Source organism: Scyliorhinus torazame, chromosome 12, assembly GCF_047496885.1.
Source record: "Scyliorhinus torazame isolate Kashiwa2021f chromosome 12, sScyTor2.1, whole genome shotgun sequence".
NCBI classification, from domain to species: domain Eukaryota; kingdom Metazoa; phylum Chordata; class Chondrichthyes; order Carcharhiniformes; family Scyliorhinidae; genus Scyliorhinus; species Scyliorhinus torazame.
In genome coordinates this window covers 100349582-100613653 of record NC_092718.1, presented here as the reverse complement: position 1 = coordinate 100613653, position 264072 = coordinate 100349582, and the positions used below count along the sequence as shown (strand labels likewise).

Below are 264072 nucleotides of genomic sequence, written 5' to 3'. Positions count from 1 at the left end.
GGTCAGTTAGAGAGAGAGAGAGAGAGAGAGAATGGGTCAGTTAGAGAGAGAGAGAGAGAGAAATGGGTCAGTTAGAGAGAGAGAGAGAGAGAGAATGGGTCAGTTAGAGAGAGAGAGAGAGAGAAATGGGTCAGTTAGAGAGAGAGAGAGAGAGAAATGGGTCAGTTAGAGAGAGAGAAGAGAGAGAGAAATGGGTCAGTTAGAGAGAGAGAGAGAGAAATGGGTCAGTTAGAGAGAGAGAGAGAGAGAAATGGGTCAGTTAGAGAGAGAGAGAGAGAGAAATGGGTCAGTTAGAGAGAGAGAGAGAGAGAAATGGGTCAGTTAGAGAGAGAGAGAGAGAAATGGGTCAGTTAGAGAGAGAGAGAGAGAGAGAAATGGGTCAGTTAGAGAGAGAGAGAGAGAGAGAAATGGGTCAGTTAGAGAGAGAGAGAGAGAAATGGGTCAGTTAGAGAGAGAGAGAGAGAGAAATGGGTCAGTTAGAGAGAGAGAGAGAGGAAATGGGTCAGTTAGAGAGAGAGAGAGAGAGAAATGGGTCAGTTAGAGAGAGAGAGAGAGAGAAATGGGTCAGTTAGAGAGAGAGAGAGAGAGAAATGGGTCAGTTAGAGAGAGAGAGAGAGAGAAATGGGTCAGTTAGAGAGAGAGAGAGAGAGAAATGGGTCAGTTAGAGAGAGAGAGAGAGAGAGAAATGGGGTCAGTTAGAGAGAGAGAGAGAGAGAGAAATGGGTCAGTTAGAGAGAGAGAGAGAGAGAAATGGGTCAGTTAGAGGAGAGAGAGAGAGAGAAATGGGTCAGTTAGAGAGAGAGAGAGAGAGAAATGGGTCAGTTAGAGAGAGAGAGGAGAGAGAAATGGGTCAGTTAGAGAGAGAGAGAGAGAGAAATGGGTCAGTTAGAGAGAGAGAGAGAGAGAGAAATGGGTCAGTTAGAGAGAGAGAGAGAGAGAGAAATGGGTCAGTTAGAGAGAGAGAGAGAGAGAAATGGGTCAGTTAGAGAGAGAGAGAGAGAGAGAAATGGGTCAGTTAGAGAGAGAGAGAGAGAGAAATGGGTCAGTTAGAGAGAGAGAGAGAGAGAGAAATGGGTCAGTTAGAGAGAGAGAGAGAGAGAGAAATGGGTCAGTTAGAGAGAGAGAGAGAGAGAAATGGGTCAGTTAGAGAGAGAGAGAGAGAGAGAAATGGGTCAGTTAGAGAGAGAGAGAGAGAGAGAGAAATGGGTCAGTTAGAGAGAGAGAGAGAGAGAAATGGGTCAGTTAGAGAGAGAGAGAGAGAAATGGGTCAGTTAGAGAGAGAGAGAGAGAGAAATGGGTCAGTTAGAGAGAGAGAGAGAGAGAGAAATGGGTCAGTTAGAGAGAGAGAGAGAGAGAGAAATGGGTCAGTTAGAGAGAGAGAGAGAGAGAAATGGGTCAGTTAGAGAGAGAGAGAGAGAAATGGGTCAGTTAGAGAGAGAGAGAGAGAGAGAAATGGGTCAGTTAGAGAGAGAGAGAGAGAGAGAGAAATGGGTCAGTTAGAGAGAGAGAGAGAGAGAGAATGGGTCAGTTAGAGAGAGAGAGAGAGAGAGAAATGGGTCAGTTAGAGAGAGAGAGAGAGAGAAATGGGTCAGTTAGAGAGAGAGAGAGAGAGAAATGGGTCAGTTAGAGAGAGAGAGAGAGAGAAATGGGTCAGTTAGAGAGAGAGAGAGAGAGAGAAATGGGTCAGTTAGAGAGAGAGAGAGAGAGAAATGGGTCAGTTAGAGAGAGAGAGAGAGAGAGAAATGGGTCAGTTAGAGAGAGAGAGAGAGAGAATGGGTCAGTTAGAGAGAGAGAGAGAGAGAGAAATGGGTCAGTTAGAGAGAGAGAGAGAGAGAAATGGGTCAGTTAGAGAGAGAGAGAGAGAGAAATGGGTCAGTTAGAGAGAGAGAGAGAGAGGAGAATGGGTCAGTTAGAGAGAGAGAGAGAGAGAAATGGGTCAGTTAGAGAGAGAGAGAGAGAGAAATGGGTCAGTTAGAGAGAGAGAGAGAGAGAAATGGGTCAGTTAGAGAGAGAGAGAGAGAGAGAAATGGGTCAGTTAGAGAGAGAGAGAGAGAGAGAAATGGGTCAGTTAGAGAGAGAGAGAGAGAGAGAAATGGGTCAGTTAGAGAGAGAGAGAGAGAGAAATGGGTCAGTTAGAGAGAGAGGAGAGAGAGAAATGGGTCAGTTAGAGAGAGAGAGAGAGAGAAATGGGTCAGTTAGAGAGAGAGAGAGAGAATGGTCAGAGAGAGAGATGGGTCAGTAGAGAGAGAGAGAGAAATGGGTCAGTTAGAGAGAGAGAGAGAGAGAGAAATGGGTCAGTTAGAGAGAGAGAGAGAGAAATGGGTCAGTTAGAGAAGAGAGAGAGAGAGAAATGGGTCAGTTAGAGAGAGAGAGAGAGAGAAATGGGTCAGTTAGAGAGAGAGAGAGAGAGAAATGGGTCAGTTAGAGAGAGAGAGAGAGAGAGAAATGGGGTCAGTTAGAGAGAGAGAGAGAAATGGGTCAGTTAGAGAGAGAGAGAGAAATGGGTCAGTTAGAGAGAGAGAGAGAGAGAGAAATGGGTCAGTTAGAGAGAGAGAGAGAGAGAGAAATGGGTCAGTTAGAGAGAGAGAGAGAGAGAAATGGGTCAGTTAGAGAGAGAGAGAGAGAGGAGAAATGGGTCAGTTAGAGAGAGAGAGAGAGAGAGAAATGGGTCAGTTAGAGAGAGAGAGAGAGAGAAATGGGTCAGTTAGAGAGAGAGAGAGAGAGAGAAATGGGTCAGTTAGAGAGAGAGAGAGAGAGAAATGGGTCAGTTAGAGAGAGAGAGAGAGAAATGGGTCAGTTAGAGAGAGAGAGAGAGAGAGAAATGGGTCAGTTAGAGAGAGAGAGAGAGAGAGAAATGGGTCAGTTAGAGAGAGAGAGAGAGAGAGAAATGGGTCAGTTAGAGAGAGAGAGAGAGAGAGAGAAATGGGTCAGTTAGAGAGAGAGAGAGAGAGAGAAATGGGTCAGTTAGAGAGAGAGAGAGAGAGAAATGGGTCAGTTAGAGAGAGAGAGAGAGAGAAATGGGTCAGTTAGAGAGAGAGAGAGAGAGAGAGAAATGGGTCAGTTAGAGAGAGAGAGAGAGAGAGAAATGGGTCAGTTAGAGAGAGAGAGAGAGAGAGAATGGGTCAGTTAGAGAGAGAGAGAGAGAGAAATGGGTCAGTTAGAGAGAGAGAGAGAGAGAGAAATGGGTCAGTTAGAGAGAGAGAGAGAGAGAAATGGGTCAGTTAGAGAGAGAGAGAGAGAGAAATGGGTCAGTTAGAGAGAGAGAGAGAGAGAGAAATGGGTCAGTTAGAGAGAGAGAGAGAGAGAAATGGGTCAGTTAGAGAGAGAGAGAGAGAAATGGGTTAGTTAGAGAGAGAGAGAGAGAAATGGGTCAGTTAGAGAGAGAGAGAGAGAGAGAAATGGGTCAGTTAGAGAGAGAGAGAGAGAGAGAAATGGGTCAGTTAGAGAGAGAGAGAGAGAGAAATGGGTCAGTTAGAGAGAGAGAGAGAGAGAGAAATGGGTCAGTTAGAGAGAGAGAGAGAGAGAAATGGGTCAGTTAGAGAGAGAGAGAGAGAGAGAAATGGGTCAGTTAGAGAGAGAGAGAGAGAGAAATGGGTCAGTTAGAGAGAGAGAGAGAAGAGAGAGAGAGAGAAATGGGTCAGTTAGAGAGAGAGAGAGAGAGAAATGGGTCAGTTAGAGAGAGAGAGAGAGAGAGAAATGGGTCAGTTAGAGAGAGAGAGAGAGAGAAATGGGTCAGTTAGAGAGAGAGAGAAGAGAGAAATGGGTCAGTTAGAGAGAGAGAGAGAGAGAGAGAAATGGGTCAGTTAGAGAGAGAGAGAGAGAGAGAAATGGGTCAGTTAGAGAGAGAGAGAGAGAGAGAAATGGGTCAGTTAGAGAGAGAGAGAGAGAGAGAAATGGGTCAGTTAGAGAGAGAGAGAGAGAGAAATGGTCAGTTAGAGAGAGAGAGAGAGAGAGAAATGGGTCAGTTAGAGAGAGAGAGAGAGAGAAATGGGTCAGTTAGAGAGAGAGAGAGAGAGAAATGGGTCAGTTAGAGAGAGAGAGAGAGAGAAATGGGTCAGTTAGAGAGAGAGAGAGAGAGAAATGGGTCAGTTAGAGAGAGAGAGAGAGAGAGAATGGGTCAGTTAGAGAGAGAGAGAGAGAGAGAAATGGGTCAGTTAGAGAGAGAGAGAGAGAATGGGTCAGTTAGAGAGAGAGAGAGAGAGAGAGAGAAATGGGTCAGTTAGAGAGAGAGAGAGAGAGAGAAATGGGTCAGTTAGAGAGAGAGAGAGAGAGAGAAATGGGTCAGTTAGAGAGAGAGAGAGAGAGAAATGGGGTCAGTTAGAGAGAGAGAGAGAGAGAGAGAAATGGGGTCAGTTAGAGAGAGAGAGAGAGAGAAATGGGTCAGTTAGAGAGAGAGAGAGAGAGAGAAATGGGTCAGTTAGAGAGAGAGAGAGAGAGAGAGAAATGGGTCAGTTAGAGAGAGAGAGAGAGAGAGAAATGGGTCAGTTAGAGAGAGAGAGAGAGAGAGAAATGGGTCAGTTAGAGAGAGAGAGAGGAGAGAAATGGGTCAGTTAGAGAGAGAGAGAGAGAGAAAATGGGTCAGTTAGAGAGAGAGAGAGAGAGAAATGGGTCAGTTAGAGAGAGAGAGAGAGAGAGAGGAAATGGGTCAGTTAGAGAGAGAGAGAGAGAGAGAAATGGGTCAGTTAGAGAGAGAGAGAGAGAGAGAGAAATGGGTCAGTTAGAGAGGAGAGAGAGAGAGAAATGGGTCAGTTAGAGAGAGAGAGAGAGAGAAATGGGTCAGTTAGAGAGAGAGAGAGAGAGAGAAATGGGTCAGTTAGAGAGAGAGAGAGAGGAGAGAAATGGGTCAGTTAGAGAGAGAGAGAGAGAGAGAAATGGGTCAGTTAGAGAGAGAGAGAGAGAGAGAAATGGGTCAGTTAGAGAGAGAGAGAGAGAGAAATGGGTCAGTTAGAGAGAGAGAGAGAGAGAGAAATGGGTCAGTTAGAGAGAGAGAGAGAGAGAGAAATGGGTCAGTTAGAGAGAGAGAGAGAGAGAGAAATGGGTCAGTTAGAGAGAGAGAGAGAGAAATGGGTCAGTTAGAGAGAGAGAGAGAGAGAAATGGGTCAGTTAGAGAGAGAGAGAGAGAAATGGGTCAGTTAGAGAGAGAGAGAGAGAGAAATGGGTCAGTTAGAGAGAGAGAGAGAGAGAGAAATGGGTCAGTTAGAGAGAGAGAGAGAGAAATGGGTCAGTTAGAGAGAGAGAGAGAGAGAAATGGGTCAGTTAGAGAGAGAGAGAGAGAAATGGGTCAGTTAGAGAGAGAGAGAGAGAGAGAAATGGGTCAGTTAGAGAGAGAGAGAGAGAGAGAAATGGGTCAGTTAGAGAGAGAGAGAGAGAGAAATGGGTCAGTTAGAGAGAGAGAGAGAGAGAGAAATGGGTCAGTTAGAGAGAGAGAGAGAGAGAGAAATGGGTCAGTTAGAGAGAGAGAGAGAGAGAAATGGGTCAGTTAGAGAGAGAGAGAGAGAGAGAAATGGGTCAGTTAGAGAGAGAGAGAGAGAGGAAATGGGTCAGTTAGAGAGAGAGAGAGAGAGAGAGAAATGGGTCAGTTAGAGAGAGAGAGAGAGAGAAATGGGTCAGTTAGAGAGAGAGAGAGAGAGAAATGGGTCAGTTAGAGAGAAGAGAGAGAGAGAAAATGGGTCAGTTAGAGAGAGAGAGAGAGAGAAATGGGTCAGTTAGAGAGAGAGAGAGAGAGAAATGGGTCAGTTAGAGAGAGAGAGAGAGAGAAATGGGTCAGTTAGAGAGAGAGAGAGAGAGAGAATGGGTCAGTTAGAGAGAGAGAGAGAGAGAGAAATGGGTCAGTTAGAGAGAGAGAGAGAGAGAGAAATGGGTCAGTTAGAGAGAGAGAGAGAGAGAGAAATGGGTCAGTTAGAGAGAGAGAGAGAGAGAGAGAAATGGGTCAGTTAGAGAGAGAGAGAGAGAGAGAAATGGGTCAGTTAGAGAGAGAGAGAGAGAGAGAAATGGGTCAGTTAGAGAGAGAGAGAGAGAGAGAGAAATGGGTCAGTTAGAGAGAGAGAGAGAGAGAGAAATGGGTCAGTTAGAGAGAGAGAGAGAGAGAGAGAAATGGGTCAGTTAGAGAGAGAGAGAGAGAGAAATGGGTCAGTTAGAGAGAGAGAGAGAGAGAGAAATGGGTCAGTTAGAGAGAGAGAGAGAGAGAGAAATGGGTCAGTTAGAGAGAGAGAGAGAGAGAGAAATGGGTCAGTTAGAGAGAGAGAGAGAGAGAGAAATGGGTCAGTTAGAGAGAGAGAGAGAGAGAGAGAAATGGGTCAGTTAGAGAGAGAGAGAGAGAGAGAAATGGGTCAGTTAGAGAGAGAGAGAGAGAGAAATGGGTCAGTTAGAGAGAGAGAGAGAGAGAGAAATGGGTCAGTTAGAGAGAGAGAGAGAGAGAAATGGGTCAGTTAGAGAGAGAGAGAGAGAGAAATGGGTCAGTTAGAGGAGAGAGAGAGAGAGAAATGGGTCAGTTAGAGAGAGAGAGAGAGAGAGAGAAATGGGTCAGTTAGAGAGAGAGAGAGAGAGAGGAGAAATGGGTCAGTTAGAGAGAGAGAGAGAGAGAGAAATGGGTCAGTTAGAGAGAGAGAGAGAGAGAAATGGGTCAGTTAGAGAGAGAGAGAGAGAGAGAAATGGGTCAGTTAGAGAGAGAGAGAGAGAGAAATGGGTCAGTTAGAGAGAGAGAGAGAGAGAAATGGGTCAGTTAGAGAGAGAGAGAGAGAGAAATGGGTCAGTTAGAGAGAGAGAGAGAGAGAGAAATGGGTCAGTTAGAGAGAGAGAGAGAGAGAAATGGGTCAGTTAGAGAGAGAGAGAGAGAGAAATGGGTCAGTTAGAGAGAGAGAGGAGAGAAATGGGTCAGTTAGAGAGAGAGAGAGAGAGAGAAATGGGTCAGTTAGAGAGAGAGAGAGAGAGAATGGGTCAGTTAGAGAGAGAGAGAGAGAGAATGGGTCAGTTAGAGAGAGAGAGAGAGAGAAATGGGTCAGTTAGAGAGAGAGAGAGAGAAATGGGTCAGTTAGAGAGAGAGAGAGAGAGAGAAATGGGTCAGTTAGAGAGAGAGAGAGAGAAATGGGTCAGTTAGAGAGAGAGAGAGAGAGAAATGGGTCAGTTAGAGAGAGAGAGAGAGAGAGAAATGGGTCAGTTAGAGAGAGAGAGAGAGAGAGAAATGGGTCAGTTAGAGAGAGAGAGAGAGAGAAATGGGTCAGTTAGAGAGAGAGAGAGAGAGAGAAATGGGTCAGTTAGAGAGAGAGAGAGAGAGAAATGGGTCAGTTAGAGAGAGAGAGAGAGAGAGAAATGGGTCAGTTAGAGAGAGAGAGAGAGAGAAATGGGTCAGTTAGAGAGAGAGAGAGAGAGAAATGGGTCAGTTAGAGAGAGAGAGAGAGAGAAATGGGTCAGTTAGAGAGAGAGAGAGAGAGAGAAATGGGTCAGTTAGAGAGAGAGAGAGAGAGAGAGAAATGGGTCAGTTAGAGAGAGAGAGAGAGAGAAATGGGTCAGTTAGAGAGAGAGAGAGAGAGAAATGGGTCAGTTAGAGAGAGAGAGAGAGAGAAATGGGTCAGTTAGAGAGAGAGAGAGAGAGAGAAATGGGTCAGTTAGAGAGAGAGAGAGAGAGAAATGGGTCAGTTAGAGAGAGAGAGAGAGAAATGGGTCAGTTAGAGAGAGAGAGAGAGAGAGAAATGGGTCAGTTAGAGAGAGAGAGAGAGAGAGAATGGGTCAGTTAGAGAGAGAGAGAGAGAAATGGGTCAGTTAGAGAGAGAGAGAGAGAGAGAAATGGGTCAGTTAGAGAGAGAGAGAGAGAGAGAGAAATGGGTCAGTTAGAGAGAGAGAGAGAGAGAAATGGGTCAGTTAGAGAGAGAGAGAGAGAGAGAAATGGGTCAGTTAGAGAGAGAGAGAGAGAGAAATGGGTCAGTTAGAGAGAGAGAGAGAGAGAGAAATGGGTCAGTTAGAGAGAGAGAGAGAGAGAAATGGGTCAGTTAGAGAGAGAGAGAGAGAGAGAAATGGGTCAGTTAGAGAGAGAGAGAGAGAGAGAATGGGTCAGTTAGAGAGAGAGAGAGAGAGAGAAATGGGTCAGTTAGAGAGAGAGAGAGAGAGAAATGGGTCAGTTAGAGAGAGAGAGAGAGAGAATGGGTCAGTTAGAGAGAGAGAGAGAGAGAGAAATGGGTCAGTTAGAGAGAGAGAGAGAAATGGGTCAGTTAGAGAGAGAGAGAGAGAGAGAAATGGGTCAGTTAGAGAGAGGAGAGAGAGAAATGGGTCAGTTAGAGAGAGAGAGAGAGAGAAATGGGTCAGTTAGAGAGAGAGAGAGAGAGAAATGGGTCAGTTAGAGAGAGAGAGAGAGAGAAATGGGTCAGTTAGAGAGAGAGAGAGAGAGAAATGGGTCAGTTAGAGAGAGAGAGAGAGAGAGAAATGGGTCAGTTAGAGAGAGAGAGAGAGAGAAATGGGTCAGTTAGAGAGAGAGAGAGAGAGAGAAATGGGTCAGTTAGAGAGAGAGAGAGAGAGAAATGGGTCAGTTAGAGAGAGAGAGAGAGAGAAATGGGTCAGTTAGAGAGAGAGAGAGAGAGAAATGGGTCAGTTAGAGAGAGAGAGAGAGAGAAATGGGTCAGTTAGAGAGAGAGAGAGAGAGAGAAATGGGTCAGTTAGAGAGAGAGAGAGAGAGAAATGGGTCAGTTAGAGAGAGAGAGAGAGAGAAATGGGTCAGTTAGAGAGAGAGAGAGAGAGAGAAATGGGTCAGTTAGAGAGAGAGAGAGAGAGAAATGGGTCAGTTAGAGAGAGAGAGAGAGAGAATGGGTCAGTTAGAGAGAGAGAGAGAGAGAAATGGGTCAGTTAGAGAGAGAGAGAGAGAGAGAAATGGGTCAGTTAGAGAGAGAGAGAGAGAGAAATGGGTCAGTTAGAGAGAGAGAGAGAGAGAAATGGGTCAGTTAGAGAGAGAGAGAGAGAGAAATGGGTCAGTTAGAGAGAGAGAGAGAGAAATGGGTCAGTTAGAGAGAGAGAGAGAGAGAGAGAGAGAGAGAGAAATGGGTCAGTTAGAGAGAGAGAGAGAGAGAAATGGGTCAGTTAGAGAGAGAGAGAGAGAGGAAATGGGTCAGTTAGAGAGAGAGAGAGAGAGAAATGGGTCAGTTAGAGAGAGAGAGAGAAATGGGTCAGTTAGAGAGAGAGAGAGAGAGAAATGGGTCAGTTAGAGAGAGAGAGAGAGAGAGAAATGGGTCAGTTAGAGAGAGAGAGATGAGAGAGAAATGGGTCAGTTAGAGAGAGAGAGAGAGAAATGGGTCAGTTAGAGAGAGAGAGAGAGAGAAATGGGTCAGTTAGAGAGAGAGAGAGAGAGAATGGGTCAGTTAGAGAGAGAGAGAGAGAGAGAGAAATGGGTCAGTTAGAGAGAGAGAGAGAGAGAGAAATGGGTCAGTTAGAGAGAGAGAGAGAGAGAGAAATGGGTCAGTTAGAGAGAGAGAGAGAGAGAGAGAAATGGGTCAGTTAGAGAGAGAGAGAGAGAAATGGGTCAGTTAGAGAGAGAGAGAGAGAGAGAAATGGGTCAGTTAGAGAGAGAGAGAGAGAAATGGGTCAGTTAGAGAGAGAGAGAGAGAAATGGGTCAGTTAGAGAGAGAGAGAGAGAAATGGGTCAGTTAGAGAGAGAGAGAGAGAGAAATGGGTCAGTTAGAGAGAGAGAGAGAGAAATGGGTCAGTTAGAGAGAGAGAGAGAGAGAAATGGGTCAGTTAGAGAGAGAGAGAGAGAGAGAAATGGGTCAGTTAGAGAGAGAGAGAGAGAGAAATGGGTCAGTTAGAGAGAGAGAGAGAGAAATGGGTCAGTTAGAGAGAGAGAGAGAGAGAGAAATGGGTCAGTTAGAGAGAGAGAGAGAGAAATGGGTCAGTTAGAGAGAGAGAGAGAGAAATGGGTCAGTTAGAGAGAGAGAGAGAGAGAAATGGGTCAGTTAGAGAGAGAGAGAGAGAGAAATGGGTCAGTTAGAGAGAGAGAGAGAAATGGGTCAGTTAGAGAGAGAGAGAGAGAGAAATGGGTCAGTTAGAGAGAGAGAGAGAGAGAAATGGGTCAGTTAGAGAGAGAGAGAGAGAGAAATGGGTCAGTTAGAGAGAGAGAGAGAGAGAGAAATGGGTCAGTTAGAGAGAGAGAGAGAGAGAAATGGGTCAGTTAGAGAGAGAGAGAGAGAGAGAGAAATGGGTCAGTTAGAGAGAGAGAGAGAGAGAAATGGGTCAGTTAGAGAGAGAGAGAGAGAGAAATGGGTCAGTTAGAGAGAGAGAGAGAGAGAAATGGGTCAGTTAGAGAGAGAGAGAGAGAGAGAAATGGGTCAGTTAGAGAGAGAGAGAGAGAGAAATGGGTCAGTTAGAGAGAGAGAGAGAGAAATGGGTCAGTTAGAGAGAGAGAGAGAGAAATGGGTCAGTTAGAGAGAGAGAGAGAGAGAAATGGGTCAGTTAGAGAGAGAGAGAGAGAGAAATGGGTCAGTTAGAGAGAGAGAGAGAGAGAAATGGGTCAGTTAGAGAGAGAGAGAGAGAGAAATGGGTCAGTTAGAGAGAGAGAGAGAGAGAAATGGGTCAGTTAGAGAGAGAGAGAGAGAGAAATGGGTCAGTTAGAGAGAGAGAGAGAGAGAGAAATGGGTCAGTTAGAGAGAGAGAGAGAAATGGGTCAGTTAGAGAGAGAGAGAGAGAGAGAGAAATGGGTCAGTTAGAGAGAGAGAGAGAGAGAAATGGGTCAGTTAGAGAGAGAGAGAGAGAAATGGGTCAGTTAGAGAGAGAGAGAGAGAGAAATGGGTCAGTTAGAGAGAGAGAGAGAGAGAAATGGGTCAGTTAGAGAGAGAGAGAGAGAGAAATGGGTCAGTTAGAGAGAGAGAGAGAGAGAAATGGGTCAGTTAGAGAGAGAGAGAGAGAGAAATGGGTCAGTTAGAGAGAGAGAGAGAGAGAGAGAGAGAAATGGGTCAGTTAGAGAGAGAGAGAGAGAGAAATGGGTCAGTTAGAGAGAGAGAGAGAGAGAGAAATGGGTCAGTTAGAGAGAGAGAGAGAGAGAAATGGGTCAGTTAGAGAGAGAGAGAGAGAGAGAAATGGGTCAGTTAGAGAGAGAGAGAGAGAGAAATGGGTCAGTTAGAGAGAGAGAGAGAGAGAAATGGGTCAGTTAGAGAGAGAGAGAGAGAAATGGGTCAGTTAGAGAGAGAGAGAGAGAGAAATGGGTCAGTTAGAGAGAGAGAGAGAGAGAGAAATGGGTCAGTTAGAGAGAGAGAGAGAGAGAAATGGGTCAGTTAGAGAGAGAGAGAGAGAGAAATGGGTCAGTTAGAGAGAGAGAGAGAGAGAGAGAGAGAGAGAAATGGGTCAGTTAGAGAGAGAGAGAGAAATGGGTCAGTTAGAGAGAGAGAGAGAGAGAAATGGGTCAGTTAGAGAGAGAGAGAGAGAGAGAGAAATGGGTCAGTTAGAGAGAGAGAGAGAGAGAAATGGGTCAGTTAGAGAGAGAGAGAGAGAGAAATGGGTCAGTTAGAGAGAGAGAGAGAGAGAAATGGGTCAGTTAGAGAGAGAGAGAGAGAGAGAGAAATGGGTCAGTTAGAGAGAGAGAGAGAGAGAAATGGGTCAGTTAGAGAGAGAGAGAGAGAGAGAAATGGGTCAGTTAGAGAGAGAGAGAGAGAGAGAAATGGGTCAGTTAGAGAGAGAGAGAGAGAGAAATGGGTCAGTTAGAGAGAGAGAGAGAGAGAAATGGGTCAGTTAGAGAGAGAGAGAGAGAGAAATGGGTCAGTTAGAGAGAGAGAGAGAGAGAGAGAAATGGGTCAGTTAGAGAGAGAGAGAGAGAGAAATGGGTCAGTTAGAGAGAGAGAGAGAGAGAAATGGGTCAGTTAGAGAGAGAGAGAGAGAGAAATGGGTCAGTTAGAGAGAGAGAGAGAGAGAAATGGGTCAGTTAGAGAGAGAGAGAGAGAGAGAAATGGGTCAGTTAGAGAGAGAGAGAGAGAGAAATGGGTCAGTTAGAGAGAGAGAGAGAGAGAGAGAAATGGGTCAGTTAGAGAGAGAGAGAGAGAGAGAAATGGGTCAGTTAGAGAGAGAGAGAGAGAGAAATGGGTCAGTTAGAGAGAGAGAGAGAGAGAAATGGGTCAGTTAGAGAGAGAGAGAGAGAGAAATGGGTCAGTTAGAGAGAGAGAGAGAGAGAAATGGGTCAGTTAGAGAGAGAGAGAGAGAGAGAGAAATGGGTCAGTTAGAGAGAGAGAGAGAGAGAGAAATGGGTCAGTTAGAGAGAGAGAGAGAGAGAAATGGGTCAGTTAGAGAGAGAGAGAGAGAGAAATGGGTCAGTTAGAGAGAGAGAGAGAGAGAGAAATGGGTCAGTTAGAGAGAGAGAGAGAGAGAAATGGGTCAGTTAGAGAGAGAGAGAGAGAGAAATGGGTCAGTTAGAGAGAGAGAGAGAGAGAAATGGGTCAGTTAGAGAGAGAGAGAGAGAGAAATGGGTCAGTTAGAGAGAGAGAGAGAGAGAGAAATGGGTCAGTTAGAGAGAGAGAGAGAGAAATGGGTCAGTTAGAGAGAGAGAGAGAGAGAGAGAAATGGGTCAGTTAGAGAGAGAGAGAGAGAGAGAGAGAAATGGGTCAGTTAGAGAGAGAGAGAGAGAGAGAGAGAAATGGGTCAGTTAGAGAGAGAGAGAGAGAGAAATGGGTCAGTTAGAGAGAGAGAGAGAGAGAGAAATGGGTCAGTTAGAGAGAGAGAGAGAGAGAAATGGGTCAGTTAGAGAGAGAGAGAGAGAGAGAGAAATGGGTCAGTTAGAGAGAGAGAGAGAGAGAAATGGGTCAGTTAGAGAGAGAGAGAGAGAAATGGGTCAGTTAGAGAGAGAGAGAGAGAGAGAGAAATGGGTCAGTTAGAGAGAGAGAGAGAGAGAGAGAAATGGGTCAGTTAGAGAGAGAGAGAGAGAAATGGGTCAGTTAGAGAGAGAGAGAGAGAGAGAGAAATGGGTCAGTTAGAGAGAGAGAGAGAGAAATGGGTCAGTTAGAGAGAGAGAGAGAGAGAAATGGGTCAGTTAGAGAGAGAGAGAGAGAGAAATGGGTCAGTTAGAGAGAGAGAGAGAGAGAGAAATGGGTCAGTTAGAGAGAGAGAGAGAGAGAAATGGGTCAGTTAGAGAGAGAGAGAGAGAGAGAGAGAGAAATGGGTCAGTTAGAGAGAGAGAGAGAGAGAGAAATGGGTCAGTTAGAGAGAGAGAGAGAGAGAGAAATGGGTCAGTTAGAGAGAGAGAGAGAGAGAAATGGGTCAGTTAGAGAGAGAGAGAGAGAGAAATGGGTCAGTTAGAGAGAGAGAGAGAGAGAAATGGGTCAGTTAGAGAGAGAGAGAGAGAGAAATGGGTCAGTTAGAGAGAGAGAGAGAGAGAAATGGGTCAGTTAGAGAGAGAGAGAGAGAGAAATGGGTCAGTTAGAGAGAGAGAGAGAGAGAGAAATGGGTCAGTTAGAGAGAGAGAGAGAGAGAGAAATGGGTCAGTTAGAGAGAGAGAGAGAGAGAAATGGGTCAGTTAGAGAGAGAGAGAGAGAGAAATGGGTCAGTTAGAGAGAGAGAGAGAGAGAAATGGGTCAGTTAGAGAGAGAGAGAGAGAGAGAGAAATGGGTCAGTTAGAGAGAGAGAGAGAGAGAAATGGGTCAGTTAGAGAGAGAGAGAGAGAGAGAAATGGGTCAGTTAGAGAGAGAGAGAGAGAGAGAAATGGGTCAGTTAGAGAGAGAGAGAGAGAAATGGGTCAGTTAGAGAGAGAGAGAGAGAAATGGGTCAGTTAGAGAGAGAGAGAGAGAGAAATGGGTCAGTTAGAGAGAGAGAGAGAGAGAAATGGGTCAGTTAGAGAGAGAGAGAGAGAGAGAGAAATGGGTCAGTTAGAGAGAGAGAGAGAGAGAAATGGGTCAGTTAGAGAGAGAGAGAGAGAGAGAAATGGGTCAGTTAGAGAGAGAGAGAGAGAGAGAAATGGGTCAGTTAGAGAGAGAGAGAGAGAGAAATGGGTCAGTTAGAGAGAGAGAGAGAGAGAAATGGGTCAGTTAGAGAGAGAGAGAGAGAGAAATGGGTCAGTTAGAGAGAGAGAGAGAGAGAGAAATGGGTCAGTTAGAGAGAGAGAGAGAGAGAGAAATGGGTCAGTTAGAGAGAGAGAGAGAGAGAAATGGGTCAGTTAGAGAGAGAGAGAGAGAGAGAAATGGGTCAGTTAGAGAGAGAGAGAGAGAGAAATGGGTCAGTTAGAGAGAGAGAGAGAGAGAGAAATGGGTCAGTTAGAGAGAGAGAGAGAGAGAGAGAGAAATGGGTCAGTTAGAGAGAGAGAGAGAGAGAAATGGGTCAGTTAGAGAGAGAGAGAGAGAGAGAAATGGGTCAGTTAGAGAGAGAGAGAGAGAGAGAGAAATGGGTCAGTTAGAGAGAGAGAGAGAGAGAAATGGGTCAGTTAGAGAGAGAGAGAGAGAGAGAAATGGGTCAGTTAGAGAGAGAGAGAGAGAGAGAAATGGGTCAGTTAGAGAGAGAGAGAGAGAGAGAGAGAGAAATGGGTCAGTTAGAGAGAGAGAGAGAGAGAAATGGGTCAGTTAGAGAGAGAGAGAGAGAGAGAAATGGGTCAGTTAGAGAGAGAGAGAGAAATGGGTCAGTTAGAGAGAGAGAGAGAGAGAAATGGGTCAGTTAGAGAGAGAGAGAGAAATGGGTCAGTTAGAGAGAGAGAGAGAGAAATGGGTCAGTTAGAGAGAGAGAGAGAGAGAGAAATGGGTCAGTTAGAGAGAGAGAGAGAGAGAGAAATGGGTCAGTTAGAGAGAGAGAGAGAGAGAAATGGGTCAGTTAGAGAGAGAGAGAGAAATGGGTCAGTTAGAGAGAGAGAGAGAGAGAAATGGGTCAGTTAGAGAGAGAGAGAGAGAGAAATGGGTCAGTTAGAGAGAGAGAGAGAGAAATGGGTCAGTTAGAGAGAGAGAGAGAGAGAGAGAAATGGGTCAGTTAGAGAGAGAGAGAGAGAGAAATGGGTCAGTTAGAGAGAGAGAGAGAGAAATGGGTCAGTTAGAGAGAGAGAGAGAGAGAAATGGGTCAGTTAGAGAGAGAGAGAGAGAAATGGGTCAGTTAGAGAGAGAGAGAGAGAGAGAAATGGGTCAGTTAGAGAGAGAGAGAGAGAGAAATGGGTCAGTTAGAGAGAGAGAGAGAGAGAAATGGGTCAGTTAGAGAGAGAGAGAGAGAGAGAGAGAAATGGGTCAGTTAGAGAGAGAGAGAGAAATGGGTCAGTTAGAGAGAGAGAGAGAGAAATGGGTCAGTTAGAGAGAGAGAGAGAGAGAAATGGGTCAGTTAGAGAGAGAGAGAGAGAGAAATGGGTCAGTTAGAGAGAGAGAGAGAGAGAGAGAGAAATGGGTCAGTTAGAGAGAGAGAGAGAAATGGGTCAGTTAGAGAGAGAGAGAGAGAGAAATGGGTCAGTTAGAGAGAGAGAGAGAGAAATGGGTCAGTTAGAGAGAGAGAGAGAGAAATGGGTCAGTTAGAGAGAGAGAGAGAGAGAGAAATGGGTCAGTTAGAGAGAGAGAGAGAGAGAGAAATGGGTCAGTTAGAGAGAGAGAGAGAGAGAGAGAAATGGGTCAGTTAGAGAGAGAGAGAGAGAAATGGGTCAGTTAGAGAGAGAGAGAGAGAGAAATGGGTCAGTTAGAGAGAGAGAGAGAGAAATGGGTCAGTTAGAGAGAGAGAGAGAGAAATGGGTCAGTTAGAGAGAGAGAGAGAGAGAAATGGGTCAGTTAGAGAGAGAGAGAGAGAGAGAAATGGGTCAGTTAGAGAGAGAGAGAGAGAGAGAAATGGGTCAGTTAGAGAGAGAGAGAGAGAGAAATGGGTCAGTTAGAGAGAGAGAGAGAAATGGGTCAGTTAGAGAGAGAGAGAGAGAGAAATGGGTCAGTTAGAGAGAGAGAGAGAGAGAAATGGGTCAGTTAGAGAGAGAGAGAGAGAGAAATGGGTCAGTTAGAGAGAGAGAGAGAGAGAAATGGGTCAGTTAGAGAGAGAGAGAGAGAGAGAGAAATGGGTCAGTTGGAGAGAGAGAGAGAGAAATGGATGTGGTGGTATACATTAGGGGTATTACGGTACCCTGTGATGCCGAGAGGCTATTGGTGAATAGACGCCGGGTACCGATTGGATCAGCCGCCTACTGGCTCCACCCAGTAAGGCAGACTATAAGAGCCCGGGTTCTCCCAGCAGCTGCATTCTGCAACTGTGCTGCTGGGGAACAAGTCTGCGTAATAAAGCCATCGATTGACTCCTTCTCATCTTGTCTCGTGAGTCATTGATTGTGCTACAATTTATTACGCAGACTTTAAAGAACATGGAGCTCCGAATCACTCCGGGGTGTCTGCGAATCAGCCCGCACGCGGCAAACTCAGCGGCCACTTTTAAACACTGGTTCGCGTGTTTTGAAGGATACCTCCGAACAGCCACCTGCGTGACTACAGAAGACCAGAAAATGCTGGTCCTGCATTCCAGGGTCAGCCCGGAAATCTACACTCTCATAGAGGACGCGGACGATTACCAGGCGGCGCTCGCCATGCTGAGAGGACTCTATGTTCGGCCTGTCAACCAGGTTTACGCACGCCATCAGCTCGCGACGAGACGGCAAATCCCCGGGGAATCGCTGGACGAATTCTACAGTGTGCTGCTAATACTGGGGAGAAATTGCAACTGCCCACCGGTTCCGGCTAATGAACATATGGAGCTACTGATTCGGGATGCTTTCGTGGCAGGTATGCTTTCGTCCCAATTCGCCAGCGATTGCTGGAAAACGACTCACTCTGCCTCAAGGAGGCACGGGCCCTCGCTGCCTCGTTCGATGTGGCATCGCAGAACGCCCGTGCCTATGCCCCCCACCGCGCAGCAGCCCCTTGGGCACCGTGGACCCCCGCCGCGACTGAAACCCTGGCACCCCCCGCTCCCCCGCATGCCTGTGCTTCCCCCCACCACGCAGCAGCCCCTTGGGCACCGTGGACCCCCGCCGCGACCGAACCCCCGACACCCCCCGCTCGCCTGTGCTGCCAGAGCACCAGATCACCCGGATGGGCCCCGCTGCTACTTTTGTGGGCAAGCGAAACACCCTCGACTGCGCTGCCCGGCCCGCTCAGCCCTCTGTAAAGGGTGCGGTAAAAAGGGACACTTTGTAGCAGTGTGCCAGACCCGGGGTGTTGCCGCAATCTCCGGGGGAGAACCAGGACCCCAACCTCAACCCCCCCAACAATCCATGTGCGGCCACCGGGAGCCGCCATCTTGGGTCCCGGACTCCATGCGGGAAGGAGGGGCGCCGCCATTTTGTGCTCCACTGGCCACGTGCGATCAATGGGCGGCGCCATCTTGTCCACCCCCGACCGTGTGCGACCCGTGGACGCCGCCATCTTGGCTGACGGCTAAGGACCCCGGGATAGACGGCCCCACGGGCCTGAGGAAAACAGCAGCAACAGCGACTGGCTTCTGTGACCCTGGACCAGTCGCGGCCCCGAACGCTCCAAACAGCAACAACAACGGTATTCATAAACGGGTACGAGACGCCCTGTCTGATCGACTCTGGGAGCACGGAGAGTTTTATACATCCCGATACGGTAAGACGCTGTTCCCTTCCGATCCACCCGAGTAATCAAAAGATTTTCCTGGCAGCAGGATCCCATTCTGTAGAGATCAAAGGGTTCTGCATCGCGAACCTCAAGGTGCAGGGGAGGAAGTTCAAGAACTATCGGCTTTACGTCCTTCCCCACCTCTGCGCTGCCACACTCCTGGGGTTGGATTTCCAGTGCAACCTCCAGAGTTTAACGTTTCAATTCGGCGGCCCTATACCCCCACTCACTATCTGCGGCCTCGCGACCCTCAAGGTCGATCCGCCTTCCCTGTTTGCAAACCTCACCCCGGATTGCAAACTCGTCGCCACTAGGAGCAGACGGTACAGTGCCCAGGACCGAACCTTTATCCGGTCAGAAGTCCAATGGCTGCTAAGGGAAGGCATAATCCAGGCCAGCAATAGTCCCTGGAGAGCTCCGGTGGTAGTTGTAAAGACCGGGGAGAAGCAGAGGATGGTCATAGACTATAGTCAAACCATCAATAGGTACACGCAGCTGAATGAAATGAAATGAAATGAAAATCGCTTGTCACAAGTAGGCTTCAAATGAAGCTACTGTGAAAAGCCCCTAGTCGCCACATTCCGGCACCTGTTCGGGGAGGCTGTTACGGGAATCGAACCGTGCTGCTGGCCTGCCTTGGTCTGCTTTCAAAGCCAGCGATTTAGCCCTGTGCTAAGCGTATCCTCTCCCCCGCATATCCGACATGGTCAATCGGATTGCACAGTACAAGGTCTTTTCCATGGTGGACCTTAAGTCCGCCTATCACGAGCTCCCAATCCGCCCGAGCGACCGCAAATACACTGCTTTTGAAGCAGATGGGCGGCTCTATCACTTTTTAAGGGTTCCATTCGGCGTCACTAATGGGGTCTCAGTCTTCCAACGGGAGATGGACCGAATGGTTGACCGGTACAGTTTGCGGGCCACGTTTCCGTATCTCGATAACATCACCATCTGCGGCCACGACCAGCAGGACCACGACGCCATCCTCCGAAAATTCCTCCAGACCGCAAATGCCCTGAACCTCACATACAACAGGGAGAAATGCGTGTTTAGCACCGACCGTTTAGCCATCCTCGGCTACGTAGTGCGAACGGAGTTATAGGCCCAGACCCGGAACGCATGCGCCCCCTTATGGAGTTCCCCCTCCCTCACTGCTCCAAGGCCCTGAAACGCTGCCTGGGCTTTTTCTCTTATTATGCCCAGTGGGTCCCCAACTACGCGGACAAGGCCCATCCGCTAATTCAGTCCACTGTCTTTCCCCTGTCGACAGAGGCCCGCCAGGCCTTCAGCCGCATCAAAGCGGATATCGCAAAGGCCACCATGCACGCCATTGACGAGTCCTTCCCCTTCCAAGTCGAGAGCGACGCGTTCGACGTAGCTCTGGCGGCCACCCTGAACCAAGCGGGCAGACCCGTGGCCTATTTCTCACGCACCCTCCACGCCTCAGAAATCCGTCACTCCTCAGTGGAAAAGGAGGCCCAGGCCACAGTGGAAGCTGTGTGACATTGGAGGCATTACCTGGCCGGCAGGAGATTCATTCTCTTCACTGACCAGCGGTCGGTTTCCTCCCACAGTCCAAAGATGTGCAGGTTAGGTGGATTGGCCATGATAAATTGCCCTTAGTGTCCAAAATTGCCCTTAATGTTGGGTGGGGTTACTATGTTGTGGGGATAGGGTGGAGGTCCTTGGGTAAGGTGCTCTTTCCAAGAGCCGGTGCAGACTCGATGGGCCAAATGGCCTCCTTCTGCACTGTAAATTCTGTATTCTGTAAATGGGTCAGTTCGAGAGAGAGAGAAATTGGTCAGTTAGAGAGAGAGAGAAATGGGTCAGTTACATTACAGATTGGCGCTGTGGCTTAGATGGTTAAAGCTGTCTAGTAAACAGGAGCGCCTGAGTTCTAATCTCAGCAGTACCTTTAGAAGCTGGTTTAGTTCAGTGGGCTAGTGTTGCTAACTTTTGGTTGGTTCTTAATTTAGCTCAGACACAGCAGTAAATGTTGCTTGTTGTGTCTTCACTTAATTTGCTCTGTTTTATAACCTTTGCTCTAGAGTCGCCAGGTATCTTTATGATACCACCACGAGGTTCAAGTTCAAGTATTGATCAATAACTCAATACACCAGTTAGTAAGTTTCAAATCAAAACACATTTATTATACACAGTCAATCACTACTCATGTATAAAACTCTACTTACTAGACTATCTCTAACACTATAGGCCTATACTTAGCTTTGGAACTGGCCCACCAGGTCAGGGGAACAAATGGCCTTTCGTTCAGGTTCTGAGTCTGCAGGCTTCAAAGCTGGTATGGACTGGTAGCTAGGAGCGCCTAACTCGTAGCGTGCGTTGACTGGAGACTTACTTGGTTGATGCAGCTACTAGGCAGGACATGTTCAAGGGTTGTTTCGAGCTGCTGGGAGACCCTGCCAAGAAGGACGAATTGAACTTGAGGACTCTATTTTATAGTCCGCAGGGGCTTCCCGCCCCTTTGGGCGGACCCCGTACCTGGTTCCAAGTGATTGGACTAAGTTCTGATCACTTGGATCGATTTCTCCAATACTGGAGCTGTTCCCTGATCGTTGGGCGGTCCCTAGGTGTCCATTGGCCTTCCTTTGTCTTGGCTCCTGCTGGCGCCGAGGAGTCTGGCTTGGCGTTGCTTTCCTTAACTGTTTCCAATTGTTCCCGGAGATCGCTCATTAATATGCAGATGGTTGTTAGTTTCAGTGCTGTCTGGGTTTCTGTAAGTTCTGATACACAGGAAACTTTGCACCTGCTTGTTTTGCCTGTGTTGACTAAATTTCCCTGTAGTCTTTGCAGGTCACCATTTTAAAGTCGGGAAGTGGCCAACCCAGGTGGCTCCACTAGACCGCTGGATTGTAATGCAGAACAAGGCCAGCAGTGCTGGTTCAATTCCCGTACCAGCTTACCCGAACAGGCGCCGGAATGTGGCGACAAGGGGGCTTTTCACAGTAACTTCATACTTGTGACAATAAAAGATTATTATTAACATTGCAATGAAGTTACTGTGAAAATCCCCAAGTCGCCAAACTCCGGCGCCTGTTTGGGTACACGGAGGAAGAATTCAGAATATCCAATTCACCTAACAGCATGTCTTTTGGGACTTTGGGAGGAAATTGGAGCACCAAGAGGAAATGCACGCAGACATGGGGAGAACGTGCAGACTCCGCACAGTGACCCAAGCCAGGAATCAAACCTGGGTCCCTGGCGCTGTGAAGCAACAGTGTTAACCCCTGTGCTATTGTGCCACCCCAGCAGCAGTCAACTGGAAGCAAGGTCATGAGACCAACCAGTCCAGCAGAAACAAACACTGTGACTCTCACACTTTACCCACTGTCAGGACAAACATGGTTCAGTCCTGGATGCGACTAACAGCAGCAATAGGAGCAGAATCCAACCCCCAAAATCACTTGTGAACTCGCTGGTGTCTCAGCAGGTTTGATGACTGAGTGAAACCCATCCCACACTCAGGGCAGCTGAACGACTCTCCCCAGCGTGAACCCGCTGGTGTATCAACAGGTGGGATGACTGAATGAATCCCTTCCCACATTCGGAGCAGGTGAACAGCCTCTCTCCAATGTGACCTGGGCAGCATGGTAGGATAGTGGTTAGCACAGTTGCTTCACAGCTCCAGGGTCCCAGGTTCGATTCCCGGCTTGGGTCACTGTCTGTGTGGAGTTTGAACGTTCTCCCAGTGTGTGCGTGGGTTTCCTCCGGGTGCTCCAGTTTCCTCCCACAGTCCAAAGATGTGCGGGTTAGGTGGATTGGCCATGCTAAATTGCCCTTTGAGTCCCAAAAGATTAAGTGGGGGTTATTGGGTTACGGGGTTAGGGTAGATACGTGGGCTTGAATGGGATACTCTTTATAAGGACCGGTGCAGACTCGATGGGCCGAATGGCCTCCTTCTGCACTGTAAATTCTATGACCTTGCTGGTGCTCCCGCAAGGTGGATGATTCATTCCCACACATGGAGCAGGTGACCATCCTTTCTTCACTGTGAATTTACTGGTATGTCAATAGGTAGAGTGACTGAGTGAAACCTTGCCCATACTCAGAGAAGTTCAAAGGTCTCTCTCCAGTGCGAATGCATGGGAGAAGGAGAAGCCATAAATCTGGGGCTGGATTCTCTGCAGCCCCGTGCCGAAATCGCGTTTGGCACGGGGGCGGAGAATCCAATTTCACACCAATATCGGGCCCGGTGCCGGTCCGGCGTTTCTCCGGGACCTGAGAATCGCCATGTTCGCGGAGTACTCCGCGCGGCTGGGGGCAATTGTCAGAATTTCGTCCAGCGATCCTCCGCTCCCGACCAGCCGAGTTCCCAACCGCGTGGTTCTCACCACCTCTCGACATTCGGGAAGTTCGCGTGGTGGCTGCAGACTCAGTGCACGGCCGCCATGATGGGGGGGCATGGGGATCGAACACCCGGGGGGGGGGGGGGGGGCTTATAGGCGGCCGGGGGAAAGATCGGGGTGGTCGGATCTTCGGGCACACGGCCGATCGCGGGGCCTACATTTTTCATCTGTCTCCGCGGTCCGAGGCCGCCATGGCGCTCGGCCGCCGCCCTACATCTGCGCGGACTCAAAACCGTATCCGTATCCGCAGCTAAAGTTGCGTGAATCACTCTGGGTCCCTGCTAGCCCCCTGCTGGTCAGTGAATTGGCTGATCTATTTTATAGGAATCTTCAGAGTGAAACAACAGCATTTTTACGCCGGCATAGGGACATAGTCCCATTTTGGAGAATCCAGCCCCGGGTGTCTGTAACTCATTGGAGCAGTCAAAGGTTAAACATTTTCAGAAAACACAAGGTATTGTGTTTATTCAGGGCGGCAGGGTGGGACAGTGATTATCACTGCCGTCTCACAGGACCAGGGACCAGGAGTCGATTTCGACCTCGGGCGATTGTCTGTGTGGAGTTTGCACATTCTTCTCGCATCTAACTGGGTTTCCTCCGGGTGCTCCGGATTCCTCCCACAGTCCAAAGATAACATAGAAAATACAGCACAGAACAGGCCCTTCGGCCCACGATGTTGTGCCGAACCTTTGTCCTAGATTAATCATAGATTATCATTGCATTTACAGTGAAGGAGGCCATTCGGCCCTTTGAGTCTGCACCGGCTCTTGGAAAGAGCACCCTACCCAAACACAACACCTCCACCCAACACCAAGGGCAATTTTGGACACTAAGGGCAATTTATCATGGCCAATCCACCTACCCTGCACATCTTTGGACTGTGGGAGGAAACCGGAGCACCTGGAGGAAACCCACGCAGACACGGGGAGGACGTGCAGACTCCGCACAGACAGTGACCCAAGCCGGAATCGAACCTGGGACCCTGGAGCTGTGAAGCAATTGTGCTATCCACAATGCTACCGTGCTGCCCTTAAGAACAAATAAATCTACACTATATCATTTTACCGTAATCCATGTACCTATCCAATAGCTGCTTGAAGGTCCCTAATGTTTCCGACTCAACTACGTCCACAGGCAGTGCATTCCATGCCCCCACTACTCTCTGGGTAAAGAACCTACCTCTGATATCCCTCCTATATCTTCCACCTTTCACCTTAAATTTATGTCCCCTTGTAATGGTTTGTTCCACCCGGGGAAAAAGTCTCTGACTGTCTACTCTATCTATTCCCCTGATCATCTTATAAACCTCTATCAAGTCGCCCCTCATCCTTCTCCGCTCTAATGAGAAAAGGCCTAGCACCCTCAACCTTTCCTCGTAAGACCTACTCTCCATTCCAGGTAACATCCTGGTAAATCTTCTTTGCACCTTTTCCAAAGCTTCCACATCCTTCCTAAAATGAGGTGACCAGAACTGTACACAGTACTCCAAATGTGGCCTTACCAAAGTTTTGTACAGCTGCATCATCACCTCACGGCTCTTAAATTCAATCCCTCTGTTAATGAACGCGAGCACACCATAGGCCTTCTTCACAGCTCTATCCACTTGAGTGGCAACTTTCAAAGATGTATGAACATAGACCCCAAGATCTCTCTGCTCCTCCACATTGCCAAGAACTCTACCGTTAACCCTGTATTCCGCATTCATATTTGTCCTTCCAAAATGGACAACCTCACACTTTTCAGGGTTAAACTCCATCTGCCACTTCTCAGCCCAGCTCTGCATCCTATCTATGTCTCTTTGCAGCCGACAACAGCCCTCCTTACTATCCACAACTCCACCAATCTTCGTATCGTCTGCAAATTTACTGACCCACCCTTCAACTCCCTTATCCAAGTCATTAATGAAAATCACAAACAGCAGAGGACCCAGAACTGATCCCTGCGGTACGCCACTGGTAACTGGGATACAGGCTGAATATTTGCCATCCACCACCACTCTCTGACTTCTATCGGTTAGCCAGTTCGTTATCCAACTGGCCAAATTTCCCACTATCCCATGCCTCCTTACTTTCTGCAGCAGCCTACCATGGGGAACTTTATCAAATGCCTTACTAAAATCCATGTACACTACATCCACTGCTTTACCTTCATCCACATGCTTGGTCACCTCCTCAAAGAATTCAATAAGATTTGTAAGGCAAGACCTACCCCTCACAAATCAGTGCTGACTATCCCTAATCAAGCAGTGTCTTTCCAGATGCTCAGAAATCCTATCCTTCAGTACCCTTTCCATTACTTTGCCTACCACCGAAGTAAGACTAACTGGCCTGTAATTCCCAGGGTTATCCCAAGTCCCTTTTTTGAACAGGGGAACGACATTCGCCACTCTCCAATCCCCTGGTACCACCCCTGTTGACAGTGAGGACGAAAAGATCATTGCCAACGGCTCTGTAATTTCATCTCTTGCTTCCCATAGAATCCTTGGATATATCCCGTTAGGCCCGGGGTCTATCCTCAAGTTTTTCAAAATGCCCAACACATCTTCCTTCCTAACAAGTATTTCCTCGAGCTTACCAGTATGTTTCACACTGTCCTCTCCAACAATATGGCCCCTCTCATTTGTAAATACAGAAGAAAAGTACTCGTTCAAGACCTCTCCTATCTCTTCAGACTCAATACACAATCTCCCGCTACTGTCCTTGATTGGACCTACCCTCGCTCTAGTCACTCTCATATTTCTCACATATGTGTAAAAGGCCTTGGGGTTTTCCTTGATCCTACCCGCCAAAGATTGTTCATGCCCTCTCTTAGCTCTCCTAATCCCTTTCTTCAGTTCCCTCCTGGCTATCTTGTATCCCTCCAATGCCCTGTCTGAACCTTGTTTCCTCAGCCTTACATAAGTCTCCTTTTTCCTCTTAACAAGACATTCAACCTCTCTTGTCAACCATGGTTCCCTCACTCGACCATCTCTTCCCTGCCTGACAGGGACATACATATCAAGGACACGTAGTACCTGTTCCTTGAACAAGTTCCACATTTCACTTGTGTCCTTCCCTGACAGCCTATGTTCCCAACTTATGCACTTCAATTCTTGTCTGACAACATCGTATTTACCCTTCCCCCAATTGTAAACCTTGCCCTGTTGCACGCACCTATCCCTCTCCATTACTAAAGTGAAAGTCACAGAATTGTGGTCACTATCTCCAAAATGCTCCCCCACTAACAAATCTATCACTTGCCCTGGTTCATTACCAAGTACTAAATCCAATATTGCCCCTCCTCTGGTCAGACAATCTACATACTGTGTTAGAAAAGCTTCCTGGACACACTGCACAAACACCACCCCATCCAAACTATTTGATCTAAAGAGTTTCCACTCAATATTTGGGAAGTTAAAGTCACCCATGACTACTACCCTGTGACTTCTGCACCGTTCCAAAATCTGTTTCCCAATCTGTTCCTCCACATCTCTGCTACTATTGGGGGGCCTATAGAAAACTCCTAACAAGGTGACTGCTCCTTTCCTATTTCTGACTTCAACCCATACTATCTCATTAGGGCGATACTCCTCGAACTGCCTTTCTGCAGCTGTTATACTATCTCTAATTAACAATGCCACCCCCCCCCCCCACCTCTTTTACCACCCTCCCTAATCTTATTGAAACATCTATAACCAGGGACCTCCAACAACCATTTCTGCCCCTCTTCTATCCAAGTTTCCGTGATGGCCACCACATCGTAGTCCCAAGTACCGATCCATGCCTTAAGTTCACCCACCTTATTCCTGATGCTTCTTGCGTTGAAGTATACACACTTCAACCCATCTCCGTGCCTGCAAGTACTCTCCTTTGTCAGTGTTCCCTTCCCCACTGCCTCATTACACGCTTTGGCATCCTGAATATCAGCTACCTTAGTTGCTGGACTACGAATCCGGTTCCCATACCCCTGCCAAATTAGTTTAAACCCTCCCAAAGAGTACTAGAAAACCTCCCTCCCAGGATATTGGTGCCCCTCTGGTTCAGATGCAACCCGTCCTGCTTGTACAGGTCCCACCTTCCCCAGAATGCGCTCCAATTATCCAAATACCTGAAGCCCTCCCTCCTACACCATTCCTGCAGCCACGTGTTCAACTACACTCTCTCCCTATTCCTAGCCTCGCTATCATGTGGCACCAGCAACAAACCAGAGATGACAACTCTGTCTGTCCTGGCTTTTAACTTCCAGCCTAACTCCCTAAACTTGTTTATTACCTCCACACCCCTTTTCCTACCTATGTCGTTGGTACCAATGTGCACCACGACTTTTGGCTGCTCACCCTCCCCCTTAAGGATCCTGAAGACACGATCCGAGATATCCCTGACCCTGCACCCGGGAGGCAACATACCTTCCGGGAGTCTCGCTCGCGACCACAGAATCTCCTATCTATTCCCCTAACCATTGAATCTCCTACAACTATTGCTTTTCTATTCTCCCCCCTTCCCTTCTGAGCCCCAGAGCCAGACTCAGTGCCAGAGACCTGGCCGCTAGGGCCTTCCCCTGCTAGGTCATCCCCCCCAAACAGCATCCAAAACGGTATACTTGTTTTGAAGGGGAACGGCCACGAGGGATCCCTGCACTGTCTGCCTGTTTTTTTTTTTCCCCCTGACTGTAACCCAGCTATTCTTGTCCTGTACCTTGGGTGTGGTTACCTCCCTGTATCTCTTCTCAATCACCCCCTCTGCCTCCCGGATGATCCGAAGTTCATCCATCTTCAGCTCCAGTTCCCTAACACGGTCTTTGAGGAGCTGAAGTTGGGTGCACTTCCCGCAGGTATAGTCAGCGGGGACACCGGTGGTATCCCTCACCACCCACATCCTACAGGAGGAGCATGCAACTGGCCTAGCCTCCATCCCCTCTTACCTGACAGAATATAGCTGCCCTGTGGACTAACTAGATCTCCGCCCTCCGACTCTGCTCCCAGTCAGCTACACTTTCTGTAAACTCCTGGCTCTCTTCTCACTCTTTGCGGAAATGTCGGAAACAAAATGAAAAGAGCACCTTACTCCCTCCTCACTCCCTCGGTCACCAAACTCTTACTATAGCACTCAAATGCACCAAATTCAGCACTCTGTGCAAACAAAGTCTGCACTGCAGGGGATCACTTTTATACTGTGAATCTAGCCTCTGAAAACTGGCCTAATCCAATTAACTAATTAACAAGCTCCAGCTGCAAGTGCCTACAAGTCGAAGCTTGTTTAAAGCTGATTGAAAATTCACCTTCTTCTAAACCAAACAGCAACTTTTAAGTTAATTAACTAAATAAAAGACTAAACTTTAGATAAAAATGAAGCCTTATACTCCCTCGGTCACCAAACTCTTACTATAGCACTCAAAATGCACCAAATTCAGCACTCAGTGCAAACAAGATGTGCAGGTTAGGTGGATTGGATATGCTACAATTGCCCCTGGGTGGGGTTACGGGGATAGGGTGGGGATTGAACTTAGGTAGAAGGCTCTGTCACAGATATGAGCCGAATTGCCTCTTTCTGCATTGTAGGGATTCTATGATTGGTTAATTCACTTATGTTGAGACTCCGGGATCTGAGGGGCTGGAATTGACCGCGCACTCACCCAGTGTGTTGTAACAGATACAAGGGAGTGGATATCAGTCCAAACAAGAAGCCGTATTCATAATTTATAATCACCGCAGAGGCGGACAGTCTGGTCTGGTTTCATGACTGGGACTCCGGCGCCACCCAGTCGGCAAAACAATCCGGCCAAATGATGCTGAGGCTTTATAACCGCTGGAGCTCAGCTTTGACCTTGCTGACAATTGCATGGGGACAGGTCATAGATCATAGAATTTACTGTGCAGAAGGAGGCCATTCGACCCATCTAGCCTGCACCGGCCCTTGGAAAGAGCACCCTATCCAAGCCCACATCTCCACCCCATCCCGGTAACCCTACCCAACTTTTTTGGACACTAAGGGGCAATTTAGCATGACCAATTCACCTAACCAGCACGTCTTTGGACTGTGGGAGGAAACCGGAGCATCTGGAGGAAACCGGGGCATCCGGAGGAAACCCACACAGACACGGGCAGAATGTGCAGACTTCACACAGACAGTGACCCAAGCTGGGAATCGAACCTGGGATCCTGGAGCTGTGAAGCAACTGTGCTAACCACTTTGCTACCGTGTCGCCGAGCATGAAAAAAATGAGGCTGGATCTGCGGATCCACATCAATTTTCGCTACAGCCTCTTTTATCTTCCCAAGTCTAAGCCCAAAAACATTGGGGAATTTATGCAAAACTATATATAAAGCACTTGTTTTGGCCTTAAAGATACGTTGCCAGTTAATCTGCAAATGGTCCCAGCAGATTGGGACCATTGTCCTGCACCACAATAAAGGGAAGACTCAAAGACCTGCACTCGTGAACCACCGGGGTGAGCATGGAGCCCACAATGGACAAATGCTCCCCTGTATACGTCGCCAGGCAGCTGTGCGAATCAGTTAATGACAATTTACTCTCTCTGTGTCAGATCCGGTCGAACAAGTGGTGGGGCAGCACTTGTATCTAATGGCAACACTTGTATCTAATTCCATTTGCATTAAGTGGCCATTAACTTGCACAGGGATGTGGATGGGAGCCCCTAGTGGTGCAGCCACAGTTCATCTACGTATCGGACCCGTCTCCCGCTTCTTAGGGATCGTCCAAATGAAGGGCCCACGCAAGGTGCTGATCCCTCATCCCCAAGTGGTCTGGGCGCAGTCCCTCATGCAGCTGGTGGCTTCGGCAACCCCAATGCCCACACTTCTCCCTGCCGAATCTGGAGAGAGCATGCGCTGCGGCCTAGGTCCACGTGTCTTCAGGCCTGCTGCATCACGGCGATCCGGTCAAGCAAAAGAAAGGTGGTGAGGGGAGCGGCGTTAAATTATGTTAACCTCCATTCCTTGGAGCTCCTCTATGTCCTGAGTGACACTCTCCTCCGAAAGAACATCTGCAAAGCCTGTTGGAATGTTAGGAAAGCTTCTCCTTTTTTGTACGTCAAGATTATTAATACCACAAACCAAGAGGTCACAAAGCATATCTGCCAACTCAGTCCCATATTCACAATATTCTGCGATTTACCACAGCCGGGAAACATACTCGGCAACTGACGCAACTTCTGACCGTTCTGCCATATGACATCTGTACCATCTCACAATGATGGACGGTGTCGGGTTGAAGTGATTCTTGTTATTAATAAAAAGTAATTGTGTTTGCATTTACAAACCTGTTGACTAATTATTGGGCAGCCAAGGGCTTTGGGTATTTTTCGAAGAATTATTGTGTTGTGCTTCTGGGTCAGGTGGGGCTGGAATTGACCGCGGACTAGCCCAGGGTTTCATAACTTCGTTTGGGGGCTCATCCGGGATCTTTGGAACGGTAGATGGTGAAGCTTGGGTTACAGTATAAATTAAAGGGTTGCAGTGATATGATAGGATGGCTCTGGATGCTTTTAAGATTTTTATTCAGGTGGACGACTTGTCTGTGGTTTATTTGAAAGAACTTCAAAAAGAGCTTCAGTCCATCACATCCATTGACTCCATCTACACCTCTCGTTGCCTGGGGAAAGTCAGCAGCATTATCAAAGACCCCTCCCACCCCGCTTACTCACTCTTCCAACTTCTTCCATTGGGCAGGAGATACAAAAGTCTGAGAACATGCACGAACAGACTCAAAAACAGCTTCTTCCCCGCTGTTACCAGACTCCTAAACGACCCTTTTATGGACTGACCTCATTAACACTACATCCCTGTATACTTCACCCGATGCCGGTGTTATGTAGTTACATTGTGTACCTTGTGTTGCCCTATTATGTATTTTCTTTCCTTTTCTTTTCATGTACTTAATGATCTGTTGAGCTGCTCGCAAAAAATACTTTTCACTGTACCTTGGTACACGTGACAATAAACAAAATCCAAAAGCCAAGCTAGTCGCTTTGGCAGGGAAATAGGCATAGAGGTACGAGCTAGAGCTAGGAAGGTGGAGATAACTATACTTTTTTATTTATTTACTTTTTAAATTAAAAATGTTTTTTTTTTTTTTTAAAGAGTAGCCAATTCTTTTCTTTTCCAATTAAGGGGCAAGTTTAGTGTGGCCAATTCATCTACCTGCACATCTTTGGGTTGTGGGGATGAGACCTATACACACAGGGAGAATGTGTAAACTCCACACGCACAGTGACCCGGGGCTGGGACCGAACCAGGGTCCTCAGCACCATGAGGAAGCAGTGCTAACCATTGCACCACCATGCCGTCCCGGTAGGTGGAGATAAGAACATAAGAACTAGGAGCAGGAGTAGGCCATCTGGCCCTTCAAGCCTGCTCCGCCATTCAATGAGATCATGGCTGAATTTTTGTGGACTCAGTTCCACTTTCCCACCCGATGTGATTGCTCAGCATTTATATTTGAACGCAATGATAGAAACACAAGAAAGCCCACGAAGTAGCAATGCATCAAGGACATTTTCTGTTGGGGAAATTGAGCTGGAGAGAATTCAGTAGCAGTTTCAGCATGAAATGGAAGGAATTAAAAAGAATAGAAAAAGAAGTGAAGATGAAGCAAAAAGAAATGGAGATGAAGCAAATAGGAAAAGAAATGGAGATGGAAATGAAGAGGTTGGAATTGGAGAGAGAGGAAAAAGCAAAAAAAAGAGAGCGTTCCAGATTAAGACACTGGAAATTAGAGGGGGGCTGACAGAAAATTAGAGGGGAGCTTAATCTTAGAACGGAACCCAGTGGTGATTGTTTAAACGCATATCGGCCCTCCTAAAATTCAACGAGGACGCAGAAACCTTTCTTGGGGCTTTTGAGAAAATTGCAACCCAAATGGAGTGGCCAAGTGAAAAGTGGACATTACCTACGCAGAGTAAATTGGTGGAGCGGGCCCAGGGGATTATGCTTCCCTGTCAGGGGGGGCTCTACCTTGTCTTTCCCAGAATCGCCGACACCACCCCCTTCTCCATTCCCTCTGACGTCAGCACCTCCTCCAACAGTGTGGAGGCTGGAGCTCTGTATCTCCTTCTTATCGAAATCTCGAATGTGCATATACCTAAACATTTCCCCCTGCCCCAATCCCTATTTCACCTCCAGCTGCTTCAGTCCTGCAAACCGGCCCCGCAGAAAAAAATCTTTTAGAGCCCTGACTCCCATCTCCGAAAACTCCCATCCCGCTTCCTTGGCTCAAATCTGTGATTCCCCCGAATCGGCATTTCCCTTGACCCCACCCCCAGCCTAAAGTGCTGGCACAACTGCCTCCAGATTTTTAACGTTGCTACTACCACCAGACTACCTGAGTATTTCCCCGGGGCCATCGTGAGCGGTGCTGTTGCCAACGCCCTCAGAATCGACCCCCTGCACAGACTCTCCTACATTCCTTTACGCAAAGAGTAGTGAGGCCGTGGAATGCCCTACCTGCTACAGTAGTGAACTCGCCAACATTAAGGGCATTTAAAAGTTTATTGGATAAACATATGGATGATAATGGTATAGTGTAGGTTAGATGGCTTTTGTTTCGGTGCAACATCGTGGGCCGAAGGGCCTGTACTGCGCTGTATTGTTCTATGTTCTATGTTCTCACCCACCGGGAGTCCCCCTCTCTAACCCAGCTCATCTTCTCCCCATCCGCCACCCAGTAATAATATAGTTAATTCGGAAGACCCAACCCCCCTGACTGCCGTCCTCTTTGCAACAGCACTTTCCTAATCCTGGCCACCTTTCCCGCCTACCCCCTCCCCTCCCCGCCATCATATAAACAAAGTAATCATCTTTTTAACCTCCGTGAAAAATGGCCTTTGGCAGGAAGATCAGCAGACCTTGAAAAATAAACAAGAATCGCGGCAACATGTTCATTTTTTTTAAAAAAGTGTTTTTAATTGGGTTTTCAAACATGTTATATTTACAGAAAAAAGAGACACAAAAACAAAGAAAGAAAAAGAATAAATAAACAGAAGATATGCACAAGATAAAAACAATGACGTTATATAGTTAGCAAAATCCCGTGCTCAACAAGTAAAGGGAAACATGTTGTGGGGTGGAAACTGGGGGAGTTTCTATACATCGAGGTACTGGAGAGACAATTACAGTATATCTGAGGAGCGGGGGGGGGTGTTGTTGTTTGCTTCTCCCGGTTGTTACGCGTTCGCCTCTGCTTCGGATGTTTCGTCATTTCTTCCTCCTGTATTTTCGTACTCTGTTGCTGTGTTTGCCATGGTTGTTGTCGTTTCCTGTGTTCTCCGTCCAGTTTGTGTTCCCCCCCACCTTCACCCCCACCCCCCAACCCCCCTCTGGCTCGCCTCTATTGCTCTTTGCTTTGTCTCTATCCTTCTCCCCCCCCCCCCCCCCCCCCTCCCTCCCTGTAGTTCGCCTATCCTTTCTCTTGAGTTTAGCTATCCTCCTGCACTGGTCCTCCCACTCCGGGTCTTTCCCACCTTCTTATGCCTTGGCTACTTACCCCTGGCTCTTGGCTACTTGATTATTCTTCAGCTTGCTAGCCACAAACAGGTCCCGGAACAATTGGGTGAATGGCTCCCATGCTCTGTAAAAGCTGTCGTCCAACCCTCGGATGACAAATTTGATTTTCTCCATTTGGAGAGATTCTGATAGGTCGGACAGCCAGTCCACAGCTTTGGATGGTGCTGCTGACCGCCAGCCAAGCAGCATTCTACGGCGGGCGATCAGGGAGGCAAAGGCAAGGGCGTCCGCCCTCCTCCCCAGGAATAGATCCGGCTGGTCTGATACCCCGAAGACACCACTTTCAGGCATGGCTCCACCCTCACCCCCACCACTTTGGACATTACCTCAAAGAAGTCTGGGGCAAGACCAGGAGGACTGGAGAATAGCCAATGTTGTTCCTCTGTTTAAGAAGGGTAGCAAGGATAATCCAGGGAACTACAGGCCGGTGAGCCTTACTTCAGTGGTAGGGAAATTACTGGAGAGAATTCTTCGAGACAGGATCTACTCCCATTTGGAAGCAAATGGACGTATTAGTGAGAGGCAGCATGGTTTGTGAAGGGGAGGTCGTGTCTCACTAACTTGATAGAGTTTTTCGAGGAGGTCACTAAGATGATGGATGCAGGTAGGGCAGTGGATGTTGTCTATATGGACTTCAGTAAGGCCTTTGACAAGGTCCCTCATGGTAGACTAGTACAAAAGGTGAAGTCACACGGGATCAGGGGGAAGCTGGCAAGGTGGATACAGAACTGGCTAGGTCATAGAAGGCAGAGAGTAGCAATGGAAGGATGCTTTTCTAATTGGAGGGCTGTGACCAGTGGTGTTCCACAGGGATCAGTGCTGGGACCTTTGCTCTTTGTAGTATATATAAATGATTTGGAGGAAAATGTAACTGGTCTGATTAGTAAGTTTGCAGATGACACAAAGGTTCGTGGAATTGCGGATAGCGATGAGGACTGTCAGAGGATACAGCAGGATTTAGATTGTTTGGTGACTTGGGCGGATGGAGTTTGATCCGGACAAATGTTGCCTGGTATGGAGGGCATTAGCTATGAGGAGAGGTTGAATAAACTTGGTTTGTCCTCACTGGAATAAAGGAGTTGAGGGGCGACCTGATCGAGGTCTACAAAAGTATGAGGGGCATAGACAGAGTCAGAGGCTTTTCCCCAGGGTAGAGGGGTCAATTACTAGGGGGCATAGGTTTAAGGTGAGAGGGGCAAGGTTTAGAGTAGATGTACAAGGCAAGTTTTTTACGCAGAGGGTAGTGGGTGCCTGGAACTTGCTACCGGAGGAGGTGGTGGAAGCAGGGACGATAGTGACATTTAAGGGGCATCTTGACAAATACATGAATAGGATGGGAATAGAGGGATACGGACCCAGGAAGTGTAGAAGATTGTAGTTTAGTCGGGCAGCATGGTCGGCACGGGCTTGGAGGGCCGAAGGGCCTGTTCCTGTGCTGTACATTTCTTTGTTTGTATATGGGCATGGTTGGCCGGGCCTCCTTGGCAACGTTCACATCTGTCGAACCTACTCATTCGGGTTCTTGTTAAGTAGGCTCTCTGTACCACCTTTCGTTGCGTTAGGCTGAGCCTCGCACACTTGGAGGTGGAGTTGACCCTATGCAGTGCGCCACTCCAGAATCGCCACCCTATTTGAATCCCCATGTCTTCCTCCCATTTCTTTCTTGTTGCATCCAGTACGGTGTCAGCCCTCTCTACCAGTCGTTCACACAAGTTGTTACAGTTCCCTTTACCTATGATGTTCGCGTCAAGTAGCTCCTTTAGTAGTGTCTGTCGTGGTGGTTGTGGGTACTGTTGCTAACTTTCGGTTGGTTCTTAATTTGGCCATATTTAATCACGTCGCCAGGTATCTTTCGACACCGCCACAAGGTTCAGAACCGAATAGTGATCAATGACTCGATACGTCAGTTAGTAAGTTCAAAAGCAATGCTCATTTATTTACACACAGTCAAATCTACTCATGCATAAACTCTACAAACTAAACTACCACTATTACTAAAGCCTATACTTAGCTTTGGGCGCCCACTCAGTCAGAGGAACAATGGCCGTTGCTCGGTTCTGAGGCTGCTGGGTTGAACTGTCTACAGGGTAGCAACTAGGAGCGTCTATCTCGTAGCGTGCGTTGGCTTGGAACTTACTTGGTCTGATGTAGCTGCTAGGCAAGTCTCTCTCTTCGTTGAGAGCCAAAGCCAAAGGAGGAAGATTCTCCCTTGGGTGATATCTCTTATACTGAAAAGGGCTTTGTGCTCTTTTGGGCGGGCCTTGAACTTGGCCTCAACTAATTGGGTCTTTCCCAATCATTGGTATAGATTTTCCTCCAATAGAGGGGTGGTTCCCTCATCGCTGGGCGTGTCTGGTGACTGTCAGTCTGCTTCGTCTTAGCTTCTTCTGGCGCCGGGGAGTTTGTCCTAACATTGTGTATCTAAATGTTTCCCTTTTGTCCCCGGAGATGGCTCATTAGTATGTAAATCGTTTGGTAGTTTCTGTCCTGTCTGAGAGTTTAAGGTTCTAATCAACAGACAGAGCTTGCACCTGCTTGTTTCTTAGTATTGTCCAATTTTCCCTGCATTCTTTGCGGGTGTCTATATTGTAATCGGGGCGTGGCCATCCCAGATGTCTACACTACGTCCTTGTCTCCTTCCATAGGAAGGTTTTAAGTTGCAGTTACCTTACTTCGTTTCCCCTACCTAGCTGGAATCTCTCTGTCAGTTCGTTCAGTGCTGTGACCCTGACGTAGGTGTCTAGGTCCCTGTCAGTGTCCCCCCCGTCCTGTCTCCACCTTTTAAAGGTGACATCAGTCAGCCCTGGTGCAAACCGATATTTTGGTCAGGCCGAATTGCTGCCGTAGTTGGTTCCGGGTCTGGAGAGTGGCTATCACCACTGGGCTGCTGGAGTGTTTTTTGGGTGGGGATGGGAGTGCCGCCGTGGCGAAGGTCCGGAGAGAGGTCTCCTTGCAGGAGGCCTCCTCCGCGCGCACCAACTCGGCTTCTGGCTCCTTGATCCATCCTCTTACTCATTCTGCTGTCACCTTGGTTTTTTGCCAGACTTTCTTTGGGATCCTAGCATCACCCCCCCCCCCCCGCCACCCCCAAACGAACGACGCGGGGGAGAGTGGTAGTGTGTTCCATTTTTGGAGGTCCTTTTTTACTTCCTTTGTCAGACTGGTCAGGTTCCATTTGTGGATCCCCTTCCAGTCATGAGCGATTTGGATGTCTAGGTAGCGGAATTTATGTCGGTCTTGTTTGAACGAAAGTCCCCCTAGTGCTGCACTCCATCCTTGTGGGTGTACAGGGAAGATCTCGCTTTTGCACATGCTGAGTTTGTAGCCCGAGAAGGCCCCAAACTCTTTCAGGAGCGCGATGATTCCTTCCATTCTGTTTTGTGGGTCTGAAATGTAGAGGGGCAGGTCATCTGCATAGAGAGAGAGACACTGTGCTCGCTGCCTCCCCTTTGGATTCCCCTTCAGTTTTTTGGCTGCTCTGAGAGCGATTGCTAATGGTTCGATCACCATGGCGAACAGCATCGGGGCCAGTGAGCATCCCTGCCTGGTGCCCGTGCAGCTGGAAGTACTGGGAGTTGGTGCTGTTTGTCTGTATGCTCGCCATGGGAGCATTGTATTGGAGCTTCACCAAGGAGGTGAACCTCATCAGAGCCCGAACCGCTGCAGTACCTCTGAGGTACTTCCACTCGACTCTGTCGAAGGCCTTTTCTGCATCCAGAGAGACGATCACCTCTGGTGTTCTCTCCCCGTATGGGGTAATTATCACGTTCAGCAGGCGTCTGATGTTCGAAGTTAGCTGTCTACCTTTGACAAAGCCCGTCTGGTCTTCTGCGATCATCTCTGGTACACAGTCTTCTAACCTTTTGGCTAGGACTTTGGCCAATATTTTGGCATCTGCGTTTAGTAGTGATATAGGTTGTATGACCCACATTCTGTTGGGTCTTTGTCTTTCTTAGGTATTAGCGAGATTGAGGCCTATGCTAGTGTAGGTGGCAGTGCACCCCTGGCCAGCGAATCTGTGAACATCTCCTGCAGGTGCGGGGCCAGTGCTGTCGCTAATTTTTTTATAGAAGTCCGCCGGGAACCCGTCTGGTCTCAGCGCCTTCCCCGCCTGCATGGAGCTAATACTGTCCATGGTCTCCCCCGTGCTAGTGGTGCTTCCAAGTCCTGATTTTTCTTCCCCCATGACTGGCATGTCCAGTCCAACGAGGAACGGTTTCATCACCGACTTCCCCGCTGGGGGTTCTGAGGTGTACAGCCCTTGTTAGAAGGCCTCAAAGGTTTTGTTGACTTTTACTGGGTATGTTTTTAATATGCCTCCATTGTCCCTGATTTATGCAATCTCTCTGGTGGCTGCCTGCTTTCTCAGCTGGTGTGCCAGCAGGCGGCTGGCTTTGTCTCCGTATTCGTCTCGGGTCCCCCATGCCTGGCAGACTTGGTGCACTGCTTTCCTGGTGGAGAGCAGGTCAAAGTTCCTTTGTAGCTCTTTCCGCTCCGCCAGGAGCTCTACGGTCGGGACCTCGGAGTACTTACGGTCTACCTCCAGTATGGAGTTGACCAGCTGCTGCCTGGCCATCCTTTCCTCCCTATCTCTTTGCGCTTTGAAAGCAATAATTTCCCCTTTTAATGCGGCCTTTGGCGTTTCCCAGAACGTGGAGGGTGAACCTCCCCGTTTTGGTTGTTCTTCGTATACTCCGCTATTGCCTGTGACGCCCTTTAGATGAAAGCCTTGTTGGCTAGTAGGGCAGTGTCCAACCTCCATGTGGGGCGTTAGGCCTTGCCCATCTCCAACCTCACATCCATATAATGTGGAGCATGGTCGGAGATTACAATTGCGGAGTATTCCATTTTGATCAGCCCTGGAAGTACCGTTTTCCCCACCACAAAGAAGTCAATTCTGGAAAATACGTTGTGTACTGGGGAGAAGAAGAACTCCTTCTCCCCTGGGTGGGTGAACCCCCAATGGTCAATACAACAACTGAGTTCCTTTGCCATGTTTGAGGTCCTCCCTGTTTTAGGGTTTGATCTGTCAGTCATTGGGTCCTGTATACAATTGAAGTCCCCCGCCCCCCCTACCCCATGATTAGTTGGTGCTTCTCTATGTCAGGGATTTTTGCCATGGTCTTTTTAATGAATTTCGTTGGGCGTGTACACATTAACGAGTACTACCGGTGCCCCGTCTAGGGCCCCGCTGACCATGACGTACCATCTCCCTGGGTCCGTAACCATCTTCGCCACCCTAAACATTGTCCTCTTGCTGATCAGTATCGCTACCCCCCTGGCTCTCGTCCCATAACAGGAATGGTAGGTCTGTCCCATCCAGCACTTTCTTACCCGCAGTTGGTCCTGCTCTCTCAGGTGCGTCTCTTGGAGGAAGACTATGTCGGCTTTCATGTTTCTTAGGTGGGTGAAGACTCTGGATCTTTTCACTAGGCCGTTGAGTCCCCTTACATTCCAGGTGACTATCCTGGTGGGGGGCTTCTGTCCCCCCACTCCTGTGGGATTAACCATACTAACCTGGTGGACGCGCCCTGCACTCCGGGATTTCCCTATGTTAGGGGGCCATCCAAGATGGCCACTGTCACTGCTCTCCCCATGTGGTCGGGTTCCTGCGCTCCGGGGTTTCCCTTTGTCCAGGGGGCACCCAACATGGTTGCCAACGCTGTATCTGCCACGTGGGTCTGCCCCTGCACTCTGGGGTCTCCCTTCGTCCAGGGAGCATCCAACATGGCCGAGAAGGGCTGTGATTATGAAGACTCTGAAGTGTAGGTAAAAGCACTAAAACAAAGAATGGTGCATGTACAGCCAACCAACTCTGCGAAGATTGAACCCTCAGCTTTCCTTGTCACTGAAAGTAACCATATGAAGGAAAAGAGAGAATGTAAAGCTGGAGGGGTTGAAGAGTGTTTATTGGTTAAAAATGAACCAAATATTTCCCTCAACATTGACAACACTGCTGGTAGTTTAACTACAGAATATCCTCAAAATTTGGAGAAACATTCATTGGACAATCAGAAAAGACCTGCTGCATTACACAAGAGACAGAAAGAGACAGAAATGCAGAAAAACTCATTCAGGGGGCCCTCTCTAATTTGGACAGTCAGAAACCTGACAAAGAGAAGCCGGTAGTCTTTTATTTTGAAGAGATTGAAAACAAGGCACTGTTTGAAGATATTAAAGGGAGTTCTAAAACCAAAGATGCAAGCCAATCAACAGAAGAAGAACAGAGAGAAGATATAATAAAGTTCTTGAAAGAGTATAGACAGAGAGTTGTAGGGAAACACCAGGGGTCACTCTGTTAACTAATCATGATGTTGACATAAACTCTGAACCAATAAAGTCACGTCCATCTCAACTAAAACCTGGAGACTCGCTCAGTTGGAGACTGAAATACAGTGCATGTTGGACATGTTGCAGAAACAAGTGAAAACATTGTGCTCCAGCGAACCAGGTAGTGTTTGGGAGACTGAAGGCCATTTTAGTGGGCAAACTGCCCCAGACTTTCCAGACCATTTAAAATAGCCACAGATATCAGTGACCTGGGGGCAGGGGCAGTGCTACTAGTCCTTCAGCACTTTGAGGTATATATTCGACATGACAGTAAACAAAGCTTATACAGACCATAATCCACTTGCCTTTATAAAGACGTAACCCGGAATGCAAAATCATTCCTTGGGAGTTTATTGTTACAACAGTTCAATGTCAAACTTGTACATATTTCCGGAAAGAATAACGGGATTGCAGATGCTTTGTCACACGTTTAGGGCTGATTACTTACCAATGTAGAGACTGGGAAGGGAATTTATATATTGGAGATGGATTGGGTGGATATGTGTTTGTGACTTATGTCTTGCATATCTCATAATGAAACGTCCGTGTCCTGATGTTTCATTCTTTTAGGGAGGGAGGTATGTACGGGTCCTTCCTGTTTATTATCTTCTTTCCCCTTTCTTTTATTTTGCTGTTATCATTTTTGATCCATAATGGACATGTATCTTTAAGTCCAGCAGCAGAGAGAATGAAGAATTCAGAAGTTACAGGAGAGAGCACTCTGCTAGTCTGAGCAGGAGCTTCAGACTTTTCATCAGCAGAGAGAGAAATGGGGTGGGGCTCGACTTGATCTCTCTCTCTTCTCTCTCTCTCCCCCAGAAAAGCTGTGAGTGCTGTATTTCTGAAGCTGCCAAGACCTGAATGAATGAATTCACAGGGAAAATATTACAAGCTGCAAACAAAGACAAGGACCTGCTCTCTCTCTCTCTCTCTCTCTCCAGAAAGTCCGAGTTCTGTATTTGTAAAACTACAGAGACCTGAATGAATCTACAGCAAAACCTCAAACTGAAAGCACTGTTTGAAGAGGAGTAAGGTGCTAAAAACCACCATCTGAAACAATGACTCTTCTTTCCTTTTACTTATGATTTTTTAAACCTTTTTCTTCCCCTCTGTGTTTGTGTGTCTTGTGTGTTTGTGTGTATATGGTGGGACGGGCAAGTTAGAACAGGGAATGGAATTAGATGATAGTTAACCAATTGTATTTGCTGCATATTTCATTACAGTTCTTGTTATTAATAAAAAGTAATTGTGTTTCAATTTACAAACTTGCCGACTGAAATTATTGGGCAGCCAAGGGCCAAAGACTTTGGGTATTTTTTGAAGAATTGTTGGTTAATTCACTTGCGTTGTGCCTCCGGGACAAGTGGGGGTGGAATTAACTGCACACTAGTCCAGGGTGTTGTAACAATATGTGAAGCGCAGCCTCCAGTGACACAATAATAGGCCTAGTCGGAGACTAACGGCACTCAAAGATCCCACAGTGATGAAGGATCGGGAGTTACGACACAAGTCACACATACTCTGTGATTGTAGTGGAATATCATTTAAAAACAGGGCTAATAACATGTGCAGCCACCACAGGACATCGAGGGAATGAAGAGGGGAGGTCATAAATAAATACATCTCTGTCAGTATTGTAAAAGACAGCAGAAATAAAATCATTAAAAATGATATATATATATACATATACACACACACATACATTCATACAGTACAGGAATTTAACACAAGTTAGAAACAGATACAGATTCAAAGACATAGAAAAACACAGACTCACATACACTTGTGCACATATACTCATGCACACACACCCACCCAGACAGGCAGGCAGACAGACAGACACCTAGGCAGCACACACACAGGCGGCAGACAGACAGCCACTCAGGCAGACACAGACAGGCAGACAGACAGACGCACACCCACCCAGGCAGGCAAGCAGGCAGACATACACCCAGGCAGTGCACATACACCCAGGCAGCGCGCACACAGGCAGGACACACACAAGTAGACACCCACGTATAAAGGCAGCAGTCCGAATGATTCGGATGAAGTAAATTGCACCTTTCCTGCTCTGGCCGAAAGGAAGCATTGTGCTTTGGTCTTCATGAGGGTCAGCTCTCACGCACGAGCAAGGGTGCATATAGCCCCTGTCCTCCTCAGGACACGTCATGCAACGGGCTTTCCGGAAGCGCAACAGCCCCCATACACTGTTGCTGTGGTTGTGGTTGTGCTGATAGCAAAGGCATTGAGGATGGTGCCGGCGTGCGATTGTGCCAATTGCTCGCCCAACATGTGCACAATCCCTGGCAACGCGGTCATGGTGGGCGGTGATCCAATTGGGAGGATCCCGCATTGAACTCCTGGAAACCCCAGGTGAATCTCGTTAATAGTCACAACCCTTTTAGTCCGAGGATGAGAGCGGAATAAGAAGATATGGAAAACTCTGCGATCTACTCGCCCGTAGATACACATCACTGCAGCTGTTCACTTGTGCACAGGAAGAGTGAACACAGTATAGGCCTCGGCCCTGAGCTCCCTGTTGGATACAATGTTCAGGTCCTTGGGCGGTCTGACCTCGGCAACGGGGGAGGCTTGGCTCCGGCTCTCTCCAGTTTACGATGCTTGCGCGTTTGGCTACTGACCGCCCGGCCCTGGAAGATCTCCCGGATCCTGTCCACACAGATGTTGGAGGCCTCCTTGGTCTCGCGGGAGAGTTGGGAGAGGCTGAGGAAGCCATGGGGAAGGTCCTCCACCACTCGCAGGCTCACCGGCTGCCCCAAGTTCCGCAGCCGCTTGGCGAACATCACAGAGTCGTCCAACATAGGGTCCAGGGCGCAAGCCTGAAGTGGGGGTGGAAGAGAGAGAGAAGGTGGGGTGGAGGAAAGAGAGAAAGAGGTGGGGTGGAGGAAAGAGAGAAAGAGGTGGGGTGGAGGAAAGAGAGAAAGAGGAGCGGTGGGGGAGAGACCGAGAAAGAGAATGGGTGGAGGAGAGAGAGAGGAAGAGGGGTGGAGTAGAGAAAAAGAGGTGGGTGTAGGAGAGAGAGAAGAGGTGTGGAGGAGAGAGGGGTGGAGGGGAGAAAGAGAAAGCGAGGTGAGAAGGGAGCACTGTTAACATCCATCCCACACCATAATCATAAATTAAGTACCCGCCCACCTCCCGCCTCGCCACACATCCACATACACACAAAGCACTATGTAAAAAGGCTAGAAAGTATGTGTTTGTGATGCTGGCTGAGGGATCAATATTGGCCCCCAGGACAACAGGCAGCAATCCTCCATTCTTTTTTCCCAAGAAGCCTCCAAAAACCTACAGCCACCCGAGGAGGGAGAAGGGGTTTGCGATTAAGTCTCAGCTGAAAGACTGCAGCTCCGATTATACAGCGCCTCTCTCAGACCTGCAGCACAGGGAGCAAAGGCGTCGCTCGTGCGTTCAGGTGTCTAACTGGTGGGACCTGAACCCATGACATCGTGACAGTGCTCAACTCTCTGAGCTGCGGCTGTCACCCGATGTGAAGATGCAGGTCAAATTCGAACCCAGCCAAGGTCAACACCCTATAATCACTCATAATTCATCAGTGAAACATGCTTACATTAGGCTTCTGGGAGTGCATCAAAGCTGTCCAGGGAAATTTGTGAATATTTACCCGGTCTCCCGTGGAGCCTGTGAATGTTTACTTGGGAGTCCCAGGGAGTGTGTGGGTATTTACCAGCGTCCCGGGGAGTGTGCGAACATTTACCCCGTGTCCCGGGGAGTGTGTGAATATGTACCCAGTGTCCCGGGGAGTGTGCGAACATTTACCCGGTATCCTGGGGCGCGTGTGAATATTTCTCCAGTGTCCTGGGGAGTGTGTGAATATTTCCCCAGTGTCCTGGTGAGTGTGTGAATATTTACCCGGTGTCCGGGGCGCGTGTGAATATTTCCCCAGTGTCCTGGGGAGTGTGTGAATATTTACCGGGTGTCCTGCGGAGTGTGTGAATATTTATCTGGTGACCGGGGAGTGTGTCAATATTTACCTGGTGTCCCAGGGAGTGTGTGAATATTTACCAGGCGTCCTGGAGAGTGTGTGAACATTTACCCGGTGTCTCTGAGAGTGCGTGAATATTTTCCCGGTGTCTCGGGGTGTGTGTGAATATTTACCCAGTGTCCCGTGGAGTGTGTGAACATTTACCCACTGTCTTTGAGAGTATGTGAATATTTTCCCGGTGTCCTGGGGAGTGTATGAATATTTACCCAGTGTCCTGTGGAGTGCGTGAATATTTATTTAGTGTCCCCGGGAGTGTATGAATATTACCTGGTGTCCTGGGGATGTATGCATATTACCCGGTGTCCCCGGGAGTGTATGAATATTACCTGGTGTCCTGGGGATGTATGAATATTACCCGGTGTCCCGGGGAGTGTATGAATATTTACCCGGTAAGGTAGGTTACCTGACCTCCGATGCGACCATGGAGTGAGTGGTCGCACATTTGGTAGCTCCCGCTCATGGTGGACCTTTGGACCTTTTCCCCGATTTACGGTGGATTTGATTGACAAAACAAGGGACTGGGGAAGTAGAAGAGAAGGATTCCCCACCAGTGTATGGAATCTTGGACCAGAAGTGGTCTGAAAAGAAGAGAATGTTGGTCGAAGGCGGGAGTGGAGCCTGCGGCACAGGGGAATATGGCGGAAGGTAAGGGACTGATGCTGCCGGTCAATGGGGTCGATGACAGTGGGCGCCTGGGAGAAGGCCTGAAGAGGCGTGGGACGCGGGCTGGAGGCTGGCCTAATAAGGGATATGGTTGATTGGCAGGGGAGGAGGGCGGGGTTCCCCCCGATCAGGCTGATCACATGGAATGTGAGAGGGCTGAATGGGCCGGTCAAAATGGCTCATGTGTTCACGCATCTGAAGAGCTTAAAGGCAATCATGGCAATGCTACAGGAGACACACCTGAGGGTGGTGGCTCAGACTAGGCTGAGGAAGGGATGGGTGGGGCAAGCGTTTCATTCGGGGCTAGACTCTAAAACTAGGGGATTTGCGATTTTGATCAATAAGCAGGTGTCATTTGAAGTGGGGAGCATAGTGGCGGACTCAGGGGGTAGGTACGTTATGGTGAGTGGGAAGTTGGAGGGGATGCCGGTGGTGCTGGTGAACATTTATGCACCAAACTGGGATGACGTGGAGTTCATGAGGCGGGTGTTGGGAAGATTCCAGACCTGGACTCGCATAGGTTGACCATGGTGGGGGGTACTTTAATACGGTTATAGATCAGAGGCTGGATCGGTCGAGTTCGAGGACAAGGAGGGTGCCAGCAGCGGCGAAGGAGCTAAAGGGGTTTATGGAACAGGTGGGAGGGGCAGATCCGTGGAGATTTGGACGCCCGAGATCGAAGGAATTTTCTTTTTTCTCCCATGTACACAAAGTGTACTCCCAGATCGACTTTTTCGTTTTGGATAAGGCTTTCCTGGCAAGGGCGGTAAGACGCTGAGTACTCGGCGATTGTAGTGTCACACCATGCCCTACACTGGGTGGATTTATGGGTGAACAAGGGAAGGCCAACGCCCGTACTGGAGATTAGATGCAGGACTGTTAGCGGAAGAGGAGGAGTGTGTGTGAGTGATGGAGGCCATCCAGAACTATGTGGAGATAAATGACACGGGGAGGTTTCGGCAGCAACGTTATGGGAGGCGTTGAAGGCAGTAGTTAGCGGGGAGTTTATTTTGGTACGGGCTCATAGGGAGAAGGTGGAATGGGCAGAAATGGACAGGCTGGTTAGGGAGATACTCCAGGTGGACAGGAGGTATTCGGAGATCCCAGAGGCGGGACTGTTGAAGGAACGGCAGAAGTTGCAGATGGAGTGTGGTCTGATATCCACAGGGAAAGCGGTGGAGCAGTTGAGGAAGGCGAAAGGGGCGGTCTATGAGGATGGGAGAAGGCCAGCAGGATGATAGCACACCAGCTCAGGAAACAGGAGGCAGCTATGGAGATAGGAAGTGTGAAGGATAGAGGGGGGAACACATTCTTGGTCCCAGAAGGGATTCAAGGAATTTTATCGGCGGCTGTATGAGTCGTAGCCCCCATCTGGGGTGGAGGGAATGAGGCGAGTTTTGGAGGGTTTGGAGTTCCCGAAAGTGGAGAAAGAGTTGGTGGAGGGTCTGAGAGCCCTGATCGGGCTCGTTGAAGTAGTGGAGAGATTGGAGGCCATGCAGCCGGACAAGGCCCCGGGGCCAGACGGACACCCAGTAGAATTCTACAAGGGGTTTTCTGGATGCTGAGGCCATTGATGGTGAGGGCATTTAATGAGGCTAGGGAGCGAGGTGTTCCTCCCGCAACAATGTCACAGGCTTCAATCGCATTGATTCTGAAGCGGGAGAAGAACCCAGAACAATGCAGGTCGTACAGGCCACTCTCCTTACTGAATGTAGACGCCAAATTGCTGGCCAAGGTTTCGGCCTCGAGAATAGAGGATTGTGTCCCAGGGGTGATAGGGAAGGACCAGACGGGACTTGTCAAAGGAAGCAGTTAATGGCCAATGTTAGAAGGCTATTGAATGTCATCATGATGCCCTCCGAGGGTAGGGAGGTAGAGGTAGTGGTCGCTATGGACTTCGAAAAGGCCTTTGACCGGGTGGAGTGGAAGTATTTGTGGGAGGTCCTGGGGCGGTTTGGGTTTGGGCAGGGCATGGTAGACTGGGTCCGGATGCTGTGCCAGGCACCGGTGGCGAGTGTGTGGACGAACTGGGTAAGCTCGGAGGATTTTTTATTTTTTTATAATCTTTTTTTAATTTTATTTTTTTTAAATTTAGAGTACCCAATTTTTTTTTTTCCAATTAAGGGGCAATTTAGAGTGGCCGATTCACCTATCCTGCACATCTTTGGGTTGTGGGGCTGCAACCCATGCAAACACAGGGAGAATGTGCAAACTCCACACGGACAGTACCCAGGGCCGGGATTCGAACCCGGGCCCTCAGCGCCGTAGGCAGCAGTGCTAACCACTATGCCACGTGCTGCCCCTATTTTTTATAATCTTTATTGTCACAAGTAGACTTACATTAACACTGCAATGACGTTACTGTGAAAAGGCCCCAGTTGCCACATTCCAGCGCCTGTTCGGGTACACGGAGGGAGAATTCAGAATGTCCAAATTACCTGACAGCACATCTGGGACTTGTGGGAGGAAACCGGAGCACCCGGAGGAAACCCACGCAAACACGGGGAGAACGTGCAGACTCCACACAGACAGTGACCCAAGCGGGAATCGAACCTGGGACCCTGGAGCTGTGAAGCAATAGTGCTACCCACAGTGCTACCGGGGGACGAGGCAGGGATGTCCACCCTCCCCACTGTTGTTTGCCTTGGCTATAGAGCCATTGGCAATGGCGCTGAGAGCGCCAAAGGACTGGGGTGCCGAGCGGAGCCGGGGGGGGGGGGGGAATGGGGGGGTGGGGGGGGTGGGGTGGGGGCTGGCTTTACCGAACTTTAGGAATTATTACTGGCTGGCAAATATAGCCATGATCAGGCAGTGGGTAGTGGGGAAGGGCTCGGTATGGGAGCGGGGGGAGGCGGCGTCATGTAGGGGCGCAAGCTTAGGAGCACTGGTAATGGCACCTCTGCCATTCTCGCCGGCTCGGTACTCCACAAGACCGGTGGCGGTGGCAGCTCTGAGAGTTTGGGGGCAGTGGCGGAAACATATGGGAGTGGAGGGAGCGTCGGTGTGGGTTCCAATTTGTGGGAACCACCGGTTTGCACCGGGGAGGCTGGAGGGGGCGGTATCGGAGGTGGCAGAGAGCAGGATTGAGAGGCTGGGGGATCGGTTTATCAATGGGAGCTTTCCCTGTTTGGAGAATTTGAAGGAGGAGTTTGAACTGCTGGGAGGGAATGGGTCATTAGCTGCAGGTGAGGGACTTTGTACGAAGGCAGGTTGCGAACTTTCTGCTTCTACTGTCCCAGGGGATACAGGACAAGATTGTTTCAAAAACGGTAGTGGGGGAGGGGAATGTCTCGGAAATTTATAAAGAACTTATGGAGCGGGAGGGAACCCAGATAGGGGAGGTAAAGCGTAAGTGGGAAGATGAGCTGGGTAAGGAGCTAAAGGCAGGTCCGTGGGAGGATGCTCTGAGTAGAATCAACACATCCTCATCATGTGCCAGACTCAGCCTGATACAATTCAAGGTGGTCCACTGGGCAAACATGACGGTGGCATGGATGAGCAGGTTTTTTGAAGGGTGAAGGACAAGTGTCCACATGTTCTGGGCCTGTCTGAAGCTGAGGGAATTCTGGCAGGGATTTACAGATATCATGTCCAGGGTACTAAAGACAAGGGTGGCGCCAAGAGATTTGGATTTGGGTTGTTAACTTTCAAATAGAACCAAACGGTTTACACAGCTTAAGGGGTCATAAGGGGCGGCACGGTGGCACAGTGATTAGCACTGCTCCCTCATAGCGCCAGAGACTGGATTAAATTCCGACCTCGGGTGACTGTGTGTGTTGAGTTTGCACATTCTTCACGTGTCTGCATGGGTCTCCCCCGGGTAACTCTGGATTCCTCCCACAATCCATAGATATGCAGGTTAGGTGGAATGGCTAAGTTAAATTGCCCCTAGGTAGAGTTACAGGGACAGGGTGGTGGATTGGGCAGAGGTAGGGTGCTCTTTCAGAGGGTTGGTGCACACTTGATGGGCCGAATGGCTACCTTCTGCATTGTAGGGATTCTATGATTCTATGTAAACTTGGGAAAGGTTATAAAGATTTATTTGACCTAAGAACATGAGAAATAGGGAACATGAACGTTTTATATTTTGAAGACCGTTAATTTCGGAGAGATGTCGTGAACAATAGTTTTAAAGATGAAAAAGTAAAATCAGATTTAAGGAAAAGTTGGGAGTTGTGTTGATGGGAATGACCACGTAAGATCCTGCAATGTGCTATGCTGGGCAGAATGGTGAAAAGAAGCCGAGTGTGCAGTCTGCAGAAACCCAGAAATGTGCCTGTTGTTTTCAAAAGCCACGTTCTTTCTGTTCTCAAGCTCTTGCGATCCTCCACAGGGGAGTGGGAAAGGGAGTGAAGCCTTTTGACGTATCTTCCACGTAGCAACTGTGGGTGCCTACTGGTAAATTAACTGAAATGTTTATACATTAATTATCTATCGGGACTGTTGCCTACAAAGGGGTGTTTGTGAATCTTACCAAGTAAAACCTTTTGGGGAAGTAGCAAAATACAAATTGAAAATTGTTGTGACAGCTTGTCAAGTTTCTCTTTGAGATTTGGTTGGCACGGCAATTACCACTAGCCAGATCATAACATGGGGGCGTGTGACTATTTACAGGGTGTCCTCATTCACAAGGGAGGTGTCCCAGGAAATGTGTCAGTACTCACAGAAGGTCCTTGTGCGTGTGCTCGTACTCACAAGAGGATCCCAAAATGTGTCTGTATTCACAAGGAGGCCCCAGGAAATGAATTTTTATTCACAAGCGTGTCCCAGGGAATGTGTCAGTATTTACAAGGGTCCCAGTGGGTGTATCTTCATTCACAAGGGGATCACTATGAAGACTTTAAATTACTATGGAGATTGGAGAAGGCTGGCAAGATCTGGTGCCCGCACTATCTGGCCCCCAGGGTGTTGGTGGCGGGGCTCTATCGGTGGGAGATAGAGGTGCAGTATATTAGATAAGAATTGACACTCACCACCAGGTGTATAGGCGGCAGCCCCAGGAGCATGTCATCCGAAGCCAGCAGCGGAGACATGAAGGGGTTTCTCACGATAGCCGTTGTCTGCAGTTTAATGTTGGCAGCTGTTGCACCGCTGCGGAGGGGCTGGAAGCCCCCGGGAAACCCGGACAGCCGTGGTTGCTGTTCCCCAGGCTGCCTCCCCTTCTCCCAAGGTTGGTGCCCCTTTTCCTCTTCTTCATCCCTTTCCGCCTCCTCTTCCTCCTGGTAGAAGCTGGTTCTTGGCCTGCTGTCCGCTTGGGCCTGGGTACTAGCTTCTGGGTCCGACAGGCTCTGCCTACTGGAGGACGGAGTGCTCTCGTCCAGCTCCTGGCAGGTTCTGCTCATCACAAAGTTCTGTTCATCTTCTGAGGAGTTTGTGGAGGACCCGGTGAGGGCAGCTTCCGAGCAGCTCTTTCGCACAGCCTCTGTCAGTTGTTGGGGAGATGTTTTGCGAGGATAGGAGAGGGGAAGGGAGAGGGGAGGGTTTGGTAAACAGAGGAAAGAACAAAACATGGCTCGTCTTAGTCTCGGTCTCAATCGTAACTTCAAAACTCGCTCCGATTCTAACCACGATGGCAAAGGACAAGACTTAAACCACACAGATCCTGTGACTAATCCCTTCGGCTGGCACAGAACGGATAGATGGGACTGTAGTTCTAAAGCACCTTTCATTACCATAGTATGCCCAAAAGTGCTTCACACCAAATACATTCATTATTTAAAGTGCAGTTTAAGGCAATTTGCACACAGCAAGATCCCACTGACACCAATGTGATAATAACCAGATAATCTATTATACAACTGAAGTGACTGACATGTTGCTTACGCTTTTCATCTGGCAACATCTCAGAACAAACACAAGAGTGCCAAATTTGAAACAATCATCCAACCATCAATGACATTCCCTCCATCATAAGATCATGTTTGCTGATGATTGCACAGTGCGACTCTTTGGATACTGAAGCAGTCCATACCCATTTGAAGTAAGGCCTGTACAGTAGCCTTCAGGCTTGGCTGACAAGTGGCAAGTAACATTCGTGCCACACGAGTGCCAGACAATGGCCATCTCCAACAAGTGGGATCCAACCATCGCCCCTTGACATTCAATGACATTACCATAGCTGAATCCCTCACTATCAAATATCCTGGGGGTTACCATTGAGCAGAAACTGAACTGGACTCAGCCATATAAATACTGTGACTCTACAAGTAGGTCAGAGGCTGGGAGTCCTGCGGTGAGTAGCTCACCTCCTGACTCCCCAAAGCCTGCCCACCATCTACAGGGCACAAGTCAGGAGTGTAATGGAATCCACTTGCCTGGATGAGTGCAGCTCCAACAACACGGGCAGCACGGTAGCACAAGTGGATAGCACTGTGGCTTCACAGCGCCAGGGTCCCAGGTTCGATTCCCGCTGGGTCACTGTCTGTGCGGAGTCTGCACGTTCTCCCCGTGTGTGCGTGGGTTTCCTCCGGGTGCTCCGGTTTCCTCCCACAGTCCAAAGACGTGCAGGTTAGGTGGATTGGCCATAATAAATTGCCCATAGTGACCAAAAAGGTCAGGAGGGGTTATTGGGTTACGGGGATAGGGTGGAAGCGAGGGCATAAGTGGGTCGGTGCAGACTCGATGGGCCGAATGGCCTCCTTCTGCACTGTATGTTCTACTCAAGGAGCCCGATACCACCCAGGACAAAGTTTGATTGGCATCCCATGCAAGAACAATTACTCCCTCCACCACTGACGCACAGTGGCAGCTGTGCGCAATATTTACAAGGTGCACTGCGGGAACTCATCAGTGCTCCTTCACCTTACAAACCCGGGTAGAAGGTGAAGGGCAGCCGACAAATGGGAACACCATCATCGGGAAGTTCTCCTCCAAGCCATTCACCATGCTGACTCGGAAATACATTGGTATTGGTATACATTGGTACATTGGTATACATTGGTACATTGGTTGTTTATTCACTGTCGCTGGGTAAAAATCCAAAAACTCTCTCCTAACAGCACTGTAGGTGTACCTACACCACAGGGACTGCAGTGGTTCGAAAAAGCCTCTTCTCGAGGGGCAATTAGGGATGGAAAATACCAGCCTAGCCATCAGCACATTTGGAAAATCATAATCTAATCAAGCATAGTCAGCATGGCTTCATGAAAGGGAAATAGTGTCTCACTAGTTTATTCAAGTATATAGAGGGGCACCAGTAGATGTGTTGTATTTAGACTTCCAGAAGGTGTTCGACAAGGTACCTCACAAAAGGTTAAGTCATAAGATAAGAGCCCACGATGTTGGAGATTGTAAATTGGCATGGATGGAGAATTGGCTAATGGGCAGGAAACAGTGAGTGGAGATAAGGTTTTTTTTTTCAGGTTGTCAACCTGTAACCAGTGGGGTTCTGTAGGATTTAGTGCTGGGACCGCAACTGTTTCAATATATATTATTGACTTGGAGGAAATAAGCGAATGGGCTGTAGCCAAGTTTGCAGGCAATACGAGACTTCTGGTGACAGCATGTAGATGGAGGTTGCACGTTGCGTGGCTCCTGCTCAAGGCTCTGGTTTTTGGATTTTAATGCCCGGTTTCAGGGGCAGTTTTTGACCAAGCTGGTGCAAGAAAGTATACGGAAGGTGGGGAATGTCGAAGACCCAGAAGAAAGCCACTGGAAAGAAGGGGGCAAGCAAAGATTTGCCGTCGAGTGAACGTGTGAGCCCAGCAGGAAGAAAGATGGCGGAGGCTGGATCGCTAGGTGAAGCCAGTCCCCTGACAGTGGAAACTCTGACCGAGGTGATGGCTAGAGAATTCAAGAGGTAGTTCATTAAGCATATGGAGGTGCTGAGGAAGGAGATGATGGCTGTGATGAAGGAGTGGGTAGAGAAGGAGATTGCCCGGTGAAGGCGGCAGTGTCAAAGACATCAGCCGAGGAACGGGAGCAAGGAGAGATGTTGAAGGGGATAGAGGAAGCTCTGTCACAACATAGTGACCAGTTCACCTCGATGGGTGAGCATCTGTGGAGGGTGGTGGAGGCTAACAAAGAGCTCAGAGCCAAGGTGGAGGACCTGGAGAACAGGTCGAGGCGGCAGAACACACGAATCGTGGGCCTGCCTGAGGGGGTGGAGGGTCCAAGACCGACCGAGTACTTTGTGAAGATGTTGGCAGAGTTGTTGGGGGAGGAGGAGAAACCATCCCGTTATGAGCTGGACAGGGCACATCGGTCGCTCAGGCCCAAGCCGAAAGCAAACGAGCCACCAAGGGCAGTTATAATATGCTTCCATAAGTTTAATGACAAGGGCAAGGTCCTGAGTTGGGTGAAGCAAAGGTATGAGGTGAAGTGGGAAGGCGTTGGTATTTGGATATACCGAGATTTGACGGTGGAACTGGCGAGAAGGTGAGCGGCCTTCGGACGGGTGAAGGTGGCACTCTGCAGCAACGGTGTGAGGTTTGCCATGGTCCACCCAGCGAAGCCGAGGGTGACCTATAATTCGAAGGACTTCTACTTCGAGACAGCGGAGGCGTTCGTGAAGGCTGAAGGACTGGGGCTGAAATGAGAGATGGGACTGAGATTGTGAATTGGACTGAGGGGATGGGGACTGTACTTAGCTTTTATCTCTCTTTTTAGTTGTTCCTTGTTCTGTATTCTGTGGGGGAACAGCTGAGTTTTTGGGATGATGGAACAGGGGAGGGTAGTTTACCTTTGTTTACAGTCTACAGTTGGTTCCAATCGTATTGGGCTTTGGGATTATGGCGGTTCTCTCAGGCGTGGTTTTGCTTGTTTGTTTTTGTTTTCAGGGACTGGGTCATGGGGGAGGGGATTGGGAAGAGGGAGGCCTGGGCAGGGGCCTCCACATTAGCAAGGGAAGGTTGGCTCGTGAACGGGAATGTGGTGGTGGGGGAGGGACCGCGGTCATTGGAACCTGGTCGAACAGGTTTCAATGGGCCTGGGAGGTGTGAAAGTTGTGGGGATGGGATCGATACTGGGAGAGGTGTTTGTAAGAGGAAGTAGATGGGGGGATTCTGGGATTGGGGGGGGTGGGGGGGTGGAGTGCTTGACGGTAACAAAGGGATGGGGCGTGTCAGGCCTGAAGGGCAGATGACGATGCCAGATAGGAGGGGCGGGGGGGAGGGGGTGAGAGACCGCTGGTCAAAATAGTGACGTGCAACATGAGGGGATTAGTGGGGCCGGTGAAGATATCAAGGGGTTTTACACTCTCCTTTTTAAAAAATAAATTTAGATTACCCAATTATTTTTTCCAATTAAGGGGCAGTTCAGTGTGGCCAATCCACCTACTCTGCACATTTTTGGGTTGTGGGGGTGAAACCCACGCAGACACGGGGAGAATGTACAAACTCGGACAGAGCCGGGATTGAACCTGGGACCTCAGCGCCGTGAGGCAGCTGTGCGAACCACTAGGCCACCGTGCTGCCCTGGGTTTTACACACTTGAACACCTTAAAAGCCTATGTGGTGATGGTGCAGGCGACCCATCTGAGAGTGAGGCGTAGGAAGGGTTGGGTGAGTTGAGTTTTCCACTTGAAGGTCGATAGCAGGTCTTGAGGGGTAGCAGTATTAGTGGGCAAGAGAGTGAGGTTTCAGATGGAGAAGGTGGTGGTGGACCGAGGGGGCAGGTACGTAATAAAGACAGGGGACCGTTGGTGTCATTGGCGAGCACATATGGCCCCAACTGTGATGATGCTGGGTTTGTGAAGAGTGGCTGGATGCCATCCTGGATTTGGATACCCACAAGTTGAATGTGGGGAAGGAGGAGGGGCAAGGTGCTGGCTGGGCTCATGAGGAAGATGGGAGGAGTGGACCAGTGGAGGTTCTTGCATCGAGAGAACGCGATTATTCGCTTTTCTCCCCAGTACACAATGTGCACTCGAGGATAGACTTTCTCATGGTAGCGAAGGGGCTATTGGCTGGGGTTAGGAGGTTAGAGTACTCAGCAATTGTGATCTTGGACCATGCTCCGCATTGGTTCGATGTTTATTTGGGGAAGGGGCTGGCCCAGAGGCTGGAGGGGGAGAAGGGACATGGGGTTGTAAGTGGACCGGAGCTTTTGTGACTAGATTGGGAAGGTGATTGAGGAATATGTGGGGTTTAATTGCACGGGGATGTTTCCCAGTTGGTGGCTTGGGAGGCTCTGAAGAAGGCAGTGGTGAGGGAGGAGGTGATTTTGTTAAACGCTATGGTGGACAAGGAGGAGTAGAGGAGCGCCACAAACTGATAGGGGAGATTCTGGAGGTGGATGGGAGGTATGCAGGGCCCTGGACCCGGGTCTCTTGGCCAAGAGGAAGGAGTTGCAAGCGAGGTTCGACCAGTTGTCCACAGTTGATGAGCAGTTTTATAGGGATCTATATAGGTCGGAGACACCGGAGGAGCGGGTGTATGGGAATTCCTGGACGGGTTGGAGTATCCAAGGCTGGGTGAGGAGGATATAGCAGGGCAGGAGGGGCCGGTGAGGGAGCAGGAGGTGAAGGTGGTGATTATGCGGATCTGAGTGGAATTTGGCCGGTTCTCGGGGTACAAATTGAATATGGGTAAAAGTGAGGTGTTTGTGATCCGGGGGGGGGGGGGGGGGCCCTCCCTATTTTCATACCAAAGGACTTTTTTTACTGGATGAACAGGGTGATGTCTGGTTTTGTGTGGGTGGGTAAAACCCCGTGAGTAAAGAAAGTGCTGCTGGAGCGAAGCCCGGGGGAAGGTGGGCTGGCACTGCCCAACTTTAGTAATTACTACTGGGCGGCAAATATAGCCATGATCAGGAAGTGGGTAGTGGGTGTCGGTGTGGGAGCAAGTAGAGGCGGCAGCGTGTAAGGGCACAAGTTTGGGGGCATTGTTAACGGCTCCTCTGCCGTTCTCGCCAGCCCGGTACGCCACAAGCCTGGTTGTAGTGGCGGCCCTGAGACTTTGGGGGCAGTGGCGGAAGCATATTGGAGTGGAGGGAGCGTCGGTGTGGTCTCCAATTTGTGGTAATCACCAGTTTGTCCCGGGGAGGCGGGATGGGGGGTTTTGGAGGTGGGAGAGAGCAGGGATTGAGAGGATGGGAGATCTGTTTATTGATGGGAACTTTCCTTATTTGGAGGATTTGGAGGAGGAGTTTGAATTGCCGGGAGGGAATGATTTTCGATATCTGCAGATAAGGGATTTTGCGCGAAGGCAGGTTGCGACCTTTCCGCTTCTACCGCCACACAGGATACATGACAAGGTAGTTTCTAAAACAGGGATTGGGGAGGGAAAGGTTTCGTATAGCTATACAGAACCCATGGAGCGGGAGGAAACTCAGATAAGTGAGCTAAAGCGTAAATTGGGAGATGAGCTGGGAGGGGAGGTAGAGGCGGGTCTGTGGGAGGATGCTCTGAGCAGAGTCAACACATCCTCATCATGTGCCAGGCTCAGCCTGATACAATTCAAGGTGGTTCACTAGGCACTCATGAGGTGGCCCGGATGAGCAGTTTTTTTGGGAAAGAGGACAAGTGCGTGGGTTGTGCGGGTGGGGCAGCAAAACCATGTCCACATGTTTTGGAAATGCCCGAAGCATCGGCGATACTGGCAGGGATTTGCGGACATCATGTACACGGTACTAAAAACAGGGGTGGCGCCGAATCCAGAATTGGTGATTCTGACGTTTTGGCCTTTGCCTCCTTGGTAGCCGGAGACGGATCTTATTGGCGTGGAGGGACTCTTAGCCCTCAAAAACAGGGGTTTGGGTTAGTGACATGGCTGGGTTTCTCTGACTTGAGAAAATTAAGTTTGTCCTGAGAGGATCAATGGTAGGGTTCGTCCAGACGTGGCAGCTGTTTATCGACTTCTTGTGGAGGGATGTGTTATGCACTGAACGATGTGTACATTTGTATTGTCACACGGGATCAGAAGTGAGCTGGCAAGATGGATACAGAACTGGCTAGGTCATAGAAAGAAGTCTTACAACACCAGGTTAAAGTCCAACAGGTTTGTTTCGATGTCACTAGCTTTCGGAGCACTGCTCCTTCCTCAGGTGAATGAAGAGGTATGTTCCAGAAACATATATATAGACAGATTCAAAGATGCCAGACAATGCTTGGAATGCGAGCATTAGCAGGTGATTAAATCTTTACAGATCCAGAGATGGGGTAACCCCAGGTTAAAGAGGTGTGAATTGTCTCAAGCCAGGACAGTTGGTAGGATTTTGCAGGCCAGATGGTGGGGGATAAATGTAATGCGACATAAATACCAGTTCCCGGTTGAGGCCGCACTCATGTGTGCAAAACTTGGCTATAAGCTTCTGCTCGGCGATTCTGCGTTGTTGCGCGTCCTGAAGGCCGCCTTGGAGAACGCTTACCCGGAGATCAGAGGCTGAATGCCCTTGAATGCTGAAGTGTTCCCCGACTGGAAGGGAACATTCCTGCCTGGTGATTGTCGCACGATGTCTGTTCATCCTTTGTCGCAGCGTCTGCATGGTCTTGCCAATGTACCACGCTTCGGGACATCCTTTCCTGCAGCGTATGAGGTAGGCAACGTTGGCCGAGTCGCACGAGTATGTACCGCGTACCTGGTGAGTGGTGTTCTCATGTGTAATGGTGGTATCCATGTTGATGATCTGGCACGTCTTGCAGAGATTGCCATGGCAGGGTTGTGTGTTGTCGTGGTCACTGTTCTGAAGGCTGGGTAGTTTGCTGCAAACAATGGTTTGTTTGAGGTTGCGCGGTTGTTTGAAGGCAAGTAGTGGGGGTGTGGGGATGACCTTGGCAAGATGTTCATCTTCATCGATGACGTGTTGAAGGCTGTGAAGAAGATGTCGTAGATTCTCCGCTCTGGGAAAGTACTGGACGACGAAGGGTATTCTGTCGGTTGTGTCCCATTGTTTGTCTTCTGAGGAGGTCGGTGCGTTTTTTTGCTGTGGCGCGTTGGAACTGTCGATCGATGAGTCGAGCGCCATATCCCGTTCATACGAGGGCATCTTTCAACGTCTGTAACGCTCCTCCTCGTCTGAGCAGATCCTGTGTATACGGAGAGCTTGTCCATTGGGGATGGCTTCTTTAATGTGTTTAGGGTGGAAGCTGGAGAAGTGGAGCATCGTGAGGTTATCCGTGGGTTTGCAGTAAAGCGAAGTGCTGAGGTGACCGTCCTTGATGGAGACGAGTGTATCCAAGAATGCAACTGATTTTGGAGAGTAGTCCATGGTGGGTCTGATGGTTGGATGGAACTTATTGATGTCATCGTGTAGTCGTTTCAGTGATTCTTCGCCGTGGGGCCAAAGGAAAAAAATGTCATCGATGTATCTGGTGTATAACGTCGGTTGAAGGTCTTGTGCGGTGAGTAGGTCTTGTTCAAACTTGTGCATGAAGATGTTGGCGTATTGGGGTGCGAATTTGGTCCTCATGGCTGTTCCGTGCGTCTTGATGTAGAACTTGTTGTCAAAGGTGAAGACGTTGTGATCCAGAATGAAGCGGATGAGTTGCAGAATTGCATCTGGAGATTGGCAGTTGTCGGTGTTGAGTACTGAGGCTGTTGCAGCAATGCCGTCGTCATGGGGGATGCTGGTATAGAGTGCCGAGACGTCCATTGTGACGAGGAATGTTCCTAGTTCAACTGGTCCATGGGTGCTGAGTTTCTGTAGGAAGTCCGTCGTGTCGCGACAGAAGCTGGGCGTACCTTGTACGATGGGTTTCAAGATGCCCTCGATGTAGCCAGAGAGGTTCTCACACAGGGTCCCATTGCCTGAAATGATAGGACGGCCTGGTGTGTTGGCCTTGTGTATTTTTAGGAGGCAGTAGAGATCTCCAATGCGTGGGATGAGAGCACGTAGGGTGCTCTGAAGATCTGGATCCAAGGTCTTGATCAGTCTGTTAAGTTGGCGGATGTGTTCCTTGGTCGGATCTGCGGGTAACTGTCTATAGTGTTCTTGGTTGTTCAGTTGTCGGTATACTTCTTTGCAGTAGTCCGTTCTGTTCAGTATGACAGTGGCCCCTCCTTTGTCTGCTGGTTTGATGACGATGCTGCGGTTGGTCTTGAGAGCTCGGATGGCATTGCATTGTGCTTGGGTGACGTTCGGGGCTGTCTTGTGAATGCGACTGATGAATCTGGCATTGACGCGACTCCTGACGGCTTGAGCATACATGTCGAGTCTAGGGCAGCGGCCTTCCGGAGGGGTCCAATTCGACTCTTTCCTCTACGGTTGCCGCACCGCAGATCTCTCGGTCTGCTGTTCCGGTTCATTGATAGTCTGCTTGGGTTCGCTGTTGGCCTCTTGGGGTCTGTGGAAGAATTCCCGGAGCCTCACACCCTCACTACTTGCCTTCAAACAACCGCGCAACCTCAAACAAACCATTGTTTGCAGCAAACTACCCAGCCTTCAGAACAGTGATCACGACACCACACAACCCTGCCATGGCAATCTCTGCAAGACGTGCCAGATCATCGACACGGATACCACCATTACACGTGGGAACACCACTCACCAGGTACGCGGTACATACTCGTGCGACTCGGCCAACGTTGCCTACCACATACGCTGCAGGAAAGGATGTCCCGAAGCGTGGTACATTGGCGAGACCATGCAGACGCTGCGACAACGAATGAACGGACATCACACGACAATCACCAGGCAGGAATGTTCCCTTCCAGTCGGGGAACACTTCAGCATTCAAGGGCATTCAGCCTCTGATCTCCGGGTAAGCGTTCTCCAAGGCGGCCTTCAGGACGCGCGACAACGCAGAATCGCCGAGCAGAAGCTTACAGCCAAGTTCCGCACACATGAGTGCGGCCTCAACCGGGACCTGGGATTCATGTCGCATTACATTCATCCCCCACCATCTGGCCTGCGAAATCCTACCAACTGTCCTGGCTCGACACAATTCACACCTCTTTAACCTGGGGTTACCCCATCTCTGGATCTGTAAAGATTTAATCACCTGCTAATGCTCGCATTCCAAGCATTGTCTGGCATCTTTGAATCTGTCTATACATATGTTTCTGGAACATACCTCTTTATTCACCTGAGGAAGGAGCAGCGCTCCGAAAGCTAGTGACATCGAAACAAACCTGTTGGACTTTAACCTGGTGTTGTAAGACTTCTTACTGTGCTCACCCCAGTCCAACGCCGGCATCTCCACATCATAGCTCATAGAAGGCAGAGAGTAGCAATGGAAGGGTGCTTTTCTGATTGGAGGGCTGTGACTAGTGGTGTTCCGCAGGGATCAGTGCTGGGACCTTTGCTTTCGTAGTATATATAAATGATTTGGAGGAAAATGTAACTGGTCTGATTAGTAAGTTTGCGGACGATAGAAAGATTGATGAAATTGCGGACAGCGATGAGGACTGTCAGAGGATACAGCAGGATTTAGATCGTTTGGAGACTTGGACGGAGAGATGGCAGATGGAGTTTAATCGGGACAAATGTGATGTTATGCATTTTGGAAGGTCTAATGCAGGTAGGGAATATACAATGAATGGTAGAACCCTCAAGAGTATTGACAGTCAGAGATCTAGGCGTACAGGTCCACAGGTCACTGAAAGGGGCAACACAGGTGACGAAGGTAGTCAAGAAGGCATACGTCATGCTTGCCTTCATTGGCCGGGGCATTGAGTATAAAAATTGGCAAGTCATGTTGCAGCTGTATAGAACCTTAGTTAGGCCACACTTGGGAGTATAGTGTTCAATTCTGGTCGTCACACTACCAGAAGGATGTGGAGGCTTTAGAGAGGGTGCAGAAGAAATTTACCAGGATGTTGCCTGGTATGGAGGGCATTAGCTATGAGGAGAGGTTGAATAAACTCGGTTTGTTCTCACTGGAATGACGGAAGTTGAGGGGCGACCTGATCGAGGTCTACAAAATTATGAGGGGCATAGACAGAATGGATAGTCAGAAACTTTTTCCCCAGGGTAAAGGGGTCAATTACGAGGGGGCATAGGTTTAAGGTGCGAGGGTCAAGGTTTAGAGGAGATATACGAGACAAGTTTTTTTACACAGAGGGTAGTGGGTGACTGGAACCCGCTGCCGGAGGAGGTGGTGGAAGCAGGGACGATAGTGACATTTAAGGGGCATCTTGACAAATACATGAATAGGATGGGAATAGAGAGATACGGACCCAGGAAGTGTAGAAGATTTTAGTTTAGACGGACAGCATGGTCGGCACAGGCTTAGAGGGCCAAAGGGCCTGTCCTGCGCTGTACGTTTCTTTGTTTATTGTTATAAAATCAAAAATGCACTTTCGGTGTCGGCCATGAAGTAGGAGGTGGCGCATTTGGTAGCTCCCGCTCGTACAGGACCTTTTGGACCTTTCTCCCGATTTTTTCAGAACTTTATGAGAAAAATCGGTGGAGAGCGAGACAGTGAGGAGAAATCCCCACCAGTATATGGAGCCATGGATCAGAAGTGGTCGCGAGAAGAATTTGGCGAGTAACGAAGGCGACTGTAGAACCTGCAGCATGAGAAAGCATGGCGAAGGTGCAGGATCCTGGTTTGGTGGCACAGTGGTCAACATTACAGCTCGTGGAGTTCATTCAGGAGAGCTTCACCAAGCAACGGAAGGAAGGGCTAGACCCGGTTAAGGCAACAATTGATCGGGTGGAACTGGGGCTAGAAGCCCACGGACTGGCGATTCACAAGATGGAGGAGAAGGTGTCTGAGCAAGAGGACCATTTAACCGCGCTGGAGGCGGAGGTGGAGATGATGAGGGACAACCAAAAAAGGCTGCAGGAGAAGGTGGAGGACTTGGAGACAGAACTTGAGGATCGTCGGTTTCCCGGACGGCAGTAGGGGATCGGACGCAAGGGCATGTCTGGCAAGTATGCTGGAAAAGTTGATGGGAGATGGGGCATTGACTCGACCCTTGGAAGTGGGCAGAGCACAGAGTGCTTGCGAGGAAACCGCGAGTGAATGAACCGCCGAGGGCGATGGTGGTGCAAATGCACCGGTTCCTGGACAAGGAACAGGTTTTGCTGTGGGCCAAGCAGACACGGAGCTGCAAGTGGGAGAACTGTGAGTTGCGCATCTACCAGGACCTGGGCGTGGAACTGGCCAAAAGACAAGCCGGATTCAGTAGGGTAAAATCGGCCCTCTTCAAGAAGGGGGTGAAGTTTGGAATGTTGTACCAAGCTCGTCTGTAGGTCACTTTTGAGGTCCAGGAACTTTACTTTGAATCGCCGAATCGACAAAGCGCTGGACTTTATCAAAGATAAAAGGCTGGCAGGGGTTTTGAGGACATTGAACCTTGGGGGAGGGTATTGCGGTATCAATTCTGTTAAAGTTATTTTATGATGTGGAGATGCCGGCGTTGGACTGGGGTGAGCACAGTACAAAGTCTTACTGTTAACGTTAAAGTCTTGTAAGGTTAAAGTCCAACAGGTTGGACCTGTCTGGCCATTTGTTGGACTTTAACCTGGTGTTGTAAGACTTCGTAAAGTTATTTTAGTTTTGAATTGTATACGCAGTGCCTTTTGTAACAGGTTTTTGGACCATTGCTCAGATCTGTAAGTTAACTTTGTTTCAGTGGGTGGAGGGATTTTTTTCTACTTTGTGTTTATTGGGGACTGTACTGTTTTGAATATGTATGTGCGAGCAGGGGGAGGGAGAACAATAGGGGATAGGATATCTGGCGCCACGGGCGGGGGTTACCAGGCTAGCTGGGCAGGCTAGCTGACGGAAGCACAGTGGGGGGTGAGCAGGTGATAAGCTTGGTATGGGGGTTGGCATTGTGGTGCTGCTGATAGAAGGGTGGGGTGGGGGAGCTGCTCTGTGGACAGGGGAGGAACTGTTGCTGGGAGACAAATGGGAGGTCGAGGATAGTGGGCCCACGGAGGCGAGAGACGCGAGCTGGAGGCTGGCCTAAGAAGGGTGATGGTATTTCGGCCGGGTGGAGGGGGGGGGGGGGGGTAAGCCTCCCGACTAGGCTAATCACATGGAATGTTAGAGGGCTGAATGGGTCAGTTAAGAGGGCTCACATGTTCGCGCATCTGAAGGGATTGAAGGCGGACGTGGCAATGTTGCAGGAGACACACCCGAGGGTAATAGATCAGACCAGATTGAGAAAGGGTTGGGTCGGCCAAGTATTTCATTCAGGGTTGCATTCTAAGACTAGGGGATTCGCGATCCTGATCAACAAGCGGGTGGCATTTGAGGCAGGGACAATAGTGGCAGACATGGAGGACAGGTACATCATGGTGAGCAGTAAGCTTGAGGGGATGCTGGTGGTGCTTGTGAATAAATACGCACCAAACTGGGACGATGTGGAATTGATGAGGTGGGTGTTAGGCAAGATCCTGGACCTAGAATCGAATGACCAAGGTTGGACTGGTCAAGGTCAAGGACAGGGAGGGTGCCAGCCGTGGCGAAGAAACTAAAGGGTTTCATTGAGCAGATGGAGGGAGTAGACCCATGGAGGTTCAGACGGTCAAGAGTGAAGGAGTTTTCTTTTTTCTTCCATGTGCGCAAAGCATACCCCCGGATCAATTTTTAAAATCCTTAGCAGGGCTTTACTGGCGTAGGTGGTTGATACCGAGTATTCGGCAATTGCTGTATCGGACCATGCCCCACATTGGGTGGACTTACGGGTAAGGAGAGAGAGCAGCGCCTGCAATGGAGGTTGAATGTGGGACTGTTAGCGGATGAGGGGCAGTGCGGGCGGGTGAGGGAGTCTATTCGGAACTATCTGGAAATAAATGACACGGGAGAAGTCTTGGCAACAATGGTCTGGGAAGTGCTGAAGGCAGTGGTTAGGGGGGAGCTAATCTCGATACGGGCCGATAGGGAGAAGGTGGAGTGAGCTGAGATGGATAGACTGGTTGGGGAAATACTCCAGGTGGACAGGAGATATTCGGAGGCCCCGGAGGCAGTGTTACTGAAGGAGTGGCAGAGGCTACATATGGGGTTTGGTCTGTTATCTACAGGGAAGGCGGTGGAGCATTTGAGGAAGGTGAGGGGGGGGGCGATGTACGAGTATGGAGAGAAGACCAGCAGGATGCTTGCACACCAGCTGAGGAAAAGGGAGGTGACCAGGGAGATGGGAAGAATGAAGGACAGAGGTGGGAACGTGGTCTTGGACCCAGCAGGGGTGAACGTGGTGTTTAAGGAGTTTTAGAGCAGGCTATTTGAGTCGGAACCCCCAGCTGGGGTAGAGGGGATGAGGCAGTTCCTGGGTGAGTTGAAGTTTCTGAAGGTAGAGGAAGGATTAGTAGAAGGGTTGGGAGCCCCGATTGGAATTGAAGAAACACTAGAGGGCCATGCAGTTGGGCAAGGCCCTGGGACCGGATGGCTAGCCAGTGGAATTCTACAAGGAGTTCTCGGAGATGCTGGGTTCGGCTGCTGGTGAGGGCATTTAATGAGGCAAGGGAGCGGGATGTCCTTCCCCCAACAATGTCACAGGCCTCGATCTCACTGATCCTGAAGCGGGAGAAGGACCCAAAGTTATGTGGGTCATACAGGCCAATCTCCCTATCGAATGTGGATGCTGAACTGTTGGCTAAAATTTTGGCCTCAAAGATAGAGGACTGTGTCCCTGAGGTGATAGGGGAAGGCCAGACGGGGTTTGTTAAGGGCAAGCAGCTGACGCCAATGTTAGAAGGCTCTTCAATGTTATCATGATGCCCTGGGGGGAAATTATTGGTGGAAAGTGCTAGGACGGTTCGGGTTTGGGCTTGGTTATTGTACCAGGCACAGGTGACGAATGTACGAACGAATCGGCTGACGTCAGGCTATTTTAAGCTGCACCAAGGGACAAGGCAAGGGTGTCTCCTCCCCCCGCTGTTGTTTGTTCTGGCCAAAGAGCCATTGGCGATGGCGTTAAGAGCATCTAGAGACTGGAATGGGTTGGTTGGGGGGGGGTGGAACACAGGGTTCGCTTTACGCCGACGACCTGTTCCTGTATACTTCCGACCTGGTAGGGGGGATGGGGGAGATTATGCGGATCTTAGGGGAATTTGGCCGGATTTCGGGGTATAAATTGAATATGGGGAAAGGTGAGATGTCCGCGATCCAGATGAGGGGGCAGGAGAGGAGATGTGGAGAGCTGCTGTTCAGAGTGGTGGGAGGGAGCTTCTGCTACCTGGGAATCCAGGTGGCACGGGAATGGGAGACACTACATAAGTTAAATATGACCTGTCCAGTAGAGCAAACGAAGGAGGACTTTAGAAGGTGGGACATGCTCCCGCTGTCACTGGCGGGGACGGTGCAGACCGTGAAAATGACGGTCCTCCCCAGATTTCTGTTCGATTTTCAGTGCCTCCCCATTTTTATCCCAAGGGCCTTTTTTAAAACGGTTAAACGAGGTGATTTTGGGCTTTGTGTGGGCGGGTGAAACCCCACGAGTAAAGAAAATGTTGCTGGAGCGCAGCCGGGGGGAGGGTGGGTTGGCACTGCCGAACTTTAGCAACTATTACTAGGCGGCAAATATAGCCATGATTAGGAAGTGGTTACTTAGATAGAGGAGCTAAAGGGCAAGTGGGAAGATGAGCTGCGGGAAGAGATAGAGGTGGGTCTGTGGGTGGATGCTTTGAGCAGAGTTACCATATCCTCATCATGTGCCAGGCTTAGCCTGATACAATTTAAGGTAGTTCACCGGGCACAGATGACAGTGGCCCGGATGAGCAAGTTTTTTCGGGTAGTGGACAGATGTGCGAGATGTACGGGGGGCCCAGCAAATCATGTCCCTATGTTTTGGGCATGCCCGAAGCTTAGGGGATTCTGGCAGGGCTTTGCAGATGTCATGTCCACGGTACTAAAAACATGGGTGGTGCCGAGTCCAGAGGTGGCGATCTTTGGAGTGTTGAAAGATCCGAGAGTCCAGGGGGCGAGAGAGGCTGACGTTTTGGCCTTTGTCTCCCTGGCAGCACGGAGACGGATATTGCTAGCGTGGAGGGACTAGAAATCCCCCAAATCAGAGACCTGTGTTAGCGACATGGCTGGGTTTCTCAGTATTGAGAAAATCAAGTTTGCCCTAAGAGGGTCAACGCGAGGGTTCGTCCGGAGGTAGGGGAAGGTAGGCTATTATCTGTTAAGGGTAGGAGGGACTTATTAGGGATGGAAATGGTGTATGTACTATGTTTATATTTGGATTTGCTTTCTTTTCTGTTGTTGTTATTGTTATTATTATAAAATTACAAATACCTTAATAAAATGTTTTTATTTTAAAATTCATATATGCCTTAATAAAATGTTTTTTTAGAAAAATAAATAAATAAATGGAGAAAAACTGCAGAAAACTGCAACACAAAGGGACTTGGAGCTATAAAACACAGAAAGCTAGCACACTATTCATTGCAATTTAGGAGAAACAGGGGTGATCTCATTGAAACATATAGGATTCTATACATTGACAGGGTAAATGTTGAGAGGATGTTTCCCTTCCTGGGAGAGTCTCGGATCATAGGGCATAGCCTCAGAATAAAAGGGTGTCAATTTAAGACTGAGATGAGGAGTAATTTCCTCTCTGAGGGTTGAGTGTCTTTGGAACTCCTTGCCACAGAGAGCTGTGGGGGCAAAGTTCCTGTCTATATTTAAGGCTGAGATAGATAAGGTTCTTGATCAGTAAGGGAATTAAAGGTTACCGGGCAAGGGCACGAAAGTGGACACGAGAAATGTTGGCTCAGCCATGACCCTATTGAATGGCGGAGCTGACTTGAGGGGCCGAACGGCCTACTCCTGTTCCTATTAGCCAGTGTCACCCACATACTGCGGAAAAATAAAGATTGTCAAGTCAACTCGGAATGGCCGAGACATTACCATGGAGAAAGCAATGGGGGATTATAGGCTCCCCAAGCTCCTAGGTAATTCACAAAACGCTTGAACATGTTTAGTGTGCGGAGAATGGGTCCCTGAGTAGGAATGTATGTTGCCTCGAGCACGAAAAAATGTTTTCAGCTCCAATGGTTTTCTTGGCTGCTTGTGTTAATCTGTTGATTGTGATAGAAGCGACTTGCATGCATACATAGAGGTCACCTTCTCAAGGGTGGAAACAAATGGAATATGGTCTTGGAAAAGGAAAAACGCCTTGTGCCTTTTTGGGAATTGCCCAGGAGCTTGGGAGCCTATAGTTTCCCGTTACTTTCACCATGGTAATGCTTTGATCCCGACCATTTTTCTTCACTGCAGTATAGACTGCTACGATCATTTGAAATTTGGCATTCTTGTGTTTGTCCAGAGGAGCGCAAGGTGAAATGCTTCTGCCCTTTAAGCAGCATTCAAGCTCGGTGCTATCAAGCGATTGATAATCAGGTTCAGTGATGTTGGTTAAGGGATAAATACTCGGCACAGGACAGCAGGATAATCTCCCCAGGCTCTTCTTGTAACCGCAAAGTGGGATCTGTGCAAGTGTGCAAAGGCAGTTCGGGAGTGAGTATACAATACCCGCAAGGTAATAGTACTAAGCATTCTGGTGAATTAAAAGCGAGTTGCACAGTAAGAGGCAAAGATGTTAAAGGATTAAAGCACAACAGGCAATACAGCATGAGGCACAAGGCGCAGGATTCAGGGCGAGGAAGCAAGTAAGCAACGAGACACATGGAGGGAAAGACCACCAACCAAAAGACACGCGGGCCAATGCAGATTATTGGTTATGGCAAGGGTTACTTTGATACAAAAGCCAATGGGTTGTGAGGCACCAGAGATGCTTCCTACCAGAGACATGACAGTTAGAAAGGATCGGCTTCTCGAGTCGCAGCAGATGCACCAGCAGGGTGAGCGGGCGCCTGAGACAGGCCCAGAGCTGCAATCCGACTGCGGAGACAAGACAGAGCTCAGGGTCCAGAGATCGCAGGGAGTTGACAGGGAAGCAAGCAATATCTCAATAATAAAGGCGGCCACCCCACGGAGCAGAGATTATCACAGAGCAGCTGAGGTGTGAAACTAACTCCCAACCCAATCACGGGGCAATGTTAGTTCAGCGTGCGGAACTAACTCCCAACCCGAATCCCATGAAAGTGTGAGTTCAGAGTGTGAAACTAACTCCCGATACCAATCGCACGACAGTGTGTGTTCAGAGTGTGAAACTAACTCCCAATTGCGGGACAGTACGAGTTCAGAGTGTGAAACTAATTCCCAATCACTCTGGGCCCACACTGTGAAACTAACTCCCAATCCCAGGATAGTGTGAGTTCACAGTGTGAAACTGACTCCCCATCCCAATCCCGGGACAGTGTGAGTTCAGAGTGGGAAACTAACTCCCCATCCCAATCTCAGGACAGTGCGAGTTCAGAGTGTGAAACGAACTCCCAATCCCAGGACAGTGCGAGTTCAGAGTGTGAAAATAACTCCCAATCCCAATCCCGGGACAGTGTGAGTTCAGAGTGTGAAACTGACTCCGAATCCCAATTCCGTGACAGCGTGAGTTCAGAGTGTGAAACAAACTCCCGATCACAGGACAGTGTGAGTTCAGAGTGTGAAACAAACTCCCAACCCGAATCCCGAGACAGTGTCAGTTGGGAGTGTGAAACTAAATCCCAACCCAAATCGCGGGACAGTGTGAGTTCAGAGTGTGAAACTAAGTCCCAACCCGAATCCCGGAACAGTGTGAGTTCAGAGTGTGGAACAAACTCCCAATTCAGGGACAGTGTGAGTTCAGAGTGTGAAACTAACTCCCGATCCCAATCCCGGGACAGTGCGAGTTCAGAGTGTGAAACTAACTCCCAATCCCAGGACAGTGTGAGTTCAGAGTGTGAAACTAACTCCCGATCCCAATCCCGGTACAGTGCGAGTTCAGAGTATGAAACTAACTCCCAATCCCAGGACAGTGTGAGTTCAGAATGTGAAACTAACTCGCAATCCAAGGACAGTGTGAGTTCAGAGTGAGAAACTAACTCCCGATCCCAAACCCGGGACAGTGAGAGTTCAGAGAGTGAAATTAACTCCCAATCCCGGGACAGTGTGTGTTCAGAGTGTGAAACTAACTCCCAATCCCGGGACAGTGTGAGTTCAGAGTGTGAAACTAACTCCCGACCCCAATCCCGGGACAGTGTGAGTTCACAGTGAGAAACTGACTCCCAATCCCAATCCCGTGACAGCGTGAGTTCAGAGTGTGAAACTAACTCCCGATACCAATCCCAGGACAGTGTGTGTTCAGGGTGTGAAACTAACTCCCAATCCCAATCCCAAGACAGTGCGAGTTCAGAGTGTGAAACTAACTCCCGATCCCAATCCCAGGAGAATGAGTTCAGAGTGTGAAACAAACTCCCGATCCTGATACAGTGTGAGTTCAGAGTGTGAAACTAACTCGCAAACCCGGGACAGTGTGAGTTCAGAGTGTGAAACCAATTCCCAATCCCAATCCTGGGATAGTGCGAGTTCAGAGTGTGAAACTAACTCCCGATCCCGGGACAGTGTGAGTTCAGAGTGTGCAACTAACTCCCAATCCCAGGACAGTGTGAGCCCAGAGTGTGAAACTAACTCCCAATCCCAGGATAGTGTGAGTTCAGAGTGTGATCAAACTCCCAATCCCGGGACAGTGAGAGTTCAGAGTGTGAAACTAACACCAAATCCCAATCCTGGGATAGTGCGAGTTCAGAGTGTGTAACTAACTCCCAATCCCAGGACAGTGTGAGTTCAGAGTGTGAAAATAACTCCCAATCCCAATCCATGGACAGTGCGTGTTCAGAGTGTGAAATAACTCCCAATCCCAATCCATGGACAGTGTGTGTTCAGAGTGTGAAACTAATTCCCGATCCCAATCCCGGGACAGTAAGAGTTCAGAGTGTGAATCTAACTCCCAATCCCACGACAGTGTAAGTTCACAGTGAGAAACTGACTCCCAATCCCAATCCCGTGACCGCGTGAGTTCAGAGTGTGAAACTAACTCCCGATACCAATCCCAGGACAGTGTGTGTTCAGGGTGTGAAACTAACTCCCGATCCCAAACCCGGGACAGTGTGAGTTCAGAGAGTGAAATTAACTCCCAATCCCGGGACAGTGCGTGTTCAGATTGTGAAACTAACTCCCAATCCCGGGACAGTGTGAGTTCATGTGTGAAACTAACTCCCGGTACCAATCCCAGGACAGTGTGTGTTCAGGGTGCGAAACTAACTCCCAATCCCAATCCCGGGACAGTGAGAGTTCAGAGTGTGAAACTAACTCCCGATCCCAATCCCAGGAGAATGAGTTCAGAGTGTGAAACAAACTCCCGATCCTGATGCAGTGTGAGTTCAGAGTGTGAAACTAACTCGCAAACCCGGGACAGTGTGAGTTCAGAATGTGAAACCAATTCCCAATCCCAATCCTGGGATAGTGCGAGTTCAGAGTGTGAAACTAAATCATAATCCCAATCCCAGGAGAATGTGAGTTCAGAGTGTGAAACTACCTCCCGATCCCGGGACAGTGTGAGTTCAGAGTGTGCAGCTAACTCCCAATCCCAGGACAGTGTGAGCCCAGAGTGTGAAACTAACTCCCAATTCCAGGATAGTGTGAGTTCAGAGTGTGATCAAACTCCCAATCCCGGGGCAGTGAGAGTTCAGAGTGAGAAACTAACTCCCGATCCCAATAGCAGGACAGTGTGAGTTCAGAGTGTGAAACTAACTCCCGATCCCAATCCCAGGAGAATGAGTTCAGAGTGTGAAACAAACTCCCGATCCCGATACAGTGTGAGTTCAGAGTGTGAAACCAACTCCCAAACCCGGGACAGTGTGAGTTCAGAGTGTGAAACCAATTCCTAATCCCAATCCTGGGATAGTGCGAGTTCAGAGTGTGAAACTAAATCCTAATCCCAATCCCAGGAGAATGTGAGTTCAGAGTGTGAAACTAACTCCCGATCCCAATCCCGGTACAGTGCGAGTTCAGAGTGTGAAACTAACTCCCAATCCCAATCCCGGGACAGTGTGAGTTCAGAGTGTGAAACTGACTCCGAATCCCAATCCCGTGACAGCGTGAGTTCAGAGTGTGAAACAAACTCCCGATCCCAGGACAGTGTGAGTTCAGAGTGTGAAACTAACTCCCAACCCGTATCCCGGAACAGTGTGAGTTCAGAGTGTGGAAGTAATTCCCAAACCGAATCCCGAGACAGTGCGAGTTCAGAGTGTGAAACTAACTCCCGATCCCGGGACAGTGGGAGTTCAGAGTGTGAAACTAACTCCCGATCCCAATCCCGGGACAGTGCGAGTTCAGAGTGTGAAACTAACTCCCGATCCCAATCCTGGGACAGTGCGAGTTCAGAGTGTGAAACTAACTCCCAATCCCAGGACAGTGTGAGTTCAGAGTGTGAAACTAACTCGCAATCCCAGGACAGTGTGAGTTCAGAGTGAGAAACTAACTCCCGATCCCAAACCCAGGACAGTGTGAGTTCAGAGAGTGAAATTAACTTCCAATCCCGGGACAGTGTGTGTTCAGAGTGTGAAACTAACTCCCAATCCCAGGACAGTGTGAGTTCAGAGTGTGAAACTACCTCCCGATCCCAATCCCGGGACAGTGTGAGTTCACAGTGAGAAACTGACTCCCAATCCCAATCCCGTGACAGCGTGAGTTCAGGGTGTGAAACTAACTCCCAATCCCAATCCAGTGCGAGTTCAGAGTGTGAAACTAACTCCCGATCCCAATCCCAGGAGAATGAGTTCAGAGTGTGAAACAAACTCCCGATCCTGATACAGTGTGAGTTCAGAGTGTGAAACTAACTCCCGATCCCGGGACAGTGTGAGTTCAGAGTGTGCAACTAACTCCCAATCCCAGGACAGTGTGAGCCCAGAGTGTGAAACTAACTCCCAATCCCAGGATAGTGTGAGTTCAGAGTGTGATCAAACTCCCAATCCCGGGACAGTGAGAGTTCAGAGTGTGAAACTAACTCCCAATCCCAATCCTGGGATAGTGCGAGTTCAGAGTGTGTAACTAACTCCCAATCCCAGGACAGTGTGAGTTCAGAGTGTGAAAATAACTCCCAATCCCAATCCATGGACAGTGCGTGTTCAGAGTGTGAAATAACTCCCAATCCCAATCCATGGACAGTGTGTGTTCAGAGTGTGAAACTAATTCCCGATCCCAATCCCGGGACAGTAAGAGTTCAGAGTGTGAATCTAACTCCCAATCCCACGACAGTGTAAGTTCACAGTGAGAAACTGACTCCCAATCCCAATCCCGTGACCGCGTGAGTTCAGAGTGTGAAACTAACTCCCGATACCAATCCCAGGATAGTGTGAGTTCAGAGAGTGAAATTAACTCCCAATCCCGGGACAGTGTGTGTTCAGAGTGTGAAAATAACTCCCGATCCCGGGACAGTGTGAGTTCAGAGTGTGAAAATAACTCCCAATCCCAATCCATGGACAGTGCGTGTTCAGATTGTGAAACTAACTCCCAATCCCGGGACAGTGTGAGTTCATGTGTGAAACTAACTCCCGGTACCAATCGCAGGACAGTGTGTGTTCAGGGTGCGAAACTAACTCCCAATCCCAATCCCGGGACAGTGAGAGTTCAGAGTGTGAAACTAACTCCCGATCCCAATCCCAGGAGAATGAGTTCAGAGTGTGAAACAAACTCCCGATCTTGATACAGTGTGAGTTCAGAGTGTGAAACTAACTCGCAAACCCGGGACAGTGTGAGTTCAGAATGTGAAACCAATTCCCAATCCCAATCCTGGAATAGTGCGAGTTCAGAGTGTGAAACTAAATCATAATCCCAATCCCAGGAGAATGTGAGTTCAGAGTGTGAAACTACCTCCCGATCCCGGGACAGTGTGAGTTCAGAGTGTGCAACTAACTCCCAATCCCAGGACAGTGTGAGCCCAGAGTGTGAAACTAACTCCCAATCCCAGGATAGTGTGAGTTCAGAGTGTGATCAAACTCCCAATCCCGGGGCAGTGAGAGTTCAGAGTGTGAAACTAACTCCCAATCCCAATCCCAATCCTGGGATAGTGCGAGTTCAGAGTGTGAAAATAACTCCCAAACCCAAGACACTGCGTATTCAGAGTGTGAAATAACTCCCAATCCCAATCCATTGACAGTGTGTGTTCAGAGTGTGAAACTAATTCCCGATTCCAATCCCGGGACAGTGCGAGTTCAGAGTGTGAATCTAACTCCCAATCCCAGGACAGTGTAAATTCAGAGTGTGAAACTAACTCCCGATCCCAATCCCTGGACAGTGTGAGTTCACAGTCAGAAACTGACTCCCAATCCCAATCCCGTGACCGCGTGAGTTCAGAGTGTGAAACTAACTCCCGATACCAATCCCAGGACAGTGTGTGTTCAGGGTGTGATACTAACTCCCGATCCCAAACCCGGGACAGTGTGAGTTCAGAGAGTGAAATTAACTCCCAATCCCAGGACAGTGTGTGTTCAGAGTGTGAAACTAACTCCCGATCCCGGGACAGTGTGTTCAGATTGTGAAACTAACTCCCAATCCCGGGACAGTGTGAGTTCAGAGTGTGAAACTAACTCCCAATCCCAATCCCGGGACAGTGTGAGTTCAGAGTGTGAAACTAACTCCCAATCCCAATCCCGGGACAGTGTGAGTTCAGAGTGTGAAACTGACTCCGAATCCCAATCCCGTGACAGCGTGAGTTCAGAGTGTGAAACAAACTCCCGATCCCAGGACAGTGTGAGTTCAGAGTGTGAAACTAACTCCCAACCCGTATCCCGGAACAGTGTGAGTTCAGAGTGTGAAACTGACTCCGAATCCCAATCCCGTGACAGCGTGAGTTCAGAGTGTGAAACTAACTCCCAATCCCAGGACAGTGTGAGTTCAGAGTGTGAAACTAACTCGCAATCCCAGGACAGTGTGAGTTCAGAGTGAGAAACTAACTCCCGATCCCAAACCCAGGGCAGTGTGAGTTCAGAGAGTGAAATTAACTTCCAATCCCGGGACAGTGTGTGTTCAGAGTGTGAAACTAACTCCCAATCCCAGGACAGTGTGAGTTCAGAGTGTGAAACTACCTCCCGATCCCAATCCCGGGACAGTGTGAGTTCACAGTGAGAAACTGACTCCCAATCCCAATCCCGTGACAGCGTGAGTTCAGAGTGTAAAACGAACTCCCGATCCCAATCCCAGGAGAATGAGTTCAGAGTGTGAAACAAACTCCCGATCCCGATACAGTGTGAGTTCAGAGTGTGAAACTAACTCCCAAACCCGGGACAGTGTGAGTTCAGAGTGTGAAACCAATTCCCAATCCCAATCCTGGGATAGTGCGAGTTCAGAGTGTGAAACTAAATTCTAATCCCAATCCCAGGAGAATGTGAGTTAAGAGGGTGCAACTAACTCCCAACCCCGGGACAGTGTGAGTTCGGAGTGTGAAACTAACTGCCAATCCCAATCCTGTGATAGTGCGAGTTCAGAGTGTGAAACTAACTTCCAATCCCAGGACAGTGTGATTTCAGAGTGTGAAAATAACTCCCAATCCCAATCCATGGACAGTGCGTGTTCAGAGTGTGAAATAACTCCCAATCCCAATCCATGGACAGTGTGTGTTCAGAGTGTGAAACAAACTCCCAATCCCAATCCCGAGACAGTGCGAGTTCAGAGTGTGAATCTAACTCCCAATCCCAGGACAGTGTGAGTTCAGAGTGTGAAACTAACTCCCGATCCCAATCCCGGGACAGTGTGAGTTCACAGTGTGAAACTGACTCCCAATCCCGTGACAGCCTGAGTTCAGAGTGTGAAACTAACTCCCGATACCAATCCCAGGACAGTGCGTGTTCAGGGTGTGAAACTAACTCCCTATCCCAATACCAAGACAGTGGGAGTTCAGAGTGTGAAACTAACTCCCGATCCCAATCCCAGGAGATTGAGTTCAGAGTGTGAAACAAACTCCCGATCCCGATACAGTGTGAGTTCGGAGTGTGAAACAAACTCCCAAACCCGGGACAGTGTGAGTTCAGAGTGTGAAACCAATTCCCAATCCCAATCCTGGGATAGTGCGAGTTCAGAGTGTGAAACTAACTCGCAATCCCAGGACAGTGTGTGTTCAGGGTGTGAAACTAACACCCAATCCCAAGACTGTGTGAGTTCAGAGAGTGAAACTAACTCGCAAACCCGGGACAGTGTGAGTTCAGAGTGTGAAACCAATTCCCAATCCCAATCCTGGGATAGTGCGAGTTCAGAGTGTGAAACTAAATCCTAATCCCAATCCCAGGAGAATGTGAGTTCAGAGTGTGAAACTAACTCCCGATCCAGGGACAGTGCGAGTTCAGAGTGTGAAACTACCTCCCGATCCCAATCCCGGGACAGTGCGAGTTCAGAGTGTGAAACTAACTCCCAATCCCAATCCTGGGACAGTGCGAGTTCAGAGTGTGAAACTAACTCCCAATCCCAGGACAGTGTGAGTTCAGAGTGTGAAATTAACTCCCGATCCCAATCCCGGGACAGTGCGAGTTCAGAGTGTAAAACTAACTCCCAATCGCAGGACAGTGTGAGTTCAGAGTGTGAAACTAACTCGCAATCCCAGGACAGTGTGAGTTCAGAGTGAGAAACTAACTCCCGATCCCAATCCCAGGACAGTGTGAGTTCAGAGTGTGAAACTAACTCCCGATCCCAATCCCAGGAGAATGAGTTCAGAGTGTGAAACAAACTCCCGATCCCGATACAGTGTGAGTTCAGAGTGTGAAACCAACTCCCAAACCCGGGACAGTGTGAGTTCAGAGTGTGAAACCAATTCCCAATCCCAATCCTGGGATAGTGCGAGTTCAGAGTGTGAAACTAAATCCTAATCCCAATCCCCGGAGAATGTGAGTTCAGAGTGTGAAACTAACTCCCGATCCCGGGACAGTGTGAGTTCAGAGTGTGCAACTAACTCCCAATCCTGGGACAGTGTGAGTTCAGAGTGTGAAAGTAATTCCCAAACCGAATCCCGAGACAGTGCGAGTTCAGAGTGTGAAACTAACTCCCGATCCCGGGACAGTGCGAGTTCAGAGCGTGAAACTAACTCCCGATCCCAATCCCGGGACAGTGCGAGTTCAGAGTGCAAAACTAACTCCCAATCCCAGGACAGTGTGAGTTCAGAGTGAGAAACTAACACCCGATCCCAAACCCAGGACAGTGTGAGTTCAGAGAGTGAAATTAACTCCCAAACCCGGGACAGTGTGAGTTCAGAGTGTGAAAGTAATTCCCAAACCGAATCCCGAGACAGTGCGAGTTCAGAGTGTGAAACTAACTCCCGATCCCGGGACAGTGTGAGTTCAGAGTGTGAAACTAACTCCCAACCCGAATCCCGGAACAGTGTGAGTTCAGAGTGTGGAAGTAATTCCCAAACCGAATCCCGAGACAGTGCGAGTTCAGAGTGTGAAACTAACTCCCGATCCCAAACCCGGGACAGTGCGAGATCAGAGTGTGAAACTTACTCCCGATCCCAAACCCGGGACAGTGTGAGTTCAGAGTGAGAAACTAACTCCCGATCCCAATCCCGTGACAGCGTGAGTTCAGAGTGTGAAACAAACTCCCGATCCCAGGACAGTGTGAGTTCAGAGTGTGAAACTAACTCCCGATCCCAATCCCGGGACAGTGTGAGTTCACAGTGAGAAACTGACTCCCAATCCCAATCCCGTGACAGCGTGAGTTCAGAGTGTGAAACAAACTCCCGATACCAATCCCAGGACAGTGAGAGTTCAGAGTGTGAAACTAACTCCCGATCCCAATCCCAGGAGAATGAGTTCAGAGTGTGAAACAAACTCCCGATCCCGATACAGTGTGAGTTCAGAGTGTGAAACTAACTCCCAAACCCGGGGCAGTGTGAGTTCAGAGTGTGAAACTAAATCCTAATCCCAATCCCAGGAGAATGTGAGTTCAGAGTGTGAAACTAACTCCCAATCCCAGGACAGTGTGAGTTCAGAGTGTGAAAATAACTCCCAATCCCAATCCATGGACAGTGCGTGTTCAGAGTGTGAAATAACTCCCAATCCCTATCCATGGACAGTGTGTGTTCAGAGTGTGAAACAAACTCCCAATCCCAATCCCGGGACAGTGCAAGTTCAGAGTGTGAATCTAACTCCCAATCCCAGGACAGTGTGAGTTCAGAGTGTGAAACTAACTCCCGATCCCAATCCTGGGACAGTGTGAGTTCACAGTGAGAAACTGACTCCCAATCCCGTGACAGCGTGAGTTCAGAGTGTGAAACTAACTCCCGATACCAATCCCAGGACAGTGCGTGTTCAGGGTGTGAAACTAACTCCCGATCCCAATACCAAGACAGTGAGAGTTCAGAGTGTGAAACTAACTCCCGATCCCAATCCCAGGAGAATGAGTTCTGAGTGTGAAACAAAATCCCGATCCCGATACAGTGTGAGTTCGGAGTGTGAAACTGAATCCTAATCCCAATCCCAGGAGAATGTGAGTTCAGAGTGTGAAACCAACTCCTGATCCCGGGACAGTGTGAGTTCAGAGTGTGCAACTAACTCCCAATCCCGGGACAGTGCCAGTTCAGAGTGTGAAACTAACTCCCAATCCCAATCGCGGGACAGTGCGAGTTCAGAGTGTGAAACTAACTCCCAATCCCGGGACAGTGCGAGTTCAGAGTGTGAAACTAACTCCCAATCCCAGGACAGTGTGAGTCCAGAGTGTGAAACTAACTCGCAATCCCAGGACAGTGTGAGTTCAGAGTGAGAAACTAACTCCCGATCCCAAACCCGGGACAGTGTGAGTTCAGAGTGTGAAAGTAATTCCCAAACCGAATCCCGAGACAGTGCGAGTTCAGAGTGTGAAACTAACTCCCGATCCCGGGACAGTGTGAGTTCAGAGTGTGAAACTGACTCCCAATCCCGTGACAGCGTGAGTTCAGAGTGTGAAACTAACTCGCAAACCCGGGACAGTGTGAGTTCAGAGTGTGAAACCAATTCCCAATCCCAATCCTGGAATAGTGTGAGTTCAGAGTGTGAAACTAACTCCCAATCCCAATCCCAGGAGAAAGAGTTCAGAGTGTGAAACAAACTCCCGATCCCGATACAGTGTGAGTTCAGAGTGTGAAACTAACTCGCAAACCCGGGACAGTGTGAGTTCAGAGTGTGAAACTAACTCCCAATCCCGGGACAATGTGAGTTCAGAGTGTGAAACAAACTCCCAATCCCAATCCCGGGACAGTGCGAGTTCAGAGTGTGAATCTAACTCCCAATCCCAGGACAGTGTAAGTTCAGAGTGTGAAGATAACTCCCGATCCCAATCCCGGGACAGTGTGAGTTCACAGTGAGAAACTGACCACCAATCCCAATCCCGTGACCGCGTCAGTTTAGAGTGTGAAACGAACTCCCGATCCCGGGACAGTGTGAGTTCAGAGTGTGAAAATAACTCCGAATCCGAATCCCGTGACAGCGTGAGTTCAGAGTGTGAAACTAACTCCCAACCCGAATCCCGGAACAGTGTGAGTTCAGAGTGTGAAACAAACTCCCAACCCGAATCCCGAGACAGTGTGAGTTCAGAGTGTGAAACTAACTCCCAACCCGAATCCCGGAACAGTGTGAGTTCAGAGTGTGGAAGTAATTCCCAAACCGAATCCCGAGACAGTGCGAGTTCAGAGTGTGAAACTAACTCCCGATCCCAAACCCGGGACAGTGCGAGATCAGAGTGTGAAACTTACTCCCGATCCCAAACCCGGGACAGTGTGAGTTCAGAGTGAGAAACTAACTCCCGATCCCAATCCCGTGACAGCGTGAGTTCAGAGTGTGAAACAAACTCCCGATCCCAGGACAGTGTGAGTTCAGAGTGTGAAACTAACTCCCAACCCGAATCCCGGAACAGTGTGAGTTCAGAGTGAGAAACTAACTCCCGATCCCAAACCCAGGACAGTGTGAGTTCAGAGAGTGAAATTAACTCCCAATCCCGGGACAGTGTGTGTTCAGAGCGTGAAACTAACTCCCAATCCCGGGACAGTGTGAGTTCAGAGTGTGAAACAAACTCCCAACCCGAATCCCGAGACAGTGTGAGTTCAGAGTGTGAAACTAACTCCCAACCCGAATCCCGGAACAGTGTGAGTTCAGAGTGTGGAAGTAATTCCCAAACCGAATCCCGAGACAGTGCGAGTTCAGAGTAGCACTATGGGCAGCACGGTAGCATTGTGGATAGCACAATTGCTTCACAGCTCCAGGGTCCCAGGTTCGATTCCGGCTTGGGTCACTGTCTGTGCGGAGTCTACACATCCTCCCCGTGTGTGCGTGGGTTTCCTCCGGGTGCTCCGGTTTCCTCCCACAGTCCAAAGATGTGCAGGTTAGGTGGATTGGCCATGATAAATTGCCCTCAGTGTCCAAAATTGCCCTTAGTGTTGGGTGGGGTTACTGGGTTATGGGGATGGGGTGGAGATATTGACCTTGGGTAAGGTGCTCTTTCCAAGAGCCGGTGCAGACTCGATGGGCCGAATGGCCTCCTTCTGCACTGTAAATTCTATATATCTATAGAGTGTGAAACTAACTCCCGATCCCAAACCCGGGACAGTGCGAGATCAGAGTGTGAAACTAACTCCCGATCCCAATCCCGTGACAGCGTGAGTTCAGAGTGTGAAACTGACTCCGAATCCCAATCCCGTGACAGCGTGAGTTTAGAGTGTGAAACAAACTCCCGATCACAGGACAGTGTGAGTTCAGAGTGTGAAACGAACTCCCAACCCGAATCCCGAGACAGTGTCAGTTCGGAGTGTGAAACTAAATCCCAACCAAAATCCCGGGACAGTGTGAGATCAGAGTGTGGAACAAACTCCCAATTCAGGGACAGTGTGAGTTCAGAGTGTGAAACTAACTCCCGATCCCAAACCCGGGACAGTGCGAGATCAGAGTGTGAAACTTACTCCCGATCCCAAACCCGGGACAGTGTGAGTTCAGAGTGTGAAACCAATTCCCAATCCCAATCCTGGGATAGTACGAGTTCAGAGTGTGAAACTGAATCCTAATCCCAATCCCAGGAGAATGTGAGTTCAGAGTGTGAAACCAACTCCTGATCCCGGGACAGTATGAGTTAAGAGTGTGCAACTAACTCCCAATCCCGGGACAGTGTGAGTTCAGAGTGTGAAACTAACTCCCAATCCCAATCGCGGGACAGTGCGAGTTCAGAGTGTGAAACTAACTCCCAATCCCGGGACAGTGCGAGTTCAGAGTGTGAAACTAACTCCCAATCCCAGGACAGTGTGAGTTCAGAGTGTGAAACTGACTCCGAATCCCAATCCCGTGACAGCGTGAGTTCAGAGTGTGAAACCAATTCCCAATCCCAATCCTGGGATAGTACGAGTTCAGAGTGTGAAACTGAATCCTAATCCCAATCCAAGGAGAATGTGAGTTCAGAGTGTGAAACCAACTCCTGATCCCGGGACAGTGTGAGTTCAGAGTGTGCAACTAACTCCCAATCGCAGGACAGTCTGAGTTCAGAGTGTGAAACTAACTCGCAATCCCAGGACAGTGTGAGTTCAGAGTGTGAAACTAACTCCCGATCCGAATCCCAGGAGAATGAGTTCAGAGTGTGAAACAAACTCCCGATCCCGATACAGTGTGAGTTCAGAGTGTGAAACCAACTCCCAAACCCGGGACAGTGTGAGTTCAGAGTGTGAAACCAATTCCCAATCCCAATCCTGGGATAGTGCGAGTTCAGAGTGTGAAACTAAATCCTAATCCCAATCCCAGGAGAATGTGAGTTCAGAGTGTGAAACTAACTCCCGATCCCGGGACAGTGTGAGTTCAGAGTGTGCAACTAACTCCCAATCCTGGGACAGTGTGAGTTCAGAGTGTGAAAGTAATTCCCAAACCGAATCCCGAGACAGTGCGAGTTCAGAGTGTGAAACTAACTCCCGATCCCGGGACAGTGCGAGTTCAGAGCGTGAAACTAACTCCCGATCCCAATCCCGGGAAAGTGCGAGTTCAGAGTGCAAAACTAACTCCCAATCCCAGGACAGTGTGAGTTCAGAGTGATAAACTAACACCCGATCCCAAACCCAGGACAGTGTGAGTTCAGAGGGTGAAACTAACTCCCAATCCCGGGACAGTGTGAGTTCAGAGTGTGAAACTACCTCCCGATCCCAATCCCGGGACAGTGTGAGTTCACAGTGAGAAACTGACTCCCAATCCCAATCCCGTGACAGCGTGAGTTCAGACTGTGAAACAAACTCCCGATACCAATCCCAGGACAGTGAGAGTTCAGAGTGTGAAACTAACTCCCGATCCCAATCCCGGGACAGTGTGTGTTCAGAGGGTGAAACTAACTCCCAATCCCGGGACAGTGTGAGTTCAGAGTGTGAAACTACCTCCCGATCCCAATCCCGGGACAGTGTGAGTTCACAGTGAGAAACTGACTCCCAATCCCAATCCCGTGACAGCGTGAGTTCAGAGTGTGAAACAAACTCCCGATACCAATCCCAGGACAGTGAGAGTTCAGAGTGTGAAACTAACTCCCGATCCCAATCCCAGGAGAATGAGTTCAGAGTGTGAAACAAACTCCCGATCCCGATACAGTGTGAGTTCAGAGTGTGAAACTAACTCCCAAACCCGGGACAGTGTGAGTTCAGAGTGTGAAACCAATTTCCAATCCCAATCCTGGGATAGTGCGAGTTCAGAGTGTGAAACTAAATCCTAATCCCAATCCCAGGAGAATGTGAGTTCAGAGTGTGAAACTAACTCCCAATCCCAGGACAGTGTGAGTTCAGAGTGTGAAAATAACTCCCAATCCCAATCCATGGACAGTGCGTGTTCAGAGTGTGAAATAACTCCCAATCCCAATCCATGGACAGTGCGTGTTCAGAGTGTGAAACAAACTCCCAATCCCAATCCCGGGACAGTGCAAGTTCAGAGTGTGAATCTAACTCCCAATCCCAGGACAGTGTGAGTTCAGAGTGTGAAACTAACTCCCGATCCCAATCCTGGGACAGTGTGAGTTCACAGTGAGAAACTGACTCCCAATCCCGTGACAGCGTGAGTTCAGAGTGTGAAACTAACTCCCGATACCAATCCCAGGACAGTGCGTGTTCAGGGTGTGAAACTAACTCCCGATCCCAATACCAAGACAGTGTGAGTTCAGAGTGTGAAACTAACTCCCGATCCCAATCCCAGGAGAATGAGTTCAGAGTGTGAAACAAAATCCCGATCCCGATACAGTGTGAGTTCGGAGTGTGAAACTAACTCCCAAACCCGGGACAGTGTGAGTTCAGAGTGTGAAACCAATTCCCAATCCCAATCCTGGGATAGTACGAGTTCAGAGTGTGAAACTGAATCCTAATCCCAATCCCAGGAGAATGTGAGTTCAGAGTGTGAAACCAACTCCTGATCCCGGGACAGTGTGAGTTCAGAGTGTGCAACTAACTACCAATCCCGGGACAGTGTCAGTTCAGAGTGTGAAACTAACTCCCAATCCCAATCGCGGGACAGTGCGAGTTCAGAGTGTGAAACTAACTCCCAATCCCGGGACAGTGCGAGTTCAGAGTGTGAAACTAACTCCCAATCCCAGGACAGTGTGAGTCCAGAGTGTGAAACTAACTCGCAATCCCAGGACAGTGTGAGTTCAGAGTGAGAAACTAACTCCCGATCCCAAACCCGGGACAGTGTGAGTTCAGAGTGTGAAAGTAATTCCCAAACCGAATCCCGAGACAGTGCGAGTTCAGAGTGTGAAACTGACTCCCAATCCCGTGACAGCGTGAGTTCAGAGTGTGAAACTAACTCGCAAACCCGGGACAGTGTGAGTTCAGAGTGTGAAACCAATTCCCAATCCCAATCCTGGAATAGTGTGAGTTCAGAGTGTGAAACTAACTCCCAATCCCAATCCCAGGAGAAAGAGTTCAGAGTGTGAAACAAACTCCCGATCCCGATACAGTGTGAGTTCAGAGTGTGAAACTAACTCCCAATCCCGGGACAATGTGAGTTCAGAGTGTGAAACAATCTCCCAATCCCAATCCCAGGACAGTGTAAGTTCAGAGTGTGAAACTAACTCCCGATCCCAATCCCGGGACAGTGTGAGTTCACAGTGAGAAACTGACCCCCAATCCCAATCCCGTGACCGCGTGAGTTCAGGGTGTGAAACTAACTCCCGATCCCAAACCCGGGACAGTGTGTGTTCAGAGTGTGAAACTAACTCCCGATCCCGGGACAGTGCGAGTTCAGAGTGTGAAAATAACTCCGAATCCCAATCCCGTGACAGCGTGAGTTCAGAGTGTGAAACAAACTCCCGATCCCAGGACAGTGTGAGTTCAGAGTGTGAAACAAACTCCCAACCCGAATCCCGAGACAGTGTGAGTTCAGAGTGTGAAACTAACTCCCAACCCGAATCCCGGAACAGTGTGAGTTCAGAGTGTGGAACTAACTCCCGATCCCAATCCCGGGACAGTGCGAGTTCAGAGTGTGAAACTAACTCCCGATCACAATCCCGGGACAGTGCGAGTTCAGAGTGTGAAACTAACTCCCAATCCCAGGACAGTGTGAGTTCAGAGTGTGAAACTAACTCCCGATCCCAATCCCGGGACAGTGTGTGTTCAGAGTGTGAAACTAACTCCCAATCCCGGGACAGTGTGAGTTCAGAGTGTGAAACAAACTCTCAACCCGAATCCCGTGACAGCGTGAGTTCAGAGTGTGAAACTGACTCCGAATCCCAATCCCGTGACAGCGTGAGTTTAGAGTGTGAAACAAACTCCCGATCACAGGACAGTGTGAGTTCAGAGTGTGAAACGAACTCCCAACCCGAATCCCGAGACAGTGTCAGTTCGGAGTGTGAAACTAAATCCCAACCAAAATCCCGGGACAGTGTGAGTTCAGAGTGTGAAACTAAGTCCCAACCCGAATCCCGGAACAGTGTGAGATCAGAGTGTGGAACAAACTCCCAATTCAGGGACAGTGTGAGTTCAGAGTGTGAAACTAACTCCCGATCCCAAACCCGGGACAGTGCGAGATCAGAGTGTGAAACTTACTCCCGATCCCAAACCCGGGACAGTGTGAGTTCAGAGTGAGAAACTAACTCCCGATCCCAATCCCGTGACAGCGTGAGTTCAGAGTGTGAAACTGACTCCGAATCCCAATCCCGTGACAGCGTGAGTTCAGAGTGTGAAACCAATTCCCAATCCCAATCCTGGGATAGTACGAGTTCAGAGTGTGAAACTGAATTCTAATCCCAATCCCAGGAGAATGTGAGTTCACAGTGTGAAACCAACTCCTGATCCCGGGACAGTGTGAGTTCAGAGTGTGCTACTAACTCCCAATCCCGGGACAGTGTGAGTTCAGAGTGTGAAACTAACTCCTAATCGCAATCGCGGGACAGTGCGAGTTCAGAGTGTGAAACTAACTCCCAATCCCGGGACAGTGCGAGTTCAGAGTGTGAAACTAACTCCCAATCCAAGGACAGTGTGAGTCCAGAGTGTGAAACTAACTCACAATCCCAGGACAGTGTGAGTTCAGAGTGAGAAACTAACTCCCGATCCCAAACCCGGGACAGTGTGAGTTCAGAGTGTGAAAGTAATTCCCAAACCGAATCCCGAGACAGTGCGAGTTCAGAGTGTGAAACTAACTCCCGATCCCGGGACAGTGTGAGTTCAGAGTGTGAAACTGACTCCCAATCCCGTGACAGCGTGAGTTCAGAGTGTGAAACTAACTCGCAAACCCGGGACAGTGTGAGTTCAGAGTGTGAAACCAATTCCCAATCCCAATCCTGGAATAGTGTGAGTTCAGAGTGTGAAACTAACTCCCAATCCCAATCCCAGGAGAAAGAGTTCAGAGTGTGAAACAAACTCCCGATCCCGATACAGTGTGAGTTCAGAGTGTGAAACTAACTCGCAAACCCGGGACAGTGTGAGTTCAGAGTGTGAAACTAACTCCCAATCCCGGGACAATGTGAGTTCAGAGTGTGAAACTAACTCCCAATCCCAATCCCGGGACAGTGCGAGTTCAGAGTGTGAATCTAACTCCCAATCCCAGGACAGTGTAAGTTCAGAGTGTGAAACTAACTCCCGATCCCAATCCCGGGACAGTGTGAGTTCACAGTGAGAAACTGACCCCCAATCCCGTGACCGCGTGAGTTCAGAGCATGAAACTAACTCCCGATACCAATCCCAGGACAGTGTGAGTTCAGAGTGTGCAACTAACTCCCAATCCCGGGACAGTGTGAGTTCAGAGTGTGAAACTAACTCCCAATCCCAATCGCGGGACAGTGCGAGTTCAGAGTGTGAAACTAACTCCCAATCCCGGGACAGTGCGAGTTCAGAGTGTGAAACTAACTCCCAATCCCAGGACAGTGTGAGTCCAGAGTGTGAAACTAACTCGCAATCCCAGGACAGTGAGTTCAGAGTGAGAAACTAACTCCCTATCCCAAACCCGGGACAGTGTGAGTTCAGAGTGTGAAAGTAATTCCCAAACCGAATCCCGAGACAGTGCGAGTTCAGAGTGTGAAACTAACTCCCGATCCCGGGACAGTGTGAGTTCAGAGTGTGAAACTGACTCCCAATCCCGTGACAGCGTGAGTTCAGTGTGAGAAACTAACTCGCAAACCCGGGACAGTGTGAGTTCAGAGTGTGAAACCAATTCCCAATCCCAATCCTGGAATAGTGTGAGTCCAGAGTGTGAAACTAACTCCCAATCCCAATCCCAGGAGAAAGAGTTCAGAGTGTGAAACAAACTCCCGATCCCGATACAATGTGAGTTCAGAGTGTGAAACAAACTCCCAATCCCAATCCCGGGACAGTGCGAGTTCAGAGTGTGAATCTAACTCCCAATCCCAGGACAGTGTAAGTTCAGAGTGTGAAACTAACTCCCGATCCCAATCCCGGGACAGTGAGAGTTCACAGTGAGAAACTGACCCCCAATCCCAATCCCGTGACCGCGTGAGTTCAGAGCGTGAAACTAACTCCCGATCCCAATCCCGTGACAGCGTGAGTTCAGAGTGTGAAACAAACTCCCGATCCCAGGACAGTGTGAGTTCAGAGTGTGAAACTAACTCCCAACCCGAATCCCGGAACAGTGTGAGTTCAGAGTGTGGAACAAACTCCCGATCCCAATCCCGGGACAGTGCGAGTTCAGAGTGTGAAACTAACTCCCGATCACAATCCCGGGACAGTGCGAGTTCAGAGTGTGAAACTAACTCGCAATCCCAGGACAGTGTGAGTTCAGAGTGAGAAACTAACTCCCGATCCCAAACCCAGGACAGTGTGAGTTCAGAGAGTGAAATTAACTCCCAATCCCGGGACAGTGTGTGTTCAGAGTGTGAAACTAACTCCCAATCCCGGGACAGTGTGAGTTCAGAGTGTGAAACAAACTCCCAACCCGAATCCCGAGACAGTGTGAGTTCAGAGTGTGAAACTAACTCCCAACCCGAATCCCGGAACAGTGTGAGTTCAGAGTGTGGAAGTAATTCCCAAACCGAATCCCGAGACAGTGCGAGTTCAGAGTAGCACTATGGGCAGCACGGTAGCATTGTGGATAGCACAATTGCTTTACAGCTCCAGGGTCCCAGGTTCGATTCCGGCTTGGGTCACTGTCTGTGCGGAGTCTGCACATCCTCCCCGTGTGTGCGTGGGTTTCCTCCGGGTGCTCCGGTTTCCTCCCACAGTCCAAAGATGTGCAGGTTAGGTGGATTGGCCATGATAAATTGCCCTCAGTGTCCAAAATTGCCCTTAGTGTTGGGTGGGGTTACTGGGTTATGGGGATGGGGTGGAGATATTGACCTTGGGTAAGGTGCTCTTTCCAAGAGCCGGTGCAGACTCGATGGGCCGAATGGCCTCCTTCTGCACTGTAAATTCTATATATCTATAGAGTGTGAAACTAACTCCCGATCCCAAACCCGGGACAGTGCGAGATCAGAGTGTGAAACTAACTCCCGATCCCAATCCCGTGACAGCGTGAGTTCAGAGTGTGAAACTGACTCCGAATCCCAATCCCGTGACAGCGTGAGTTTAGAGTGTGAAACAAACTCCCGATCACAGGACAGTGTGAGTTCAGAGTGTGAAACGAACTCCCAACCCGAATCCCGAGACAGTGTCAGTTCGGAGTGTGAAACTAAATCCCAACCAAAATCCCGGGACAGTGTGAGTTCAGAGTGTGAAACTAAGTCCCAACCCGAATCCCGGAACAGTGTGAGATCAGAGTGTGGAACAAACTCCCAATTCAGGGACAGTGTGAGTTCAGAGTGTGAAACTAACTCCCGATCCCAAACCCGGGACAGTGCGAGATCAGAGTGTGAAACTTACTCCCGATCCCAAACCCGGGACAGTGTGAGTTCAGAGTGAGAAACTAACTCCCGATCCCAATCCCGTGACAGCGTGAGTTCAGAGTGTGAAACTGACTCCGAATCCCAATCCCGTGACAGCGTGAGTTCAGAGTGTGAAACCAATTCCCAATCCCAATCCTGGGATAGTACAAGTTCAGAGTGTGAAACTGAATCCTAATCCCAATCCCAGGAGAATGTGAGTTCAGAGTGTGAAACCAACTCCTGATCCCGGGACAGTGTGAGTTCAGAGTGTGCTACTAACTCCCAATCCCGGGACAGTGTGAGTTCAGAGTGTGAAACTAACTCCCAATCGCAATCGCGGGACAGTGCGAGTTCAGAGTGTGAAACTAACTCCCAATCCCGGGACAGTGCGAGTTCAGAGTGTGAAACTAACTCCCAATCCCAGGACAGTGAGAGTCCAGAGTGTGAAACTAACTCACAATCCCAGGACAGTGTGAGTTCAGAGTGAGAAACTAACTCCCGATCCCAAACCCGGGACAGTGTGAGTTCAGAGTGTGAAAGTAATTCCCAAACCGAATCCCGAGACAGTGCGAGTTCAGAGTGTGAAACTAACTCCCGATCCCGGGACAGTGTGAGTTCAGAGTGTGAAACTGACTCCCAATCCCGTGACAGCGTGAGTTCAGAGTGTGAAACTAACTCGCAAACCCGGGACAGTGTGAGTTCAGAGTGTGAAACCAATTCCCAATCCCAATCCTGGAATAGTGTGAGTTCAGAGTGTGAAACTAACTCCCAATCCCAATCCCAGGAGAAAGAGTTCAGAGTGTGAAACAAACTCCCGATCCCGATACAGTGTGAGTTCAGAGTGTGAAACTAACTCGCAAACCCGGGACAGTGTGAGTTCAGAGTGTGAAACTAACTCCCAATCCCGGGACAATGTGAGTTCAGAGTGTGAAACTAACTCCCAATCCCAATCCCGGGACAGTGCGAGTTCAGAGTGTGAATCTAACTCCCAATCCCAGGACAGTGTAAGTTCAGAGTGTGAAACTAACTCCCGATCCCAATCCCGGGACAGTGTGAGTTCACAGTGAGAAACTGACCCCCAATCCCGTGACCGCGTGAGTTCAGAGCATGAAACTAACTCCCGATACCAATCCCAGGACAGTGTGAGTTCAGAGTGTGCAACTATCTCCCAATCCCTGGACAGTGTGAGTTCAGAGTGTGAAACTAACTCCCAATCCCAATCGCGGGACAGTGCGAGTTCAGAGTGTGAAACTAACTCCCAATCCCGGGACAGTGCGAGTTCAGAGTGTGAAACTAACTCCCAATCCCAGGACAGTGTGAGTCCAGAGTGTGAAACTAACTCGCAATCCCAGGACAGTGTGAGTTCAGAGTGAGAAACTAACTCCCTATCCCAAACCCGGGACAGTGTGAGTTCAGAGTGTGAAAGTAATTCCCAAACCGAATCCCGAGACAGTGCGAGTTCAGAGTGTGAAACTAACTCCCGATCCCGGGACAGTGTGAGTTCAGAGTGTGAAACTGACTCCCAATCCCGTGACAGCGTGAGTTCAGTGTGAGAAACTAACTCGCAAACCCGGGACAGTGTGAGTTCAGAGTGTGAAACCAATTCCCAATCCCAATCCTGGAATAGTGTGAGTCCAGAGTGTGAAACTAACTCCCAATCCCAATCCCAGGAGAAAGAGTTCAGAGTGTGAAACAAACTCCCGATCCCGATACAGTGTGAGTTCAGAGTGTGAAACTAACTCGCAAACCCGCGACAGTGTGAGTTCAGAGTGTGAAACCAATTCCCAATCCCAATCCTGGAATAGTGTGAGTTCAGAGTGTGAAACTAACTCCCAATCCCAATCCCAGGAGAAAGAGTTCAGAGTGTGAAACAAACTCCCGATCCCGATACAGTGTGAGTTCAGAGTGTGAAACTAACTCGCAAACCCGGGACAGTGTGAGTTCAGAGTGTGAAACAAACTCCCGATCCCGATACAGTGTGAGTTCAGAGTGTGAAACTAACTCGCAAACCCGCGACAGTGTGAGTTCAGAGTGTGAAACTAACTCCCAATCCCGGGACAATGTGAGTTCAGAGTGTGAAACAAACTCCCAATCCCAATCCCGGGACAGTGCGAGTTCAGAGTGTGAATCTAACTCCCAATCCCAGGACAGTGTAAGTTCAGAGTGTGAAACTAACTCCCGATCCCAATCCCGGGACAGTGTGAGTTCACAGTGAGAAACTGACCCCCAATCCCAATCCCGTGACCGCGTGAGTTCAGAGCGTGAAACTAACTCCCGATCCCAATCCCGTGACAGCGTGAGTTCAGAGTGTGAAACAAACTCCCGATCCCAGGACAGTGTGAGTTCAGAGTGTGAAACTAACTCCCAACCCGAATCCCGGAACAGTGTGAGTTCAGAGTGTGGAACAAACTCCCGATCCCAATCCCGGGACAGTGCGAGTTCAGAGTGTGAAACTAACTCCCGATCACAATCCCGGGACAGTGCGAGTTCAGAGTGTGAAACTAACTCGCAATCCCAGGACAGTGTGAGTTCAGAGTGAGAAACTAACTCCCGATCCCAAACCCAGGACAGTGTGAGTTCAGAGAGTGAAATTAACTCCCAATCCCGGGACAGTGTGTGTTCAGAGTGTGAAACTAACTCCCAATCCCGGGACAGTGTGAGTTCAGAGTGTGAAACAAACTCCCAACCCGAATCCCGAGACAGTGTGAGTTCAGAGTGTGAAACTAACTCCCAACCCGAATCCCGGAACAGTGTGAGTTCAGAGTGTGGAAGTAATTCCCAAACCGAATCCCGAGACAGTGCGAGTTCAGAGTAGCACTATGGGCAGCACGGTAGCATTGTGGATAGCACAATTGCTTTACAGCTCCAGGGTCCCAGGTTCGATTCCGGCTTGGGTCACTGTCTGTGCGGAGTCTGCACATCCTCCCCGTGTGTGCGTGGGTTTCCTCCGGGTGCTCCGGTTTCCTCCCACAGTCCAAAGATGTGCAGGTTAGGTGGATTGGCCATGATAAATTGCCCTCAGTGTCCAAAATTGCCCTTAGTGTTGGGTGGGGTTACTGGGTTATGGGGATGGGGTGGAGATATTGACCTTGGGTAAGGTGCTCTTTCCAAGAGCCGGTGCAGACTCGATGGGCCGAATGGCCTCCTTCTGCACTGTAAATTCTATATATCTATAGAGTGTGAAACTAACTCCCGATCCCAAACCCGGGACAGTGCGAGATCAGAGTGTGAAACTAACTCCCGATCCCAATCCCGTGACAGCGTGAGTTCAGAGTGTGAAACTGACTCCGAATCCCAATCCCGTGACAGCGTGAGTTTAGAGTGTGAAACAAACTCCCGATCACAGGACAGTGTGAGTTCAGAGTGTGAAACGAACTCCCAACCCGAATCCCGAGACAGTGTCAGTTCGGAGTGTGAAACTAAATCCCAACCAAAATCCCGGGACAGTGTGAGTTCAGAGTGTGAAACTAAGTCCCAACCCGAATCCCGGAACAGTGTGAGATCAGAGTGTGGAACAAACTCCCAATTCAGGGACAGTGTGAGTTCAGAGTGTGAAACTAACTCCCGATCCCAAACCCGGGACAGTGCGAGATCAGAGTGTGAAACTTACTCCCGATCCCAAACCCGGGACAGTGTGAGTTCAGAGTGAGAAACTAACTCCCGATCCCAATCCCGTGACAGCGTGAGTTCAGAGTGTGAAACTGACTCCGAATCCCAATCCCGTGACAGCGTGAGTTCAGAGTGTGAAACCAATTCCCAATCCCAATCCTGGGATAGTACAAGTTCAGAGTGTGAAACTGAATCCTAATCCCAATCCCAGGAGAATGTGAGTTCAGAGTGTGAAACCAACTCCTGATCCCGGGACAGTGTGAGTTCAGAGTGTGCTACTAACTCCTAATCCCGGGACAGTGTGAGTTCAGAGTGTGAAACTAACTCCCAATCGCAATCGCGGGACAGTGCGAGTTCAGAGTGTGAAACTAACTCCCAATCCCGGGACAGTGCGAGTTCAGAGTGTGAAACAAACTCCCAATCCCAGGACAGTGTGAGTCCAGAGTGTGAAACTAACTCACAATCCCAGGACAGTGTGAGTTCAGAGTGAGAAACTAACTCCCGATCCCAAACCCGGGACAGTGTGAGTTCAGAGTGTGAAAGTAATTCCCAAACCGAATCCCGAGACAGTGCGAGTTCAGAGTGTGAAACTAACTCCCGATCCCGGGACAGTGTGAGTTCAGAGTGTGAAACTGACTCCCAAACCCGTGACAGCGTGAGTTCAGAGTGTGAAACTAACTCGCAAACCCGGGACAGTGTGAGTTCAGAGTGTGAAACCAATTCCCAATCCCAATCCTGGAATAGTGTGAGTTCAGAGTGTGAAACTAACTCCCAATCCCAATCCCAGGAGAAAGAGTTCAGAGTGTGAAACAAACTCCCGATCCCGATACAGTGTGAGTTCAGTGTGTGAAACTAACTCGCAAACCCGGGACAGTGTGAGTTCAGAGTGTGAAACTAACTCCCAATCCCGGGACAATGTGAGTTCAGAGTGTGAAACTAACTCCCAATCCCAATCCCGGGACAGTGCGAGTTCAGAGTGTGAATCTAACTCCCAATCCCAGGACAGTGTAAGTTCAGAGTGTGAAACTAACTCCCGATCCCAATCCCGGGACAGTGTGAGTTCACAGTGAGAAACTGACCCCCAATCCCGTGACCGCGTGAGTTCAGAGCATGAAACTAACTCCCGATACCAATCCCAGGACAGTGTGAGTTCAGAGTGTGCAACTAACTCCCAATCCCGGGACAGTGTGAGTTCAGAGTGTGAAACTAACTCCCAATCCCAATCGCGGGACAGTGCGAGTTCAGAGTGTGAAACTAACTCCCAATCCCGGGACAGTGCGAGTTCAGAGTGTGAAACTAACTCCCAATCCCAGGACAGTGTGAGTCCAGAGTGTGAAACTAACTCGCAATCCCAGGACAGTGAGTTCAGAGTGAGAAACTAACTCCCTATCCCAAACCCGGGACAGTGTGAGTTCAGAGTGTGAAAGTAATTCCCAAACCGAATCCCGAGACAGTGCGAGTTCAGAGTGTGAAACTAACTCCCGATCCCGGGACAGTGTGAGTTCAGAGTGTGAAACTGACTCCCAATCCCGTGACAGCGTGAGTTCAGTGTGAGAAACTAACTCGCAAACCCGGGACAGTGTGAGTTCAGAGTGTGAAACCAATTCCCAATCCCAATCCTGGAATAGTGTGAGTCCAGAGTGTGAAACTAACTCCCAATCCCAATCCCAGGAGAAAGAGTTCAGAGTGTGAAACAAACTCCCGATCCCGATACAGTGTGAGTTCAGAGTGTGAAACTAACTCGCAAACCCGCGACAGTGTGAGTTCAGAGTGTGAAACCAATTCCCAATCCCAATCCTGGAATAGTGTGAGTTCAGAGTGTGAAACTAACTCCCAATCCCAATCCCAGGAGAAAGAGTTCAGAGTGTGAAACAAACTCCCGATCCCGATACAGTGTGAGTTCAGAGTGTGAAACTAACTCGCAAACCCGGGACAGTGTGAGTTCAGAGTGTGAAACAAACTCCCGATCCCGATACAGTGTGAGTTCAGAGTGTGAAACTAACTCGCAAACCCGCGACAGTGTGAGTTCAGAGTGTGAATCTAACTCCCAATCCCAGGACAGTGTAAGTTCAGAGTGTGAAACTAACTCCCGATCCCAATCCCGGGACAGTGTGAGTTCACAGTGAGAAACTGACCCCCAATCCCAATCCCGTGACCGCGTGAGTTCAGAGCGTGAAACTAACTCCCGATACCAATCCCAGGACATTGTGTGTTCAGGGTGTGAAACTAACTCCCGATCCCAAACCCGGGACAGTGTGAGTTCAGAGAGTGAAATTAACTCCCAATCCCGGGACAGTGTGAGTTCAGAGTGTGAAAATAACTCCGAATCCCAATCCCGTGACAGCGTGAGTTCAGAGTGTGAAACAAACTCCCGATCCCAGGACAGTGTGAGTTCAGAGTGTGAAACTAACTCCCAACCCGAATCCCGGAACAGTGTGAGTTCAGAGTGTGGAACTAACTCCCGATCCCAATCCCGGGACAGTGCGAGTTCAGAGTGTGAAACTAACTCCCGATCACAATCCCGGGACAGTGCGAGTTCAGAGTGTGAAACTAACTCGCAATCCCAGGACAGTGTGAGTTCAGAGTGAGAAACTAACTCCCGATCCCAAACCCAGGACAGTGTGAGTTCAGAGAGTGAAATTAACTCCCAATCCCGGGACAGTGTGTGTTCAGAGTGTGAAACTAACTCCCAATCCCGGGACAGTGTGAGTTCAGAGTGTGAAACAAACTCCCAACCCGAATCCCGAGACAGTGTGAGTTCAGAGTGTGAAACTAACTCCCAACCCGAATCCCGGAACAGTGTGAGTTCAGAGTGTGGAAGTAATTCCCAAACCGAATCCCGAGACAGTGCGAGTTCAGAGTAGCACTATGGGCAACACGGTAGCATTGTGGATAGCACAATTGCTTCACAGCTCCAGGGTCCCAGGTTCGATTCCGGCTTGGGTCACTGTCTGTGCGGAGTCTGCACATCCTCCCCGTGTGTGCGTGGGTTTCCTCCGGGTGCTCCGGTTTCCTCCCACAGTCCAAAGATGTGCAGGTTAGGTGGATTGGCCATGATAAATTGCCCTCAGTGTCCAAAATTGCCCTTAGTGTTGGGTGGGGTTACTGGGTTATGGGGATGGGGTGGAGATATTGACCTTGGGTAAGGTGCTCTTTCCAAGAGCCGGTGCAGACTCGATGGGCCGAATGGCCTCCTTCTGCACTGTAAATTCTATATATCTATATATCCCAAACCCGGGACAGTGCGAGATCAGAGTGTGAAACTAACTCCCGATCCCAATCCCGTGACAGCGTGAGTTCAGAGTGTGAAACTGACTCCGAATCCCAATCCCGTGACAGCGTGAGTTTAGAGTGTGAAACAAACTCCCGATCACAGGACAGTGTGAGTTCAGTGTGTGAAACGAACTCCCAACCCGAATCCCGAGACAGTGTGAGTTCGGAGTGTGAAACTAAATCCCAACCAAAATCCCGGGACAGTGTGAGTTCAGAGTGTGAAACTAAGTCCCAACCCGAATCCCGGAACAGTGTGAGTTCAGAGTGTGGAACAAACTCCCAATTCAGGGACAGTGTGAGTTCAGAGTGTGAAACTAACTCCCGATCCCAATCCCGGGACAGTGCGAGTTCAGAGTGTTAAACTAACTCCCAATCCCAGGACAGTGAGAGTTCAGAGTGTGAAACTAACTCCCAACCCGAATCCCGAGACAGTGTGAGTTCAGAGTGTGAAACTAACTCCCAACCCGAATCCCGGAACAGTGTGAGTTCAGAGTGTGGAACTAACTCCCGATCCCAATCCCGGGACAGTGCGAGTTCAGAGTGTGAAACTAACTCCCGATCACAATCCCGGGACAGTGCGAGTTCAGAGTGTGAAACTAACTCCCAATCCCAGGACAGTGTGAGTTCAGAGTGAGAAACTAACTCCCGATCCCAAACCCGGGACAGTGTGAGTTCAGAGTGTGAAAGTAATTCCCAAACCGAATCCCGAGACAGTGCGAGTTCAGAGTGTGAAACTAACTCCCGATCCCGGGACAGTGTGAGTTCAGAGTGTGAAACTGACTCCCAATCCCGTGACAGCGCGAGTTCAGAGTGTGAAACTAACTCGCAAACCCGGGACAGTGTGAGTTCAGAGTGTGAAACCAATTCCCAATCCCAATCCTGGAATAGTGTGAGTTCAGAGTGTGAAACTAACTCCCAATCCCAAACCCAGGACTGTGTGAGTTCAGAGAGTGAAATTAACTCCCAATCCCGGGACAGTGTGTGTTCAGAGTGTGAAACGAACTCCCGATCCCGGGACAGTGTGAGTTCAGAGTGTGAAAATAACTGCGAATCCCAATCCCGTGACAGCGTGAGTTCAGAGTGTGAAACAAACTCCCGATCCCAGGACAGTGTGAGTTCAGAGTGTGAAACTAACTCCCAACCCGAATCCCGGAACAGTGTGAGTTCAGAGTGTGGAACTAACTCCCGATCCCAATCCCGGGACAGTGCGAGTTCAGAGTGTGAAACTAACTCCCGATCACAATCCCGGGACAGTGCGAGTTCAGTGTGAGAAACTAACTCCCAATCCCAGGACAGTGTGAGTTCAGAGTGTGAAACTAACTCCCGATCCCAATCCCAGGACAGTGTGAGTTCAGAGTGTGAAACTAACTCGCAATCCCAGGACAGTGTGAGTTCAGAGTGAGAAACTAACTCCCGATCCCAAACCCAGGACTGTGTGAGTTCAGAGAGTGAAATTAACTCCCAATCCCGGGACAGTGTGTGTTCAGAGTGTGAAACTAACTCCCAATCCCGGGACAGTGTGAGTTCAGAGTGTGAAACAAACTCCCAACCCGAATCCCGAGACAGTGTGAGTTCAGAGTGTGAAACTAACTCCCAATCCGAATCCCGGAACAGTGTGAGTTCAGAGTGTGGAAGTAATTCCCAAACCGAATCCCGAGACAGTGCGAGTTCAGAGTGTGAAACTAACTCCCGATCCCAAATCCGGGACAGTGCGAGATCAGAGTGTGAAACTAACTCCCGATCCCAAACCCGGGACAGTGTGAGTTCAGAGTGAGAAACTAACTCACGATCCCAATCCCGTGACAGCGTGAGTTCAGAGTGTGAAACTGACTCCGAATCCCAATCCCGTGACAGCGTGAGTTTAGAGTGTGAAACAAACTCCCGATCACAGGACAGTGTGAGTTCAGAGTGTGAAACGAACTCCCAACCCGAATCCCGAGACAGTGTCAGTTCGGAGTGTGAAACTAAATCCCAACCAAAATCCCGGGACAGTGTGAGTTCAGAGTGTGAAACTAAGTCCCAACCCGAATCCCGGAACAGTGTGAGTTCAGAGTGTGGAACAAACTCCCAATTCAGGGACAGTGTGAGTTCAGAGTGTGAAACTAACTCCCGATCCCAATCCCGGGACAGTGCGAGTTCAGAGTGTGAAACTAACTCCCAATCCCAGGACAGTGTGAGTTCAGAGTGAGAAACTAACTCCCGATCCCAAACCCGGGACAGTGTGAGTTCAGAGAGTGAAATTAACTCCCAATCCCGGGACAGTGTGTGTTCAGAGTGTGAAACTAACTCCAATCCCGGGACAGTGTGAGTTCAGAGTGTGAAACTAACTCCCGATCCCAATCCCGGGACAGTGTGAGTTCACAGTGAGAAACTGACTCCCAATCCCAATCTCGTGACAGCGTGAGTTCAGAGTGTGAAACTAACTCCCGATCCCAATCCCAGGAGAATGAGTTCAGAGTGTGAAACAAACTCCCGATCCTGATACAGTGTGAGTTCAGAGTGTGAAACTAACTCGCAAACCCGGGGCAGTGTGAGTTCAGAGTGTGAAACCAATTCCCAATCCTGGGATAGTGCGAGTTCAGAGTGTGACACTAACTCATAACCCCAATCCCAGGAGAAAGTGAGTTCAGAGTGTGAAACTAACTCCCGATCCCGGGACAGTGTGAGTTCAGAGTGTGCAACTAACTCCCTCTCCCAGGACAGTGTGAGCCCAGAGTGTGAAACTAACTCCCAATCCCAGGATAGTGTGAGTTCAGAGTGTGATCAAACTCCCAATCCCGGGGCAGTGAGAGTTCAGAGTGTGAAACTAACTCCCAATCCCAATCCTGGGATAGTGCGAGTTCAGAGTGTGAAACTAACTCCCAATCCCAGGACAGTGTGAGTTCAGAGTGTGAAAATAACTCCCAATCCCAATCCATGGACAGTGCGTGTTCAGAGTGTGAAATAACTCCCAAAACCAATCCATGGACAGTGTGCGTTCAGAGTGTGAAACTAATTCCCGATCCCAATCCCGGGACAGTGCGAGTTCAGAGTGTGAATCTAACTCCCAATCCCAGGACAGTGTAAATTCAGAGTGTGAAACTAACTCCCGATCCCAATCCCGGGACAGTGTGAGTTCACAGTGAGAAACTGACTCCCAATCCCAATCCCGTGACCGCGTGAGTTCAGAGTGTGAAACTAACTCCCGATACCAATCCCAGGACAGTGTGTGTTCAGGGTGTGAAACTAACTCCCGATCCCAAACCCGGGACAGTGTGAGTTCAGAGAGTGAAATTAACTCCCAACCCCGGGACAGTGTGTGTTCACAGTGTGAAACTAACTCCCGATCCCGGGACAGTGTGAGTTCAGAGTGTGAAACTGACTCCGAATCCCAATCCCGTGACAGCGTGAGTTCAGAGTGTGAAACAAACTCCCGATCACAGGACAGTGTGAGTTCAGAGTGTGAAACGAACTCCCAACCCGAATCCCGAGACAGTGTCAGTTCGGAGTGTGAAACTAAATCCCAACCAAAATCCCGGGACAGTGTGAGTTCAGAGTGTGAAACTAAGTCCCAACCCGAATCCCGGAACAGTGTGAGTTCAGAGTGTGAAACTAACTCCCAATTCAGGGACAGTGTGAGTTCAGAGTGTGAAACTAACTCCCGATCCCAATCCCGGGACAGTGCGAGTTCAGAGTGTGAAACTAAATCCCAATCCCAAAACAGTGAGAGTTCTGAGTGTGAAACTAACTCCCAACCCGAATCCCAGGACAGTGAGAGTTCAGAGTGTGAAACTAACTCCCGATCCCAATCCCGGGACAGTGCGAGTTCAGAGTGTGAAACTAACTCCCAATCCCAGGACAGTGTGAGTTCAGAGTGAGAAACTAACTCCCAATCCCAAACCCGGGACAGTGTGAGTTCAGAGTGTGAAACTAACTCCCAATCCCGGGACAGTGCGAGTTCAGAGTGTGAAACTAACTCCCAATCCCAGGACAGTGTGAGTTCAGAGTGTGAAACTAACTCGCAATCCCAGGGCAGTGTGAGTTCAGAGTGAGAAACTAACTCCCGATCCCAAACCCGGGACAGTGTGAGTTCAGAGTGTGAAAGTAATTCCCAAACCGAATCCCGAGACAGTGAGAGTTCAGAGTGTGAAACTGACTCCCAATCCCGTGACAGCGTGAGTTCAGAGTGTGAAACTAACTCGCAAACCCGGGACAGTGTGAAACCAATTCCCAATCCCAATCCTGGAATAGTGCGAGTTCAGAGTGTGAAACTAAATCCTAATCCCAATCCCAGGAGAATGTGAGTTCAGAGTGTGAAACTAACTCCCGATCCCGGGACAGTGTGAGTTCAGAGTGTGCAACCAACTCCCAATCCCAGGACAGTGTGAGCCCAGTGTGTGAAACTAACTCCCAATCCCAATCCCAGGATAGTGTGAGTTCAGAGTGTGAAACAAACTCCCGATCCCGATACAGTGTGAGTTCAGAGTGTGAAACTAACTCGCAAACCCGGGACAGTGTGAGTTCAGTGTGAAACTAACTCCCAATCCCGGGACAATGTGAGTTCAGAGTGTGAAACAAACTCCCAATCCCAATCCCGTGACCGCGTGAGTTCAGAGTGTGAAACAAACTCCCGATCCCAGGACAGTGTGAGTTCAGAGTGTGAAACTAACTCCCAACCCGAATCCCGGAACAGTGTGAGTTCAGAGTGTGGAACTAACTCCCGATCCCAATCCCGGGACAGTGCGAGTTCAGAGTGTGAAACTAACTCCCGATCACAATCCCGGGACAGTGCGAGTTCAGTGTGAGAAACTAACTCCCAATCCCAGGACAGTGTGAGTTCAGAGTGTGAAACTAACTCCCGATCCCAATCCCAGGACAGTGTGAGTTCAGAGTGTGAAACTAACTCGCAATCCCAGGACAGTGTGAGTTCAGAGTGAGAAACTAACTCCCGATCCCAAACCCAGGACTGTGTGAGTTCAGAGAGTGAAATTAACTCCCAATCCCGGGACAGTGTGTGTTCAGAGTGTGAAACTAACTCCCAATCCCGGGACAGTGTGAGTTCAGAGTGTGAAACAAACTCCCAACCCGAATCCCGAGACAGTGTGAGTTCAGAGTGTGAAACTAACTCCCAATCCGAATCCCGGAACAGTGTGAGTTCAGAGTGTGGAAGTAATTCCCAAACCGAATCCCGGGACAGTGCGAGATCAGAGTGTGAAACTAACTCCCGATCCCAAACCCGGGACAGTGTGAGTTCAGAGTGAGAAACTAACTCACGATCCCAATCCCGTGACAGCGTGAGTTCAGAGTGTGAAACTGACTCCGAATCCCAATCCCGTGACAGCGTGAGTTTAGAGTGTGAAACAAACTCCCGATCACAGGACAGTGTGAGTTCAGAGTGTGAAACGAACTCCCAACCCGAATCCCGAGACAGTGTCAGTTCGGAGTGTGAAACTAAATCCCAACCAAAATCCCGGGACAGTGTGAGTTCAGAGTGTGAAACTAAGTCCCAACCCGAATCCCGGAACAGTGTGAGTTCAGAGTGTGGAACAAACCCCCAATTCAGGGACAGTGTGAGTTCAGAGTGTGAAACTAACTCCCGATCCCAATCCCGGGACAGTGCGAGTTCAGAGTGTGAAACTAACTCCCAATCCCAGGACAGTGTGAGTTCAGAGTGAGAAACTAACTCCCGATCCGAAACCCGGGACAGTGTGAGTTCAGAGAGTGAAATTAACTCCCAATCCCGGGACAGTGTGTGTTCAGAGTGTGAAACTAACTCCAATCCCGGGACAGTGTGAGTTCAGAGTGTGAAACTAACTCCCGATCCCAATCCCGGGACAGTGTGAGTTCAGAGTGTGAAACTGACTCCCAATCCCGTGACAGCGTGAGTTCAGAGTGTGAAACTAACTCGCAAACCCGGGACAGTGTGAAACCAATTCCCAATCCCAATCCTGGAATAGTGCGAGTTCAGAGTGTGAAACTAAATCCTAATCCCAATCCCAGGAGAATGTGAGTTCAGAGTGTGAAACTAACTCCCGATCCCGGGACAGTGTGAGTTCAGAGTGTGCAACCAACTCCCAATCCCAGGACAGTGTGAGCCCAGTGTGTGAAACTAACTCCCAATCCCAATCCCAGGATAGTGTGAGTTCAGAGTGTGAAACAAACTCCCGATCCCGAGATAGTGTGAGCCCAGTGTGTGAAACTAACTCCCAATCCCAATCCCAGGATAGTGTGAGTTCAGAGTGTGAAACTAACTCCCGATCCCAATCCCAGGACAGTGTGAGTTCAGAGTGTGAAACTAACTCGCAATCCCAGGACAGTGCGAGTTCAGAGTGAGAAACTAACTCCCGATCCCAAACCCAGGACTGTGTGAGTTCAGAGAGTGAAATTAACTCCCAATCCCGGGACAGTGTGTGTTCAGAGTGTGAAACTAACTCCCAATCCCGGGACAGTGTGAGTTCAGAGTGTGAAACAAACTCCCAACCCGAATCCCGAGACAGTGTGAGTTCAGAGTGTGAAACTAACTCCCAATCCGAATCCCGGAACAGTGTGAGTTCAGAGTGTGGAAGTAATTCCCAAACCGAATCCCGAGACAGTGCGAGTTCAGAGTGTGAAACTAACTCCCGATCCCAAATCCGGGACAGTGCGAGATCAGAGTGTGAAACTAACTCCCGATCCCAAACCCGGGACAGTGTGAGTTCAGAGTGAGAAACTAACTCACGATCCCAATCCCGTGACAGCGTGAGTTCAGAGTGTGAAACTGACTCCGAATCCCAATCCCGTGACAGCGTGAATTTAGAGTGTGAAACAAACTCCCGATCACAGGACAGTGTGAGTTCAGAGTGTGAAACGAACTCCCAACCCGAATCCCGAGACAGTGTCAGTTCGGAGTGTGAAACTAAATCCCAACCAAAATCCCGGGACAGTGTGAGTTCAGAGTGTGAAACTAAGTCCCAACCCGAATCCCGGAACAGTGTGAGTTCAGAGTGTGGAACAAACCCCCAATTCAGGGACAGTGTGAGTTCAGAGTGTGAAACTAACTCCCGATCCCAATCCCGGGACAGTGCGAGTTCAGAGTGTGAAACTAACTCCCAATCCCAGGACAGTGTGAGTTCAGAGTGAGAAACTAACTCCCGATCCCAAACCCGGGACAGTGTGAGTTCAGAGAGTGAAATTAACTCCCAATCCCGGGACAGTGTGTGTTCAGAGTGTGAAACTAACTCCAATCCCGGGACAGTGTGAGTTCAGAGTGTGAAACTAACTCCCGATCCCAATCCCGGGACAGTGTGAGTTCACAGTGAGAAACTGACTCCCAATCCCAATCTCGTGACAGCGTGAGTTCAGAGTGTGAAACTAACTCCCGATCCCAATCCCAGGAGAATGAGTTCAGAGTGTGAAACAAACTCCCGATCCTGATACAGTGTGAGTTCAGAGTGTGAAACTAACTCGCAAACCCGGGGCAGTGTGAGTTCAGAGTGTGAAACCAATTCCCAATCCTGGGATAGTGCGAGTTCAGAGTGTGACACTAACTCATAACCCCAATCCCAGGAGAAAGTGAGTTCAGAGTGTGAAACTAACTCCCGATCCCGGGACAGTGTGAGTTCAGAGTGTGCAACTAACTCCCTCTCCCAGGACAGTGTGAGCCCAGAGTGTGAAACTAACTCCCAATCCCAGGATAGTGTGAGTTCAGAGTGTGATCAAACTCCCAATCCCGGGGCAGTGAGAGTTCAGAGTGTGAAACTAACTCCCAATCCCAATCCTGGGATAGTGCGAGTTCAGAGTGTGAAACTAACTCCCAATCCCAGGACAGTGTGAGTTCAGAGTGTGAAAATAACTCCCAATCCCAATCCATGGACAGTGCGTGTTCAGAGTGTGAAATAACTCCCAAAACCAATCCATGGACAGTGTGCGTTCAGAGTGTGAAACTAATTCCCGATCCCAATCCCGGGACAGTGCGAGTTCAGAGTGTGAATCTAACTCCCAATCCCAGGACAGTGTAAATTCAGAGTGTGAAACTAACTCCCGATCCCAATCCCGGGACAGTGTGAGTTCACAGTGAGAAACTGACTCCCAATCCCAATCCCGTGACCGCGTGAGTTCAGAGTGTGAAACTAACTCCCGATACCAATCCCAGGACAGTGTGTGTTCAGGGTGTGAAACTAACTCCCGATCCCAAACCCGGGACAGTGTGAGTTCAGAGAGTGAAATTAACTCCCAATCCCGGGACAGTGTGTGTTCACAGTGTGAAACTAACTCCCGATCCCGGGACAGTGTGAGTTCAGAGTGTGAAACTGACTCCGAATCCCAATCCCGTGACAGCGTGAGTTCAGAGTGTGAAACAAACTCCCGATCACAGGACAGTGTGAGTTCAGAGTGTGAAACGAACTCCCAACCCGAATCCCGGAACAGTGTGAGTTCAGAGTGTGAAACTAACTCCCAATTCAGGGACAGTGTGAGTTCAGAGTGTGAAACTAACTCCCGATCCCAATCCCGGGACAGTGCGAGTTCAGAGTGTGAAACTAAATCCCAATCCCAAGACAGTGAGAGTTCTGAGTGTGAAACTAACTCCCAACCCGAATCCCAGGACAGTGAGAGTTCAGAGTGTGAAACTAACTCCCGATCCCGATACAGTGTGAGTTCAGAGTGTGAAACTAACTCGCAAACCCGGGACAGTGTGAGTTCAGAGTGTGAAACTAACTCCCAATCCCGGGACAATGTGAGTTCAGAGTGTGAAACAAACTCCCAATCCCAATCCCGTGACCGCGTGAGTTCAGAGTGTGAAACAAACTCCCGATCCCAGGACAGTGTGAGTTCAGAGTGTGAAACTAACTCCCAACCCGAATCCCGGAACAGTGTGAGTTCAGAGTGTGGAACTAACTCCCGATCCCAATCCCGGGACAGTGCGAGTTCAGAGTGTGAAACTAACTCCCGATCACAATCCCGGGACAGTGCGAGTTCAGTGTGAGAAACTAACTCCCAATCCCAGGACAGTGTGAGTTCAGAGTGTGAAACTAACTCCCGATCCCAATCCCAGGACAGTGTGAGTTCAGAGTGTGAAACTAACTCGCAATCCCAGGACAGTGTGAGTTCAGAGTGAGAAACTAACTCCCGATCCCAAACCCAGGACTGTGTGAGTTCAGAGAGTGAAATTAACTCCCAATCCCGGGACAGTGTGTGTTCAGAGTGTGAAACTAACTCCCAATCCCGGGACAGTGTGAGTTCAGAGTGTGAAACAAACTCCCAACCCGAATCCCGAGACAGTGTGAGTTCAGAGTGTGAAACTAACTCCCAATCCGAATCCCGGAACAGTGTGAGTTCAGAGTGTGGAAGTAATTCCCAAACCGAATCCCGAGACAGTGCGAGTTCAGAATGTGAAACTAACTCCCGATCCCAAATCCGGGACAGTGCGAGATCAGAGTGTGAAACTAACTCCCGATCCCAAACCCGGGACAGTGTGAGTTCAGAGTGAGAAACTAACTCACGATCCCAATCCCGTGACAGCGTGAGTTCAGAGTGTGAAACTGACTCCGAATCCCAATCCCGTGACAGCGTGAGTTTAGAGTGTGAAACAAACTCCCGATCACAGGACAGTGTGAGTTCAGAGTGTGAAACGAACTCCCAACCCGAATCCCGAGACAGTGTCAGTTCGGAGTGTGAAACTAAATCCCAACCAAAATCCCGGGACAGTGTGAGTTCAGAGTGTGAAACTAAGTCCCAACCCGAATCCCGGAACAGTGTGAGTTCAGAGTGTGGAACAAACCCCCAATTCAGGGACAGTGTGAGTTCAGAGTGTGAAACTAACTCCCGATCCCAATCCCGGGACAGTGCGAGTTCAGAGTGTGAAACTAACTCCCAATCCCAGGACAGTGTGAGTTCAGAGTGAGAAACTAACTCCCGATCCGAAACCCGGGACAGTGTGAGTTCAGAGAGTGAAATTAACTCCCAATCCCGGGACAGTGTGTGTTCAGAGTGTGAAACTAACTCCAATCCCGGGACAGTGTGAGTTCAGAGTGTGAAACTAACTCCCGATCCCAATCCCGGGACAGTGTGAGTTCAGAGTGTGAAACTGACTCCCAATCCCGTGACAGCGTGAGTTCAGAGTGTGAAACTAACTCGCAAACCCGGGACAGTGTGAAACCAATTCCCAATCCCAATCCTGGAATAGTGCGAGTTCAGAGTGTGAAACTAAATCCTAATTCCAATCCCAGGAGAATGTGAGTTCAGAGTGTGAAACTAACTCCCGATCCCGGGACAGTGTGAGTTCAGAGTGTGCAACCAACTCCCAATCCCAGGACAGTGTGAGCCCAGTGTGTGAAACTAACTCCCAATCCCAATCCCAGGATAGTGTGAGTTCAGAGTGTGAAACAAACTCCCGATCCCGAGACAGTGTGAGCCCAGTGTGTGAAACTAACTCCCAATCCCAATCCCAGGATAGTGTGAGTTCAGAGTGTGAAACTAACTCCCGATCCCAATCCCAGGACAGTGTGAGTTCAGAGTGTGAAACTAACTCGCAATCCCAGGACAGTGCGAGTTCAGAGTGAGAAACTAACTCCCGATCCCAAACCCAGGACTGTGTGAGTTCAGAGAGTGAAATTAACTCCCAATCCCGGGACAGTGTGTGTTCAGAGTGTGAAACTAACTCCCAATCCCGGGACAGTGTGAGTTCAGAGTGTGAAACAAACTCCCAACCCGAATCCCGAGACAGTGTGAGTTCAGAGTGTGAAACTAACTCCCAATCCGAATCCCGGAACAGTGTGAGTTCAGAGTGTGGAAGTAATTCCCAAACCGAATCCCGAGACAGTGCGAGTTCAGAGTGTGAAACTAACTCCCGATCCCAAATCCGGGACAGTGCGAGATCAGAGTGTGAAACTAACTCCCGATCCCAAACCCGGGACAGTGTGAGTTCAGAGTGAGAAACTAACTCACGATCCCAATCCCGTGACAGCGTGAGTTCAGAGTGTGAAACTGACTCCGAATCCCAATCCCGTGACAGCGTGAGTTTAGAGTGTGAAACAAACTCCCGATCACAGGACAGTGTGAGTTCAGAGTGTGAAACGAACTCCCAACCCGAATCCCGAGACAGTGTCAGTTCGGAGTGTGAAACTAAATCCCAACCAAAATCCCGGGACAGTGTGAGTTCAGAGTGTGAAACTAAGTCCCAACCCGAATCCCGGAACAGTGTGAGTTCAGAGTGTGGAACAAACCCCCAATTCAGGGACAGTGTGAGTTCAGAGTGTGAAACTAACTCCCGATCCCAATCCCGGGACAGTGCGAGTTCAGAGTGTGAAACTAACTCCCAATCCCAGGACAGTGTGAGTTCAGAGTGAGAAACTAACTCCCGATCCCAAACCCGGGACAGTGTGAGTTCAGAGAGTGAAATTAACTCCCAATCCCGGGACAGTGTGTGTTCAGAGTGTGAAACTAACTCCAATCCCGGGACAGTGTGAGTTCAGAGTGTGAAACTAACTCCCGATCCCAATCCCGGGACAGTGTGAGTTCACAGTGAGAAACTGACTCCCAATCCCAATCTCGTGACAGCGTGAGTTCAGAGTGTGAAACTAACTCCCGATCCCAATCCCAGGAGAATGAGTTCAGAGTGTGAAACAAACTCCCGATCCTGATACAGTGTGAGTTCAGAGTGTGAAACTAACTCGCAAACCCGGGGCAGTGTGAGTTCAGAGTGTGAAACCAATTCCCAATCCTGGGATAGTGCGAGTTCAGAGTGTGACACTAACTCATAACCCCAATCCCAGGAGAAAGTGAGTTCAGAGTGTGAAACTAACTCCCTCTCCCAGGACAGTGTGAGCCCAGAGTGTGAAACTAACTCCCAATCCCAGGATAGTGTGAGTTCAGAGTGTGATCAAACTCCCAATCCCGGGGCAGTGAGAGTTCAGAGTGTGAAACTAACTCCCAATCCCAATCCTGGGATAGTGCGAGTTCAGAGTGTGAAACTAACTCCCAATCCCAGGACAGTGTGAGTTCAGAGTGTGAAAATAACTCCCAATCCCAATCCATGGACAGTGCGTGTTCAGAGTGTGAAATAACTCCCAAAACCAATCCATGGACAGTGTGCGTTCAGAGTGTGAAACTAATTCCCGATCCCAATCCCGGGACAGTGCGAGTTCAGAGTGTGAATCTAACTCCCAATCCCAGGACAGTGTAAATTCAGAGTGTGAAACTAACTCCCGATCCCAATCCCGGGACAGTGTGAGTTCACAGTGAGAAACTGACTCCCAATCCCAATCCCGTGACCGCGTGAGTTCAGAGTGTGAAACTAACTCCCGATACCAATCCCAGGACAGTGTGTGTTCAGGGTGTGAAACTAACTCCCGATCCCAAACCCGGGACAGTGTGAGTTCAGAGAGTGAAATTAACTCCCAATCCCGGGACAGTGTGTGTTCACAGTGTGAAACTAACTCCCGATCCCGGGACAGTGTGAGTTCAGAGTGTGAAACTGACTCCGAATCCCAATCCCGTGACAGCGTGAGTTCAGAGTGTGAAACAAACTCCCGATCACAGGACAGTGTGAGTTCAGAGTGTGAAACGAACTCCCAACCCGAATCCCGGAACAGTGTGAGTTCAGAGTGTGAAACTAACTCCCAATTCAGGGACAGTGTGAGTTCAGAGTGTGAAACTAACTCCCGATCCCAATCCCGGGACAGTGCGAGTTCAGAGTGTGAAACTAAATCCCAATCCCAAGACAGTGAGAGTTCTGAGTGTGAAACTAACTCCCAACCCGAATCCCAGGACAGTGAGAGTTCAGAGTGTGAAACTAACTCCCGATCCCAATCCCGGGACAGTGCGAGTTCAGAGTGTGAAACTAACTCCCAATCCCAGGACAGTGTGAGTTCAGAGTGAGAAACTAACTCCCAATCCCAAACCCGGGACAGTGTGAGTTCAGAGTGTGAAACTAACTCTCAATCCCGGGACAGTGCGAGTTCAGAGTGTGAAATTAACTCCCAATCCCGGGACAGTGTGTGTTCAGAGTGTGAAACTAACGCCCAATCCCGGGACAGTGTGAGTTCAGAGTGTGAAACTAACTCCCGATCCCAATCCTGGGACAGTGTGAGTTCACAGTGAGAAACTGACTCCCAATCCCAATCTCGTGACAGCGTGAGTTCAGAGTGTGAAACTAACTCCCAATCCCAATCCCAGGAGAATGAGTTCAGAGTGTGAAACAAACTCCCGATCCTGATACAGTGTGAGTTCAGAGTGTGAAACTAACTCGCAAACCCGGGACAGCGTGAGTTCAGAGTGTGAAACCAATTCCCAATACTGGGATAGTGCGAGTTCAGAGTGTGAAACTAACTCATAATCCCAATCCCAGGAGAAAGTGAGTTCAGAGTGTGAAACTAACTCCCGATCCCGGGACAGTGTGAGTTCAGAGTGTGCAACTAACTCCCTCTCCCAGGACAGTGTGAGCCCAGAGTGTGAAACTAACTCCCAATCCCAGGATAGTGTGAGTTCAGAGTGTGATCAAACTCCCAATCCCGGGGCAGTGAGAGTTCAGAGTGTGAAACTAACGCCCAATCCCAATCCTGGGATAGTGCGAGTTCAGAGTGTGAAACTAACTCCCAATCCCAGGACAGTGTGAGTTCAAAGTGTGAAAATAACTCCCAATCCCAATCCATGGACAGTGCGTGTTCAGAGTGTGAAATAACTCCCAAAACCAATCCATGGACAGTGTGCGTTCAGAGTGTGAAACTAATTCCCGATCCCAATCCCGGGACAGTGCGAGTTCAGAGTGTGAATCTAACTCCCAATCCCAGGACAGTGTAAATTCAGAGTGTGAAACTAACTCCCGATCCCAATCCCGGGACAGTGTGAGTTCACAGTGAGAAACTGACTCCCAATCCCAATCCCGTGACCGCGTGAGTTCAGAGTGTGAAACTAACTCCCGATACCAATCCCAGGACAGTGTGTGTTCAGGGTGTGAAACTAACTCCCAATCCCGGGACAGTGTGAGTTCAGAGTGTGAAACTAACTCCCAATCCCAATCCCGGGACAGTGTGAGTTCAGAGTGTGAAACTAACTCCCAATCCCAAACCCGGGACAGAGTGAGTTCAGAGTGTGAAACTGACTCCGAATCCCAATCCCGGGACAGTGTGAGTTCAGAGTGTGAAACTACCTCCCGATCCCAATCCCGGGACAGTGTGAGTTCACAGTGAGAAACTGACTCCCAATCCCAAGACAGCGTGAGTTCAGAGTGTGAAACTGACTCCGAATCCCAATCCCGTGACAGCGTGAGTTCAGAGTGTGAAACAAACTCCCGATCACAGGACAGTGTGAGTTCGGAGTGTGAAACTAAATCCCAACCAAAATCCCGGGACAGTGTGAGTTCAGAGTGTGAAACTAAGTCCCAACCCGAATCCCGGAACAGTGTGAGTTCAGAGTGTGGAACAAACTCCCAATTCAGGGACAGTGTGAGTTCAGAGTGTGAAACTAACTCCCGATCCCAATCCCGGGACAGTGCGAGTTCAGAGTGTGAAACTAATTCCCAATCCCAGGACAGTGTGAGTTCAGAGTGTGAAACTAACTCGCAATCCAAGGACAGTGTGAGTTCAGAGTGAGAAACTAACTCCCGATCCCAAACCCGGGACAGTGTGAGTTCAGAGAGTGAAATTAACTCCCAATCCCGGGACAGTGTGTGTTCAGAGTGTGAAACTAACTCCCAATCCCGGGACAGTGTGAGTTCAGAGTGTGAAACTAACTCCCGATCCCAATCCCGGGACAGTGTGAGTTCACAGTGAGAAACTGACTCCCAATCCCAATCCCGTGACAGCGTGAGTTCAGAGTGTGAAACTAACTCCTGATCCCAATCCCAGGAGAATGAGTTCAGAGTGTGAAACAAACGCCCGATCCTGATGCAGTGTGAGTTCAGAGTGTGAAACTAACTCGCAAACCCGGGACAGTGTGAGTTCAGAGTGTGAAACAAACTCCCAACCCGAATCCCGGAACAGTGTGAGTTCAGAGTGTGGAAGTAATTCCCAAACCGAATCCCGAGACAGTGCGAGTTCAGAGTGTGAAACTAACTCCCGATCCCGGGACAGTGTGAGTTCAGAGTGTGAAACTAACTCCCAATCCCAGGACAGTGTGAGTTCAGAGTGTGAAACTAAGTCCCAATCACAATCCCGGGACAGTGCGAGTTCAGAGTGTGAAACTAACTCCCAATCCCGGGACAGTGCGAGTTCAGAGTGTGAAACTAACTCCCAATCCTAGGACAGTGTGAGTTCAGAGTGTGAAACTAACTCGCAATCCCAGGACAGTGTGCGTTCAGAGTGAGAAACTAACTCCCGATCCCAAAACCGGGACTGTGTGAGTTCAGAGAGTGAAATTAACTCCCATCCCGGGACAGTGTGAGTTCAGAGTGTGAAACTGCCTCCCAATCCCGTGACAGCGTGAGTTCAGAGTGTGAAATTAACTTCCGATACCAATCCCAGGACAGTGTGTGTTCAGGGTGTGAAACTAACTCCCACTCCCAAGACTGTGTGAGTTCAGAGTGTGAAACAAACTCTCAACCCGAATCCCGTGACAGCGTGAGTTCAGAGTGTGAAACAAACTCCCGATACCAATCCCGGGACAGTGAGAGTTCAGAGTGTGAAACTAACTCCCGATCCCAATCCCAGGAGAATGAGTTCAGAGTGTGAAACAAACTCCCGATCCTGATACAGTGTGAGTTCAGAGTGTGAAACTAACTCCCGATCCCGGGACAGTGTGAGTTCAGAGTGTGAAACCAATTCCCAATCCCAATCCTGGGATAGTGCGAGTTCAGAGTGTGGAACTAAATCCTAATCCCAATCCCAGGAGAATGTGAGTTCAGAGTGTGAAACTAACTCCCGATCCCGGGACAGTGTGAGTTCAGAGTGTGCAACCAACTCCCAATCCCAGGACAGTGTGAGCCCAGAGTGTGAAACTAACTCCCAATCCCAATCCCAGGATAGTGTGAGTTCAGAGTGTGAAACTAACTCCCAATCCCAATCCCAGGAGAAAGAGTTCAGAGTGTGAAACAAACTCCCGATCCCGATACAGTGTGAGTTCAGAGTGTGAAACTAACTCGCAAACCCGGGACAGTGTGAGTTCAGAGTGTGAAACTAACTCCCAATCCCGGGACAATGTGAGTTCAGAGTGTGAAACAAACTCCCAATCCCAATCCCGGGACAATGCGAGTTCAGAGTGTGAATCTAACTCCCAATCCCAGGACAGTGTAAGTTCAGAGTGTGAAACTACCTCCCGATCCCAATCCCGGGACAGTGTGAGTTCACAGTGAGAAACTGACCCCCAATCCCAATCCCGTGACCGCGTGAGTTCAGAGCGTGAAACTAACTCCCGATACCAATCCCAGGACAGTGTGTGTTCAGGGTGTGAAACTAACTCCCGATCCCAAACCCGGGACAGTGTGAGTTCAGAGAGTGAAATTAACTCCCAATCCCGGGACAGTGTGTGTTCAGAGTGTGAAACTAACTCCCGATCCCGGGACAGTGTGAGTTCAGAGTGTGAAAATAACTCCGAATCCCAATCCCGTGCCCGCGTGAGTTCAGAGTGTGAAACAAACTCCCGATCCCAGGACAGTGTGAGTTCAGAGTGTGAAACAAACTCCCAACCCGAATCCCGGAACAGTGTGAGTTCAGAGTGTGGAAGTAATTCCCAAACCGAATCCCGATTCAGTGCGAGTTCAGAGTGTCAAACTAACTCCCGATCCCAATCCCGGGACAGTGCGAGTTCAGAGTGTGAAACTAACTCCCGATCCCAATCCCGGGACAGTGAGAGTTCAGAGTGTGAAACTAACTCCCAATCCCAGGACAGTGTGAGTACAGAGTGTGAAACTAACTCCCGATCCCAAAACCGGGACTGTGTGAGTTCAGAGAGTGAAATTAACTCCCATCCCGGGACAGTGTGAGTTCAGAGTGTGAAACTGCCTCCCAATCCCGTGACAGCGTGAGTTCAGAGTGTGAAATTAACTTCCGATACCAATCCCAGGACAGTGTGTGTTCAGGGTGTGAAACTAACTCCCACTCCCAAGACTGTGTGAGTTCAGAGTGTGAAACTAACTCCCGATCCCAATCCCAGGAGAATGAGTTCAGAGTGTGAAACTAACTCGCAAACCCGGGACAGTGTGAGTTCAGAGTGTGAAACCAATTCCCAATCCCAATCCTGGGATAGTGCGAGTTCAGAGTGTGGAACTAAATCCTAATCCCAATCCCAGGAGAATGTGAGTTCAGAGTGTGAAACTAACTCCCGATCCCGGGACAGTGTGAGTTCAGAGTGTGCAACCAACTCCCAATCCCAGGACAGTGTGAGCCCAGAGTGTGAAACTAACTCCCAATCCCAATCCCAGGATAGTGTGAGTTCAGAGTGTGAAACTAACTCCCAATCCCAATCCCAGGAGAAAGAGTTCAGAGTGTGAAACAAACTCCCGATCCCGATACAGTGTGAGTTCAGAGTGTGAAACTAACTCGCAAACCCGGGACAGTGTGAGTTCAGAGTGTGAAACTAACTCCCAATCCCGGGACAATGTGAGTTCAGAGTGTGAAACAAACTCCCAATCCCAATCCCGGGACAATGCGAGTTCAGAGTGTGAATCTAACTCCCAATCCCAGGACAGTGTAAGTTCAGAGTGTGAAACTACCTCCCGATCCCAATCCCGGGACAGTGTGAGTTCACAGTGAGAAACTGACCCCCAATCCCAATCCCGTGACCGCGTGAGTTCAGAGCGTGAAACTAACTCCCGATACCAATCCCAGGACAGTGTGTGTTCAGGGTGTGAAACTAACTCCCGATCCCAAACCCGGGACAGTGTGAGTTCAGAGAGTGAAATTAACTCCCAATCCCGGGACAGTGTGTGTTCAGAGTGTGAAACTAACTCCCGATCCCGGGACAGTGTGAGTTCAGAGTGTGAAAATAACTCCGAATCCCAATCCCGTGCCCGCGTGAGTTCAGAGTGTGAAACAAACTCCCGATCCCAGGACAGTGTGAGTTCAGAGTGTGAAACAAACTCCCAACCCGAATCCCGGAACAGTGTGAGTTCAGAGTGTGGAAGTAATTCCCAAACCGAATCCCGATTCAGTGCGAGTTCAGAGTGTCAAACTAACTCCCGATCCCAATCCCGGGACAGTGCGAGTTCAGAGTGTGAAACTAACTCCCGATCCCAATCCCGGGACAGTGAGAGTTCAGAGTGTGAAACTAACTCCCAATCCCAGGACAGTGTGAGTACAGAGTGTGAAACTAACTCCCGATCCCAATCCCGGGACAGTGCGAGTTCAGAGTGTGAAACTAACTCGCAATCCCAGCACAGTGTGAGTTCAGAGTGAGAAACTAACTCCCGATCCCAAACCCAGGACAGTGTGAGTTCAGAGAGTGAAATTAACTCCCAATCCCGGGACAGTGTGTGTTCAGAGTGTGAAACTAACTCCCAATCCCGGGACAGTGTGAGTTCAGAGTGTGAAACTACCTACCGATCCCAATCCCGGGACAGTGTGAGTTCACAGTGAGAAACTGACTCCCAATCCCAATCCCGTGACAGCGTGAGTTCAGAGTGTGAAACTAACTCCCGATACCAATCCCAGGACAGTGTGAGTTCAGAGTGTGAAACTAACTCCCAATCCCAATCCCAGGAGAATGAGTTCAGAGTGTGAAACAAACTCCCGATACAGTGTGAGTTCAGAGTGTGAAACTAACTCCCAAACCCGGGACAGTGTGAGTTCAGAGTGTGAAACCAATTCCCAATCCCAATCCTGGGATAGTGCGAGTTCAGAGTGTGAAACTAAATCCTAATCCCAATCCCAGGAGAATGAGTTCAGAGTGTGAAACAAACTCCCGATCCCGATACAGTGTGAGTTCAGAGGGTGCAACTAACTCCCAATCCCGCGACAGTGTGAGTTCAGAGTGTGAAACTAACTGCCAATCCCAATCCTGGGATAGTGCGAGTTCAGAGTGTGAATCTAACTCCCAATCCCAGGACAGTGTGAGTTCAGAGTGTAAAACTAACTCCAGATCCCAATCCCGGGATAGTGTGAGTTCACAGTGAGAAACTGACTCCCAATCCCGTGACAGCGTGAGTTCAGAGTGTGAAACTAACTCCCGATACCAATCCCAGGACAGTGTGTGTTCAGGGTGTGAAACTAACTCCCGATCCCAATACCAAGACAGTGTGAGTTCAGAGTGTGAAACAAACTCCCGATCCTGGGACAGTGTGAGTTCAGAGTGTGCACCTAACTCCCAATCCCGGGACAGTGAGAGCCCAGAGTGTGAAACTAACTCCCAATCCCAGGATAGTGTGAGTTCACAGTGTGAAACTGACTCCCCATCCCAATCCCGGGACAGTGCAAGTTCAGAGTGTGAAACTAACTCCCAATCCCAGGACAGTGTGAGTACGTGTGTGAAACTGACTCCCAATCCCAATCCCAGGACAGTGTGAGTTCAGAGGGTGAAACTTAGTCCCAATCCGGGGACAGTGTGAGTTCAGAGTGTGAAACTAACTCCCAATCCCGGGACAGTGTGAGATTAGTGTGTGAAAATATCTCCCAATCCCAATCCCGGGACAGTGTGAGTCCAGAATGTGAAACTAACTCCCGATCCCAATCCCAGGACAGTGTGAGTATAGAGTGTGAAACTGACTCCCAATCCCAATCCCAGGACAGTGTGAGTACAGAGTGTGAAACTAACTCCCAATCCCGAGACAGTGTGAGTTCACAGTGTGAAACTAACTCCCGATACCAATCACAGGACAGTGTGTGTTCAGAGTGTGAAATAACTCCCAATCCCGGGACAGTGTGAGTTCAGAATGTGAAACTAACTCCCAATCCTGGGACAGTGTGAGTTCAGAGTGTGAAACTAACTCCCAAACTGTATCCCGGGACCATCGAATTTGTGTGCAGCAGCAGCTCCTGATCCACGCCCCTTCCCTACCTTTGCCCTTACCCATTCAACACTTCGCTACATCTATCAGGGGGTTGGATAGGGTGGACAGTGAGAGCCTTCTCCCGCGGATGGATATGGCTGGCACGAGGGGACATAACTTTAAACTGAGGGGTAATAGATATAGGACAGAGGTCAGAGGTAGGTTCTTTACGCAAAGAGTAGTGAGGCCGTGGAATGCCCTACCTGCTACAGTAGTGAACTCGCCAACATTGAGGGCATTTAAAAGTTTATTGGATAAACATATGGATGATAATGGCATAGTGTAGGTTAGATGGCTTTTGTTTCGGTGCAACATCGTGGGCCGAAGGGCCTGTACTGCGCTGTATTGTTCTATGTTCTATGTTCTATTGCTCTCATTCTCTTCCCTCACTCCCCCAATTCCTCGTTCACTTCCTCAAATGTTGTTTTCTCTCCTGCCACTCTTTCAGTCCCCAAAAGACCTAGTGTACTAGTGAAATCTCGCATTATCCTCATGTGGCATGGAAGCCTAAATGGGAGTCGATTTTTGGTGCAACAACAATAACTTGCATTTCGAGAGCACTTTTAATAGAGGAAATTGCTCACGGTGCTTTGCATGGAGTTAACTCAATAAAAGTTAACACTGAGGTAGGTGAGGTGCTTTTAAGTCAGGTCACCTTGTGCGCCCTGCTTTGTGCCAACCCGGACACAAAAACAGGCTCCTCCCACAAACCTCGCGAGCATGACCGGCCCCCTCTGCCAACCCTTTTATGTCCAATAGCCCTTCTGAGCGCACTCTTGGACACCCAGCACTCGCGCGCGTGGCCCTCCACCATTCCCTCCCGCGCGCGTGGCCCTCCACCATTCTCTCCCGCGCGCGTGGCCCTCCACCATTCCCTCCCGCGCGTGTGGTCCTCCACCATTCTCTCCCGCGCGCGTGGCCCTCCACCATTCTCTCCCGCGCGCGTGGCCCTCCACCATTCTCTCCCGCGCGCGTGGCCCTCCACCATTCTCTCCCGCGCGCGTGGCCCTCCACCATTCTCTCCCGCGCGCGTGGCCCTCCACCATTCTCTCCCGCGCGTGTGGGGCCCTCCACCATCCCCTCCCGCGCGTGTGGCCCTCCACCATCCACTGGCGCGTGCACGACCCCTCCACCATCCCCTCCCGCATGCGTGACCCCTCCACAATTTATCTCAATGGCCCACGCATCCTGTCCGCCACAACTCCTGTGTGGATGACCCCCTGCGCCACCTATCCCACATGCCTTACCACTTATCTCATCCCTCTCAGGTGCAGGTCCTCCGATTTTCTGGCAAGCAGACACCTATCCAATCCTCCGCCACTTCTCATATATGCATACAGCCCGCTCTCTATTGCTGCTCTCATGCACAAGCCCTGGTCTTGTACCCCCAAGAACATGTGTGTTCTGGTCTTGTGCCCTCCCCTTCCTGCCACTTCTCTATCACGCATGCTCACGCCCCCTCTCGTGTGCAGCATTGCCACCTCCCCTCCGATCACCTGAACCAGATGGGTTTGTTAAAGTTCCCAGTTTCCATCTGGGGTTTGTCCTGTGTTGGATCCTTTCAGCCAGAATTGCATGAGACTAGCGCTAGAGATAGAGGAGCACAGATAGAGGGAAGGATTGTGAGTAGAGAGGAGCGTCCAGTGATAAGGTGCGGTGTAGGGCAGGAGTGAGCTCGTGATGGAGTTGTAGCGGGGGCAGTTTTCAGAAGTGGAAGAGTTGGTTACAGGCACAGGGAGGATTCAATCTGACACAGCTCTGCAGAGACACTCACCGGTTCTGTTGCTGCTCTTGCCACTGGTCTTGCCATTGTCCAGCAGTGAGTTGAGCCAGGCAGAGGCCCCCGTGCGGATGTCACGGAGTAGCACGGCTGTGTCGTTCCGCACCATGCTCAGCGAGTCCACCTTGTCCATGTTCGAGGAGGCATTCGACGTAGGCTCTGTACCTGCAACACACAACAAACCGGAGTCAGGGGTGTACACAGCACCCCACCTACTCACTTCCCCAACGCCCCAGTTGTAATTCTCCAATTCTGGGTTTGCTCCCTTTTACCCAATTAGATGGCTCAGTGCCTGTAAATATCTGGGGCATCTCTCCCATAGTCACCATTCCAGGAGAATTATTGCCTGTTCCATGTACGTTAAAGACTTGCATTTTTATAGCATCTTTCAATGTGGCACTCCCTCCTCCGACAATGGAAAAATGTCTTCCATCTAGAGGGGGAATCTGGCATTCACAGGACCATTCACAGCAGTTAAAAAGCATTTGGATGAGCACTTGAAATGCTGTAGCATACAAGGCTAAGGACCAAGCGCTGGATTATGGGATAAGATTAGTTAGGTGCTTTGATGGCTGGCGCAGGCACGATGGGACGAAAAACCTCTTTCTGTGCTGTAAAACCCGATGGGCGAGATTCTCTTGACCACCCTGCGGAGTGTTTCTTGGCAGCAGGTGCCGGCCTGCTGTTGGCCAACGGCGGGATCTTTGATCGGGTTGCTATCAATGGGATTTCCCATTAAATCCACCACATGCCGCCATGAGGTCCGCAGCCGGGCTGCACCCTCAGTGGGACTGGAAGATCCTGCCGGTGTGACCTGACGAAGATTTCACTCTTGTATGCTGCACTCCCTTAGTACTGACCCTCTGACAGTGCAGCACTCCCTCAGTACTGACCCTCTGACAGTGCCGCACTCCCTCAGTACTGGCCCTCTGACAGTGCAGCACTCCCTCAGTACTGACACTTTAACACTGCAGCACTCCCTCAGTACTGACCCTCTCACAGTGCAGCACTCCCTCAGTACTGACCCTCTGACAGTGCAGCATTCCCTCAGTACTGACCCTCTGACAGTGCAGCACTCCCTCAGTACTGACCCTCTGACAGTGCAGCACTCCCTCAGTACTGACCTCTGACAATGCAGCACTCCCGCAGTACTGACCCTCTGACAGTGCAGCACTCCCTCAGTACTGACCCTCTGACAGTGCAACGTTCCTCATTATTGACTCTCTGACAGTGCAGCACTCCCTCAGTACTGACCCTCTGACATTGCAGCGCTCCCTCAGTACTGACCCTCTGATAGTGCAGCACTCCCTCAGTACTGACCCTCTGACAGAGCAGCATTCCCTCAGTACTGACCCTCTGACAGTGCAGCACTCCCTCAGTACTGACCCTCTGACAGTGCAGCACTCCCTCAGTACTGACCTCTGACAATGCAGCACTCCCGCAGTACTGACCCTCTGACAGTGCAACGTTCCTCATTATTGACTCTCTGACAGTGCAGCACTCCCTCAGTACTGACCCTCTGACATTGCAGCGCTCCCTCAGTACTGACCCTCTGATAGTGCAGCACTCCCTCAGTACTGACCCTCTGACATTGCAGCGCTCCCTCAGTACTGACCCTCTGATAGTGCAGCACTCCCTCAGTACTGACCCTCTGACAGAGCAGAGCTCCCTCAGTACTGAAACTTCTGACAGTGCAGCACTCACTCAGTACTGACTCTCCTACAGTGCAGCACTCCCTCAGTACTGACCTCTGACAATGCAGCACTCCCACAGTACTGACCCTCTGACAGTGCAGCACTCCCTCAGTTCTGACCCTCTGACAGTGCAGCTCTCCTTCAGTACTGACCCTCTGACAGTGCAGCACACCCTCAGTACTGACCCTCTGACAGTGCAGGATCCCTCAGTATTGACCCTCCGACAGTGCAGAGCACCAGCAGTACTCAAACCCATGATCTTCTGACTCCCAGGCAATAGAGATTGGTGCTCAGTGATTCACAGCTGACGCCAAGTAATCCGCTACTATTCAACCTGGCAAGTCATCTTGACTCTTACCTGCATAAGCACTCAAGCACTTGGACAGGACGCTGAGAGGCAGCAGGGGGTCAATAAAGGTGAGGAGACGGGATGGGGAGGCACTGGCTTGGAGCAGAGTGGCAGGGTAGGCTGCCATGATCCCATCAGGCAGCCGAATGCCGTAGGACACGGCCCGCATGGTCACGGTGATGCAGAGGTTCCCTCCGGCGCTGTCTCCTGCCAGACAGATCCGTTCTCCAGTCGAACCTGAATAAGGGAAAACAACAATGAAAACACACAGGTAACAGTTGGTGGTATTGCCCTGCACATCAGATAAACATCAGGAAAGCAGAGTGGGAGCTGCCCCACCCAGCTCCATGTGCAGATCACCACAGACTCACTACACCCACCAAGAAACGAAGAGGAGATGATGGCTGGGAAGAAGGGATGGTAGTGGGAGAGGAGGAGGCGGTAAAGGTGAGAGAGAGACAGAGAGGGAAAGAGAGAGAAAGAAAGGATTGGATTGGATTGGATTTGTTTATTGTCACATGTACCGAGGTACAGTGAAAAGTATTTTTCTGCGAGCAGCTCAACAGATCATTAAGTAGATGGGGAGAAAAGGGAATAAAAGAAAATACATAATAGGGCAACACAACATATACAATGTAACTATATAAGCACTGGCATCGGATGAAGCATACAGGGTGTAGTGTTAATGAAGTCAGTCCATAAGAGGGTCATTTAGGAGTCTGGTGACAGTGGGGAAGAAGCTGTTTTTGGGTCTGTTCATGCGTGTTCTCAGACTTTTGATTCTCTTGCCCGATGGAAGAAGTTGGAAGAGTGAGTTGCCGGGTGGGAGGGTTCTTTGATTATACTGCCCGCTTTGCTCAGGCAGCGGGAGGTGTAGATGGAGTCAATGGATGGGAGGCAGGTTCGTGTGATGGACTGGGTGGTTTTCATGACTCTCTGAATTTTCTTGCGGTCCTGGGCCGAGCAGTTGCCATACCAGGCTGTGATGCAGCCAGAAAGGATGCTTTCTATGGTGCATCTGTAAAAGTTGATAAGGGTTAATGTGGACATGCCAAATTTCCTTAGTTTCCTGAGGAAGTATAGGCTCTGTTGTGCTTTCTTGGTGGTAGCGTCGACGTGGGTGCACCAGGACAGAGAGACAGACAGACCAGAGAGACAGACCAGAGAGACAGACAGACAGAGACAGAGACAGAGAGAGACAGACAGAGAGACAGACAGAGAGACAGACAGAGAGACAGACAGAGAGACAGACAGAGAGACAGACAGACAGAGACAGACAGAGAGACAGACAGAGAGACAGACAGAGAGACAGACAGAGAGACAGACAGAGAGACAGACAGACAGAGACAGACAGACAGAGAGACGGACAGACAGAGAGACGGACAGAGGGACAGACAGAGGGACAGACAGATAGAGGGACAGACAGATAGAGGGACAGACAGATAGAGGGACAGACAGACAGAGGGACAGACAGACAGAGGGACAGACAGACAGAGGGACAGACAGACAGAGGGACAGACAGACAGAGGGACAGACAGATAGAGGGACAGACAGATAGAGGGACAGACAGATAGAGGGACAGACAGACAGAGGGACAGACAGACAGAGGGACAGACAGACAGAGGGACAGACAGACAGAGGGACAGACAGACAGACAGGGAAGGAAGGAGGGAAGGAAGGAAAGAAAGAGTGAAAGAAAGAAAGAAAGAGAGAAAGAAAGAGAGAAAGAAAGAGGGAAAGAAAGAGGGAAAGAAAGAGAGAGAGAGAAAGAAAGAAAAAGGGAAAGAAAGCGAGAAAGAGTGAAAGAGAAAGCAATAGAGAGAATGAAAGAGGAGAGAGAGAGAGAGAGAAAGAATGAGAGAGAGAAAGAATGAGAGAGAAGGAATGAAAGAGAGAGAGAAAGAATGAAAGAGAGTGAAAAAAAGAAAGAAAGAAAAAAAGAGAGAGAAAGAGAACAAACCTTAAAAAAGAGAAGCCAACGCAGAACGAGATATGCAAAGAGAACATAGATTCATCCAGCACACAAGCCATTCAACCTGTCAATCCTGTGCTTGCCGTATTGTAGATTTATTCCATTCACCTCACTTTCCCTGTTCTTTTCCCACAGTCCTGTGATTTTTCTATTTTTTCTCAATGTTTTATTGAGATTTTTGTAGTATACAAAACAAGTATAAGTGTGGACATACATTAGGAGACAAAGGGTAAAGAAAAATATTTGCACATATCGGTCTGTTTCTAGAATTTACATCAGTCGTCTTACATTAGTTTTTCTATTCTGGCTGGTTCCCTTGTTTCCCCTCCCAATTTCCCTACTGCACCCCCCCCCCCCCCCCACCCCCCGCCAGTTGTCTAGTGTGCCTTCATCCCTCGTCTATGTCACGTGTTTTTTGTTGGACATGGTTGAATTCTATATCTCCCTGCCACTCCACACACCCCTCCCCGCCTTGCTGTATCGTGACTACCCTCTCCTGTTCTTTGGCTTATTGGCTCTTGCCTACGAACAGGTCTTGGAACGACCAAGTGAATGGCTCCCACATTGTGGAAGTCCGCCTCCGACCATCGGACAGCAAATTTAATTTTCTCCATTTGGAGAAATTCCGATAGGTCAGACAGTCAGTCTGCCGCTTTGGGTGGTGCTGCTGATCGCCAGCCAAGCAGGATTCTCCGGCGGGCGATTAGGGAGGCAAAGGCGTTGGCTCTCCTTCCCATGAAGAGATCTAGCTGTTCCGAGACCCCGAAGACTGCCACACTCGGGCATGGCTTCACCCTTATCCCCACCATTTTGGACATTGCCTAAAAGAAGGTTGACCAGAACATGTGGGCGTGGTTGGCTGGGCCTCTTTGGCACCATTCACATCTATCCTCCACCTCCGGGAAGAATCTGCTCATTTGGGTTCTAGTTCAGAGGGCTCTGTGTACCACTGTTATTAGGCTTAGCCTTGCGCATGTGGAGGTGGAATTGACCCTGTGCAGCGCTTCACTCCAGAGTCCCCACCCTATTTCAAACCTCAAGTTCTCCTCCCACTTCTCTCCCATCTCATCCACTTGGGTGTTAGCCCTTCATAGTGTGAGTTTTCTTTCACCTCCCAGTATTTATCTTGTTTGAGAGTTCCTATTGAATCTGCTTCTATCGCCTTTTCAGGCAGCACCTTCCCGATCACAACCACTTCCCGCATAGGAACATTGTTCCTCATCTCCTTGCTTTTTCAAAAATTTACAGTACCAAATTATTTTTATTCCCAATTAAGGGCCAATTTAGCATGACAAATCCACCTACCCTGAACATCTTTTTTGAGTCGTGGAGTGAGACCCACAGACACGGGGAGAATGTGCAAACTCCACATGGACAGTGACCCGAGGCCGGAATTGAAGCCGGGTCCTCGGCGCCGTGAAGCAGCAGTGCTAACCATTGTGCCATCACGCCACCACTTCATCTTCCCCTTCAGCTGATTAGCTTCGATCTGTGTCACTCTGGTTCCCCCACCCTCCTGCTACTGGAGGTGGTTTCTCCTTATTGACTCGATCCAAACCCTTGTGATTTTGGCCACATGAATTAAATCACTCTGTGGTGTTGGGTGCTCTGAGGTACAAATGAACCAACACGGTTGCAATTGGTACAACGCTGTTTTATTCCAACTTGCTATTTACAGATTTGTCTTGATACTCTGCACGTGGTGACTCCCTGAGTGTGTTGTTAATCAGGTCCTGTCCTTGTCCTGGTCTCTAGATGGATTGGCCACCAGGTGTCGTGTTCCTAGTCTTATACTGTCCCTGTCCTTGTCTGTGATTGGCTGTCGTGTTGTGTGCGCTAATTTGTCTGTTGGTCTGTCTATCATGATGTGTGTGTTTGAATATCATGACACACTCCACCCAAACTTTTCGGCTCCAAGTAGATGAATCCCAGTCTGTACAAGTTAACTGATGTTCCCCCATCCTGGTGAGTCTCCTTTGCATTCTCCCCAAGGACTTGACATTCCATCCTGAAATGTTGAGCCCAGAATTGACCACAATACTCCAACTCAGGTCCGAAGGGAGTTTTGTAAGGATTTAATGAAACCTCCCGGCTTTTGTACTCTGTCCCCATTAGTAAAGCCAAGAAGCACACCTGATTTAAAAAAAAGACTTCACAAGTTATCCTGCTACCACTTACTTAAATACACTGCGAAGCCTCTATCTTTCTGCATCCTCTTTAACAGTGTACATTTACTTTATATTTCCTGCCCAGTTCCTCACACTTTGCTGCATCAAACTTTATCTGCCGATCTACTGGTCTATTTTAAGAGCCTGTCTCTGTCCTCAAGTCTGTTGCTGTCTAGAAATCACAAGCAACAGAAATATAACACAACAGTGTAGAGGGAGCTTTATTCGGTACCTAACCCCGTGCTGTACCTGTCCTGGAGTGTTTGGTGGGGACACTGTAGAGGGAGCTTTACTCTTTGTCTAACCCCGTTGTGTGCCTGTCCTGGGAGTGTTTGGTGGGGACAGTGTAAAGAGAGCTTTACTCTGTATTTAATGCTGTGCTGCAGATGTCCTAGGAGTATTTGATGGGGACAGTGTCGAGGGAGCTTTACCCTGTATCTAACTCTCTGCTGTTTCTAGCCTGGATATATTTGATCAGGACAGTGTAAAGGGAGCTTTACTCTGTAGCTAATGCTGTGCTGGTCCTGTCCTGGGAGTGTTTGATGGGGACAGTGTTGAGGGAGCTTTACTTTGTAGCCAACCCCGGTCTGTACCTGTCCTGGGAGTGTTTGATGGGGACAGTGTTGAGGGAGCTTTACTTTGTAGCCAACCCCGATCTGTACCTGTCCTGGGAGTATTTGATGGGGACAGTGTTGAGGGAGCTTTACTCTGTATCCATCTCTGTGCTTAACCTGCGCAGATGACGGAGATAGTGTAGAGAGCAGTCTCAATCCCTCCCCTCTCTTACTACACTTCTTCTAACCCCTCACAATCTGTTAACCATGATACTAATGTCCCCTAATCCTGGTGTCCTGACTGGCCACGCTCCGTGACATATCTCTGAAGCTTCTGGCGGCATGCATGCATACCCAAGAGGTGGCAGTTCCTCACTGCCCAGCAGTAGGCAAAAAAGCACTCTTCGAGAGCCCGGGGGAAGGGAGCCTCAGGGGCCAGCGAGTAATCGATGGAAAGGATCGGTGAGTCCAGCTCGTGGGCCCAGCTCTTCAGGTAAGCCTAAACAAAACAAACAGAGAGTCAGAGTTGAGACAGACAACAGGAAACACAGCACAAAGCACTGGGACAGGAGCATGGCTGATTGACGGAGAGACATCACCATCACTTTGGGGCTAAACACAGAGGAGGAGCTTTAGGGACAAGGGGGAGAGTGAGGGGGAATACCATTGTTGCATCCAGTACCAAGAGGGAGAAGACCATTACTATGGTGACTAGCAATACAAGGCTGGAAAAAGAAACAGAGAGAGGGTACCATCACTGTTGTGTCCAGCAAAGATTGGTGGTGCACTGGGGGGATGGTCAGTGGAGACCTTCAGCTCTGAATAGTGAACAACTGACATTAGACAAGTATAAAACAAGTATAATAATAGAATTTAAAATATAAAATCTTATATGCATTCATGTGAATTTTAAATATCATATCGGGTAAGCAAGGAGAATTGGAGCAATTCAGCAGTTAGGAATCCTGTGGCAAGTAACTTGCCTCCTGACTCCCCAAAGCTTGTTCATGATATATGAGTGTTATGGGCGAGGCGTTTTCAGAACCCCAAAATGTATCATGGAGTTCAACCAACCTCTCCCTTTAATGCATTTGTTGCTTTTCCTAGCACACAGCTTGTTCCCTAGGTGTGGGATTACAATTATAGACACGTGGGTTTTTAAACACAAAACATTGTTTATTCCATGAACTCAACTTAACATCTTAAATAAACATTGGATCTCTTAACACCCCTTACTTCAAAGATAACTCAGAAAATATTGCAACAGTAAATAATTCCTTAAAATGTTCCTTCAAACTTCCAAGAGACTTAACACCTTTAAACAGAATCACATCAGGTTAAAGGCTTTACTATTATGAGTTTAAATCACCCTAATGATCAAGAGATAGTCTTTCATAGCCGAGATCCAGCTCACTGCAAACACAGACACACACCCAGCTCTTTTCCTCCAAACTGCAGCTCTCTGGAACACAGACACACACAAGCTCTTTTTCAAAATTGCAAAACAAAACTGCAAAATGACTGATCTAAAGCCCAGCCTCACCCACTCTCTGGCATCACTGTTTTCTTAAAGGTACATTGCTTAAACATCCATGTCTTAAAGGTACTCTCACATGACAATGAGGCACAAGTCAGGAGTATGTTGGAATACTCTCCACTTGCCTGGATGAGTGCAGCTTGAGAAGCTCAACACCATTCAGGACAAAGCAGTCCCACTTGATTGAGCCCCTTTCATGAACATCACTCCCTCCAGCACCAATGGACAGTAGCGGCAGTGCATACCATCTACAAGATGCACTGCAAGAACTCACCAAGTTTCCTTCGGCAGCACCTTCCAAACCCATGAGCACTACCATCCAGAAGCACAAAAGCAGGAGATGCATGGGAACACCACCACTTGTATGTTTACCTCCAAGTCACTCACCATCCTGACCTTGAAATATGTCAGCCTTTCCTTCACTGTCGCTAGGTCAAAGATTCTGGAACTCCCTCCCCAAAGTATTGTGGGTGTACCTACACCACATGGACAGCAGCGATTCAAGAAGACAGCTTACCACTAACTTCTAAAGTGGCAATAAGGGATGGGCAATAAATGTTGGCCTAGCCAACAATACCCACATCCCTTTAATGAATATATATATTTATATATAGTATCTAACCCTGCGCAGTACCTGTCGTGGTAGTGTATGATGGGGACAGCGTAGAGGGAGTTTTATTCTGTATCGGATCCTGTACCTGTCCTTGGAGTGTTTGATGGGATCAGTGTAGAGGGAGCTTCTAACCCCATGCTGTACCTATACTGGGAGTGTTTGATCAGGTCAGTGTAGAGGGAGCTTTACTCTGGATCTAGTCCTGTACTGTACCTGTCCTGGGAGTGTTTGATGGGGACAGTTTGAGGGAACTTTATTCTGTATCTAACCCATGCTGTTCCTGTCCTGGGGGTGTTTGATGGGGACAGTGTAGAGGGAGCTTTACTCTGTATCTAACCCCATGCTGTACCTGTCCTGGGAGTGTTTGATGGGGACAGTTTGAGGGAACTTTATCCTTTATCTAACCCGTGCTGTACCTGTCCTGGGAGTGTTTGATGGGGACAGTTTGAGGGAACTTTATTCTGTATCTAACCCATGCTGTTCCTGTCCTGGGAGTGTTTGATGGGGACAGTTTGAGGGAACTTTACTCTGTATCTAACCCGTGCTGTACCTGTCCTGGGAGTGTTTGATGGGGACAGTTTGAGGGAGCTTTACTCTGTATCTAACCCCATGCTGTACCTGTCCTGGGAGTGTTTGATGGGGACAGTTTGAGGGAACTTTATTCTGTATCTAACCCGTACTGTACCTGTCCTGGGAGTGTTTGATGGGGACAGTTTGAGGGAACTTTATTCTGTATCTAACCCGTGCTGTACCTGTAGTGGGAGTGTTTGATGGGGATAGTGTAGAGGTTTTTTTTTCTCCATATCTATCTCTGTGCTGTACCCAAAGAATTTGACGGGATCTTACCTCATGTGACTTTGAAGTTTGGGCCACAAAGCCTCCACCGTGGAAATGAACAAGGAGGAACTTTGACCGTGGAGCCTTCTTGGTTTTCAGGCGTATGTCAAGACCCAGCTGTGCCTCAGGTTTGCAGAGTTCATTGAGCTCATTACTGTTCTGATATTAACAGGAAATGCAGGAAAATAATAAACAGCACTTAGGCAGAATAGATCAAAATATCATCAATCTGACAGCATTACATAGGAAATAGGAGCAGGAGGAGGCCATTTTACCCTTCGAGCCTGCTACATCGTTCATTATAATCATGGCTGATCATCCAACTCAGCAGTCTAATTCTGCCCTCCCCCATATCCTTTGATCCCTTTTGCCCCAACAGCTAAATCTAACTCCCTTCTTGAAAACACAATGTTTTGGCCTCAACTGATTTCTGTGGTAGTGAATCCCACAGATTCACCACTCACTGGATAAAGAAATTTCTCCTCATCTTTGTCCTAAAAGGTTTACTCAGTGTCCTCAGGTTATGACCCCTGGTTCTGGATACCCACCACCATCAGGAACATTCTTTCTGCATCTACCCTGTCTAATCCCGTAAGAGTTTTATACATTTCTAGGTGATCTCCCCCCCCCCTCATTCTTCTAAACTTCAGAGAATGTAATACTTTAAAAAAATATATTTTTATTCAGGTTTTTATCGAAACAGAGCTCCAAAACCTAGGACTTGGCTCCCCACTCTGCAACTGGATCCTCGATTTTCTGACCAACAGACCACAATCAGTAAGAATGAACAACAACACCTCCTCCACAATAGTCCTCAATACCGGGGCCCCGCAAGGCTGCGTACTTAGTCCCCTACTCTACTCTCTGTACACACACGGTTGCGTGGCAAAATTTGGTTCCAACTCCAACTACAAGTTTGCTGACGATACGACCATAGTGGGCCGGATCTCGAATAACAACAATTCAGAATACAGGAGGGAGATAGAGAACCTAGTGGAGTGGTGCAGCGACAACAATCTCTCCCTCAATGCCAGCAAAACTAAAGAGCTGGTCATTGACTTCAGGAAGCAAAGTGCTGTGCACACCCCTGTCAGCATCAACGGGGCCGAGGTGGAGATGGTTCGCAGATTAAAATTCCTAGGGGTGCACATCTCTAAAAATCTGTCCTGGTCCACCCACGTCGACACTACCATCAAGAAAGCACAACAGCGCCTATACTTCCTCAGGAAACTAAGGAAATCAGGCATGTCCACATTGACTCTTACCAACTTTTACAGATGCATCATAGAAAGCATCCTATCTGGCTGCATCACAGCCTGGTATGGCAACTGCTCGGCCCAGGTCCACAAGAAACTTCAGAGAGTCGTGAACACTGCCCAGTGCATCACACGAAGTTGCCTCCCATCCATTGACTCCATCGACACCTCCCGCTGCCTGGGGAAAGCGGGCAGCATAATCAAAGAACCCTCTGTTGCTAACTTTTGGTTGGCTCTTAATTTGGCTCTATTTAATCACGTTTGCTCAAGAGTTGCCAGGTATCTTTTGACACCGCCACAAGGTTCAGAACCGAATACTGATCAATGACTCGATACATCAGTTGGTAAGTTCAAAAGCAATGCTCATTTATTTACACACAGTCAAATCTACTCATGCATAAACTCTACAAACTAAACTACCACTATTACTAAAGCCTATACTTAGCTTTGGGCGCCCACTCAGTCAGAGGAACAATGGCCGTTGCTCGGTTCTGAGGCTGCTGGGTTGAGCTGTTTACAGGGTAGCAACTAGGAGCGTCTATCTCGTAGCGTGCGTTGACTTGGGACTTACTTGGTCCGATGCAGCTGCTAGGCAGGTCTCTCTCTTCGGTGAGAGCCAAAGCCAAAGGAGGAAGATTCTCCCTTGGGTGATACCTCTTATACTGAAAAGGGCTTCGCGCTCTTTTGGGCAGGCCTTGAACTTGGCTTCAACTAATTGGGTCTTTCCCAATCATCCGTATCGATTTTCCTCCAATAGAGGGGTGGTTCCCTGATCGCTGGGCGTGTCCTGGTGACTGTCAGTCTGCTTCGTCTTAGCTTCTTCTGGCGCCGGGGAGTCTGTCCTAACATTGTGTATCTAAATGTTTCCCTTTGTCCCCGGAGATGGCTCATTAGTATGTAAATCGTTTGGTAGTTTCTGTTCTGTCTGAGCGTTTAAGGTTCTAATCAACAGACAGAGCTTGCACCTCCTTGTTTCTTAGCATTGTCCAATTTTCACTGCATTCTTTGCGGGTGTCCATTTTGTAATCGGGACGTGGCCATCCCAGATGGTTACACCCACTCCTTGTGATCCTCAACGTGAAGCATGAAGGATCACATTACCATGGCGTCTTCATCCTCTGATACCCGGGGCACCCATGCTTAGGCGCTACACTGTCCTATCCTATGCAACACAATTTTACCAAAACCACTTTAAATACATTCATTATCATAAAATTCTACGGGGCGCTGACATTAATACATGCATTACAGAAAAATAAAAAAACTGGAACTCTAGCTATTCTCAATAAGCTATCCTCATTCAAACAATCCAAAAATACAAACAATCCAAAAATAATCTGTACATCTTAAACTGTACAAAATAGCAGCACACAAATTTCTCTGGCCTGGCAGTCAGACACAGAGGTTTACATCTCTTTATTCCATAGAATACATTAAACAAAATGGATGCTCTTTAATCCGTCCCAATGGGTTCAGGGGTCTGGTGAAATCCGAAAATGGGGGACCTAAATCTGTATACCGGGGTGCGAGAGCGATATGCTCTGTTTCGCCATGTCCTGACTCTAAACGTTTGCACGACACTGCAAAGTATCGCCAGCACTAAGAGTGCTTTGACTACATATGAGAGTGAGTACCAGGTGATAAACTTATTACACCAGGTCGGGGTATTGCTAGCTGTCACTGGGCTAGTTATCGCGGGGTTCCGTGTATTGCAGGGGTGAGAGTCATTTATGGTTTGTGTGGTAGGGGTCAAGGGGGTAGCGTCCGCGCGCAACTGAAGGGATCCTGCTAAGATCCATGTGAACACGAAGGCTGTCTTCATCTTTGTCAGTCTTCTTCTTTGTCTTCCTCTGGGGTTCCGGAGTTCTGTGAACACAAGCATAATTTCTGTTATTATCTTGCTTAAGATCTCATATGTCTGTCTGTCTGTCCTTTATTGCCAATTTCCCTTTATAATTGGTCACCATCTGTGACTCCCTCATTTTAAAAATAAAACCCGAATATTTGGACTAGACATCTAAGAAAAATACTGCCGTACTGCGAGCCGTCTCGCAGCCCGTGAGATTTACCATCCCAGTGTTTGAGGATGTAAATAGCATAGGGAAGCAACCTAGGAGTTGCCAAAACCAAACAAAAGAATTTTGAACGCAACAAGCCAAAATGGGGTGCGTATGGGCCACGGCGGGTAAGAAATGGGTGGAATCCCCGGGTAGGATGGTGATCAATGCCGTATGTGCTCTACCCGAGCGTAGCTGACCAACAGGTGGTCCTCAGGCAGGGCGGGGACCATAGCCGTTTCTCCACTGCCTGAGCAACCGGCAAGAACGGGTAAGAATGTGGTCGTCGTGGGGGGCTGCCTCTCGAATTAGGAGAGCAACTACGAGTCGGGTTCTGTCGACAGACTAGTTCCTCTGAACTATTGTCTGGGACAAACTTGTACCTTTAACAAGGTTCTGGTGACAAACTAGTTCCTCTGAACTATTGTCTGGGACAAACTTGTTCCATTAACAGCCGGGGGGCGTTAAAGGAGTTGTGACGTGGGGCCGTGAAAAACTTTCCGAGTTTACACACAACACTTAACGATACACTAACGAACAAACATTCAACAAACATGGTGCAGGTTCCATCAGAAAGGACACCCTATCTCTCCATCGGTTCCTTTTTCTGCATCATCTGGACACCTCACTGCTCAATAGCGAACAGGGTCGCAAAGGGATTAGTTTACCCTCATCATCATCTCCCGGCTGCCAAACTCTTGACTGTAGTAACCGTGCTAAAGCTGCTTGGGGGGAAATTGGGGTCCATCTCATCATTCCGGATGAGTTTGAACAAATTGTCTCAGTGCCAGAATCGCGTGTCGAGGTTGGAGCTACTATGCTTCAATCCGTAATCGTCGGGCGGTGGGTCTGGGTCAGGGGCTTTGATATAAGTGATCTCGAATGGGTCAGTAGAATCATGCTCAGATTCGCTGGGAGTGGGGCCTGGTGCAGGGGTGTAGTCGTAACGTGGTGTGCTGTGGCTATCGTCATTGTGATCGTTATCACTGTTGCTGCTGGTTGAGGGAAGGGAGAGGCGGAGTCGTGCCTCTGGGGGCGGAGTTGAAGTCGTGTCTGAGGGCGGGCTGGAGTGGTTGGGGAGGGTAGGAATAGGTGATCTGTGGTGGGGGGGGGGGGGGTGTGCTTGTCTGCTGCTGCGAGCAGGATGTGATCTGTGTGGTTATTCTGTGAGCCGTAAGCCTTGAGCTGGTTTATATGAAACCACGCAGACTTACCATTGGGATAGGTTATTTTGTATACTGAGGGGCTGACTTTGTCTGAAATGGAGTACGGTCCGGAAAATTTTGGGGAGAGGAATGAACTGCGGTTGTAAAGGGAAAGCATAAATTGTTGCCCTACTGTAAACTCAGTGGCGTGTACGCTTTTGTCGAAACAAGCCTTGCTCTGTTTCTTCCTGGTTCCAAGTCTCACTGCTGCAGCGAGTTGGGCTGCCTTTATGTTCTGTACTAGTTGTGTAACCTCACTTTCATGCGTGAGGGCTGTAACTGCGGGGCTGGCCAAATCCAGTCCTAGTAAATATTCAGTGCCTTTCAGGGGGCGTCCGGTCATGAGGGTGTGGGGGGTGTAACCTGTGGATGTAGATACCGTGTTTCGGAAAAACATCAAAGCAAATAGGAGTACTGAATCCCAGGTGCCATTAGTTTGCTGAACCATTTTCCTGAGTGAGGCTTTCAATGTCCTATTCATTCGTTCTACAATACCACTTGACTGGGGGTGGTATGCGATATGGAACTTTTGTCTAATTCCGAAAATCGTGAGGACGTTTTTCATTATACGTCCAGTGAAATGGGAGCCTTGATCGGACTCTATACTGCATGGGAGGCCCCATCTTGTAAAGATATGGTGTGTTAATATTTTAGCCGTCGTCTTGGCCGTATTAGTTCTTGACCTAAATGCTTCCACCCATTTTGTGAAGGTGTCTATGACCACCAACTCATACTTGTAACCATTTCTGCACGGGGGTAGGGGTCCTATATAATCTATCTGGAGATTTGTCCAGGGTCCATTAACGGGGCGGGTATGGCTAAGTTGAGCCTTTTTAGCATATCTGTCCGGATTGTTCTGTGCAGAGATTAAACAATTCTCTACGTAGTGTGTGACATCGATTTGGGGGGGGGGGGGGGGGGGGGGGGGGGGAAGAACGGTGATGACTGCGAACCATAATTATGCCATATTTCCTATCCTTCGCTGTCTCTAAGATATGGCGGAGTAATGGGGCTGAGGGTAGGGGTTTACCGTCCGCTGAAACAAATCCTCTTGTTTCCCAGAGTGGTAGGAACTCTGTCAAACTATTGCAGACATACAAGCTTTCTGAGTAGATGTCTGCTGGGGTCGGGAATGAGTCTGGGTGGTCTACAATGTATGCAATCGCTGCTAGTTCTGCTGCCTGCGAGCCTAAGTGTCCTGGCAACTTCAAGGAAATTTCATCTAGGGCGCCTCCCTGCGCGCTCTCTATATATATATATACATATATACCGCAACCGGTAATTCTCCCACCATTTAACACTGTGGAGGAGCCATCCACATATATCTTCAGGGGTGCGCACGTGTCTGTGGGCTGGGGGTCTCTGGGGTGTACTACCTGTTTTCCTGGGGGGTGTTTTGGGAATAAATGGGCCTGTGTTCTGTTTTGTGGTGATGATCTCACATTCGTGAGGGGTGCCTGCATACTGCAAATTATCGGCAAGGAATGTGTGGGTTTTGGTTCTCTTTACCGTGATGTCCCGTCCCTGCAAAAGAAGGGTCCAACGGGCTGTGCGAATTTGGCTGACTGTGCCATCTTTAAGTCGGCCGTCTAACAATAGCTGTGTCGGTGGGTGTTCTGTGAGGATGGTGATGGGGTCGAGTCCTGTAATGTAGGCGAAGTATTGTACTGCCCAAAAAACTGCGAGCAGGTGCCTTTCACAGGCAGAAAATCCTTGCTCTACAGGGTCTAACATGCGTGAGGCGTATGCTACGGGGCGTAACTGGTCGTGGCGTTCCTGGAGGAGCACGGCCGAAAGGGTTCGGTCGGTGCTTGCTACCTTGATAGAGTTAGGGGAATGTGGATTTGGGACCTATAGTGCAGGGGCTGTGCGGAGTGCTCTTTTTAAAGCATCCATGGCATCTGTATGCTGTGGAAGCCATTCCCAAGGTGCCTGCTTCTTGAGAAGTTCGGAAAGGGGCACTGCTTCAGTGGCGAAACAGTCAATATGGTTTCGGCAGTAACCAACCAGTCCTAAAAATGACCGGAGGGCTGAGACATTGTGGGGAAGGGGCAATTTGACGATCGAGTCAATTCTCTTGTGCTCGATCTCGCGTTTACCATGAGTGATCACTGTTCCCAAGTAAATCACTTTTTCTTTCAGAATCTGGGCCTTCTTGGGGTTGACTTTACAACCAATTTCTTTTAGGAGTGCTAGGAGTTTGGTGAGAAGCAAAATGTGCTCTCCCTTTGTGTCTGTCTGTGGTAACAAGTTGTTTACATACTGGACCAGAAAATCGGGACGGGTAAATTTTGCTAATCCATTTGCCAGCTGTCGGTGGAAAATGGAGGGGGAGTTGTGGAAGCCTTGTGGAAGGCATGTCCACGTGTACTGTTGCCCTTTAAACGTAAAGGCGAATTTGTACTGGCACGCTTTAGCCAATGGAATGGACCAGAAGCCATTACTAATGTCCAAAACCAAAAAAAAATGTGACTGGAGTCCCTGTTTGAGCATGGTCTCGGGTCTCGTGGCTACGGTGGGGGCTGCTGCTGGGGTTACTTTGTTCAGTTCCCGGTAATCAATGATCCATCCGGTTTCCTGACGGACCAAATCGGTGCATTGTTTGTGGAGGCTACTGATCTGAATATGCCTTGATCCAACAAACTCTCTATCACTTTGGAGATTTCTCCCTCCGCTTCCTGGGGAAATCCGTACTGCTTCTGGGGTTTAGGGTCGGGACCTGTAACCAGAGTCAGTCAAACTGCCACAGTCGTGTTTGTGCTGTGCAAATGCTGCTTTATGTTCCTGCAGGACTGCCCTAACCTGTTTGTCTGCACTAATGGCTCGAGGGTCGAACCAGAAGTCTCCTACTGAGCTAATCCTATTTACGAATTCTCCTACTGTGAGCGTGGCGGGGGCTCGTGCTGCCTTTGCCATTTTCCATACACACTTGTTAACTGGATCAAAAGCTCCAAGGAGGTATACCACGAGCCCGGTGGTGGTGGCGGCCCTCAAAATTTGGGGGCAGTGGAGGCGGCATAGGGGGGAAGTTAGGGCCTCGGAGTGGACCCCATTACGGGGGAACCACCGGTTCGCCCCAGGAAGAACAGGTGGAGGGTTTTCGGGGTGGCACAGGGCAGGCATACGAAAGTTGGGGGACCTGTTTGTGGACGGGAAGTTCACGAGCTTGGGTGAGCGGGAGGAGAAGTACGGGCTCCCCCCGGGGAACACCTTCAGGTACTTACAGGTAAGGGCGTTTGCCAGACGGCAGGTGGTGGAATTCCCACTGCTACTGCCACACACAGTACAGGACAGGGTGCTCTCGGGGGGGTGGGTGGGAGTGGGGAAGATCTAAGCCGCTCCCTCCAAGGAGGTATACCACGAGCCCGGTGGTGGTGGCGGCCCTCAAAATTTGGGGGGTGGAGGCGGCATAGGGGGGAAGTTAGGGCCTCGGCGTGGACCCCATTACGGGGGAACCACCGGTTCACCCCAGGAAGAACAGGTGGAGGGTTTTCGGGGTGGCACAGGGCAGGCATACGAAAGTTGGGGGACCTGTTTGTGGACGGGAAGTTCGCGAGCTTGGGTGAGCTGGAGGAGAAGTATGGGCTCCCCCCCGGCGAACACCTTCAGGTACTTACAGGTAAGGGCGTTTGCCAGACGGCAGGTGGTGGAATTCCCACGGCTACTGCCACACACAGTACGGGGCGGGGTGCTCTCGGGGTGGGGGTGGGGGGGGTGGGAGATCTCGGAAACTTACCAGGTGATGCAGGAGGAGGAGGAGGCCTCGGTGGTGGAGTTGAAAGGTAAGTGGGAGGAGGAGTTAGGAGAGGAGATCGAAGAGGGGACGTGGGCAGATGCCCTAGGGAGGGTGAACTCTTCCTCTTCATGCGCGAGGCTCAGCCTCATACAGTTTAAGGTGCTGCACAGGGCACACATGACCGGGACAAGGATGAGCAGGTTCTTTGGGGGTGAGGACAGGTGTGTTAGGTGCTCAGGGAGCCCAGCAAATCACACCCATATGTTCTGGGCATGCCCAACGCTGGAGGAATTTTGGAAGGGCGTAGCGAGGACGGTGTCGAGGGTGGTAGGATCCAGGGTCAAACCGGGCTGGGGGCTCGCAATATTTGGGGTGGCAGAGGAGCCGGGAGTGCAGGAGGCGAAAGAGGCTGGAATTCTGGCCCTTGCGTCCCTGGTAGCCCGACGAAGGATTCTCCTTCAGTGGAAAGATACGAGGCCCCCAAGCGTGGAATCCTGGATCAGCGATATGGCAGGGTTCATTAAATTGGAGAGGGTGAAATTCGCCTTGAGAGGGTCGGTACAAGGGTTCTTTAGGCGGTGGAAACCGTTCTTAGACTTTCTGGCAGAACGCTAGACATTGGTCAATGGCAGCAGCAGCTCGGGGGGTGGGGTTTACTTTATCTTTGTTTATGTTATTTACACTGGAAGGGTCTGAGTGGGTGTATACACCTGTTGTCTTAAGTCGGGGTGTTAATGTTAATTTATTATTTAGGTACGGGGGGAGGGGTTTGGGGGGTTGCTTTTTTAGATTGTGTTTTGTACTTAACCCTATTGGGTTCTTTTTTCTTTCTCATTTTGTTATTGATATTTTATTAAAACCTTTAATAAAAATTATTTAAAAAAAAAAAAACTGGATCAAAAGAGAGGTTATGGGAGCTCATGAAATCGATCCCAAGGATATGTTCTGCTGTCTGGGGCAGATCAACTAAAACTACGGGGTGCTTGGTTGCGATGTTCCCTATCTGTATTGCTATAGGGACTGTTGTAAATGGCCTGTAAAGCCGCTGAGTGTAATGGTGTCTGTTGTGGGCCACCTGTCTCGCTGGAACATCGTGGAGGAATTGAGTGTGGTGCGGGACCCTCCTGTGTCCCAAAGAAATTTCACGGACTTGTCCCAAAGGGTGCCGCAGGCCCAAGTTGGGGAGCCCGAACACCGTCAGTCGGTGCCGTTCATGTCTGTACTCTCTGAACGGGCGCTAACGCTTTGCCCTATTCTTGTTTCTGGTGCCTGTCTGTTGCTTTCTCTGCTGCTTCTGGGGCGCGTTGCACTCTCGTGCAAAGTGTCCTAGCTGTCCACAATTATAACATTCTTGAGGTTTTGGCTGGGGTTGGCTGTTCCTGCCCTCATTTACCCATGCGGGGTTCTGGTGTGCTTTAACTGGGTTCATTTCTGCCTGCTCTTCATCGGGTGTTATAAATGCGGTTTTGCCTGCAATTGATTGCTCCCAAGCGCGGGGCAATCTCTTCAAAACCCATTTTTCATTGTGGGCCTCATCTGAGGGGTCATAATTTGCGCAAGCTTTTCATCCTGCTTCTGTGGCGTGGGAGACTAGAATTCGGATCCATTTGGCCATATTATCTGGGGACAAATGGGCACGGGCTAACTCTCCAAAAACTGCGGTAAAGTGAATCCACAAACGTCCAGCAAACGCTGTGGGGTGCTCTGTCTTCTTTTGCCTACACTTATTTAGGCCTTCTACGGGGTCTCCTCTGTTAAAGCCGATTGCATCAAGGATCGCTGTGTGCATCTCTTGGGAGTGTGCCTCCTCCTATATTCTGTGGGTCGGGAAGGGCTGATACGACTGAAGGGTCGAAGCTTAAAACTGTGAGCTTCACTTGCTCCTTTTCGTCCAGGCCCTACATGGTTGCCTGTTGTTTGGCCTTAGCGAAAAATTGGTGGGGGTCTGAAATGGGGAGGAACGGTGTAATTTTTCCACACGCGTCCCATAATTGGGTCACGGTTAACGGGGTTGTGTAAAGGAAGTCTGCTTCTCCTCCTGCGGCGTGTGGTCACAGGATTCATGGGGGTGTCTTCTGCCTGTTCAGTTGGAGGTTGGGCCGCTTTCCTTTTCTGGGTTTTTTTCTGCGTACATGTCCCATGTACGTATCTATGGGCAGTCTCGTTCAATTCCTGCCAATCAGGGCTGTTTTCTTGATCTAATTGGGGTCCGAATGTACTCTGAAATCCATTTTGCATGGACAGCAGAGATTGCAATTCTGCAATTTGGTTCCAGCACTTTGCATGGTCTACGGAGAGCTGCCTTTGTTCCGTCGTGGAAGTATGGAGTGCTCGTAGGGCTGCTTTTAAATCATTACACTGTTTCTGCAATTTCTCAACTTGCTGTTCTGTCTCTTGTCTTACCAAGACCGCACGTTGCGTGTCCTGGTAGGCCTTATCATATTGTGTCTGAAAACTGTTCAAATGCCAAGACTGATGTGCCCTCTTGGCATCATCCACCCCTCTGTCCCTTGCTGCCAACTGCTCTTTCAGATCTCGATTCTCTTTCTCTACCTCACTCGCGTCTACCTCACTGGTTCTGTCTCTCTCCTCTGTCTCTCTACGGAGTGTCCTAACAACCTCCTCTGTGCCTCGCAATTGTGCCAAACAGGACACGATTGCCATCAGCTTGCGAGCTTTTCCCAAGCTCTTCTTGTGGATCTCTGACAGGTTCTCCCACCAAGTATGTCCTATACTCCCGGGTCCTGTTTCCTCATTATCACAGAATTCACTCCAAAGGGGCCATCCTTTCTCTTTGAGATATTTCCTGATCACTTCTTCCCAAACGGGACACCGTCCTACTCTACTGGTCGCTGCGACCTCGAATTCCTGGGGGTTCATAAGGCGTTCCATTGCCTTCATTGCAATTCTCTCTACTAGGATCTCTAACGAATTTGGAACAGGGGGTGATAAAGCGGTGATGTAAACACAGGTGCGGCTTACACTAATTTCCGGCCTACAAAACTCCCGACAGTTTTTCGCAACAAAATCTCTCAGGTTTACCTTATATCCCTGTTAGTACGCACGCATTAACACACATCCGAATCTCAGAGGCTTGATCAGTCCTGTTTTGACGCTTGTGGTTTTTCTGTTCCCAATTGGATTCTCAATTCAAATTTTGGGTCCTCTCGGAGTGGTTAGGCCACTTCTAAATCGAGTCCCGTCAGATGTCGCCAGTAAATGTTGCTAACTTTTGGTTGGTTCTTAATTTGGTTCTATTTAATCACGTTTGCTCAAGAGTTGCCAGGTTTCTTTCGACACCGCCACAAGGTTCAGAACCGAATACTGATCAATGACTCGATACATCAGTTGGTAAGTTCAAAAGCAATGCTCATTTATTTACACACAGTCAAATCTACTCATGCATAAACTCTACAAACTAAACTACCACTATTACTAAAGCCTGTACTTAGCTTCAGGCGCCCACTCAGTCAGAGGAACAATGGCCGTTGCTCGGTTCGGAGGCTGCTGGGTTGAGCTGTTTACAGGGTAGCAACTAGAAGCGTCTACCTCGTAGCGTGCGTTGACTTGGGACTTACTTGGTCTGATGCAGCTGCTAGGTAGGTCTCTCTCTTCGGTGAGAGCCAAAGCCAAAGGAGGAAGATTCTCCCTTGGGTGATACCTCTTATACTGAAAAGGGCTTCGCGCTCTTTTGGGCGGGCCTTGAACTTGGCCTCAAATAATTGGGTCTTTCCCAATCACCTGTATCGATTTTCCTCCAATAGAGAGGTGGTTCCCTGATCGCTGATCGGTGTGTCCTGGTGACTGTCAGACTGCTTTGTCTCAGCTTCTTCTGGCGCCGGGGAGTCTGTCCTAACATTGTATAGAACATTACAGCGCAGTACAGGCCCTTCGGCCCCCGATGTTGCGCCGACCTGTGAAACCACTGTAAAGTCCATGTACTCCGACCTCCGCCGGTTCGTCACTACACTCGCCATCGGGGCGCTATAAACCCTCCCCCGAACCCAAACCTGCGCAATACCTCCCAGAGGCACTCCCACTCTACTCGGTCAAAGGCTTTTTCCGCGTCCATAGCTGCCACTATCTCCGCCTCTCCCTCCTCCGATGTCATCATTATCATGTTTAAGAGCTGCCGCACATTGGTATTTAACTGCCTGCCCTTTACAAATCCCGTCTGGTCCTCATGAATCACCCCCGGGACACAGTCCTTAATCCTCGTGGCCAGCACTTTTGCCAATAACTTAGCGTCCACATTGAGGAGCGATATTGGCCTGTACGATCCACATTGCAGTGGATCCTTGTCTCGCTTAAGAATCAAGGAGATTGTCGCCTCCGACATTGTCTGGGGCAGGGTTCCCTCCTCTCTCGCCTCGTTAAAGGTCCTCACTAGCAGCGGGGCCAGCAGGTCCACATATTTTCTATAGAGCTCCACCGGGAACCCGTCCGGCCCCGGGGTCTTCCCCACCTGCATGCTCCCCAAGCCCTTACTCAGCTCCTCCAACCGCCTCCTGCTCCTCCACCATCGGGAACGCCAGCTGGTCCAGGAATCGCCTCATCCCCCCTTCCCCCCCTGGGGGCTGGGATCTGTACAGCTCTTCATAAAAGGCCTTGAATACCTTATTTATGTTCGTGGCACTTCGGACCGTGGCTCCCCTTCCATCTTTGATTCCCCCTATTTCCCTCGCTGCCGCCCTATTACGGAGCTGGTGCGCCAGCATCCGACTAGCCTTTTCCCCGTACTCATAGGTCGCCCCCTGCGCCTTCCTCCATTGTGCCTCCGCCTTGCCCGTGGTCAGTAGGTCAAACTCCGTCTGGGGCCGTCGCCGTTCCCCGAGTACTCTTTCCTCCGGGGCCTCTGCGTATCTCCTGTCCACTTGCAAGATCTCCCCCACTAACCTCTCCCTTTCCATGCCCTCTGTCTTCTCCCTATGAGCCCTAATGGAGATCAGCTCTCCCCTGACCACCGCCTTCAACGCCTCCCATACCATCCCCACTCGCACCTCCCCGTTGTCGTTGGCCTCCAAGTACCTTTCAATGCACCCCCTCACCTTCCCGCACACCACTTCATCTGCCAGCAGTCCCACGTCCAACCGCCACAGCGGGCGTTGGTCCCTCTCCTCTCCCAGCCCCATTTCCACCCAGTGCGGGGCATGGTCCGACACGGCTATGGCCGAATACTCCATCCCCTCCACTCTCGGAATAAGCACCCTATCCAGAACAAAGACATCTATCCGGGAGTAAACCTTATGTACGTGGGAGAAAAAAAAGAAAATTCCCTGGCCTGCGGTCTTGCAAACCTCCATGGGTCCACTCCCCCCATCTGATCCATAAAACCCCTGAGCACCTTGGCCGCCGTCGGCCTCCTTCCCGTCCTTGATCTGGAGCGGTCCAGTGCTGGGTCCAGCACTGTATTAAAGTCCCCTCCCATTATCAGTCCTCCTACCTCCAGGTCCGGAATGCGCCCCAACATACGCTTCATAAAGCCAGCATCATCCCAGTTCGGGGCGTATACATTTACCAACACCACCCTCGTCCCCTGCAGCCTACCACTCACCATCACATATCTCCCTCCATTATCCGCTACGATAGTCTTGGCCTCAAATGACACATGCTTTCCCACCAGAATTGCCACTGCCCCCACACCCTCAGGGCCACCACCACTACCGGGCTTGTGGAGTACCTGACCGGCGATAACGGCAGAGGCGCCGTCAACAGTGCCCCCAAACTCGAGTCTTTACAAGAGGCTGCCTCCATCCGCTTCCATACCGACCCCTCTCCTACCATGGCTATATTCGCCGTTCAGTAATAATTCATCAAATTTGGAAAGGCCAACCCACCCCCCTCGACCCGATCCAGCAGCACCTTCTTCACCCGTGGGGCTTTACCCGACCAAACAAACCGAAATCAGCGCATTCATCCTCCTCAAAAACGCCTCAGGGATAAAGATCGGGAGATTCTGAAACACAAACAGGAACCTCTGGAGAAAAGTCACCTTGACCGACTGCACCCGTCCCACCAGTGACAGCCGGAGTACATCCCAAACGCGCCAGATTCAACTTGTGCAGCTGCTCCCACCCCCATGCCACCTGAATACCCAAACGTCGAAAGTTCCCCCCACAACACTCTCAACGGCAACTCCCCCAACCTCCTCTCCCGCCCCCTCGCTTGAATCGAAAAACCTCGTTCTTTCCCATATTGAGTTTATATCCTGAAAACCGGCCAAACTCTTCCAATATACCCATAATCCCCACAATACCTTCCAACGGGTTTGAAATGTAGAGCGGAAGATCGTCCGCGTATAGCGAGACCCTATGTCCCACCTCCCCATACTATCCACTACCATTCCCTTGATGCTCTCAGCACCATTGCCAATGGCTCTATAGCCAAGGCAAAGTGCAATGGGGAGTGTGGACATCCCTTCCTCCACCCCCCGATGCAGCCTGAAATATTCCAAACTCACCCGGTTCGTTCGCATGCTCACTACCGGTGCCCAGTCCAACAGTCGGACCCAATCCACAAACCCCTGCCCAAACCCAAACCGCCCCAGCATCTCCCACAGATAGTCCCATTACACTCAGTCAAAGTCCTTCTCCACATCTATGGCAACCACCACCTCCACATCTCGTCTCTCCGGGATCATCATTATAACATTTAACATCCGCCTGATGTTAGATGACAAATGCCTCCCCTTAACAAACCCAGTCTGGTCACCCACTATCACCCCCGGCACACAGTCCTCAATCCTCAAAGCCAAAATCTTGGGCAGCAACTTAGCGCCACATTTAAAAATGAAATTAGCCTACAGGACCCACACTGCTTCGGATCTTTGCCCCTCTTTAAGGTTAAGGAGATTGAGGCCTGCGATAACGTCGGGGGGAGCGGCCCCGCTCCCTCGCCTCTTTAAGCCCTCTTATCAGCAGGGGCCCCAAGTCCCCCGAAAACCTTTCATAAAATTCCACCGGGAATCCATCCGGGCCAGGGACCTTCCCCGCCTGCATCGCTCCCATTCCCTCCACCACTTCAATAAGCCCAATGGAGGCTCCCAAACACTCCACCAGGTCCTCCTCCACCCTAGGGAACTCCTACCCCTCCAAAAAACACCTCATTCCCTCCACACGGCCGGGGGTTCTGAGTCATACAGTCCCTTATAAAAATCCCTAAACACCCCATTCACCCCACTGGATCCAAGACCATATTTCCTCCCCGACACCTTTCCGATCTCCCTCGCTGCCCCCTGCATCGATGTGCCAACATCGCCTTTTCCCCGTATTCATAAACTGCTCCTTTAGCTCTTCTCAACTGCCCTACTGCCTTACCCATGGATATCAGCCCAACTCCATCAGGAGGTTCTGCCACTCCCTCCACAAGCCTCCCGGGCCTACGAATACCTCCTAAATACCTGCAAAATCTCATCCACTAAGCCCGCCACCTCAGCCCACTCCGTCTTATCTGTGTGTGCCCATATTCAAATAAACTCCCCCCTTACTACTGCCTTCAGTGCCTCCCACAATGTGGCGGCCAAAACCTCACCCGCGTCATTCAGCTCCACATATCCCCGAATGGCAACCCTCACCCGCTCACAAACCACATCTGCCAACAGCCCCAGTGTGTACCCGAACAGACGCCGGAATGTGGAGATTAGGGGCTTTTCACAGTAACTTAATTGCGTTGTTAATGTAAGCCTACTTGTGACAATAAAGATTAGAAAAGAAAAAGGAAAATCCAACCTCCACTGTGGGCGCTGGCCCTCACCCACCCCACCACCCCGCCCCCCACCCCAACCACCCCGATCATCTGCAAGTCCACTCAATGCGGCGCATGGTCTGAAACCATGATTGCCGAATATGCCGCTCGATCACCCATGCCAAGATCGTCCTTTCCAACACAAAATAATTGATCCGGGAGTGCACCCTATGCACATGGGAGGAAAATGAAAATTCCTTCACCCTCGGTCTGTCAAACCTCCACGGGTTCACCCCCCCAAGCGTTCCATAAGCCCCCTCAGTTCCCTCACCACTTCTGATACCCTCCCCAACCTCAGACTCAACCGATCGAATTTCGGCTCCAGAACCGTGTTCAAACCCTCCCCCATTATCAAACGGTGCAAATCCAGGTCCGGGATCTCCCCCAGCACCCGCCTCATCAACTCTACATCATCCCAGTTCAGGGCATGAACATTCACCAACACCACCGGCATCCCCTCCAATTTCCCACGCACCATAATGAACCTCCCCACGGAGTCTGCCACTATGCTCCCCACTTCAAGGCTACCCGTTAATTTATCAAGACCGCTACTACCCCCCTCATCTTCAACTCCAGTCCTGACTGAAATACCTGCCCACCTATCCTTTCCTGAGCCTAGTCTGGTCCCCAACTTTAGGTGCGTTTCCTGTAAGAATGCCACATCCGCCTTTAGGCTCCTCAGATGCAGGGACAAGCGAGCCCTTTTGACCAGCACATTCAGCCCTCTCACATTCCATGTGATCAGCCTGGTGTATTCCCTAACATTTCTGGTATATTATTTGCGTCCTCCTTTGTGAAGACAGAACCAAAGTATGTATTTAGTTGGTCAGCCATTTCTTTGTTCACCATTATAAATTCCCCCGTTTCTGACTGTAAGGGACCTTATTTTCACCAATCTTTTTCTCTTTACATACCTACAGATGCTTTTACAGTCAGTTTTTATGTTCTCCACAAGCTTACTCTATTTCCCCTTCTTTTCTCCTCCTATGCTGAATTCTAAACTTCTCCCAATCCACATAAAACCATAGAATTCCTACAGTGCAGAAGGAGGCTATTTGGCCCATTAAGTCTGCATCCACCCTCCGAAAGAGCACCCTACCCAGGCGCAACCCCCATAACCCTACATAACCTTTGGACACCAAGGGACAATCCACCTAACCTGCACATCTTTGGACTGTGGGAGGAAACTGGAGCACCTGGAGGAAACCCTCGCAGACATGGAGAGAATATGCAAACTCCACAGACAGCCACTGGAGGTCGGAATCGAACCCTGGTCCCAGCCGCTATGAGGTAACAATGCTAACCAATGTGCCAAACTGTGCCGCACCAAATTTCTGGACAATTTGTATGCCTCTTCCTTGGAATTAACATTATCTCCAAGCTCCCTTGTAAGCCATAGTTTGGCCATCTTTCCGGTTTCATTTATGCAACAGGTAGGAGTGAACATATGTGATGGCAGGAAGTCAAACATAGCAACTTCATGTCCACATTAAACCAGTGGTAACGGTTATTGACATTTCTATCAACAGAGACATTTTTTTGATTAAAAATGGCTGCGAGTTGTGCCATACCAGCATGACGTGAGAGCACATCTAGCCCTGGGAAACTTGCATTTACCTGTCCGTCTCGCAGCTCGTAGGAGATGAGTCTCATCTGCACAGGTCCGGGGCCAGAATGAGCTACTGGAGGAGTGATGACGACCATCAAGTTGGGGTCAGCAAGCAGCGGCATCTCAAAGGGGCTGGGCGGGACAGAGAGCATCTTGTTCACACGCACAGTGGTGGACGTTAGAGTGACCAGAGACTGGCAGGGAAGAAAAGGACGGCCAACACAGTAAGAAATCTCAGTTAGCACGCATCAGTGAGTACAGAATAGAAGCTGAGAATGGTGCTACATAGAATCCAGATGCACAGGCACAGGTCCAATTTATTTACATCAGTGCTTAAGACCGCTAATGATTTCAGGTGATTTCTTCCCACCTGATTTCTCGTATTAGCACCTCTAAATGGGCTCTTACCCTCTGACCCCTCAGTTCCAGTGAACGTCGATACTCACCGCCAGCACTTCGGTTTCAGTGATGTTCCAGAAGGCCTTCCAGAAATGCACGTCCAGATTTTGGGTGAGCCGCTCGAATTCGGAGCCGCGGAGTTCGGGGTCGATGGCGTATTTGCCGCTGGTGAAGATGGAGGTAGCAGCAACGCCTGTGAGGGAATCAATCGAACAGTTTAGGGATCGGGGCAGCGAATGTCCAGGGACGGCAATAAGAGGGGCCAGCTCTCAGGAAGCAGTCCCAGTTATATATTCACCATAGGGTGACCTGAAGTACCTCACAACCTTTTTTTTGTGAAGTGCGGTAGGAAACATAGCAGTCAAGATGTGCATAGCAAGATCCCACAAGAAGGATTCTTTCAAATTCATTATTGTGATGCTTATCTTAACAAATATGGACCAGGCCACCAGTTACAATTTTCCCCCATGTTTCTTCCACTAGTGACCTCTTTCATCTTTACCCGAGGAGGCAGATGGGATCTTGGATGAACATCTTCATCCACAAGGCAGCATTCGCAATAGTGCAGCACTCCCTCAGTGTTGGCCTGGATTATGGGCTCCACCAGTGAACTGGGTCTAGAGTCACGCGTCAGGCCGGACTGGTTAAGGATGGAAGATTCCGTTCCCTAAAGGGCCTTAGTGAAGCAGATGGATTTTTCTTTTTAAACAATAATCCATAGTAGTTGCCATGGTCACCATTACTGAGACTAGCTTTATAATTCCAGATTTTATTAGTTGAATTTAAAATACAACTACTGTGGTGGGATTTGAACCCATGCCCCTCAGCGCATCAGCCTGGGCCTCTGTATAGTGGTTAGCACTATTGCTTCACAGCACCAGGGTCCTGGGTTCGATTCCCAGATTGGGTCACTGTGTGGAGTCTGCACAGTCTCCCCGTGTCTGCGTGGGTTTCCTCCGGGTGCTCAAGTTTCCTCCCACAAGTCTCGAAAGGTGGCTTGTTAGGTGAATTGGACATTCTGAATTCTCCCTCAGGGTACCCGAACAGGCGGCGGAGTGTGGCGACGAGGGCATTTTCACAGTAACTTCATTGCAGTGTTAATGTAAGTCTACTTGTGACACTAATAAAGATTATTCTATTATTATGGATTACTGATTGAGTGACATTACCACCTCTCCCTGCAGCGTTATGCTCTTGAGCACACAAGGGAACAGGGAATGCCGGATTTAGTGATGAATAATAAACAGAATTTGTTAACAATCTGCTAGTAAGGGATCATTTTGCAAATAGTGACTGCAATACAACCCGAGTGAAATTAAGTTTGAAGGGGGGGGGGGGCGCAAACAGTAAAGATCTTTATCCATATCGCAATTCGTTTGTTTAAAAAAGTGAATTTTATTACAAACATGTATCAAAACAGATTACAGCGAATAAACACCCCAGGAAACATACTTCCCAACAATACAGTCTGTACAGATTTTCCTTTTTCACCCCACCCCGCAACGAACAGTCCCTCAAACACGGTCACAAACATCCCCCGCCTTTCCTCAAATCCCCCTGAAGAGCCCCTTAACTCATACTTTATCTTCTCTAATTGCAGGAAGTTGTACAGGTCACCCGGCCAAGCCGCTACCCTCGGTGGCGATGCTGACCGCCACTCCAGCAAAATTTGCCGCCGTGAAATCAGAGAGGCATTGGCCACGACATCGACCTTCCTCCTCTCCATGAGCTCCGGCTTCTCTGAAACTCCAAATATCGCCACCAAAGGGTCTGGGTCCACTTCCTCCTCCTGGCTAAGACCGTGAACACTCCTGCTCAGAATCTTCCCAATGTCATGTGCGAGTACCTTTACGAAATGGGTGTTTATAAATGGGTGTATATAAATATCTGTAGTGAGAGTACCTTTAAGAAATGGGTGTTTATTACTGCAGTGATGTCAGAGAGGGGGTGGGGCTGGGCTGTCTGTCAGCTTTTTACTTTCATTTTTGAGCAGGCTGCAGGGTGTGTTTTGCTTTAAAAAATACTTTTCCATTTCTGCTGTACCACACCTGGAGAGTGGGCCATGTGCTCCCCATACCACAATCTATTAAAAGTTGTGGGTCAGGTGAACTCCATGATATACTTTGGGGTTCTCTAAACCCTGGCCCATAACACCAATTTTTTGCAACTCAAAAACATGTGCGCATGATTCGCTGGCCCCCGCCCACACCTCTCACACCCATCTGCTACCCCCTGAAAGAACCCACTCATTCTCGCCCGAGTCATATGCACCCTGTGCACCACCTTAAACTGTATCAGGCTCATCCTTGCACAAGAGGAGGTCCCATTTACCCTACGCAGTGCCTCACTCCATACTCCCCAATTGATCTCCCCTCCCAACTCTGCTTCCCATTTCTCCTTTATCTTCACTACCCGCTCGCCTCCCTGCTCTCCCAGACACTTGTGTATATATCCCCAATTCTTCCCTCCCCTTCCACATCCGGAAGCAGCAGTCTCTCCAGCAGGGTGTATCCCGGCAACATAGGGAACCCCCTCCAGACCTTTCGCGCAAATTCCCTTAGCTGCAGATACCTGAACTCACTCCCCCTCGGCAGCTCTACCCTCTCTACCAGGGGCTGGTTTAGCACAGGGCTAAATCGCTGGCTTTTAAAGCAGACCAAGGCAGGCCAGCAGCACGGTTCAATTCCCGTAACAGCCTCCCCGAACAGGCGCCGGAATGTGTCGATTAGGGGCTTTTCACAGTAACTTCATTTGAAGCCTACTTGTGACAATAAGCGATTATCATTTTCATTTCCCTTAGCTCCTCCAGATTGGCGAACCCTTCCTCCAAATACAGATCCCTCACCTTGACCTCCACTTCCCTCCACCTCCTGTATACACTATCCACCCCCCCCCGGCTCAAACCCATGATTCTCGCACAGCGCTGTTAGCACCAACATACCTTTTTAAAAAAAAATCTTTTTATTGGCTTTTCTCATATTTATAAACAGTTGATGGATATATACATTACATTTTTCTTGCCTGCGCTAATTTACTTTATTTTACAGAGAGGTTTATTTTGTCCTTCATTTAACTAACTCTATGTATATTTTGTTGCCCTCTGGATCGGTCTATGATCCCCCCCCCATTGGCTTCAGCACCCTTCCTCTTCTCTTGTGGTTTCCTCACCTCACCTCGCACCCCCCCCCCCTTGGGTTGCGCAGTCCTTTGGTTACTCATCTATCCTTTTTTTTCTTAGCTTACTCCTCGTTGCTGGCCTCGAACGGGTTTTGGAACAGGCCAACGAACTGCCGCCAAGTGTCCAGGAAGCCTTCCTCTGGCCCTTGGATGGCGCACTTAATCTGCTCCAGGTCGAGAAATTATGAGAGGTCAGCGAGCCAGTCTGCAGCTTTGGGTGGTGCTGCCGATCACCAGCCGAGCGTGCGATTCGGGAAGCAAAAGCAAGAGCGATGGCCCCCTTCCCCATGTGTAACTCTGGCTGCTCCGATACCTCGAAGCTTGCCACTATTGGACATGGCTTCACCCTCATCCCCACAACCTTGGACATTGCCTAGGAGAAGGCTGTCCAGAACCTGGCAAGCTTGCGCAAGCCCAAAATATGTGGGTGTGGTTGGCCAGGCCCCTCTAGCACCGCTCACGTTTGTCCTCCATCTCCAGGAAGAACCTGCTCATTTGGGTTCTGGTCAGGTGCACTCTGTGCACCAGTTTGAGCTGCATTAGGCTTAGCCTTGCGCAGGAAGAGGTGGAGTTCGCCTTGCTCAGTCCTTCACTCCTGGGTCCCCACCCTACCTCTGTCCCCAGTTCGTCCTCCCATTTTTGTCTGGTCTCGTCCAGTGGTATTTGAGCTCTGTCCAGTAGCTGTCCTCTAGCCCCCCCCCCACCCCTTTTCGCTGCTTGTGCCTATCAGGTCCTCTCGTAGTGTGTTTTCTGGGGCCCCGGGGTACCCAACTGTCTCTTTGCGAAGGAAGGGTCTTATTTGGAGGGGTCTCAATTCCTGTCCTTTTGCTAGTTTCCACTTCCTCGTCAGTTCGTCCAGTGTCGCCAGTCTGTGCCCTACGTAGAAGTCCCCGACCGTCAGTGTGCCCCAGTCCCACCTCCATCTTTTGAAGATGGTATCTAACATGGCTGGGGAGAATCGGTGATTGCCGCAGATGGGGGCCATTTTGGTTATCCCAAAGTGCTGTGTCAACTGGGTCCACGTTCTCAGCGTGGCCGCTACCACTGGGCTTGTTGTGTATCTTGCTGAGGAGGATGGGAGTGCTGCTGTAGCCAGGGCCCGGAGGGTCGTTCCTTTACAGGATGCCTCCTCTATTTGCACCCAATTTGTACCCATACCCTCACTTTTTCTGCCGTTGCAGTCCAGTGGTAGTATTGTAGGTCGGGAAAGCCAAGCCCCCTTTGACTTTTCCTCTTTGCAGTGTCGGTTTGGGAAATCTCGGGTTCTTACCCCATCCCCCACACAAACGCCATGATTAGACGGTCTACGTTTTGGAAAAGGCCTTGGGGATGAAGATCAGGATGGATCTAAATAGGAAGAGGAACCTTGGCTTGTTCATCTTGATCGTCTGCACTCTCCCCGCCAGGGGGAGTGGGAGTGAGCCCCACCGTTGAAGGTCTTTTCTTACTTCCTTCACCAGGCTGGTCAGGTTCCACTTCTGGATCTGTGTAGAGTCTCTGGCTATTTGGATCCTCAGGTAACGGAAACTGATCTGGGGCGTTTTAAATAGGAGCTCCTCCAGCTCTGTCCCTCCCCCTTTTCGGTTCACTGGGAATGTCTCGCTTTTGCCCAGGTTAAGTTTGTAGCCCGAGAAGATTCTAAACTCTTTCAGGATTTGCAGTATTGCCTTCAGTCCCTCCTGTGGCTTCGAGACATAGAGGAGCACGTCATCTGCATAGAGTGAAACTCTGTGCTCTCTGTCTCCTATTCCCCTCCATCCTTTCACGTCGCGCAGGGCTATCGCCAGGGGTTAGATCACTAATGCGAACAAGAGTGGGGACAAGGGGCAGCCCTGTCTTGTTCCTCTCTGTAGCTGGAAGTATTCAGAGCTGGTGGTGTTAGTTCGGACACTCGCTTTGGAGCGTTGTACAGGAGCCTCACACAGGAGGTGAATCCCGCTCCTAGCCCAAACCGTTCCAGTACCTCGAGGAGGTAGTTCCATTCGACTCTGTCGGAGGCCTTTTCTGCGTCCAGGGAGACGATCCCCTCTGTTGCTCTCTCCCCGAGGGGGGTCATTATTATATTCAGCAGCTGCCTGATGTTCGCTGTGAGCTGCCTACCTTTGACAAAGCCCGTTTTGGTCCTCTGCGACCACCTCTGGTACGCAGCCCTCCAGCCTTTTGGCCAGGACCTTTGCGAGTATTTTTGCATCCACGTTCAGCAGTGAAATGGGTCTGTATGATCCACATGACTGGGGCTGTTTAGCACAGGGTTAAATCACTGGCTTTGAAAGCAGACCAAGGCAGGCCAGCAGCACGGTTCGATTCCCGTAACAACCTCCCCGAACAGGCGCCGGAATGTGGCGACTAGGGGCTTTTCACAGTAACTTCATTTGAAGCCTACTTGTGACAATAAGCGATTTTCATTTCATTTCACATTCCGTCAGGTCTTTATCCTTTTTGGGCATCAGTGAGATTGTGGCCTGCGCTAGCGTGGGGGCAGGGTGCCCCCTGCCAGTGAGTTTGCGAACATGTCCCTTAGGTGTGGGGCCAGGACTAGTGCAAATGTTTTGTAGAAGTCCGCCAAGAACAAGTCGGGTCCCGGTGCCTTTCCCGTCTGCATGGAACTGATGCTCTCCATGATTTCTCCCAGGTCTATTGGTGCTTCCAGCTCCACCCATCTGTCTTCCCCCACGACTGGTAGTTACAGTCTGTCTAGGAACTGTTTCATTCCCGCATCCCCGTTGGGGGGCTCGGAGGTGTACAGTCCCTGGTAGAAGGTCTCAAATGCCTGACTGACCTCCTTTGGCTCTGTTACCAGTCTGCCTCTGCTATCCTTAACCTGCGCTATTTCCCTTGTGGCTGCCTGCTTTTTCAGCTGGTGAGCCAATAGGAGGCCAGCCCTGTCTGTGTTCGTAGAAGGTCCTTCGTGTCTGGCGGAGTTGGTACACTGCTTTCCTCGTGGTTAACAGGTCAAAGTCCACTTGCTGCTTTTTCCTCTCCGCCAGCAGTTCTACGGTCGGGGCCTCAGAGTATTTTTTATCGACTTCCAGAATGGAGTCCACCAGCTGTTGCCTGGCCACCCTCTCCTCCCTATCTCTGCTTGCCTTCTCTGATCACGGTCTTCAGTGCCTCCCAAAACGTCGAGGGTGAGACCTCCTCGTTTTGGTTGTTCCTAACGCAATGAAATGAAAAAAAAAATGAAATGAAAATTGCTTATTGTCACAAGTAGGCTTCAAATGAAGTTACTGTGAAAAGCCCCTAGTTGCCACATTCCGGCGCCTGTTCGGGGAGGCTGGTACGGGAATTGAACTGTGCTGCTGGCCTGCCTTGGTCTGCTTTCAAAGCCAGCGATTTAGCCCCGTGCTAAATCAGCCCCAATCGCCTATGCCTGCGATATGTTTTGGCAGAAGGCCTCGTGTCCAGCCTCCATGTGGGGCGCTGGGCACGGCCTATCACCAGCCTCACATCCATATAGTGTGGAATGTGGTCAGAGATAATGATCGCGGAGTAGTCCGTTCCCGTGATCCCTGGAAGCACCGATTTCCCCACTGCAAAGTCGTCGATACGGGTGTATACCTTGTACACCTGCGAAAAGGACGAGAACTCCTTTTCTCCCGGGTGCAGGAACCACCATGGGTCCAGCGCCCCCATCTGTTCCATGAAGGCTCCTAGCTCCTTAGCCATGTCAGACTTTTTCCTCGTTCTGGCATTTGATCGGTCGGTCAATGGGTCCTGCACGCAGTTAAAGTCGCCCCCCATAATCTGTCGGTATGTCAAGGTCGGGGATTTCCGCCATGGTCTTCTTTATGAATTCTGTGTTCTCCCAGTTGGGAGCGTACACATTTACCAGTACAACCGGTGCCCCTTCCAGGACATCGCTGACCATGACGTATCGTCCCTCTGGGTTTGTAATTGTCTTGGTTTCCGTAAACCTCGTCCTTTTGCTAATTAATATTGCTACCCCCATAGCCCTCGTCCCGTAGCATGAATGGTACGTTTGTCCCATCCAGCCCTTCCTTACCAGCAGTTGGTCCTTCTCCCTCAGGTGCGTCTCTTGTTGGTAGATTGTGTCTGCTTTTAGGCTTCTTAGGTGGGCAAAGACTCTGGATCTTTTCACTGGGCCGTTGAGTACCCTTACATTCTAGGAATAACAATCCTGGTGGGGGTTTCTGACCCCCCCGTCCTGCGGGATCACCCATACTTACCTGGTGGATGCGCCCCTGCACTTCGGGGTTTCTCTTTGCTAGAGGGCCGTCCAAAGTGGCCAGGATCGCCGCTCTCACCATAGGGTTGGGCCCCAGCGCTCTGGGGTTTCCCTTTGTCCAGGGTGCACCCAATGTGGCTGCCAGCTGTGTGTACACCACGTGGGTGCGCCCATGCACTCCAGTGTCTCCCTTCATCCTGATGCCCTCCCTGTTTGCGGCGCCATAGCCCTCAAACTAGACCCCTTACAAGATTCCTCCTCCATCCTAACCCACTCTACCCCTTCTCCTTCCCACCATCACCGCACCTTGTCCACATTCATCGCCCAATAATAATGAAGCAAGTTCGGCAACACCAACCCCCCCCTGCTGCCTCTGCCGCTGTTGCAGGGTCTTCCCCACTCTCGGCACCTTCCCCACCCATACAAAGTCAGAAATGATCATGTCCACTTTCCGAAAAAAGGCCTTTAGTATAAAGCTCGAGATGTGTGATGCCCAGAACTGTTCACAGTACTCAAACGGAGTCTAATCAGGATTTTGTCTAGCTGCAGCATTATCTCGGTGTCTTTATACTCCAATCCTCTAGATATAAAGGCTAGCATTCCATTAGCCATGAGGATATGGGGTAATGATATCAAGGGATATGGAGGTAAGGTGGGTAAATGAAGTTGAGATACATACAGATCTCAGGGAACGGCAGAATAAGCTCAAGCAGTTGAATGCATACTCCTGGTCCTACGTTCTGAATAACAGCATATATTTGCACAGCAGGTTTAAACACCAAGTTTCAAAGGCAATTTCAGATACGGTCAATGAAGATGGGCGGTGGCTAATGGAGGGTGGCTAATGAACATAAAACATACAGTGCAGGAGGCCGCCATTCGGCCCATCGAGTCTGCACCGACCCACTTAAGCCCTCACTTCCACCCTATCCCCGTAACCCAATAACCCTAATGAGTCCCAAAAGGCTGGGCTTGAAGACGGGACAAGGAGGAATGTGCAAGCAGTGGGCTGTCAACCTACACAATTAGCCACCCATTCGCGATCTGATTGAATGCCAGGACCCCACTGAAGGATAAGCCTGGCTTGTTCCTGAAGATAGGTACGGCGTATAATGATAGGGAAGCCTTGCTAAAACTAAAAAAAGATATTCGTCAGACCACACCTGGAACATTGTGAACAGTTTTGGTCCCCTTATCAAATGAAATATATATTGGTATTTGTTGCAATCCAGAGAAGGTTCACTAGGTTGATCCTGGCGATGGAGGGAATTTCTTCTGAGGAGCGGTTGAGTAGATTGGGCCCGTACTCACTGGAGTTTTGAAAAATGGGAGGCGATCTTATTCAGACATATAGGATTCTCGGGGCATTGACAGGTTAGGTGCTGGGGGGTTGTTTCCTCTTGTGGGAGAGTCTGGGACCAGAGGACATAATCTCAGAGTGAGGAGGTTGCCCATTTAAGACAGAGAGGAGGAGGAATTTCTTCCTCAGAGGGTAGTGAGCTGCAGAGGCTGGGCCGATAAGTACGTTCAAGGCTGAAATAGACAGATTTTTAATCAGCAAGGAAATCAAGGGTTATGAGGACAAGGTGAGAATGGAGAATTGTTGATCATCACATCAGATCAGTCATGATCTCATTGAATGGTGAAGCAGACTCGATGGGCTGAGTGGCCTGTTTCTGCTCCAATATCTTTTGGCCGGAGAAGTTTTTTTTTGGGGGGGGGGGGGGGGGGGGGGGGGGGGAAGGAGGAGATGGTGGTGGCGCGGCTACACTCAACCTGCAACTTTCATCAGCAAGTTGAAGTCAATACCCTTTCTCTGGAGGAAGTATCCCGACAGAAGGGTGGCCTGGCACCTGTGGTCACTGTTTATTAATGTACAGACCTCTGCACATGGCGCCTAAGACCGCAGGCACCCTTGCAGTCTGCTCCAGCAAGGTGAGGTTGCCACCCTTCCAACTCTGCGAGCCCTCAGATTGGGCTTACTGCCTCGGAGACACATGCATTGCCATTGATTGGATGATGGGCCTGGAATTGGCCTCTTATTTGGTTGTACCCAGGGAGACCAGTCAGGAGCAGTACTGGAACCCTGAAATGGTCAAGATTCAGACTGGTATCTGAAGAGCGTTAGAATTCTGTCTGATGTTACACAACATCAAAAAGGTTTTATTTCTTTAGAGCGAAATGGAAAAATACTCACCGTATTGCGGTATGCTACCAACTTCCACTAGTGAAGGCATTAGGTTGAAACAAAGACAAAACATTTCAATGTTACTGAGCACTCACTATCAAATCTCCCTTTCCATTTTATTCTTATACATTCTGTGAATTTTGGGCTGTGATTGGAAATTATTTCCATTGGAGCAAATACTCAGAGCACAGGTACAGCACGGGGTTAGACACAGCGTAAAGCTCCCTCGTCATTGTTCCCGTCAAACACTCCCAGGAGAGCTCCGGTTTCCACCCACAGTCCAAAATTGCCCCTTAGTGTCCAAAGATGTGCAGGTTAGGTGGGGTTATGGGGATAGAGTGGGGAGTGGGCCTGGGTATGGTGCCCTTTCGAATCACCTCCTCTGCACTGTAGGGATTGTATGGTTAAAACTCCAGCAAACACTCCCAGGACAGATACTTCACGGGATCAGATACAGAGTAAATTTCCCTCTAAACCTTCCCATCAAACACTCCCGTGACAGGTACAGCACGGGATTAGACACAGAGTAAAGCTCCCTCTGCACAGTCTTCATCAAACAATCCAAGGACAGGTAAAGCACAGGGTTAGATACAGAGTTAAGAGTTCTGGATAATTCTGGTGTCTGCTGTGCATGACAGACACATGGGGTGGCAAACGGAGCATGGCCCATGGGTCCAGGGAATTTCGTATGGTAATTGGGGTATGGGACATGCAGTGTGTCAGCATAAACAGTGAGTTCAATAAATTAATTCTGACAGGCTTTTGGTATTCCAGTGACTGCTGCAGTAGGTCACTTTAGTAACAACAACCTAAAAAGACATTGGCAGGGATACGCGCACACGCACTCAAGAGACAAACAGATAAATGTGTGAAACACACGTACATCAACACTTGCTCCTTACCTAAGCTGGTTTCGTGTCGTCTGTAGTTTTCCCCGAATGACACCAGGCCAATTGAGATTGTTTGTAAGAAGGGGCGGATTGCTGGCGTAAACTGCAATGAACAAATAAAAGTTCAGAGTTAACACTGGAAGAGGAAAGGACCGTTTCATCCCTGGGACTGGGTCGGGGGGGTGGGGGGGGGGGAAGAGAGAGGGAGAGCGAGGGGGAGAGAGAGAGAGAGAGAGAGAGAGAGAGAGAGAGAGAGAGAGAGAGAATGTGTCATCGTTCAATGAGAAAACATTTTAGCTGTCAGCTCACTCCGTATACCTGCCTTTATCCCATATCCGTTTAGAGGACAACAATCCATCAATCTTAGATTTAAAGTTAGATTTAAATGGAATAGTTACTCTTCATAACACTCTATCTACTCCTTCTGATTTTATTACGATCCTGGATCAGACCGCAACAGTGGCTAGGATACTGGGCAGGAACCCCACTGTTTGATTTTAATTTTGTAAGACTGTGAGGAAAGAATACTTCGCTCCAGGAGTAATTGCACAAAGAAGTAGAGACATGGTATATGAATATAAACTTTATTACTAACACAGTATTAAAATCTTTAATATCACACCAGAAAATAACTTACAATTACCTCTTAAACAATGCTACTCAATACAGTGAATCCAATATCCTTAATTTTGATCTTTATTCCCACTCAAACAAGGGAAAAAACATCTCAGCTCTCAATCCACTTTAACTACCAATGGCACAGAGGAATACTTGCTTTATAGAGAAGTTCTTTGAGAACTGCTTGATACTGCTTTAAAGAAAAGATCTGACTCCTGTCAGATTCATGCAGAAACTCTGGCTGTATTTGTTCAGAAGATGCTTCTCAGCTTGTTTCAGCTCCCCCTTGATCTCAGACACGTTTGCACTGCTTTAAAGACTGTTAATCTCTTTTAACTGAACTTCAGTGAGAGCAAACTGCTTGACCTCTGGACACAGTTTCATTCAGATCGGAACTGAACTGCTTTCACAAAATGCCTGATGCCTTACCTCCACCCAGCAACGACATCATCTTACCAAACTGAAATCTAATTAACTCCACAGGGAATCCCCTTAAACAAAACAAAATTCAATTGTACCAAGTTTTTTTACAATGGTTAAATCGCACATCTGGCTCCCAAAATATACTTGTCTTTCAAACTAGGATTTCTTTTAAAACATGATTGCAGCAGTCACACACACTAACCTAGGCTTTTAACCTTTACTGCACCAAATACCTATAATACAATAGATCTGAAATCCCAACTTTTATCGCAAAATCTTGAAAATCTCAATCAAATGACCCCTTAACCTTCTAAATTCCAGAGAATTCAAGCCCTTTTTGCACGTAATTTAACCCTTGGGAGTCCAGGAATCATGCTGGGAAATTGTCAGTTGCATTTGTGCCCCTGAACCAAATTGATGGAGAGTGGTAATGTCACTGGGCTAGTAACCCAGAGGCCCAGTCTATTGCTGCAGCAAGCATTGGTTCAAATCCCACCATGACCACTGGCGAAATTTAAATTCAATTCACAAATTCGAGAATTATAAAGACAGTCTCAGTAATGGTGACCATGACAGCCATTATTGATTGTTGTAAAAGCCCATCAGGTTCACTAATGTCCATTTGAGAAGTAAATCTGCCTTCCTTACCCGGTTTGGCCTATATGCGTCTCCAGGCCGCCGGCAATGCATCTGACTCGTACCTACCCCTCTGAAATGGCCAAGCAAGGCACAGGCAATTAGGATGGGCAACAAATGCTAGTCTTGCCAGCAAAGCCCACATCCTGTGAAAGGTTAAAGCGAAAGAACAATCCCAGTTCAAGTCCGACTTCAGGGTTTGAGCACAAAAATCAAAGCAGTCGCTCGTTGTAGCACAGAGGGAGTGCCGTATTGTCTAAAGGGCCGCCCTTTGCATGAGATTTTAAAACAGGGATCCTATCTGCCCGTGCGGGAGGCATTGGGCGGGATTCTCTCCAGTGTAAAGCCCGGAGAGTTTTACGACGGCGTGAATGGACCGCAGTCAGTAGCGATTCTGGCCCGCAAATTGGGCTAGGATGGGCACCGCGAGAAGCGGGGTGGGAACGGCTCCAGACCGGTGTCGGATAGGCGTGATGCGTCAATGACGCTGGACCGTGTCGCTAAAGGTGCGTGAGGGGCGCTCAGTCCCGAGACCCGCAAGATGGCCGCCGCCCACCGTGCCTCCCCGAGGTTCAGGGACCATGACCTGGACACGCTGTTGGACGCGGTGGAGGAGGAGGGGAGAGCGGTCCTGTGCCCCAGGCGTGGACACGACCATCTGCGCAGCACCGTCCAGCGTTTGTGGAGAGAGGTGGGCAATGCAGTCAGCGCCGTGGGGCACACCCCACATACCGGCGAACAGTGCCGGAAGATGCATGACCTTACGAGGGCAGGCAGGGTGAGTACACAGTGACGTGCCCCTGGCACCACCCCCGCATACCAGCCACACATGCGAAAGGCGCCCCTTCACCCCCAGGGGGATGACGCAACTCCCTACCTGACGCACATGGGCTTCATCCACCCATGCCAGGCGCTTTGCCGGGTGCTCCGTGCTGCCATGCCATCATATACCCAACATCTGCGGTGCCTGCGTTGGACCGCCCAACACTGATGTTTGTCTTCCCCCCTCTCCAGGATAAGACTGCCCACAACCACAGGGAGCGGGTGAGAAGCGGAGGGAGTCCACCCGTACTGCACCCGCTCACCGTCCATGAGCAGTGGGCACTGGACCTCGCAGGCGGAGCCGAGGACCGGGATGTTGCCGGCTGTCAGGTCGGAGGCAAACCAGCAAGTGAGACTCCCCCGCCTGACTCCCCCCACCCCATGCCCCACTGACCCATCCCCCCATGCCCTCCCCCCATCACCCACTGCCTGCCCCCCCCACCCCCCCCTCCCCCATGCCCCACAGCACCCCCCCACATCCCATGCCCCACAGCAGCCCCCCTCACAGCCGGCCGCCTGTCTAATGATACGTGCTGTCTTATGTCTTACAGGACCAGCCGCCGGTGGTCCCGGCCCGATTGGCGTTGCAGGCCCACGGCCAGTGCCAGGTCCAGTGGCCCCCAGTGACGCAGGCCACGGCGGGGAGTCCAGACGCCATGGAAGCCCGTCCACTGACACAGAGACCCAGGAGACTGAGACACAGAGGACGGACACCCAGGATACCGAAATCCAGGACTCGGACACCCAGGACCCAGATTCACACGACACCAAGGACACTGACACACAGAGGACTGAAGCCCAGGAAACGGACACAGAGGACTGACATCCAGAAGGCGGCAACTCAGAGGATTGACAGACCAGACAGTGAAACGCAGATGGGGCGAATCAGGGCCCATCGGGCCAGCGGTCGGCGCAGGAGACTCCGGATTTTGGCTCGGACGAAGACCTTGACTTCTCGGCACTGCTGTCACCCACACCCTCCACCATCGCTGAGACTATCACCTCGGTTAGGCACTGTAGTGATGAGGCTTCTAGGACACTGACTGGTGCGCACCACACAGCCGTACTGGTACAGCAGGTGGAGGTAGGAGCAGTCAAGGTGCCGGACGGTCAGAGGGCAACCCAGCCCCAGGAACCAGCTGCCGCCCAGACGGCTCCCGGGTTCCTGGACTTACCAGACCCACCCATACACCCAATGCAATTAGACACCCAGGAACAAGACAATGGGATGATGGCCGGCTTCCAGCTGCATACGCAGGTGGAGGAGTCCATCCGCATCCAGGAGCAGGGAGTGGTGCCGGTCATGGATGCCACCCAGGCCGACACCGCACGGGTGGCGTCCACGGTGGAGGCAATGGGGGCGACGGTGTCGGCCATGGGTCAGGATATGCAAGGCGTGGGGCATCATGTGCATGCGTCATCCATGGCCCAGGACAGGGCTACACTCTCACAGGCAACCATAGGCCAGAGCCAACCGTGCTTTGCAGTCTGGCCGAGTCTCAGCAGGCCATCGCGGAGAGCATCGGCGGCATTGGCCAGATGCTGGGTGTTGCCGCATAAGCCCAGAGGGAGGTGGCGCAGTCCCAGACAGAGATGGTCCACTCCCTGAGCTCCATCGCTGCTAACATTCAGACCAAGGTCGATACCACAGCGGGCCTCCAGGACTGGCAGCGCCAGCTGTCGGTGGTGCCTCGGGGCTCGTCTCCGCTCGCACCCCTGTCCCATAGAGAGGCCCGGGGGCCACCGGGCACCCCGAGGGAGGAGGAGGGGCTGGGGCCTGTGCTGGTGACTCCTGCAGGGGAGGTCCGGGAACATCTCAGCACCTCAGACCCCAGCCCCCCCCCCCCCCCCCTGTTCCGTCCCTGGTGCATCTGGTGGGCAGCGGGCAGAACAGGGTGGCACCATGCCATCCAGGATGCCCGAGGAGCAGCCTGGCCATCCACACTGGGCCGTCCCAGGAAACGAGTGCCAACAGGGAGCCACGTCGCAGGTTAGGAGTCTCAGCAGTCCGCCTCCACTCCTGCTGTACTGTCTGGGGAGGCACAGAGACATAGTGGTAGGGCCTGTAAGGCCAGGAGGTTCGACAACTAGTAAGTTGGCAGGGGTGCAGGGCACAGTTTAGTTATAGGGGCGAGGGCACGTGTATATAACCTTTCTAATTAAACCCACCGTTACACAAATGCAAGCCGCCTCTGTGCTATGTCCGTGCCTGCGAGGTCGGGTAGAGGACTGAGTGCCACTGTGGTCGAGGGGGTGAACGAACTCGAGCCCCGATGGGTGTAGTGTGCGCAACACCCATGCCCCACCCCCCCGGACGTCCACGCCACCCCGCCCCCAGCGATTCGACAGGGCCATGCGATGGAGTGTCCAGCACGCAGACAGGGACCACCCAGGTGGAGGGTGTAAATGTGGCCATGAGTCAGACATTGTCTAACGATTTTGAGCTCACAGCTCATCGCAGAGGGGCTTGTCATCATCCTCCATGGCATTGAGCACACCCGCTTCCACAAGCAACCGTGTGAGCCCAGCCCGTTGTGCCGCAGGTGGATGTGTAATGGAGGGGTGTGGTGCCTGAGGTCGTGTGGGAGCTAAGGGTGGTGGGTGGTGTGGGAGGTGCGCCTCGTGGGTGTTGAGAGAGGTGGGGTGCGGGGTGGTGAGGTGGGGCGGTACAGTGGTGCCAGTGCCCCTGCTCAGCGAGCCCCTACCACCCAGTTGGTGAAACATGCGGCCATCAATGCCTCCCGTGCTCGCTGGCCAAGCCGGTGGCATCGTGCAGCCTCCCGTCCATATCCAGCCCTCATGTCCCGTCGATTCCTCGCCCCCTCCCCATCCTCCTCAACTGGAGAGCCGTGCCCTTCCCCGGGCTCCCCCTCGGCATCCTCCTCCTCCAGCACATCGCCCCCCTACTGGGCTATATGGTGCAGGACGCAGCAGACCACAACGATGCGGCCGACCCACTCTGACGGGTACTGGAGGGCCCCTCCAGAGCGGTCCAGGCACCTGAAGTGCATCTTCAGCAGCCCGAAGCACCTCTCGACCACACTACTGGTTGCTGCATGAGCCTCATTGTAGCGGGTCTCCACGTCGGTCCGTGGCCTCTGTATAGGCGTCATCAGCCAGGACCGCAACGAACATGGTGGGGATGAACAATTTTGCCAGGGTAAACGCGTCATGTACTCTGCCCCGGGTACCGGGTGCAGACGTGCAGGACCTTCATCTGGTGGTCGCAGGCCACCTGAATGTTCATAGAGTAGGTCCCCTTCCTGTTCATGAACATGTCCCTGTTAATGCTGGTGGCCGCATGGCGACGTACACCCCCATCGATCGCCCCCTGGACCATGGGTATCCTGGCCCCAGCTGTGAATCCCGCTGCCTGGGCATTGTGGTGGGCCCGGTCCACAGGGAACTGGATGTAGAGGGACGCGATGTCATACAGGGAGTCAGTCACTGCACGGAGCCAGTCACTGCACGGATGCACCGGTACACCAATGCCTGGGAGAGGCCAGACATGTTCCCACTCGGCGACTGGAATGACCCCACGGTAGACATTCAGGGCCACCGTAACCTTGACGGACACCGGATAGCATGTCCTCCCCCGGTTCCACACGGTGCCAGGTATGCTATCAGGTGGCAGATATGGGCGACAGTCTCCCGGCTCATCCGGAGTCTCCTCCTGCATCCCCTGTCCGGCAAGTCCTCCAAGGACATACGGCGCCGGTAGACACAAGGCCTCATTGGGCGCCTCAATCGCAGTGGCACCTCCTGCTCCACATCGGTATCCTCATCCTGTGCCTCACCCCCGTCTTTGTCCTCCTCCTCCTCCTGGGCCAGAGAATTTTCTTTTTTCTCCCACGTCCATAAAGCCTATTCCCGGATAGATTTCTTTATAATGAGTAGGGCACTAATCCCGAACGTGGAAGGAACGGATTATTCGCTATAGCCATCTCGAATCACACCGCGCATTGGATGGAGCTGGAGTTGGGGGAGGAGAGGGACCAGCGCCCGTTGGACTGTTGGCAGATGAGGTGGTGTGCGGGTGGATCCGGGGGTGTATTCAAAGATACATGGAGGCCAACGACAATGGGGAGGTGCAGGTGGGGGTAGTCTGGGAGGCTCTGAAGGCGGTGGTTAGCATTATTTGGGGTATCGGACAAAATAATGGGAGTGCAGGAGCCGAAAGAGGCCGGTATTCTGGCCTTTGCATCCCTGGTAGCCCGGCGGAGGATCCCACTAATGTGGAGGGGTGCGAAGCCCCCAAGCGTGGAAGCTTGGGTTAACGATATGGCAGGGTTCATCAAGCTGGAAAGGATAAAGTTTGCCTTGCGAGGGTCTGTGCAGGGGTTCGCCAGGCAGTGGCAACCGTTCCTAGACTTTCTCGCGGAGGTCAACAGCAGCAGCAACCCGGGGGGGCGGGGGGTGTTTTTTCTGTTTTGTTTAGGTTAGAGTGGGGCGTTTTCCTTACTGGCGTGTTTATTTGTTAAATGGGGGTTATTGTATTTTGTTGGAAATCTCATGTATAATTTTTGCTTGTTTTGTGCTTTAATTTTTTTTTCTGGTTGGAGTGTTTTGTTGAAAATCGTTGAAAATTAGAATAAACATATTAAAAAAAAGGTTTAACCATAGCACATGGCCCCCTCCACCACATGCCATGGGCTTCATGGCCACCCTGGTTGGCCGGTTGCGCCACACACACGCATGCACACCGACTCCTGTGCCCCGATTCCTGTTGCCCTTCCCTCATGATGGCGCCACCGATGGATGGCAGTGCCCTCACTGGGGGATGCCATGGGTGCGGCCCTGCACCTACCCGCCAGTGGGTGCTGCCAGCTGGGTGGCCCGCCCCATGGCAAGGGGGTGGGGGGGGTCTGGCACCCATCCGCACGGCCGGGGGCTCACGCTCAGCCAGCGCCCAGGGCCGGTGCCCATCAGCCTGGCGTCATAATGGCAGCCGTGGCTTAGGCACCGCCCTGCAATGGTGGGCCGTTACTGGCCTGCGGGGCTGTCCTCCCCACGCCACCCCCCGAACCTGGGGGCCCCTCCCCCTGTCACCCCCTCGCCCCCCCCAGCCACGCCCATGCCCGTCCTGCCACCCATAGGTCCCTCCACGCTGACCACCTCACCTCCTGCCTCCGGATCATGTGCCAGCACAACTGGCTCACGATTTTTAAAAGAATGTTAGAAAGGCGCCGGCGTGACCGGGGTCATGCCGTCGGGCCTTTGGCCCATCCGGGCCGCAGAATCAGTGGGGCCTCGGAGAATCGCTAAACGGTCCCCCTCCGGCGATTCTCCGGGCCACGCGACGCCAATCACGGCTGCACCGTTTTGGCTTGTTGGGAGAATCGCGAAATGGCGTCGGACCGGCGTCGCGCCAAAAACCGTCGGGAATGGGGATTCTCCGAACCGGTGCGGGCTGAGAGAATCCCGCCCATTATTTTGTTTAATAATCAGGGATCCCCCCCAAGCCTCCTCTCCTCAGCAGGCCCATAAGCCTCCCCATACTCTCCAGCGGATCCGAAACATATAGCAAGATGTCATCGGCATAGCGCGACACCCGATGCTTCCTCTGTCCCCTCCACCAACCCCTTGAGAGCCATCGCCAACAGCTCCATGGCCAGCGCAAACAGTAACGACAACAGCGGGAACCCCTGCCTCGTATCCCTGTGCAAGTCAAAACTCCGCGAACTCATATTATTCGTCCTCACATTCGCCTTTGCTGCCACATACAGCAACCACACCCATGCCACAAATTTCGGCCCAAACCCAAACCTTCCCAAAACCTCGAACAAGTACTGCCAGTCCACCCAATCAAATGCCTTCTCCATGCCCACCTCGTGTACCAGAGCCCCTGACGGATTACTCACTACATTGAAGGGCAGCACGGTAGCACAGTGGGTTGCTTCACAGCTCCAGGGTCCCAGGTTCGATTCCCGGCTTGGGTCACTGTCTGTGTGGAGTCTGCACGTTCTCCCCGTGTCTGCTTGGGTTTCCTCCGAGTGCTCCGGTTTCCTCCCACAAGTCCCGAAAGACGTGTTGGTAGGTAATTTGGACATTCTGAATTCTCCCTCTGTGTACCCGAACAGGCACCGGAATGTGGCAACTAGGGGCTTTTCACAGTAACTTCATTGCAGTTAATGCAAGCCTACTTAATAAAGATTATTAAAGATTATTTTTAAAATTACATTCAACAGCCATCTTATCTTAGTTGTCAGTTGCCTGCCCTTCATGAAGCCGGTTTGATCTTCTACAACCACCTCTGGGACATAATCTTCCATCCTCCCCGCCAATAACTTAGCCAATAATTTCACATCCGTGTTCCATTGTGATATGGGCCTATAAGACCCACATTCCACCGGGTCCTTCCCCTTTTTTGTGATTAGCGTGATTACTGCCTGCATCATCGTCTCCGGCAGCTCCTCCTTCTTCAACGCTTCATTAAACGCCCCCAACAGATGGGGTGCTAGGTCCATCGCAAATTCCTTATAAAATTCCGCCGGGTATCCATCCGGTCCAGGAGCCTTCCCAGACTTCATACCTTTAGTGAGGGCCACGAAGAATCCAGCACGAGTTTTAAGGATACAAAGAAATAACATTTATTTACAATAACATTTATATACAACAGCAGCAGCAACTGCGCTTGCTGCTCACTCCTTCCTGCTGGTTCCAAACTGGCCAGCTTTATTTATACAGGGAGTCTGCTAATGATTTCTCCGCCCCCCTCATTGGGGAAGCTCATACACCCACAGGATTGTGAGATTGTCATTAGTCCCCAGCCAATGGTAAGCAGGCAGGTTATAACATCCCTCCCCCCCCCTCAAAGTCCAAGGAATCCACCGAAGACCCTGGCGAATGGAGGGCGTCGGACTGGTTTTGCCGCAGGCCGGACACCATTTGCCGAGGCGCTGGGTCGGGCGGTGTGTAACGAGGTGGAGACCGGCGCTTCCGTGATGAACGGCGTAACGGTTGTACATCCACGGCCCGTGGGCCCGAGGATTCCCCCTCCGATGCGTCCTGTGTCTCCATCTCGGAGTCAGAGTCTGCTGCCTCCGTTATCTCGGCGTCTCTATCTCCACGCGGTTCTGTAACGACCTGCGCAGGCTTCGAGTGAGGCACCAGAGGGAGATTGTGAGGACTACTTTCCATTGTCTCTGGTCTCCATGGCTGTAGAAATAAGCTCCGGGGGCAGGGAATCTTTGGAAGGGATAGTCTTCTGGACCGAACGTGGAGTACATGTTTGCGTTGGAGATGACCCTGGGCTTGCACCTGGTAAGATATAGGGCCCGTTTGGCAAAAGATTACACCAGGGACCCACTGGGCACCACCAGCAAAATTCCGAATGAACACTGGGTCACTGGGCGCAAACTGCCGAATCGGCCGATGCCGAGAAAAACCCTGTCCCTGCCGTTCTTGTGTGCGGCGTACCTTTGCGTTAATGTCCGGGAAAACCATGCTAAGGCGGGTGCGAAGTCTCCGGCCCATTAGGAGTTCTGCGGGAGCTACCCCAGTCACCGCATGGGGGGTGGTCCTATACAAAAACAAAAAGCGAGCCAGTCTCGTGTCCATTGACCCGGAAGACTGCTGCTTTAGGCCTCGTTTGAATGTCTGCACAGCACGCTCCGCCAACCCATTTGAAGCCAGGTGGTAAGGGGCAGTGCGGATATGGCGTATGCCGTTAATCTTCATGAACCTTGCAAACTCCTCACTTGTGAATGGAGTGCCATTATCCGTGACCAGCACCTCGGGGAGGCCATGCGTACTAAACGACAAACGCATCTTTTCAATTGTTGCGCAGGACGTTGTCCCCTGCATCTTGTGCACCTCTCGCCATTTAGACTGGGCGTCGATTAATGGAAGGAACATGGATCCTTGGAAAGGGCCGGCGAAATCCGCATCAAGCGCGCCCAAGGCCGCCCTGGCCATTCCCAGTGATGTAGGGGCGCGGCCGGCGGAAGCTTCTGATGCTCCTGGCAAATGGAGCAGTTTTGGGCCACCTTCTCAATGTCGGTGTCGAGGCCTGGCCACCAGGCATAACTCCGGGCCAACATTTTCATTTTGGTCACACCTGGATGCCCATTGTGCAAGTCTCTTAGTATCAGCTCCTGTCCTTTGTCCGGGACAATCACATGCGTCCCCCACAAGAGGATGCCGTCTTCCACGCTGAATTCTGACAGCTTGGAGGAAAATGCCCGCAACTTGCCTGGGAGCTGTCTATGCTGCCCACCATACAGGACTATGTGCCGAACCATTGACAGGACTGGCTCTGTCTGGGTTCACTCACGGATCTGTGATGCCGTGACAGGCAAGGTGTCCATAAAATTTAGGGTTGCAACCACCTCAACGGTTGTGGGGGTCGACATGGGGCCGGTCGATAAAGGCAATCGGCTCAGTGCGTCGGCATTTGCTATCTGCGAAACTGGTTTGTGCTCCAGAGAATACTCGTATGCAGCGAGCAACAAAGCCCAGCACTGGATCCGTGTGCAAGCAAAGGGCGGTATTGGCTTATCCTCTCTGAAAAGTCCCAGCAGAGGCTTACGATCAGTCCGATAGTGAAATGGCGGCCATACATGTACTGGTGGAAACGTTTCACCGCAAAGACCACTACCAGGCCCTCCTTCTCGATCTGCGCGTACATTTTTTCCGCTGCAGTCAATGTGCGGGAGACGAAAGCTATCGGCCGCACGGCCCCGTTCTCCATCTTGTGGGACAGGACGGCCCCAATACCATACGGGGATGCATCACATGTGACGAGCAAAGATTTTCCAGGATCATAGTGGGTTAGTAATCCAGACGACGACAATTGTTGTTTTACCCGCCGGAAAGCGGTTTCTTGCGGCTGACCCCAAACCCAGGTGTGATTTTTCTTTAGCAGAAGGTGCAACGGGGCCAGCGTAGTTGCCAGATTGGGGAGGAACTTCCCGTAATAGTTTACGAGGCCGAGGAAAGAACAAAGATGCGAAGTGTCAGTCAGGGCCGTCGGCCTGTTGAATCGCGCCCACCTTCTCTGCGACGGGGTGCAAACCTTCGCAGTTCACCTGATAACCCAGGTAGGCTACTTCCTTCGCCTGAAAGATGCACTTTGTGCGACGTAAATGGACTCCAGCCTCCGAAAAGCGTCTAAAGACAGCCTCCAGATTTTCCAAATGTTCCTGATCCTGTGATCAAAACGTCATCTAAGTAGACAGCGACGAACTTCCGGTTGCGGCTATGCTGAGCTAAGTCGCACGTTCGGCAGCTCCCGCCAGAAACGGACTTTTGGGCTCTTTTTAGGGGCCCCAGCGGCATTTGTTCAATGGTTCCCAGTGTGGGAAGGTGACAGTACGATTTCCCCGGCACTGTATGGATTGGACCAGGAGTGGAGCGGTGAAAAAAATAATTCTGGTGCAGCGAAAAGTGCGAGGGAGGAAAGCCAAGATGGCGGCGGGTGGAGACCAGGCAGCGTGGGCGCAAGAGCAGCAGGAGTTTCTCAAGCGCTGCTTCACAGAATTGAAAGCAGAGCTGCTGGAGCCGATGAAGGCTTCGATCGACAAGCTGGTCGAGCCCCAGAAGGCCCAAGGGGCGGCGATCCGGGAGATGCGGCAGAAGGCCTCGGAGAATGAGGACGAGATATTGGGCCTGGTGGTGAAGGTGGAGGCGCATGAGACGCTGCATAAGAAATGGCAGGAGAAGTTCGAGGACATGTCGAATCAGTCGAGGAGGAAGAATCTGCGGATTCTGGGTCTCCCGGAGGGAGTGGAGGGGTCGGGTGCTGGAGCATATGTGGTCACGATGCTGAACACGTTGATGGGCGCGGGTGCCTTCCCGAGGGCCCTGGAGCTGGATTGGGCCCACCGGGTCCTGGCGAGGAGGCCCAAGTCGAACGAGTCGCCACGGGCGATATTGGTGCGGTTCCATCGCTTGGTGAACAGGGAGTGTGTCCTAAGATGGGCAAAAAAGGAGCGGAGCAGCAGGTGGGAGAATGCAGAGGTCCGTATATACCAGGACTGGAGCGCGGAGGTGGCCAAGAAGAGGGCCGGGTACAATCGGGCCAAGGCGGTTCTGCATCGGAAGGGGGTGAAATTCGGGATGCTGCTGCCGGCGCGACTGTGGATCACGTTTAAGGACTGGCACCATTACTTTGAGATGCCAGAGGAGGCGTGGATCTTTATTCAGGCCGAAAAGTTGGACACGGACTGAGGGTCGGTTGTGAGGGGAGGTCGCGGGGTGCTACTGTGGTTACTGTGCGTTAGAGGATGTTCTGTTCTGTATTGTTTCCTTGGGTGCTGGGTGGGGTAGGGTGAAATGGTTCGAAGTGGGGTGCTGGGTCCTCTATTAGCTAGGACTTTCAATGAGGCGAGGGAGGGGGGGCCTACCCCCGACGATGTCCAGGGCGCTGATCTCGCTGATCTTGAAGCGGGACAAGGACCCATTACAGTGTGGGTCGTATAGGCCAATCTCTCTCCTCAACGTGGACGTGAAGCTGTTAGCGAAGGTGTTGGCTACCAGAATTGAGGACTGTGTCCCGGGGTGATTCACGAGGACCAGACGGGTTTTGTTAAGGGAAGGCAGCTGAATACCAATGTGCAGAGGGCTCCTTAACGTAATCATGATGCCTACAGTGGAGGGGGAGGCGAAGAAGGCCTTCGATAGGGTGGAGTGGGGGTACCTCTGGGAAGTGTTGAGGAGGTTTGGGTTTGGGGAGGGGTTCATTAGTTGGGTTAGGCTACTTTACGAAGCCCCGGTGGTGAGTGTGGCCACGAATCGGAGGAGGTCGGAATACTTTCGGCTGTACCGGGGGACGAGACAGGGATGCCCCCTATCCCCCTTGCTATTTGCATTGGCAATTGAGCCTTTGGCTATGGTTGTAAGGGAGTCCATGAACTGGAGGGGGCTGGTCTGGGGGGGGGGGGACACCGGGTTTCGTTGTATGCCGATGACCTGTTACTGTATGTGGCGGACCTAGTGGGGGGGGGGGGATCCTCAAGGAGTTTGGGGACTTTCCCGGGTATAAGCTCAACGTGGGGAAGAGTGAGCTCTTTGTGGTACACCCAGGGGACCAGGGAAGGGGGATAGACGAGCTTCCACTGAAGAGGGCGGAAAAGAGTTTTCGATGTCTGGGGATCCAGATGGCCAGGAGCTGGGGGGCCCTACACAAGCTCAACTTGACGAGGCTGGTGGAGCACATGGAGGAAGAGTTTAAAAGGTGGGATATGCTGCCACTCTCCTTGGCGTGTAGGGTACAGTCGGTGAAGATGACGGTGCTCCCTAGGGTCCTTTTTATATTCCAGTGTTTCACCATCCTGAACCCGAAGGCCTTTTTAAAGCGGGTCAGTAGGAGCATCATGGAATTCGTGTGGGCGAAAAAGACCCCGAGGGTGAGAAGGGTGTTTCTGGAGCGGAGTAGGGACAGAGGAGGGTTAGCGTTATCTAATCTGTGTGGGTATTACTGGGCTGCCAATGTGGCGATGATACGCAAGTGGGTAATGGAGGGGGAGGGGGCGGCGTGGATGAGGCTGGAGATGGCGTCCTGTGTGGGCACGAGTCTGGGAGCACTAGTGACAGCACCGCTGCCGCTCCCGCCGACTAGGTACACCACGAGTCTGGTGGTGGCGGCAACTTTGAAAATTTGGGGGCAGTGGAGGCGCCACAGGGGTGAGGTAGAGGCTTCGGTTTATTCCCCGATCCGGGAGAACCATCGGTTCGTCCCGGGGAGAATGGATGGAGGATTCCTGAGCTGGCACAGGGCAGGAATTAGAAGGATGGGGGACCTGTTTTTAGATGGGACGTTTGCGAGCCTTGGGGCGCTGGAGGAAAAACTCGGGCTTCCCCCCGGAAATGCCTTCAGGTACATGCAGGTAAGGGCGTTTCTAAGACAGCAGGTGAGGGAGTTCCCGCTGCTTCCAGCACTCAGGATCCAGGATAGGGTGCTCTCGGGGGGGTGGGTTGGAGAGGGCAGGTTCTCGGCGATCTACCAGGCGATGTAGGAGAGGGTAAAATTTGCCTTGAGAGGGTCTGTGCAAGGGTTCTTCAGGCGGTGGCAACCGTTCCTAGATTTTCTAGCGGGGCGTTAGGAGGTGGTCAGCAGCAACCCGGGGGGGGGCATTTTTCTGTATTTTTGTTGAAAATATGTAAAAATTTGAATTAAAAAAAAAAAGTAGACAGCGACACGCGGTAAACCTCTCAAAATTCCCTCCATAACGCCTTGAAAAATAGCGCAGGCAGAGGATACTCCAAAGGGCAAACGTGTATATTCATACAGGCCCCGGTGTGTATTAATCGTTACATATGGTCTGGAGGCAGGGTCCAGCTCGTACTATAGGTAGGCGTGACTCATATCTAATTTTGTGAAGGAGAGTCCGCCTGCAAGCTTCCCGTAGAGATCCTCTATGCGAGGCATTGGATATCGGTCGAGTCGGGAAGCCATATTCACTGTAAGTTTATAGTCGCCGCACAAGCGAACTGTGGCATCTGGCTTCATTACAGGTACAATTGGTGCTGCCCAGTCACCAAAACGGACGGGCCTGATAATACCCAAACTCTCCAAGCGAGTGAGCTCCCCTTCTACCTTCTCGAGCAAAGCGTAAGGCACCGGGTGCGCCCGGAAATAGCGCGGCGTGGCTCCTGGTTCGACTTGGATACGGGCTATGGCCCCTTTTATTTTCCCCAAACCGGGCTGGAATACATCTGGGTATCGTCCTAGCATCTCCGTCAACCCTTCAGAAACTGTTTGGAGGATGTGCTGCCATTGCAACCGCAAATGGCGCAACCAGTCCCGACCCAACAGTCTGGGCCCATGGCCGCGCACCACGACAAGTGGGAAACGCCCCTCCTGGCGTCCATAAACAACAGGGGTCATCGTAGTTTCTGCAATGTCCAATGGTTCCCCAGTGTAGGTGGCCAACCTGGCCTGTGTGTCGGTTAATGCAAGGGTCTGTATACCCTGCTAGATGCGGTCGAATGTCCTCTGGGCGATCACGGAGACCGCTGCGCCAGTGTCCAACTCCATCTCAAGCGGGTGACCATTGACCCGTACTGTCACCCTAATGAGGGCCACATGGGGAGCTGCCACACAATGCAGCTGCAGGCAGTCGTCCTCCGTCTCCACGTCCTCAGGAGTAGTCGCCGCAGGTTCATCCACATGGAAGGTACGGCCCCTGGGCTGGTCCCAGTTTCGGTCGGAACGACGGTGCCTCTGACGCCCCCAGGACCGGCGTCCGTGACAGGGTTGGCGCCTACAAGTCTGACACGGACATGGCTCCTCATCCATTGGTTCTGGAGAAGGCTCCCTTCGGGGAGGAATGTCCGACGGCCACTGGCGTCGATCCAGACGTCACCTCGCCCAAGGTACCGCAGGAGTGCGGGGGGATGTTTTCGGACGGAAGGGGTTGCGCCCCAAGGCATGCACCTCCATTCCCTGTAGCTCCTGCACTCCTCTTTCGGCGCTCTCTCGGGACAATACTATTTGAATGGCCTGTTGAAAAGTCAATGTTGGCTTAGATAACAACTTTCTCTGGGTGGCCACATTGTTAATACCGCAAACCAAACGGTTGCGTCACATTTCTGACAAGGTCTCACCATAGTCACAGTAATCCGCAATCCTGCGTAGCCTGTATAGAAAGTTGGCAAGGGACTCTCCTGGGGTCCTCTTAACGGTATTAAACCGGTAACGTTGGACTATCGTGGACGGGGTTGGGTTAAAATGTTGCCCCACTAAATTCACAAGTTCATCAAACGTTTTGGTGTCCGGCGCAGCTGGTTACGTAAGGCTCCTCATCACCCCAAACGTATGCGGGCCGCAGGCGGTGAGCAATATAACCACCTGGCGCTCGTTTTCGGTGATATTGTTTGCCCGGAAATGGTAACGCATCCGTTGTGCGTACTGGTTCCAGCTTTCCAGCGCAGTATCAAAAACATACAAACGTCCGTACAGAGGCATGGTATAATAGAAAACAACTTCCAACCTGTATCCAACAAAAATCCAGGGAGGTGGCTTCAGCAGTGTAGACAGCTATTCACTTTAACCCTCCTCGCCAGTTTTGTGAGGGCCACGAAGCATCCAGCACGAGTTTTAAGGATACAAAGAAATAACATTTATTTACAATAACATATATATATATATATATATATATATACAACAGCAGCAGCAACTTCGCTTGCTGCTCACTCCTTCCTGCTGGTTCCAAACTGGCCAGCTTTATTTATACAGGGAGTCTGCTGATGATTTCTCCGCCCCCCCTCATTGGGGAAGCTCATACTCCCACAGGATTGTGGGATTGTCTGTCCCCAGCCAATGGTAAGCAGGCAGGTTATAACAATACCCAATATTATCCAGTTACCTCCCTCAGACCCAAGGGCTCCTCCAACACCTGCCTCTTTGCTTGTCCAGAAATGGCCCCATGTTGCCCTCATCTCCCCCCGGGTCCGCCTTGTATAATCCCTAGTCATACTCCCTAAATGCCTCGTTTATCTTCCCCATATCCGACACCACATTACCAGCCCCAGTCCGTATCTGCAATATTTCCCTGGACGTGGCCTGCCTCCTGTAGCCACGTAAAATGGCTGCGTTCCGATTAATCTGGCCAAAACCCAGTTTGAAATGGCTAACCCGAAAGACTGCTGGGAAAAGCAGCTAACGAGACACAAGCAGGCAGCTGCAGACAGTATTGCATATTCGGCTCTGGGGAAGTTAGCCCAGATCGATACTCAGGGCTATCAACAGCCCATCAACCCAGGTATTTGCAGTTACATTCAGGGCTGTTTGCAGCCCATCTATCCAGGCATCTGCAGTTAAATCGGCTATCCCCGGGAACAATTGCAACATATTAGCAATTGAAACATCGGGCCAGACCTGTCGGTGCCTGCAGTGGCCGAAACAAAGACAGGTGAACGACCACCCCCCGATCGAGGAATCGCCTCACCATTGGACACATCGACCCCAGGGATTGGGAACAAATCCAATCACTTGGGACTCAGGGTCAAGGGCCGCCCCAGGAGGCGGGAAGCCCCTGGGCCCTATAAAAGTGAGGGGCCAAGTTCAGATCTCTCTCTCTCTCCTCTTCGCCTGCTCGAAACCTTCGCAAGACCAGCAACCAGCAACTGTAAGTTTGAATCCAGCGATCGCTATCCGGTAGAGACACTTAGCCACCGACCTGTAGCAGCCTTTTGAATCCCGCGGGCCAGATCTGATTGGACAAGCCATTTGTTTCCCTGACCTGGTGGGCTCTTCCTAAGTTACGTATTGGCCAGTAGTGATAGGTTTATTATATAGATAGTAGTATTAGTGTATTAATATTGCTTGTTGTATATAATAAATGACCGTTGTTTTAATCCTTACTAAGCAGTGTGCTGTATTATTAATCATAACCTGAACTTGAACCACGTGGCGGTATCATAAAGATACCTGGCGACTCATGAGCAAAGGTGACGTAATCAGAGCAAATAGACTAAGGTTAAAAAGAGCAACACTCCGCAGCTGGTGCACAAGCATGCGGCTCGTCTTCTCCCCATGCTCATATTGTACCCCTCTTGCCCCATGCAGTTGCCCTACCGCCCTCCCCATTGCCAACCTGTCAAACTGCCCCTGCAACTTTTTCCTCCTCACCAATCCCTCAGCGGTGGGCACCCTTGAATACTCCCTATCCACCTCCACTATCTCTCTCACCAGATGGTCATGTTCCTCCTTCCTTTCCCTATCCACACGAGCCTTAAACAAAATAATTTCCCCCGGACTACTGCCTTCAGTGCTTCCCACAAAATTGCCGTCGATACCTCCCCATTCTGATTAAACTCCACATACTCCTTAATCGCCGCCCGCACCTTATCACAAAAACCTCTGTCCGCCAACAACCCCAAATTAAACCTCCACCCCGGCCTCTGCTCTCGTCCCAATCTAAACCGAATCTCCAGCTAGTGGGGTGCATGGTCCGTGATATCTAACCCTGCATACTCTGCCCCTCCACCCCAACCAAAATCTTCGGACTCACTACAAAGTAATCAATCCTCAAATACACCTTATGGACGTGTGAAAAAAAGGAATACTCCCTTCCCCCTGGGTTCTAAAAGTGTCATGAATCCACCATACCCATCCTCTCCATAAACCCCCCCAGCTCCCTTGCCACTTGTACTCTACCCATCGACCTGGGGCTCGACCTACCCACCCTCGACTCTCAGTTAAAATCTTTCCCATGATCAAGTGGTGTGTGGCCAAATCTGGAATCGTTGCCAGCAACCCCCTCATAATACCCATATCATCCCAATTTAGGGCATACACATTTACCAACACCACCGGCTCCCCTTCCAATACCCCACTCCCAATCACATAAGTCCCACCCGGATTCCTCACCTCCTTCGCACCTCACAAATCCCATTTTTTGCTCATGAAAATCGCAGCTCCCCTCGATTTCGAATTAAACCCCGAGTGGAAAACCTGCCTGACCCACCCCTTCGTTAACCTAACCTGGCCCTTCACACGGAGGTGGATCTCCTGCAGAAAACCATCCCCACTTTCAAGCTCCTGAGGTGCACAAACACCTGCAACCTTTTAACCAGTCGTTTAAGGCCCTAGTGTTCCACGTTCCCAGCCTTACCGGGCTTCCACCTCCAATCCCCTCTACCGTCCGCCATCTTCCCCACTTAACTCTCGCCCCCATAATTCCATCCTATACCTCGCCCATCCCAGATGGCCCCCTTCTCCACCCCTGACCATGTCATCTCTCACACTCTGCCACATCGCAACACCTACACCTTTTCAGCAAAATTCCACCCAGCATCGGGTAAAAAGAGCTCTTTCCTGTGCCTTCAAGCAGGAGCTGCCCTGTGTGTAACCACTCACACTATGGCTGCCTACACGATAGCGGTGACCACACTTCAGGGAATTCCAGGATTTTGACCCAGCGACGGTGAACGGCGATCTATTTCCAAGTCAGGATGCTGATTAACTCAGAGAGGAACCTCCAGGTAGTGGTGTTCCCAAGTATCTGCGGCCCCTGTCCTTCTGGATGGCGGTGGACGTGGGTTTGGAATAAGCTGTCGAAGGAGCCTTGGTAAGTTGCTGCAGTGCATCTTGTACATGGTACACATGGCAGCCACAGTCCGTTGGTGGTGGAGGGAGTGAATGTTTAAGGCGGTGGAAGGGATCGGAATCAAGCGGAGCTGCTTCATCCTGGATGGTGCCGAGCTTCTGGAGTGTTGTTGGAGTTGCGCTCATCCAGGCAAGTGAAGAGTATTCCATTACACTCCTGACTTGTAGATGCTGGACAGCCTCTGGTAGCGAGTTACTCTCTGCAGAATTCCCAGCCTCTAACCTGCTCTTTGGGCCACATTATTGATATGGTTGATCCAGTTATGTCTGGTCAATGGTAAACCCCAGGATGTCAATCGGTCATAAAGATAGTGGGTGACGGGTGAACGGGGCTTGGTGTACGTTAGGTTATAGGGAGCAGAGTTTTGAACATGTCCAAGTTCTCGGAGGGTGGAACAGGAGACGCCAGTCAAGAAAACTGCCACTTTTACCCAGCATTCGCACAGCTCTCCTAAATATTTCCTTCTTTAACCCGCATCCATTTTACTTCTGCAATTTAAGATTTTAAAAGCATTGCCAAAATGTGAGGTGTGTGTAAATAGGAGGCTTTCCTGTTCGGAGCGTGCTGGTTTACAGCTCTGACCACTCCGACAGTGCTGTCAAGGTGGAGAACTTGCTTCATTATTATTGGGTGGCAAATGTGGACAAGATACAGCGGTGGTGGGAAGGAGAAGTGGTAGAGTGGGTTAGGATGGAGGAGGAATCTTGTAAGGGGGTTTAGTTTGAGGGCTATGGTGTCAGCAGTGTTGCCAATGGCTCCGAGTAGGTATTCAGGGAGCCCAGTGGTGCAGTCCACGGTGAAGATATGGGATCTGTTGAGGAGGCTTTTTAGGGTGGAAAGGATGTCGGTGCTAACACCGCTGTGCGGGAATCATGGATTTGAGCCGGAGGGGATGAATAGTGTATACAGGAGGTCGAGGGAAGTGGGGCTGGTCAAGGTGAGGGATCTGTATTTGGAGGAAGGGTTCGCCAGTCTGGAGGAGCTAAGGGAGAGGGTAGGGCTGCCGAGGGGGAATGAGTTCAGGTATCTGCAGGTTAGGGACTTTAAGCGAAAGGGTTCCCTCGGTTGCCAGGATACATCCTGCTGGAGTGACTGCTGCTTCCAGATATGGAAGGGGAGGGAAGAATTGGGAATATATACAAGTGGCTGAGGGAGCAGGGTGGCGTGCGGGTAGCGAAGATCAAGGAGAAATGGGAAGCGGAGTTGGGAGGGGAGATCAATTGGGAAGTATGGAGTGAGGCACTGTGCAGGGTAAACAGGACCTAATCTTGTGCAAGGATGAGCCCGATACAGTTTAAGGTGATGCACAAGGTGCATATGACTCGGGAAAGAATGAGTGGGTTCTTTCAGGGGGTAGCAGATGAGTGTCAGAGGTGTGGGCAGGGGTCAGCGAATCATGTGCACATGTTTTGGGGTTGCGAAAAATTAGGAAGATTCTGGGCGGGAGTGTTCGTGGTCTTAGCCAGGGCAGTGGAGCAGGAGGTGGACCCGGACCCTTTGGTGGCGATATTTGGGGTTTCAGAGAAGCCGGAGCTTATGGAGAGGAGGAAGGCCGATGTCGTGGCCTTCGCCTCACTTATTGCACGGCGACGAATTTTGCTGGGGTGGCGGTCGGCATTGCCACCGGGGGTAGCGGCTTGGTTGGGTGACCTGTATGACTTCCTGTGGTTAAAGAAGATAAAATATGAGTTAAGGGGCTCAGCAGGGTGGTTTGAGAAAAGGTGGGGGATGTTTGTGACAGTGTTTAAGGAACTGTTCGTCGCAAAGGGGTGGGGGGAGGGGAGGGGAAAGAGGGGGGAGGGTGAAAAGGGGAAAAATCTGTAGACGGTATAATTGATTGTTGGGAAGTATATTTCCCAGGGTGTTTATTTGCTACAACCTGTTTTGATACATGTTTGTACAGACGGTATAATTGATTGTTGGGAAGTATATTTCCCAGGGTGTTTATTTGCTGTAACCGGTTTTGATACATGTTTGTAATAAAATTGTTATAAGCTGCCTGCTTACCATTGGCTGGGGACTAATGACAATCCCACAATCCTGTGGGAGTATGAGCTTCCCCAATGAGGGGGCGGAGAAACCATTAGTAAACTCCAAGTATAAATAAAGCTGGCCAGTTTAGGAACCAGCAGGAAGCAGTGTGCAGCAAGGGAAGTTGCTGCCGCTGTTATATATATATATATACATATATATATATATATATATATATATATATATATATATATATATATATATATATATATATATATAATATATATGATACACACATATATATATATGCTATTGTAAATAAATGTTATTACTTGTATCCTTAAAACTCGTACTGGATTCTTCGTGGCCCTCACAAAACTGGCGACGAAGGTAAAAGTGAATAGCTGTCTACACTGCTGAAGCCACCTCCCTGGATTTTTGTTGGATACAGGTTGGAAGTTGTTTTCTATTACACCATGCCTCTGTACGGACGTTTGGATGTTTTTGATGCTGCGCTGGAAAGCTGGAACCAGTACGCACAACGGATGCGTTACTATTTCCGGGCAAACAATATCACCGAAAACGAGCGCCAGGTGGTCACATTGCTCACCGCCTGCGGCCCGCATACGTTTGGGGTGATTAGGAACCTTACGTACCCAGCTGCGCAGGACACCAAAACGTTTGATGAACTTGTGAATATAGTGGGGCAACATTTTAACCCAACCCCGTCCACAATAGTCCAGCGTTACCGGTTTAATACCGCTGGGAGGACCCCTGGAGAATCCCTTGCCGATTTTCTATCCAGGCTACGCAGGATTGCGGAGTACTGTGACTATGGTGAGACCTTGTCAGAAATGTTACGCGACCGTTTGGTTTGCGGTATTAACAATGCGGCCACCCAGAGAAAGTTGTTAGCTGAGCCAACATTGACTTTTTAACAGGCAATTCAAATAGTATTGTCCCGAGAGAGCGCAGAACGAGGAGTGCAGGAGCTACAGGGAATGGAAGTGCATGCCTTGGGGCGCAACCCCTTCCGTCCGAAAACGTCCCCCCGCACTACTGCGGTACCTTGGGCGAGGCAAGGTCCGGACCGACGCCAGTGGCCGTCGGACATTCCTCCCCGAAGGGAGCCTTCTCCAGAACCAATGGATGAGGAGCCATGTCCGTGTCAAACTTGTAGGCGCCGACCCTGTCGCGGACGCTGGTCCTGGGGGCGTCAGAGGCACTGTCGTTCCGACCAAAACTGGGACCAGCCCAGGGGCCGTAATTGGGACCAGCCCAGGGGCCGTACCTTCCATGTGGATGAACCTGTGGCGACTACTCCTGAGGACGTGGAGACGGAGGGCGACTGCCTGCAGCTGCATTGTGTGGCAGCTCCCCTTGTGGCCCCCCATTAAGGTGACAGTACGGGTCAATGGTCACCCGCTTGAGATGGAGTTGGACACTGGCGCAGCGGTCTCCGTGATCGCCCAGAGGACATTCGACCACATCAAGCAGGGTATACAGACCCTTGCATTAACCGACTCACAGGCCAGGTTGGTCACCTACACGGGGGGACCACTGGACATTGCAGGAACTACAATGACCCCTGTTGTTTATGGACGCCAGGAGGGGCGTTTCCCACTTATCGTGGTGCGCGGCCATGGGCCCAGCCTGTTGGGTCGGGACTGGTTGCGCCATTTGCGGTTGCAATGGCAGCACATCCTCCAAACAGTTTCTGAAGGGTTGACGGAGGTGCTAGAACGATACCCAGATGTATTCCAGCCCGGTTTGGGGAAAATAAAAGGGGCGGTAGCCCGTATCCAAGTCGAACCAGGAGCCACGCCGCGCTATTTCCGGGCGCACCTGGTGCCTTACGCCTTGCTCGAGAAGGTAGAAGGGGAGCTCACTCGCTTGGAGAGTTTGGGTATTATCAGGCCCGTCCGTTTTGGTGACTGGGCAGCACCAATTGTACCTGTAATGAAGCCAGATGCCACAGTTCGCTTGTGTGGTGACTATAAACTTAGTGAATACGGCTTCCCGACTCGACCGATATCCAATGCCTCGCATAGAGGATCTCTACGGGAAGCTTGCAGGCGGACTCTCCTTCACAAAATTAGATATGAGTCACGCCAACCTACAGTTGGAGCTGGACCTTGCCTCCCGACCATATGTAACGATTCATACACACCGGGGTCTGTATGAATATACACGTTTGCCCTTTGGAGTATCCTCTGCCTGCGCTATTTTTCAAGGTGTTATGGAGGGCATTTTGAGAGGTTTACCACGTGTTGCTGTCTACTTAGATGACGTTTTGATTACAGGGACGTCGGAGTAGGAACATTTGGAAAATCTGGAGGCGGTCCTTAGACGCTTTTCGGAGGCTGGAGTCCGTTTACGTTGCACAAAGTGCGTATTTCAGGCAAAGGAAGTAGTCTACCTAGGTTATCGGGTGGACCGCGAAAGTTTGCACCCCGTCGCAGAGAAGGTGCGTGCGATTCAACAGACCCCCGCCCCGACTGACACTTCGCATCTTCGTTCTTTTCCCGGTCTCGTAAACTATTACGGGAAGTTCCTCCCCAATCTGGCAACTACGCTGGCCCCGTTGCACCATCTGCTAAAGAAAAATCACACCTGGGTTTGGGGTCAGCCGCAAGAAACCGCTTTCCGGTGGGTAAAGCAACAATTGTTGTCGTCTGGGTTACTAACCCACTATGATCCTGGAAAGCCTTTGCTCGTCACGTGATGCATCCCCGTATGGTATTGGGGCCGTCCTGTCCAACAAGATGGAGAATGGGGCCGAGCAACCGATAGCTTTCGCCTCCCGCACATTGACTGCAGCGGGGAAAAAGTACGCGCAGATCGAGAAGGAGGGCCTGGCAGTGGTTTTTGCGGTGAAATGCTTCCACCAGTACTTGTATGGCCGCCATTTCACTATCGTGACTGATCGTAAGCCTCTGCTGGGACTTTTCAGAGAGGATAAGCCAATACCGCCCATTGCTTCTGCACGGATCCAGCGCTGGGCTTTATTGCTTGCTGCATACGAGTATTCTCTGGAGCACAAACCAGGAACGCAGATAGCAATTGCCTTTATCGACCGGCCCCATGTCGACCCCCACGACTGGTGAGGTGCTTGCAACCGTAAATTTTATGGACACCTTGCCTGTCACGGCATCACAGATTCGTGAGTGGACCCAGACAGAGCCAGTCCTGTCAAAGGTTCGGCACATAGTCCTGCATGGTGGGCAGCATAGACAGCTCCCAGGCGAGTTGCGGGCATTTTCCTCCAAGCTGTCAGAAGTCAGCGTGGAAGACGGCATCCTATTGTGGGGGACGCGTGTGATTGTCCTGGAAAAAGGCCAGGAGCTGATACTAAGAGACTTGCACAATGGGCATCCAGGTGTGACCAAAATGAAAATGTTGGCCCGGAGTTATGTCTGGTGGCCAGGCCTCGACACCGACATTGAGAAGGTGGCCCAAAACTGCTCCATTTGCCAGGAGCATCAGAAGCTTCCGCCGGCCGCGCCCCTACATCACTGGGAATGGCCAGGGCGGCCTTGGGCACGCTTGCATGCAGATTTCGCAGGCCCTTTTCAAGGATCCATGTTCCTTCTATTAATCGACGCCCAGTCTAAATGGCTAGAGGTGCATAAGATGCAGGGGACAACGTCCTGTGCAACAATTGAAAAGATGCGTTTGTCCTTTAGCACGCATGGCCTCCCCGAGGTGCTGGTCACGGATAACGGCACTCCATTCATGAGTGAGGAGTTTGCAAGGTTCATGAAGATGAACGGCATACGCCATATCCGCACTGCCCCTTACCACCCGGCTTCAAATGGGTTGGCAGAGCGCGCAGTGCAGACATTCAAAAGAGGACTAAAGAAGCAGTCTTCCGGATCAATGGACACGAGACTGGCTCGCTTTTTATTTACGTATAGGACCACCCCCCATGCGGTGACTGGGGTAGCTCCCGCAGAACACCTAATGGGCTGGAGACTTCGCACCCGCCTTAGTATGGTTTTCCCGGACATTGGCGCAAAAGTACGCCGCACACAAGAACGGCAGGGACAGGGATTTTCTTGGCATCGGCCGATTCGGCAGTTTGCGCCCGGTGACCCAGTGTTCGTTTGGAATTTTGCTGGTGGTGCCCAGTGGGTCCCTGGCGTAATCTTTCGCTAAACGGGCCCGATATCTTACCAGGTGCAAGCCCAGGGTCATCTCCAGCGCAAACACGTAGACCACGTTCGGTCCAGAAGACTATCCCCTCCAAAGATTCCCCGCCCCCGGAGCTCATTTCTACAGCCGCAGAGACCAGAGACAAGGGAAGGTAGTCCTCACAATCTTCCACTGGTGCCTCACGCAAAGCCTGCGCAGGTCGTTACAGAACCGAATCGAGATAGAGACGCCGAGATAACGGAGGCAGCAGACTCTGACTCCGAGATGGAGACACAGGACGCATCAGAAGGGGAATCCTCGGGTCCACGGGTCGTGGATGTACAACCGTTACGCCGTTCATCATGGAGGCGCCGGTCTCCGTCTCGTTACACGCCGCCTGATCCAGCGCCGCATGCAAATGGTATCCGGCCTGCGGCAAAAACGGGTCCGACGCCCTCCTTCGCCAGGGTCTTCGGTGGATTCCGTGGACTTGGGGGGGGGGGGGGGGGGGGGGTGGGGGGGAGGGATGTTATAACCTGCCTGCTTACCATTGGCTGGGGACTAATGACAATCCCACAATCCTGTGGGAGTATGAGCTTCCCCAATGAGGGGGGGCGGAGAAACCATTAGTAACTCCAAGTATAAATAAAGCTGGCCAGTTTAGGAACCAGCAGGAAGCAGTGTGCAGCAAGGGAAGTTACTGCTGCTATATATATATATATATATATATATATATATATATGTTATTGTAAATAAATGTTATTACTTGTATCCTTAAAACTCGTGCTGGATTCTTCGTGGCCCTCACAAAAAAAATACAAACAGTTTACAATCTACATAAATGATCTGCAAGCAGTGACGGAGTGTAACATAGCAAAATTTGCAGATCTTACTAAAATAGGTGGGAAAGCAGGCAGGGAAGAGGAGATACAGATTTTACAGACGGATATAGATTGGCTAGGAGATTGGGTCAAAATTTGGCAGATGGAGTTTAATATTGATAAGTGTGAGGTTATCCATTTGACCAAAAAATAGTCAGGGAAATTATCTGAATGGAAAGCAGATTCAAAATGTGTCTGTTCAGAGGGATCTGGCTGTTTTTGTTCATGAATCGCAGAAGGTTTGTACGTAGGGACAAAATGTAGTAAGAAAGGCAAATTGAATGTTCGCGTTTCTTGCAAAAGGACTTGAGCATAAAAGTAGAGAAGTGCTGTTGCAATTGTATAAGGCGTTGGTGAGACCACATCTGGAGTATTGTGTCCAGTTTTTGTCTCCTTTATTAAGGAAGGATGTGGTGGCATTGAAGGCAGTTCAGAGGAGGTTCAGCAGATTGATTCCAGGGATGAAGGGGTCGACCTCGGAGGAGAGATTAAACAGTTTGGGTTTATACTCACTGGAGTTTAGAAGGATGAGAGGGGATCTGACCTAGGTATATAAAATACTAAAAGGAATTAATAAAGTAAATGTAGACCACATTTCCCTCCTTGTGGAGCAATCCAGAACAAGAGGTCATAGATACAGGGTGAGAGGCAGGAGATTTAAAACTGAGATGAGGAGGCACTAATTCTCGCAGCGGGTGGCAAATTTGTGGCAGTCGCTGTCCCATAGTGTGGTGGAGTCCGAATCATGAAATGGTTTCAAGAGGGTAACAGATATATATCTGACAAAAAAAACAGGTTAAAGGGATATGGGGAACAGGGAGTTGGCTTTGAGATCAGGAAGAGATCAGCCATGATCTGATTAAAGGCGGAGCAGGTTCGAAGGGCTTAATTGCCTACTTCTGCTCCTAATTCCTATGTTCCTCTGTTACATAGCCACAGACCTGCTCCCACCAGTACTGTACCCCAGTGTTACACAGTGACGGACCTGTCCCCACAAGAACTGTGCCCCAGTGTTCTACAGTGATAAACATGCCCCCACCAGTACTGTACCTCAGTATTATAGTGACAGACCTGTCCCCACCATTACTGTACTCCAGTGTTACACAGTGACAGACCTGTCCCTATCAGTATATAGAATAAACAGTCCCACAATGTTGTGCCGACCTTTTATCCTAATCCAAGATCAACCTCACCTACACCCCTTCAACTTACTGCGGTCCATGTCTGTCCAAGAGTCACTTAAATGTCACTAATGACTCTGACTCCACCACCTTTGCTGGCAGTGCATTCCACGCACCCACCACTCTCTGTGTAAAGAACCTACCTCTGACATCTCCCCTATACCTTCTTCCAATCACCTTAAAATGATGTCCCCTCGTGGCAGCCATTTCCACCCTGGGGAAAAGTCTCCGGCTATCCACTCTATCTATGCATCTCATCACCTTGTACACCTCTCTTCCTTCTTCGCTCCAGTGAGAAAAGCCCCAGCTCCCTCAAGCATTCTTCATAAGACGTGTAATAAAGTAATAAAGAACAAAGAACAAAAACCTGTCCCCATCAGTCTTACACAGTGGCAGACCTGTCCCCCAACAGTACAGTACCCCAGTTTTATACAGTGACAGACCTGTACCCGCCAGTACTGTACCCCAATGTTATACAGTGACAGACCTCTACCCACCAGGACTGTACCCCAGTGTTAAACAGTAACAGACCGTTATCCACCAGTAACATATCACACTGCTATGGTGACAGACCTTTCCCCACCAGTACTGTACCCCAGTGTTATACAGTGACAGCTGTCTCCACCAGTACTATACCCCAGTGTTATACAGTGACAGACCTCTACCCACCAGTATTGTACCCCAGTGACAGGCCTGTCCCCACCAGTACTGTACCCCAGTGTTATACAGTGACAGACCTGTACACACCAGTACTGTACTCCAGTGTTACACAGTGACAGCTGTCCCCACCAGTACTGTATCCCAGAGTAATACGACAGACCGGTTCCGACCAGTATTATACCCCAGTGTTACAGTGACAGACATGTCCCCATCAGTACTGTACCCAGTGTTATACAGTGACAGATCCATCCCCACCAGTACTGCACCCCAGTATTATACAGTGACAGACTTGGCCCACCATTATTATACCCCAGTGTTGCACAATGACAGACCTGTCCCAACCAGTACTGTACCCTTGTTATACAGTGACAGACCTGTATCCACCAGTACTGTACCCCAGTGTAATACAATAACAGACCTGTCCCCACCAGTACTGTACCCCAGTGTTATAGAGACAGACTTGTATCCACCAGTACTGTACCCCAGTGTTATACAGTGACAGGCTTGTACCCACCAGTACTGTACCTGTGTTATACAGTGACGGACTTGTCCCCACCAGTCCTATACCCCAGAGTAATACAGTGACAGACCTGTCCCCACCAGTACTGTACCCCAGTGTTATACAGTGACAGACCTGTATCCACCAGTACTGTACCTATTGTTATGCAGTGACAGACCTGTATCCACCTGACGTGCAACCTAGTATCATAGTGATAGACCGCTCCCCAGCAGTACTGTACCCCAGAGTTATACAACGACAGATCCTTCCCAACAGTACAGTACCCCAGAGTAATACAGCGTCAGACTGGTCCCTACGAGTATTATACCCAGTGTTACACAGTGACAGACCGGTCCCCACCAGAAATGTACCTCAGTGTTACACATTGGCAGACCTGTCCCCGACAATACTGTACCCCAGTGTTACACATTGGTAGACCTGTCCCTGACAGTACTGTACCCCAGTGTTACACATTGGCAGACCTGTCCCCGACAGTACTGTACCCCAGTGTTATACAGTGACAGACCTCTACCCACCAGGTCTGTACCCCAGAGTAATACAGAGACAGACCTGTACCCACAAATACCGTATTCCAGTGTGACAAATGTCTCCACTAGAACTGTACCCCAGTGTTACACAGTGGCAGACCTGACCCACCAGTACTATGCCCAGTGTTATACAGTGACAGGCATATACCCACCAGTACTGTATCCAGTGTTATACAATGGCAGACCTGTCCCCAACAGTAATGTAGCACTGTTGCTTCACAGCACCAGGGTCCCAGGTTCGATTCCGGCTTGGGTTATTGTCTGTGTGGAGTCTGCATATTCTCCTTGGGTCTGCGTGGGTTTCCTCCGGGTGCTCCAGTTTAGTCCCACAAGTCCTGTTAGGTAATTCGGACATTCTGAATTCTCCCTCCGTGTACCCAAACAGGCGTCGTAATGTAGCGACTAGGGGCTTTTCACAGTAAAGTCATTGGAGTGATAATGTAAGCTTACTTGTGACAATAAAGCTTATTAATATCCCAGTATTGCACAGTGACAGACCTGTACCCACCAGTACTGTACCCCAGTGTGATACAGTGGCAGACCTGTCCCCACCAGTACTGTACCCCAGTGTTATACAGTGACAGACCTGTACCCACCAGTACTGTATCCCAATGTTATACAGTGACAGACCTGTCCGCACCAGTACTGTACCCCAGTGTTATACAGTGACAGACCTGTCCCCACCAGTACTGTATCCCAATGTTATACAGTGACAGACCTGTCCCCAACAGTACTGTTCGCAGTGTGATACAGTGACAGACCTGTACGCACTCTGTCCAGTATCCTAGTGCAATACAGTGACAAGGCCTGTAACCACATGCTATATCCCAATGTCACATAGTGATAGACCCACCCCACCAGTACTGCCCCAGTGGTTATACAGTGATAGACCTGTCCCCGACAGTATTGTACCTCAGTGTTACACAGTGACAGACCCATCCCCACCAGTACTGCACCCCAGAGTAATACAGTGATAGACCTGTATCCACGAGTACCGTATCCCAGTGTGACAGGCCTGTCCCCACCCGTACTGTACCCCAGTGCTAGGCAGAGAGAGACAGGTACCCAACAGTACTGTACCCCAGTGTTCAACAGTGACAGACCTGTCCCCACCAGTACTGAACCCCAGTATTATACAGTGACAGACGCCTACCCACCAGTACTGTAACCCAGTGTTATACAGTGACAGGCCTGTCCCCACCAGTACTGTATCCCAGTGTTATACAGTGACAGACCTGTCCTCACCAGTACTGTACCCCAGTGTTAGACAGTGACAGACTTGTCCCCATCAGTACTGTACCCCAGTGTTATACAGTGACAGTCCTGTCCCCACCAGTACTGTAACCCAGTGTTAGACAGTGACAGGCCTGTCCCCACCAGTACTGTATCCCAGTGTTATACAGTGACAGACCTGTCCCCACCAGTACTGTATCCAAGTTTTATACAGTGACAGACCTGTCCCCACCAGTACTGTATCCAAGTTTTATACAGTGACAGACCTGTCCCTACCAGTACTATGCCCCTGGTTTAATGACCAATGAAGCGAGCAGTAGGAAGAACAAAATTTATTCTGCTCATAACGATACTCTGCTCTCAGCAATATCTATGTACAATACAGTCCCCTTGGACAACCAACATCCCCCCCCCCCCCCCCCCCCCGCGTCATCAGCGGTTTCCTCCTTTGTCGCTTTGTTCGAGGCTTAGCTGCCTGTGGTGGTTCTGGGTCGGGTGGTGTATATTGGTTTGTTGGCTGCCTTTTTCTGGATGACCTCTGGAGGGCTAGCGCCAGAACCTCAGCCCCAAACACGATATCGTCCGTCTGAGCGGATGCTTCTGTGTCCATATCCGAGCCGGAGACACCTTCCTCCTGCTGGGTCAGTTGATGGGTTATGGCCGGCTGGGTCCCCTGGCTGGGTTTTGGTTCTTGGCATGGTGGAGGCATCGCATTACTGGTTGGGCGTCATGTTGCGCAGGCTCCTGCTTTTGGAGTTGGTTCACATATTTTCATTGGACTTTCCCTTGAATCTCAACTTCATAGGAGATCGTGCCTGTTCTCTCAATCACAATTCCAGGGAGCCAGAGTGTCCCATCTCTAAGTTGCGGGCATAGACAGTGTTCCCAAATTGAAATGTCCACCTTGGCATCCGACATTCATGGTGCATATTTCTGCTTCTTGCTGCACCTCCACATTCCGACCCAGGTTCGGGAAAATCAGGCTTAACCGGGTCCATGAGCAGTTCTGCTGTGCTACTCCGGACCACATGAACCACATGAAAGGCCCGGTGAAGTCGGCGTGCAGTCTCACCCATGGCCATCCTGGCCATTCCCAAGGATGAAGGAAGGCGTTTGGTGGTCCTAACATGCTGGACAACTGCGTATGACTCGTTCTCTGTCTCCATCGACGCCAGGCCACGAGACGTAGCTCTGGGCCAGCATCTTCACCTTCGACGTGCTCGGGTGCCCACGATGTAGATCCTTCAGGAAGGACTCCTGATCCTGTGGTGGGATGACCGCGCGAGTTCCCCACAGTATACCATCCTCCATACTTAGTTCCTGGGGTTTCTGGGGCATAAGGCTGTTGGGCTATGGGATGGGGAGGCTGGGGGTAATCCTGCAATCCAGCATTTAAAAGCTTGTGGCCGAGCTTTGCAAAGTTTGGATCCCATTGCGTCCATGTTCGCACTGGAACAGCCATCAACAGCAGAGTGTCCATACAATTAAGGGATATTACCACTTCATCCGCCACTGGTGGATCCAGGGGCTCACGGGCAGTGGGACACGACTAAGTCCGTCAGCATGGGCTGTGTACCCGGATGTCGTTGAAATGAATATTTGTATGCTGTGAGCAGAGCGCCCAACACTGAATGTTGGCTGATGCAATTACATAGAACATACAGAGCAGAAGGAGACCATTCGGCCCATCGAGTTGGCAGCGACCCATTGTAAGCCGTCACTTCCACCCTATCCCCATAACCCAATAACCCCTCCTAATCTTTTTTGGACACCAAGGGCAATTTAGCATGGCCAATCCACCTAACCTGCATAGGATTTTGGATTGTGGGAGGAAACCGGAGCACCCGGAGGAAACCCACACAGACACGGGGAGAACATGCAGACTCTGCACAGTGACCCAATGGGGAATCGAACCTGGGACCCTGGCGCTGTGAAGCCACAGTGCTAGCCACATGTATTACCGTGCTCCCCTCGTCTTCTTTAAAGAGGCCCAGCAGAGCGCAGTGTGCCTGTAGACATGTTGATGGAATTTCTTAACTCCAAATATCACCGCCAAGACCTCCATCTCTATTCGGGCATAACGTTCTTCATCGTCTGCCAGGGTGCCTGAAACAAAGCAAAGGGTGTTCCATGCCATCATTCCATCTGTGGGCTAGCATCACCCTGATGCCCTAGGATGCATCGCACGTCAGGACTAGCGGTCGAGCTGGGGCATAATGAGTGAGGAGCTCAGAGGATGATAGACGCTTAATTTTTTTTTAGAAAATATTTTATTGAGGCATTTATAATTTTAACATCTTAGCATTCTAAACAACAGAGCGGTCCAACACACGCAAAACCCTCACAATAACATACACAACGTCCCCCCGCCCTAACTTCTAGCTACCCATATATTAGATTCCCTGCCCTTATTCTTCACTTCCATGCCTCCTTTGCCCTCCCCTGCCACCCACCCCATTCCCCCCCTCTCCTGCTGACGGTCAGTTTTCCTCAAAGAAGTCGATGAACGGCTGCCTCCTCCGAGCGAACACCTGTAATGAACCCCTTAAGGCGAACTTAATCTTCTCACCTAAGATACCCTGCCATGTCACTGACCCAAACACCCGAATTTGGAGGCTCCGAGTCCCTCCAGCCCAGTAAAATCAGTCTCCGAGCCACCAGGGAGGCAAAGGCCAACCCCCCCCCCCCGCCCCTCGCCTCTCCCGGGGCTCCCAGGTCTTCCGACACTCCAAATATTGCCACCTCTGGTCTCGGAGTCACCCTCCCCTTCCAGGACCTCTGACATGACTTCTGAGAATCCCTCGCAAAATCCCCTCGGCTTCAGACAAGCCCAGAATATATGTACATGATTCGCCAGACTTCCCCCGCACCGCCCACACCTGTCTTCACCTCCTCAAAAAACCTACTCATCCAAGCCACAGTATTATGAGCCCCGAGTCTGGTACACGACGAGGATGCATTGACTCTCCTCAGGGCCTTCTCCCATAGCCCGACTTCCAACTCCCCTCCCAACTCTTCCTCCCACTTACTCTTCACCTCCCCTATTGGGACCCCTTCCCACCCCATCAGTTCCTTATATATTTCAGAGACCCTCCCCTCCCCAACCTCTGCTTTAGACATCACCTGTAGTCCCCTGAGAGGGAGGCGAGGGAAGCTTGAAACTTGCCTGCGGACAAAATCCCGTCGTTGCAGGTACTGGAACCCGTTCCCACCCGGTAACTTAAACTCCTCCTCTAGCTCCTCCAGGCTCGGGAAACCCTCCTCACTGAAGAGATCCCCAAATCTCTCAATCCCTGCCCACTGCCACCTCCTGAAGCCCCCATCAAGCCCCCCAGAGCAAACCTGTGATTATCACAGATCGGTGACCACACCGACACCCCCTCCAGTCTCATGTGTTGCCTCCATTGCCCCCACACCCTCAGGGCTGCCACTACCACTGGACTTGTGGAGTAACGAGTTGGCGAGAATGGCAGAGGTACCTTTAACAGAGCCTTCAGACTCGTGCCCTTGCAAGATGCCGCCTCCACTCATTCCCATACCTCCCCCACTACCCATTTCCTAATCGTCGAAATATTGGCCGCCCAGTAATATTTAATAAAGTTCGGAAGGCCCAAGCCCCCCTCACTGCGGCCGCTCAAGGATCTTCTTCACCCTTGGGGCTTTCCCGGCTCACATAAAACCCGAGATCGCCGCGTTCATCTTCCTAAATGATTGGGAGACACTGAAACACAAAAAGCAATCTCGGAAGGACTGTCATCTTCACAATCTGTACCCTCCCCGCCAATGACAGCGGGAGCATGTCCTACCAAGTCCCCTTTCATTTGCTCAATCAGCCTGCCCAAATTTAGTTTATGAAGCTGATCTCAGTCCCTTGCCACTTGAATCCCCAGGTACCTAAAACCCCTTCCCACCACTTTGAACGGCATCTCCCTCAGTCTCCTCTCTTGGTCCCTGCCTGGATCGCAAAAACCTCATTCTTGCCCATAATCAGTTTGTAATCGGAGAACCGCCCGAATTCCTCCAGTATTCCCATAATTCATGCGATTTCCAGCAACGGGTCTGTTATATAAAGGAGTAAATCATCTGCATAGAGTGAGACCCTCAGTTCCACCCCCCATCTCACTATCCCCCGCCAAACGTTCGATGTCCTCAGCACCATTGTTAACGGCTCTGTGGCCAGGACAAACAGTAGTGGGGAGAGTGGGCACCCCTGCCTTGTCCCCCTGCACAGACTAAAATTCTCTGATCGAACCTGGTTGGTCCTTGCATTCGCCACCAGTGCCTGATATAGCACCCAGATCCAATCAACAAATCCCTGCCCGAACCCAAACCTTTCCAGGACATCCCACAGGTACGTCCGCTCCACTCGATCAAAGGACTCTTCTGCGGCCATGGCCACCACCACCTCGACCTCACGCCCCTCCGCAGGCATCATTACATTTAGGAGCCGCCTAATGTTGGGCGTCAGGTGGCGTCCCTTCACGAATCCCGTCTGGTCCTCCCCTATTACCCTCGGAACACAATCCTCCATGCGCATGGCCAAGATCTTTGCCAGCAATTTTGCATCCACATTCAACAGAGAGATTGGCCTACACGACCCACATCTCTCCGGGTCCTTATCCCGCTTCAAAATAAGGGAAATCGATGCCTGCGATAACGTTGGGGGGAGCACTCCCAGCTCCTTCGACTCATGATGATAGACGCTTTATAACCCAGGCGAATGCATCATCCTGTAATGTGCCCCAAACCCACTTCTGGTTCTTCTTTAGCAATATGTGGATGGGTGCCAATAGGGTGGCCAAATCTAAGATGAATTGTCATTATAATTCACCAGGCCTAGACAGGACTAGAGTTCAGCGGCACTCCTGGGAGTTAGGGCCTCTTTTATGGCCTGAACCTTCTCCTTCACAAAGTTTAGGCCTTCCTGGTCCACCCTGTACCCCAAATATGTTACTGCCTTCGCTCTAAAAATGCATTTGCTCCTCTTCAGCCAGGCACCCACTTGGGAGAACAGCCTGAGTACTTCCTGCAGGTTGTCCATGTGCTTCTTGTCAGTGGCATCTGCGGTGAGCACTTCATCTTAGTATACAGTTCCCTTTGGCAGATCCTGAAGAATACCCTTCATATCTCTCGTTGCAAGATTGCTGGAGTAGGGACTTCCGGTGCGACCATGGAGTGAGGGTCGCACATTTGGTGGCTTCCGCTCATGGTTGACATTTTGGGCCTTTTCCCCAGATAACGGCGGAGCTGAGTGTTAGTAAAAGATGCAGGCGATGTGGAAGAAGAGAGTATAACACTGTTGTTTGGATTCGGGGACCAGAATTGGTCAAAAAAGGAGAGAACAACGGTTGAAAGTTGGTGTGGAGCCAGCGACATAGGGGAAGATGGCGGAAGGTCAGGGTCCGAGCTTGCCTGCCCAGTGGTCGATGGATCAGTTAGTGAGCTTCCCCCATGAGAAGTTTTCCCAGCAGAGGAAGAACTTGGAGGATCTGGCCAGGGCGGTGGATCCGATAAAGGCGTGGATTGACCACATGGAGATGAGGTTAGAGGCCCAGGGCCAGGCGATCCGGAAGGTGGAGGAGATGATGGGGGAGCACGAGGAGCAGCTTGCCTCAATGGTTGCGGAGATGGGGTTGATGAGAGATCAACAGAGGAGGCTGCAGGACAAGGTGGAGGACTTGTATGAACCACGGGACGCGGGCTGAATGCGAGAGGGTTGAATGGGCCAGTCAAGAGGGCCTGTATGTTGGCACATCTGAAAAGCTTAAATGCGGACATGGCAATGATACAAGAGACACACCTGAGGATGGTGGATCAGACTTGGCTGAGGAAGGGATGGGTAGGAAAGGTATTCCATTCGGTGCTAGATTTCAAAATAAGGGGGTGCCAATTTTGATTAATAAGCGGGTGGCGTTCGAAGTGGGAAGTATAGTTGCGGACCTGTGGGGGGGCAGATGTGTTATGGTGAGCAGGAAGCTGGAGGGGCTGCCAGTGGTGATAGTGAACATTGATGCACCAAACTGGGATGATGTAGAGTTCATGAGGCGAGTGTTGGGGAAGATCTCGGATCTGGATTCGCATTGGCAGATTATGAGGGGGGGACGGGACTTTAATACGGAGCCAAGGCTGGATCGGTCGAGTTCGGGGACAGGGAGGGTGTCGGCGGTTGTGAAGGGGTTCATGGGACAGATGGGGGGAGGAGGGGGTGGTAGATCCGTGGAGGTTTTGGTGGCCAAGAGCGAAAGAGTACTCATTCTTTTCCCCTGTACAGAAAGCGTACTCCCGAACTGACTTTTTCGTTATGGATAGGACGTTGTTGGCGGTGGTGGTGGACGTTGAGTACTCGGCGATAGTAGTGTTGGATCATGCCCCACAGTGGGTAGACATACGGGTGCGTAAGGAGGAAGGCCAGTGCCCGCACTGGAGGTCAGATGACAGACTATTAGCGGAGGAGGAGGTGTGTGTGCGGATAAGGGGGGCCATTCGGAGATGTGGAGATAAATGAAACGGGGGAGGTCTCGACAGCTATGGTATGGGCGGTGTTGAAAGCAGTGGTGGAAGGGGAATTTACCTCGATTTGGGCACAAAGGGAGAAGGTGGAGTGGGTGGAGATGGATAGATTAGTGAGGGAGATTCTCCAGGTGAACAGGAGGTACTTGGAGACCCTGTAGGCAGAGTTGTTGAAGGAGCGGCAGAAGCTGCAGAAGTTTGGGGTGCTATCCACAGGGAAGTCAGTGGGGCAGTTGAGAAAGGCGAGAGGGGCGGTGTATGAATATGGGGAGAAGGCTAGCAGGATGCTAGCACACCAGTTAAGAGGGGGACCAGGCGGGGTTTGTGAAGGGGAGGTATTTAACAGCGAACATTAGAAGGCTGCTAAACATGATCACCATGCCCTCCCGAGGGGAGGGAGGTGGTGGTCGCCATGGATGCGGAGAAGGCCTTTGATCGGGTAGAATGGGAGTATCTGTGGGAGGTTTGGGCAGGGTTTTGTGGACTGGGTCTGGTTGCTGTACCAGACACCGGTGGTGAGTGTTCGGACCAACCGAGTGAGCTTGCATTATTTTAGGCTGCTCCAGGGGTCGAAACAGGTATGTCCACTTTCCCCACTGCTTGCCTTGGCCATAGAGCCACTGGCGATGGGGGGTTATGGGAAAGAGGGAGGCAGGAGGTTTGGTAGGGGTGGGAAATAGTTAGTGGGAAAGGGGGGATGGGTAACTGTGTAAGCCGCGTTGTCTGGGTGTGGTTGTTGGTTGGGTGAAAATTGTTATTAAAAATTATATATACCTTACTAAAATATTTTTCAAAACAAAAAAAGGAAAGATTGCTGGAGTAGATGATACCCTGAACGGGAGGCAGGTGTATTCAAATAACCCTCTATGGGTGTTTATAGAGGCATATTTTCTCGATGTGGGGTTCAGCTCTACCTGCAAATAGGCTTGGCACATATTGAGCTTCGTAACGGAACACCCTCCAGCCAGTTTTGAGTATAAATCTTGCACCCTGGGCATTGGGTAACGTTCCAGGCGTGAAGCCCTGTTCACCACGAGTTTACAATCCCTGCAGAGCCGGACAAACTTGTCCGGCTTCATAATAGGTACCACAGGTGTGGCCCACTCAGCAAAGTGTACTGGCCATATGATTCCCCGATCCTTTAGACTGTAGTTCTGCATCGATTTTAGCAAGTAAAGAGTAGGCCTTGTCCTAAAATATCTGGGTTAAACGTCTGGGTCCATGCAAATATGAGCCTTGGTCCCCTTTATCCTGCCCAGACACCCTGGAAAACTTCAGGGTATTTGCCCATGACATCATAAATTTCTGGTGTCCATCTGGAAAATTCACTGGCAGTCAAAATGGGGGACTCGTAACCAGTCACGGCCCAACAGATTGCGTCCCAGTCCCATGACAAGGGAAACTTGACCAATTGCTTGTCCGTGTGTCATTGGCGTCACTGTGATCCACACGATGCTCAGCAGTTCACCAGCAGAGGTTGCTAACCTCGCCCTCGTGTTTTGAAGTGTTAGTGGCAAATTTCCTGTGCAAAGCCGGCAAAAGGTCTGTTGGTCCACAGTGGAAACAGGAGCTCGGATCATAATGTTCAGCCAACTCATCGAACGATATGGAGTTTGATGCAGCTAGGTACGTTAGGCTTTTTATAATTCCAAATGTTGGAGCCTCACAGGCAGTTAGGAGGATCACTTTCTGTCGGTCTTCCCACAATGTACCATTTGCCTGAAAGAAGTGTCACATATGCTTTGCGTATTGACTCCAATCTTCCAGGCCCACGGCGAAGGCCTCTTGCTTACCAAACAGCGACATTTTCACATTTTTTCTCCTCATATTCCTGCACAGTTGACGCCTGGAGTGGCTGGGCATTTTAACAAATGAGTCTGGAATCTCCTTTGCCCTCATCAGTAGTTTAATGACCAAGGAAGCCAGCGGTAGGGAGAAGACTATTTATTCGACTCACAATGATACACTGCCCATGGCAAAAACTATCTACAATCACAGTCCCCGCTGAGCCAACAAACATGCCGGTCCCTGATTGAGCGGGTTTTGATGTCCTGTTTTAATGAGTACCATCTGGGTGGTCTCCGTTCCCTACCTGGGAAGCTCGTACTTCACAAACCCCATGGGGCGATAGATAATGGTTTCCCCATGGGCCCTGTGGCAGGGTTACGACACCAATGTTATAGAGTGATGGACCTGTACCTATCATAACTGTACCCTAGTGTCATACAATGACAGACCTGTTGCCAGCAGTATTGTACCTTAATGTTACAGAGTGACAGGCCGAACCCAAACCAAGTCTGAAAAGATACAGATTAGAATTGGAGAACTGGGTGATAGTTATGGTTCAGTTCGGCACTGGATGTGGATTTAGTGCAGCCTGTGGGGAGAGTGGAGGCCATGAGCTCTGATCCTAATATTCACTGGCAGTGCAGACAGCCAGAACAAAGTATAGGCAGTCAGCATCAGGAGCTGCTGGATGCCTGCCCATAAATCAGTAACAATGGCTTACTTCACAAGGGCTTAGGTGACAGTGTGGCAACTGTTACAGAACTAAGTCTATAATGGGAACTGTGAGGAAGCTGCAGCATTGATCTGCCCTCTGGGTGATGGAGTGTGTGGGAGGAGAGATGAGGAGGAAGGAAACAAAATAGGGAAGGAAAACCACAACAGATCTGCTATTGTGTCTGTGTTTTTAATGTCACTATGAGGGCAGTATGTGTGTGTATGCTTTAATGTGACTATGAGGGGTGTGTGTATGTATGTGTGTGTTTTTTCTATGTGACTATGAGGGCAGTGTGTGTGCATGTTTTAAAGTGACTTTGAGGGCTGTGTGTATGTATGTGTGTGTTTTTTTAATGTGACTGTGAGGGCAGTATATGTGTGTGTATGTTTTAATGTAGCTTTGAGGGCTGCGTGTGTGTGGTTTTAGTGCAACTTTGAGGGCTGTGTGTATGTTTTAATGAGACTTTCAGGGCTGTGCGTATGTGTGTATGTTTTTTTAATGCGACTATGAGGGCAGTATGCGTGTGTGCGTGTTTTAATGTGCCTATGAGGGCCGTGTGATGTTTTCAGTGTGACTATGAGTGCAGTGTGTGTGTGTGTGTATGTCTTAATATGACTATGAGGGGTGTGTGTGTGTGTATATTTCGTGCGACTTTGAGGGCTGTGCGTGTGTTTTTAATGTCACTATGAGGGCAGTATGTGTATTTGTTTTTTTAATGTGACTATGAGGGCAGTGTGTGTGCGTGTTTTTAATCTGAATATGAGGGCAGTGTGTTTGCATGTGTGTGTGTGTTTTTAATGTGACTATGAGGGCAGTATGTGTGTGTGTGTATATGATTTAATGTGTCTGTGAGGGGTGTGTGTGTGCGTGTTCTCAATGTCACTATGAGGGCAGTATGTGTGTGTGTGTGAATGATTTAATATGACTATGAAGGGTGTATGTGTGATTTCAATGTGACTATGAAGGCAGTATTTGTGTGTGAATGATTTAATGTGTCTATGCCTGGTGTGTGTTTTCAATATAACTATGAGGGCAGTAGGTGTGTATGTTCTAATGTGACTATGAGGGCAGTAGGTGTGTATGTTTTAATGTGACTATGTGGGCTGTGTGTGTGGTTTTAGTGCGACTTTGAGGGCTGTGTATTTGTGTTAATGTGACTTTGAGGGCTGTGTGTATGTGTGTTTTTTAATGTAACTATGAGGGCTGCGTGTGTGTTGTTTTAGTGCGTCTTTGAGGGTTATGTGTATGTTTTAATGTGACTTTGAGGACTGCGTGTATGTGTGTCTTTTTGTAATGTGACTATGTGAGCAGTGTGTGTGTGTGTGTGTATGTTTTAATGTGACTATAAGGGCTGCGTGTGTGTGTGTGTGGCTGAGCGTGTGTGTGTATGTTTTAATGTGACTATGAGGGCTGTGTGTGTGGTTTTAGTGTGACTTTGAGGGCTGCGTATATGTTTTAATGTGACTTTGAGGGCTGTGTGTATGTCTGTTTTTTTAATGTGACTTTGAGGACTGTGTACGTGTGTGTTTTTTTAATGTGACTATGAGGGCAGTATGTGTGTGTATGTTTTAATGTGATGGAGGGCAATATGTGTGTACATGTATGATTTAATGTGACTAGGAGGGCTGCGTGTGTGTGGTTTTAGTACGACTTTAAGGCCTGTGTGTATGTTTTAATGAGACTTTCAGGGCTGTGCGTATGTGTGTGTGTTTTTTTAATGTGTCTATGAGGGCAGCATTTGTGTGTATGTTTTAATGTGACTATGAGGGCTGCGTGTATGTATATGATACAATGTGTCTGTGAGGGGTGTGTGTGTGTTCTCAATGTCACTATGAGGGCAGTATGTGTGTGTGTATGATTTAATGTGTCTATGCGGGGTGTGTGTTTTCAATGTAACTATGAGGGCAGTATGTGTGTATGTTTTAATGTGACTATGAGGGCAGTGTGTGTATGTTTTAATATGACTATGAGTGTCATGATATTCAAACACACATCACAACACACACATCATGATAGACAGACCAACAGACCAATTAGCACACATAACACGACAGCCAATCACAGACAAGAGCAGACACAGTATAAGACAAGAAACACGACACCTCCTGGTCAGTCCATCTGGAGACAGGACAAGGCCAGGAGCTCATTAACAAGACACTCACACAGTCACCACGTGCTGAGTACCAAGTCAGATGTGTAAATAACTAGTTGGAATAAAACTGCGTTGTACCAATCGCAACTGTGTTGGTTCGTCTGTACCTCAGAGCACCCAACACCACATGGTGCCAGTGAGTGAATCGATACTTACCGGCAAATCTGCCATCCTGAGCCATGGACACCCACAACAAACCGCAGCCGTTGCAAGTCGCTGGGAACCTGGGCACCAATTGGAAGCTCTTCAAGCAGCGATTCGAATTGTTCATGCGAGCCAACGAAAACCAGGGCGCCTCGGACGAAACAAAGATTGCCATGCTCCTCATTACCGCAGGTCAGCACGCCATCGATGTATACAACTCCTTGGTGTTCGCGGAAGGCGAGAAGAAATCGAAATATGACACGGTCCTCCTCAAGCTCGACCAGCACTTCAACGTTGAGGTCAATGAAAGCTTTGAGAGGTATATCTTTCAGCAGCACCTACAAGGTAAGGATGAGCTCTTTCAGTCCTTCTTGACGCACCTCCGCATACTCGCGCAGTCCTGCGGTTACGGCAACACCCCAGAGTCCATGATCCAGGACCAGATCGTTTTTGGCGTTGCCTCCAGTGGCCGACGGCAGCAGCTTCTAAAAATTAAAGGCCTGACCTTAGCATCTGCAGTTGAAGCCTGTGTCCTGCATGAAAATGCGACCAGCCGCTATGCCCAATTTCAGGCGACCGAATCGGCACGGAGGGGGTCCCAAGCGATCGAATCGGCAAGCCAGGCCGCCCACGAGGCCGAACGCATCCAAGCAATCGAGTTTCTCCCGGCCCGCGGCCCGGACGAGGGCGGCCGTTTTGTGCGCTTTTTGAGGCCCTCTGCGTTTGTGCGCGCCAAAACCTACGGCAACACTGAGAGACGTGCTGCGCAGGCGCCACCGACGCAAGACCGAACTGCGCATGCGCAGTGGCATAACGAACGCCATGACGTCATGACGTGCGGCAACTGTGGAGCTGCACATTTAAAAGGGCAATGTCCTGCAAAAACCCGACAATGCCTACGCGGTGGCAAGATGGGCCACTACGCTGCCTACTGTCGAGCGGCTCAACCTGTGGATCTTCCACATCTCCGACAACCTCGCAGACACGTGCGGACCATCCAGCCTCCACATCACGATATCCAAACCGACGACACAGATGACCAAGACGCCTTCCGGGTTGCGGTCATTGATGTGAACCGGGTCAACACCATCAATCCGGCCGATGAATGGAGTGCCACCCTGACAGTCAACCGATCGCCGATCACTTTCCGCCTGGACACTGGCGCCTCCGCCAACCTCATAGCATGGTCAGCATTCTATGCCATGAAGGTCAGACCACCAATCCAGCCATCCAGGTGCAAGATGGTGGACTACAACGGGAACGTTATCCCGGCCATGGGATCTTGCCAGCTCCAGGTGACACACAAAACACACACGGCCACACTCTTGTTCGAGATAGTTGGCTCATCGAAGGACTCCCTGCTGGGCGCACAGGCATGTAAGGCTCTCCACCTTGTGCAATGAATTCTCTCTCTCTCTCTCTCTCTCTCTCTCTCCAGACGGCACGTCTGACTTCCCGGATGCAGAGTTCAACGCACAGCTCCAATCGCTCCTCGCCCACAACCAGGAGGCATTCGAGGGCATGGGAACACTGCCATACACCTACCGAATTCGCCTCAAACTGGATGCCATCCCGGTCGTTCACGCACCTCGCAGGGTTCCTGCTCCACTTAAAGACCGCCTCAAGCTGCAGCTGCAGGATCTCCAGGACCAAGGGGTCCTATCCAGGGTCACGGAGCCCACGCCATGGGTCAGCTCCATGGTGTGTGTCAAGAAGCCCTCTGGCAAGCTCCGCATCTGTATAGACCCCAAAGACCTCAATAATAACATTATGCGGGAACATTATCCCATACCCAAACGGGTGGAGATCACCAGTGAAATGGCCCAAGCGAAGATATTCACAAAACTGGATGCTTCTAAAGGATTTTGGCAGATCCAACTGGACCCGTCCAGCCGAAAGCTATGTACCTTCAACACCCCTTTCGGCAGATTCTGCTACAACCGGATGCCATTTGGCATCATCTCGGCATCCGAGGTCTTCCACAGAATCATGGAGCAGATGATGGAAGGCATCGAAGGGGTGCGCGTATATGTGGACGATGTCATCATCTGGTCCACCACACCGCAGGAGCACATACATCGTCTCCAACGCGTTTTTGACCGCATACAGGAAAACGGCCTGCGCCTCAACCGAGCCAAGTGCGCCTTTGGCCAGACCGAATTGAAGTTCCTGGGGGACCATATCTCCCGGTCAGGGGTCCGTCCGGATGCAGACAAGGTGAGCGCCATCACAGCCATGCCGCAGCCGGCCGACAAGAAGGCTGTCCTACGCTTCCTTGGCATGGTCAACTTCCTAGGGAAATTCATTCCCAACCTTGCCTCCCACACAACGACTCTGCGCTACCTCGTCAAAAAATCTAGAGTTCCAGTGGCAACACACACACACCAGCTGGAACGGGAGGAGCTCAATCGCAAACTCACCACGGCACCAGTGTTGGCGTTCTTCGACACGTCTCGTCCCACCAAAATCTCAACTGATGCCAGCCAATCCGGCATTGGAGCAGTGCTCCTGCAGAGGGATGACACGTCGTCATGGGCCCCGGTTGCCTATGCGTCGCGGGCCATGACCCCCACAGAGCAGCGCTACGCGCAAATCGAAAAAGAATGCCTGGGCTTGCTAACCGGTTCAGACAAGTTCCACGATTACGTCTATGGTCTTCCACGGTTCACGGTCGAAACTGACCACCGCCCCTGGTCAGCATAATAAACAAGGACCTGAACGAGATGACCCCTCGCCTCCAGCGCATCCTACTTCAACTCAGGATGTACGACTTCCAACTGGTCTACACTCCAGGGAAGGACCTCATCGTGGCGGATGCCCTATCCAGAGCAGTGAGCACGCCGCCAGATGCGGAGGGGTTCGTATGTCAGGTCGAGGCACAGGTGGCCTTGACAGCGGCAAATCTGCCGGCTGACGACTCCAGTCTGGCCCGCATCCGCCGAGAGACCGCGGCCGACCCCCTTTTACAGCGAGTGATGCGCCACATGACGGGAGGATGGCTCAAAGGGCAGTGCCCGCAGTTCTATAATGTACGAGACGACCTAGCCATCATTGATGGGATCCTTCTGAAGCTGGAGCGGATTGTGATTCCGCACAGTATGCGCCAGCTGATTCTCGATCAAATACACAAAGGCCACTTGGGGGTCGAGAAGTGCAGACGGAGGGCCCGAGAGGCGGTATACTGGCCGGGCATCAGTGACGATATTGCCAACATGGTGCTCAACTGCACAACCTGCCAAAGGTTTCAGCCGGCGCAACCTCCTGAGACGCTTCTGCCCCATGAGCTGGTGACGTCCCCCTGGGCAAAGGTGGGTGTCGACCTATTTCACGTGCTTGGCATGGACTATGTTATCATAGTGAACTACTTCTCCAATTACCCAGAAGTCATACGCCTGCACGATCTGACGTCGTCTGCTGTCATCAGGGCCGGCAAAGACACCTTTGCTCGCCACGGCATTCCGATGACTGTCATGTCGGACAATGGGCCCCGTTTTGGCAGCCATGAATGGTCGTCCTTTGCGGCCTCGTATGGCTTCACACACGTGACGTCCAGCCCTCTGCATCCCCAGTCCAATGGAAAGGCGGAGAAGGGCGTTCACATTGCCAAGCGGCTCCTCTGCAAGGCTGCTGCTGCCGGATCGGACTTCTACCTCGCCCTGCTGGCCTATCGCTCGGCTCCACTAGCCACGGGTCTCTCGCCAGCACAGCTGCTGATGGGTCGCGCCCTCAGAACCACTGTGCCTTCCATCCTGGCACCAACAATAGACCATGCTCTGGTACTGCATAGGATGCAACTGCAGCGCGATCGCCAGAAGAGATCGTACGACACAAGGGCAACTGATCTTCCCTCCCTGGCCCCTGGAGACAACGTCCGCATTCACCTACCAGACGGTGGCTGGTCAGCGCCTGCCGAAGTTCTCCGACGCGTGGCACCCTGCTCGTTCCTGGTACGCATGCCGGATGGATCCGTGCGTAGGCGCAAACGCCGAGCCCTTTGCCTACTTCCACGCTCGCAACGGAACCATACACAGACGCCGTGTCCTCCACTGGTTCCTGATAGCGACTTTGTGGAGCTGCCATATACCATGCCCCTTCTGTCGCCGCCTGTGGCCAGGCTCACACCTCAGCTGGTGGTTCTCGACCCACCCTTGAGGTGGTCAACCCAAATTCGTCGCCCACCTACTAGACTGGACTTATGAGACTGTTCACACGTCAAATTTTAGCAACTACTGTATTGGAACATGTCACTGTTTTATCGTTCCAGGCCTCGTTTGATCGGTCCAAATTTCAACGTTCTTCTTCTTTTGTTATGGTACAACCTCGTTAGCATGTCACACCTGACATCGCCCCTTGTATATAGTTACGCCACATGTTCATGCTGTAAATATCATGCACACACACCTTTAGCTGCACTCAGGACACATTTATATTTATAACCACGTAGGCACATAATCTTGTAAAAAAGGGGGGATGTCATGATATTCAAACACACATCACAACACACACATCATGACAGACAGACCAACAGGCCAATTAGCACACATAACACGACAGCCAATCACAGACAAGAGCAGACACAGTATAAGACAAGAAACACAACACCTCCTGGTCAGTCCATCTGGAGACAGGACAAGGCCGGGACCTCACTGACAAGACACTCACACAGTCACCACGTGCTGAGTACCAAGTCAGATGTGTAAATAACTAGTTGGAATAAAACTGCGTTGTACGAATCGCAACCGTGTTGGTTCGTCTGTACCTCAGAGCACCCAACACCACAATGAGGACTGTGTGTGTGGTTTTAGTGAGACATTGAGGGCTGTGTGTATGTTTTAATGTGACTTTGATGGCTGTGTGTATGTGTGCGTTTTTTTAATGTGACTATGAGGGCAGTATGTGTGTACGTGTATGACTTAATGTGACTATGACGGCTGCGTGTGTGTGGTTTTAGTATGACGTTGAGGGCTGTGTGTATGTTTTAATGAGACCGAGGGCTGTGTGTATATGCGTGTGTTTTTTTAATGTGACTATGAGGACAGCATTTGTGTGTATGTTTTAATGTGACTTTGAGGGCTGTGTGTATGTGTGGGTGTGTTTTTAATGTGACTATGAGGGCAGTATGTGTGTGTTTTAGTGCGACTTTGAGGGCTGTGTATATGTTTTAATGTGACTTTGAGGGCTGTGTGTATGTGTGTGTGTTTTTTTAATGTGACTATGAGGGCAGTATGTGTGTGTATGTTTTAATGTGACTATGAGGGCAATATGTGTGTACATGTATGATTTAATGTGACTAGGAGGGCTGCGTGTGTGTGGTTTTAGTACGACTTTGAGGGCTGTGTGTATGTTTTAATGAGACTTTCAGGGCTGTGCGTACGTGTGTGTTTTTTTAATGTGACTATGAGGGCTGTGTGTGTGTGTATGTATATGATACAATGTGTCTGTGAGGGGTGTGTGTGTGTTCTCAATGTCACTATGAGGGCAGTATGTGTGTGTGTGTATGATTTAATGTGACTATGCGGGGTGTGTGTTTTCAATGTAACTATGAGGGCAGTATGTGTGTATGTTTTAATGTGACTGAGGGCAGTGTGTGTGTGTATGTTTTAATATGACTATGCGGACTGGGTGTGTGGTTTTAGTGTGACTTTGAGGGCTGTGTGTATGTTTTAATGTGACTTTGAGGGCTGTGTGTATGTGCGCGTTTTTTTAATGTGACCATGAGGGCAGTATGTGTCTGTATGTTTTAATGTAACTATGAGGGCAGTATGTGTGTACGTGTATGATTTAATGTGACTATGACGGCTGCGTGTGTGGTTTTAGTATGACTTTGAGGGCTGTGTGAATGTTTTAATGAGACTTTGAGGGCTGTGTGTATATGTGTGTGTTTTTTTAATGTGACTATGAGCGCAGCATTTGTGTGTATGTTTTAATGTGACTTTGAGGGCTGTGTGTACGTGTGTGTGTTTTTTTAATGTGACTATGAGGGCAGTATGTGTGTGTTTTAATGTGCGTATGTGGGCTGCGTGTGTTTTTTATGTGACTATAAGGGTGATGCACGATCAATAACTGCAAAGATGAGGTTAAAGCATAACTGAAGGCGCTGATAGACCAGAATTGTTCCCCAGCAGCTCAGGTACAGAATGAGGGCTGCTGGGACTCCACCGACTCTTATACCTTATACCCTGCCTACCAGGGCGGAGCTACATACTATACAGCCAATGGTAAACCCCCAGGTCTAACCAATGGACTTCAGCCTCTCAGGTGCTGCAATACCTGATAATACCACATTGACCCCCTGTTAAAAAGAGTCCGGCGGGGGTGGTGGCCAGCGGCTACAACTGTATTCAACATGGTATGATCAGATATGGAGGTACCGCGATACCTCCTTACAGTGTTCAGAGGATATTTACAGTCATGGTGAATATACAGTCAGTGTTTATTATTTACAGTTACAGATCGGTTAAGATGAAGCAATCAGTTGGTCGGGTGCCCTGGTCGTCCTCTGGGATCGTCTGGGCCTCGGTGGTGATTCCGGTGGGGGTCCAGGTGTCTGCGACTCTGGGAGCGTGGCTTCGGCCTCCATGGCAGCTTCGTCACCCCTAGACGGCGCTGGTGGGGAAAACGGTTGACCTGGGAAGGGGGGAGTCTGTAGGTGGGAGGGCCCAGGCAGGAGTGGCGGGAGGACTGACCCTCCTGTGAGGTGCTGCGGGGGGGGGGGGGGGGGTGGTTGGGGTGCGCGTGGGGTTCCGCCGGGCGCCAGGTCCCGTAGGGAGACCGTATCTTGTCGGCCGTCAGGGAATGCCACATAGGCGTACTGGGGGATAGCGTGCAGCAGATGGACGCTCTTGACCAATGGGTCAGACTTGTGCGCCCGCACGTGTTTTCGGAGCAGGATGGGTCCGGGTGTCACTAGCCAGGTCGGGAGCGCGGTCCCGGAGGAGGACTTCCTGGGGAAGACAAGGAGACGTTCATGAAGTGTCTGATTGGTGGTCGTACAGAGCAATGACCGGATGGAGTGGAGAGCCTCCTGGAGGACTTCTTGCCAGCTGGAGACTGGGAGGTTCCTGGACTGTAGGGCCAGTAGGACGGTCTTCCAGACCGTTCCGTTCTCCCTCTCTACCTGCCCGTTTCCCCGGGGGTTGTAACTGGTCGTCCTGCTTGAGGCGATGCCCTTGCTGAACAGGAATTGACACAGTTCGTCGCTCATAAAGGAGGACGCCCTATCACTGTGTTTGGTTTCCCCGCGTACATACAGTGTAAATATACCCTGGAGGGCCTTGATGACGGTGGTTGCAGTAATGTCGGGGCAGGGGATGGCGAAGGGGAACCGGGAGTACTCGTCAATCACGTTCAGGAAATAAGTGTTGCGGTCGGTGGAGGGGAGCGGGCCTTTGAAGTCCATGCTGAGGCGTTCAAAGGGATGGGAAGCCTTTATCAGGTGCGTCCTCTCTGGCATGTAGAAGTGCGGTTTGCACTCCGCGCAGATTTGGCAGTCCCTGATGGCTGTCCTGACCTCCTCGATGGAGTAGGGCAGGTTGCGGGTCTTAACAAAGTGGAAAAAGCGAGTGACCCCGGGGTGGCAGAGGTCCTTGGAGGGTTCGGAGGCGGTCCACTAGTGTGGTGGCACATGAGCCGCGGGACAGGGCATCAGGAGGCTCGTTTAGCTTCCCGGGACGATACAAGACCTCGTAGTTGTAGGTGGAGAGTTCTATCCTCCACCACAAGATCTTGTCATTTTTTATCTTGCCCCGCTGTGCATTATCGAACATGAACGCCTCCGACCGTTGGTCAGTGAGGAGAGTGAATCTCCTGCCGGCAAGGTAATGCCTCCAGTGTCGCACAGCTTCTACTATGGCTTGGGCCTCCTTTTCGACTGAGGAATGGCGGCTTTCGGAAGCATGGACGGTACGGGAGAAGGCGGCCATAGGTCTGCCCGCTTGGTTGAGGGTGGCGGCCAGAGCTACGTCGGACGAATCGCTCTCGACCTGGAAGGGGAGGGACTCGTCGATGGCGTGCATCGTGGCCTTTGCAATGTCTGCTTTGGTGCAGCTGAAGGCGTGGAGGGCCTCCATCGACAGGAGGAAGGTTGTGGACTGGATCAGGGGACGGGCTTTGTCTGCGTAGTTAGGGACCCACTGGGCGTAGTAACTAAAAAACCCGAGGCAGCGCTTCAGGGCCTTGGGGCAGTGAGGGAGGGAGAACTCCATGAGGGGGCGCATGCGTTCAGGGTCGGGGCCTATAACTCAATTTCGCATTACGTAGCCGAGAATGGCTAGGTCGGTGCTCAATACGCACTTATCCTTATTGTACGTTAAGTTAAGGATTTTAGCAGCCTGGAGAAATTTTGGGAGGTTGGTGTCGTGGTCCTGCTGGTCATGGCCGCAGATGGTGACGTTATCGAGATACGGAAACGTTGCACGCAAGCCGTACCGGTCAACCATTCGGTCCATCTCGCGTTGGAAGACTGAGACCCCGTTAGTGACACCGAAGGGAACCCTTAAAAAATGATAGAGCCGCCCATCTGCCTCGAAGGCAGTGTATTTGCGGTCGCTCGTGCGGAGGGGTAGCTGGTGGTAGGCGGACTTGAGATCCACCGTGGAAAAGACCTTATAATGCGCTATCCTGTTTACCAGGTCGGATATGCGGGGGAGAGGGTACGCGTCCAGCTGCGTAAACCTGTTGATGGTCTGACTGTAGTCAATGACCATCCTGTGTTTCTCCCCGGTCTTTACCACCACTATTTGGGCTCTCCAGGGACTGTTGCTAGCTTCAATGATCCCTTCCCTCAGTAGCCTTTGGACCTCCGACTTAATGAAGGTCCGGTCCTGGGCACTGTACCGTCTGCTCCTGGTGGCGACGGGTTTGCAATCCGGGGTGAGGTTCGCAAACAGGGAAGGGAGGTCGACCTTAAGGGTCGCGAGGCCGCAGACAGTAAGGGGGCGTATAGGGCCGCCGAATTGGAAGGTCAGACTTTGCAAGTTACATTGGAAGTCCAAACCCAGGAGTGTAGCCGCGCAGAGGTGCAGAAGGACATAAAGGCAGAAATTGTTGAATTTCCTTCCTTGGACTGTGAGGTTTGCTAGGCAGAACCCCTTTATCTCCACTGAGTGTGAACCGGAGGCCAGGGAGATTCTTTGATTTACAGGGTGGGTAAAAAGTGAACAGCGCCTTACCGTGTCGGGGTGTGTAAAGCTCTCCGTGCTCCCAGAGTCGATCAGGCAGGACGTCTCGTGGATGTTGATGAAGACCGTCGTCGTTGCTGTTGAGAGTGTTCGAGGTCGATTTTGGTCCAGTCACCGAGGCCAGACACAGGAGTTGTGAATTTTGATCGGGTAGTGTGTAGTCGGCCGGGCTGGGTCCTGGGGCCCCATCCAAGATGGCGTCTCCCATGGGTCGCACATGGTGGTCGGAGATGAACAAAATGGCAGCGCCCATCCGTCCAGCGTGGTGTCCGGGGAACAAGATGGCGGCGCCCGTGGGCCGCACGTGGCCCTAGGATACGGGGGTGGGGGCGATTGCTGGCTGCCTGGGGCCCGTGGAGAAGTTCGCTGTGGCAGTCCGGAGTCATCGCTGGAGACCGCGGCCACCGCTCGTGTCTGCAGACCCCCACAAAATGGCCCTTTTTGCCGCACCCTTTGCAGGTGGAGGTGCGGGCCGGGCAGCGCTGGCGGGGGTGCTTTGCCTGCCCGCAGAAGAAACAGCGGGGTCCAGCGGAGTTGGCGGGCCGCCTTACAGCGCAGGCCTGCGGGGACACGGGGAAGGTCTGTGGGGCTGCCGCTGCAGGATTCCACGCTGCCCAGGGGGCCGCCGCGCAGTTGGGCACATAGGATTGTGCGTTCCTAGAGGCAACGTCCATGGACCCTGCCAGGGCCCCGTGCCTCTCTAAGTCCCAGGGCGTCTTTCTCTAAAAGACACTGGCGGGTCTCTGAGGAGCTCATACCTACTACGAAGGCATCCCGGACTAGGAGTTCCGTGTGCTCACTCGCCGAAACCTGTGGGCAGCCACAGCTTCTGCCCAGCACCAGTAGCGCGCGGTAGAACTCCTCCAACGATTCCCCGGGACTTTGTCGTCTCGTTCCAAGCAGGTGACATGCGTAGACCTGATTTACCGGGCAGATATAATGTCCTTTTAAAAGTTTGATTGCTGCATCAAAGTCTTCCGCCTCCTCGATGGTGTAGATCCCAGGGCTTACCCTTGAGTGCAGGAGATGCAGTTTCTGCTCCCCCGAGGGTGTGCCTCCAGCCGTCTCAAGGTAGCCTTTGAAACACGCCAACCGGTGCTTGAAAATCGCCGCTGTGTTCGCCGCATGGGTACTGAGTTGCAGACACTCCGGCTTGATTCGGAGATCCATCCTTTCAATTTAAGTTGTAGTCTATTAAATTGATGCTCGATCAATAACTGCAAAGACGAGGTTAAAGCATAACTGAAGGCTTTAATAGACTAGAACTGTTCCCCAGCAGCTCAGGTACAGAATGAGGGCTGCTGGGACGGCACCGACTCTTATACCCCGCCTATCAGGACAGAGCTACATACTATACAGCCAATGGTAAACCCCCAGGTTTAACCAATGGACTTCAGCCTCTCGGGTGCTGCAATACCTGATAATACCACAAAGGGCAGTACGTGTATGTGTTTTAATGTGACTATGAGGACAGTGTGCATGTGTGTGTGTGTTTGTAATGTGACTATAAGGGCAGTATGTGTTTTCTTAATGTGACAATGAGGGCAGTGTGTGCGCATGTTTTTAATGTGATTATGAGGGCAGTATGTGTGTGTGTTTTTAATGTGACCATGAGGGAAGTGTGTGTGTTTTAATGTGACCATGAGGGAAGTGTGCGTGTTTTTAATGTGACCATGAAGGACGTGCGTGTGAGAGACAGAGCCGCAGCTGCACTGGAGACAGCAGAGTTCCTGACCAATGACGGGGCAGCTTTTGGGGGCATCAGGTGAATTAGTGGCAGGGTTCTGAGGCTGTTCGTTAGCACTGCACAGAATCAGTTTTGACCAATCTGTGCCCTGTGGTCGAACGACCTGCCCTGGCCTATGATCTCACCTTACAAACAAACAAAGATCTCTCCCTCCCTTTCAATTTCTCTCTCCCCCCACCCCCCCCTGCAAGGGTCAGATGTTAGGTAAGAAACTGAAGCAGTGAAGAATGAGGCTGCATCAGGGGGCTGAGACTGCACAAGCAGTCATGTCATGGCAACATACGGTAGACACTGTGAGCAAACACTGAGCTCTTAAGCCCCCTTATGTTCTCCAATCCTTTAATAAGGTTCTGTGGTTTTGCAGCCTGAGCAGGGACTCCCCCTCTCTTTCTCCTATCTCATGAGAGGTGACAGTGCAGAGTGAACCAGGATGCAAAATAATACTACATGGGTGGTGTCCGGTGCTCGTGTATGTGCTGGTGAGGAGCAGGAAGAGAAAGAAAATCCCCACACGGTAAAGTCCCATTCGTTCAGGGGAATCTGTGGAGAACTTCTTTGTGGAGCGAGTAGAAATAATAGTTTCTGAATTCTCGGGTGATATTTTGATTCAAAAGAATGAGGAAAGACATGACAAATTTAAATGGGGCGCAAGAAGAGAGAGGCCTGGGGGGGGGTGGTGATGCACAAATATTTGAAGGTGGCAGGACAGGTTAATGAAGAGTTAAGAATGCAGAATCCGATGGATGGAGAATTCCAGCTCTTACTTTTAAAACAAAAGGGTTCTCTGGACGGACTGCATGGGAGAATCTTCCCAACACACAGCAGCACATCCTGCTCTCAATGTTGATTGGTTGAGCTTTCTGGAAGGAGAGTAGTCTCCATTTTAATTCAGATCTGTTCAATCCTTGGAGAGAGCAGGTTCTGTCAGCTCAGGCAGTATCTCCAGCCTGGCCTATGAATGTTTACCTTCTGAGTAAAAGCAGTAGCTAGGCCTGTGAAGGTAACTTCTGATTGAAAGACTACAAGCCGTAGTCAGGCCTGTGAAAGTTTAATCCTCTGTTTGAAAGGCTGGGAAAGGCCCAATTGGATATCTCTCCTGAGAACCCTAAAAGGTTATGAAGACCAGGCCACTCTCTCTCTCTCCCTTCATACCACAACCAGAAACCCTGCACAATGGTCAGACAAGCAGTTGAAAGGCAGAGTGGACGGTGACACTGCTGTAAACTCTCAGGTAGAGAATTCTGATATTATCTCAGTGAGACAGAGTCAATCTGTAGGAGACCTATACAAGTGAAGGTGACTCTCCAGAAGAATTCCTGCAGCCCACGAGGTTGAATTGAAGGCAGATACTAAAAGATCCAGACCAACCGATGTATTTCCCCTCACAATCTGGGAAGATCGTCTGGATAGAGGATGGGACAGGGTTAAGGGAAGAATTAAATTAGCAGACCGTTGTTCTATTATTACCATTACATGTCTAACTCTTCACCTGTTATAAATCAGCAGCTTTTCATAAAATGTTTTAGCTACAAATATGGTGCCTGTGAGTCATTGGAGCAGTCAAGAATCAAAGACCACAGGGAAATATGCAAATTATTGGTTAATTCACTTGTGTTGGGACTCCGGGGCCTGTGGGGCTGGAATTGACCACGCACTAGCCCAGGTCTCGTAACACAGCAGCCTTGTGAGGAACCTGCTTGAAATGTCCCAAGGTGCTTCAAGCGAGCGAGTGGCCAACAAAAACAAAATGGACTCTGAACCATGTGAGCAGCTCTTAGGCATGTGATCAAGGTTGGGTCAAAGGGTAAGGTTTTAAGGAGCTGGCAGAGAGGTTCAGGGAGCTTGGGAGGCCCAGACAGCTGAAACATTGATATTAATGGAGTAGCAAACTAAACTAAGAATTGCTGGACAGTTTCTAATCAACATCTCCTGTAAGGTGTCTTAAGACAGAGAACTATGAGGGTTATAGGAGGTTACAGAGATAGGGAGGATTGCAGGGGCTGGAGTAGGTTAGAGCTAGAGAGGGCTGGAGGAGGTTACAAAGACAGGGAGGGTTGGAGGAGGTTACAGAGATAGAGAGGGTTGTAGGGGCTGCAGGAAATTGGAGAGATAGGGAGGGTTGTAGAGGCTGGAGGAGGTTACAGTAATAGGGGGGATTGTATGGCTGGAGGAGGTGACAGAGATATGGTGGGAAAGAGACATGGAAGTGTGTTACGTACTAACCTGAAAGCCCAAGCAGCGTCCATAGAAGCAGCCCTTGTGCATGGAGTTGGACTCGTGCAGAAAGTCCTCAGAGAGACCCTTCTCTTCTCCGAAGAACAGGTCGCCGTTCTTGTTGGCAGTCAGGAGCTTTTGGGCGAAGTAGACGAGGGCACGGAGCTGGCAGAGGGCTGAGCAGTAAGCCTCGACCTCCATGCAGTTGTGATTCGTCCTGAAGAAGATACTGCGGCGGTTCGTGGTGATATAACGGGACTTGTGGATGATGTGAAGGATGCAGGAACGCACCACCTTAATCAGGCTGCGGTAGCCGTTGGCCGGTGTCCGCTCATCAAAATCAAAAATGGGGAAGATTGTGGTGAAGCTCTGCACGACCGGCTGTAGCCCACGGCCGTGCTCCTGAATCTGTGTAAAGGCCTTGACAAACCGTCGTCCCGTCTCTGATGGGTTCTGCTGGAAGAAACGGATGTTGTCTTCGGTTACGGAGTGCAGGAGGAGGAACATGGTCCGTACATCCATGGACGAGGACACAGCAGAGGCTGAAGAGGGAAAAAGGGCAGGGTGATTATAACTGCACTGTTCCAGCTTTAAAACATCCCTCCAACATGAAACGACTCAAACCTTTCTTCCTTAAGAACCTTGAATAACCTGGAACAGGAGGCCATTCAGTCCTTCTCAAGTCTGTTACATAAAAACAGGAGGAGGCAATTGTGCCCCTCGATCCTGTCACAAGAACAGAAGGAAGCCTTTCAGCCTCTCGAACCTGTCACAAGAACAGGAGGAGGCCAATCAGCCCCGTGATCCTGTTCCTGTTGGACAGGCTCAAGAGGCTGAATAGCCCTTTCAGTTCCTGTGGGACAACCGCAAGAAGGACTGAATGGCTTCCTTCTGTTCTTGTGTGACCGGATCAAGGAGCTGAATGGCCTCCTCCTGTTTCTAATCCAGAACAGAAGGAGGCCATTCAACTCCTTGAGACGCCTCGCCATTCAATCAGGACTTGGCTGATCCGTATCTTTTAACTCCATTTACCCATGTTGGGTTGATCTCCTTTAATACTCAACATTCTTAAAATGTTCAATGGACCTTCCCAGCCTCAAGAGCCTTTCTGGGTGGGCTGGGAAATGGGGGGGGGGGGCAGATTTCCAGGCCCATAGGAATGGCATCACCTGCAATCTCAGCTCCCAAGCATCCCCAGCCTCATGATTTGGACACACATTTATACATTTATGCATTTATACAGCGGCAACCGTGACTACAGGACACCCAGAGGGTTTTACAGCCATTTAAGTATATTTGAATATAGTTACCGTTGTCACATCAAAATTATATCCCCGAACATTGTGACATTTCCCAGCTCAAATCCTTCCGAGGTCTCTGCACTCCTCTAATTCTGGCCCATTGTGCATCCCGATTTTAAAAATTGCTCCACCATTGGTAGCTGTGCCTTCAGCTGCCAGGGCCCCAGTCTCTGGAATTCCCCCCCTTAAACCACTTATCTCTCACTTGCTCCTCTTTTAAAGAGCTCCTTCAAATCTACCTCTTGGACCAAGCTCTCGGTCAAGTGCCTGAACAGATGTCTTGGTGGAACTCTGTGCCAGATTCTCCGAGATACTTAGTCCAGTCGGTAAAGGAGCTTTGGGCTAGATTACTGGGCAAGTAATCCGAATTACTGAACGAGGGTCCAGAGGTTAAATCTTGCCTTACTGGGGCCATTGGAATTCAGTAAATTAAATAAATCAAGAATTTAAAAAACTAGACTCAATAATGATGCCCACGTAATTAACAGATTGGTTTTAAGGACCCATCTGGTTCACTGATGTCCCTTTAGTGAAGAAAATCTGCTGCCCTTACCCAGTCTGTCTTACATGGGGCTCCAGGCCCTCAGCAATGTGACTGGCTCTTCTCCACCCCCCTGAAAGAGCTCAGAACGCTACTCAGCTGCACCAAAATGATACACTTGCAACAGGGAGAAGGCAGTGGCTCATCGCCATCTTCTCAAGGGCAATCAATGATGGCCAATGAACGTTGGCCTAGCCTATGACATCGACATCAGGAATGAATCCAAAAAGTGTTGTTTATCTGGAACTAACAACCACAGCTCTCATGGCTCACCTAACATATTTCACATGAGGTCACACAACAGGCGTCATGAATAAAACTGTGACGGTGATAGCCCTGAGTTGGCTCATATCAACACTTCCCACCAGAGCCAATTTAGAACAGGCAGCAATGTACCCAACACACAAGGCAGCTAAAAGAGAAACAAATCCAGACATGAATGATGTGCCCCTCCCTTCACTGTTATGATGGACACAGTCCAACCCAGGTAAAGGCTGGGTGGGGATTAGAAGAGTTGCGGCTAGTTTGACAGGTAGCAAAATGAGACCTGCAACAGAGTAGCATTCCTCAAGTGTACCTCCTGCCAGCGTCACACTCAGCAATTAGTGTTATTGGAGGGTGGGATAGTGTGATCTGCCATCTAAGTGGACACACGCCTGCTCTCCACCCTTTACCTGACTGGGCCTGTTCTAACCCTGTTGCCTGACTGTGGCCCTGTTCTCACCCTGTTACCTGACTGTGGGCCTGTTCTCACCCTGTTACCGAACTGTTGGCCTGTTCTCACCCTGTTACCGAACTGTTGGCCTGTTCTCACCCTGTTACCTGACTGTGGGCCTGTTCTCACCCTGTTGCCTGACTGTGGGCTTGTTCTCACCCTGTTACCAGACTGTGGGCCTGTTCTCACCCTGTTGCCTGACTGTGGGCCTGTTCTCACCCTGTTGCCTGACTGTGGGCCTGTTCTCACCCTGTTGCCTGACTGTGGGCTTGTTCTCACCCTGTTACCAGACTGTGGGCCTGTTCTCACCCTGTTACCTGACTGTGGACTTTTCTCACCTTGTTGCCCGACTGTGGGCCTGTTCTCACCCTGTTGCGTGTGGGCCTGTTCTCACCCTGTTGCGTGTGGGCCTGTTCTCACCCTGTTGCGTGTGGGCCTGTTCTCACCCTGTTGCGTGTGGGCCTGTTCTCACCCTGTTGCGTGTGGGCCTGTTCTCACACTGCTGCCTGACTGTGGGCCTGTTCTCATACTGTTGCCTGACTGTGGGCCTGTTCTCATACTGCTGCCTGACTGTGGGCCTGTTCTCACCCGGTTGCCTGACTGTGGGCCTGTTCTCACCCTGTTACCTGACTGTGGGCCTGTTCTCACCCGGTTACCTGACTGTGGGCCTGTTCTCACCCTGTTACCTGACTGTGGGCTTGTTCTCGCCCTGTTGCCTGACTGTGGGCCTGTTCTCACCCGGTTACCTGACTGTGGGCATGTTCTCACTGTGGTAAACACCACTGGTAACACATTGCATGTATTACGGTACTGCCACTGTATTACAGGTACCACAGTAAATCCCAGCCTGCTGGCTCCTCCCAGCAGGCGAGGTATAAAAGTGTATGCTCTCCTGCGCTGCTCCCATTCTGGTTCCAGCTGCAGGAGACACAATATCTTGTGCAATAGAGCGTCCATTGTTTCACCATTCTCGTCACGTGGTAATTGACGGTACATCACTCACCCTGTTGCCCGACTATGGGCCTGATCTCATCCTGTTGCCTGACTGTGGGCCTGTTCTCACCCTGTTGCCCGACTGTGGGCCTGTTCTCACCCTGTTGCCTGACTGTGGGCCTGTTCTAACCCTGTTGCCTGACTGTGGGCTTGTTCTCACCCTGTTACCTGACTGTGGGCCTGTTCTCACCCGGTTACCTGACTGTGGGCATGTTCTCACTGTGGTAAATACCACTGGTAACACATTGCATGTGTTACGGTACTGCCACTGTATTACAGGTACCACAGTAAATCCCAGCCTGCTGGCTCCTCCCAGCAGGCGACGTATAAAAGTGTATGCTCTCCTGCGCTGCTCCCATTCTGGTTCCAGCTGCAGGAGACACAACATCTTGTGCAATAGAGTGTCCATTGTTTCACCATTCTCGTCACGTGGTAATTGACGGTACATCAATTTATTGCACAAGATTTTAAAAGACGAACATCTTAATCAAGCCTGATCGCCTGGAGCTCAGCCCTCACGCAGCCAATGCCACGTCCACCTTCGAGCACTGGCTAGCCTGCTTTGAAGGCTACCTCAGAACAGCCACTGAAGAACTCTCGGACCCACTAGAAGCTCCAAGTCCTCTACTCACGGGTGAGCCCTCAAATTTTTCCCTTCATCCGGGATGCGCCCACTTACACAGAAGCGATGACTCTACTAAGGGGACACTACATTAAGTCGGCGAACCAAGTGTACGCCAGGCACCTCCTGGCCACGAGATGGCAACTCTTGGGGGAGACTCTGGACAATTTCTTGCGGGCTGTACAGATTCTCGGTAGGAACTGTGACTGCCAGGCAGTTTCGGCAGTCCAACACACCGAACTACTAATCAGAGACGCTTATGTCACGGGCATTAAGTCTACGTATGTTCGCCAGCGACTATTGGAAGGGGGTACGCTCGATCTTGCAGAGACTGTGCAGCTTGCTAATTCCCTAGAAGTGGCCTCCCGTAATCTGGAGGCCTACACCTCCGACCGCGCAGCACTCTCGTGGGCATAGTGGGCCCCACCAGCTGCCGACTCGAGTACACCGCAAGCCTGCGCCGCGCGGCAGCCAGCCAACTCCGGAGGGTCCAAATGTTATTTTAGTGGACAGAGCAAACATCCCAGGCAGCGCTGCCCGGCGCGGAGCGCGACCTGCAACGGGTGCGAGAAGAAGGGCCACTTTGTTTCCGTTTGCCAGGCCCGGTCGGTCGCCGCTGTTTCCAGGCCCAGCATTGCTATACCCCCCACGTGAGATCCAGGGGCACCACCATCTTCACCACAGGCCACGTGCCGCCCGCCATGTGCGCCCCGTGGGCGCCGAATGGACCGCACCTCAGGACCCCTGCTCATCTGGCCGTTCACTGCCCGCTGATACCTCCGCCACCGCTGATCAGCCCGAGACCTCCCAACATCTTCCGCAGCTCGCCTCCATCACCCTTGATAAGTCTCGGCCCCGCAACCTCGCAACCGCTACGACAATGGTAAAGATCAACGGGCACGAGATGACCTGCCTCTTTGACTCCGGGAGCACAGAGAGTTTCATCCACCCTGCTACGGTAAGGCGCTGCTTCCTCCCGGTACTCCCCGTCACCCAGAAAATCTCCCTGGCCTCCGGATTCTGTGCAAATCCAAGGGTACTGTGTTGCGACCCTCACCGTTCAGGGCGTAGAGTACAGCAACTTCAGGCTCTACGTTCTCCCCCATCTCTGCGCAGCCCTGTTACTAGGTCTTGATTTTCAATGCCACCTCCAAAGCCTTACTTTGAAATTCGGCGGACCCCTGACCCCCTCACCTTCTGCGGCCTCACGACCCTCAAGGTCGATCCACCTTCACTTTTTGCAAACCTCACCCCGGACTGTAAGCCCATCGCCACTAGGAGCAGACGGTACGGTGCCCAGGACAGGACCTTCATCAGGTCGGAGGTCCAACGACTTCTGTGGGAGGGGATCATTGAGGCCAGCAACAGCCCCTGGAGAGCTCAAGTGGTGGTAGTGAAGACTGGGGAGAAGCACAGGATGGTCATTGACTACAGTCAGACCATCAACCGGTACACGCAGCTCGACGCGTACCCCCTCCCACGCATATCTGACATGGTCAATCAGATTGCGCAGTATCGAGTCTTCTCCACAGTAGACTTGAAGTCTGCCTACTACCAGTTGCCCATCCGCCCGGAGGACCGCCAATACACTGCGTTCGAAGCAGGTGGCCGCCACTATCATTTCCTTCGAGTTCCCTTTGGCGTCACCAATGGGGTCTCGGTCTTCCAGCGAGAGATGGACCGAATGGTTGACCAGTACGGGCTGCGGGCCACCTTCCTGTACCTAGATAATGTCACCATCTGCGGCCACGATCAGCAGGACCATGACGCAAACCTCCAAAAATTCCTCCATACCGCCAACCTCCTTCACCTCACCTACAATAAGGAGGAATGCGTGTTCCGCACCAACCGCTTAGCAATCCTTGGCTACGTAGTGGAAAATGGAGTCCCAGGGCCCGACCCCGACTGCATGCGCCCCATCATGGAACTCCCTCTCCCCCACTGCCTCAAGTCCCTGAAATGATGCCTGGGGTTTCCTCATATTACGCCAAGTGGGTCCCTAATTATGTGGACAAGGCCCGCCCACTCATCAAGTCCACAGTTTTTCCCCTGACGGCTGAGGCCCGCCAACCCTTCAACCACATCAAGGTGGACATCGCCAAGGCAATGATGCACGCAGTCGCCGAGGCCCTCCCCTTTCATGTGGAGAGTGATGCATCAGACGTAGCGCTGGCCGCCACCCTCAACCAGGCGGGCGGACCCGTGGCTTTCTTTTCCCGCACCCCTCATGCCTCCGAAATTCGGCACTACTCTGTCGAAAAAGAGGCCCAAGCCATTGTGGAAGCTGTGCGACATTGGAGGCATTACCTGGCCGACAGGAGATTCACTCTCCTCACTGACCAACGGTCGGTTGCCTTCATGTTTAACAATACACAGCGGGGCAAGATCAAAAACGACAAGATCTTGAGGTGGAGGATCGAGCTCTCCACCTATAACTATGAGATCTTGTATCGCCCGGAGAAGCTCATGAGCCCCTAGATGCCCTGTCCCACGGTACATGTACCAGCACACAAGTGGACCGACTCCGGGCTCTCCACAATGACCGGGGGTCACCCGGTTCTTCCATTTTGTCAAGGCCCGCAACCTGCCCTACTCCTTTGAGGAGGTCAGGACCATAACCAGAGACTGCCAAATCTGCGCAGAGTGCAAGCCGCACTTCTACCGGTCAGATAGAGCGCACCTGGTGAAGGCCTCCTGCCCCTTTGAGCGCCTCAGCATGGACTTCAAAGGGCCCCTCCCCTCCACCGACAGCAACGTGTACTTCCTCAACATAATTGATGAGTACTCCCGGTTACGTTTCGCCATCCCATGTCCCGACATGACTTCTGCCACGGTCATCAAGGCCCTGCACAGCATCTTCACCCTGTTCGGTCTCCCCACCTACATCCACAGCTATCGGGGATCCTCCTTCATGAGTGATGAGCTGCGTCAGTTCCTGCTCAGCAAGGGCATCGCCTCGAGCAGGACGACCAGCTATAACCCCTGGGAAAACGGGCAGGTGGAGAGGGAGAACGGGATGGTCTGGAAGGCCGTCCTGCTGGCCCTTCGGTCTATAAATCTCCCGGTCTCCCACTGGCAGGAGGTCGTCCCCGAAGCGCTCCACTCCACCCGGTCGCTCCTGTGCACACCTACTAATGAGACCCCTCACGAACGTGTGTTTGCCTTCCCTAGGAAGTCCACCTCCGGGATCTCGCTCCCAACATGGCTGACAGTTCCTGGACCCGTCCTCCTCCGGAAGCATGTGTGGAGCCATAAATCAGATCCCTTGGTTGAAAAAGTCCACCTCCTCCATGCAAACCCACAGTACGCATACGTGGCACACCCCGACGGGCGACAGGGCACAATCTCCCTCCGGGACCTGGCACCCGCTGGGTCCCCACCCACAACCCCCGACCCGATACCGCTCCCCCCCCGGTTGCCTCGTTCACCCCTGCGCCATCCACCCTCCCACCAGCGAACCTCACCCCAGCAGGATCCGATCCCCCCCCACTGGATCCACTGAGGGGTGTCGAAGGAGAGGACAACACGCTCCCAGAGTCGCAGGTGACCACATCGGCGCCCACACCACCACCAGGACTGAGGCGATCGCAGCGGAGGGTCAGAGTCCCTGCCAGACTCAATCTGTAATGTTTCCTTCACCCCCACCGGACATTTTTTAAACAGGGGGTGAATGTGGTAAACACCACTGGTAACACATTGCATGTATTACGGTACTGCCACTGCATTACAGGTACCACAGTAAATCCCAGCCTGCTGGCTCCTCCCAGCAGGCGAGGTATAAAAGTGTATGCTCTCCTGCGCTGCTCCCATTCTGGTTCCAGCTGCAGGAGACACAATATCTTGTGCAATACAGCGTCCATTGTTTCACCATTCTCGTCTCGTGGTAATTGACGGTACATCACTCACCCTGTTGCCCGACTGTGGCCCTGTTCTCATCCTGTTGCCTGACTGTGGCCCGGTTCTCACCCTGTTGCCTGACTGTGGACCTGTTCTCACCCTGCTGCCCGATTGTGGCCCTGTTCTCCCCTTGCTACCTGATTGTGGGCCTGTTCTCACCCTGTTGCCTGACTGTGGGCCTGTTCTCCCCTTGCTACCTGATTGTGGGCCTGTTCTTACCCTGCTGCCTGACTGTGGGCCTGTTCTCACCCTGCTGCCTGACTGTGGGCCTGTTCTCACCCTGCTGCCTGACTGTGGGCCTGTTCTCACCCTGTTCCCTGACTGTGGGCCTGTTCTCACCCGGTTGCCTGACTGTGGGCCTGTTCTCACCCGGTTGCCTGACTGTGGGCCTGTTCTCACCCTGTTGCCCGACTGTGGGCCTGTTCCCACCCTGTTGCCTGACTGTGGGCCTGTTCCCACCCTGTTGCCTGACTGTGGGCCTGTTCCCACCCTGTTGCCTGATTGTGGGCCTGTTCTCACCCTGTTGCCTGATGTGAGCCTGTTCTCACCCTGTTGCCCGACTGTGGGCCTGTTCTCACCTTGCTGCCGGACTACAGGCACTCTCAATACCTGGCTGAATTTCAAAACATTTCTGTAGTGTAGTTCACAATCTCACTATGTCCTCACTATGCTTCACAGCCAAAATATTACTACAAAGAACAAAGAAATGTACAGCACAGGAACAGGCCCTTCGGCCCTCCAAGCCCGTGCCGACCATACTGCCCGACTAAACTACAATCTTCTACACTTCCTGGGTCCGTATCCTTCTATTCCCATCCTATTCATATATTTGTCAAGATGCCCCTTAAATGTCCCTATCGTCCCTGCTTCCACTACCTCCTCCGGTAGTGAGTTCCAGGCACCCACTACCCTCTGCGTAAAAAACTTGCCTCGTACATCTACTCTAAACTTTGCCCCTCTCACCTTAAACCTATGCCCCCTCGTAATTGACCCCTCTACCCTGGGGAAAAGCCTCTGACTATCCACTCTGTCTATGCCCCTCATAATTTTGTATACCTCTATCAGGTCGCCCCTCAACCTCCTTCGTTCCAGTGAGAACAAACCGAGTTTATTCAATCGCTCCTCATAGCTTATGCCCTCCATACCAGGCAATATTCTGGTAAATCTCTTCTGCACCCTCTCTAAAGCCTCCACATCCTTCTGGTAGTGTGGCGACCAGAATTGAACACTATACTCCAAGTGTGGCCTAACTAAGGTTCTATACAGCTGCAACATGACTTGCCAATTCTTATACTCAATGCCCCGGCCAATGAAGGCAAGCATGCCGTATGCCTTCTTGACTACCTTCTCCACCTGTGTTGCCCCTTTCAATGACCTGTGGACCTGTACTCCTAGATCTCTTTGACTTTCAATACTCTTGAGGGTTCTACCATTCACTGTATATTCCCTACCTGCATTAGCCCTTCCAAAATGCATTACCTCACATTTGTCCGGATTAAACTCCATCTGCCATCTCTCCGCCCAAGTCTCCAGACAATCTAAATCCTGCTGTATCCTCAGACAGTCCTCATCGCTATCCGCAATTCCACCAACCTTTGTGTCGTCTGCAAACTTACTAATCAGACCAGTTACATTTTCCTCCAAATCATTTATATATACTACAAAGAGCAAAGGTCCCAGCACTGATCCCTGTGGAACACCACTGGTCACAGCCCTCCAATTAGAAAAGCATCCCTCCATTGCTACCCTCTGCCTTCTATGGCCTAGCCAGTTCAGTATCCACCTTGCCAGTTCACCCCTGATCCCGTGTGACTTCACCTTTTGTACTAGTCTACCATGAGGGACCTTGTCAAAGGCCTTACTGAAGTCCATATAGACAACATCTACTGCCCTACCTGCATCAATCATCTTAGTGACCTCCTTGAAAAACTCTATCAAGTTAGTGAGACACGACCTCCCCTTCACAAAACCGTGCTGCCTCTCACTAATACGTCCATTTGCTTCCAAATGGGAGTAGATCCTGTCTCGAAGAATTCTCTCCAGTAATTTCCCTACCACTGAAGTAAGGCTCACCGGCCTGTAGTTCCCGGGATTATCCTTGCTACCCTTCTTAAACAGAGGAACAACATTGGCTATTCTCCAGTCCTCCGGGACATCCCCTGAAGACAGCGAGGATCCAAAGGTTTCTGTCAAGGCCTCAGCAATTTCCTCTCCAGCCTCCTTCAGTATTCTGGGGTAGATCCCATCCGGCCCTGGGGACTTAGCTACCTTAATATTTTTTAAGACACCCAACACCTCGTCTTTTTGGATCACAATGTGACCCAGGCTATCTACACCCCCTTCTCCAGACTCAACATCTACCAATTCCTTCTCTTTGGTGAATACTGATGCAAAGTATTCATTTAGTACCTCGCCCATTTCCTCTGGCTCCACACATAGATTCCCTTGCCTATCCTTCAGTGGGCCAACCCTTTCCCTGGCTACCCTCTTGCTTTTTATGTACGTGTAAAAAGCCTTGGGATTTTCCTTAACCCTATTTGCCAATGACTTTTCATGACCCCTTCTAGCCCTCCTGACTCCTTGCTTAAGTTCCTTCCTACTTTCCTTATATGCGACACAGGCTTCGTCTGTTCCCAGCCTTTTAGCCCTGACAAATGCCTCCTTTTTCTTTTTGACGAGGCCTACAATATCACTCGTCATCCAAGGTTCCCGAAAATTGCCGTATTTATCTTTCTTCCTCACAGGAACATGCCTGTCCTGTATTCCTTTCAACTGACACTTGAAAGCCTCCCACATGTCAGATGTTGATTTGCCCTCAAACATCCGCCCCCAATCTATGTTCTTCAGTTCCCGCCTAATATTGTTATAATTAGCCTTCCCCCAATTTAGCACATTCATCCTCGGACCACTCTTATCCTTGTCCACCAGTACTTTAAAACTTACTGAATTGTGGTCACTGTTACCGAAATGCTCCCCTACTGAAACATCTACCACCTGGCCGGGCTCATTCCCCAATGCCAGGTCCAGTACCGCCCCTTCCCTAGTTGGACTGTTTACATATTGTTTTAAGAAGCCCTCCTGGATGCTCCTTACAAACTCCGCCCCGTCTAAGCCCCTGGCACTAAGTGAGTCCCAGTCAATATTGGGGAAGTTGAAGTCTCCCATCACCACAACCCTGTTGTTTTTACTCTTTTCCAAAATCTGTCTACCTATCTGCTCCTCTATCTCCCGCTGGCTGTTGGGAGGCCTGTAGTATACCCCCAACATTGTGACTGCACCCTTCTTATTCCTGATCTCTACCCATATAGCCTCACTGCCCTCTGAGGTGTCCTCTCGCAGTATAGCTGTGATATTCTCCCGAACAAGTAGCGCAGCTCCGCCTCCCCTTTTACATCCCCCTCTATCCGCCTGAAACATCTAAATCCTGGAACGTTTAGCTGCCAATCCTGCCCTTCCCTCAACCAGGTCTCTGTAATGGCAACAGCATCATAGTTCCAAGTAGTAATCCAAGCTCTAAGTTCATCTGCCTTACCCGTAATGCTCCTTGCATTAAAACATATGCACTTCAGGCCACCAGACCCACTGTGTTCAGCAACTTCTCCCCGTCTGCTCTGCCTCAGAGCCACACTGTCCCTATTCCCTAGTTCTCCCTCAATGCTCTCACCTTCTGACCTATTGCTCCAGTGCCCACCCCCCTGCCATACTAGTTTAAACCCTCCCGTGTGACACTAGCAAACCTCGCGGCCAGGATATTTATGCCTCTCCGGTTTAGATGCAACCCGTCCATCTTATACAGGTCACACCTGCCCCGGAAGAGCTCCCAGTGGTCCAGATAACGGAAACCCTCCCTCCTACACCAGCTGTTTAGCCACGTGTTTGTCTGCTCTATCTTCCTATTTCTAGCCTCACTGGCACGTGGCACAGGGAGTAATCCCGAGATTACAACCCTCGAGGTCCTGTCTTTTAACTTTCTGCCTAGCTCCCTGAACTCCTGCTGCAGGACCTCATGCCCCTTCCTGCCTATGTCGTTAGTACCAATACTCATTAAGAGACATTCAACAGGCAACCAACTTCAACAGAAATGATATGATAGTACCAATTAATGCAGAGAGAAGCGGGATTACCTAATGCACACAGGTTGGAGACAGCATTATACAAACAGGATGACAGTATTACTTAATGTACAGGTAGACAAAGAGCAAGCAAGCTTATAAAGTACAGAAAGAGCATGTTTGAGTGGGAGAGAGTGCGAGAGAGCAAGAGAGTGAAAGAGAGAGACAATTGCCTAATGCACACAGATTGGAGATAACATTATATAAATGGAGAGTGACAGTATTACTTCATGTACAGAGAGAGGGCGAGCAAGCGAGCATTATCATAGAATCATAGAATTTACAGTGCAGGAGGCTATTCTGCACCGGCCCTTGGAAATGAAAATCGCTTATTGTCACAAGTAGGCTTCCATGAAGTTACTGTGAAAAGCCCCTAGTGGCCACATTCCGGCACCTGTTCGGGGAGGCTAAAGGGCAACTTACCTAAGCCCACACCTCCACCCTATCCCCGTAACCCAGTAACCCCACCTAACCGTTTTTTTTTTTAATAAATATTTTATTGAAAATTTTTGGTCAACCAACACAGTACATTGTGCATCCTTTACACAACATTATAACAATACAGATAATAATGACCTTTTTTATATAAACAAAAAACAACAAATAAATAAATATTAAATAACAAAAATGAAAACTAGCCCTAATTGGCAACTGCCTTGTCACAGGCTACACCCCCCCCCGCCCACCCACCCCCATCCCTCCCCCTCCCCCCCCCCTCCCCAAGTCCTGGGCTGCTACTGCTGCCTTCTTTTTTCCCCCATCTATCTTTCCGCAAGATATTCGACGAACGGTTGACACCGCCTGGTGAACCCTTGAGCCGACCCCCTTAGGACGAACTTAATCCGCTCTAGCTTTATGAACCCCGCCATGTCATTTATCCAGGTCTCCACCCCCGGGGGCTTGGCTTCTTTCCACATTAGCAATATCCTGCGCCGGGCTACTAGGGACGCAAAGGCCAAAACATCGGCCTCTCTCGCCTCCTGCACTCCCGGCTCTTGTGCAACCCCAAATATAGCCAACCCCCAGCTTGGTTCGACCCGGACTCCTACTACTTTTGAAAGCGCCTTTGTCACCCCCACCCAAAACCCCTGTAGTGCCGGGCATGACCAAAACATATGGGTATGATTCGCTGGGCTTCTCGAGCACCTCGCACACCTATCCTCCACCCCAAAAAATTTACTGAGCCGTGTTCCAGTCATATGTGCCCTGTGTAATACCTTAAACTGAATCAGGCTTAGCCTGGCACACGAGGACGACGAGTTTACCCTGTTTAGGGCATCTGCCCACAGCCCCTCCTCGATCTCCTCCCCTAGCTCTTCTTCCCATTTCCCTTTTAGTTCATCCACCATAGTCTCCCCTTCGTCCCTCATTTCCCTATATATATCCGACACCTTACCATCCCCCACCCATTTCTTTGAGATGACTCTGTCCTGCACCTCTTGTGTCGGGAGCTGCGGGAATTCCTTCACCTGTTGCCTCGCAAAAGCCCTCAATTGCATGTACCTGAATGCATTCCCTTGGGGCAACCCATATTTCTCGGTCAGCGCTCCCAGACTTGCGAACTTCCCATCCACAAATAGATCTTTCAGTTGCGTTATTCCTGCTCTTTGCCACATTCCATATCCCCCATCCATTCCCCCCGGGGCAAACCTATGGTTGTTTCTTATCGGGGACCCCCCCAATGCTCCGGTCTTTCCCCTATGTCGTCTCCACTGCCCACCTAACCGTTTTGACACTAAGGGCAATTTAGCATGGCCCAGCCATCGAACCAGCACATTTTTGGACTGTGGGAGGAAACCGGAGCACCCGGAGGAAACCTACGCAGACACGCGGAGAATGTGCAGACTCTGCACAGACAATGACCCAAGCCGGGAATCGAACCTGGGGCCCTGGAGCTGTGAAGCAACAGTGCAAACCACTATGCTACGTGCGCGCTTTATTACATAAAGTACAGAGAGAGTGTGTGTGAGGGGGAGAGAGAGCATATGTTGTAACCATGGGGCCACGCCAATTAGGCTCCCCATGAGTCTCGTGGAGTACGAGCTTCCCCACTGAGGGTCAGTGGGAGAGGACACACTGAGAGCGTGTGTGTGAAAGAGAGAGAAAGCGAGTGAGCATTATATAAATTCAGACTGCGAGTGTGTGTGAGGGGAACGAGAGAGTGAATGAGCATTATATATGAAAATGAAAATCGCTTATTGTCACAATGTGATGAACGGTTACTGCCTTATCATGTAAGGTGATGTCCCCTTTAAGACCAGGCTTGGAACCCTGGGGACTCCGCCTCTGGCTCCGCCCATCTGGGAGCCATACATAAAGGCCTGCCTCATGGTCTGTATAGCAGTCAGCTCTCGTCCAAATCTGTAGCATAGTTATTAGCCTAATAAAGCCTTCTTTACAGTTTAATCTCTAAGCATCATTATTGAGGGAACCTCAATTTATTAGGCTAAACTAGATTCAGGATGGACGCAGGCCTAAAACCAGAGAAGCTCAATCTGGAAGCACGAACGCCGGAGGCAAAGGAAATTTTTAAATACTGGCTGCGGTGCTTCGAGGCCTACCTGGACTCCACAGAGACTCCCATCCTGGGGCCACGCAAGCTGCGTCTACTCCACGCCCGGGTGAGTCACAGAATCTCCGCCACGCTCGAAAAGGCGACGATTTATGAGGAAGCGATTGAGTTGCTCCGCAAGAGGTTTGTCAAACCTGTCAATGAGGTGCACGCCCGGCATCTGCTCTCTACCTGCCGGCAGCGCTCGGGGGAATCGCTCGACGAGTTTGTTGAGAAACTCACCGCGCTGGCCAGGGACTGTGACCATCAGGATGTGACAGGGGAAGTCCATATGAACCTGCACATCAGAGATTCTTTCGTGTCCGGCATCCGCTCGACCTACATCCGGCAGCGACTGCTCGAAAATGGGGCAAAAGACCTCCAGGAGACGCTAACGCTCGCCTCCTCGCTGGGGGTGGCCCGACATAACTTGGATACGTACCCCGCGGACTCTGCCAGCCCCCCCCCGGACTTCCTCAGACTCGCCCGTATTACAGGCCTGCGCCACGCGGCGACCCGCTCACCATGGGGGCACACCTTGCTACTTCTGCGGGCAGGGCCAGCACCCACGCCCACGCTGCCCAGCCCGCTCCGCGATCTGCAGCGACTGCGGGAATAAAGGGCACTTTGCGAGGGTCTGCCTGGCCAGACCCAGGGGCCAGAAAAACAAAGAACAGCCGGCCCGAAAATCAGGCTCTCAGGCCCGCAGGCCTCGCAATGCTGCTGCGCACTGACCCGACACGTCCTCTTCTGACGCGTCATCAGCCTCGTGCGAATCATGGGAGCGGCCAGCTGGTCGGCGGCCATCTTCTCGACCCGACACGTGCGACCAACGGCAGCGGCCATTTTACGACTCCGACTACCCGCGACTGGGTGCGATCACCCTCGATCAAACTCGGCCAAAACACCTGCAGAACTCCATGACGCAGGTCCAGGTCAACGGGCACGACACTGCATGCCTCTTCGACTCCGGGAGCACGGAGAGCTTTATCCACCCTGAAACGGTAAGGCGCTGCTCCCTACACACCCATCCCACATCCCAAACCATAGCCCTCGCATCTGGGTCCCACTCGGTATAAATCACGGGGTACTGTATTGCGGATCTCTCGATCCAGGGTGCCAAATACACCCGTTTCAAATTTTATATCCTCCCTCACCTCTGTGCCCCCTGCTGCTCGGACTGGATTTCCAGTGCAGCCACCGAAGCCTGACACTGAAGTTCGGCGGACCCTTGCCCCCCCTCACGGTGTGCTGCCTTGCGACACTGAAAGTCGCACCCCCCCCTCGCTATTCGCTAACCTCACTCCCGACTGTAAGCCCGTCGCCACCAGGAGCCGGCGCTACAGTGCCCAAGATATGGCTTTTATCAAGTCAGAGGTCCAGCGTTTACTGGGAGAGGGGGTCATCGAGGCTAGCAACAGCCCTTGGAGAGCGCAAGTGGTGGTAGTCCGGTCCGGGGAGAAGAAACGGATGGTCGTGGATAATAGCCAGACCATAAACCGATTCACGCAGCTTGATGCGTACCCCCTTCCTCGCATCGCGGAAATGGTAAATCGGATTGCCCAATACAGAGTCTTTTCCACGGTCGACCTCAAATCTGCCTACCACCAGCTCCCCATCCGACCAAAAGACCGCCTCTATACTGCCTTCGAAGCAGCCGGCCGGCTCTTCCACTTCCTCAGGGTCCCCTTTGGTGTCACAAATTGGGTCTCCGTCTTTCAAAGGGCGATGGACCAAATGGTGGACCAGTACGGTTTGCGGGCTACATACCCGTACTTGGACAATGTCACCATCTGCGGCCATGATCAGCAGGACCATGACGCTAACCTCAAAAAGTTCCTCCAGACCGCCCGAGCCCTTAACCTGACCTATAACGAGGGCAAATGCGTTTTCCACACCACCCGGCTGGCCATTCTCGGCTATGTCGTGGAAGACGGGGTCCTAGGTCCCGACCCCGACCGCATGCGCCCCCTTAAGGAACTCCCTCTCCCCCGCAGCGTCAAGGCCCTCAAACGGTGCTTGGGGCTTTTCTCCTATTATGCCCAGTGGGTCCCCAAGTATGCGGACAAAGCCCGCCCACTCCTAAAGACCACCACTTTTCCCCTCTTGGCTGAGGCTCAATTGGCCTTCAACCGCATCAAGGCCGACATCATCAAGGCCGCCATGCACGCGGTGGACGAAACCATCCCTTTCCAGGTAGAGAGCGATGCATCAGACATCGCCCTGGCTGCTACCCTCAATCAAGGAGGCAGACCAGTAGCGTTCTTCTCCCGAACCCTCACCGCCTCCGAGATTCGACACTCTGCAGTCGAAAAGGAGGCACAAGCCATTGTGGAGGCTGTGCGGTGCTGGAGACACTACCTCGCCGGTAGGAGGTTTACCCTCGTCACCGACCAACGGTCGGTCGCCTATATGTTCGATAACACGCAACGGGGCAAAATAAAAAACGATAAAATTTTGAGGTGGAGGATCGAACTCTCCACCTACTCGTACGATATCAAGTATCGTCCAGGGGAGCTCAACGAGCCCCCAGATGCCCTGTCCCGCGGCACATGCGCCAACGCGCAGCAGGACCGCCTGCAAGCCATCCACAATGACCTCTGCCCCCCGGGGGTTACCCGGCTCGTCCATTTCATCAAGTCCCGCAACCTACCTTACTCAACCAAGGAGGTCAAGGCCATGGTCAGGGCCTGCCAGGTCTGTGCGGAGTGCAAACCGCACTTCTATCGGCCAGACAAGGTTCGGCTCGTGAAGGCCTCGGGCCCCTTTGAGCGACTGAGCGTAGACTTCAAGGGGCCCCTCCCGTCCACCAACCGTTTTGCCTATTTCCTCACCGTGATCGATGAGTTCTCCCGTTTCCCATTCGCCATTCCCTGCACCGACATGACCTCAGCCACGGTGATTAAGGCACTGCACAGCATCTTCACCCTGTTCGGTTTCCCTGCTTATATCCACAGCGACCGGGGTACATCGTTCATGAGCGATGAACTGCGTCAGTATCTGCTCAGCAAAGGCATCGCCTCGAGCAGAACGACCAGCTATAACCCACGGGGAAACGGGCAGGTGGAGAGGGAGAACGCGACCGTGTGGAAGGCTGTCCTTCTGGCCCTGCGGTCGAGAAATCTCCCAACCACCCGCTGGCAGGAGGTCCTACCCGATGCCCTACACTCCATTAGGTCACTCCTCTGCATGGCCACAAATGAGACCCCTCATGGGCGATTGTTTCTCTTCCCCAGGAAGTCTACCTCCGGGGTCTCGCTTCCACCTTGGCTGACGGCTCCGGGACCTGTTCTTCTCCGGAGGCACGCGAGGAGCCATAAAACGGACCCCCTAGTTGAAAAGGTCCGACTGCTCCACGCCAACCCCAGTTACGCCTACGTGGAGTACTCCGACGGCAGGCAAGATACGGTTTCCCTCCGGGATCTGGCACCCGCTGGATCCTCCACCACAGACGCCCCTTCCCGCGCCACTCCCCTGCAGGACCCGTCGCCCCCTACAACACACCCCCTTCCGGCCCTACCACCCGTTGGTGAGCTCCTACCGTGCGCCCCCCCTTTACACACCCCGTCGGCGCTGGCTCCGCTACCCCTGGCCCTGCCTAGTTCCTCTGCCCCGACCCGGACCGAAGCTCCGACCGCTGTGCTCCCGGATGTGCCCTCAACCGGGACGTCTGTGCCCGCCGCACCACCGCCCGAACTGAGGAGATCGAGGAGGACGATCCGGCCGCCGAGACGGATGGACCTATGATGGCACTTCACCCCTGCCGGACTCCTTTTTAAACAGGGGGTGAATGTGATGAACGGTTACTGCCTTATCATCATGTAAGGTGATGTCCCCTTTAAGACCAGGCTTGGAACCCTGGGGACTCCGCCTCTGGCTCCGCCCATCTGGGAGCCATACATAAAGGCCTGCCTCATGGTCTGTATAGCAGTCAGCACTCGTCCAAATCTGTAGCATAGTTATTAGCCTAATAAAGCCTTCTTTACAGTTTAATCTCTAAGCATCATTATTGAGGGTACCTCACACAAGTAGGCTTCAAATGAAGTTACTGTGAAAAGCCCCTAATCGCCACATTCCGGCGCCTGTTCGGGGAGGCTGATACGGGAATTGAACCGTGCTGCTGACCTGCCTTGGTCTGCTTTAAAAGCCAGCGATTTAGCCCAGTGTGCTAAACCAGCACAGAGAGTGCGTGTGAGGATTAGAAAGAGAGAGAGCGCGAATGAGCATTATATAAAGCACAGGGAGATCGTATGTGAGGGGGAGAGAGAGCAAGTGAGCAGTATATAAAGCAGAGAGAGAGTGTGTGTGAGGGGGGAAGAGAATGCGAGTGAGCATTATATAAAGCACAGAGAGATCGTATGTGAGGGGAAGAGAGAGAGCAAGTGAGCATTATATAAAGCAGAGATAGAGAGTGTGTGTGAGGGGGAGAGAGAGAGCAAGTGAGCATTATATAAGGACTAGGAACAGGAGTAGGCCATCTGGCCCCTCGAGCCTGCTCTGCCATTCAATGAGATCATGGCTGATCTTTGTGGACTCAGCTCCACTCTCCAGCCCGTACACCATATCCCCGAATCCCCTTATTCTTTAGAAAGGTATCTATCTTTTTCTTAAAAACGTTTAAAGAAGGAGCCTCAACTGCTTCACTGGGCAGGGAATTCCAGAGACTCACAACCCTTTGGGTGAAGAAGTTCCTCCTAAACCCGATCCTAAATCTACTTCCCCTTATTTTGAGGCTATGCCCCCTAGTTCTGCTTTCCCCGACCAGTGGAAACAACCTGCCCACATCTATCCTATCTATTCCCTTCATAATTTTTATATGTTTCAGTAAGATCCCCCCGCATCCTCCTAAACTCCAATGAGTACAGTCCCAGTCTACTCAACCTCTCGTCATAATCTAATCCCCTCAACTCTGGGATCAACCTAGTGAATCTCCTCTGCACTCCCTCCAGTGCCAATATGTCCTTTCTCAGGTAAGGAGACCAAAACTGAACACAATACTCCAGATGTGGCCTCACCAAAACCTTATACAATTGCAACATAACCTCCATAGTCTTGAACTCCATCCCTCTAACAATGAAAGACAAAACTCGATTAGCCTTCTTAATCATCTGTTGCACCTGCACACCAACTTTTTGTGACTCGTACACCCAGGTCCCTCTGCACAGCAGCATGTTTTAACATCTTACCGTTTAAATAATAATCCATTCTGCTGTTATTCCTCCCAAAATGGATAGCCTCACACTTGGCAACATTGAATTCCATCTGCCAGACCCTAGCCCATTCACCTAACCTATACAAATCCTTCTGCAGACTTCCGGTATCCTCTGCACTTTTTGCTTTACCACTCATCTTAGTGTCGTCTGCAAACTTTGACACATTGCACTTGGTCCCCAACTCCAAATCATCTATGTAAATTGTGAACAACTGCGGGCCCAACACTGATCCTTGAGGGACCCCACTAGTTACAGGTTGCCAACCAGAGAAACACCCATTTATCCCCACTCTCTGCTTTCTGTTAGTTAACCAATCCTCTACCTATGCTACCACTTTACCCTCAATGCCATGCATCTTTAGTTTATGCAGCAACCTTTAAAGCACAGAGAGCGCGTATGTGAGGGGGGGAGTGAGAGCGAGTTAGCACTATATAATGCACAAGAGGGCGCGTATGTGAGGGGGAGAGAGAGGGCAAGTGAGCATTATACAAAGCAGAGAGAGCTTGTGTGAGGGGGAGAGAGAAAGCGAGTGAGCACAATATAATGCACAGAGAGAGCGTATGTGAGGGGGAGAGAGCAAGTGAGCATTATATAAAGCACAGAGAGCCCGTGTGTGAGGGTCAGGGAGAGAGAGAGAGAGAGAGAGCATTATATAAAACAGAGAGAGCATGTGTAAGGGCAGAGAGAGCAAGTGAGCATCATATAAAACAGAGAGAGCATGTGTGAGGGGAGAGAGAGCAAGTGAGCATTATATGAAATACAGATGAGCGTGTGTGAGGAGAGCAAGTGAGCATTATATAAAGCACAAATGAGCGTGTGGGGGGGGGGGGGAGCGAGAGCAAGTGAGCATTATATAAAGCACAGAGAGCGTGTGAGTGGGAGAGAGAGCAAGTGAGCATTAATATACAACACAGAGAGCGTGTGTGTGGGGAGAGAGCAAGTGAGCATTATATGAAGCACAGAGAGACAGTGCGTGAGGGGGGAAGAGAGAATGAGTGAGCATTATATAAAGCACAGAGACACTTCCGGGTGCGGCGATGACCAGCTGAGTCGCACGTTTCGGCAGCTCCCGATGGAACGGGCTTTTGGGCTCTTAATAAGAGCCCCAACGGCAATTTTAACGGCTAAAAGCACTGTGCGGTAAACCAGAAGGGAATCCCCCCTGGATACGGATGGAAAAAGGAGAGGAAAGCGGCCGGATTGCGGTGGATCCTTTAGAGCAGCGGCAAGGAAGGCAAGCAAAAACCAAGATGGCGTCGGAAGGTGGCAGTTTAATATGGGGCCCTGAACAACACGAGTTTTTGAAACGCTGCGTGGAAGAGCTTAAAAAAGAGATGAAGAAGGAGCTGTTGGCCCCGATATTACAGGCGATCGAAGGGCTAAAGGATGAGCAAAAGATCCAGGAGCGGGAGCTTCGGGTCGTGAAGGCAAAGGCTGCCGAGAACGAGGACGATATACAGGGCCTGGTGGTGAAGACGGAGATGCACGAGGCACACCATAAACGATGTGTGGAAAGATTGGAGGTGCTGGAGAATAACACGAGGAGGAATAATTTAAGGATTCTTGGTCTTCCTGAAGGTGTAGAAGGAGCAGACGTCGGGGCATATGTGAGCACGATGCTGCACTCGTTAATGGGAGCGGAGGCCCCGGCGGGTCCGCTGGAGGTGGAGGGAGCATACCGAGTGATGGCGCGAGGACCGAGAGCAGGAGAAATTCATAGAGCCATAGTGGTGAGATTCCTCCGGTTTAAGGACAAAGAGATGGTCCTTAGATGGGCAAAGAAAACTCGGAGCAGTAGGTGGGAGAACGCGGTGATCCGCGTATATCAAGACTGGAGTGCGGAGGTGGCGAGAAGGAGGGCGGGCTTTAATCGGGCCAAGGCGGTGCTTCACAAAAAGAAGATTAAATTTGGAATGCTACAACCGGCAAGACTGTGGGTCACATATCAAGGGAGGCACCACTACTTTGAGACGGCGGATGAGGCGTGGACTTTTATTGTGGAAGAAAAACTGGAATAAGCGGGTTACTAAAAAAGAACGTTTGAAACAAAGTGGTGGGGCGAGTATGGGGGGGCGAAGAGGGGGGAAAAAGGGGGGGAAAGATGAGTCTTATGTTATTAATCCTGCGATGCGGTAACTTTTCTCTCTTCCACAGGTGGTGGTGGAGGGAGGAAGGGAGGTGGAGGAGATGGGGCGTTGGCCATGGGGGGCGGGGCCAAAAGGGAAGCGCGGGCTTTGTTCCCGCGCTATGATAATCATGGCGGGAATAGGGAAGCAGGAAGGAGGGGGCGTCGCACGGTGCGAGCCGAGGTCACGGGGGGAAGCCGAGGTCGGCCAGAGTTTGCTGACTTCTGGGAGCAACATGGGGGGTGTAACTACGCTAGTGGGGGATCTAGCCGGGGGGGGGGGGGGGGGCGGCGGAGTTACTGGGTTGCTGCTGCTGGGGAGAGGGGGGAGCCGGAATGGGGTGGGGTGGGCGGGGGGCGCCGCCTGGGGGGGACACAGCTGCGTGGGAACCGGGTGAGGAGCTGGAAAAAGGGGATGGCTAATCGCCAAGGGGGGGGGGGGGTAAAAAGCCCCCCAACCCGGCTGATCACGTGGAATGTGAGAGGGCTGAACGGGCCGATAAAGAGGGCACGAGTACTCGCACACCTTAAGAAACTTAAGGCAGACGTGGTTATGTTACAAGAGACGCACTTGAAACTTATAGACCAGGTTAGACTACGCAAAGGATGGGTGGGGCAGGTGTTTCATTCGGGGCGAGATGTGAAAAACAGGGGGGTGGCAATACTAGTGGGGAAGCGGGTTATGTTTGAGGCAAAAACCATAGTGGCGGATAGCGGGGGCAGATACGTGATGGTGAGTGGCAAATTACAGGGGGAGGCGGTGGTCTTGGTAAACATATATGCCCCGAACTGGGATGATGCCAATTTTATGAGGCGGATGCTAGGACGCATCCCGGACCTAGAGGTGGGAAAGTTGGTAATGAGGGGAGATTTTAATACGGTGCTGGAGCCAGGGCTGGACAGGTCGAGATCCAGGACTGGAAGGAGGCCGGCTGTAGCCAAGGTGCTTAAAGATTTTATGGAGCAGATGGGAGGAGTAGACCCATGGAGATTTAGCAGACCTAGGAGTAAGGAGTTTTCGTTTTTCTCCCATGTCCACAAAGTTTACTCGCGAATAGACTTTTTTGTCTTGGGAAGGGCGTTGATCCCGAAGGTGAGGGGGATGGAGTATACGGCTATAGCCATTTCGGATCACGCTCCACATTGGGTAGACTTGGAGATAGGGGAGGAAACAGAAGGGCGTCCACCCTGGAGAATGGACAAGGGACTAATGGCAGATGAAGGGGTGTGTCTAAGGGTGAGGGGGTGCATTGAAAAATACTTGGAACTCAATGATAACGGGGAGGTCCAGGTGGGAATGGTCTGGGAGGCATTGAAGGCAGTGGTTAGAGGGGAGCTGATATCAATAAGGGCACATAAAGGAAAGCAGGAGAGTAGGGAACGGGAGCGGTTGCTGCAAGAACTTCTGAGGGTGGACAGGCAATATGCGGAGGCACCGGAGGAGGGACTGTACAGGGAAAGGCAAAGGTTACACGTAGAATTTGACTTGCTGACAACGGGTACTGCAGAAGCACAGTGGAGGAAGGCACAGGGTGTACAGTATGAGTATGGGGAGAAGGCGAGCAGGTTGCTGGCCCATCAATTGAGGAAAAGGGGAGCAGCGAGGGAAATAGGGGGAGTGAGGGATGAGGAAGGAGAGAGAGAGTGGGGAGCAGAGAGAGTGAATGGAGTGTTCAAGGCATTCTATAAAAGATTATACGAAGCTCGGCCCCCGGATGGGAAGGAGAGAATGATGTGCTTCCTGGACCGGCTGGAATTTCCTAAGGTGGAGGAGCAGGAGAGGGTGGGACTGGGAGCACAGATCGAGATAGAGGAAGTAGTGAAAGGAATTAGGGAATTAGGAGTATGCAGGCGGGGAAGGCTCCTGGACCGGATGGATTTCCAGTCGAATTTTATAGGAAATATGTGGACTTGCTTGCCCCGATACTGATGAGAACCTTTAATGAGGCGAAGGAAAGGGGACAGCTGCCCCCGACTATGTCGGAGGCAACGATATCGCTTCTCCTAAAGAAGGAAAAAGACCCGCTGCAATGCGGGTCCTATAGACCTATTTCCCTCCTAAATGTAGACGTCAAGATTCTGGCCAAGGTAATGGCAATGAGGATAGAGGATTGTGTCCCGGGGGTAGTCCATGAGGACCAAACTGGGTTTGTGAAGGGGAGACAGCTGAATATGAATATACGGAGGCTTCTGGGGGTAATGATGATGCCCCCACCAGAGGGGGAAGCGGAGATAGTGGTGGCGATGGATGCCGAGAAAGCATTTGATAGAGTGGAGTGGGATTATTTGTGGGAGGTGTTGAGGAGATTTGGCTTTGGAGATGAGTATATTAGATGGGTACAGCTGCTGTATAGGGCCCCGATGGCGAGCGTGGTCACGAATGGACGGGGGTCTGCGTATTTTCGGCTCCATAGAGGGACGAGGCAGGAATGTCCTCTGTCCCCATTATTGTTTGCACTGGCGATTGAGCCCCTGGCAATAGCATTGAGGGGTTCCAGGAAGTGGAGGGGAGTACTCAGGGGAGGAGAGGAACACCGGGTATCTCTTTACGCTGACGATTTATTGGTGTATGTGGCGGACCTGGCGGAGGGGGTGCCAGAGATAATGCGGATACTTGGGGAGTTTGGAGAATTTTCAGGATATAAGCTGAACATGGGGAAAAGTGAGCTGTTTGTGGTGCATCCAGGGGAGCAGAGCAGAGAAATAGAGGACTTACCGCTGAGGAAGGTAACAAGGGACTTTCGCTACTTGGGGATCCAGATAGCCAAGAATTGGGGTACATTGCATAGGTTAAACTTAACGCGGTTGGTGGAACAGATGGAGGAGGACTTCAAGAGATGGGACATGGTATCCCTGTCACTGGCAGGGAGGGTACAAGCGGTTAAAATGGTGGTCCTCCCGAGATTCCTCTTTGTGTTTCAGTGCCTCCCGGTGGTGATCACGAAGGCTTTTTTCAAAAGGATTGAGAAGAGTATCATGAGTTTTGTGTGGGCCGGGAAGACCCCGAGAGTGAGGAAGGGATTTTTGCAGCGTAGTAGGGATAGGGGGGGGGGGGGGGGGGGAGGCTGGCGCTACCGAGCCTGCGTGAGTACTACTGGGCCGCCATGTAAGTGGATGGGAGAAGAGGAGGGAGCGGCGTGGAAGAGATTGGAGAAGGCGTCCTGTAGGGGGACTTGCCTACAAGCCATGGTGACGGCGCCGTTGCCGTTCTCACTGAAGAAATACACCACAAGCCCGGTGGTGGTGGCTACTCTGAAAATTTGGGGGCAATGGAGACGGCATAGGGGAAAGACGGGAGCCTCGGTGTGTTCCCCGATAAGAAATAATCATAGGTTTGCTCCGGGGAGAATGGATGGGGGATTTGGAACATGGCAAAGAGCAGGAGTAACACAATTGAGAGATCTGTTTGTAGATGGGACGTTTGCAAGTCTGGGAGCGCTGGCCGAAAAATATGGGTTGCCCCAAGGGAATGCATTGCGGTATATGCAACTGAGGGCTTTTGCGAGGCAACAGGTGAGGGAATTCCCGCAGCTCCCGACGCAGGAGGTACAGGACAGAGTGATATCAAAGACATGGGTGGGGGACGGTAAGGTATCAGACATATATAGGGAAATGAGGGACGAGGGGGAGATTATGGTAGATGAGCTGAAAGGGAAATGGGAAGAAGAGCTGGGGGAGGAGATTGAGGAGGGGCTGTGGGCTGATGCCCTAAGTAGGGTAAACTCATAGTCCTCGTGTGCCAGGCTAAGCCTGATACAATTTAAGGTGTTACACAGGGCGCATATGACTGGAGCACGGCTCAGTAAAGTTTTTGGAGTAGAGGATAGGTGTGCGAGATGCTCGAGAACCCAGCGAATCACACCCACATGTTCTGGTCATGTCCGGCACTACAGGGGTTTTGGGTGGGGGTGACAAAGGTGCTTTCGAAGGTGGTGGGGGTCCAGGTCGAACCAAGCTGGGGGTTGGCTATATTTGGCATTGCAGAAGAGCCGGGAGTGCAAGAGGCGAAAGAGGCTGATGTTTTGGCCTTTGTGTCCCTGGTAGCCCGGCGCAGGATACTGTTGATGTGGAAGGAAGCCAAGGTGTGGAGATCTGGATAAATGACATGGCAGGGTTTATAAAGCTGGAACGGATTAAGTTCGTCCTAAGGGGATCGGCTCAAGGGTTCACCAGGCGGTGGCAACCGTTCGTCGAATACCTCACAGAAAGATAGAGGGAATGGAAAAGAAGAAGACAGCAGCAGCAACCCGGGGGGGGGGGGGGGGGAGAAGGTGGGGGGGGGGGAGGAACCAGAGGGATTCTTAGGGATGTTAATATATAAGTATATAAGTATAATATGTATAGGTTGTTGTTATAGATAATTGTATATTGGACGGTTAAAACATATTTTTGGAGAATATTTATCTGGGACAAGGCTGTTGCCATTTAGTTTTGTTTTTGTTTATATATTATTTATTTCTTGTTTACAAAACTGGCCATTGTTATTTATATTGAGATATTACTGTGTAAAGGATACACAATGTACTGTGATGGTTGGCCAAAAATTTTCAATAAAATATTTAAAAAAAAAAAAATAAAGCACAGAGAGCGTGTGAGGGGGAGAGAGAGCGAGTGAGCATTATATAAATGTCATGTGAGAGTACCTTTAAGACATGGATGTTTAAGCAATGTACCTTTAAGAAAACAGTGATGTCATAGAGTGGGTGGAGCAGGTTTTTAGTTTCAGTTTAAAAAGCAGTGGGTGTGTGTCTGTGTGTTTCCAGAGAGCTGCAAGTTTTGAAAAGAGCTGGGTGTGGGTCTGTGTTTTGCAGTGAGCTGGATCTCTGCCATGAAAGACTATCTCTGGATAATTTGGGTGATTTAAACTCATAATAGTAAAGCCTTTAACCTGATGTGATTTTGTTTAAAGGTGTTCAGTCTCTTGGAAGTTTGAAGGAACATTTTAAGGAATTATTTACTGTTGCAATATTTTCTAAGTTATCTTTGAAGTAAGGGGTGTTAAGAGATCCAATGTTTATTTAAGATGTTAAGTTAAGTTCATGGAATAAACAGTGTTTTGTGTTTAAAAACCCCACGTGTCCATAATTGTAATCCCACACAGAGGGAAAAAGCCGTGTGCTAGGAAAAGCAACAATCGCATTAAAGGGAGAGGTTGGTTGAACTCCATGATACATTTTGGGGTTCTGAAAACGCCTCGCCCATAACATAAAGCACAGAGAGAGCGCGTGTGTGTGAGGGGGAGAGAGAGAGCAAGTGAGCATTATATGAAGCACAGAGAGACAGTGCATGAGGGGGAGAGAGAGAATGAGTGAGCATTATATAAAACACAGAGCGTGTGTGCGGAGAGAGAGAGCAACTGAGCATTATATAAAGCACAGAGAGCATGTGTGAGGGGGAAGAGAGAGCAAGTGAGCATTATATAAAGCAGACAGCGTGTGTGAGGGGGAGAGAGAGCAAGTGAGCATTATATGAAGCACAGAGTGATCATGTGTGAAGGGGAGAGAGAATGAGTGAGCATTATATGTGATTGACTATCAATTACCACAAAGAGAGTAGTGGAATAATCGAGGCTTTATTAAGCAAAGATGTTGTGCCTCCTGTAGGTGCTACCAGAATGGCTGCAGCACCGGCGAGCACGCACTTTTATACGCCGTCTACTGGGCGGAGCCAGCAGGCTGGGATTTACCCATGTACCTCTAATATGTGTCTTACCGCAATACATATAATACAGTTAGTGGTGACTACCACATTCACCCCCTGTTAAAAAGGTGTCCGGTGGGGGAGGTGGATAAATCCCAGCCTGCTGGCTCCGCTGCCGGGGGTGTTTTTTCTGCCTGCAAAAATAGCATTTGGGTTGGCTGGCTGCCGCGCAGGCTTGCGGTGAGCTGGAGTCGGTAGCTGGTGGGGCCCACGATACCCACGAGGGTGCCGTGCGGTCGGGGGTATACGACTGGACGTTATGGGACGCCACTGTTAACGGGTTCTTGCAGGAACCAGGCAGCTCGCGAACCTGTCCAAGGGTTCCTCCGCGGATGTTCGGAGGTAGCTTTCGAAGCAGGCTAGCCAGTGGTCAAAAGCAGACATAGCGTTGGCTGCTTGAGGGCTCAGCTGCAGGTGATCAGGCTTGATGCGAAGATACATTGTTTTAAAAATCTTCGCTCAATAAATTGATGCACCATCAATTACCACAAAGACGAGAGTAGTGGAATAATCGAGGCTTTCTTGAGCAAAGATGTTGTGCCTCCTGTAGCTGCTACCAGAATGGCTGCAGCACCGGCGATCGCACACATTTATACGCTGCCTACTGGGCGGAGCCAGCAGACAGGGAACTACATGTACCTATAGTATATGTGTCTTACCGTAATACATATGATACAGCTGGTCGTGACTCCCACAATATGAAGCACAGAGATCGTGTGTGAGGGGGAGAGAGAGAGCGAGTGAGCATTATATAAAGCACAGAGTGTCTGTGAGGGTCAGGGAGAGTGAGGGCAAGTGAGCATTATATAAAACAGAGAGAGCATGTGTGAGGGGAGAGCAAGTGACATTATATGAAATACAGATGAGCGTGTGTGAGGAGGAGAGAGAACAAATGAGCATTATATAAAGCACAAGAGAGCGTGTGTGTGGGAGAGAGCAAGTGAGCATTATATAAAGTACAGAGAGCATGTGTGTGGGGGAGAGAGAGCAAGTGAGCATTATATAAAGCACAGAGAGAGAGAGAGAGCGCGAGTGTGTGGGGGAGAGAACAAGTGAGCATTATATAAAGCCCAGAGAGAGCGTGTGTGAGGGGGAGAGAGAGCAAGTGAGCATTATATGAAGCACAAAGAGACAGTGCGTGAGGGGGGAGAGAAAGAGAATGAGTGAGCATTATATAAAACACAGACAGCGTGTGTGTGAGGGGGAGAGAGCGAGTGAGCATTATATAAAGCACAGAGAGAGCGCATGTGTGAGGGGGAGAGCGAGTGAGCATTATATAAAGCACAGAGAGAGCGTGTGTGAGGGGGAGAGAGCGAGTGAGCATTATATAAAGCACAGAGAGAGTGTGTGTGGGGGGAGAGAGAGCGAGTGAGCATTATATAAAGCACAGAGAGAGCATGTGGGAGGCGGAGAGAGAAAGAGCAAGTGAGCATTATATAAAACACAGAGCGAGCGTATGTGAGGGTGAGAGAGCGAGTGAACATTATATAAAGCACAGAGAGAGTGTGTGTGAGGCGGAGAGAGAAAGAGCAAGTGAGCATTATATAAAACAGAGAGCATGTGTGAGGATTAGAGAGAGAGAGCAAGTGAGCATTGTGGTAGTCACCACTGTTGTATTGTATATACCGCATACGAGGTATTACGGTAAGGCCCCTGTACTATAGGAACGGGGGTAGATCCCTGCCTGCTGGCTCCACCCAGTGGGCAGAGAATAAATGTGTGGGCTCTCCGCGCTGCAGCCATTTCGGCAGCAGCTGCGGGAGGCTACACATCTCTACGTAATAAAGCCTCGATTACACTCTACTCTCGTCTCGTAATTGATAGTGCGTCAATTTATTATGCAGAGATTTTACAATGATGGATCTCCGCATCAAGCCTGATCGCCTGCAGCTGCAGCCTCAAGAAGACAACGGCAAGTCGGCCTTCGCACATTGGCTCGCTTGCTTTGAAGCATACATCGGATCTGCGACAGAACCACCCTCAAAAGGCACAGAAGCTCCAGATCCTTTACACGCGGCTGAGCTCCGATATCTTTCTCCTCATCCGGGACGCGCTGTCCTACGCTGAGGCCATGGCGTTACTGAAGGAGAACTACACTTAGCAGACCAACAAAATCTATGCTAGGCACTTCCTGTCCATGCGACATCAACTCCCTGGTCAGTCTGTGGAAGATTTCTGGCGTGCCCTGCATGTCCTGGTGAGAGACTGCGATTGCCAGGCCGTTTCGGCCATTGAACATTCTGACTTGCTAGTTAGAGACGCGTTCGTTACGGGCATAGGGTCGGCCTACATCCACCAGCGCCTCTTAGAAGGGGCTACCCTCGACCTCGCAGCGACCAAGAAACTAGCGATCTTGCTCACAGTCACCTCACGCAATGTACAGGCGTATGCCCCCGGCCGCACGGCCCACCCCTCCTGGGCATCGTGGACCCCGCCAGCGAACACCCCATCGTGGACCCCATCAGCGACCGCCCCATGCCTGCGCCGCACAACAGCCAACTAACCCCGGGGGACCCAAGTGCTACTTCTGCGGATAGATAAAACACCCCCCGCAGCGCTGCCCGGCGCGGAGCGCGCTCTGCAAGGCCTGCAGGAAGAAAGGACATTTTGCTGCTGTGTGCCAGGCCCGTTCGATCGCCGCTATTGTCCCTGCACCCCCCATGTGTGAACCGTGGGCGCCGCCATCTTCCCCGCCTTAGGACCCCTGCTCGTCGGCCACCTCATCAGGCCGCTCATCGCCTGCAACCGCCGCCGACCTGCCACGTCTCGCCTCCATCACGATCGACCAGTCCCGACCGCATAACCTCGCGACCGTGTCAACGGGCACAAGATATCCTGCCTTCTGGACTCCGGGAGCACAGAGAGCTTCATCCATCCCGATATGATAAGACACTGCTCCCTCTTGGTGCACCCCATTAACCAGAAAATCTCCCTAGCCTCCAGATCCCACTCCGTGGCGGTCCGGGGGTATTGCACCGCCGCCCTCACCATCCAGGGCATAAAGTTCAGCGGCTTCCGGCTCTACGTCCTCCCAGACCTCTGCGCTGCCTTGCTACTCGGCCTGGACTTCCAGTGCAACGTCCAGAGCCTAACCCTGAAATTTTGCTGGCCCCTACCACCCCTTTCTGTCTGCGGTCTCATGACCCTTAAGGTCGACCCACCTTCTCCGTTTGCAACCCTCACCCCGGATTGCAAACCCATCGCCACCAGGAGCAGACGGTATAGCGCCCAGGACAGGACCTTCATCAGGTCTGAGATCCAGCGGCTGCTATGGGAAGGTATTATCGAGGCCAGCAGCAGCCCCTGGAGAGCCCAAGTGGTAGTTGTGAAAACTGGGGAGAAAAACAGGATGGTCGGTGACTACTGCCAGACCATCAATCGGTACACGCAGCTCAATGCGTACCCCCTCCCACGCATATCTGATATGGTCAATCAGATTGCACAGTATCGGGTCTTCTCGACAGTGGACCTAAAATCTGCCCACCACCAGCTCCCCATTCGCAAGGCGGACCGCCCGTACACCGTGTTTGAAGCGGGCGGCCGCCTTTACCACTTCCTTAGGGTTCCCTTTGGCGTCACTAACGGGGTCTCGGTCTTCCAACGAGAGATGGACCGAATGGTTGACCGGTACGGGCTGCAGGCCACCTTCCCGTACCTGGATAACGTCTGTGCAATCTGCGGCCACGACCAGCAGGACCACGACACTAACCTTTCCAAATTCCTCCACACCGCTAAACTCCTCAACCTAACCTACAACAAGGAGAAGTGCGTGTTCAGCACGAACCGATTAACCATCCTCGGCTATGTGGTCCAGAACGGAGTGCTCGGGCCTGACCCCGATCGCATGCGCCCCCTCATGGAACTCCCCCTTCCCCACTGCCCCAAGGCCCTCAAACGATGCCTGGGGTTCTTCTCGTACTACGCCCAGTGGGTCCCTAACTATGCGGACAAGGCCCACCCACTCATTCACTCCACCGTTTCCCCATGACGGCCGAGGCTCACCAGGCTTTCAACCGTATCAAGGCCGACATCGCCAATGCCGCGGTGCACGCAGTCGACGAGACACACTGCTTCCAAGTCGAGAGCGATGCATCAGACGTCGCTCTAGCCGCCACCCTCAACCAGGCAGGCAGGCCCGTGGCATTCTTTTCCTGCACTATCCATGCCTCCGAAATTCGGCACTCCTCCGTCGAAAAGGAGGCCCAAGCGATCGTTGAAGCTGTGCGGCATTGGAGGCATTACCTGGCCGGCAGGAGATTCACTCTCCTCACTGACCAACGTTCGGTTGCCTTCATGTTCAACAACACACAACAGGGTAAGATCAAAAATGATAAGATCTTGAGGTGGAGGATCGAGCTCTCCACCTACAATTGCGAGATTTTGTATCGCCCCGGTAAGCTCAACGAGCCCCCCGATGCCCTATCCCGAGGTACTTGTGCCAGCGCACACGGGGACCGAGTCCGGACCCTGCACGATGATCTCGGTCACCCAGGGGTCACCCGCTTTTATCACTTCATAAAGGCCCGCAATCTGCCCTACTCCATCGCGCGGAGTGTAAACCGCACTTCTACCGGCAAGACCGAGCGGACCTGGTGAAGGCCTCCCGCCCCTTTGAACGGCTCAGCGTGGACTTCAAAGGGCCCCTCCCCTCCACTGACCGAAACACGTACTTTCTTAATGTGGTCGACGAATATTCCAGATTCCCCTTCGCCGTTCCATGCCCCGATATGACATCTGCCACCGTTATCAAAGCCCTCAACACCATCTTTGCTCTGTTAGGTTTCCCCGCCTACGTCCACAGTGACTGGGGATCCTTTTATGAGCGATGAACTGCGCCAGTACCTGTTCAACATGGGCATTGCCTCGAGCAGGATGACCAGCTACAAACCCCGGGGAAACGGGCAGGTGGAGCGGGAGAATGGGACAGTCTGGAAGGCCGTCCAGCTGGCCCTATGGTCCAGAAATCTCCCGGCCTCCCGCTCCCGCCCTTCACGCCATTCGGTCGCTCCTTTGCACTGCGACTAACGAAACTCCCCATGAACGTCTCTTTGCCTTCCCCAGGAAGTCCACCTCCGGGGTTTCGCGCCCAACGTGGCTGGCAGCTCCAGGACCCGTCCTCCTCCGCAAGCACGTGCGGCTCCACAAGGCGGACCCGTTGGTTGAGAGGGTACAGCTACTTCACGCGAACCCGCAGTATGCCTACGTAGTGTACCCCGACGGCCGCCAAGATACTGTCTTCCTCAGGGACCTGGCACCAGCTGGGCCCCCCCCTCCCCCGGCGCCACCCTCCCTCCACCCGGCGCACCCCACCACAGCCCCCGCTCCAGGACAATCCGTCCTCCCCTTGGTCCCACCCGGGGATGAAGATGAGGTCGACACGCTCCCGGAGTCACCGACACCGAATTCGCCACCAGAACTGTGGTGCTCGCAACGAGGGATCAAGGCGCCCAATCGTCTGAATTTGTAAACTTTTCCTTAAAATGTTAAACACCTGAATGTAAATAGTTTTCCAACCCCCCCGCTGGACTCTTTTTTAACAGGGGGTGAATGTGGTATTCACCACTGTTATATTGTATATACCACATATTACGGTAAGGCCCCTGTACTACAGGTACGGGGGTAGGTCCCTGCCTGCTGGCTCCGCCCAGTAGGTGGAGTATAAATGTATGGGCTCTCCGAGCTGCAGCCATTTCGGCAGCAGCTGCGGGAGGCTACACATTTCTGCGTAATAAAGCCTTGATTATACTCTACTTTCGTCTCGTCGGAATTGATAGTGCATCAAGCATTATATAAAACACAGAGAGCGTGTGAGGATTACAGAGAGAGCGAGTGAGCATTATATAAAACACAGAGCGTGCGTGTGATGGAAAGAGAGATCAAGTGAGCATTATATAAAACACACAGAGCGTGAGTGGGGGGGGGGGGAAGAGAGAGAGAGAGAGAGAGAGAGAGAGGGAGAGAGTGAGCATTATATAATGCACAGAGAGAGCACGTGTGTGAGGGGGAGAGAGAGCAAGTGAGCATTATATAAAACACAGAGCCTGTGTGACGGGAGAGAGAGATCAAGTGAGCATTATATAAAACACAGAGAGAGCTTGGGTGAGGGAGAGAGAGAGTGAGCATTACATAAAGTACAGCAAGAGCATGTGTGAGGGGAAACAGCGTGAGTGAGAATTGTATAAAGTATAGAGAGAGCAGGTGTGAGGGGAGAGAGCGAGTGAGCATTATACAAAGCACAGAGAGAGCATATGTGTGAGGGGAGATAGTGAGCAAGTGAGCATTATATAAAGCACAGAGAGAGAGCATGTGCGAGGGGAGAGAGCAAGTGAGCATCATATAAAATACAGAGAGCGTATGTGAGGAAGACAGAGAGAGAGGAGAGTGAATATTACTGAACCTGTTCAGGAGACGGTGGGTACTTTATTTGAATGTTTGCAGGAAAGCATTGGCCTATCGAGTGTGCACCGACCCAGCAGGTCAGAGGCTAGGAATCCTGCGGTGAATATCTCACCTCCCGATTCCCCAAAGCCGGTCTACTATCGACAAGGCACAAGTTAGGAGTGCAATGGATACTCTCCACTTGCCTGGATTAGTGCAGTTCCAACAACACTGAAGAAGCTCAACACCATCCAGAACAAAGCAGCCTGATTGATTGCTACCCCTTCAACAACCATTCAATCCCTCCACCACCAACAGACAGTGGCAGCCATGTGTACCATTTACAAGACACACTGCAGCAACTCACCAAGGCTCCTTAAGCAGCAACCCCCAAACCAGGACAGATACCACCTAGAAGGGCAAAGGCAGCAGATACATGGGAACACCACTGCCTGGAGGGTCCCTTTCAAGTCTGATTTGGAAATATATTGACCGTTCCTTCACTGTCGCTGGGTCAAAATCCTGGAACCCCCTCTCTAACAGCACTGTGGGTGCTTAAGGACTGTAGAGGTTCAAGACGGCAGCTCACCACCACCTTCTTAAGGGGCAATTAGGTTGGAAAATAAATGCTGGACCTAGCCAGTGACACCCACATCCCATTAATTAATTTTAAAACAGGACTCATGAGTCTATAATTCAGCAGCTGGGAGCTTCACTATTTTTGAGTATAATATTTACTAAACTAGACATGGCAGGGGAATTATCTTCATTGCAGGCCACATTAATATAGTTGAGGAATAGAGGCCAACTAAATCTACTTACTGTGAATAAAATAGTGTTTCTAAACACTGGCTGGGTTTGCCAAGCTGGAAAGAATGAAAAGTGTCCAAACTTTAAACGTTCTGAGACTCTTTATAAATAGAAGCAGAAACCATGATATGCATTGGAATTGCACTTTCAACAGACAAGAAAGGCCCCAAGGAGGTTCACAGAAGCAATTACCAGATTACATTCGACACTGAGCTACATAAAGAGATACAAGGACACGTGGCTAACAGCTTGGGCAGGGAGAATCTGAAAGGAGGAAAGGGACACATAGGTGGAGAGGTTTGGGGGAGAGAATTCCAGCGCTCAGGGCCCAGACAGCTGAAAGCACAGCCGCCATTGGTGGAGCGATGGAAATGAGGGAATGCACAAGAGGCCATAATCGGTGGAGCACAGCGGTCGAGGAGGGATTGAGGAGGTTACAGAGATAGGGAAGGTTGAAAGGACAGGTGGAGATTACAGAGGTTGGGGGGTTGTAGGGGTTATAGGAGGTTACAGAGGTAGGGAGGGTTGAAGGGGCAGGGGGAGGTTACAGAGATAGGAAGGGTTGTAGGGACTGGAGGAGGTTACAGAGATAGGGAGGGTTGTAGGGGCTAGAGGAGTTTATAGAGATTAGGAGGGTTGTAGGGACTGGAGGAGGTTACAGAGATAGGGAGGGTTGTAGGGACTGGAGGAGGTTACAGAGATAGGGAGGGTTGTAGGGACTGGGGAGGTTACAGAGATAGGGTGGGTTGTAGGGACTGGAGGAGGTTACAGAGATAGGGAGGGTTATAGGGACTGGAGGAGGTTACAGAGACAAGGTAGGGTTGTAGGGGCTGGAGGAGTTTATAGAGATTGGGAGGGTTGAAGGGACTGGTGGAGGTTACGGAGGGTTGTCGGTGCTGGAGGAGGTTACAGAGATAGGAAGGGTTACGTTGGAACGTTGGTTAGGCTACAGCTATAGCATGGCGTGCAGTTCAGGAATCCACATTATAGGAACAGAGAACATAAGAACTAGGAGCAGGGGTCGGCCATCTGGCCCCTCGAGCCTGCTCCACCATTCAGTAAGATCATGGCTGATCTTTTTGTGGACTCAGCTCCACTTACGCGCCCGCCCACCTTAACCTTTTATTCCTTTGCTGTTCAAAAATCTATCTACCTTTGCCTTAAAAACATTCAATGAGGTAGCTTCAACTGCTTCACTGGGCAGGGAATTCCACAGATTCACAACCCTTTGAGTGAAGAAGTTCCTCCTCAACCCAGTCCTAAATCTGCTTCCCCTTATTTTGAGGCTTATGCCCCCTAGTTCTAGTTTCACCCGCCAGTGGAAACAACCTCCCTGCTTCTATTGTCTATTCCCTTCAAAATGTTATATGTTTCTATAAAATCCCCCCTCATTCTTCTAAATTCCAATGAGTATAGTCCCAGTCTACTCAGTCTCTCTTCATAAGCCAATCCTTTCAATTCCGGAATCAACCTAGTGAATCTCCTCTGCACTCCCTCCAGTGCCAGTACAACTTTTCTCAAGTAAGGAGACCAAAACTGTGCACAGTATCCAGGTGTGGCCTCACCAGCACCCTTTATATGCGAATGTGGCGACTAGGGGCTTTTCACAGTAACTTCATTGAAGCCTACTTGTGACAATAAACGATATTCATTTTCATTCATAACCTCCCTGTTTTTAAACTCCATCCCTCTCACAATGAAGGACCAAATCCATTTGCTTTCTTAATTACTTGCAACACTTGCAAACCAACCTTTTACAATTCATGCACAAGGACACCCAGGTCCCTCTGCATAGCAGCATGCTGCAATTTTTTACCATTTAAATAATAGCCCATTTTGCTGTTATTCCTACCAAAATGGAAGCCCTCACATTTATCAACATTGAACTCCATCTGCAAGACCCTTGCCCACTCACTAAAACTATCCAAATCCCTCTGCAGACTTTCAGTGTCCTCTGCACACTTGGCTCTACCACTCATCTTAGTGTCATCTGCGATCTTTGACATATTACACTTGGTCTCCAACTCCAAATCATCAATGTAAATTGTGAACAATTTTGGGTCCAACACTGATCCCCGAGGCACACCACTAGCCACTATTCGCCAACCAGAAAAACATCCATTTATCTCCACTCCGCGCTTTCTGTCAGTTAACTAATCCTCTATCCTTGCAAATACATTACCCGTAACACCATGCGTCTTTATCTCATGCAGCACCTTGTCGAATACCTTCTGGAAATCCAGATACACCACATCCACCAGTTCCCGTTGTTCACCGCGCTTGTAATGTCCTCAAAGAATTCCACTAAATTAGTCAAACATGACCTGCCTTTCATGAACCCATTCTGCATCTGCCCAATGAGACAATGTCTATCCAGATGTCTCGTATTTCTTCCTTAACGATAGGTTCAAGCATTTTCCCCACGACAGAAGTTAAGGAGGGATGTGATAGCACTTGAAAAGGTGCAGAGGAGATCTATCAGGATATTGCCTGGGCTGGAGTTTTAGCTGTGAAGAGAGATTGGATGGAGTTGTGCTGTTTTCAGCAGAGGAGAATGAGGGGGGACATAATTGAGATGTATAAAATTATGAAGGTCATAGAGTAGACAGGAAAAAACATTTCCGCTTGGTGGAGGGATCAATGACCAGAGGGCATAGATTTAAGGTAAAGGGCAGGAGATTTAGAGGGAATGTGAGGAAATCTTTTTCTCCCAGAGGGTGATGGGAGTTTGGAATTCACTGCCTGAAAAGGTAGTGGAGGCAGAGACACTCATACCACTTAAGAAGTATTTTGATGTGCATTTGCAATGCCAAGGCATACAAGGCTATGTGCCAAGTGCTGAAAATGGGATTAGAATAGTTCGGTGGTTGTTTTTGACCCGGCACATATGCAATGGGCCGAAGGGCCTTTTCTGTGCTCTTGGACTTTATGGCTCTAGGTTGTAGGGGCTGGAGGTGTTACAGAAATAGGGGCGGATGAGACCATAAGACTGATTAAAAACAAGGATGAGAAATTTAAACTCAATGACTGGCGAACATGGAGATAATGAAGGCCAGCGAGCTCAAAAGGGTGATTGATGATGGTTGAACAGGACTCAGCATGTGATAAGGTACGGACAGCAGAGTGTTGGACAAGCTCAAGTTTCAGCAGGATGTTATACAGGAGCTCAGCCCGGAGAGGCTGTTGAAGTTGGCAATGACAAAAGGCAATGGTGAGGGTTTTCAGCATGTTCACGCAAGATGTATGTTTATCCATTACTCCAGCAATTAGACAAATTCCCAGGGCGAGGGCTGTATTGTGAAGAATAAGTTGCCATGGTGTGCGGGACAGGCTGGAGGGAGCACAGGGCATTTCACTTCATTTCCGTGTCACCGTTGGTCTGCTCAACAGTGAAATTTCAGAGACACTGGACTGTGAACCTGGGCGTCAAGATCACATCAGCGGCTTAGCCAGTAAACAAGGAACAAGATCAGCTATTGCGTTTGTTGCTATTTCAGGATGTCTGTGACTAATTCAGGTCCTGACTCAGCTCTGTGGAGCGAGCCAAAACGCAGAAACAGCAGCAGTCAAAGCAATTTGATTGCTGATATCAGTCTCGTCCCTTGGATTTCCTGCTCTACAAGTGTTGACACTTGAGCAAATTCCAATAATGACCTCACATGTTTGTTTGATTACACATTTACTAAGCACCTTTGGACATGCCTTGCACCATAAGGTGTTGGATAAAGGTGAGATGTTATTTTCAGTCGGGATCACAGACCTGCAACCTGAACATAAGAGAAAAGAGCAGGCAAGGGGCCTCATGGGCATCTCCGCTCCTCAAGCCTGCTCTGCCATTCGATAAGATCATGACTGATCTGCAACTCCAATTGCATCTTCCCGCTTTACATCCACAATCCTCAATTCCCAAATATTAAAAAAATCTTTGTTTACTCAGCGACCGAACACCCACAGCACTCTGGCATAGAGAATTCTGAAGATTCGCAACCCTCGGACTGAAGATATAAAACATCGCTGTTCATCTCCATCCAAAATGACCGACCCTCCGACCACCCCCCCCAACATGAGACTCTTGGCTCCCAACTCTCCAGTCAAGAGGGGGGGAATGTTGCAATGAGCTCACTTCGCATTTATCAAAACACCAGAGCAGATAGGTCATTCTCATCCAGTGCTTTTCAAACATTTTTGCTCGGGACCCATTTTTACCAATCGGACATCCTTCGGGACACAGTGGCTGACCTTCGCGACCATCACTGGCTGACCTGCACGACCCATGCTAATGAACCTGCAAATCATGTTGCCTGCGCTTCACAACCCACCATTTTCACTTACCTTTATTATGACAGGTGAGCCTGCTCGGTACTCACGATGCCACTTGCTTTGTTATTCAGTGCTACATTTCTGATAATGACCAGTTGATGATTTAAGATCTCACTGCATCCATTGAAAAAATCAAAGAGGTTTGTCCTCGAACTCGCCATGTTTAGTCTTCAAATGTCTTTGAAGTTTTGAGGGTTTTGAACTTCCATTTGCGAGCGCTTCCCTGCATATAACACACATGAACTTTGAATCCTGATTTACAGTGGAACAATTAATAACCCGTACCTCAAGATATCAGCTTTCTGCTGTTTAGTTCCTGTTTTCAGCTTCTTCTTCATGGGTTGTTCACCAGAGGCCCAGGAATTCACACCAGCACTGCTGGCAGCTGCAAAATGGAGAAATCTCTCTTGCGCCCAGATCACGTGATCAGCATACCTGGGGCGCGTGACCTACACTCTGCTGCCGCTTCTGGAAGGAGGACTCCATTGTTTGCAGAACAAAACCTGGCCCTGGACAGCGCGTTGACGCCAGGAGGCGGTCCACCCCGCTGGGCTCTGGGCCCGCACACTGCTTGATCCAGCATGCATGCGCAGGATGGCCAGCAATCTTAAAACTCAGTTGTGAATGGCATTTTTAAAAGTGACCTTCCCGAAACCGACCCGCGACTCACCTGTGGGTCGTGACCCTGAGTTCGAAAACCCCGGTTCTAGCCAATCCTGCTCTCACATGACAACCCAGGAATCAATCCTGTGAGCCTCTGTTGCTGCTTCCAATTACTGCCCACCCTCCAACTCCGAGCCATGAATATAGTTCTTTAAAGATATGGAAGCAAAGAACTGTATTGTAGGTGCAGTCTCACCAATGTCCAATGACATCAGAGCTTCCTTATTTTTGTATGCCTTTGTAATAAAAGGCAATTTGCCTTGTGGAGTACAAGGACAGCGAACTCCCTCCAAACACAAACATTGAAGAGTCACCAGGCTGGGTCCTCCGACCGCTCAGCTACACGTTTCTCAGTGGCTCCGGTGGCGGGATTCTCTGCTCCCGCTGCTGTTAATGGGAATTCCTGCTGAAGCCACGCCATGCCACCGGGAATAGCCGCAGGCGGGGCTGTGCTGCCGGCGAGACCAAAGAATCCACTGCTGGAGAACTCCGGCCACTATTTACCAGCTTCTCGCATACAGTACATTGGTTTCTCTGCTCTTGCTGCTTAAGCAAGTAACCTGATATTTCCTCTTATTTAACTCCGTTTGTCACCCTCTTGCCCACCCACTGTACTTGTCCGCCTCCCCCCCTCCCCGCGCCGCAACAAACTCTGTAGCTTCCGCTACAAAGATTTTTTTAAACTGCCGTGAAAATTAGAGGGGGAGCTGTGGGGAAAGGTTGCACACCCAGAGGGTTTAGGGGCAGTCTGGAACTCACGGCATGAAAGGGTTGTAGAAGCAGAAGCCCTCATGGCATCAAAAAAGTATTTGGACATGCACTTGGGAGTGATATAAACCACAGGGCGATGGGCCAAGAGCTGGAAAGTGGGATTTGGCTCGCTCACTCAGCCAAAGCAGCTTTCTTCCATGCATTAAATTTTCTACCTTTGGTCACATGCAACCACTTCTCTGTAATGGATATTAGATCAAACTCATTTATCTCAATTTGCACAATTAATTTGTCCATTTGTTCGAAAAGCATTCAGATAAATCACCTTTAACTTTTGACCATTTTCTCCTCTTTGGTCTAATTTGTCGCTGCACTATTACCGTAAACCCTCTCTGTCCCTCAGTCAGTCCGTTCTGCTTCTCTTTATTCGGGCTGCTGCATTGCTCGACGGCCTTGATGTTTGTTTTTAGATCTGTAAACCTTCCTTCACCTGAATCCTCTCCCTGATATTTTAAGACAGAGTTAATCGGGGCGGCACATTGGCGCAGTGGTTAGCTCTGCTGCCTCACGGTGCCGAGGACACGGTTCGATCCCGGCTCCGGGGTCACTGTACGTGCGCAGTTTGCAAATTCTCCCCGTTTCTGCATGGGTCTCAGCCCTCAACCCAAAGATGGGCACGGTAGGTGAATTGGTCACGCTAAATTGCCCCTTCATTGAAAAAAAAGATTAGGTACTCTAAATTTATTTTTTAAAAGACAGTTAGTCCGTTAGTGTATGTGTGGGGATGGGGCGGCAACTGAGACCAGTCTCACTCATTTGGGCAGCACGGTAGCACAGTGGTTAGCAGAGTTGTTTCACAACTCCAGGGTCCCAGTTTTGATTCCCGGCTGGGTCGCTGTCTGTGCGGAGTCTGCATGTTCTCCCTGCATCTGCGTGGGTTTCCTCCGGGTGCTGCGATCCCCTCCCACAGTCCAAAGATGTGCAGGTTTGGTGGATTGGCCACGATAAATTGCCCTTAAGTGTCTAAAAGGTGAGGTGGCGTTATTGGGTTACGGTGCTCTTTCCAAGATCCGGTGCACACTCGATGGGCCGAATGGCCTCCTTCTGCACTGTAAATTCTATTCTTCTATTCTATGGTTTAAATGGAGCCTACCCATTGGGAACAGCTCCCTCCTTTCCCAGTGCAACACGGATCAAAACAATGGCCTGAATTCTCCGACCCTGATGCCAAAATCACGTTCGGCGACGGGTGGAGAATCTCCGATGAAGAAAAAATGGGGGCAGCGCCACTTTCGCGATGTTCCGCCGCTGAAAAGCGATGTACTCCCGCACGACGTATCATGGAACATACAGTGCAGAAGGAGGCCATTCGGCTCATCGAGTCTGCACCAACCCACTTTAAGCCCTCATTTCCACCCTATCCCCATAACCCAATAACCCCTCCAAAACTTTTTGGATACTAAGAGCAATTTATCATGGCCAATCCACCTAACCTGCACGTCTTTTGGATTGTGGGAGGAAACCGGAGCACCCAGAGGAAACCCACGCTGACACGGGGAGAACGTGCAGACTCCGCACAGTGACCCAGCAGGGAATCGAACCTGGACCCTGGTATTGTGAAGCCACAGTGCTATCTACTTGTGCTACTGTGCTGCCCAAGCCTCAGGCCATCGCCTGATGCCCATCCTGCGATGCTCCGTCCCCGACCGGTCGAGTTCCCGACAGTGTAGGACATGTGTGGTCTCACCAGTCGGGAACTCAGGGTGGCGGCTGCGGACTCAGTCCAGCGCTGTCACAGTCGGGGGAGGGTCGATCCGTGGGCAGGGGGTGCATTAGTCGGGGCTGGGGGCGTGCGAGCCAGCCGAAGGGGGACTATTTTTGCAGGCCGGGTCCGTGGGCTGAGTCCGCCATGAAGTACGGCACGACCGCTGAAGACTGCCGCCATGCGCATTCACGGCCACGGACCCGGCAATGCTCCAGGCCATATTGGGAGCTCTACGCTGTCTGGCTACTAGCCCCCCAACACCCCCCCCCGGGAGCAGGGAATCGATGGCCGTTTTGCACCAATTTTCCGGACGCAATTGTGGGGACATAGTCTCCCAAACGGAGAATCCAGCTCACCGTCTCCCACAGCACTCTTTGAACCACAAATTCAACTCGCTCACTTGTCTGACCCTTTGGATGCAACTGTGCTGGCTTCAGGGCAGGAAGCGCGCACACGCATGCATATAGATCCGATTACAGAGTTATTTGCCCAGCAGGCTACGGAATGTCAAGCAGCAGGAGGCACAGAGGGCTATGGGGAAATGGCACAGGAAAGGAGTTTAGGCCGGCATAGGTCAGCCATAATCTTATGGAATATCCGGGCAGGCTTGAAGGGTCTGGTGGCCTACTTCTGCTTCTAATTCTTGTGTTGTGATCTTGGGTTGTGTTGATCCCAAACACAGGGCCAAAAGCGATCCAATGGGATAAATATCTGGTGCAAAAGGACCAACGTCTGTCAACTGTGGGGTAACAGGATTTAGAGAGACAGGGGGATGGGGAGTGGGGGGGGGGGGGCTTGGATGGAGGGAATGAGAAAAATTCAAGGGTGGGGGAGTGGGAAGAGAAAAGCCTCATGGAGGAAGGAAAACCATGACAGGTTGAGGGAAAAGTCAGGGGAGGGGCGGAAAGAAGGTGGGGCCTCCAAGCCACACCGCAGACTAACTTGGACATAAATCAGCTCTCCCTTCACTGTCAAACCTTCATTGGGTACAAACCCTGGAACTGCGCTGTGGACAGACTGACACCACACGGACTAAAGCGGTCCAAGAAGGATGCCCACTGGCACCTTCTCAAGGGGCAACCAGGGATGGGTAACAACCGCCAGCCTTGGCAGCGATGCTCAGGCCACAGGAACGAATATAGAACGGAAGATTAATTTTACCTGCCGCAGTCGAACCGTTGCAGGAATCCTCAGAGACGAAAACCCAAGTTTGCTCCTCGAGCGAGAGATCTGAACTCAAGTGTACACAAATTCTGCTCTGGTGACGATGCTCTGACTCGCTTTTTGTCCTTCAGTCCTTTTATCTCCTCGTCTGAACAAACTCCAAGGCTGTGCACATTCCTTATGCCAGATAGCACAGGTCCAAGGGCGACCCAGTAACTGACGCACACACTCCCAGCTTTATCTGGAAGAGGGCTGTCCAATCGCTTCAGCTCTCAGACAGACATCGGACTGAAGTACAATTGCAAGTTTCAAAAAAACTCACTCGTTTCCTCACTGAAGCCAAGTATGGGAGGAGGCGCTCGGAAAACTGTGTCCCACCCATTCAGTCACCAAACCTACAGTCTCCAGAGACTGCACCGCACCCACTCATTCACCAAGCCTCCAGTCTCCCGAGATTGTACCCCACACTCAGTCCTCGAGCCAAGTCTCCTGAGACTGCATCTCACCCACTGTCACCGAGCCTACAGTATCCAGAGACTGTACCATACCCACCCATTCATAAAGCCTACAGTCTCCAGAGACTATACTCCATCCATTCAGTCAGTGAATCTACAATCTCCAGATTGAACCTACAGTCTCCAGAGACTGTACCGCATACACCTAGTCACCTAGCCTACAGTCTACAGACTATGCCACACCCACCAGTTACTTAGCCTAGTCCTCAGAAATTGTACTGCACAGACTCAGTCCCCAAACCTACAGTCCCCTGAGAATGTACCGCACCCACCCGCTGAGCACTACAGTCTCCAGAGACTGTACACCTCCAGCCAGTCACCGAGCCTAGTCTCCAGAGATTGTACCCAACCCACCCAGTCACTGGACCTACAGTCTCCTGAGACCACTCTCCACCCAGCCTAGTCTCTAGAGACTGTCCGCCACCCACTCAGTCACTGAGCCCTACTCTCCAGAGACTGTACCCCACCCACCCAGTCACCTAGCCTACAGTCTCCAGAGATTGTACCCCACCCACCCAGTCACCTAGCCTACAATCCTCAGAGACTATACCCCACAGACTCTGTCCTTGAGCCTAGTCCCCTCAGACTGTACCCCACGTAGTCACTGAGCTCTCCAGTTGCCCGAAATTGTACCCCACCCACCTAGTGACTGAGCCTGCAGTTTCCAGAGACTGTACCCAACCCACCCAGTCATTGAGCCTACAGACTGCAGAGACTGTACCCCACACATCCAGTCACCGGGCCAACAGTCTCCAGAGACTGTACCCCCACAGCTAGTCACGGAGCCTCCAGTCTCCAGAGATCGTACTCCACACGTCCAGTTACCAAACCTACAGTCTCCAGAGACTGTACCCCATACACCTAGTCACGGAGGCTGCCCTCTCCTGGTATTAGTAGTCGAGTCTTTGGTCAAGGTTTAAACCCATGATATTGTGGTTTGTGGTTCAAAATTGTGGCTCTTGACACTAAGTGTGATTGATGCCCCACACTCCAGGAAGTGCACTGTTAGTGTTGCCATCTTTCAGATGAGGTGTTAAACCAAGGCTTTTTAAAAATTCTCTCACGGGATGTGGGCCAGCATTTATTGCTCATCCCTTTGGCCTTGAGGAGATGACGGTAAGCCGTCCTTTTGACTGCGTCAGCCTATATGGTTTAGGTGCACTCATGGTGCTGTTAGCAAGGGAGTTCTAGGATTCTGACAATGATGGAATGGCGATATATTTCTAAGTCAGAATTTAGTGTGCGACTTGGAGGGGAACTTGCAGGTGGTGGTGTTCCCATGCACCTTCTGCCTTTGCCCTTCTAGTTGGTAGAGGTCATCGGTTTGGAAGATGGTATTGAAGGAACTTTGGTGCATTTTTAAAATTAATTCACAGGATTTGGGCTTCGCTGGTTTGGCCAGCACACTAGTCACTGCAGTGTCGCTGTACATAGTACACAACAGTGAATATTTAAACTGGTGGATGGGGTGCCAATCAAGTGGGGCTGCTTTGCCTTGAATGGTGTTGAGGTTCTTGAGTGCTATTGGAGCTGCACTCATCCAGGCAAGTGGAGAGTGTTCCATCATACTTCAGACTTGTAGACAGTTGGCATGTTTTGGGGAGTAAGGAGGAGAGTTACACCTTGCAGAATTCACAGTCCCTAACCTGCTCTTGTAGCCACAATATTAATATGGCTAGTCCAGTACAGTTTCTGGTCAATGGTAACCCCAGGATGTTGACAGTGAGGGAATTCATCGATGGTAATGCCACTGAATGTCAAGGTGATGGTTGAATTCTCTCTTGTTGGAGATGGTCATTTCTAGGTGTGTGTGGCGTGAACGTCACAAGCCTAAATGTTGTTCAGTTCTTGCTGGTCAGACTGCTTCAATATCTGAAGAGTCACAAATGTGCTGAACGTTGTGCAGTCATCAGCGAAAAGCCCCACCATGGTGGAGGGAAGGTCATCTATGAAGCAGCTGAAGATGGTTGGACCTAGAACACTATCCAGAGTAACTCGTGCAATGATTCCATGGAGCTGAGATGATTGGCCTCCAACAATCAAAACCATATTCCTTTGTGCCAGGTATGACTCCAACCATCAGAGTATTTTCCCCCTGATTCCCACTGGCTTCAATTTTGCCAGGGTTCCTTGATGCCACACTCAGTCAAATGCTGCCTCTACATCAAAGGCAGTCACTCTCATCTCATCTTTAGAGTTCGGCTCTTTTTATAGAATCTCTACAGTGCAGAAGGCCACTTGGCCCATCGAGTCTGCACGACCATTTGAAAGACCACCCTACACAGATCCAATTCCCGCCTTTTCCCTGTAACCACACCTAACCTTCGGACACTAAGGGGCAATTTAGCATGGTCAATCCACCTAACCTGCACATCTTTGGACTGTGGGAGGAGACCTGAGCACCCGGAGGAAACCCACGCAGACACTGGGAGAAAGTGCAAACTCCAGTTACCGGAGGTCGGAATCAAACCCTGGTCCCTGGCAGCAGTCCATGTTTGAACCAAGGCTACAATGAGGTCAGGGGCTGAGTGGCCCTCATGGAACTCAAACTCAGCATCAGTGAGCAGGTTATTGTGCCGCTTGATGTCTCTGCCATTCTGTTTGGATTTGACCTAAAAAAAAAAATCAAACAGCGCTGTTGGAAGGCGGATACAGGGGATCTCCCAGTGCCCTGACTATGTTCTTCCCAACTCCCTGAGACCAAACCAAATGCTCTGCTGAGCAAATTAAACTGATCAGGAGTATGGGCAATGGCAAGAGGGGCGGGGAGGGTGGTCGGGACAGATCTGCCCGGCCAGGGTACTATGGTGATTGGCAGGCCTTAAAGGAGTTGTTTAATCTGCTACACTCAGTACCACAGCTCATAAACAGGCTTCCCACTGCCAAGGGCCAGGGACAGCCAGGCCTTGAACGAACAAGGCCCTCAAGGAGTCGACACACTAAAGAGCTGGGCGGATATTTGCCTTGAGGAAATGTTGTGATCCATTACTCCTTTGACAGTTCCATTGCCGACAATCGGCACTTGCCTCACCCAAAGCAGAGATTGTGTGTTATAACTCACAAGTACGTTTTGGGGTGGGAAGAATTAACTTCCCCATGGACCACGCAGAATACGAGCTCCCCCGTTAAGGGAGTTGGCGACCTCTAAACAATGTATAGTCGTAGGTTATATAAAGCCGGCCAGTTAATAATAATAATAAATCGCTTATTGTCACATGTAGGCTTCGATGAAGTTACTGTGAAAAGCCCCTAGTCGCCACATTCCGGCGCCTGTTCGGGGAGGCCGGTACAAGAATTGAACCCGCGCTGCTGGCCTGGTTCTGCATTACAAGCCAGCTGTTTAGCCCACTGTGCTAAACCAGCCCCAGCAAGGCAGACCCAGTTGGGATCTAACGTGTGATATATATATATAATAGTTCTTATAAATAAACTAAGTTTCTTTGAACCACACGGTATGGACCCCTTCGTGGCCCTATAAAATCTTGTCCCCTTGAAAATCACTGTGCCTGACATTTTATCGGGATAGGGAAACCATGGAGGTTTACAACACGGAGGAGATCATATGGCCACTTGTATTGGGGCTGGCTCTGTGCCAGAGCTAATCACATCACACTGTATCAATCCCAAACTAACCCATTATCTCACTCTCTCCCCATAGCCCCGTATCAATCCCAAACTAGTCCCACTGTCCCACTCTCTCCCCAAATCCCTGCATCAATCTCAAATTAATCCCACTGGCCCACTCTCTCCCCATAGCCATGCATTAATCTCAAATTTATCACACCATCGCATGGGCTTTCCAAAGCCCTGTACCATTCCCCAAGCTAATCCCACTGCCTTGCTCTCTCCTCATAGCCCTGTAACAATCCCACACTAATCCCACACTCCCCATAGCCCTGTATCAATTCCACACTAATCCCACTGCCCCACTCTCTCATCATAGCCCTGTACTAATCCCACTGTCCCACCTCTTCCCATAGTTCTGTACCAATTCCAGACAAAACCCACTGCCCCATTCTCTCCCATAGCCCTGTACCAATTCCAAAGTAATCCCACTGCCCTACTCTCCCCACAGCCCTGCATTAATGCCAAACTAATCCCACTGCCCCATTCTCTCCCATACCCTTGTATCAATCCAAAACTAAACCCACAATCAATTTCAGAAATGGAGCCTGGAATATTTCTAAAAGGAATAGCAAATTGCAACATTTCCTCAACAGCAAATATTAGAAAGTAAAGGTAAAGTCGCCATAATCCCAGATGACCATAGGCTGCTTTCCCCAGGGAGAGCTGACTGGTGGTGATTTAACCCGAGGATCACCACACCTCAGGTGAGGGGCAAGGTTGAGAAGGCGGGGTGGGGCCTTCAAGAACAACCTCTGTTTCGATTCCTTAAATGCGCTGTTAGTTCAAGGTCTGTGTGTCTCTGGCCTCTGGCAGTGAAAAGCATTCTTGTGAGCTGCTGTTCAGCTAGTCCCAGTGTTGTTACAGCCATGTCTGGAGTTTCTTACAAGATTGTGAGAAATCTAACTTCCAGAGCCATCTACAGGCCTGGGTCAGCACTACACTACTATGACTGTTGACATGGTAAAAACGAATAATAAATGTTGACATAGCAATTTGAAATGGTCAAAATCAACAGGGACATTTGATTATCCTAGATACAGAAACTGGACCAGTCACTCACTGTTCCTGGTAATGATGCATGGGACCAGAACTCCACACCCTCAAGTTTCCCAATGATTGGTTTCCATGGTAACCAGCATCTCCTCACTCCATGTTCCATGGTAACACGCTCTCCAGGTTTCCCTTGTAGACAGCACCCTGGTCACTGGTTTCCCTGGTAACCAGCAACCCCTGACCCCTTATTTCCCTGGTAATAATAATAATCACTTATTGTCACAAGTAAACGTCAAAGAACAAAGAAAAATACAGCACAGGAACAGGCCATTCGGCCCTCCAAGCCTGCACCGACCACGCAGCCTGTCTAAACTAAAATCTTCTATATTTCTGGGGTCTGTATCCCTCAATGAAGTTACTGTGAAACGCCCCTAGTCACCACATTTCAGCGGCACCTGTTTGCGGAGGCTGGTACGGGAATTGAACCCGCGGCCGCTGGCATTGTTTTGCATTACAAGCCAGCTGGTTAACCCACTGTGCTAAACCAGCCCCTAATCAGCTGGTAACCAGCAACCCCCTGACCCCATGTTTTCCTGGCAATTAGTTTCACTGGTAACCAGCTCTCCTGACCCCATTTTTCCATGGTAACCAGCTTCCTCTCACACCATGTTTCCCAGGTAACCAGCTTCCTATCACACGTTTCCCAGGTAACCAGCTTCCCCTCACATCATGTTTCTCGGGTAACCAGCTTCCCCTCACATCATGTTTCTCGGGTAACCAGCTTCCCCTCACATCATGTTTCTCGGGTAACCAGCTTCCCCTCACATCATGTTTCTCGGGTAACCAGCTCCCCTCACATCATGTTTCTCGGGTAACCAGCTTCCCCTCACATCATGTTTCCCTGGTAACCAGCTTCCCCTCACATCATGTTTCCCGGGTAACCAGCTTCCCCTCACCCCATGTTTCCCGGGTAACCAGCTCCCCTCACCCCATGTTTCCCTGGTAACCAGCTCCCCCCACCCCATGTTTCCCGGGTAACCAGCTTCCCCTCACCCCATGTTTCCCTAGTAACCAGCTCCCCTCACCCCATGTTTCCCTGGTAACCAGCTCCCCTCACCCCATGTTTCCCGGGTAACCAACTCCCCTCACCCCATGTTTCCCGGGTAACCAGCTTCCCCTCACCCCATGTTTCCCTAGTAACCAACTCCCCTCACCACATGTTTCCCGGGTAACCAGCTCCACCCACCCCATGTTTCCCGGGTAACCAGCTCCCCTCACCCCATGTTTCCCTGGTAACCAGCTCCCCTCACCCCATGTTTCCCTGGTAACCAGCTCCCCCCACCCCATGTTTCCCTAGTAACCAACTCCCCTCACTCCATGTTTCCCTGGTAACCAGCTCCCCTCACTCCATGTTTCCCTGGTAACCAGCTCCCCTCACTCCATGTTTCCCTGGTAACCAGCTCCCCTCACTCCATGTTTCCCTGGTAACCAGCTCCCCCCACCCCATGTTTCCCTGGTAACCAGTTCCCCTGACTCCATGTTTCCCTGGTAACCAGTTCCCCTCACCCCATGTTTCCCTGGTAACCAGCTCCCCCCACCCCATGTTTCCCTGGTAACCAGTTCCCCTCACTCCATGTTTCCCTGGTAACCAGTTCCCCTCACCCCATGTTTCCTTGGTAACCAGTTCCCCTCACTCCATGTTTCCCTGGTAACCAGCTCCCCTCACCCCATGTTTCCCTGGTAACCAGTTCCCTTCACTCCATGTTTCCCTGGTAACCAGCTCCCCTCACCCCATGTTTCCCTGGTAACCAGCTCCCCCCACCCCATGTTTCCCTAGTAACCAACTCCCCTCACTCCATGTTTCCCTGGTAACCAGCTCCCCTCACCCCATGTTTCCCTGGTAACCAGTTCCCCTCACTCCATGGATGTGGTGAACCTGTCACCAGCGTCCCAGTTCACAGTGTTTCTCTGGTAAACGCCCCCTCAGGACTAACCTGCCGGGGCCGCTCCTGTCCCGGTACTCCCGCTGCCGGCCCCCACTCCGCCCGATGCCATTTTCAGGGCCTGGGATTAGCAGGGTATTCAGTCAATCAGCGGCCGTGCTCCACAGCTCGACTGAACACGCCCACAGGGCTCCGCCCCGCCAATCGACGCCCAGCGCTACCGCTGTCAATCAGCGAATGGTCACGCCCACAAAGGGGTCAGCCAACCCGGGGCCGCACTGAGACCGCGCCACTACTGTCAATCAGAGAGTGGACACGCCCATACGGGGTTCAGCCAATCCGGGGCTGCGCCGAGACAGCGCCACCGCTGTCAATCAGATGTCGGCGTATCAGAGATTGGACACGCCCGCAAAGGAGTCAGCCAATCAGTGGCTGCAACGAGACAGCGCCACCGCTGTCAATCAGAGATTAGGCACGCCCACAAAGGAGTCAGCCAATCCGCGCAGAGACAGTGCTGACGATGCAAACAGTTCTTCATTAAAAAGAAAAATTAATAATTTGCTATTATTACTACCCCAGACCAAACCCCCGAAGTGGCTGGGATACTGAACAGAAACCCCAATATTTTATTTTAATTTTGTAAAACTTTTGAGCAAAGGATACCTGGCTCCAGGAATGCTTACACAAAGAAATATGGTACATTAAAACAAACTGTATTTACTAACTCAGTATCAAAATATATTCAACATCACTCCAGAAAATAACTTACAATTACCCCTTAAATAGTGCTACACAACACAGTGAATACAACAACTCTTAACTAATATTTTTATTTTCACTCAAACAACAGAACCATCCCAAATCCCAATCAACTTTCAAATATAGTTAGCATTCAGGAATAACTGCCGGGCAGAGAGATCTTTTGACTGCATAAGGAAAAGACCCAATCCTGTCAGAACAATGCAGGATCTCTGGCTGAAGTCTTCGGAAACTGTCAACATAGGGCGCAAAAACTTATTTTTAAAAAATTGAGTGCCCAATTCACTTTTTTCAATTAAGGGTCAATTTAGCGTGGCCAATCCACCTATCCTGCACCACATGGACAGTGGTCCAGATCCGGGATCGAACCTGGGACCTCGGCGCCGTGAGTCAGCAGTACTAACCACTGTGCCACCGTGTTGCCCACTCCGGAAAACCTTCTACGTGTGCTAATTAGCGGGAATTGCCGAGTTTCCCAGTGCTCGGCCCTGCGAGGCGGGCAATGCTATTCAATGTTAATTGGTCCACTTAACAAGGCCTCACAGGCTTTTTGCCCCAAATGAGGCTCGCCAGCAAATTCATCGGGACCGTGCTTGCCAGCCCCCACTAACAATGTTGAGTACCACTTAAGCTGCACTTGCTCAGCCAACCGCAGCCAGCTTGCAACAATGGCGCCGAGGAGACCAGCCCCAAGATTCAGGATGCTGACCTGGGGAGGCTCCTGGATGTTTTGGAGACCTGGAGGGATGTCCTGTTCCTCCAAGATCCAGGAAGGTGAGCCACAAGACAGCAATTGCTACCTGGGGCAAGGTGGTGGCAGTTGTCAGCTCGGGGAGTGTGATCAGGAGGATTGGCCTCCAGTGTTGGAAGAAGGTCAACGACCTACACTGGGCAGCATGAGTGAGTAGACACCAATATCCCACTCCCCAAAGGAGCATCCCCCCAGGTGACCCCCCTCCCCCTTCAGCCGGCTCACCACCCACCACTTAAACCTTTCCTCCACCCCAAACCTCCTTTCACAACCCTACCCCCACAAATGTGAACCACGCATGTGGCTAACGATGCCCTCTGTGTCTCCTCAGGAAAAACCCTCCAATAATTGGCGGGAGAGGGCCCAGACTGGTGGTGGGGTGCTAAACGAGAGAATCCTCGCCTCCTTCGAGGAGCGGGCCTTGGAAGCGATGGGGATGGCCGAGGACAGGGCGGTCACCCACGCGGGGGCTGACGGCAGCCGTACAGGTGAGGAACCACTGGGCTCCTCCCGGAGGATCAGTTAAACGTGAGTACTGATCACCTTAATGACTGACCCATCCCTCCCACTGACCACATGTCCATTCTCCCGCAGGTCCTCCAGCCAATGGTGTTGGCCTATCCCAGGTGGCACCCTCTCCTGACTCTGAGGAAAACACCTCGGAGGAGAGCTCCGAGGATGCAACTGTTATAGTTGCGTAACAGCTGTCATCCCCACCCTCTGCCAGCGCAGTTACACACACCTCGGTGGGTCGTGTTAATGATCAGGCTTCTGGGGCACAATCTGCTGAGCAACACACTGCTGATAATGCTCATCATGTGGAGGCAGGAACCCTCAGGTGAGACAGCAGTCAGAGGTCTTCTGGTTCCCTGGACGCAGCTGGGTCCCAGCCTGTTGCTGAGCCTCTGGAACAGGGTTACCTGGAGCTGATGGAGATGTTAGGAAGTGGCTGGTTCAATCAGAGGGAGATGGCAGTGTCACTCCTGCAGATCCATAGCTGATTGGAGGAGTCCCAGAGGCTATGGGCATAGGAGATGGCACTGGCAATGAGTGGCACCGAGGCCAACACTGCTAAGGTGGCGACTGCAGTAGAGAGTCTGGTGCACGACTTCAGTAGAGAGTCTGGTGCACGACATCAGCACCATTAGTGAAGGTGTCCAAGGTGATGCACAGTCAGTGACGGCCATGGCTGAGGGTCTCGGCAGAATGCCTGCCTCGCTGGGGGATGTCACCCAGTACCAGGCCGACCTTGACGAGGTTCTGCTCGACATGTCCCGCTCTCAGATGGGAATGGCTGATGCGCTGCGTAACTTTTCCCAGTCACAGGTGGGCATTGCCGAGGCACTGCAAGCCTGGTCACTGAGGGATGTGACTCAGTCACTGAGGAGCATCGCCGAGGGCGTCGACACGATGATGCAGGCATCGGAGTGCCGTCAGGGCTGGCAGAGCCAAATGATGAAGGGGCAGCCGGGGCGCGAACCAGCCGCTCCTCTATCCCAAGGCGGCCCCCAGAGCCCTATGGACACAGACCGGGAGGAGGGGGCACTGAGTGCCAACCCAGACCCATCCCATGTGGCAGTGGCCACCACCTCTCCCGAATTGCACGCTCTGCTGCGGCCCCGCCTCGGAGTCAGCTCATGGGACAGGGCGGCACGGCTGTGCATGTGGGGGGCCTCCCCATTGGGAGAGTGGGGACCTGTATTGAACAACCAGTAGGAAGCCTCTGTCACTTTCGTCCGCAATGCATCACCATGTGCAGGTGATGAGTGTGAGCGAGCACTCTGGGTAGTACACTGCAGTGCACCTCCAGAGCAGTCGAGGCATCGGAAACGCATCTTGAGGAGTCCAATGCACCGCTCAATGACAGTCTGGGTGGCCACATGGGCCTCGTTGTACCGGGTCTCTGCTCGTCTCTGGCCTTTGTACTGGAGTCATGAGTCAGGGCCTCAGCGGATATCCCTGGTGGATGCTCATTCCCTATTCGCAATAACCTGCAGCCGCGCAGCCAGAGGCGTCGGCGGTCGGTGTGGTTTATGGGTGGTCGGTGAGTCAGATGCCAGGGTCAAGGGTTGCCCCGGGAATGGGTACACATGATCCAGGGGTTGGCATGGTGGTGCAGCAAGCGTTTGCTCTTTGTTTGATCCCCCCAGCACCCCCCCCCCCCCCCACACTCCTGTGGTGGCTCACTCCTGTGGAGGGTCCGCCCACCCCCAGCCGAGAGTCCTCAATCCCCCACCGAGCACAGGTACAGGAAGCCCAGCACCCCTGGTCTCTTTGCCTGCGAGCAAGGGTGACTACTCACCTCCTCAGCTCCCCACTGAAGCCCTTCTGTCAGGTTCACGTTTTTAAAAAGGAGTACTAGTCGGCTCCAGCGTGAACACCTGCTGGGGAGACCGCTGAATGATGGGAAGCCATTCGATAACGGGTGGCTTTCATTGATTATTTGGAAATGGGGCTTAAGTGGTGGTGATTGCTTTCTCGCCAGGATACGGAGAGATCCTGAATTTGCCTACGGGAGCGGGCCGGTTGCATCGCAAACTGTTTGGTGCCTGCCGTGGAACTTGTTTTTGGCCTCTCCTGCTATTCACTGGCCTCGTTTTGCTTGAACAAGAGGATAACAAGGCCGGAAGATCGTGCCCTAAGTTTCTCTTCTAACTTCCAACTGAAATGCCCGCTTTTCTGCAAAATGGCTGGTACTCTAGCCCTCCCACTTGTTATACGTTTTAGTTACCTTTATATGAAGAGTCAAAAGTCCTGTTCCTTTTCACTAAACACCATTTATTTCACTTCCACAGCCTCTGCACAAAACTCTAAGAACACACCACCTGACCCAAGGGCCACCTGAAGCCCCTTTACATATCAGTGTCAATCATTGGATACTTAACATAAATGAGACAACTAATTGCAATATCTCTTAATGCATTACTTAACTCTTAACCCATTACTTAACAGTCTCCCCTTCCTTGGAGAAAAGAAATAATGTGAAAACAAAATTTAAAGAAACTCAAAAACACACACACAATTTCCCCCCTTCTTTTTTTTTTCACATTTTGTTTTTTTTTGGAAGAAAAAAAAAGTCACAGACACAGGCGCCCTTCATTAACAACATCCAAAAGTTAAATTTCTGTCAATATCTGAGATATATAAAAGGCCATATCCACCGCCTCTACAAAGCTTAACGTCTCAGCAGCCAAAGTGCTTTCAACCACTTTCCTTATTTTCTTTGTTTCCCACACATTTACCATTGTTCCCCAAGAGGAAAATTATAAAACATCCTGTGCTTGATTTGCATAGGACGCATCACCATAAACTATGAATTTCAAGTGCCTAAGGTCACCTAAAACCGGGAACCTCAAAACACACTCCTGCATTTTTAGTTTGGCCAAACGCTTTATTTGCTCTTATTATGTCTTCCACTTTGGGATCGTTCATTTTTGTACTCAACTCTAAGACATCAAAACTCACGTCCAGTCTAGTCTGTCTACCTAACTAATTCAATTAAACTTTGCAGTTGCTCTTTTTCCATCTTTGAAACCTTGCATCTTTTTGTGAGAACCGGCCATGACTAATTGCTATTGGGCTGATGCTTTCCAAATAAGATTGCTGACGTAAAGTTGCCCCTAACGTAGTCTGTCCGATTTCCAGTCCAATATATTTAAATGCACCGGAAGCCTGACTTCCAACCCTGAATTCTTTCCTCAAACCAGAGATTCCAATAGCTTCAAAATCACTAGTCCCACCCCACAAAAATTATTTCACATGCATCATAAAGATGCCAGGAAGGTTCCCTTTATAGTGCCAGTAAAACATTACCGGATCTACTTTCAACTGGTAACAGCCAAACTTGAACAAAACTGACCTTACCGAAAAATCCCAGACTCTAGATGCAACATTTAAACCACTTGGACATTTGTTCAACTTCCAGAATACCCCTTCTGTGTTAGCTGCTTCTTTAGGAGGATGGAGAAAAATGTCTCTCTGGAGCTGATGCCCCTGCAAGAAGGCAGCTTTCATATTTATAGATTTGCATTCCCATGCCTTTGTGGCTAAAAGAAGATCTTTAAAATTAACCTTTCCTGCTGTAGGTGAATCTACCCTTAAATCCTGATCTTCTAAGCTTTCTTCAAATCCCCTTGCCACAAGCCTGGCCTTTGTCTTATAAGTACCATCCGGAAGAACCTTTTCTGTGCAAATCCATCTGTGGGACAGAGCTCTTTGTCCCCGATCCAGCACTTCCGTGTATACCCCAAATTCACTCCAACTATGCAGTTCTTGCTGTTTAGCATCTTTGATAACTTTTCATATAATTTATTGGAAGCCACCAAAATCTCACGTGCATGTGGGCTTCTACTCCTATTAGTATTCGTAGTCTTACTCATGTTCTGAGACCTTGATAAACTATGCCCCCTATCCCACCTGGTAACTTGTTCTATACTGCTACTGCTTGATCTTTCCTATATGCTGTGGAATGTCCTTTCAAAATTCTCGACCTTTTCCTGTGGACCTGTTCACTAACCGATGTACTATCTGAACTGGCACTGCGTTTCTGCGACCTCCATTTTTTGAACTTCGTGTTCCCAATCCAGTGTCTTAACTCCCTCCCCTGAATGCTGTACATTCAACCAATGTTTATACTTTCCAATAGCCTTCCCTGCTCTAATAACAGTTGCATCCTTCCATTGACTAGACCCTTCAGGCAAGT

The 264072-nt window shown here is 50.5% G+C and overlaps 1 protein-coding gene across 6 annotated transcripts; it reads right to left on the bottom strand.

The window, feature by feature from the left end:
• Positions 1 to 38282: 38282 nt before the first annotated feature.
• Positions 38283 to 258025, bottom strand: lipeb (lipase, hormone-sensitive b). 6 transcript variants are annotated; one of them, XM_072469061.1, is made up of 13 exons: positions 257912 to 258025; positions 207211 to 207743; positions 152105 to 152195; positions 151212 to 151238; positions 141699 to 141844; positions 141261 to 141446; positions 123656 to 123805; positions 121014 to 121158; positions 115975 to 116202; positions 113917 to 114087; positions 65987 to 66085; positions 48381 to 48829; positions 38283 to 41560 (listed from the first exon to the last, which is right to left on the bottom strand). In XM_072469061.1, the coding sequence occupies exons 1-13, from the start codon at positions 257970 to 257972 to the stop codon at positions 41273 to 41275; spliced, it is 2574 nt and encodes an 857-aa protein (XP_072325162.1). In that variant the 5' UTR covers positions 257973 to 258025; the 3' UTR covers positions 38283 to 41272. The 6 variants fall into 6 exon arrangements, with proteins under 6 accessions (XP_072325162.1, XP_072325165.1, XP_072325164.1 ...); XM_072469064.1 differs by lacking the exon at positions 257912 to 258025 and adding an exon at positions 255985 to 256049; XM_072469063.1 differs by lacking the exon at positions 257912 to 258025 and adding an exon at positions 250780 to 250866.
• Between the last annotated feature and the right edge of the window lie 6047 nt (positions 258026 to 264072).

Excerpts from the sequence above, each read along its gene's own strand:
- lipeb (XM_072469061.1), bottom strand. The coding sequence starts at position 257,972 with ATGGCATCGGGCGGAGTGGGGGCCGGCAGCGGGAGTACCGGGACAGGA. Across the intron at positions 152,196-207,210 it reads GACGCTGCTTGGGCTTTCAG|TTTACGCCAGCAATCCGCCC; the intron begins GTTAGTACGTAA and ends TGTTCATTGCAG. Across the intron at positions 141,845-151,211 it reads TGGTAGCATACCGCAATACG|GCGTTGCTGCTACCTCCATC; the intron begins GTGAGTATTTTT and ends ATTCCCTCACAG.